Raw genomic sequence first — 225,523 nt, 5'->3', positions numbered from 1 at the left:
TAATAAATATGAGCGTTTAAATTGTTTTTAAATTGCTATTTAATAAGAACTTTTAAATCTTCGGAAAATTTAAATCAGATATCATAAATTCATGTAAGCCAGAACAATGAGAAATTAAAGGTGTGCAAATTCTCGTAAATTTCAAACCCGAACTCCTGAAATATTTATTCAATTCGAAGTGTCTGTTGTTTCTATTATTTTAAAGCTCGCCGCAAATTCCACTATAAAAAGAACTGATGAATAAAGCAGGCACTATAAACCGGAGAACTTCAGTTATTGCATATATGCTGTAAAGTGTCTTTTAAGTGGAAACAACTGGTACTTTGATTTTTTACCGCGCTCTTCAATAGAGGTAAATTTCTCGTAGGCAATGCCAATCGCTTCAAGCGTGCATGTGAGAAAAACAATCTAGAACTCCATTGAGAGGACACATTAAGAACGTTCGAAAGTAAAAAAGAGCTGATCATAATTTCTGCAATGTCTATCTGTAAATTTTAATAAAATTTTCCAATTTTTTAGACACAAAATAATAATGTAATATGATTATTATAAATGATTATAAATAATAGATATTATAAAATACATAATAATAAATAATTACTGACAATAAATATCAATTATAATTGTTTTTGATTAATTTAAACTAACTTTAAACTAGTCATTAGTTTAAAATAACTGTTATCAATTAATTCAAGAAATAAATTAATAACATTTTGTATTTTAGAATATGTTTTAATTAAATAATTATGCACTTAATTAAACTTTAATAGTATGGTAAAATGAGCCTGAAAATATACCTCTACCTATTGTGGCTGAATAAATAAATAGTCATAAATTATGTATATTTTATTTTTTATGATATCGATTTCATGTAAAAGTTAAAAAAATTGATAAGCATAGAAAATTACACAATCCTGCAAATTTCTCCAGAAATAACTACGTTTCTAAATTATTAAGAGAATTTTTTTAGATTTTTTATTTAATTTATATTTTTTGTTGAATTAATGTTGTTTGATTAAATTACTATTATAATTTAATTCTATGAATTACTGCCAATACTAAAATGATGTAAGCATAGTGAATAATTACGTAATTAAGTAAATTTTTAATAATGGGGTAAATGAGCTTATAAATAAACCTTAACTTGAGGAAGAATTAAAATTAATCAAAAATTATGATTATTTTATTTTTTTTTTTCAAAATTTCATTCAGAAGTTCAAAAATTGTAAATAATTACACATTCCTAAAAATTTTACAAGAAATGACCACACTGGTTAAATTATTAAGAGATTTTTTCGCGTTTTATTTATTCTATAAATATATTTTTTTGTTGAACCAATTTTATTATTAAACGTTTTGTTCCTAAAAAGAAAATGATATAACAATTTTTCCAACACTGGCGTTAAAAAAGTGACGCAAACTTTAAACACACTTAAATTACTTCAAGGTCCATAGATTGTAAATGAAGTTTATTTATGTAGAAAATTAATGTTTCAAAATAGTTATTTCTTAAATGTAACTTATTTTACACCCTCAGAAAATTCACTCTGAATTAATAAATATAAAAAGAAATATATTTAATTAAATTATATATTGTTAAAAATGTGAGGATTTTTTTAAGTAATATAAAAAAAATGATAACTAAATAAACATTATAGATTTTTTTAATCTTTTGTTTTTATTCGAAAAAATTTCTGTTGATAGTAATAACTATTATTCAGTAGCCAATAACTCTTGTGTTGATCAACAAAATAATGCTTTCTATTTTTATTAATGTGGAGTTTACAGTTGTCTAAAATACGATATTGTGAAACTTTCACCAATAAACAAGAGAATCGGTAAAAATATGTAACTCTGTTCGAATCAATTATTTGCGGAGCCATTTTCATTAAGACTTCTTCATATTTTAGGCCACACTATATTCATTTAAACGTTGTAACCTGTATACATGAAATAATACATTTTCCTTTGATAACAATCAAACGTTTTTCGCAATAATACAACACAATTAAAACTGATTTAATTTCAAATTTAACACGGATGTGTCGTGCTTATCTCATGGGATCACTCGGCCATCGCCGCAGCATTAAAAGGACACAGGGTCCCGTTCTGCCGCCACACACTCCAGCCGACCACGTTGCGGTTAACGCAAACCATGTCCCGCATTATTTTCGAAATCGCATTTTCCGCATCTTTGGAAATCGGCACCGTACATCGGGCCCGGCCCTCTGCATTCCCACGATGCATCTTTTCGGTCCGGCCCCCGCGATCCTCCCAGCATCCGAGCAGACAGGTGCGCTGAGGGGGCCATCAGAACTGGGGCAATTCACGCTCCGTGTCGTTCACAGGTGCACGTGATGGGGGGACGAGGGGGACGCGGGGGGCGCCCGGTCGGCATCGCTTTGATGTCCGCGCTGCGCCTGCCTCGTATTGTTTCCGGCTGCCGAGGACCTCTATTATGTAAACAACGCGAGCGTTTGAAGTCGCCGATACACCGAACCGGTCATAAAGTCTCCCGCAAATGAGAGATGCGGCGCACGATGCGTTGGCACATCACTTGCCCGGATGGCGGTTGATGCCGCAGTCTGTGGGGTGAAAATCTCTACTCTTACTTACTCCTGTACCAAGTGTGGTATTAAAAAATTTATAATTGGCATATTTTCAAAAGTAGTAATTTTTTAATTTATATAATTTGTTTACTCATAAATCAATTTCCCGTGAGAAAATGGAGCTTTCCAAAAATATACAATTTTTGATGTATTAAATTATATTCAGTTTTTTATTAATTTTATTTGTATTTTTAAAAACCAATTAAAGAATTTCATATATTATTCAGCAGCTTTAACATAATTATTCCATAAGAAATATTATTTTCGAAAAGTTTTATACTCGGCAATTTTAAATCAAATTTTTTTTATTTAAAGTTTTCCAGAAATATATAATATTTTATATATTAAATTATAGTGGAGCTTTCTAAAAATTTATAAATAATGTTTGATCTTTTATATATATTTGGCTAATAATAAGGAAATTTTTGAGATATTTTTTTATTTTGTTTTTCACTATTTGGAGTCAAAATACTTGAAAGGACAAGTAATTTAATAATAATTAATATTTTTTTATCAAACTATAATTTACTATAATTTAGCCATTATATATCTATATTATATTCCGAATATAATTATTTACACTAATTTTGTCCATTATCAATATTCATCCAATTTCCAAACAACTTTTTGCAATTATACTATATAATTATATGTGATTGCAATTATTTATAACGAACCTATTTATTAAATGTATTAAAATTATGAGATCATACTCATGAGGATTACAATGAATTTATTTAATAATCAATATCACCAGGTGATTGTTAAACAAATTCATTATCATATTACGCATTAATTTACGCCACCGGTAATTTGATTGAAATAATTAATTAATTAATGCATTCATACATCGTTAATAAATTTTAAACGGTGGTAAACAATTCAAGGTGGTTTAGTCATAAAAATTTCACTTTGACACCACGGTGCGTCAATATTAAAAGTACTCTCGGTATCGGTACTCGAGAGACTATTCTTCCTACGAGAGACGAAAGTTCTTGGTCCTATTTGTACCATATAATAATTGCGCTACCATTACACACCAAGGAACAAAACCGCGTGGGTTGAGCGCCGTTCGTATTTTACTTTGGTACTTCCAACGGAAAACCAATTTCGCTTATATGTAATTGGCAAAATTGCACAACATATTCTATTAGATAATGATATATAATTGACTTAACGGGACTGTGAGACAGGTGAGCAGTTAACCCAGACTCAACAAAATTAGTTTCAAATTGGAAGAATGTAATTGTAATGTTTAGCAAGTTTGTCAGGATTAATTAATAAACGGTGCAAGCAGAAAACTGAAAATAATATTTATTATTATTATAAAACACACATATTCAGTTCAATGGTTAATTTAATACAATTTATTAATTATAAATAAACATGTAAACTTAATTGGAATTTTATATTCATAAAGGCTTAAAAGGCGCTTTTTGATTCTGATTTTTACATTTAATATATGTCAGTGATTAATAATGCATTTACGAATCAGTGAACACTGTTATAATTTATAAATTTAAATCGATATGAAAAATAATTTAGTATGAGAGAGCTGAACGTAAATTATTCCTTGATTAAAATTAATAGAAGGCTTAAAAATGTTTGTTAGTAATATCACAATAATGTTTATTGTTATTTCTTGTTATTCAAATATGTATAATATGTTAATAGAAATTTGATGATAATTTTGAAAAAATAATCTTAATTATAAATCGGGTGCTACGTTTATTATATTTCAGAGAGAATTGGCGGTACACTGTAACTCATAATTAAATATGGCACACACCAAAAAGGGTGCTATTAACACCGTTCATCCTATTTGCTTTGTTGGTGTACGAAAGTTAAATATTTCTTTATCCCTAGTACCTGTCGGTGAAAACAGTCAGGAGAAGCACGTTTCACTCGTGGCGGACCAGTTCTTAAAAGTGTTAGCCGTTAAAATATTTATTTAAATGTCCAAATAATGAAACAACTCAAATATACCAACAAACTACGCTCTAATACTGAAACGGAATGTGAGCCGAAGATTTAATAGGATTTAGTATTTAATATGTTTAATGACTACCATTTTAATTGCTTGTTTGTCTCCGGCTACTTATCTATGGAAGTTCGTTCGGTAGCCAAGTAACGACACTGTTAAAATGGACCACTTAAATTTAAATTAATGACATAAGAATAAAAAGCGAGCTGGTGTCAAATTCCTACCTGGATAAGGAAACCGATAATCATTTGGACAAACCACGTATTTTAACAATACTTGGAATTATTTTTTCTTGAAAGTTGATAATTACGAAAATATGTAAAATATTGATCTTTCAGACTCGAACATTTTTTGTCGGTTGAAATTATCTGCTAATGAAATATTTATTGTGTTCCATCTATTTTTAAATTTAGTTTAAAACAAATCAAGTTCTAACAGAAATAAATAAAAATAGCGTACGTTAAAAATTGATCAATAATTAAAAGCACCCCATAATATTGAAAAATTCCTAAACAAACTGAGATAGGAGTTGTTTGTACATAAAATTTTAAAGTGATTTAATTATCTCTGAACCAAATCAAATTATTTCATTAATATGATTGCGGCTTCGTCTAATACCAAAGGCTCGTTAAATATTCATTGAATAATAAAACGATGATGTGACGCCGTAATAAAAAAGAAATAAAATATTTTAAAGATATTTAAAATTCATTAATCCAAAATATGCACACTGGAAAAAATAATAAATTCAGCTGCACATAACCGCCACGTATCATTTTTACAGCTTGTTCCACTGTTTATATACTTAAAATGCATTAAATCAGTTCGCCTGTAAATAAATCAACCGGTGTAGATCAAAAGGCACCGCAAAAATAATATACATTGGTTAGATTCCTTTCAAATATTTTAATGGATTGTTAAATATTTTAAATTAGACTTTTTGATAAGGCTCTCAGGCCGTAAAGGTTATTGATTAATCAATTTTGTGTGTAAATGTAGGTAGCTTGTCTACCCTTGTCATCGCAATTCCGAAATTACATGCCTATATCGGAGCGACTTTGAAGTGTCCTCAAGACCTTGTTAAGCCATGAAATGGAAAAATTATTGTCAAAGAAATTGACCTTTCTAAGATTACCCGAAATTAGTTTGTTAAAGTGTCCGGCATTTTTTACATTTCTCAAATAATTCGGTACCAACTGCTAAAGAGGATTCCGCCGACAGTCGTTGATAGTATTTGGTTAAATCGTAATAAATCTTATTGGTAACCAATGAGTTCTTAAAAGCTACAGATTTTATCTTTTTAATTCTTATTTATTGAAATTATTGGAATTAAGTAATCCGCTTTATTTATTTATGCGACTTAACCGCTAATGATGTTCCTGTTAAAAACATGTTTATTAATAAACGCACGTCAATGAAATATTAACTTAATTGCAAACTACTGTTAGCAATCAATACGAAGTTGCAAATGTGCTGACCTATAATGTATAATTGATTTGTAAATAGAAAAGCTCTCTGTTGATGGATAAATCCCACGTGTATATTTAAATATTTAATAGACATTTATATTGTGGAAATTATAGTATTAATTATTCCTGCAGAAACTCTACAGCGCGTTATTATTTTATTATTTATTGGCAATTATTATTATTGTCATACCATAATACCAAAATTGCCAGAATTTTACCTCATTTTAATCATTAACTTTAATTTTGATATTTTTATTAAATTTGGAAAGAATCTATTAATAATTAAAATTGTATGTATGTCTATATTGTTTTATGTTTCATAGTGTTTTCTGTTTAAATTTTGTTTGTAAACGAAAATTGATTAATTGGGGATTCAATCAAATTAATAACCAAATTATTCCAACTTAAAAAATTAATTGTTGCCTTCTAAAATTTTTAAGAATATAAATATAACTTACCTTCAACTTAAATATTCAATAATTATAATTACATAAAATATATAAATAAGCTCAGCAAAAAAGAATAATAAATAAAATATAAAACCAAAACAATAAGATTTTAAGTTAATGTAAATACTTACATTTCATCTCAGTCAAACATTTGTTATTTATTAATTAAAATTAAAATGACACTACAGCTGAAACTACTTATTTAATCTATGTATTTGTATTATACATACATACTGTCGTAGGATGATAAAAACATCTAAAATATAGTATTAATATTACAATTAAAATAATAAATGTAAATTTATATTGATTAATAAAATCTTTTAATACATGTTATTGTAATTATGATTATTATTTACAAAAAACTTTCTAATCTTGTTCAAAACATGAAAACCCTCTTACCTAACTCTTAAAAAATATGCTTAAATAAAACATGTATCTTACCCAACAACAAAGTTTTTTTAGACTTGAAAAATAAATTCAAAGTGGCTCAACCTCGATGCAGATTGAAGTAACAAAGTTTCGCCCTTACATATTATCCGATAATACTTCAAAAAGATCGACAGTCGGTGCTTACCGGCTCATTGTAAATTCTGGTGTCGACCGCATGAAAATCATTTGAAAATTGCGAATAATTTCAGACCAGTTTTATATGAGCCTGGATGTTGTTTCAGTCGTTCAGGAAAAACGTGATTATAAAGTCAAACGGACTAGGTATGAAACGAATGTTTAATAAAAGACGAATTTGTCGAATTGATGTGAATTTCATAAATTATTGGTGACGTTAAGTCGATTTAGTACTTATGAATTTGTAAATCGTCCCGGCGCATTCGCCAACTTTCCGAATGCAATTAGTTTTTATTATTTGACACAATACTTTAAGTATCTACAATACATAAATAATAATAATAATTAATAAGTATAATATTAACTACTTTGTTCATTAATTTTAATAGTTAATGTTGTACAACTAACCTTTCAATTTTGCAATAAAATATTAATAATGTTGTTATTGTATATTTATTAAATGTTCTATTGGTACTTCTTATTCTAGAGTTAAGATTAAATAAAAATAAATATATGTGTAAGTGTTGAATTATGAAAGCAGGTGTAAAAATATATGAGATATTGATATTGCGAACCAAAAAAAGTAGAATTAGAGAAAATCGCCGATGAAAGCCCTTCCAATATAACTGTTAGAAACATGCCGCCAAACGATTTCCTCGATTCCATACTTCTTTCAAAGCGTTCAATTAGCCACATTAAACGAAGCAGTACTTAAACAGCTATTTCGGCGAACATGAAACTTTGTAACCCTATAAATTTAAATAATTGCAGTGTTTAGATTTTACGAGCTCTGAGAACAACGTACCGCTGTTATGGTCGCATCATCGCAAACGATCCGGAGATTCACCGTAGGAGGAATTGGTCAACAATAATTACCTGCAAGAAATGACTTATTATAGAGTATATCAACCCAAACTTTCGAGTATTATCGTAAATTTTTACGTCATAATAATTTACAAATAACCGTTAATTAAAATCAAAAATTTGATGTAATTTTATTTGGTTTAATCAAATACACATTTATTCAATAAATTGTGTTAAATATTTATTTTGAATAATTTTCTGTTGAAATATTTATTATTTAATTCATTTATCTGATTCAATTAATTTTGTCATTAAGGGGGAAATATGGGAGTTCACTTTTGAATACTATTGAATTTACTAATAAAAAACGTTTTTACATTAAGTTTAAGAACAAATATCACTAAATTTTAGGCCATAAATTTGTCTGTTAACCTTAAGTTACGCTTCTAATTTAATTGACGTTTGTCAAAACGTCTTATTTTCACGGTAAAATGTAAAAAGTACTTTCCAATAAAAGGTATAAATCAAAATTACCCTTTCACAAAAAAAATACTCGTCGTAAACTATACGTTTCACAATTGCGGAACAATACAAAATCGCGGTGATTTCAATGCCTTTGTGCCTGTGACATTTAAAAAGGACTGAAAGCGTAGGAATCCATCTCGGATCACCGCAAAGAGATTGCGATCAACCCCGGTGATAATGAGAGGTGCGCACCCCCTGGCCCAAAGGGTGGTGGGGTCCTTATATACTGTTTGGTCCATGGAACTACTTCAGTTGTAAGAACAGTGTTAGTGAGTGAAGTTAGTTACTGGGTATAAGCAGGTGGTCAACGGAGGCGTGCAGACATGCGCGCGTTGGCACAGGTATGAGACGTAAAAGATTTGAATTCTTATTTCGGGATACACGCACGTGTTTTAGTCGGCGGAAAAAAATCGGTGTGCTCTGTGGCGAAAAGTGAAAGGATGTATGCTATTTCGTCGAGATGCAACTGTTTTTTCCGTAACGTACGGGGTGAGTCAAATTAAAAGTTCTTCTTCGTATTAAGTGGTGCCCAATGTTTGTGACTTGATGAAAATAAATTCTTGGCCAATTTTTGCATCTAACATTTAACCAATAATTTTAATTAATCCAGGGTAACCTAAAGTAATATATCTCGTGGTGATAAAGTAGTTAGTACCACTTGATATAAGAAGAATTGATTTGACTCCGTACAATAAAAATATTCGAATAATTTAAACATCATTGAAAATAAATAACACGTGCATGTATTATCTATCTAAAAATATTTTTAAAATTATTTAATATTTAGTACAAACAACAATAACATGACAAACATAGTGTATGCATTGGTAATTCGTTTAACAACACAATTAAAAAACTTAGTCATCATCGGATTGCATTTGCCCATTTTAGAAATATTAATTTCAAAACAATTAAGTATGAAGTTATAGTAAAATGATAAATAAACTTGCCGACAAAGAATAACATAAAGGTACAGTTATCCTGACTTTAAAAGGAACCGGGTTTTATGTAATATAATAGGTACGCTATAAAATTGCATGACCTTTGGGCAGTAAATATGCCATTTACAATAATTTATTACGGTAATTAACTCCTTTTCACCAACTTCTAATGTACGAAAGTCAAGTACCTATCTTACGTCTTATAAAATTTAGAGTACTTAGTAATCAGACATTTAGTTCAGTTTTAATAAACAAATTATAAAGATATGATGTAATATTACCTACATAATATATGCGCGTATATCAACTATTTTTCACAAAAAAGATATTTATGGTAACTTTGTTGTTCCGAGATGGTTACAGTAATAGTCTCGAATGGCAAATTGATCTCATTAATTACGATCTCCGAACACATTCTTTGCCGTGTGCCGTGGTCGGCATCTCTCTGAGATAAAACGAGACGCGGCATATATCTGGATGTTGACGACGGCCAAGATAACACATACACAGAGATCAGGCCTGTAACCATAATTTTTTAAGCATGTTCCCATTTTTTGGCTTCTTTCGAACCGAGTACATTTAAATACTTAATTAAGTAATATAAAGAGTATGTCAAATATATTTTTTATCTATTTAAAATTTGTTTCCTGAAGTTTTCATTAATGAAGTGACTTGGAACACAATTTCATAAATCGCCAAATTAATGTCAGAAACAAACCAAACAAATAGTGGTAATTGGAATTAGGAACTACTTTAATTTCCCCTTGACATCAAAGGCATTGCCTACTGTAGTCAAATAGCGTTGCTGATTGCGAAATGTGTGCGACCACGTAGGTGTTATAATCTCGCATTTTAACGGGGTAAAATCCGAAAATCAGCTAAGACCAGAATGAAAGCGGCAAATCGGCACCGGTGGGAGGATTATCCCGCATTTGCTCGGTCCGTGTCATCGTGCGACGTGAGAGCGAGAAGAGAGTCCGGGCTCAGGCCCGAGCAGGAGGAGCGGAAGTACCGGCTCAAGTCGAACCGGTAGAGAGTGGCGGCATTACTTTGTATCGGTAATGAGGGACCGCGGCGAGACTTGTCGCACTAATTGCGAGATCAAAAGGCGCGCCACAATGGCAAGCGCACGGCCACGGGTAACAAGGTGCTCCACTGCGAACTCTCAATTACAGATTAACAAATGCGGTGCTCTCCGCTCCGGTCCGCTCGCCTTGCTTGGTCGCCGCTGCCGCCGTGCCGTGACCAACTTTGGTCGGGACGAGTGGATCCCTCCTGGCCTCCTTTGAATTCGACCGGTGTGCCTTAGGTTTAACGTATTGTTTGTCTTCGGAAACCGTTTTATGGAGAATGATGACGACGATGATGTGCTCCGGTACGGAACCCCGATTGAAATGGCAAAAAAGCATTCAAATCAATACGTCCACATTTGTATCTAAATAATATCTCATATAAATTCACACTGTTAAATGTTGTTAATATATAAGATATAAAATTTTAAATGAACTCATAATACGAAACGTTTGTATATTTGACAAATGTGGGAAACATCGTTTATTCATTATAAATATATTATATCGTTTTCTAAGTACTAAATAAGTACATTGATTTAATATTTTATTCTCATTCTACACATTATTTAATTGTTTAAGATTAATGAATTAATTGGTGTCAATTCCAGTAAAATATATTTCTATTACAAGTGTTAAAACAAAGATATAAATGTTATAAAATCATGACAAATAATCCAGAGGTTTTTCACCAATATGTAAAATATACATTTTTTAATGACAGATAAAGATTATTTTCCATTTTTTAATTGTTTAAGATTAATGATTTAATTACTCTCAACTTGAGTAAAATATTTCTATTAAATCCTAAACAAGTGCATAAATAAAATATGGGAAAAATACGAAACTTACATAAGTAATTCTTCTAAAACATGTGTAATAGACATACTTTTCACTCAGCCCAACGATTTCATATTTTTATATCAAATAAAGATTATTCTCTACTTTTTGAATCGTTTGAGTTTAATAAGTTAATTAGTATCAATTTGAGTAAAATATATCTATTAAAAGCTTTCTAAAGAAAAACAAATGAAAAAACTTATGAGAAGAATACAAAACTTCTATAAGTAGTCCTTTTAAAACAAGTTAATATATGTACTTCAACCCAACGACTTAATATTTAAATGACAAATGAAGATTATTCTCCACTTTTGAATTGTTTGAGATTAATGAATTAATTACTACCTATTTGAGTTAAATATTTCTATTAGTCTATAGTCCTTTGTAAACAAGTTAATGTATATAGTTTTCATTCAGCCTAACAACTTAATATTTTAATGACAAATGAAGATTATTCTTCACTTTTTGAATTGTTTGAGATTAATGAATTAATTAGTATCTATTTGAGTTAAATAATTCTATTAGAAGTATTCCAAATAAAGGCAAATGGAAAAAAACTATGAGAAGGATACGAAACTTTTATAAGTAATTATTCTAAAACCGTTAATTACATACTTTTTAATCAACCTAATGATTTAATATTTTAATAACAAATGAAGATTATTTTCCACTTTTTGAATTGTTTTGAGTTTAATAAATTAATTAGTAGACATTTGAGTAAAATATTTCTATTAAAAATTTTCTAAATAAAGGCAAATGAAAAAATTATGAGAAGAATACGAAATTTCTATAAGTAGTTCCTTTAAAACAATTTAATATACATATTTTTTGTTCAACTCAACGATTTAATTTTTAATGACAAATGAAGATTATTCTCCACATTTTGAATTGTTTGAGATTAATTAATTAATTAGTCTTTATTGAGTTAAATATTTGTATTAGAAGTATCCCAAAGAAAGGATGGAAATGGAAAAAACTATGAGAAGAATACGAAACTTCCATAAGTAGTTCTTCTAAAACACTTATAATATACATATTTTTTATTTTAAGGGTTCACAAATATATAATTACCGAATTGATAGTGCATTGATTTAATAATAAATGAAGAGTATTTCCACTTTTTTTAATTATTTGAAATTAATAAATTAATTGTTTCCATTTGAGTAAAATATTTCAATCAAAATTATTAAAATCAAAGACAAATATAATTCAGAGGCTTTGGATTAATTTAAATGTTTAAAATTTAATAATGATTCGAAAACCTATTGATTTATTAAATATTTATATGGAAAAATGAAGATTATTATCTATTTGTGAAAATTAATGAATTAATTAGTATTCATTTGAATAAAATATTTCTTTTCAAGGTATCAAAAACAAAGATATAAATGTAAAAAAATGTTGAAGAATCTGGAGTCTTCTGTATGTGGGTACTTTGGTATATTTGATATAATCAAAGTGATAAGTAGAAAATTATGTAAGTAGATAAACTGAGAAAATTTAGCGGAATCATTTTGCATCTCTTTGCATAAATACCTATTACGTATTAATAATGAAGACAGTTAATTAAATGGGAATTATAATTTCGCCATATTTATTGCTGAGCAAAGCACTTCTTGGTTTTCTCACACCTCGTCTACTTAGCGTAGCCCAGGTATTTTATAAAGCAAAAGTAGCGGCCATAAATGCATAAGAAATTTCCAGTTTTTTGTTTGTCGTAGTACAACCGAGGATGTAATTATTAACCTTCTTTAAAACTGTAATGTACGCAGTCAACAAACTTGGGATCGGCGCGGTAGATATGTAAATGGTACTAATAAAATATTTCGAAAAACGTTAATTGTCACCGAGGTTGGTTGTTTACTATAATGCAGGCATAAACATTATACAAACCGCTTTATGTCTGTTGTATATGGGATGTCTCATTTAAATTGTAAGCGCTTGCCGCGATCTACTGATTAAAATGGAAAGAGACAGTTTTTTTGTAATTAATTATATTTACGTAAACTTGCGACAAAGAGAGAAATGCGGAGTTGTAATATATGTGCAATGCAATTATCTTGAAAAAATGAAGAAAATACGTAGAAACGTAGCCGCGCTTGATAATCGGATGTTTTCTTCAAGCACGGCAGGTTTAAATTGGTAATGCTCGAGCTTTTAGAATACATTTGTGATTGGATAAAAAACTTTCAGATGAACCGATCTGAAATGTGTGTGTGTGTGTCTTTTTTTTACGGGACGAATTTAAAAACAAATTAATCCAAAACAGCGATTAAACTTGTTTTTTCTGAAATTTCACTTCTCGAACTGCTGAACAAAAACGACGAAACGAAACTTCAGCGTTACCCATTTCAGCGACGATCACCTTATGTGCCTGTTGCGTTCTTTTTGCACAGGTTGTACAATGGTGCCGTAGTAAAACGTAAACGTAGTAACGTAGTAGAGATGGGCGCGCGATCGCCATCAGCTGTCCCCGGCTACCGGCGAAACGTCGGCGAGATCAAAGCAGTCGGCGAACTTCCCACACGCTCCCGTCTCACCATAAATCGGCGACCCAAATCTACAGTGACGAAAGGGAACACAACAGACCATTTCGGTGCGCTGCACAGGGCGAATTGGAATTTTGGGGATTCGTGAACAAGCTTTTTCGATTATTTTGTAATCTAGATATGAACCGAATGCAGCCAATTAATACACGAAAAGCCAATTGTGCTTCCTCATTTTAAATTTACTAAATTTCGCAGATTTTCGAAATAAAACTAAAAATAAAAACTTCTCAACTGTCATATTTTTCACAGTATTGATCACTAATAAATATTTACAAAATATATTATCAAATGAAACCAGAGAATTGTGCCTTTATAATTTAAAATTAATATGAGAAAGATTTTATCTCATTAAATATATAACATATGTATATTTATTTATTATTATTTATCAGCAGAAAAACCTCTCGACAAACCCTGTATACGAAGACCGGTGTTTAGAAAGGACTAACGCAACTCGGCGTAAAGAAAATTTCAATAGAAACACATCTGATGCGTGACTTTCCAACATAATTCCTCAAAGGATGCCGCCAACAACAAAACTGGATATTGCAAATGTTTTATTTTTTTGAATCAACTTATTCGATTGATCAATTTATGATTAAAGGACGTCAATTGCTTTGTGGTGGTATGTTTAAGGTCCTTTAAGCTACCTCTTATAGGTGAACCGCACAATCGGGCATAAATCTTTCGATAATAACGAGCCCGGCCATTATTTTTTATACATCTACCGAACCACATGGAAAAATCTTCAAAATCATATAAAGGCTCATTGTTCGTGATTCGTTTTATTATGCCGTAATCTGATAAACTTAACGAGTATTTATTTGTAATTATAACGCAATATATGTCTAATTAACTGAAACGCATATGATCGCAGATACCCAAATACAATTACGCAAACAATTATCAAATAGATATCATAATCGTTCCGGTTCATAACATCCCTAGACAGTCTGTCAATACGCATTGATTAATTGGTACAATTAATCCCCATACGGATTAGGATGTCAAGCAAACCAGACATATGTTGAAACTTGTAACTGGATAGAATTTATATGGTCATGCAATTTGTATGCAACGGTAAACTCATAAAGTAATAAATATTTGATCCTTAGTTCCGTCGATTTCCGTCCACACTTAATTTATTTCCAAAATCGCTTCGACACAAACCATTTTCAGTCAGGAAGAAACTGCAGCGGATAAATTAATCGACGCCACATTTTAAATTTACATCGCAAATTATTTAAAACTCCTTTTTAAAATGTTATAAATTTTAATATGCATTTAATACATGTAAATTGTTTTCAAATTGTACGGAAGCAAGTAAAATTTAATGACCGAGGGTAATTGCTATAAGCAGTGGAACTGCATACATACGCAAGTTGCTGGGTTTAAAATTGTTTTGGAATTAGTATGCAAATATAATAGTTTGTGTAACCAATATTGAATATTTTACACAATAACCCATAAACTGCGATTATTAATCCATTATAAAATCTAATAGTAACGTTTACAAGCTATAATTAACAATTTTTTGAAGCTTCGTGATCGGATCCTCTTGTTTATAAATAATAAAATCTCGGGTGCCTGGTAAGTTTCACGGGCGTTTAAATTTTCAGTAGAACAAAATTGCCACTTAATTACAATCCATAGCTTCACAACGCAAAACTGAATTTTCGTTTTTGAATAATTAAAGCAACTCATCTCGAAGGATTATCGTTACGCTATAATGAGATTAAACCGAATGCAAATTTCAATTTCCGGGGAACACTACAGGACGGACACTAGGTTTATTGGTTCCCGTCAACAGGTTGTGTTACAAGGCTTGAGAATAAAATTCCGCAATTAAGCGCGTTATGAAATGCGGCATTAATACGAGAATTAATCCCCCAAAGGCTAGGGATAGTTATACATAACCCAATTAGGTTTTTTCGAATTTTTAAATTGAATCGCGATTAAACAGTTAACCACCCTTAAAGACGTCTTGTTAAATGGAATAAGAAGTACTTAAAAGGAATTTTTTAATTTCCATAAATAAATTTGTACAAGGATATTTCGTTTGGCGCAATTGTTGGTAATTAATTTCACTAATTATACTTTGTTCAAGTCTTTTAAATACTGAAACGATTTCTTTTAGAACTGTTTTTTCAGCGGATTTTAAACTTAATTATTCTTTGTTCATAAACTTTTTCGTAGCTAAAACGAAATGAATCCAGTGTAAAACTCCAATTTAACCGCTGAAACTTAAAAGAAAAGAACTAAGATGTTTCTCATTAAAAATTCATTATACTTTATGTTAATTTTTAAAAGAATAAAACAGCTGCTCTTCAGAGATTTAAGATCATTAGTTTCATTATTTTCTTTTTATTGCTATACTGCACGGGTAACTCGCATCTTTGGTTACGTATTTAAAATAATAATTTTGGGGATTATTAATAAAATTTATTGTTTTGCTAATAAATATTAATTGATGATAAATCACAAGTGGTACATTAAGGGACGACAAGTATGTTCAAGATTGCCGCCAAATAAAGATATGATTATAAATCTTCGCTTTTATGTTCAACGGACCTCTTAAATTTCGCCAAATGCTTCATCAATTTTCACAAAGTAAATTACATTTTTATTATTAACGACATTGTTATTTACTAATTAAAATACACATACACCGCTTCCCATTTATCCATCCCAATCATTCACCGTGTCAGGTTTTATTTTTATATTTTATTTCTCCAGTAAATTGTTCCAATCCATTAAAAATGTCAAGGATTGAGGAAAAAGATGCGAGGGTTGGAAATAATTAACGGCAGATCATTTTGAAAGAAACACTCGTAGGCACTGCAATTTATCCATGTCGCCTTTGAGGCAAATTGTTAAATGATCGCCGATTTACAAGTCCACGACCTGCCCTAATGTTGACAGTTGTCCGGTTCGTCGAGGACTGTTGATTGATCGCACCTCACAAAGTGACAAGTTCCGATCATCACATCATGTGGATTCACATCGGTTCTGAAACATTGTCCTTTCAGTTCGAGATCTGCGACCATAACTTGCGAATGACAGGAAATGGGCTTCATTTCTGAAGTTTTTTCAATAATAATTTAGTTTCTCACTCGTTAGTGAAAATGGAAAAAGTTTACTGTTATTTAAACGGTAGATAGAAATCCTGCGTCCGCAGCATTCTGACAAATGAACGAAAACACGAGAATAAAATAATATGTATTCCATTCCCCCGTTCCATCGCATACACATTATAGTCGGCCGATCGGTTGGCAAATCGCACGAAATCAAATCCATTTACCGGAAAACCAATTGGACTTAGAACGAGAGCGTATAAACTCTGTGGTTTCGAGAGCCTATAGACTATCGAATAACCCGAGGTAACATGAAATGAGTAATTTAATTTAAAAACAGTGTAGGTGCTCGGGCGGCATCTTCAAAGCATCGGTAAGCCTCTTATTATCTGCTACTGTCGGCAGAAGGGATCGCATCGTCCCGCACACCCCCTGACACTGCACCGCTGCTTTACCGCAACGTTGTCGATTTTACGGGCTTGATGCAACGAACGCCAAAAATACATTATCAAGGCTGTTTTCCAATTTAAAATAAATATTGAAATCGGCAGTACGCAGGGAAGATATTTCTAGATAAATACCCCCAACTGGGAGCTTCTTCAGAAGGTCTTGTTAAATCTATGAAAATTAAAACCAAATATTGACTAGAAAATGTTTGGTTTTAAAAAGTACTGAAACTAAATGAAACGTTAACCAATTTTAAGTTTTTGAAAAAAATGTAACAATAATAGTTTTAATTAAACATTATTTGGGCAGTGTGAAAAAAAAAACAATTATCTTTAATTGCTCAGATACCCTATAAGAGTAATTTAAGATTTTCTAAGTACACTGTGAGTGAAAAACATCTCTTTAGGGGTTTTTGAGACACGGTAAATAACATCTTCTTACACCATTCTAAATTTTCTAAATATTACTAAAAAAATTCTGAAAAACCCTGAACAATTTTCCAATAAACCCACTGCTTATATATGAGCTTATTTGTTAGAGTTTCAAGAAGTTTGGAAAAGAAAACTTCAGTTTAACACGTGAATTTCGTAATATGTAATAATTTAATTTGAAGTATATACCAATTTTTGAGTGATACAACAAGAACATCGGCAACATGGACCTGAGTTGCTGTAAGTACGCGAGACTAAATATCAACTACGTATTACGGTTAAAGCCTGGCATTTTTTTACTTTTACTTCTTTTTGACCCTTCAACGTTTGACCAGCGTTCTGCCGTTCAAGGTGTAAACAACCATTTACATCTGAAAAATTATATCTATTACAACGCCTTTGAACCACGGCCGGTAATACTAATAATTTTCGTTAATAGGATGTATTACTTTGTGTTTGGAGCCAATAAAAGGTCCATGTAATTATTTGGGAACCATTAAAATTAAATATGAATTTAGACGGGACAGCGGCATGCTTCACTGGAAATTTTATAAATGATGCTGTTTTGGTCTTGAGCACATTAACTAAAGAATTATCTCCTGAAATTAATGCTTGTACGTGGAACTATGGAGTGAACGTATCAAAACAAAGTTTCTTTTAATTGGTCTGTGTAAAATGGTTGTACTTAATTAAAGCTTTATGGTGAAATGAGGAGATTAGTGAAAATCTTACCTGGATCATCAAAATAGACCGAAACATTTTTATTTGTAATTTCGATTCGTAAAGGCCGAATATTAATAACACCATAAAATGGTAATGGTTTTGTACTTACTGAGTGAAACAGCAATATCCCAGAAAACGTCGTAAACCAGGAAGAGCATAAACCGCTTTGATTTGAAAGTACTTGACTTCACTATACCTGGTAATAATAAAGCGAATGCAGCAAAAAGTAAAAAAGAACACCTGCATTTAGAAGGTGTAAAATGAACGAAATGTTAGGATTTTAGGTGACCGTGCTGAGTTTATTTACAACCAATATATCTCCGGGAGCGGCTCCTTTCATGTCGCCTGATAATGGCCAGACATTTTAATAGTTTATTAAGAATTAATATACTTATTACGCAATGAAAGGCGATTTCGGAATAATTTCGATTAACATTTGATTTGTACAAACCTGAACCACAAAAGTATTAGCTAAATTATTTAATGGATTATTCAACGCATATTTGGAATTGTTTTACTCTAATTTTGTTGCGAATGTTCAAACATTCCCGAATGAATATGAATTTACCTGCTACATTTTAAAATATCACAAACGTGGAAAATATTTTTGACTTGATTTTTTAATCAATAAACAGATAGAAACTGTAACATCTAAGAAATTCACTAATTGTGAACGAATATCTTAAAAAACAGTAATTAGTAACACACATGTTATTGTGTAAATTTTGAGAATTATTAAAGTGCAAAATTTTTAACGCCCAGTATTTAGCCGAAGATAAAAGAGAACTCGCGGCGTAAGCATATAATTGTTGCTGTGAGATTTAATGATTCACCGTTGAACCATTCTAAACAATATACACAACAGGCTTCTTATAAAACGAAACGCCGAACATTGTTAAACTTGAGCCGCCTTTGAAGTGAACCAGTTTGATCTCAAATCTTTCATTTATAAGGAGATATTTCAAATATTTAAAACCGCTGCATGTGATATTATGATAATCTTAATACGATATTTAATAGACGGACAAAACGGTCTATTATTTGTTAGTAGTAAAATTTTGGAAATTAATGAGCGCAGGCTTATAAAGTAGGTTGCTGGATATTCTTGGAATCAGGGGAATTTAATTAGGTTCCAAAAAATTAATTTACTTTAAACACAGTTTTATTAGTGGTTAGCCGGCACTGCATCTTTTATTTTTGCTTTAAAGTGGAGCAAGCGAAATTGAGGAACATTTAATTAATCAACGTTCAATAAATCTAAATGCGAGCAAAAAATTGTGAAATTCAGAGATTTTACGAGCTATATAAATTATAGTAATCAGTATAATTATCCTGATGACAAGTAATGCTAAATAAAATCCGTAATCCAAGTTGGAAAAAAATCTGTGCCTGTTGTTAATAGCTTTTGCAAGACGTAACAACAAATCACGTAACGATTCGTAATAATTGTAAACGTTAACTATTGGCGGCAAAAGTAAAAGAGCCTTATAGTTCAGTGTCCGACAATCGACTGGGCATCTTACAGTTATTATATCCATTCTTTTATATCCAGATGATTCTTTTTATAAAGCCGCGTGTATCATTCTTTTGTTTTCTAATGAGGTTTCTATACATCTACCCGTACAATTTCTATTTACTTCATAGCTACCGTATTGAGCCTTTTCATACCCACCCAATGGTGCTAGTTGAAATGATTTTACACAAACTATACACAGGTGTTCCCATCAAACCGACTATATATTCTTTACATAGTTTTTATTATGTGGTATTTTACTTTACGCTGTGTTTATTATTTATTTATCTTTTATTTCATTTTATTTCAGATTTTTTCACTTTGTATAGGAGTATGTGCGGCTTTTCCCAACACCATAAACGATGATTCCTACGAACAGCCGATTTATTCCAACACAATACAACGATTCAGTCAGACTACAGAAACAAGACCGGAACAGGATGTCAGAGCTTTGAAGAAAGTTTTTCTATCAAACCGATCGATTACTTGCAACGATGGATCTCAATCGGGGTAATTACGTTAATTAAAATTGTTGAATTCTATAGGCTCATGAAGAATGCATCAAATGAAAATTAATTTTGCAATACAGTTAATTTTCAAATTTATTGTGTGATTAATTATATTTACAAAAAGTTAATTAAAGCTTATTTAATTAAACAGCGTCATTGCATAAATTTTAATTACCAATTGGTAAGTGAAACCGAGTTAATTTAACTTGAATGTACGATGTTTACCCTTAATGTATTTGGTTGTGCTTTTTTAAAACATATTGGAAACATTTATGTCAATATATATGGTTAAATAAAAGAAATATAATTTTTTTATTTATAATAATAATGATTATTATTGTATAATTAATTAAACCTCTTATTTTCAGATTTTATTTAAGAAAATCCCATACTAGTAAGAAATGGATAATTTTCCTGGAGGGTGGTTGGTATTGTTATGACCATCATAGCTGCAGAACTAGATGGTTACATCAAAGACATTATATGACCTCTTCTCAGTGGCCTGACACCAGAGACAGTAAGTTAAACAAACCATTAAGTTAATGATTACAGGAACTAACAGTAATTTTCCTTCTAGTAGGTGGAATTTTATCCAATAATATGGAAGAAAATCCATTTTGGTGGAACACAAATCACGTCTTCATTCCATATTGCACAAGTGATATTTGGAGTGGCACCAAACAAGCGTCACCTCAAGATATGTTCAGTTTTATGGGCTCCCTAGTTATCCAGCAAGTTATCAAAGACCTCATTCCTCTCGGACTAGAGAATAGTACTGACCTGTTACTCACAGGAAGCAGCGCTGGAGGAACTGGTGTTATGCTAAATCTTGACTTCGTCAAGGAACTCCTCCATGAAGAATTAAACTTGAAACAAATAAATATAAGAGGAGTGACTGATTCCGGATGGTTCTTGGATAGATCTCCCTATGCTCTTGGAAGTACCCTGAAACCTACAGTTGAAGCAAGTCGAAAGGGAATGGAGTATTGGAAAGGAAAAATTCCCAGTAGATGCAAACAAGAATACCCGTATGACGCGTGGAAATGTTATTTCGGATACCGCCTCTACCCATTTTTAAAATGTAAGTAAAACAATCACTAGTAGTACTTTAGAATTATTACTCAAATTACATTGTTTGTGTCAAATTTTTTATACGCATAAAAAGATATAAGCTCATCAAACAAACCAGTATTTCCACGTTCCAATTGTCCATCACATAATATATTTTACGAGCCCATATCGTGGCTAATCTAAATCAACTGAAGGGAAATAATTTTTATTATTAGTTTGACCGCATAAAACGCGGCAATAAAAACCTCATATGACCCCATTGAACTTTTTGTTTAAAAATAAAACAAATTTTATCAAAACCGGTACAAAAGGCAGGGTACGTTAATGGCCTCCGTTATGATTTCAAATAAATTATTTGAATATTAGTTGACGTTTGATGGGGTCCATATGAATGAAATCAAACGCGCACTTATTTTTTTATGGAGCACTATAAGACTCTTTCTCGTTTATTTATTACCTCTACGTTCTAAATTGTGTTTGCGCTGTCTCAACCATTGATCTGAGAGCTTTTATTTGAAGTGAACTCCCTGCTTTTATCCGGCCCTATACTAACATGATCTATTATTTTCAGCTGAATTATTTGTTTTTCAATGGCTTTTTGATGAGGCTCAAATGAACGCCGATAACGTCGGTACACCCGTGACCAAGCAACAATGGGACTACATACATAAGATGGGGGACGCGTTGCGACACAGCTTTGAGAACGTTTCCGCCGTCTTTGCGCCGTCCTGCGTCGCTCATTCTATACTTACGAAAAGAGACTGGCAAAACGTAAAAATCGACGACATTTCTATCGCCGAGGCGTTGCATTGTTGGGAACAAAAAACCAGTAAAAGGAGGTCGAGGAGGTTGAAGAACAATAAAATGTTCGGAGACCAACCACCTAGGCTAGCCAATAGACAGATGAAACTAAAGCACGCGGAGAAAATTGAAAACAATTTAAACAATTCGACTATTGACAACGCGCTAGAAAGTAATAAGAAGAAAAGAAGGAAGAAGCATAAGAAGAACAGAAAGGTCAAGAGAAGGAAAGGTACATAATTATTATTTACATTTAATTGATTATTTCGTCACGATAATATAGTGAAGAAAATTAAAATGTCATTTTTAATTTTCAGATCGTTTAAACCAAAACGCTCACGCAAATTCCACTAATCAAACATCCATGCCAATCACGTCAAATACATTGAGCGCTTTAGACAAACGCGCACAACGTTCAGTTCTCCACTCCCAAAGACGTGCTAATGGGCGTCATTGCGCTCATAGGAGGATGGAGCGATGTTCCTGGCCTCAGTGTAATCACTCTTGTCCTCGACTACAAAATCCGTATACCGGCGAAGAAATGGGCTTCATAGATTTGCTGAAATCGTTCGGTTTAGACATGGAGAGTGTTGCCAATGCCCTCGGCATTGATATGCAGACTTTGAATAACATGGATCAAGCGGAACTTCTTAATTTATTGACACAACAGAATAGTTAAAGTTTACTGTAAATTATAATAACTCGAATTAACCCACTATTGATAAGAAATACAATAATTATTTATAAACAATTGTTCTGTCAACCATTAGTGGCGTTAATTTAAAATTTCATATATGAAATATGTAAAATTATAATAGTATGTCTATATGAATTTCTTTGCTTTAAAACTATCCGAGTTCTATAAACTTGTTTGTAAATAACTAAATGTAATCATTCTTGTACTAAATGTAAATAGATAATTGTGTATGAATTAATGTTTTAGTGTTCAGTGCGACTTGATTAGTGGTCAGTAGTGTATATAATCTAGTTAATGCTACAGTTATATGTAAAAAGTATTTTTATGTAACTTTCAACTACCATATCTGTAGAATTTTATAAATTATTGTACATAGGAATATTTATTGTAGAGATATTTTATTTTTATATTTAAGTATTACACATTGACAAAATTACGGGCAAAATCTGTTTGTTCTTTTTCTTATTTATTTTAACATTTTGCATTTAAAACTTTCTTATCCAAAGATTGTTTGCCCCATTACAACAATAGGACTGATTTTTGTTCTACCTCAGTTTGTACAGTCTATTAGTCAGTAGGTTACCTTATTTGTAAATTATTTAAAGTTTGCATTAAACATATACCTCCTATAATGAAGTTTTTTAAATACCAGAATCAAATTAATATCCCAATAATAAATCAATTAGATGACATATTTTTTAGTAAATTAGATTCCCAGTCGTCACTTTGATTAATATAAGAATATGTAGTTGTAGATGTCATGGGTAGGCAACCATGATTTCTTTAATACAATTGAATTTTCATCGACTCACAGAATCGGAAATACAATAACCTAGATAAAGATGCATAATAGCGATCTCATTGAAAAGTGTGGATTATTGATATATTTCAAATTATTTGGATTTGTCCCACTCTATATTTCTTTTGCATGTTGTGAGTATAAAGAAAGAACATTTAAAGAGATTCATAGATTATGATGAAACTCATTTTTCGAAAGGGTAAAACTGCAGGTTATTTAATTAATATACTAACGCAGATATTAAAAACTTGATTATGATGATATATATTTCAAGCTGTTTAATTCGTTCCAAAATGTGTAGGAGGAGTACAATGCCTGCGGAACTTCCTGGAAGTTGGAACTTTACCAGCATTCATATATGAAATATAAATTTTGAAGCGTTTACTTATGAAATATTATTTAGAAGAAACAGATAAACTTCTTTTCATTTTGTCGTTTACAAACAGGAATATACTACACAAATTGTGGAAAATATTGTAAATTGTATTTATTTCCTTACTTATTTACAGGAAACAATATCCTTTTTAATTTTTATTTCAATTTTTTGATTTTTTGATATTTATATTGTTTAAATAGTTATAAATATATCTAAAATATGTCTTAAATATTTGTATTTTAAATATCGATGTTAAAATTGCGTTATATCGTATTAATGAAATTAATTTTGTGATTTTAAACAAATATCCATTTATTTTTGATAATTGTGCAAAACTTATATTGAAAAAAAATATTCACAGTAATTTTAATTTAAAGAGGTTAAAAAAATCGAAATATTGATTACGTGCCACCTTGTAAATGTTTTGATCGTTTATAATCCCTCAATACAGGTTTAAATTATTTATATTTTTTTAAAAAATATATTAATTAAAATGTTTAAAAGCGTTTAACGCATGCAAAATAAATGTAAAATCACGAATGACTTATTTAATTTATCTTATGTTAATTTTAATAATACTGGGCAAATTAATAGAAACTTATTTGTATCTTTTTTGGTAGAATTATTATTCTATAAAATTAGTTTTTAATTTCAGGAAGTTTGTTTCAATTTATAAAAACCTAGTTCAATTGTTCAAAGTCACTTTGTTACTGATTATTCAGGTGTTCTTAAAATCACCATAATATACATATGAATGGGTAAACGATAACAAATTAACAAATGTTTGTGTCATATAATTCGTGTTATAATGAGATGCATCTAATGTAATGTTACTCACTATAGTTCTGTAGATCCCATGAACCGGTACAGTGAGAATATGTTTCGGTTTTCTCTTACGTTTATACTTTTTTTAGTGATTGTTAGTACCAGTTTTACTTCTGTTATGTGTAGGTACTTTTTAAATTAATTTTTTATTTTTATATAAGTAGAATTAGTGACAGTTTTGTGTGCACGGATACGCTTGCTTTGTTTTCACTTTTTCTAAGTGTTGACGAAAATCCTTGAACAGTTACGGTTCAGTTAAGAAAGAATAATTAACCGTGACTAACTTACTTTGAAAATAGTGAGTATTTATATATTTAAAGGTTTCAAAAATATTTAATTATTTGTTGTATATTTCCATTAATTAGTAATTAATTATATTATTTTTGCTTCCAGGTTATAACAGCGGTAACATTTATTTAACTATCTCAGCTTACAAAAAAAATCTTGTACTTAATTGGGACTTCACAAACGACTTAATTCCAGATACATTACTTTTAATTAATACTGTAAGAAATTTTTTTATTTTTTTATTTTTTTTATCAAATATCTTTAATTATATTACAATGTTATTTATAATCGTTTTAGGCAGCCCAAGTAACCCTACAACAAGTTTTAGTGGACAGACCACGAGGACATTTAGAAACCAATCATGGCTTTGAAATTAGTACGTATTTCCCTGGAAACTGGGACAGACTAAACGATTATCCAGAATCAGGTGCCCACTGTTTTCACTATTCTATTCAGGCTCTCAAAAATAATGCAACTGTCGATGCCCAGTGTCTTAAAATTGAACCAACTCGGATGGAAAAGTAAGTTGACTCTTTGTTAATAAATTATTCACTAGTGTCATAAATTTTGTTCATATTTTTACTCGAAAGTTTTGTTTAGGTTTGGAGATTTACAATTGGCAAATATGATGCTTCCCGGAACTCATGATTCTGGAGCTTTTATCACAAAATCAATAACTAGGTTCTTTAAGAGATTCGTTTTAACTCAAAACACTGATATTTGGACGCAACTGGTTTTTGGTATAAGATATTTAGATTTGCGAGTAGGCATCTATAACGACGAGTAAGATATGTTGTCAATATGTTATTATTAAATTCATTTATAAAATATTTCAGATTTTATCTCTACCATGGAATTGCGAGGTGCGCAAAACTGGAACCAGAATTGAGAAGTGTTTTAAGTTTTTTAGAAAAAGCTAAGCAAGAAGTTGTAATATTGGATTTTCACGAATTTTCAGAACCTTTCTCCCATCAGCTACACAAAAGGTTACAGAGCCAGTTACAAAGTATATTAGGACATTACATATTATCTAATCCTTTATCGATTTATGCAAATAAATTGACTTTAAAGCAAATATGGAACATGAATAAAAGGGTAATTGTCAACTATAACGATAGAACGCAGGTATCAGGTATAGATATTTAATATTTAATAGGAATTTATATATTTTATTTCATTTTTCTTTTTATAGAAACTCCTTGGTTGATGGCAGGTCTCAGACGTGATTGGGGAAACTTACAAAAACCTGACCAACTAATAGACTATATTAAATATTTGACCAGTAGGCCAAGAGATGGTCTAATACATATTCTTTGTGCAGAATTAACATTAACAACAAATGATATTTTAAAAGACTTCACAGCTTCATTGAAGAAATTGGCAGATGAAGTAAATCCTGAACTTTCTCCATTATTAAGAGAATCTAATCGATCGCATCGTTTTGGCATCGTGGCAACTGATTTTCATTTGGGAAATGATATAGTAAATGTCGCTATTGAAACAAATATTAGAAAGGTTAATGCACATAGTTATTACTAATTTAACTTACTTCAAATTCAGTATGATTTTAATTTATTTATTTGTAATTGATTTGGATATTTGTGTATTTTAATAAATTAATATATTTTAAGTATTGCATGAGAACTGTTTTAAAGCGGTTTCCATTAAATGAATTATATAAAATTGGAGATAACCTTTTGCATACATCTATATTTAGCACTACTACATTAGTAGTTACTTTTAATATTCAAATATTTATAATCCTTATATGTATTTATGCCTGAGATAAAATGAACTTGTATATGTTTGTCATTTTACATTTTATATATTTATTAACAAGTGTGGAAAGTATAAGATCATGTGAGTAAATATGTTCAATGTCTTTAGTTTAGATATACAAATATAATTAAATGACACCAAAAAATTTCGTAGAAATAAGATCTCACAATACTAATAATACCATCACAACATATTGTAGCTGATAAAAACATTAAACAAGTGACTTGTTAATACATACATACTTTTTGGTGAAGTTTAATATTTATTGAATAAATAAATGTAAGGATATCCTTTACAATATATAATCTCCATTCAAAGCCATATTCAATCATCTGTACGTATCTGCTTCAAAACGTTTCATGTTTGCCTTATTATTAAATTACTCACACATCCTCTTCCGTTTTAAACAATAAAATTTTGTCGACCAATTATGCTTAATTATGTTTTCATCTTGAACCCAGTCGAAAATTCAACCACCTCAATATATGCAAACGGTCACCGTACAATAAAATCCATCATCTGAAAGTAGACCATAATTTTGTTTACGTGGTGACGAGAAGTGAACAATAAATAAAACAGTGATTACTAAAGCGCTTGCCTAGCGTATTGTCGCTCCAATGTATGGTACAGTCAGTGTTGAAGACCTAATATTAATAACATCATACAAGATTTTTTTAATGTTTGGAGTTAAGCTAATGCCATAGATAACATGATAACTTTTCGAGTGACTAGTGCAAAAATAAATTGAATCTGTTCAAAGGTGTGACCGCAGGAAGTGGCACAAAATGTGCGGAACATTTAGTTGTTTGTTTTTGTTCTGCTTGTTAAATGTGGCACAAAGTGTCATTGGTTATAGAGGTAAATGTACACAAATAAATTATCTTTAGTAATAATTCGCATCGTTTCGTTTGTACAAATTAATTGTCTATTAGATTTGTTTTATCACAATAAAATTAAACAGTCTTTCCTGTTTTGCATTTATAATTATGAGAATACTAATTATTTATATTTTTTTCAGCATACCGAAGATGTGGTAATGTCCATCTTACAGTTTCATCAGATCCACAATCCTACATAGAGATAAACTGGATTACGAATTGTGAAGAGGGTGAAGTTCGACCTGAATACATTGCTTTATATCCAAAAAATATAGTGGATAGAGATGTAAATTAATTTTTTAGTTTCATTATTATTCTGATCTAATTTAATTTCTAGGAAGGTGTGCAGCCATTATTGAGGCTGAATGCGTCAATGATTCCCGGTGGCTACTTCAAAACTAGAATAAAGTTCAATATACCCTGGCTGCCAGGAAACTGGAATTACAATGTGCCGTTCTCAAGACCAGAATCGGGCCCTCACTGCTACCCATTTTGGGTTGTTTCTTGGAGGGGTGATCAAATAATTGATTTCCGATGTCTAGGCATTCAACCTACATGGATGAACGATAATAGGTACAGATTAAAGGTATTTAATTTAAATTATAAATTAAAACTGTTGTATCACTTTAGAGATGAACCATTTTAGTCATATGATATATTTAACGGTTGAATTAATTAATAGTTATTCACATAATATTACTATTAAATTATAATTTGTTGCTCTGATTATTTTATTATAAACTAGTAAAAATAACGTCTAATATCTCTTTAAGACAAACCAAAATAGTTCTATGAATAATATATCAAGCTAGAAGAGTAATTTTTTGGCGGTTTTAATCAATCTATTTAATACTACAAAGAATATGCCGCTTCTAAATTGAATCATTTATTCCATTGTAGAATCATGACGTTTGCTGATATGACCCACAAATATATGTTGCGTAGTTTTAAAGGTGAATATTTTAATTGATTAAGTATGTATTTAATGACGTAAAAGGCAAACTATGATTATTTAAATTCCTTCAATAGTACATACCAATGCTAAAATGATTAATTCGACAGTGTACAACTTATAGCAACTTATATCTTAAATCAAATTGAAAGTGAATGTAAATCATACAATAAACTAGAAAATATGTGTATTATTATCTTGCATTCGGATAAATGACCAATCGATTTATCTATTATTACTTTCAGGATGATACTTGGCAAGAAAAAAATAGGAAGTCTTATAATTCCCGGAACGCATAATTCGGGATCGTTTAGTGGGATTCCTCCATTTTTAGAAAATTACATTTTAAATCAAGATAGACCAATTTGGAATCAATTAGTCCATGGAATTCGTTATCTAGATTTCAGAATAGGATATTATGAGAATGAAGGGTAAACACAGATTCCTAATATGTGTATTTAATTTTCACTTATCAAACAAATAATTAATTTTAGATATTTTATAAACCATGATCTGGTTCGAGTCACCAAAGTGTTACCACTATTTAGGGAAATCAGAAAGTTTCTTGAATTCGCTCCCAAGGAAGTTATTATATTGGACTTCCACAGATTTCCGTATCCGTCAAAGTTTAACTACACGTTACATAAAAACTTTGCTAATTTATTATATCAAGAACTTGGAGATCTTGCTCTGGCACCGGAAAGTTTGCAAGAAGGAAAAGGACCGTCTATGAATGAAATATGGGCTAGAAATAAGAATCTAATTATATGCTACTCAGACAGAACAACAGTCAGCGGTAACTATCGTATCTTTTCTTCCAAATAGACTTTAGACAATTTTATTATTTTTGCAGAAAATAATTGGTTATGGGACCCACTTATTCAATACTGGGGCAATACAAAGAAAATTGTGGAACTGAAAAACTTCTTACTGAAATCAATAAGAGAGCGGAAAGCCACATTAAATCCACTCTGGGCTTTGATGGCTGAATTAACACCGCAGCCTTTGGATTTAGTGTTCCGTACAAATAATTTGCGACAACTTGCTGATGAAGTAAATAAGTATGTGACAAAGTGGATCAGAGATGAATGGGAAGATGACGTAAACATAGTAGCGACAGATTATTTCTTAGGAAATGATCTTGTAAACGTCGCTATAGATATAAACACAAAATAGTAATAATATGTGATTTTAAGTTACATGTGAAAAGTATTTATTTACTACATATGTTCCAGCACATTAAGGCCAACATATTACAGTGTGATTTTGTTAGATAATATGTTATCATTTTGCTTTAAAACATTTACTTGTATACATAACAATATTTGATTCTTATTTGTAGATAGACAATAGTAAATTTTTTATAAACTTTAAATATATAATGATAAAATAATTACAGTAAACAATTTTATAGTAAAAAAATACATAATTCATAAATAATATACTAAAGGCTTTTATTTTTTATGAATTTAATATTTTATCCTCTTTTAATCTTTATTAGGGACAGCTTTGAAATATATATTTTCTTGTAAAATCAAAAAAAAAAAAATAGAAAGGATGATTAATTGAAACAATATTTAAAATTTTATTTTAATTTAAATATGTTATTGCTTCAAGCTCACAATATTATTTTTTTTTAATTTTCAAGCGAAAATTGTATTTTTGGAAGTTAACCATAATTGCTCTCGAAATTAATGACAAAAATATAAATAAAATTAAATTTAATTATTTTAGTTTTTATTTATACAGTTACGTATTAATCTATCAGTTCTTTATACATTATACAGTAATGAACATAGATGGATACAAAGCTTAGGTATAATAAAAAATAAATAAATACAAAAGAAATTACAATTAATATATTTTTGGTCTTTTCGTATTTTGTCCTAATTAATATTTATTAGACAACGTATGTATTTTAAACGAGTAGTGATTGACTATTTAATTACACGACAAGCATAAAACATCTTTACATAGTAAAGAAAACAGTTAAAATTTTAAAATACATAAATTGGCTACATTACGCACTTCTAAATTATATCACAGATGAGAGATTATCGTTATGAGATTTATTTTCGTTCTCAACTGGCAAGGTACTGACAACCAGAGAGGTTTCGCCAATTGGAGCAGCTGAATCCACTAAATTTTCAGCACTTATTGACCCGTTAGTTTCGTTAAAGTTTCCTGCTTCATTAAAATTCGTATTCCTAATGTGGTTTGTTGGTCTCACGGTGCTTCTCCTGAAACTACTTCTTAATATCGATGCAACTTCAGCAGCGGTTAAAGCTGAGGACGATGTGCCCAAATTTCTTAATCGTTCTAATGTTGACAGTCTTGCATTTGGTGCCGAATCCGTCATATCAATCGATACATCAGTCGTTGTTGTGTTGTTCATCTCCACCAACACGGCGTTATAATCAGGAGGAGGTGGTTGCGCTGTAGCATTAGCTATAGCCGCTCTTTGTCTGGTATTACTATTCTCTCCTAAAACGTTGGCCAATCTTCTTACACTTCTTCTAATGCTCTGTCTCAAAAATTTTGCTAATCTTGCACCAGTAGCTGTTGTGTAAGATGGCGGTGGTGTGTATTTTGGTGGTGGATCTTCTGATTGTACGTTTGCCGTTGAGTTTGTGTTATTGTTGTTAAGTGAAGCGGCAGCTGCTTCTTGTATAGCTAAATCATCCATGTGTTCTCCAATCGGAGGCCGATACAGCATTTGTATTCTCTAGAAATGAACATTATTAAAATGACGATTTAAGAAACTTAATAGCATTACTAACGTAATTGGAGGGCTCTTCATATTCCTTAGAATGCACAGAATAATAGAAAAGGATCAGAATAAATTATTGTTGATACAGACAATATAAATGTTAAGTAGGTATGCAACGTGAAGTTGTGATGATAAAAAATATTCAAAAGAGATTCACGGAAAGTGAAACGTGTAATAATTTAATTATTTACAGGAAGTTATCAAATATTTACAAATATATCTTTTTTGTGTGTTTGTACTTACCTCTAAAATGTCATTTGGGCCATTATTTAGATATCTATAGCTTTGAATAACCGCGACGAGTGGAACACATAAAACAGGCAACAACTGTATCATTGATCCAATTTGTCTAGCCCATAAAGGCCAATATTCGGCAACAGGTGCGTGATGCCAAACAAAAATTTCTCTGAAGCCACCATTTTTAAATGTTGAAATGCACAACACCTGAAATAAAATAAACAAAATGTTATAATGTAATACAGAATTGTTATGAAGATTACTTACCATTAAAGCAACAGGCAAGATGACGTTCCATGTGAATGATAATAATGGAGGTGCCCAACTCAACAAGCATGGATGGGTGGTTGGGTTAAATAAAGCGGCGACAACGGTGTCTCCACTATAGGGTCTACCTCTGACCATGAAAACAGCAATAATTTGCAGTAAGATGATCAGAATTAACCACCATATTCCACCAACCGTGTAGTCCAAGAAATATACCACATATATACCAAACTGTAACAAACAAATTATAACTTAACCTTGCATAATTCCAATAAGTATAGTGACAAGATTACCTCAGTTGCCATTGGTAATCCCAAAACAAAACCACAAGCACAACTAAAGAAAGTAATTGTAGTTTCCCAGGACTTTAAAACTTTTGCTTTTATTGCCATAATACCCGTTATAACACTATGCCAAATGGCTAACTGTTGTGCAATTCCAAACATTATAAAAATGAAGTAAAACAGGACAGCCCAAAATGGAGAGACCTGATCGGGCCCCAACACGGCGAAAGTAGCTGGGATCAATTCAGTGGCAAAACGTAACACCTGCAAAAAAAAAAATACAAAAAAATGAATACGAACTTTAATGTTGCATAAGTTGATGATTACCTGATATCCACTCTCTAAGGTATGGTCAACTCCAGGGCGAATAATGCGTTCTCCAACAATGAAGGAATTGTGAGTCATATATCTTATTGGAGTGTTTGATAAATTCGGTGGTAAAGGTTCCTTAAATGGTCTTAAGAATGTGTATGAAGACATACTCTCTGAAAGATATAATGAATATTAATTGAATACGTAGGTCCTCCAGGAAGGAAAACTTACCAAATGAGTCAGGTTGATAACTATAGCCGTATGATTTAAGTATTTGAACACATGTATTCGCCAAAAATGCAACTAATAATAAAATTGAAAATGTTATAACAGTAATTAGACTAGAATCTCTTTGAAGCAAGTGCTTATGCTTATTATGTGATGCTATTTGCATTATTGCAGCGCCCAGCAGTCCCCAGGTGAGAAATGTTTCTTGTGCAGCTGCCAGCCAACACTGTAATAACATAAAATAATGTGAGTGATAATAGGTTTCATAAATTTAAAGTTACTAAATTAAAATGACAACATATAGTAATATAATTGAACCTACCCTGGAATTGAGAAAAAATTCTCCCCATGAAGTTTCGGGAAAAATTATATTTACAAATTCTGGAGGCATCAAGCCAAGTATTTTTGCACATAATACAAAAGTGCCAAAAACTGGAAGCAATATGAAGCCATATATAACTTTGCCGTAAGAACGCAGTCCTTTGCTCAAGGAAACGAACACGATCATCCACACAACTGCCAGATTGAAGGCCAGTTGAAACTTTATGGTTCCGTATGCAGTTCCTGTTGGTAAATGGAGCCTTTGAAGGACGATGCCGTTAAAATAATCAGGAATTGTTTCTGTAAGTTTGTATGTTCCATTTGCTGATGGAATCACTCCTGTAATGAGTTCATTTATTTTATTTGTTAGTTTTTATTGTAATATTAAATGCTATAATATTGTCAAATTGGAACTAAGCTACAATAAAGTACGATACACCATAAAATATTTGATATTATTATGGGTCATAATATTTTATTGACTTGTAATTAAAACAATCCAATATCAACTTACTTCTTGAAACTGCCATTCATATAAGCATGAAAAAAGAGATATTATTATTTTTTTTTTTTTTAAATCAGAAAATAAATTTTCATAAGTTGTCGTTTATAAAACAAGTTTAAATAAGATGAATTAAAAAAAAATAATATAATAACATTTAATTAATTTATATTATATACATATAAAATATTACTATTTTGTGACAACTTACCATTTCTGTATGAAATGAAGGGTTCCGCCCAGCGATATTTATCCACTTTAGTAATGAACGAATCCCGAAAATAAACGAACATCCACGACACCCCAATAATACTATACAATCCCATTAGCGCCTGCGCAATCAACAGTGACACTCCTACGCCCTGAAACAGGGGCGATATCCGCCACATGTCCACAACACCAGCGCCCAACTGCTGTCCCAGACAGAGCTGCAGGGTGAAGAGTGGCAAACCGAATATCAGTGATAGGAACACAAACTGGAATATGAAGTTTGCTCCGAAGTGTACGGTCAGGATGGCGAAACGGGAAATATTGAATAGTCCCAGGGTGCACCCCAGGCACGCCATCATGGAACTCAAACTGTTTGGCCATTGTCCCAGCGGACTGTCGGCTTCTGGCATGTCGGTTTGTCTTGCTCTGTCACATGATCTGGAACAAAAATGTGCTTTAAATAAAAGTTTCAAATTTCCAATTTTGTTATTAGAGTCCTTTCATTTTGTACGGCTTCTAATAAAGTGGATGTGATCATATAAATAACCGTTATGTACAAGGTCTCTAAAAATTTTTAGGTTTTTTTCTTAATTAATCGTGGTACTATATAACTATAGCCCACATTGAACAGATGTGTTTAATTAAAAGATTCTTATATAAATCACGAGGAATAAAAATAATAATCTACGTTCTGTATAACGTACATATGTCTATATTCAAAGATCAGTTGTTACGGTATCACAGCTTCAAATTGCTTTAAAAATTACGCAACACATAATTCTATCCACTGTGATTGACACTGCGAGTAACATCTGAAGTATTTAATCATAACATCCGAGTAACAGTCATTTGTGTTTCGTGCCTAGAAGTAAGTGCCGTTATAACATTGTTCATGCATTCAGCAGCAAACAACAATGCAACATTTTTATCTTATTTTATTTTTCATTAATGTGTATATTTTTAATGTGTAGTTGACTGGACTATTTCGTATTGTATTCAGTTAAATTTTAATGTTCTTTCGTATCCATTGTCTAATGCACGCTTCATGGTGGCCTTTGGGTATAGTTAATAAATATTACAACGTTCATTATGCTTGGGCTATTCCTGTTTCTAAAAATATCTTTGAAAGTTTTCGAGACTATTATAAGCGATTTGATTAAATACCTCACTTTTTAAATACCACACTTTAACAAAAAAAGTTGATGTGACCTCCATAGTTATGTTCAAAATATTTAATTCAAGGCAAGAAATAATGAGAAACTGCATAAATTCCAACTTGCGTTTGACAAATTATTAATTTGCGTTACATTAATTGGAAGTATTAGCACGTGCATAAATTTATTAAAATATCTACTTAATTAAACCGAGATCTCACTTTTAATTAAGTACATATTTAAAAAGTTAGTTAAATGATATTGGTCTAAGTAATTTCGCTTTCTTTAGCGAACTAAACATAAATGAAAATTTATATTAATGTAACACAGATATAGGTAAATAACCTTTCCATAATTATATCCCAATTCGTAATTTACTTAAGTAAAATACTCCTAAAAGCAATTGCATTTTGTTTTATATTGCTACAAATATAGGTTGACCACTATCCAGTCACGCAACCAGAATCGATTTCACCCCTCTAGAGTTTCAGTAAAAAATCATTATACTTACAATTGCTATAATGCAACAAAAACTACAACATATCTAATCTTTAGTTAAAAATTATTTAAACGAAAAATATTGATAATACTTTTAATATATACACTAAATTCAAGACACGTCTATTTATTAATATATCTGAAATTAATATATTAAATAAATTATGAAAAAATATTTTAAACAAAATTAATTGATTCATTGAAACTAATCGATATTATTATCATTATATACACATAATAAATAAATTAAATTATAACAACAGAACAGTTCATTAAATACATAAGTTTAAAAAATTCTATAGAATGTGACTTTATTGATTTTGAGTGAGAATATGCTTAAACCTGATAATTAAATATACTTTTTATTTTTTCATTATATTGATGTTACATTATTAAATTAGATATATTTAATATTCTTTAAACTTGTTGTTTGTTACTCCACACTCACTAATTATAAAATAACATAAAAAATTCCAACATTGAATTTAATAATTTAAAAACATTATATGGTCAAACATTAAAAACAATGAACAAAAATTTTCCAACTAAATATAAATTTAAAGGTTTCTTTTTACCTTCAGATGTGTATTATATTTCTTTAATCCTTGTAAAGATAATCTAAATACAATTTAAACTTCCATGTAACTAATAATTTATGTGGTTTTGTATGTGTTTTATAAATCATTTTTTGGATAATCGTACTGGATAATCAAGGTTGGACGTTTTTAACCTTAATCAAATTTCTAGGTGTGGATTTATATGCACGTTGTTCAGTAGTTTAACGCAGCTGCAGATGCAAAATTTATTTAACTAATTGCAGGATATGATTTTGTAGTTACTGTATATTACATGTTTCTAATAAAATTACGGGTTGTCTAGCCAATTGAACAATAAAATGATTAGTGAGAAGTAGTACGTTCTGTTATAGTAAATAATAAAACAAAACAATATTGATTTACTGCAATCAAATATTCCGATTCAATAAGTTGTTAACATAACGGACATTACGACAATATTAATGATATAATCCAGACAAAATAAACAAATATTAATAGATTTACAGTTTAATATCAGAATCCGTATATAAAATAATATGCCAAGTGCACTGGATTGGAAAACCGTTTTATCATCTAATTTCCATGTGAAAGTGTTACGTATAACAGTAATGATTAATTTTGCCATGATAAGAATGGCTTGAACTCACACAGGTCATATAATTAATAAGTTATTTTTCAAACCATGTGAAAATCGTTTTTTCTCATTTTATACGTAACATTGCAAAAATTTAATTAAATAAATATTTGCCGTACCATTGGTGCCGTATGAAGGAATATAAACAGGTATCTAATTGTGTTTTCTTTATGGATTAACACATATCAATGCGACTGTGACACAAAATATATTAATATTTTATAATTTAACACAAACAATACCTTGATGAAATGTGTGAATGTCTGAAAATATAAAAATTATTTCTAAATATGTGATTTGTATATTGACCAAATTTTGTAGGAATTAATACTTAATTTAACAACATAAAAATTAATGTCAATGTATTCCATTATATTTTTTCATATAAAAATGATGTTAAATGTGTACTCACAAATTGTTTTTCTAAAGTTTTCCCCAACACAACTAAAATCGCACCGTACCAAACTACAATTGCACTGGTGTCAACATAATAGTTACACAAGAGCACCACAATCTGTTCTGAACACCGTTAAAGCCGGAGCGCTGACCCGCCTCTTCGTCGTAGATGTTCCCAGTTCGCCGGTTACGCTAACAATTCAACTGGCTAATAAAAAAAGCAGTACAGCTGCACATAAAAATGGTAGGAAAGTGACAAACTGGGCCTATGCCTTTTGTTATGAATGGCAAGTCATGTAGAAATTTAAACAGTTTCACCGCAGGCTACACGCAAGAAAAATCTGACCACCTTTGTCTAGTTCAATGCTACTGTGGCGAGTAAAGTGGAAAGAGATTTGTGAAGATTGTTTGGAGTCAAAGAGTGAAAAATATTATCTTAAAGAGTACAAACGGGGTCACGAAGAAAAAATGATGGCATATCTACGTAAATCCAGCCAGACCTGACGAGTGCCTAACGATTGTGATCAGAAGAATTAAAAGGAAATAAAGATTATCTATTTGAAATTGTATTTAATTATATGTTAGTATTATGTTGTATAAGGTTGTATCAATTATTATAAGTATGTAAGTAATGTGAGCCCAACAGTTGAACTGGAGTTACTAGAACTTTTCTACGTATCATATTTATTAAATTAAATTTTTAGTTACCATAAAGAATATAATAAAATAAATAAAGAATATAATAAAATTCAATAAAAAAATTAGGTTACCTAAACTAAACATTGTATTGTAATTATATAGTATATTATATTTTTCATAAACTTGTTCAAATTATTTTAAAAAATTATTTTAATATTATGAATACATTACCGGCGGTAATAATATATTCGTCTTAAATATACATATCTCGTCAACATGATATGACTTATTGTGCATACAAACACTACTGTCATAAATTGTAAAACAAAGGTTGTCTCAACAGGATATGATCTGTATACCCAATTAATAACTAATATTTTGTTTTAATTATTTGACATTTGTCAGCGAATATAACCAAATATTTGATCACTAATCATATTGTTAATCAAATACATATACAAGAAAATTAGATACACAATTATTAATTACAAATAATTTATGCAGTATATAAACATACCTTTGTCTAGTGTCAGTTTCCCTGTTGTCATTAAAAATTTGAGGGGTACGATATGCAAAAGGGGCGGCGTAATCAAATGCCCAAATAAAATCCATTTTGCTTAAGTCTCATATAAAATAAAATCACACAAACACCATGCATTACTGCATACAAAAACTGAAGAAAACAAAATCGACTTGACATGCACTAGACGTTATAAAAAGTGAGATTTAATCGTTCAGTTTTATATGGACACTCATGTAGATAACGTACTATGCAAATGTTTAACTTGGCACTGTGCAAAATCTTGTTGTTTTAAGTTTTGTGTTACATTTGTATTAATTAGATTATGAACGACACGTTAATTGAACAACATTTATTGAAAATGATTATATTAATAAATATAAAGAAATTATTCCTTGTAGATATCCTTGTTTAAGGGGATGAAGTACTCTTCAGAATAACTAACGTCTTCATTGTAGCTATCAACGTTATCGTTATCTAACGATTTTACATACTTCTTGGTGCGACTGCCACTTCCATTGTCTTCAACAATTATATACTCAATTCCCTTGTCTGATGTTATATTTTTTTTATAATCTTCACTATTGGGTATGCCTTCATCGTTATCACGTAAAGTTTTATACGGTTTTGTGCAATAATAATATTTGTAATCGTTATTTTCATACGACTCTTTTTGACGTAATTCAATAACAAATGGGGGCTCACTCAATTGCGTTGTGCGGGATACTTCGCATTCAGGAAGAACTTCAACAACCTTACATTCTTTCTTTTGAGCCCCGCCAGATCCTCCAAACATTTTACCTAATTCTTCCATCTCCCGCCTGTTGCTTTCTTCTTTCTCCTTTGCGATCTGAGCGTCTCGAAGTTCTTTCTTTTTCAAACGTTCCTCTTTACGACCTGCTTCCATTTCCTGGTACACTTTGTACTTGGAGGCTCCATAAAATATTCCCGCAATCAGGAAACCATATCGAGCAATCTAATCATCAAATGTATGTAGAAATGCTGTGTTACCTTTGTAATACTTTACCTTAATAAACGGGGATATTCTCTGTGGTTCCGGCCAGTCAGACATTTTCAAGTATTCAATTTTACGATTCAGTTTTTTGATGCTCTGACGTATTTGTGTTGAACTTGACAGATTGATGTACGTCAAATGTCAATGTACACTTGATAATAATTCAATAATATATAGAGGTGTTCTACGCTCATGATGTAGAACTCATAAACCATTGACCGAGCCTCGTAATTCAAGCTGTTGTGCAAAAAGACGACAAAGTGGAACGGAAACAAGGAAGACTGCGTATGTAAAATCTGCTTTACGGAACTTAAATAAGACAGCAGATATGAATCAAAACTTGGTCCTCTTTAGTAAGGTTACTCGACCATTCCTCAATAATTCGTCATTTTTAAATTGAAACTCTTACTATTGCTTAATTTATTCAAGAACATTTCGCAATTTTAATGCTGTTGAGATAGTTTCACATTTTTACACGGTTGCTGATTTATTTGTATTATGTTGAATGACAAATAATTATTTACAAATTTTAATTTGTCAAACAATGGTGATACAATTTTTACTTTATAAAAAATTACGTGTATTAAAAAGATTACTTTCGAATAATATGATCGATTTTGCATTGATTTTAAGTATAATAGAGTCTAGTTATCAATATTTCTTATTTTCCTTAATAGTAGTTAAAATAAGAAACCATTGCCAACATCTTCAACAAGTCTGTGGAAATACTCATTTTAAAAAATATTCTCTTTGTGTAACTTTATTTCGCAACGAAATAAAGGTTAAGGATTTAACAATTATAGTTTGAATAATTAAAATAGAATCTGTGGTCATGGATTCTCAGATTTCTTAAAATATTTTGTGTCGTAGAAAACTTCAGAAGCATATTCTGGACAATAATAAAAAGATTTAAAATTTAGTTGATTTAATGAACACTCAGAAACCTTATAAAAGTTCAGTTATATTATTTAATATAAAACCACGAAAATAAGATTTTACAATCTAATTATTAAAATACAAATTTAAATTGTATTAAACAGTTATATAGTTTTAATAATTTATAAAGCTTGCCAAGTGTAACTAATTGTAGTGTTAATGAAGTAAATAGGAATATATAATTGATATTTTGATTGTATAACTTTTTTAATCACTACCATATGGTTTATACAATTTCAGGTTAAACCCAACTCGATAACATTAGCAAATTTCAAATAAATAGTGTGGTGCATCTTGTTTTATTTTGCTTTTACTCTTTTATAAATAATTTATTTCTTTGATATAAATGCGTCATCATTATTTTATGTATGTACACAATTACAATTGTAATAGGAATGCATCTAATTATATATCCAAAAATATCATAACCATAAAGTTTTATACTCTGTTTTTAGACAAATTGACTCAGACTCTTACCTTCTAGGAGTTGTTGTCCCCGTGTTGTCCTGTACGTTGTGTGTGGGACTCGCTGTTGGAGTACAACTCGGCGTACTATCCACACTCGACGCCAAACTCGATTCACTCGATGACGTACTCCTCGGTCTTCGGGACCTCGACGAGGCAGAACTACTACGGGCTCTTCCACTAGGCTCATGCGAGACCACACTCTGCCGCGACCGAGATCGCGATCTTTGAGTCGAAGTTCGAGACACCGGTACTGTTGGTGGCAGTCGAGAAGGAGCGCTCACGGGCCTCGCAGCCACCGGTGTCGAGGACACGACGGGAGCTGTAAACGGTTCCACTCTCGGTACTTCCAGCGCGGATGGTTCCTGTTCAGCATCGCTGGGAAGTCTGAAGTGGCGCAGCCTCCTCATGGAGTTGCGCAACCACGTGTTCGAACCTCTGTGACGTTCTTCCTCTTTGGGTTCGTCTTCTGGAGGCATTGCGGGCTCCGCCGACGTACTGGGTGCGGTGAACGTTCTGCACGGAGGTTCGACCAGTACCGTTCCGGTGCAACAGTCGCCAGAGGCGTGTGCGCGTCTCTCGTCCGGCACGTCACGTGCCACGTCCTGCACCCAGCTCCAGTCAATGTTCTCGTCCGACGAGCCACCTGGACCGGACATCCTGTTCAAAAGAGCAAACGTTAGGGGGTGGGTTTATGGGAACATTACCGGAATAAAAGTGGTGGGGCAAATTTGCATATCCAAATATAATCAATATAATTAACCATAAAATATTGCTAAATGCATTATTTATTTATATCTAAACATATTTTCAACGGATTATTAAAACATGAGAAGATGTATATTGTAGGAGAGATAAAAATTAAAAATGAGCTGAGAAGCGATGAGCTTGTTAATTAATTAATATAAAGACATATAAGTAAAACAATAATGTCACAGTCAGCTGGTAAAACATCTAAAGGAAACTAAACAATAAGAATAGTGCCAATTATTTTTGAAATGTTTAAACGTGTGACGAACCAATTTCAATTCAATTTTACGCAATTATGCTCTTATTTCCGCTTACACTTAGTAAATTATCCTAACAGTATCATAACGCACCTGGAACTACTGCTATTATCTATCGACTTCCGGAACGGTGTCCTAGTAAGTGTCGGCCTCTCCCTCCTTACAACAGCCACGGTCGCCCTGTGCGGGTGGTTCCTGTTCAACGCTCCACTAGGTACACCACACGCCGACAATGGTCTACGTTCCATTCCATTGTTACCTTCTTCAATACCTTCAGTGTCGACGTATCCCCTATTTACACACCCAGAAGCCGCGGCCACAAATCTCGTGTAGTTCTCCTCCATTTGGCGCAATTTGTTCCTTAAACTTTCTTCGTCGATGGTGTCTTCTGAGGTGGTGTCGAAACTTTCGCCGGACTCCGTGAATGAGCTGGTCGTACTCGTGCTAGGTTGGTCGTCGATGTTATTTTCTGAAAATTCATCACACCCGCTTGAGTCCAGTGCTTTTAGATAGTTGTCCAGATCTTTGAGACAGTCTTCTATGGTTTCTTGGGTACTATCATCTAAATTATTTGTTATATCATCGACGTCAGTTTCATTTTCATTGCAATCTGACAGACAGGCGTTCAAAATGTCGTCAAGATTCTGCAAGATGATAAGAGCTTCCAAATTGTCACATCTTTCGCCTTCGTTCGCGTTACTTTCTCCATCCACGACGTCACCGTTGGTGCTTTGTACCTCATCGTCGATTGTTATTAATATATCTTCTATATCGACACTAGTACGCCTGGAGTCGCTGATGGGTATATTCTGGGCAGTTTTCAATGTTTTTTCTAAGACCGGAAGTTCTGAATCTATTAAATTTCCAGTATCTTCATTTTCTAAGTGTGTTTCTAAAGGCAATGATCTGGCAGTTAGAATGGGGGAACCGTCATGTAAATTTATCAAGTCATTATCAGCTACTTCCAGAGACATTTTGAAGTTTCTGATTAGCCAGCATTACCTGAAAATTAAAAATCTAGTTGTAGTTTCGAAACTGACAGGACAAATAATATAAATATATAAAATGTAAATGTAAAATACAATAGGTGCATTCAGAATATTAATTATTTATTTTCATTATTAAAACATTAACTTAGATTATCGTAAACATAAGAACAATGTACAATGCAATTTAATTTCTTGAATAATTTTTAATAAATTTTACATAAAATTAAGAAAAATGTTTAAAAATAATAATCGGTTGTCATATTTTATTTATTAAATTTTCAAATTTCGTAGCTAATTTGGAATACAAAAAAGAAATAATATATAAAAAACATTTTCTAACTAGTAACTACAGGAGTTTCATTCCAATACAGATCAAGGAGCTTGGAATGAGTTTAGTTGAAAGCACACTTAAATGCAGATTGTACGTTACAAGTTGGCTAGAAATAAATTACGTTTTCTCGTGATGCCTCTCGCTTGTTGTATAAAGGTCAATAAGTTAAACGCAAAATATCGTTCTAGTTTCTGAAGTAAATAACATAAAACATGCCTTTTGCGAGACCGTATCTTGTTTAGTGAGTCAAAGTCGCGACCTTAAATAAGGGGCATTATGTGTCACTCATTATTTTTAACAATATACTATTGTTAAGACAATTAACTTAATCTTAGGAATAATTAGTCTCAATAACCATACAATTAGGTAGATGCTACTTTAGTTACTGGAGTATTCACATGAACCACATGAGTATCTAGTGCTAAACTTCATAGAATTTTTTAGTACTGTGAATTTTGCAATACAATAATATTAAGTTTACTTAAGATGTTGATCATTTGGATTAGATGGATCAATGGATCTGGTGGTTACCAGTAACGCACCAATAATATTTGAAATGGAAATATTTTGTAATTAATGATGATGGTATCATTGTACACTGCAATACCATAGTTAAATACCAAATTATATATTTCTAGTTAATTTGCCATATATTTATCCAATATCCTGCACTTTCATTGATTGCCATTTTAATTTCACTTTTAGAATCCTCGGCATGAAAATAAGCTATGTAATATTACAATTATTGAATGCCTAATTAAAATAATCATACTGTTGGACTTTCTAAAAGTAAATACTTTCTGGTGTAATTCAAGTAGCGATTTATTACGCGATTAATTTGCAATTAAGAAAACTTACCGATGAAGGCCACAATATAATAGTGTTCGCATAATATCTATCATATTTATCTTAATAACAATTTCTTGATGTGTATTGTGTGGATGTTGTCATTATTTTAATGTTTATAACGTAAATTTAAGGAACATGACCAAATTAAATTGATTAGTGAAGCAGGAAAACCTGTATTTTACACAAACAAATTGCAGAGGCTTTCTTTGTCAATAAAAATTGTTAATCAACGTGTTTACCTTGAAAAGTCTGTTGGTGTTATTGGGAATAATGAATTATTTTGTCTTTATATATTGTAGTCTTGATATTTGTATTAATATCATTAACCACACTAACAAATCTATTCAAATTCAATGGAATCAGGCAATAGTTATGATAAGATATGTTGATAAAATCAAATAAGTCTGTAGTAAAAATGCAGCTTTCTTCGTAACCAACTGGTACTAACTAAAAGGCAATAAACATTTATTTTTCCATTAAAGTGTGAACTTTCAGAACTTGTTACATGGTAGTCTTACGATTAGTTTACTATTAACTTACAATTAGATTTCAAAATGTTATGAGATGAAAAATCTTTTTTTTTTTGCAGTTTTATTTTAAGATATGTACTGAAAAAATGAAACTGTGGTTAAAGATTTTAATAAACTAAGAAGAATTAATTTAATGAATTTTTTCAATAATAATCGACAATATTTTTTCATATGAATATACTTCTTGGTATAAATGATCAAGCCACAAACGTTGATCCCGTTAAGCAGATCTTATGGCAATTTTACGATCGCTGACCTCAATAGTAACAGAACAAAGATTCTAATCGATAAATCGAATTCGTTTCTGTATCGACATTATATAATTATTTGTTGCTGGCTCCAATCAATCCTGACTAGCTAGACGTACCATAAGGTCAGCTTATGTAATAATTGGTATTGTAGACCACTATCGAATTAAGTCACATTAAACATCATAATTAGGTGATTTACTTCCTGGGAGTTTAAAAGGATTTATTTGATTAGTGATGTTAGATAAGTTGTGAAGACATGTAATTTTCTAGATGTGGGAAAAAAATTAAACGAGAATTTGAATTTTAATAGACAGCTTAATACCTGTGGTGATGGAAGATGATTTATATTTTAATGAAGTGTTTACCACAGAGTGATAATGAAAGACATGTTGTGACTGTAATAAAAGACATATTTTTATTGTGCTATGAAAATTTAATCAAAATTTGTATTCAAAGAATTGATCATTATATTTTTATAGTATAATTGGTCGTTGAACTGATTTAATCCGTGTGTAAAAATTGATTGAATTTAATCAATAAAAATGAATGTTAAAACTATTAAGTACCTCAATATTGTTTTATTATTAAAAATACATAATGTGATAAAAATTGATTAAAAATGAGCTGGAGAACCAATGCCCTTAAAAAATGTATTGTCATTCAGATAAAACAATCAAGATATATAATATATTACAGGTTAAAATGTATATATATTAAATAGGTAATAACGGAAGTGTATTGTTATTATAACATCGATATTTATAAAGTAATGAACTCGTGACCCACTTTTGACAATGGTTCCTGGTTAAGCTGACTAAGGTGGTGTGTAGACTGCTCTCATTGTTTGTGTTCACCGGGAAATACGATAAATTTCTCATTTAGTTTCTTATGTATATCCGGAATGATATGCAAAATACTGAACTATCAGTATATTACAAGGAATTTTAATTAAAAAAATCCATAAGTAGGTAACGTATTATACCTGTTAAAGATATTCATAAATGTAAAAATAACATTTAAAATTGCCTCCTCCTTTTCTCCCACACACAAGTATATGGTAAAGCATGTAAACAAAGAAACCATATTTTTTGAAGTTAGTGTTGCGGCAATTCGTAAATAGCATTTCAGTCATTTACTAAGTAAATAATCCACGTGAACGTTATTTCGACATAAACAATACCGTTGTGCTAATGTAGCAATTTTGAAATGGTTTCACGTATATTGCAAAACTTTTCAATCTCTATATGTGTTACTAGGTCTAGCCTATTTTTAGCTATAAGTCTAGTGTTTGCTGCATAAGTGATTTATTTAAATAAATGCAGGTAAAATAAGCGCAAATAAGGAGATAAAGAACACGAAGCAGTTTGGTTTTCATGAGTTTTTTAAAATATTAGTTGTTAAAAGTTAATAACTTACCATAAATTTCGTATTAATGATTATCTGATATTTGACATAGACCTGGAAGATAAAGATGGTTAAATTATTTTATTTTATAGTGTTATTTTGGAATTATTTAAATTAAATATTATAATAAACGAAAACAAACTGGATAATCCTAATATTGTAAATAATTATGCACAATATGGTTAAAAGAAATAAAAAATTGAGTATAATAATAATTATTATGCATCAATTAATTCAACATTTTGCCAATATTATTTGCGTGCAAAGTTTACATTGTAAGGCATTTAGAAATTTGGTTGCATCCACTTTGGACTCAATTGATATGTGCAACAAATTGTCCCTGATTATTTTCTATAACATACGGGTACGGTCAAGGTTTTGGGGTACACGCATATTAACATTAACTTATAAAGTAGTTCACCTGAGATAAGTGCCCCACGGAAATCGCATAAACCGTATAATATAATTCCTAACAATTAATCTCGATTAATTTACAAATATCTGAAGGCTACGAACAAAAACTAAAATCATACTGGCCTGAAACGATTATTTCAGGATTGTAATTTTATAATAACTGTATTCATTAAATTATTGCGGTAATTGCCATTTCGGTGATAATTATATTCGCATTATAAATCAGAAGATCGGTAACATGTTATTATGTAGTTAATGCAACTAATTAAACTGTCTCTATTTTTCTTCAAGAGTATTTTATTTGTAAATTTTCTATCATTCTTATTTTTAAATTAGAAATGAAAACAAAAAAATTGAGTTAAATATATGTTACATACCCATGCAACTTTTCTTTTGCGAATACTGATTTTTTAAAATTAATTTGAATATACGTAATATAATAAAAAATAATCTAAATTGACAATTAAAATATTTAAATATGGATAAAACTTCTATATAAATATTTAATTAATTAATATTAGTATATTAAACGTGTTACTTACTGTAGATTAAGTTAATTCAATAGTATAGAATACTTAAAATAAGACCGGCAATCAACATAAATTGATTGAAAAAGCCGAGATAAAGATAATTAAGTTGACTTAATATTGTGTTAAATAAGAACGGGTTCTTATATGCGTTAATGTAAACAGTAATAATTTAAAAATTTATAATGTATGCATACCTTTCAAATTCCCTTAAAAATATTAGTATTTTGTATCACGGTCGATAACACTGGTTTTATTAATTAAATACATATTTTTGAGATTAAAAATTACAAATTCTGTCTAGACGTTGAGAAAGTGAACTTTATGATAGACGCACATGTCACAACACCACACGTTTCAAAACACTACAACACTCATAGACTATCTACTAAACACTAACAGAGTTAAGTACTTTAAAACATGACCTTAACTAAATGTTACCATACAATCCATGGATTATGGGGAAGATGGATGCTAATAATGGTACTAGAACTGGCAGATGGCTTGAAAAAATATTTTATGATGGGAATTTCTTATGATTTTATGATGAAGAGGGTTTTTATTGATGTATTGATGACTTCTATTTATCCCACCACATTTATTGGTTTCAATTTCAATTAGTAAAATTCCATATTAGTCAGCTTGTAGCCTTGTTTCAAAGAAGTAATAATATTATTTATTTATGTTATAGGTGTTTATAGAGATTTAATACTTTTCCCAGAAAAATGCATTTACCTTTAGATTTTATGAAGGAGAATTTTGTAATTCAAGTAAATATTTACTGTTTTATTAAGGTGACGTTGAAGAATTCTAAATGAACCCATCAAAGTACATAATAAACTTGACATATATGAAAACCTTACTATATAAAATATAATAACTATTTAAATAGAAAACAAGAAATAGATAATTGCTGATTCATGTTTTATATTAAAAAACTACAATTTAAACACTATAAGAAGACATTAACAAGGTAACAATATTCAATAATATAAATTAAATATTAGGTTTGGTAAAAACGACATAAATTAAGAACACCCATGACAAGATAAGGTAATCAGCTTGCAAATAATAAACCAATGTTTATTTTCTTATTGCATTGCATTTAGTATTTCCAATTTTTTTTTAATTTAAAAAACGTGCGTAAACAATAACAATTTTCTCGTAAAATTTATATATTAAAAGTGACCGTGATTTTGCCTATAAGCAATAATCCGGTATAAGATATAAGAACATAACTAATAAAATAACATTGATAGTAGTTTCAATTGTTTATGGACAGTGACATTGTACATTTTTTTATAAAGTTAGTATTGGACACCGTCGAATTTGGTGTGAATTCAATCTCAACAACTTTTATTAATTTAAAGGTGTAGCGACCAAAAAGTCCTTGAAAGTTTAAGATGAATCATAATTTCTAATTAAAATTGTGTGGCCTTTTAGCAATAAGGAAACAACGTCAACTATATTTCTTTGTTATATGTACAGATAAGGCGAATTTTAGACCATTTCAGATATAATAAAAATACGAGTAAATGTAACATTATAATTGATCTTTATTTACTTTACCCTTGATACTAGGAAAATTGAATTAAAACAGTATTCAAACCAAAATTATTACTTACTGAATATACGTTGCGAAAACAAAAAAACTATTCATCAGTAATATTCTATGTAGAATTGCGTTATCTTACTTTGAAACAAAATTACTAATAAAAGTTGTAATTATTTTTAACTATCGATAAACATATTTTAATAGTTCTGATAAAATTAATTGTTTTCCTTAAATTACGATCGTTTACATTGCAATTAATTATTTTAATGTTACCGTAAAGTAACTAGATATTTTTTAATAACTGCAAAATTATTGGCGGCTGTTATTTTTCTTCTAACATTAAAAGGTTTTACGTAAAAATTTATTTTTTATATTTTAATTAAATAAAAATTTAATTAAACAAAAAAATCATTAAATTTTTATAAAACTTTTATATCCAGGCCTTTAATGACAGGAATTTCTAGTTTTACGACGTGCTATAAAATTAATACAACACTTACGTTTTATTTTAATACAACATAAAAAGGGAAATTAATGTTTATAAAGTACCTACACGTACGAGGATTGGAAATTTGATATAAATATGATCATGGGACTGTAAAATATGAGGTACCAATAGTTCTTTGACCGTGTATTAATTTCCGGTGACCTTAAAAAGGTGGCTGTCTTAAGAGAACTAGTCTTGCCCTGACGATGTATTGTTGTGGAAAGATGAATCTAAATATAGAGAATAGTCCTCCTTAAAATATAACGAAGCTGGCAACAGAAGAAGAAAAAATGTGCTGATAATATTTCATTAACAGTTAACATTATTAATTTAAACTTGAATGAATATTTGAATGTTATACAGAATAATGTTGCCTTTATGTTTATTTATAGGCATAGTTAATTGATACAATTGCATAATTAATAGAAAATACATTCTCTGAAATTTTCTGATCGATACGATTTCCTAGCATGGTATTTCAATTCTCATGTATAAATTATCTCATAATTATAAAATGTATTTACCTATATAAATGCAAAAAATCCATCACAACAAAAATGCCTTGAAAAACTGAACTAGGAGCACGTACCACATAAAAAGAATTTTCCTGGTAAAACATAAATCATATTAGTTTTTGTTCTAAATCGTTGCAACAATCATATTTATGGCATTTATAATTGGATAATTCACCTTGATACCAATTAATATTATTTTAAATTACGTGAAGCAATGCATTTTCGCAGTCAAAGCACTTTCTCTAGCCTCTAAACAGTTTGCATCACGTCACAAAATCTAAATTGATTATACTATGTTCCGAAATTAATCTTGTAATTTAACTGAATGTAAGTAGTAATTACTGCAAATCGCCATGAAGGGTACATTGGGTAATTTACTTTTAAAACATAAACGGCAAATTTCATATTTGGGAAAACCATTGGACAATACCTGACAATAAAATGAAACCGTAACGTGATATCATTGTTTATATGATCTTTATAAACAATATGTTCAAATTTACACATGAAAACCAGTTTACACTCATTGATTCAAATGTGAGTACGTGTAATTTACAGTGTTCTCAAGGATATCATGATGCATTCGTTGGATGTGTTGCTTTCCAATAGATTTGTGAAAAAAGAAACTTACACACATTTATCGGCTTTTGAATGAACTGTATTTGACATCTGGTTCACTTGTTTTATGGACAAATCCAGAGGCAAACCTGTTAGTAGGCGGTTATTTATGAGCTGAATGTCTGCCTTTTGGATCCTGATGCAATTCTATCGCAAGATCGTTCCACGAGAGAACAAAGTCAGGTCAAACTCTCCTTTCAGATTATCACAAACGGTTTAACGTAGAACGGCACATCTTAAATGTCATACGACATGAATGTATCAAATGGCACAAAAACGACCGCCCACTCATAACCATAATAAATTGTTGTAAGTAATTGAAAACATTGGTGTATCTAATCATGAGTGAAAGATTCATGTAATATAAGGCGAAAGTGAAACGATCCGAACTCTATTCCACTTGATTATAAATCACATTTTAAATCGATTAAATTTGAAATGGAATGTCCCCTGAAGGTATGGCGAACCATGGGGCACTATCAAGAATAAACATTTTTATGTGTACATGTTGTTTATGTTGTGTCGATGAACCCCATTCAATCTATTTTTAAGTAAACCATCTGAAATTCGAAGTGGCCGCTTATGCATCTGGTGAATTATTGACAGAATGATTTCATAATAGAATGTCGAGATATAAATACTTCGTTGCTTCTAATTCGTTACCAACTGGAAGTTAACTGTAATTTAATTCAGATTAAATTCTTAATGAATGCTTTTTTTGCAAACGGAAACAGTTACCTTTATTCATTCAAATCAAGCACTAAAAAATGTATAATTTTATCTGTATAGTATCCAGTAAATAAGATTTTTTATGCATTTTTAATAAATAAAAATTTTGTCCATTGTGAATCATAAATATTTTTACCGTAAAAGGACGACGAACTTTTACATGAGTGTTTAAATCAAGTCACATAGAAAGTGACGTAATTGAAATATTTATGAGTGATATGTAAATAAAAAGTGATAAACTTAAAAGAAACTGTATAAAGTTAAATGCTTTTAACAAAATTCACACACTCTGTATGTCTATATTTATAAATACGATTTTATATCTTACAATTATTATTAGCAAAGTCAACAAAATTTGCGGATGTCGTTGTGGCTGTCTCTTTTTGATAAAACCATTAAGTGGAAATCAATATTAAGAATTTAATTTTAATAAACTTTAGACTAAAAATTTACCAATAAATGAATTGGACAAAAATTCTTTTATTAAAGGTAACAAATATATGGATATCGTTATTGATGTATCTTTTCTATAAAACTTTATTAACTAAAAGCTAATACTTTTTTTAGTAAGCTTCCACTGCAAATTATTTTTTGTCCTTTGGAAACCGCAAAGCTTTCACGAGAACTTGCTTATTAATTAATTCGGATCATGCATTTTTTGAGGTGTTTACACGCTATGTGGTGAGGGAACTATTCGTGAAACATGCCATGACTGAAACATGTATATCACCACAAGGACAAACTTTATCTGATAATTGTTTAGTTAAATAGGTAAGAAAAACTTTATACTGAAAATTATAAGTATTTTTGTCATGCATGCATTTTTGTTTTTCCGTTTCCAGTTGTGAATTTTTTATGATGTTTTTTTATTAAAACAAACTAATTCGACTACAACGAATCATGGTTTATGATAGAATTTAAATTATTTTTAAAAAATTAATCGAAGCAGAATCATTTATAATGTTATAAAACACAAAGTCATAAGCAGAATGTAAAATGTTCAGTACGTAGTAATTTTCAGGAATATTATTAGTCCTAATGTAATAATCTAATTACTATCAATCTTTTATGGTGCATTTAATTAACATTAGTGTTTACACCAATTTCAGGTCAATCCATAGGACAGTTTCTACTCAGAAAATGTCCAACCAGTATTGATTAATTTAACACACCTGGGGAATATTCGCCTCTATTTTTAACCTATTGTTTAACCCTTTCAATTAATATTTACATAAAAGGATTTTATATTGCTATCATCTAATTAGAAATTTTATTTTAATAAACTTAATTTATAGGAAGTGATTAGAATATAAATTGATAAGAAAAATCTTATTAATAGTAAGCAAAGAAATCGAAAACCTGATATGTGAATACAGTATAAATGTCAGTAAAAATGTGAATATAAAATTAACATGTGGGTCCTTCAAAAAAATTACATAGGTATTACAATTTTATTATTATAATAAATAATATGCATAAATGTAATAATTAATGAAGCCAGGAAATTTTAAATTGCAATTATATTTAATGATTGACAAAGTCCTTGACACAATTATAAAACACGGCAATATTAAAAATTAAATTAAAATTATTCTCAAATATAATATAATAATTAAAAAATAAAACCGTTGATTTTAATAATATTATTTCTTTTTAATATATGGAAAATGATTTATATATCATGAATTAATTAAACCTGAAACGCTAATTAGACGAAAATGTTCCCTCAAGTGTCAAGTGGCTCGTGCTTTTTTATTTATTTTTTATTTATATTTTAAATTAGTGCCTGCAATTAGCTTAACCACTAACCTTGAAGAGAACACTTCCAGTTTAAAATTACATTATTTGCTAAACCATAGACTATTAGTCTACAGCTAAACTAAGGTAAGGCAATGGAAAACTAAGAAAGCATGACAATGCCTGAATTTTTTGCACCACTCTTCGATACACTAACCGGGATATTATAGTTCTAAATGGACACATATAATAAAATTTTCAGCTGGTGGTAAAGTAATTAACCAATTTGACTTTATAAAAACTACGTTTTAAAGAATATATAAAAAATTTTAATGTATGTAAAATGATGTACATAAGAATAAGATAGACCCGGACGCGGAAACACAATGACAATATCTTAATTTGCAAATCCCGTACGAAAATAAATTATCAAGGATGTTTATTTTATGGTCACAAGAACAGACAAGATTCAATCGAATGACATGACTAAGAAGTTGCATGTACTAAATTCCACCGAGTTGATTCAATCATTTGCAGGAGGAAGGGTTAAAGATGTCAGGTTGGTTCTTTCTGAACCATGTGAGTCACTGTCTAATTGTTTATGATTCACAAAGACGGTCGATGGCATTTAGCTTAACCTGAAGTCGAAAGTGTAATATTAAACTAAAAATACCTTGTTCATAATTATATTCAAATTAGCCAAAATTAAGTTTCTGTTTCGGTGCAAGGTTGTGAAATATCCGCCTCAAGATCCAGGATTAATGTATCTGAGTGATCGTGTAACAGGATGTAAATGTTTAGCCCAAATAATTTATTTCCTAGTAAAAGTTATTTCGTTTCTGAAACAATGGTATTGCACTTCCTTACAGTCTGACCGACAAGAACAGTGTACATAATTAATTGTTCGTAAAGGAGCATTAGACCATTACTCTATAAAAAATTACCGTATTAGTATTCTGCAAAGAAATTATTGTGCAGTATGTCAGTTCTTTTTATAGACATTGTGTCCCTGAAAATCAGTATTAATATTTTTGTTGTAATAGCTTTTCAATCGGTATGGTTAACATTCTAATGTTGTATTAGATAAAACAATGTAGAATGTTGGGTATTTAAAAAAAAACGTAGTAACATGTATTCGATAATAAAATACTTAGTATCTATGTTTCTTTATTCGTGGCTCTCATAGGTTTATTAATTATAATAATTATTTTTAAATAATAATATTTTGTTTATTATTATTATTATTATTTATTACAAATTTAGCATCTTCTTATGGCTATGTATACGTTGATGTCGCATTCATTTTTTATTTATTATTATTAAATATCTAAATAATAGATTGCCGAGATTAATTAGTTATTTAGACACAATTGATTCTTTAATGGAATGTTGGTTTAATCAATTTAAAATAAGTTACATTACATTACTAGTGTAATGAGTAATTGTTTTTAAGACAAATAAGTTTTAATATATAGTTTCTTATTAGATTAAATGATAATTTAATTATTCTTAAAATAATGTTGTAAATCCTTCCATTAAATCAAAATATCAGACCTATAGAAGAGACTGTGGTAAATATCTTCTTAATTCTTCTTATTTAAACACAATGTATATTAATCTCATCATTCTCTGCATCATTATCAGATGACTATAAAACTTTACCTGGCAATGCAAGATGTCTATTATGAAGAAGTATATTTAATAATATAAGTTATTAAGAATAACAACTAATAACTCAACATTAAATTGCTTGAAAATTCATAAACATCCTTAAACAATAAATTTATTATATTTACAAAATATTTATTGATTAAAATCAATATATTTTTTAATATTATCTTTAAAAACATGTGTTGCAGTTTTTTATAACAGTAAATAAATAAATAAACAAATCGCAGTGTGCTTCTAGACACAATCGATGTGTACAAATTTACGATAAATTCGCATACTTACATATTCATAAAATATCCATCCAACGCGATACGATCCCCCACTGATAGAGTAACTAGGCAACAAGTAGTTTCACACTTACAACAAATCGCACAAAAATTGCAAATACAACGCACAATCAAAACTAGCGAAGATTAAAAAAATAATAACAATAAATGAACACACTCAAAACTGCACATAAGAATTTCGAATGGTGCGGCAACCGTTTTCTTTAGCAACCACAATTGTTACACAGCATTACGACCGTGGGTCTGTCCGCAGTGTCCAGCCGTGGACGGACTGAAAGTATATGGCCGGTATGGACGTAGAACACATATAGCAGCCCAGGAAATTGACTCTTATCGGCCCGTACCTGAACGTATACGCGAGAAGGCAGACTTTTGCTTCGGTGTCCATGAACCTCTACGGTGTTTGTTTCTTGCCTGGGGGCTGTTTACGCCTCGAATTCGGTCTTAGGAAGTCTGCCTTGCCACGAACGGGATGCTGTATGCAACGCGTCGCGCCACAACATTTAAATACCTGCTCTTTCATGCTGGGGCTTTTGTTCGGTGGTTTTAGATAGAATTCTGACCCTTAATCGAGTGAAATTCTATTTTAAAACTTAGTAAATAGACTAGAAGCTGTTTGGGATTTGGATTACGTTTTATAAGCCAAAAAGGGAAAGTGTAAATTAAGATATAAAATTATATTAATGTTTAATCATATTTACTATAATTTTAATAATATACTAAATTTCTCGATAGAGAATAAATAGATAAATAACAAATAAATAAATAAAATAACATTTACTTCTTTATTATTCTGTGATTCATCAAAACTTAAACAATAGAATTAAATATTTCTTCTAAAAACCGACGCAACATACATACAAATATTTTTATTTTAGTTATCAAATTTTAGTCATAGTCAGGATAACAACTAATAACTCAGAAATAAATTGTTTGAAAATTTATAAATATCCCTGACCAATATATTTAATATTTAAAATCAATTAATATTTATTAATATTATCTTAAAAACATGTGGTTCAGTTTTTTTTATAATAGTAAATAAACAAAAAATAAATAAAATCCTATTCCTTAAAATGAAAATATATGCATATAAAAATTAATGTTTAATCATATTTTAATTTAATAATTAAAACTGTTTTAAAGCAAAGATGTTAGATATATTTTTTGAAATACTATTTGCTGTAGATTATTCATATATTGTAACCAAATCCCACGATAGAAGAAAATAGTTAAGTAGCAAATAAATAAAATAACGTTTGTTTATTGTAACATGATTCATCAAAACTATAATCAATACAATTAAATATTTCTTCTGAAAATCGATGCAATATATATAAAAATACTTTTATTTTAATTATCACATTTTAGTCATATAAGGATAACAACTAATTACTCAGCAATAAATTGTTTGAAAATTTATAAATATCTCTGAACAATATACTCATTATATTTACAAAATATTTAATAATTAAAATCAATTAATAGTTATTAACACACTATAAGCGGGTCGGGTAAAAATACCCGTCTCGAGAACTGTTGATTATTAGCTGGCCGGGTAATTTTTACCTTTTTGAATGTACTTACTTTAAAAGCGGGGTGAGATAATTTTACTCTATTGGTTTACATACGGAACTGAAAGAATTATCTCTTAATTTTTGTTATAATTCAACAACTTAGTTTGGACTATTTTGCTGCCCGCCTATAGTGTGTTAACATTATCTTAAAAACATGTAGTGCAGTTTTTTTTTATAATAGTAAATAAATAAACAAAAAAAAATAAAATCCTATTCTAAAAAATAAAAATATATTCATACAAAAATTAACGTCTTATCATATTTACTATAATTTTAACAATGTTTCCAAAATGAGTGGTTAAATGTTTTTTTTAATTAATTTTTTAAAGCAAATATTTTAATAACATATATTTTTTGAAATTCTATTTGTTGTAGATTATTCATATAATGTAACCAAATCTCACGATAGAAGACAATAGTTAAATAGCAAATATATAAATACAATATTGTAATGTGATTTATCAAAACTAAAATCAATAGAATTAAATATTTCTTCTGAAAATCGTTGTAATATACTTAAATATATACTTATATTTTAATTATCACATTTTAGTCACATGAGAATTGAGGTAGACAGTGAGAAACAATTTTAATACTGTTTAACATTTTCTTTATATAGAGAATACTAATGAATTCTATTTATTACATGTGCAGATTTACGTCTGTGGCGTAATGGAAAATGTATGCAATAGAAATGATATTATTAATAAACAATAACTCAATACTCACAGGTACTTGAGTTTTATTAACAATGACTTATTGTCTACTAAATTGGATATCTCATTTCATTAACCAATTTTAAAACATAAAGTAACAGTTTTTATCCAATACAATTTTTTACAAGCCCAATTGTCTATATAGGTACCATTTTTAACGAAAGAAACACAATTAATCACTAGATTAAAATAATGTAAGATAAATGTTCCGTTAAAATCGCCAGCATGCGCCTAGCCGGATATCTTGTATTGTTTAAAGTACCACGTTGCCGTAAGTACATGTTAGATTATCCATGTTTATTCAATGGAAAGAAAACTCAAGACGTATATTTGATAGTCATGCTAATTATATTATAATATAGTTGAAAAAGGAATACGTAAATTTGTAGTGGTAAAAATATATTTCTTAAAATACATTTTGTATAATTAATGAAAATGATCAAATCATATGTAGTTTATTATTAAATAAATAATATGCCTTCAAACAAACAAAAATTCACAAAGCTTAGCTTTTCCGTATTATCATGTTCGTATACCACATCTTGGTTTTCTGAAAATGATTATTGTTAAAAAAAGAAAATTTGTAAACTAATTCACTTACAGTTCTAAAAGGTATGTCAGCTCGAGAAATGAACCTCTCCACAATAGTCTTTGAGGGTAAATGAAATAAATGCATTTCTGAACTGTCATATATAATTTGCAAATAATTGAGAAGAACTTTATTAAATGGGCCACATCTATATTGTGATGAACAAATGAATTCCACAAAATAGGTGATGGTTGGTAATCTGCATACTTTGATATGCTTTTTCAGAATCTTTAAAATTAGTTTTGAAGCTTTATTAGATTGTGCTGGATTAAGATAAATCTTAACGATCCTTTGGATAATTCCCACCATACCACCAGTCGTCTCATGTAGTTTTAATATAAGGTCTCCTTCCAATAATATTGTAAGGAAAGTTATAGACAAACTAATGTTGTCGTCGGGAATATCATCAATTAAACTATTAATTTCCAAGTAAATTGAATGTTCAAATTTCATTTTATGTTGGCGCTGAAATTAATTCATGCTAAAACAGAATTTGATATATTAAATTACTCACCTGTAAACATACAAGTAACTTCAAAAATAGAATAACCTCTAATTTGGTTTCAAGATCTATAGATACTAATGAATGAGACAAATATTGTAAAGTTTTGGTATTAGTAAAAAATGGTCTTATTACTGAGACACATTTTGCACATTTTCCTAAAAGAGTACGAGAATACTTTATGGCGAGTCGCAAAACATTTTCATTTGTAATATTTGCAATATTTAAGGAAAAATATGTACAAAGGGCACTCCGAATTTTTTCATTTTTAGTAATTGTTGGTTCACAAAGTAATATGCGGTGAAGTTCATCTTCATCTGCCATCAACATGGCTGCATTTAAGATTAACGTCATTTCCTCGTTTTTAATTTCGTTTACAATGTCGATACATCTAAAAAATGTAAGTTACAATAATAACTAATTAGTTCGCATGATGTTACCTCTTCGTAATTGTTTTATCATCGGATGTCATCAAAATGTATACAAGTGTTGATTGTGTTTTGGTACCAACGATTGCTTTACTAATTAAATTTACTTGATCTCCAACTTTCATTATACAAAATTTAACGTATATTTTTCGCAATTGATGACTCCCATAATGTGATATCCATGTCATTTGATCAAAGTTGTAACTGAGGGCCGTTGTAAGCAAATTATGTTCACATAACGACATCTTATTCAAAATTGAAAGGCCGATAGATACATTTTCATTTGTTAAATTTGTTTTTAGTAAAATGGGATATATGTAAATGATGGATTTGAATAATTCCACATCAAACTCAGTGTTAGAAAATATTACTTTTCCTATAGCTTCCAAAATAATGCGGGGGTCCCAAAGTATCCTAAAAAATATTGATGTTCATCATTATTAACTACTCTAAAACATGGTACTAACCTATTAGCATGACAAAGAACATGAAATATTTGAAAAAATATTTTGTTTCCAAAATTTGGCCACTCTTCTATGAGTCTTCCCAATGATAATATCTCATCCAATACATTTCTATTATGTTGCAATATAAGGTTACCAAGAGTAGCAAATTGTTCTATAATTATTTGTAAAATTTTTGCAAATTCTTCAGTGTTGTTGTTTTTGCAGTGCCATAAACAAATCTGATGTGAATGTTTGGTCATAGTCCATATAAATTTAAAAAATTGTTCTTTGAGTTCAACTTGTAATATATTATTTAAATGATTTGATTTATATGAAATATTTATGCAAGCGAATATTTTTTGTGCCACATTTTCATCATTTATCTAAAAATAAATTTAAAATAAGGATTGTTTGATTTTGTATGGTTTTGTTGGCAGGAAAGAACAATCAAAATAAAAAATAGTTAAAATAAATACTATTAATAAATTAAATTTGAGATACTTACTGATTTGTATATTAAACAGCCAATATATAAAATAAAATTAATAATAACGGTACATAGAGATGGCGATATTTTCTTGCTATAAAATAATAAATAATTATCATATAAAGATGAACTGAAAATTAAATTAACATACCTACTCTGTAATAGATTTTGTGATATCAAAAATCAGCTCATATTTCTTAAACCGTACTACTTGTTTAAGAATCTCTTTTAAAATTGGAATACATTCTTCTTGGGTATCTTCAGAGATTAAAAAATAGTCTAGCATAAATATTTTAACAGTGTCTTCATACTCACTGACGAATTTCATGTTATCAATTATATATTTGAATGTTTTCATAAATTCTACTTTATTTATTCCATTTTCTCTAATTAATTCATTATTGCGACAGCTGTAAAATAAAATTACAAATATGTTAAAACACTTCTTTATACATATATACAGAACACGTACAGGTCAATATTATAGTACTTTAGCCACAAACATTTTATTTAATGTGAACTGTTGAAATAACATTAATTTACTATTGTTTTATGTTGTATTGCTTTATATAGAATTACTATATTCTTATTTTATAAAATATAATATATATTTTTCTAAATTGAGCTGAACATAAATACTTTAATTTTGAAAGGGATTTTTATTATTAAATTTGTTTTATTTAATTTGAAATTAATACATTGTATAATATCCTGTTTGTTTTATAATTTCATCAAGTCTCATTTCCTCCAGGTTGGCTTTACTTTTAGTTGACGAGATGACTGCATTGTTTTTGGGCATTCGAGTTATTTAGGTATCGATTTTCTTTTCGAACTTTTCGTAGCTACCTCTCGGCTAGTTTCTCTTTTTTTAATAATAATACGAGAAAAGATTTATTTATACAGCAATCATTTTTTTTATTACTTTCGGTCTAAATAACGTTGAATTATATTTCATAACCAGTTGCATAGCAAACACAACAATAAAAGAATAAACTTTGTGGATACCGGCATCCAATTCAAGTAGTACAGCATGAAAAAATATATTTTAAGAAGTTGTTATGGAATATAAATTATAATTAAATATTTTTATTCCAGGTGATTCCTTTAAATTGAGTATTTGTTATTCTTTAATATTCAAAACTTTAAAATTAAAATTTAAATCTTTCGTCTAGCTTAAAGTACGGATCTATTTAAAATTAAAAGTATTTAATAAGAATTCCGCTAGATGGAGCTTGTTTCATATCATAATAGTGCATTGGTAGCATTTTATTTTCGAAATACAAAAACTTACCTTATTAATATTATCTGTATATATTTTAATATGTCCTGGAATGATTTATCAGAACCATTTACCATCTTTAAATATTTCAAAAGAAAATTGAAAATATACTTGAAACTTGTCAAATTAGAACTTAAATACATTGTTGATTCTCTAATTAAGTAACTAACCACTTCCAAAAAATATCTAAAATGATTAATAATTAATGAAACAAGGTTTCCAAAAAGTTATTTCTACATACCTTACAAGTTCTGAGTTATGCACAAAGTTATTATCTTCAGTTGCAGCAAATGAGCAATGATTAAAGATTTGATTACAAATATGGTCATGTTTTGCAGGATATTCTTTAAATAAGTTCAATAACATCAATAGTACGTCCTTTGAAATTTCTTTTTGTGATACAAAACTCATCATATTAAACAAAATACTTTCATGGTAATGTATATTATAAATTGTCTATTGCCGAAACACAAATCAAATGCGGTAATACTGTTCATGTAGAAACGTCAAAGTCAAAGCAAACTTGGATCAGTTGGTTAATATTAGGTAAAAATAAAAAAAACAATAATAGTGTTTATTATACAATTTGTATTAAAAAATACAATACAGTTGTTTAAAAATATTGACAAACAATATTTTGTACTTGCGAATTACAAAGATTAATACAATATTTATATTCTTGATATTTATAGTGTTACATCTTAAACTTATAATTCTTGATACATATATTTTTGAATTTTTTAATACAGGGACTAATGAGTCATAGTTAAATATTATACTTATGACCCCAAAATATTGCAGTTTAACCAAACTTCTGTTAATTAAAAGTTAAGTTATTTTAAGATTTTATTAATAGGTCAATTGGCATAAGTCCTTCAAAAAAATTGTTGAGAATTTAAATTGTTTATCATTAATTTGTTGCAGATAATAGTAGTAGTTTATTAAAATTAACGTTAGAAAGCCGAAAGATTTAAATATTGCAACAATGTACCATTTTAATTTCTTAAATCGAATATTTTAAACCCAAAAATCTTAATAATCACTTTAATATAAAGATATAAGATGTTTTGTTCTACTAACAATATTGGATAAACAATTTTTATGAATATTAAGGTATTTTAAGGAATAAAAGAGTTACAAAGGTTGTAAAGTCTCATAAGAGGTACCCATTTCAGTAAACAACAAATAAATTTAACTTTGTAAGTTAAGAAAACTATTTCCAACAAATTTTACACAAAATATTTGATTGAAACTAAAATAAAATCTCAAATTTGACCATTCATATTTTGGTTATTAACTTTTTATTAATTTAATTAAATCGTAATATTTTTGTCATAAATATAGTTTTTAACTGTGACTCCTTAGTTAAGATGCTGTAGAACAATTATTGACAATTTGTCACTGCTTCAAAATATAAAATGTTACTTTCCATTTTTACACCATTTGAGCTCAGTATATAGTTCAAAATATTTCCCTACAGAACTTAAGTTTAAGTAGGATTTATTCATCTATGAATCTTTCCTGGAGAAAATACCCTAACTGTTATTCCTAAGGCCCCATATATTTTATTTTCTTGCTTCTATTTCTTTCAATTTCATTCTTAGCAAACCTTCATTTAGCATATGTTTACATAAATATTCTCCATTTAAAAAGAGCACAGGTATTTCATATCTGTATAGTCTAAGCCACCTAACGTTCTCCTTCTTAGATATGTCAACAGTTTCAAATTCGAATCTGTGTTTGTATGGTTCTAATTCTTGTTTCAAATCATCACATAGTGGGCATGGGTCTCTGGTGTACAAGGTCAACTTGGGCAATTGATTCTTAGGTAATGGGTCATATCTAAAGAAAAACATTGTAAATTCGCTTTATTCATATCAATAAGATACAATATAAAAATATATTTTTAAAAACATTTCATAATAAATGTAAATTTAAGCAGTGATTAACACATGTTTGATAGTATATAAAAAGACTATTGTGTAATAATGTTTAAAGCTTACTTAATCACTTACAGCTTTTCAATCATAATAGATGAAGCACCACCACCTCCATTACAAATGGATGCTACCCCTTTTTCACCTGCTTTCAATGCATGTACTAAATGCACAATTATTCTAGCTCCTGACATACCAATTGGATGTCCCAGACTTACAGCCCCACCATGTACATTGATTTTGCTTGGATCCAAATCTAATAATTGCTGATTGGCGACAACAACCACACTAAAAGCTTCATTGATTTCCCACAGTGCCACATCATCCTTTTTCACACCTGTGTTTTCCAATAGTTTAGGGATAGCAGTGGCTGGAGCAATTGGAAAATCAATTGGATCACAAGCACCATCTTGGAATCCAACAATTCTGGCCAAAGGTTTAGCATTCAATCTTTTAGCAGCATCTGCGGTGGCCAAAACCAAAGCGGCAGCTCCGTCATTCAAGGTAGACGCATTTCCCGCTGTCACTGTGCCATTATCGCGTTGAAAAACTGTCGCCAACTTGCCAAACTTCTCAAAGTTTACCCTTTTGTATTCCTCATCCTCTGCAAATATTAAATCTGGTTGACCCCGTTTCTGTGGAACATTAACTGGAACTAACTCGGCGGCAAAAGCATTATTTTTATATGCCTCAGCACTTCGTTTGTAACTGTTAATAGCAAAGTCGTCCTGTTGTTGCCTACTGATTCCTAATTTTTTAGCTGTGTTTTCTGCACAGTTGCCCATGTGAAACTTGTTATAGACATCAGTTAAACCATCAGCTACAACACCATCTTGCAAAGACACTCCACCATATGGTGTTTGGCCCCTTTTCATATAATATGGCACATTTGACATGGATTCCATACCACCAGCAAGGACAACATCATGCTGGCCTGCCTGCAATGCTTGGGCCCCAAACATTACTGACTTCATGCCAGAAGCACAAACCTACAAATACATTATAGTATATTTCTTAAAGCAGAATTAACATTTATTTACAAAATAAATAAAATATAAAAGCAATATACCTTATTAATTGTTGTGCAAATAGTTGATTTTGGTAAACCAGCAAAGAGTGTAGCTTGTCGTGCTGGTGCTTGACCAGCACCTCCTTGACAAACATGGCCCATGTACACTTCTTTGACTTCTTCTTTCGGGACTCCAGCCCGTTCAATGGCAGCTTCTACAGCAATGGCTCCTAATTTAGTTGCAGACAATGGAGCAAGTGATCCAAGAAATGAGCCCATGGGAGTGCGGGCTGCGGAAATTATTACTACATCGTTCAAGTTCGGTTTTACACTGTACTTTCTGGAACTGTATGTTAAAACCTAAAAAGTGGATCAGTTGAATAGTTAAATATTTACTTAATTCACTTACTTTTGGTAGTTTTGAGAACGACATTTTAAAACAAAACTGCAAACAATAATTATTTTAAAAATTTCCAGGCAACTAATGTCTGCGAGTTAATCTTTGAAAATGATTAAAATATAAGGACTTTGACCGAGCCGGTCAAAGGCAAACAGCTGAGTTCCATTTATGTAAACTCAGTTGCCGAAAGTTTAGGGGCTTTATTTTCATGGAATATTCAAATGTTTTTATTATTGAGAGTATTTAAACAATTAATTTTTACAAATATGTAAAATATATATGTAATATAAATTTATTAAACGGGAATTAACAAAGTTTATACATATCCGTTTAAGTTTACTATTGTTTCTGCGTTTAGTAAACGTATATTTAATTTTTGATATAAAATAGGCTTTGATTACTTCAATTTCATTTGTTTTTAATATTTATTATCATTATATTTTGTTGAATATAGTTCGCATTTGAGGTAAAAGGTTATGGTTTTCTGTCCTTTTTTTTCTTATAGTTAATTTAAATTACAGGACTTACAGAAAGAGTAATTAAATTTGTAAAAAAATATGAATATGAATGAGTTGTTGAAAAATATCGAGGACATACAGACTTCGATTACGGGAATACTTGATCATGTTTGATAATATATATTGGGATAAGTGTAAGGAGATGCCGTCTTGTATACATAAATTATACAGTGGTATATTTAAGTCAAACACATTGTTGGATCATTAAATAAAATAATGGAAGAATGCAAAAAGAAAAATCAGGAAATGTTTGTTTGAAGATAGAAATGATTTTTATTAATTTATATGTTTCCAGGGTTGACGAGATATTCACAAATGAATGTTTAATTATATTGCAAAAATTACGTACGTAATTATGACGAATTTGGATATTGAAGATAACCAATAAGAATTTGTTTATTATACAAACGGGACTTTGCAAGGACCATACATTTCATAATATGTGGTAATTTAAATTTGTTTAATAAAGTTCAAACAATTCAAAACTTGTTCGATATGTTGACGTTAGTGGTGGTGGCGTTGTGATTTATGCAAGTAACTAAATTTAAAAATAACTAACAAAATTTTTATGTGTACTATAATGTAAATCAGTATGTAATATTCCGCTTGCTTGACTAATCCATTGAAGTCAAATTAGATTTTTAATTGAAATATGACATAACCTCTAAAATGAACAGAGAAGAGAACCGACTACAAACTTTTAGTGAATGGCCAAGTGATTCAGTTGTGGACCCCCAAAGAATAGCTAAGGCAGGTTTTTTTTACACTCGAAATAATCAAACTGTGGAATGTTTCTCCTGCCAAACTCAAATATCTGAATGGAATTATGGGGACCAAGTTATGGCTCGACATAGAGCCCAAAGTCCCCAGTGTGCTTTTGTACAGGATCCTCTGTCAACTGATAATGTGCCTCTAATATCTGGAACATCTTCAAATTCAAGTGATCTTACTGATGTTGATGGCCGTTTGTCAACATTTGAAAATTGGCCATCATCAGATATTGTGACACCAGAAACATTAGCGAGATCCGGCTTCTATTACTTACAAGAAGCGGACAGAACGCAGTGTGCATACTGTCATGGGATTATTATGTCTTGGGAAGCTGGTGATGTGCCAGACCTTGAACACCAAAGGCATTTTCCCCGATGTTCCTTTGTAAACTCTGTCATTAAACCACGATTGGCGGCAGGTAATACAGAGAACACCATAATTCCAGGAATAAATGACAATGGAGACTCACTTAACTTGTTGGGGGTCTACATGCATCAAGGGCCAAAGCATGCTAGATATTCAACAGTTAATTCTAGATTGCGTACTTTTGCCACTTGGCCAGCAGATCTAATTCAAACTCCAGATACATTGGCTGAAGCTGGATTTTTCTATGAAGGTATCAGTGATCAGGTACGATGTTTTCATTGTGATGGAGGCCTGAGGAATTGGGACCCTGTTGATGATCCATGGACTGAACATGCCAGATGGTTTCCTTCTTGTTCTTTTGTGAAATTAATTAAGGGACAGGAGTTTGTGGAAGCATGTGCAGTAGAAGTTCCTTCAGTAAGTACTTTTTGTTTTTCTTATTTTCAACATAATTTAATAAATTTGTATATGCATATTAGTATATTAGAATATGACTAACATGATATGTTATATTATTATATTTTTTCTTTTATTTATATTTGATATAACTTGTGTTCATTTAAAATTTTTCGAAATTGTTGATGAGATATATATTATTTTAAATATCTGTAAAATTTTAAATTATTTACTAAAGCTCTGGGTAGATGTCGCCGCTGCCGCAGCGATATAAAATTGCTGTTTCTTAACTGTTGAAATTCTCTATTCTGTTACTCGATGGCGCTGCAATCTATAATTTTATTTTAAAAGTGATACAAGGGTATTATTGATGAGCAAGATTACGTTCCAGAATTGAATCATCACTTAAAATGAAAAAAGTAGTATATATACTTATATTAATTTTTTATTTTATAATATAAATAAAAAATATTTAGTTTGTAGTTAATAATATAATTATTAATCTTGTTAGATTTTTTACTTATTGGAAAAAATAAAAACATTTCTACAAGAATAATAAAATAACTTTTCATTCGTCTTTCAATATTAGTTAAAATATATTCACTTAACCATTTCCATAACTTTTATATGATAAAATATATTTCATAATTGTTCATTCAACATTCATTTTAATTTTTCTCTTTCAGTTACATTTCTAGGAAAGTAAATAATAAATAATTTAATTAAAATTTTATGTTTCTAAGAATTATTATTTTGGTTATTAAGGCATTATTAATTACATCTAATTATATATGTAACTATTGTTAGAATTCTTAGAATTTGTTAATATTATTGTAGTTAGTAATTAAGGAATTAACTAACTGTTTTAGTAGTGATTTTTGTAACTCACATTCTTCTGAAGTTTTTTATAAAAAGTAATGAATTTGTTTAATTTGTGTGGTGGGTATTTTATTTATATTTTAAATGTAAGTTTGAATGGAAACCTAGTGCAGGCACACAGCGTACACCTCTTTGCACGTCATCAATTTATTTAATTTTATTTATTAAATTAAATTGCCATATTTTCATGTTACCAGAAAGAAAAATTTAAACCTAAAGTAGATAGGTGGTCAAAATTTAAGAGAAGGTAGAACACGTCAAGTACTAAAGTAAATCTAAATAAAATAAAATTTGTCCCTCAAATTTAAATTTCAAAAATTATTTTCCTCGTATTTCTGTGATATTGTATGTTTAAATTTCATATACGTTCTAAAATATGTATAAACCTAAAATGAAGTATAAAAAACTTTTTAAACCATAATGGTAGAGTAAAGTAAATTCTGGGAATTCTTTTTTTTGTCCTATTTCCACGCCCTATTTTTAAAATTATTAAGCTTTTCATATGATGAAAAAAGGTATTGTTGAATAATTTTGTATGCCACAGTCGTTTTTGGTATAATTCGATTTTAATATTTGAAGAAAGTTAGTGATACTCGTGCAATACGAAATGAAGTAGGTGATAAGGCTCGTTTGATTTTTATTGGTAATTTGGGACTGAAAATGAAAAAAAACTATGTATTATTTAGAAACATTCAAATGTTTACATTATTTAGTGGTATTTATTTGATTCAAATACAAATAAAAACATAAATACGTAAGTAAGTCTTATATTAAATTGTTCACTATTTCTTTTGTGCATCTACCTGGTCCGTCGTGTGAGTGCTTTAAAAAATCGCTTGTACAATCGATCAAAGGCAAGCAGGCGGCTCTTTAATTTCATCTTGTATGCCTCCCGGGGTATTGACTTAGACGGCACACATTACACTCCTCGGGATGACCCCATGCGTAAAAAGATAATGGTTTCTGACTAACCAAGTGGCCTTCCATACATGACCAGGACCCTTCGCCGCCGTGACGTGATAACTGACTTTGACTGTTTTATTGGCCGGTTCACTTTTCCTGCGTCCCGTAACGACACATTCGCGTTTATCTTTTTTTGTTTGCGGTGTTTTCCCTTCCTGACCAATGGTAGGGTGTAACTTGAGACACGTAGCGGATGCACGAGTGAGGGCTTTTTCATGCTCTTCCTAAGGGTATATCTGGGACATTTGGTTAAACTATATTAGTCGTCTATACTTTGTTCTAAGAAGATCATTGAGAAAAGGTATTTGAAAATTCATAATAAGATGTATTGAATTTAAGCTGTTATTTGCTAATAATATCAACATATTGGTATTGCTAAAATAATCCAACTTTTGTATTTTCTTTCTTTCAATTAGACTCAAATGTATAAGTAAATATAATATTAACTTGGGTCGACGTTTAATCAATAGAGTAGAGAAGCTTTTTAGATGGTGTGATCCAAGTACGGGGTCCTTGTGGGATGAACTTTCCCATGGGAAATTACCAACTAAAAATCCCAAATAAAGACATAAAAATAATCGCACTCGCAATATAGGGGAGTTGGCCTTAATCATACTTATGGAAAGGAAAGTTATGTTAAAAATTAATTCTTAAATATATATCAATTTGATATTTGATAATCTTTGTTCATATTATTTCAAAAATCTAACTAAAATTGTTCGTTTTGCTTTAACAACATTAATGTTTTACATAGAATCAACTCAATTTTAATGTGAACTTAGGGCAAAATTCTCTTTAGTGTTGAAGTAATAATATATCTGTCGTTTTATATCAACATTACACGTATGAATACTGATAATTGCATAGTAATAAAATGTTTGGCTAGCTTTTACATTATAAATATCTGTATATTAAGTACATAAAACTTTTAATTTATTATTATGATTGCTAGGTAAACTGAATCGGCATACATCATTGCTGTCCATTTAACAAAACTATAAAATGTAATTATGTGTACGGTTTAAATTAATGCCGAATATAAACTAGCCATAAAATCTTTGATTCTATGTTGTAATTACGTGCCATCATCAGTTCACATTTTCCCTTTCTATGCAGTGGAAGGGTGCAACACTGGACTGTACGGCAGCAACTGAAGGCCAGCAGTGATTTTTTCTCGTTTCAAGGTTGTTCCCGAAGACATTCCACAGACGACTGAAGACTTACACTTTTAATGGGCCTAAGGTCGTCTGAATACCGGTTCTTCTTTGGTCTGCCCTGCAGTTTGGTACATTGGAATTTACATCGTGAACGCGAGCTTTGTACAAGCGATTCTACACTACTCGAGATACATAATATTAAGTTATTTAACCATTTTGATAATTCTGCGTTTCCTCTCTAATTAAAACTCTATTAAATCGTGATAAAAAATACGTCGTTATCGAGATGCTATTTTCTAATGTCCTATTAACAGTTTTTTTGCTCAGAACCTAATGGTATGTTTTTGTTTGAGGTCTGAGTTTAATAATAAAAACATCAGAATAGGAACCAATTAATTATTTTGCATTACCAGCATGTTTGAGTTGATCATCTAAAAGGAAAAGTGGAGTCGGTATGAACATTGCTCGCAAATTACGTTCTTGTTACAATTGAAAACAGCCAATTACATGATTAGCTATTTGAAATTGAATGCCGTACATGCAATGCGAGCCACCGACTACGTACAGTTGGATATTATCATGCAAAACGACACAGAAAAACTCTCAATGAAAATCAATTTAGGTATCAGTGGCGGGTGCAATATCAATACACGCTGAATATTTCTCCTAAATACCCGTTTTGCAATGAAATATTTTATTTTCTTAGATGAATGAATAACGTTGTTTTTGCTACCCACAGTTAATTATCGGATACAGCTTTGAACATTCGAGAGCCATTGGACAACAATAACGTGGATAACTGATACAAAGGAATTTTTACACCACCTACCACAGCTTACCGAGAAACACAATTAATTTTGTATGCATGTATTCCATTATTTCAGCGCCTTTAGTCGTTCTCTATTAAAAGAGTCCTTTAGTCTATGGTCCAACGTGAAAATTAAGATTAACAATGCATCTACGAAACAATTCTTAGAATAACTTCCTTTTAGAGGCACTAAAAACTCCATTTCAGCCGCCGTTGTTTAGGACACAGACATACGTTCAGACGAATGGTGAAATAACTAAACACCAATAAATCACTTGACGCATGCTGAAAGGTAATAGCAGAAAAGCTGTGAAAGACTTTAATTCCGTACAAATATTTGTTCGAGTTTACTGTCGACATCTGAGCGAATGAAAATAATCGCATTCCTGAGCCTGATAAACGAGAATAAGAAATCGACATTAAGGCCGACAATAAGTAAATAATTTTCATCGGTGCTTATGTCTGTAGGTTATAGATCCATGAAAAAATTCCAATAAATTATCTAATATGGAGACCAGAAAAAATGGACACTGTCTACTGATCTGGCGGCGTATTTCTTGTATGCACAGTCGTTAACTGCGTGTTATGGCGGCGCCTTAATGGAAACAAAACGTCGGTGTGCCGTTGCAGAGAGTGCCCTGGATGCAAATGGATCATCGTCGTGTCTCGCCTATCTGAGAATAATAATTAATTCAACTAGGTCCAATAACTCCCAAGGCTACTTATCAATTAACCGGATGGCACGTTATGGAGATTTATGGCCTGGGTCCGAAACGCTGGATATTTTCCGGGACGCGCGTCCAATTCGCAATACCAAAACATGCATATTAATATTTTGTACCGGTGAATGCGTTTTATGGCCTAGGGGGCTCGAGATTGTGACATTCTTTTGAATGGTATATAGTAGTAGATTTATTTATCTACGTATACATTTAGAGCTTTTTAAAATTAAAACAAATATAAGCATATATACATAGCATATATATATTACAAAAGCTGCAACATATCTTTCAATATTATACTAAATGACCATCGCCCTTTGAAACATCTAAAATGCTATAAATCAGCTGCTGTCAGGCACAAAAAATTCCTCCCCTTCAATTAGAGTGACAGTGCTGGATTAAAAATCATTTAAAGTGTAGTATTTTCCGAACTTCATTTGATTTTTATCCTAAATCCAACGATTTTGTTAATTAATCAAAGGCATTTTATAAAATCTCAAAATCTTACATATTTTCCTATCTGACAGTTATGTGTGATTACAAAATAATTTGTTTAAGAATTTTATTTCTGAGATATATATTATGAATATAGTTTCATTTTACCATCGTTTAAAAGCTTTGTACAGTTTTGTTGTGACGGATTAATTGTGTCATGTTAATTGTGATACGATATATAATATTTAAAACGTTATTTATGCAGATTATTAAATATAATAATATATCATTCGATTGACTTATTTATCCGGAAATTTTTAGCCATCTGTTTTTCTTTTTCTGTCTTGGTAACGCTGAATTATATCTTTTTTAAAGTTTCACTCCGATCAATGAGTAAATAATTATTATAAGTAAGAGATTGCTGGTAAATAATCGATATAAAAACAAAGAGAGAAAAAGATCATAAAGTAAAAATTGCAATAATTTTGTGAAGTGGAATGTTTTCTAATGAAAAATATTCTTGTACAATCATCGCTATATCAAATTGTAGTAAACCGCTCCTGTGTGTAAAACGTAGGAGGAAGTTGATTAGAGGCCTTCCTGCAAAATGTGACTAACCCGTAATTCGTCAATTACTAACTCACCCTATGCCCATTTGATCGTAATGACTGAAGGTGAAATAATGATAAACTAAAAAGCTTTCCATGTCGATTTAATATACCACGCAACAGCGATAGCGAACTGGGACCTGTCCAAGACTGACTGAATCACGATCCAAGAGACTAACCGTGGTCCCAAAGGCGCACACCTCTCACATAACGAACCCAAATTAGAGAAGGGTGAACCGTGCATTACTTAGTTCCAGGGTGGGTCTCCTTCGATCCACTCAGAAAGGGCTCGGTCCGCTATCGATTGACCGTACGCACTTACCACTTCGATTTCGGCCCCGTTACGTAATTCTAATGGATTTTTCGTAAAGCCGCTCCGTGGAAATGAAGGCGGTCCAGTCGAGCGGGGAAAAACGCAGATGGAAACCTTCACTTGGAACGAACGGGGTAATCAACTTTGCGAGAAAGATTTCTAACCTGTGACCTCTAGATTATGCGATAAACGGAGAACAAGCAACAAAAGAACGTAATGCTTACAAAACGTTTGTGTGAACGTATAGAACGACTCTGAATTACCTTATCTCAAGACAAATGATAAATACTTTCATCTTATTAGATAGTTTCCTTATTACTTTTTAATTAATAATAATGTGTTGATCAAAACTTGTAACTGCCTTGCTACATAAAACTGTTTATGGCACATGCCTGTAAAATTATGATTTATTTTTATTATACATTTATTTTTGGACTTTAAAGTTTAAAGTAATGTTCGCCATTACGAGTTTCGACCCTAAAATCTATAACAATAAAAATAAATGTGACTTAAACCGAATTAGGTGTAAAATTACTTCGGCGGCCGAAACCTTTGAAATAGTAATTTATGTTTACATATTTATTATTTACCACAAACACGAAAGATATACGACGCTTTGAACTGCTTTAGGATTGTTGTGTTTAAAATATTTACGAGGCATGAATTTATTTTCCAGTGCCGTGACTGCGGACTGTAAAGTGGAAAATATGAAAAATGCAACGGCGATTGTTTTGATGTGACAGTAAAATAAAGCAAGTTAAAATTTTTTATTGTACACTGATTTGATTTCTGCACTGCCAAAGGTATATAGGCTGCACTGTGGCGTGACTCGACAGATATTATCCTTAATATTTTAAATTTATTCATGCGCGGTGCCTTATCATTAGAAAAGGAAGAAATTATAGCATTCGGGTTGAGAACAGGATGCGTTTTAATAAAACGAGGGAAAATATAACGGAAAATTTATTATTTATGAGGTCGGCACAGTCGGATTATTACTAAGAAGGTTGTGAGAAACCGGTGAGGCTCTCCTTTGCAATAAACTTTTGTAATATTAATATCTAGTACGTATGTATCTTATCAATCCCATCTCTGTCTTCTTTTATATTTTTTTATAGAATTCTTCAGATGGTGGTATGATAATTGATGTAGGAATGACATGTATATGGTGTTCCAAAATTCGTAAAGTATTTTTAGAATTGTTAAAAAAATGAGTTAAATATTCAAGCTCAATTTCGTATATTATATTTATATTATACTGTGGGAGCTAGATAAATAGCATACATTATTATTTAATCAGGAAATCAGGCAATCAAAATATTTATATTTTATTTAAAATAAATACTATATTTTGTCTAATTAATCATTTTGTACCTAAATCGAAATGTTTACTTAAACTAAATCTTAAACAAAACAAACGTTCAATATGGCTGGTCACAGAACATTATACACATTATATTTATTCAAAACTTTATATATACTTTAAAAAGTAATATAATATTTTATTGTGCACCTTTTATTAGTTATAACCGCCTGTTTTTAACTGGATTTAGACACAGATTTTACCCTGGCCAGCTGAGAACATGATTATTTTCTAACCAATTTGGTATAACATTGGACACATGCTTTGGATCATTATTATGCTTTGGATCATTATTTACTAGTTATTTCTCTCATTTTTATGAAACGGTTTATGTTATCAATAATTTTCTGTAAATGGTACTTACTATACCATGCTAAGAAAAGGAATTTCAAATCATAAATTTTCCAAATTGTTATCATCAGTTCAATCCAAAGTATTCTTCTCCAAATGTCTAGAAGATAATTAATATATTTTTACAAACAATTAATTTTGTTCGAATACTCACTTCTGATACAAATGGGTTTTTTACTGAAATACATCCTTGTAAATTCTGTCGAAATCTGTTTTCTCTACTAGACACACTGATATTATATTACTCAATTAATTTTTTATTTGTTCAGTGGTCAAATTCGTTCACTTACTCTTATTTTATTTTTTAGTATTTGTCTTGTTTTATATATGTTAATAAAATTGTAGACCATTTTTCGGGTGCATATTAAACTTTTAGCGACGTCAGTTATATTTAGATATCCGTCATTTTAAAGATGTATGAACAAAATGCAAAAAAGCCGTATAAACTATTGAAATATGTTTTATATACTTATTAGACAAATTTTATGGAGCTGTAAGATTATATATTTTTGGAGAACTTGTTTTTTTCCAATACTACAAACATTCAATTTTGGTTTTCATGTGAAATAAAAAAATTGCTGAGTTATTTTGCCTTCAATGTTTTTATCGTTTGTCAAAATAATAATGTAAATACATAAATAAATAAAATAAAATAATAATATGATAAAAAACCTATTACATTTTTTCGAAATTTGCCAGAGATTGCTATAAAATTGAGCGTTGTCTGGAACTCAATTTAGGACATAAATAATAATTTGGTAAAATCAGACGGTCTTCATTTTGTTTCGTATAAATTTCAATTTCGAAAGTTGTGTTTGTCGACGAAAGATCAATATTAATTAATTGGTCGCTAGAATTTTCCAGACTGACGAACGGTGCTGATCAATAAGTAGTCTGCATAAAACAAACTGTAAAATCCTGATGAATATCATAAGATCGAACCGGAGCGTCGTGTCTCCTTTAAAAGTCGGCCACGTGACCGCGTATCGACGCCCGTGTACGTCATCGGGCGTCGCGTGACATCCCCTTTAAGCTGGCCGGGCTTATAAATTTCGTTGCACTCGTGCGACGACGTCGCTTTCTTGCCCGTCCGTCATTAGGCGACCATCGAAGGGATTTTTAATCAGATTACGACCAAATTTCCTGTGTGGAACGAAAACACCGTGATTTTCCTCCTTTTAACTCGTATTCGTATCAATAAGACGTTCGGTGGACTGCTATTGATTTGAATGTTGTCTACGCTGGAAACCAATAAGATATCTCGTAACGAGTATTCTTTTTTACGTCGGAAATTACCACAACATTTATTTTAATATTAATAATCTATTTGCTGTTTAATATTTTTTAATATTTTTATTGGTAATTCCACTTTCAAAAAAGCAGATTTTAAAATAATTTATTTTTTAGATTGAACCTTTCAGTATTTTTTTAATTGATATCTTTTTAGAAGCTCTAAATATAAATATTTAACATACTTTTTTACATTCGAATCTTCAAAAATGCCAAGAATTTTATTCAAAAACTTCAGAGATAGAGGAATTTTTGGAGCTTTTGAAAATACAATGTTGTATGTAGTACTCAAAGTTATAATATGCATTTGGTCAAGTAATTATGAAAAATACATAAAAATATGCAGATTATTCCTAAATGATCTGCTTATTTTTAGATGAAATCATTAAGGAGAAATTATTTATTTTTGTTTTTTCTCTTAATATCATAGAAATAGATACATAAAATCACTGCTCCTTTCTATTCTTCCAAAGAAGGAAACTTAATTATTTTAAAGAATTTTCCTTAATGTTGTTCACAGCTTTAGTGGTCTAAAAAAAATACAAATTGGTAAATTTTTAAATGGGAATAGAAAAAGTTTGGTAATATATAATGTAAATATGAATTCAATTTATAACCTATTCTATGAGTAGATAATTTGCCGTTGTGATTTTTATGTCGGGCATAACGTAGCATCAAAAACTTCATTATGTTTTACACTTGTATGAATGAATATTTGACGGACAGCAGAAAATTTCAACGTAATCGGCCTAATGGATCTCCAGTTATTACGTGGGAAATGAGCTTTAAAGATAAAAGTCCCCGTCATTTAAATCGCGGCGTTACTCGTTTGATTCCATTCATTTTTACTTGCGGATCATTTTTGTCGGTTTGTGTCCTTTTTATCGGGTGCCTCGTTAGCGTTAACTTTTCGCTTTTTGTCGCCGACACCGGTTCCTGCTGGGACGGAATTGCACGGCGATAGCATCGAATCCTGCAGGCCCCGACCGTTCAATACGCCGTTTTTCAAATGCTGGGAAGGGTAGAATTTTGATAACGGTCCTAACTTCAATGCACAGTCTGCAGGATATTGTGAACCGAACGCATGCATGTGTGAAAAGAGATAAAGAGGTGGTTTATTTAACCTTTCGCTGTGCGCCGCTCCAAGATAACGTACACGATTAGTTTTGCACGAGATGAGAATTTTTTGTGTAGGTGTGTGTTATCTAATATGTACAAAATATTATCGACTTTTATTTATTTATTACAATATTTTTATATTGTTTCTATGTTTCTATTTTTGTTGGTTTATTTCAAATAAAACCACATAGGAAAAAAGTCATTAAGTACGAATTCTTTAATACGACAGTGCAGGTTGGCGTATAATTTTCTACAAATGGTGTGGCGAATAACTGCAATTTTCTCTTGTGATCAAATGGAATTCCTGACAGACTTCAATGTCACGAACATGTAATGACCCTGCTTGTTATATTTTAATGAACTGAGCAGATAATCAATATTTTTTTTATTTAAAATTAGAATTTTAAAATATTACATTGTGGCATAAAACTATAGACTAAAATTTGGAAGGTTTTCCCTAAGGGTAGAAATTTCTATCATAGGGCTTTAAAATGCAAATATCTATTTAATGTGCCCTTCCCATAAGTCCTGTTTATAGTTCATATGCATAATAAGCTGTTTTGTTAGATTTTATTGTGAATAAAACTTCTTACACTTTCTCGTTATTAAACCTAATATAATTTACTGCTGCCATTAAACAGATAGTGAATGTGTTTATTAAAGGAGATTTTACTGTCAGGCAGATTATATAGTCTGGCCTTAATATGGTTTTCTAGTTTAAGAGCTGTGGTTTTGTAATGATAATTGTGACCATCATCTTTTTTCAATAATTTCTAACCTGAGCTATTACATGGCCGTGAGTCTTTAAATTCTATTTTTTGAAAAGATTAAAAATTCATATAATTAGTAGCTTTGGCTAAAATTTAATTTTTGCATTTAAACCCTGGGAACCATTCATTACTACGTCAGAAAAGACCCGCCCAAACCTTGTAGGGTGTTACATATTGCCAGACCTGCGTGATCATTAAGCAAACAGTAAATATGTAAAAATAGAAAAACCATTACATGTTCTGTGAAATAATGAAATTGAACCCTAGTCTCTATTTCAAAAAAAAGAAGATAATGCGAATGCTCTGTTGTTTTAAAGTTGTATAAATCACAAAAATTTATTTCGATTTGGTGGTTGTGCGTCATTTCTGTCGGCCTCCGTTCGATGGGAAGTTTGTTAAAAAATTACACATGATATATGTACCAAGGGGTGGCTTGCCCTTCCTTTTAAGTAATGAATTGTAATAAAATACGTCACTTTATTGAACTACTGCGTGTTGTCCTTGACCATTAGTTCCCAGAACAAAAACAATTTAATATTTCGTTGTAAACAACGAAAACTTGAGAATATTGTAATTAGTATATAATCAGTTGTAATTAATTAAAAAAAAATCAATGCAAATATGTAATATAATATCATGAATATTTTTCATTTTGCATTTCATTAAATCCCTCGCAGATATTTCTTTCGCAAACAACGAGCCGTCATTAATTCATCATGGAACCTTGAAATAACAAAACCGAAAACTCTAATTTATCCACCTTTGTTCCGCTGTTTACCAGCCGGGGAAAAATTCCCATTAATCAGCGTGCATTTCATAAGCAAACATTTTTTTCCGATTTCGGCGCAATCGGAACCCTGCAGATGTACATAATTAAAATACGTCGATCAATCAGGACCGGGCCTGTCCGTCCCAGGGCTTCCCCACGCGTCACAAGACTCCCCCTTCTGCAGCACGCGCGGCTCAAAGAAACGCCACATAAATTTCGGGCCTAATAAAGTTGTCTCAAGTAACGGGAAAAAACGGCGCAATTTATTGGGCTGAGTTGCATTTTTAAACTTCTGTGGATTTAAGGGATTAGGAGACGGCTGCGAAACTTTTCCGGGTCGTTTGATTAGCATTTTTTCACAATTAATGACCGATTAGGGGTTCAAGGTGAATTGTGTGGTTTTCGTGGGTCTAAGCCCCTTAAATATATCGCCGAAGCTACAAAATAAACTTAATGTTTATAAATCTTACATTTTTAAACCCGTTCTTGCAAGTCATTTACAATAAATCAGGTTTCACTGTTCTGATTTTCTGAGACACTGCTATATAGGGTGAACCACCTAACTTCATTAGGTTCATTTGGTCAATTTCGTTATAATTAATATTATCACTTACTAAGTTTTTTATAAGCAGTATAATAAAGGTTGTTTACTATGATATGATATTTGCCACGAGTATAATTTAATTTGCTACTACACTCCATTTATATGACTTGATGCTTGTGTAAATGGACTATAGTTTCAGTTTTTGAAATCTGCTAAATGTCAATTTTAATAGATATTTCAGTTACAGTTAGTTATATTTACTTATTTTATTTGAAACACAGAAATTTAGTAACTTATGCTTGAAGTTAACCTGAAGAAATACTTAAACTTTGCAGAAACGTTTCTCTCAGCATCATGATATTGGACGTAATCGAAGTGAATGTAGCTGTATGTATCGATAATAAAAATAATTAATAATAGTCGTTATTCTTTTTTATGCTTTATTATTAAAGAAAAACACAATTCTTTCTTAAAATTATAATAATTTTATAAAAGAAACATATATATGTTAGTCTTTCAAAAAAACATTCCAAAAATCAATAATTTCCATATAGAGCCACTCTGATGTTATGTTGACATTTTAAGAATTGCCAAGATGTTTCCTCTGGTGAACTCTTCTCCACTAAACATTGCTGTAGTTTATTCAAATGTTCCCCATTAGCGTGTTTGGCCCACTTTCCTTTGATTACATCCACATTCAATTTTCCATCAGGAGTCATCATTTTTAAACCTTTGTGCATGCATACCAAGTGTACTTTCACTTGATAGTCTTCAGGAAAAACTCCTTCAAATAAATTATCAATGAAACTTTCATCCGCAAATGTGACCGGGTTCCCTTGACAATTTTTGTGTACAACTCTGAATTCAGCTCTCTCCTCCTCCGTTGTGCGTTGTATAATCTGAAATAACAAATTAATTATTCGTAATTATTTTTATTATGAAAAATCTGTTATTATAAATACATCCCACACAATAAAATACCTACACGAGCGATTGAACCGGATAATACGGCAGCGAAAATAAATATTTCGTACTTGATCATATTGAGCTATACTTGTTGTTTTAGTAATAAACGATCTGATACTCTGCGAACTGCGAGAACGTGTATATGTTTATATATTGATGGTCTTGAAGTCTGTTATAATTTTATTGCATCTGCACACTGCGAGGAGAGAATTTCCAGTACAAACGGGAATTCCATCTTCGCTTGGTATTTAGCGACAGGTTTTTAATTATTTAAATCAGTAGTTTTGTATATATACTAGATAATATTATTTTTCGGTGTAGCGGGTTGGAAATTCTGTTTATAGAATTAAGGGAGCACATAACATATATGGAAATATAATTTTAAAATAAAATGTATGACACTAATACATTGTGTTTTGACGAAAAGAACGTTATTATTTAAATTTAAATATGATTTTAGAAAAATTATATTTATATTTTTAAGTAAAATTGTTCATTGTTTAAATTGAGAAAATCATACGACACGGTTTCCTTGAAAACCGATTAATCGTTCGAGTTTTTAAATAAAACTTGTTTATATACACATACTATTTTTCTGCTCCTTTTCGAAGTGTTTCATTCATTCTTTGAATATAATTAGACATCTTGTATTATATTGGTTGCCACTTTAAAATTTAAAATAAAAGTTTACTTATTTAAAAAAGCATTATTTTTTTATTTCTAAAGCATTTGCATCTAATCCATTTTATCTTTCGCTTGGGATTTTGTTATTCTTTTTAAATATTAAATCATTATTTTGCCATAAAAATAATACAAATGGGTATATAAAAATATCTATATTTCAGTCTTTTAAAACATTAATAATTTATCTTCCATAAAGGGAAACACCAATACGGTGTTGACATTTCATAAATTCCCAAGAAGTTTCTTCAGGTGAACTCTTTTCAACAAGGCATTGATTAAGTTTTTGCAAAAGTCCTCCTGTGACGTGTTCAGCCCATTTCTTTTTAATTACGTCCTTGTTTAACTCTCCATCGTGGTTCATGAGGTTGAAGCCTTGGTACATGCATACCATATGCACTTTCAGTTGATCATCTTCAGGGAAAATCCCATCGAATAGTTTCTGAATCAAAACTTCGTCGGCAAATGTCTCTGGATCATCTTGACATCCCCTGTGCACAACTCGAAATTCTGCCCTTTCTTCGTCGGTCGTACCTTTGATAACCTGAAATTAAAAATTATTTATATTACATGTTTTACATTTTAAAGATTAATATTTACTTACCCCAGCCATTGAAACGGCTATGACGGTTGCAAAAACAAATATTCCGTATTTGTTCATGTTTGGCAGTGTATCAATGTATTGATGTATTGTCGAAATGTTGGTACTGTATGATCTTCAAGAACTCAAATGGGTTTATATATTATAGCAGTTGGTCTTGAAAACTGTTCTAATTTCAAAGAACTTGAGGACGAAAAGAGAATTTCCAGCGTAATCGGGAATCCCGTTGTCGTTTCTTGTTTATAAACAACTATTTTATCAGGCCATTGGTTTTTAACGATCAATCAGTGAACTTGAGTATCCACTCGAATAAGGAAACGCAATGCTATTATTGTTTATTTAGAATCACTATAATTATTATTAAACAGTTCTTTGAACCTTTAATTTTTGTTTAAGTTATACTAAATTCTACTAAAAAATTACAGTTTTCTTGATTGATCTAATTTCAATTTTACCTATTTTAGGGACTTAAAAACATCATATAGGGAAAGAACCAGTCAATTTTCACTTCCTGTTTGAAAGAAAACCTATAAGGGCGCATGTGTGTATACTATTTCTTTAATTCTTTAATTAACTTTTATATTCAAGATATTATTAATGTTTATAGAAGCCAAGAAATATTATAATATTAATATGTTACGATATAAATATTTTTGAGTTGCTATCAATCTGTTTCTCAATTATTTTTATTAATCTGGGTGTTTATTATAATAATACAATAATAGTATTATCAAAATTTTTGTTGTAAAATAACTTGAACTTGACCTGGGAAAAACTAATATATTTTGCAATGTAGTTTTTTATCTGTAAAAATTATCTTGAGGATAACCGACAATTTAAATAGTAGTAAATAATAAATTTAAATAATCTCATGTCACGTCTAAATAAATAAAAATATATATGTAAATAATATATTAGTGACTATTAATCTGCCCTTTTTAGTTTGATTAAAACACTAAATTCACAAAAATACGCTTTATTACAATAAACGTACATTAATCCTTGACATGTAAAACTTAACTAATTTGGTCTTTTTTAAAAACTGCCCCGTTTATACATTTCTACATTAGGTGCAATCAACTAAATTTTGAATGGAAAGTAGGGACTTTTTTTTAAGATTTAAAGAATTTTTTATATTTTATTTATTATAATTTTTTAATATAACTATTGTCTAATAATAGAAACCTAAAATACTCATTATTCGGACAAATTGTATTTGGAAGTATCCAAAACTTTGAATTTGTCTTCTAATTGCTTTTGACCAATGGAATAATATTTTTAAGACGATTTGGTCAAAGGTTTAATGTTCTTTAAAGTTTTTTACCTTACAAATTTAAAGATATTAATAAATAAAATAATACAAATAAGTTATTGAAGCAAGTGTATATTTCAGACTTTAAAAACATAACCAATAAATTATCTTCCATAAAGAGAAACTCCAATGTTATGTTGGCATTTCATTAGTTCCCAAGAAGTTTCCTCGGGTGTACTCTTTTCTACCAGACAATGATCAAGTTTATGCAAAAGAGGTCCACTTGCATGTTCTGCCCACTTTCTCTTCAGAACATCTCTGTTCAGTTTTCCGTTATGCTTCATAAGATGGAAACCTTTGTACATACAAACCATATGTACTTTCAGCTGTTGATCTTCGGTGAAAATGCCTTCGAACAGTTTCTGAACAAGACCTTCATCAGCAAATGTCTTTGGATCATCTTGACAAGCTTTATGCACGACATTATACTCCGCCCTTTCTTCGTCGGTAGTACCTTTAATAGCCTGAAATTTACAATGTATGGGTATTAATATATTACTAAGGGAAACAATAAAATAATTTTACTTACGCCAGCATATACTGTGGCCAAAACGGCAGCAAGAACTAACATTCCGTATTTGTTCATTTTTATATCTTCTTATGTGTATTGGCAGTTATGGATGTATTGAACAGAGTGACTTTTTCAAACATGAGGTCACCTTTATATAGTTATTGTTGTTTTTAAAATACAGTTCGCTGAAGACTTTGTTGTCAAGGCGAAATAACATTAGGAAATTCCATAATTTTCTGTTTACTGTCAATAATATGATTGTCTTATCAGTCCTTAATTATTTTTATTAATACTATATGTAAACTCGTAAATATAATATCGATAATATTTATTTATCACAAGAATTATATTAATAATTAGTTGATTCCTTCTCGTCAAAACAGTGTTTGTAACGTCCAATTTTAATCATTTATTTATTTATACTTTTAAATTAAAGAGGAACAGAATAATAGATTTTTCATGTTATGGATAATGAATAATTAAAATAATACCTTACTAATAATATGTTTATTCAATTAATTTTGTCCCATAAATAATGAAAATCCGTGTTTGTTCTGGCATTTTAGCCATGACCAAATAGTTTCAGTTTGGATAGAGGTGTCAACAAGACAAGTGTATAATTTTTCCAATTGTTCACCGAATACACGTTCTTCCCATTTCGTTATGATAAATTTTTTGTTAAGTCTACCATCAACATCCAATACATTAAACTTTTTGTAAATGCACACCATATGAGTTTTTAATTTCTCATCATCTGAAAACATTCCATGAAGCATTCTTTGATAGACGTGTTCATCTATTTGAGTCTTAGGATCTTCTTGGCACATACGGTGAAAAACTATATAAGCCACTCTTTCATCGTCTAATGTATCTTTTATTATCTAGAAAAAAAGCATTTAAGCAAGAGCACGGTTACTAACTATTGTTTAATTCTTACTAGGGCTGAAGACATCGTGGCAAAGAGTATTATCAAAGGTGAACACATTTCAACTATTTGTGTATACTAAATATGAATTTAGGTACCATTTACCTTTTATATATAGGTTATATTTTTGTTTTATTTTTTAATTTATAGGCGTATATCTACTTTCAATTTCTGAGGAACATTTCTAGCCATATAAGCTTGTATTACTAATAAGTTGTTAAATTGTTCTTAGGACAAGACAATAAAAATAAGATACGTGATTAAAAGTTTATTACATATATTTTAGTACTTTCCGTATAAAGAAAAACCAACTTTATGTTGACATTTCAAAAATTCCCAGGCCGTGGTAGGTGCGTCCTCCTTGTCGTCAAGGCATGTGTTTTTCAATTTGTTTAGGAGTTCTCCTTTAACGTGTTTTGACCATTTGCTAATGATAGCGTCCTTCTTGAGTTTTCCGTCAACGGACATAAGATTAAAACCTTGGTACATGCAGAGCATGTGTACTGGCAGTTTTTCATTCTCTGGAATTATACCTTCGAATAACTTTAAAACGTCCTCATTATTTACGTTTGTGGACGGATCGTCCTGACACTTTTTGTGAACTACATGGAACTCAGCCCATTCATCATCTGTTCTTCCTTCGAAGATCTAAAACATTTTACATAAAGCGAATAATTTTTTTTATTTGTGTTAATGCTAATGGAGTATTCACATATATTGTAAACAAAATAAGTGACGCTAAAATTATAAATAAACTCAGCAAATTTTTATTATGAATTATTAACTTACGTCGGAAGATGAACCGTACACAGTTGCTGCAGCAAACACCAAAAGAAAGTATTTCTCCATTTTATGTTTCTGTTTTCAATATGCGTTATTGTGCCGAACTGACCATTTATGATCAGCTCACCTTTATATATATTCGATCGTTCAAAATCTGGTTTTTAGTTATCGTCTCCGTCAATATGTTGCAATTATTCTGCATGTTTTGTTGTATTTACCAACCATTTGCAAGTTCTTTTTGCAGAACAGCTTTATTCTTATTTATGTTTAATACTGAATGTGTCACTTCCAATTTAATTATTAAGATTGGAGCATGTGGTTCTCAGTTGATATTTGCAGAAAGGTTTCAATTTCAGTTCAATTTGAAATTTTTAACTTTAAACAACTATAAATTAATAAGCATTACTAAAACAACTATGGCTAATTTATTTTACTTTTTTATCTTATTCAGTTTATATAGAACATTAATGTTTGAACTTTAAGATACACATTTGATTTAATTCGTGGTTTCCTGATTTTTAGAGGACCCAAACAACAAGTAAATCTATATATTTATATTTATAAGTTTATTTCTTAAAAATAGATACTTTCAAATATAGAAATATAATTACATAATTAGAAGCAATTTTTCCAAGTTTCTCGAGATTCTAGTTTGATCGTAGTCGACTCAGCATTCTCTCCCTCCTTATTAATTTTATCATCGTACCACAATGTCTCTATTTCAATAATAGAATTAACTGCTTTTTGTTTACATTTTCTCAACTCCCAGACGGTGTCAATTAGTGTGTCGTATGCGATGAGACAATCGAGCAATTTGTTGTAGTCTTCTTTTGAATACTGCTCGGCCCATTGTTTCCTCAAAATGTCGCCGTCTATGATATCGTCATCATCAATGACGCCCAATCCCTTATACATACAAACAATGTGCAATTTTAATTTCTCGTTTTCGATCCATTCACCTCGGAACAGTCTCATGATCTGTTCTTCTGGCACCGAGGTTTTGGGATCCTCTTGGCATGCTCTATGGACTGCTCTGAATTTGGCTTTGCCGTCTATCACGACCTTAAACAACCATAAACAAATAAATCTTACATTTTTAATGTTTTTGTATTTAAAAATAACATGTATATAATTTATATAATACATATTGTATTGTGTGCCTACTTTTTCTGTTAAAATGAAGATGATAAATAAAGAAAAAATGTTGTTCTTAATAATGTTGATTAAAGACTCTATTTATGCGTTTTATGGTTGTATAAATGAATAAAATTACACTTACATTTGCGGAGATGTAGGAAATTGTAACTGCTAAAATTAAAAACCTGTTCATCTTCGTAGTTGCTCACTGTCTCTCACTGTTCCCTTCAATGTCTCTGACTAAATATATAATAAAGATTCAAGTAATTTATTTATTGCCTTGTAAACTCACGTTTTTCATAAAATGATTGTTTAAACAGAGCTCATGTAATGTGCACCTTCGCTGTGTATTGTTTTCGTGTATTTAAGATGTTGGCTAGGTTGGGGATATATAAAAATGCAAATCGGTTTCCGTTTTGCGGTGAACTGCACGCAAGGAATCACATATTAACGTAGGTGCAGATGTGGATTTACAAAGTAAACAACGTCATTCGACCGGCGAGATGTTGGGAATTGTCATTTCTGTGCATTTACATTTACACACCTACTTTTTCCGATGACGTTAAGGGGAAGTACATGACTGGGTAGAGATCATTGTCTTACCTATATACATGGGAAATCGCGAAGCAGAAGTGAGGTGATTAGCATGCAGAAGAAAATTTCCCCGTGCGTCAGCTTTTAATTGCTACTAAATTTTGTCTAATAGCTCTGGAAAACAAAGCATTGCAAACTTAACTGTGCGATGTAAGTGTATAAAGGAAAATTTTTATTTATTTTGTAAGTATAAATAAACATAGTATCATATAATATTTCTAAAGTAAAAAACTTAAATTTATTTCTAGAAATCTGATAAACAAAATTTTATAATTGTTATTAAAATTTAATATTATTTTTTAATGAAATATTTAAAATATATAATTCAATATAATATATAAATATATAATCAAAAAAATTATTATTATTATACATTAATAACTATATTATGCGTCCAAAAATACTTGAAAATTCATAATGGTAAAAAAATCCCCACTCCACTTATTTAAGAAGTCTTAAATTTGCGTTGTGATGTTTATCTTCTTTTTAAATACATTTTTGAATTTGATTAAATTAATTTTAAATTGACCGCGTTTTGAATAGAAAAAAGAAGACCTAAACAAATTGAAGTTCTATCCAAGAAAATTTGAAAAGTCATATTATAAATAATTAGATGAAATATTTATAAATTTTACATTTGTCATTCAACATTGTAAAAACTCAATCATTTTTTATAAAACTATATTCCTAAAAGGTTTGCTAAATCAATAAAAGTATATGTTTTTATCACCATTTAATTTGTTCATATTTATAATATTGCAAAAATAAATAAAAAAATTATATAGGTTAAATCTATATTTAAATAATAGAGGGTAAATAAATAATAATTCATTGTAAAACGAATTTAATACAAAAAGTAAAAGTAATAATAAATAAATCAGTTGTTGTCTCCCTTATCATACCACAATGTTTCTAATTCGACAACTGTTCCAACAGTGTCACTTTTACATTTTGCCAAAGCCCATACAGTGTCAATTGTGTTACATTTTTGTACCATACATTTAAGAAGTTTTTTAAAATCTTCTTTGTTGTACAAGCTTGACCACTGTGCTTTTAAGAGGTCTTTATTTATAATCCCATATTGATCGATATAATTGAATCCACGGTACATGCACACCATGTGTAATTTTAATTTGGGGTCATTCTCCCAGTTACCCTGGAACATTCTTTTGACTTGCTCTTCTGGAACTCCCGTCTTCGGATCCTCTTGACATCTTCGGTGCACTCCCCTAAAGAATTCTTTGCCGTCCGTTTCAAGCTGAAAGTGATATATTTAAATTTATTTATGCAGTCCAGTTAATTAAATATTCACGATAACAAACTTACATCGGCCGCTACATAGGCAACAAATGCCGCTAGGAAAAGGAGTAACTTGTTCATTCCGCTGTTTATTCACTCTTCGATATGAATTTGTTCACTGGTTCCCGTCAAACCAGTATACGTTTATTTATGTATAAAATTAAACATATTCGTTATTGTTTTTTAAAACCCGGGTTCTTGTCTTTCTTGTTCGACACTACAAATCTGTGTTGTGGTCGTGAGGCGAAGACGCGCGTAAACAATTTAAAAGCATGAACATTTCCTGAGAGTAGTCGTGCTTTTGGTGGGGGATTATGATGTGACACGTTCGATTTGCGAATGCTGATAACTAATTTCCCAGTAATTGAAATAGAATTATGATAATTTTACAATGGTTTCGGTAATTTTTGCGACAGTAGACTTCACCGGGAAATATTATATATACTTAACTGTTGTTGAAGAATATTAATTATAACAATTAAATCATTTTAGACATTTTATAGTGAAAAATACCAAAATTATGAAATTTTTAATTATTTAATGTATTTTTGCTTGAAAATATGGATAATCTTATATATTTTTAATTATTATTTCTAGGTCAACTAAAGTAACATTTTAACTTTTCGGTCTAATTCCTGATATTTTCTTTATTACCACTAATGCTCAATTAATTTAATGAATACTTATATAACTTTTCAACTTGTATTTATAAGAATAATTATATAATGATCTTATATTATTTTACATATATTTTTGTGAATGTTTTCATCTTAGATATTTATACTCTTTGAAACTGCTATAATAGTTCAAAAGTTCAAATTTTTAGTAGTATTTTACAAGTTTCAAATTTTTAGTACTATTGTACTTAATTGTACTTTTAATTAATTTTTTCTTGCACACGTCATTGTGTTCAATTTGAGTATGAAAATTTTAAATATGTAAATATGAACACTTAATTGGAAATAGTTCTTCGACACACAATTTAGACCATACTTGTCTTATCATCTCTCTTCCTTATTATCAAATCACGGTGTTTCTATTTTAGTAATCGTATTAATTGTTGTTTGTATTTTCTCCACTCCCAAACGGTGTCAATTAGTGTGTCATATAGGAAGAGGCAGTCCAACAATTTGTAGTATTCTTTTAAATATTGCTCGGCCTTCTGTTTCCACAAAATGTCACCAAAAAAGACGTAAAATCCCTTACACATTAAACAATGTGAAATTTTAGTTTCTCGTTCTCGATCTGTTGATGATCTTCAGGCACCAACGTTTGCGGATCCTTCTGGTATGCTCTAAGAACTATTCCGAATTTATCACAACCTTAAACAACTAAAATATTTGATCTTACAATTTTAATACTACTATATTTAAAAACATATGAATATTTTTATTTTTAAATATATGTACCCATATGAATGAAAATAAAGGTGATAAACAAAGAGAAAATGTTGGTTTTAATAAATATTAAAGACTATTTAATTTATTATAGTGTAGGACAAGTGAATAAAATTACACTTACATTTGGGAAGACATAGGAAATTGTATCTGCTAAAATTAGAAGTCATCTTTTTAATTACCCACACTTTCTCACAGTTCCCTTCAATGTCTCTGACTAAATATATAATAAAGATTCCGGTAATTTATTTATTGCATTTTATTTCACGATTTTTATTGACTAATTGTTTTAAACGGAGCTCAAGTAATGTGCACCTTTAGCGTGTATCGTTTAAGATGTTGGGTAGGTTGGGAATATACAAAAATGCAAATTGAGGTTTTGCGGTGAATTGTACGCAAGAAAACATATTAACGTACCGGCGAGATATTGGAAATTGTCATTTCTATTCATTTACACACCTACTTTTTCTCATGACGTTAAAGGGAAGTACATAGTGTTGACTAGAGATTATTGTCTTATATATTTACAATGGAAACTGCGAAGTAAAAGTGAGAAGATTAGAATGCAGAAGAACATTTCCTCAAACGTCAGCTTTTAATTGTTATTAAATTTCGTCTAATAGAGGTGGAACACTAAAACAAAACTTAACGTGCAATCCGAAGGTATGAAAAGTTTTTTTATAAAATATAGATAAACCGGATGTGATTTAATTTTTCTGAAATAAAATTCTTAGAAATTGTACATACCGTTATTAACTCATATTTTTATGTTATTTTATTACTCTGATTATTGATTATCTATTTAAAAAAGCAATATATTTTTAAAATTTATTAAATGGAAATACTAATAAATAATGTTTTATCATTTTTACTGTAATAGTTCTCTGATAAAAAAATATATAATATATAATCCAGAATAATATGTAAATATGTAATCTAAAAAAATATTTTTTTACATTGAATTAATGGAATTTAAAAGAATACATTATTATGCGTTCAAAACTGTTTGATAGTATTATTAAAAAAGTAATTTAAGAATATTCGGGACAATTTTTTTGATTTAAGATATCGAGTTTTGAACAGGAAACAGGAGACCTAACCAATCAATAATTGAATCCACAACATTTAAAAATGTTACAGATCATTAAGAGAATAAAGAAAATAGAGTATGATTTTGGTTACACCTACATTAGAAAGTAAATAGTAAATAAGTTTACTACTGTAAATTTTTGATAAAATTACATATTTCTTTATAAATTTAGGAAGTTTGTTAAAATTGATAAAAAGATTTTATCACAAATTAATTTGTTCAAGTTACTGTAAAAATAAATAATGAAATCTATATAATGTTTTTTTTTTTAACTGTTCTGACATTATGTTTCAAATAATGACCTGAGTAGATAATGATAAATTAATAAACATCACTTATTTGTTGACTACATTCATTCATGTTGTTTGTTTCATTTACTAGAATATTTTAAACGCATAATATAAATAAAACAACTCTATATTTAAGTATCAGAGGGCAAATAAATAATAAATAATCATTGCAAAAAGGATATAATATAAAAATTATAATAAATAAATTGAGAAGATATTTCTGTTAATTACATGTTACAATTCTTCCAGTGTCATTTCCTCCCTTATCATACCACAATGTTTCTAGTTCAACAAGGCTTCCAACAGTGTCATGTTTACATTTTGCCAAATCCCATACGGTGTCAATTGTATTACATTTTTGAACCAAACATTTAAGAAGTTTTTGAACATCTTCTTTGTTGTATAAGGTTGACCATTGTGATTTCAGAAGATCTTTGTTTATAATTCCATATTGGTCGATATAATTAAATCCTCGGTACATGCACACCATATGTAGTTTTAATTTGGGGCAAGCCTCCCAGTGGCCCTGATACATTTGTTTGATTTGTTCTTCTGGAACTCCCGTCTTCGGATCTTCTTGGCATCTTCGATGCACCCCCCTAAAGAATTCTGTACCGTCCTTTTCAATCTGAAAATGGTGTATTTAAATTTATTTATGCAATCCAGTCAAGGATAACAAACTTACATCGGCTGCGACAAAGGCAACAAATGCCGATAGGAAAAGGAGTAACTTGTTCATTCCGCTGATTATTCACTCTTCGATATGAAGTTTATAACTGATTCCCGTCAGACCACTATACGTTTATATATGTATAAAATTAAATATATTCGTTATTGTTTTTTAAAACCCGGGTTTTTGTCTTTCTTGTTCGGCACTACAAATCTGTATTGTGGTCTTGAGGCTAAGACGCGCGTAAACAATTTAAAAGCATCATATACAGAGAGTCGTGCTTCTGGAGGGGGAATATAATGTGATATGTTCGATTAACGAATGCTAATAACTAATTTCCCAGTAATTGAAATAGAATCGATATAAATTTGAAAATGGTTTCCGTTATTTTTGCAACGTCAAGAAATTTAACGGTTGGAGAATATTAATTATAATAATTAAATCAATCAACAGATTTTATCGTGACAAATACCAGATTTATGAATTTTTTAATTACTTATTGTATTTTTGCTAGAAAATATGGATATAGATAATATTATATATTTATTATTTCTAGGCCAACAAGATCATTTTACTTTTCGGTCTAGCTTCTGATTTATTAATTAATTTAATAATAAATATAATGAATACAATTAATATAATGAATTAATATTTAATTTAATGAATAATACAATAAAACTTTTCAAGTTATGTATTTACAAGTATAATTATATATTGTTCTATTTTACATATATTTTTGAGAATTTTTTCAACATAGACATTTGTACTCTTTCAAACTGCTATAATAATATGATTTACAATGATTTTAATCAATTTAAAGTTCAAAAGCCCTCAAGTTTTTAATAATATTGTGCATTTTAATGAATTTTTTTCTAGCACACGTCATTATGTTCAATTTGAGAACGAAAATTTTGTAGTAGGTTTATCAAGTTTTTCGAGACAAAAGTTTGACCAAACTTGTCTTATCATCTTTCTTCCTTCTTATTTATTTCATCATCCTTGTAGAATGTTTTTAATTTTAATAATCGAATTAACTGCTTGCTTTATACTATATTGCTCGACCCTCTGTTTCCACAAAATGTCACATCAAACAATGTGAAATTTATATATATTATTCCTTTTATACTGTAGTATAAACAAAATTAGACTCATATTTGGGAAAACAAAGGAATATCTGCTTAAATTATATATATATATATATATATATATATATATATATATATATATATATATATATATATATAATTCACGATTTTCATTAACTGATTGTTTTACTTGGAGTTCAAATTGGGAATATACAAATGCAAATTGAGGTTTTGTTGTGAATTGTACGCGGGAAAACATATTAACGTACTGGCGAGATGTTGAAAATTGTCATTTCTATTTATTTACATTTACACATTTACTTTTTCCCAAGACGTTAAAGGGAAGTACGTAATGGTGACTAGAGATCATAATCTTATGTATTTACATCGGAAACTGTGAAGTAGAAGTGAGATGATTCGAATGCAGAAGAAAACTTCTCCATACGTCAGCTTTTAATTGCCGTTAATTTTCGTCTAATAGAGATAGAACACTAAAACAAAACTTAACGTGCAATCTAAAGGTATGAAACAAATTTTTATAAAATATAGACAAATCAGATGTGATTTAATCTTTCTGAAATAAAATTCTTAGAATTTTTTTTAGAAATTGTACATACCTTTATTAACTCATATTTTTTTGTTATTTTATAATTTTGGATATTCATTACCTATCATTGTACCCATTTAAAAAATTAAATGTTTTATAATTTTTACTGTAATAGTTCTGAAATATAAAAAATATATATAATCCAAAATAATATGTAAATATATATACTATTTCTTTACATTGAATTAATGAAATTCAATGAAAAGAATACATACTATACAGTGCGATTAAAACTGTTTGATAGTGTTGCTTACTTGAAAATTGAGAATAGCAAAGATATTCCACCTATTTCACATATTGAAGAAAAATATTTAAATTTGCAATTATTTCTGATGCTGGCTTCCTTTGTGAATACATTTTAAAAAAATTTATTAAGGAAGTAATTTATTGAGGATACTCAATTTTTTTAATGGGATTTTGAACTGAAAATTGGAGTCCTAACCAAACAATAGTTGAGTTCACAACATTTAACAACAATGTTACAGATCATTAAGAGAATAAAGAAAATGGATTATGATTTTGGATACACTATATTAGAAAGTAAATAGTTAAGTTAATTATTTTTGATAAAATTACATATTTCTTTATAAATTTAGGAAATTTGTTAAAATCGATAAAATGATTTTACCACAAATTAATTTGTTCAAGTTGTTTAGTAAAAATAAACAATGAAATATGTGTAATGTTTACACTTTTTTAACTGTCCCGTCATAATTAATATTTCAAATAATGACCTGAGTAGATAATGATAAATTAATAAACATTACTTATTTGTTGATTACATTCATTTATGTTGTTTGTTTCATTTACTAGAGTATTTTAAAGGCATAATATAAATAAAATAAGTCTATATTTAAATATTGGAAGGCAAATAAATAATAAATAATCATTGCAAAAAGGATATAATATAAAAATTATCATAAATAAATTGAGAAGTTATTTCTGTTAGTTACAAGTTACAACTCTTCCAGTGTCATTTCCTCCTTTATCATACCACAATGTTTCCAATTCGATGACACTTCCAACAGTATCATGTTTACATCTTGCCAAATCCCATACGGTGTCAGTTGTGTTACATTTTTGTACCAAACATTTAAGAAGTTTTTGAAAATCTTCTTTGTTGTATAGGGTTGACCATTGTGATTTTAAAAGGTCTTTATTAATAATTCCATGTTGGTCTATATAATTAAATCCTCTGTACATGCACACCATGTGTATTTTTAATTTGGGGCAATCCTTCCAGAAGCCCTGGTACAGTCTTTTGACTTGTTCTTCTGGAACTCCCGTCTTCGGATCTTCTTGGCATCTTCGATGTACCCCCCTAAAGAATTCTTTACCGTCCTTTTCAATCTGAAAATGGTATATTTAAATTTTATTTGTGCAATTCAGTCAAGGATAACAAACTTACATCGGCTGCGACAAATGCAACAAATGCCGCTAGGAAAAGAAGTAACTTTTTCATTCCGCTGATTATTCACTCTTCGAAATGAATTTGTTCACTGGTTTTCTTCAAACCAGTGTACGCTTATATATGTATTAAATTGAACAGGTTCGTTATTGTTTTTTAAAACCCGGATTCTTGTCTTTCTCTCTGCACCACAGATCTATATTGTGGTCTTGAGGCTTAGGCACGGGTAGACATCTTAAATGAATGGGCATTCCCAGAGAATCGTGTTTGTGGAGGGGGAAAATATGTTATTGTGATGCGTTCGATTAATGTGTGCTGATAATTTATTTCTCAGTAATTGTAAACTTGAGATAAATTTGGATTCGGTAATTTTGCATCATCGGAAAACCCTAGATGTATGGCAAAGGAATTTTATCTTAAACTGTTACTGAAGAATATTATAATAATTATATTAATCTGGTCATTTTATCATGATGGATACCAGAATTATGAAATTAATAATTACTTTATATATTTTTATTTGAAAATATTATATAATTTTTTCAAATTTTTTTTCCAAACTTGACTATTTTGCTGAAATATTTTTCTACTAAAAAAAAACAACAAATCAAGTATAAATAAAAATATTTTTTATTGTTTTTAAGGGAGTGAAAACTGCATGTGCAAGTTTTTAACATTTAGAGTAAACCATTTAAGAAAAATTGGACTTATTTTCAGTTTTTCCATTGTAACGAACTATCTATCATTTGATTAATAAGTATATACTGATTGAAAAGCTTTAGTCAGTCCGAATCTTGAGAGAGACATCATGCACGACAGAGACAGTAGAAGTCTCCCATTACGGAGCAAAGTGGGGACTTTTGTTCCGTTATTAACATAACATATTGACTGACTGTCATTTCTTTATCTTTTAATATACGCTGTATATAATATATTGTTATATCATAATAATTATTATAGTAATAATATATGAGTCTCATGTTACGAAAATCAAGTAATTAATGCTAAAATTATTTTTATGATTTATAAAAAGCATATATAGGTATTTACCTATTTTCCCCATTATTTCAAACGAAATTAATGTGGAATGAATTTCCTCACATCTATTTGGGAAATCGCCGATATTTACCGCACAAAGGCGGCCGTCATTAAAAGAAATTGATGCAACCGCAGCCTCCTTCCGATTTCAATAATTCACGGCGGGTTGCAGAATTGATGGCCAGCTATGGATGTAGATTATCTATCAAAACGGTTTAATATAATTCACTCGGGCTTGTCGGATCTAACAAGACAGATGCATCCTCTAATATTTAATACAACAATGGTCGGATTTTCCTTAGAGGATATATCACCGTAGAATTGGATCAGATGCGAGGTTCCACTGCATCTGGATGATTGATGCATGCTGAGAATATGTATGAGATAAAAGTGTAAATCACTTAGATATTTGGAATTAAGAAGAAAATATTATAGGTTTATAAATATTTGTTAAACCTTTAATATCCTAATAACAAAAATATTTACTATATTTTTAGAACAAATCTTTATTCTTAAAACTTCTAACATTAAGTTTATAGAATAAGACATCTCAAATGTTTTATATACTGGTTTCTGATACTAAAGAATTTGATTCCTATTAATAAAAAAATAGTGTGTGCTATCTCAAATATTTAATGTATTAAATTAATTTATTAGTATGAAATTAATATAATATTGCAATATAAACCATTTTTTTCATTCTAATTGAACGAGTAATTCTTCAGGTATTAAATTAGTTTGAAGTATTCATAATAATTCGTAGATAATTGTTTTGAATAACCAGAGAAGTTCACAATGTCTGAACTCCCGAAAATTATCAGCAAACATTTGTGAATTTGCCCAATTACCAGAGCAAACTTGTGCTATGTATCTAATAAAACATTCAGTAGCATGCAGGTAATTGGTAGCGTATGGAGCTATATTGGTCGACTGTATGTGTTTATCACATAAAGAATACTTTATACGATATAATTTATAACGACCCAACTATTTTTTGTCGTTCAAACGGCAATTCCGTGCTTTTGCGTGACATATTTAACCGATTATAGATAGGCAAACATGAATTTTTACTGAAGATTAACCGATCCCATTAAACTGAAGGAAATAAAAACGTATCATTTTAAAACCGCATGCTCAGTGGCGCATGCAACTGAAAAAACTGCGTAATTGTATAAGCGAAGCTTGCGATTAATGGGAGATATATTGTTTTAATAAGGAACCGGCTGTGGTTGATAATCCTGCGTCTATTTGGGAAATGGCCGATATTTAGCTACACAAAGCCAGCCTGCATTAAAAGAAATTGATGCGGACTCGCTCTTCTTCCGTTATCAATAAGTCACCGGGTTGAAACAGATGCCCCTACGAACGATGAATATTCAGTAGGGGACAATGCGTTTCTTTTACCTTCAAAACTTTTATGCTCAAACTAACATTTAACATTCTTTGTTCACCTTCAAGTGGTCTCACTGTTGGTACTTTGATGTGGTCTGAGAATTATCCCACTAAAGAAATACATTAATTATCAAATTTCGTTCTTTTTGGACCCTCCTCTAGTTTATTTTCAGTAATTGGATGTGTTAATCATTTTTTATTATCCATAGGCAACAATGGATTTATTTATCCATTTCACAATTTCCTCTCTTCCCTTCATTACGGGAAACCTACATGGAATCAAGCACTTAAAATTTTTAACGAGGTCCACTTGGGAACGGGGCAAATGCGCAGTTTTCGATTCCGGAGCTTATATCATACATCGAGCGGATTATTTGGGAAAACAAAGCCATCGCTAAAGCTTAATTTATAGTCCATTACCAAGGAGAGCTCGGCATGTTCGTTGTTTTGAACTTTCGACGTTTGGGGTGTGCCTAATACGCTTAAATTTTCACCCAACCACTTTTCAACTCACCGGAAACCCAATGCGCAATCGCACACAAGTTTACAATCATATATGTGATGTCATTTACAGAGATATACCTTAAAAATTATCATTTCCAATTCTTTTAATTCCTATTCTCAGTGAAAACAACTTACTTAGTGTTGTTAGTGCACTGATAAATTAAAAATGTTATTGACAGTTATTTATTAAAATTTATTTATACAAAATCATAAATTATAGTTTTATGCAAATCTATCTCATGTTTAAGAAATATTTTAATTATCTTACATAAACCTGAGTTGAAATCAATCATTGTACTATCAGTAAATTCATGTTGCTATGAGTTATATAAATTTATCAGCAAAAATCTGAGTGTAATTTCCGAAACACGATTAAAGGGCCCTCTTCGTTCACAACGTGATTAGTTAGTCTTAAAAGATTTCAATTACTGCAGGTAATTAAAAAATCTGCGATGAAAGAAGATTCCATTGTGCCTTCTACATAAACGGGAGATTAACGTGAATTACTTTTCGGGATAAGGACAAAAGCACACAAGGGGCTGCTTTCTATAAAGTGAAGTCGCTTGTTCGGGATAAACATTTTCTTTGGACGGGCAGAAATTCCCAAAAAGAAAACCGAGGCTCAAATGAATGGAACACAGAATCAACGTATTTATATAAAAAAACTTCTTTAAAAAGTACAATAAGGAATATTTCCTGACAGTTTACATATTTTATTTATTTGTTTTTGTACTGCTTAATTTCAAAAATAAATGTGAATGGTTTTTGTTCCAATTGTGTTTTTACATTGTTTAGTCATTTGGCAACAATCGGCCGGCGGATATATTGTGCATTTCTATTGTTGGATGGTTATTTAGAAAAGCCCCCGGCAGTTACATTTAGACAAAATTGCAGGCCGCAAAATTAAACAGGAATAGCAGGAAAATTGTATCCAATATCAATTGTTACAGCAATAGCACCACATTTGCGTTTAAATTTCGTTATAATGGTCGGCTATCCGATATATTTGATTGTAATTTCGGCCGTATTCAATACATCAATGTATTTATTTTTTTGTTTATTATTATGGTCCATGTTTGGAATTAACAGGGGCGATTTTAATTCGATATTGTTGTGTAAATAGGTAACGTTGGATTTTATTCGTTCGCGTATTTATATATGAAGGGTTTAAATTAAATGCAAATATTTAATAGGAATAATTATTATTTTGCATTTATTTGTAATTAAAAATATATTTGATTTTAAATTATATCGATTTTTGTAGTCAGTACATTACATTACATTATTGTAAATATTAAATCAAAATAACTGTTAACGTATGATAAATATTTCATAGAAATAAGAACTGTACAAAAATATGTACAGTAGCGGTCATAATTAAAACAACTTATTAAATTGAATTTTGTTTGGCTTAGGATCATATTCACTGGATCACAAAACAGTGGGGATAAGTAGTTTTTGGTGACGTGTCAAAATTTAATTTTTAAAGCATTGATGGTTCTGTTTAAGTTATACGTCCTACATGTATAAAACTACATAGAAAGTTTGTTATACCCACAGTTCAATTATGCTAAGAGGATCCTTTAATTTTTCTAGCAAAGGCTGATGTACAAGGATATATTAAACAACAATTTTCCGTCATATATTGAAGAAAAGCTCTTAGTAAATGTGTCAAACCAAAGCATCGATGTTTTGTCTTGCCCGTCCCAATCTTTATAACCAAATTTGAAATAAACATTTTACAAATTTAAATGAACTCATCAATGTCTCAAAAACTTGTTAACAACTCCCTGAAATACTCCTGAGTGAACTACATTGGAACATTTATTAAATATTCTCGTTATATAGTGGAATAATTTTGAAATATCAACTTTAAATGAATGAATGTATCAGATTTTTGATTTTCTATCGGATTTTAATCTTTTAATAAATAATAAACCAATAAATTTCAATGTGTTATTATTTATTTAATAAGTATTTCTAATACTGTTGTTATGACTCTTTCTCAAAGGACAATTAATTAACAGATCTGGACAAGATTAATTTTCGAGGTACACGCCTCCTATATCCTTAATACAAATACATACTTTGTGTGACCCCTTAAACAAACATAACGCATGTGTCTACCATACGAAATTGGTTCCGATCTAATTAATTATGTCACCAAATTTGAATACTCCAATAGGATATTTGATCACTGCCTTTTTTAACGTGCGTAAAATAATAGCCAGTATTTTGTACACTTTTATAATCCCGCCAAACATGCAACATTTTCTGCATCCGTGAAGCATCAGTCGTTGCAAGCCCACTGTTTAGATCGATGTCGTTCACCTCGTATTTTTTTCATTGTGTTTGCGCATATAAAATTACAACGTCAAAAAGGTTCATGCATGCCATATGCCCGTAAACAATTCAGGAAAAGTAACGGGATTTGATCTGGCCGACCAGGTAAATCAGATCTGTTCGTTGTGGCGTTGCATCCACTAAAATTATGTCACAAATTCAATTGGCATGCAATATCAATGCAATAACCTTTAAATTAAGATCGAAACAATATGTCCCCGGGGGATTATTGCAAACTGCATCTGCCCTTGCCCTCCTTGCGAACTGACGAACCCCCACACGGTTTAATTCGATTTCGATTCAACGTTAAGGTTTTTATAGCTGTGTCTTTAAAAATACATTTGCAATTAAACAAAGCAATTTGGTGTTTCGTTCAACACAGTTTTACCAATATTGTCGATAATTTTAGGTAAAACTGCGCCTCTCCTCCGGTGTTTACTTGGCTACGATATTGCAACACAAGGGTTGGGCCGGGTTTATTTAAATAACTCAGTCACGATCATGATTAAATTCAAGAAGTGCAAATACTTGGGACTTGTCGGTATAGTTATTGCTCCCACTAGAGATTCTGTTTAAATAAGGGTTGCTTGTTCGTTATAACGTAGTCTTTCATCAACCGGCGCTTGATTAAAATATTTTAAATTAGAGTTGGCTGGCGCTGCAGAAATTTCGTTATGTTGATTTAAAATTTAAATTCCCTCTTGTTTTAATCTTAATTGCACCCAAAAATAATGAAGTTTTCTATACAATACATATATTATCTTGGGTGTTACCTTTGGATGTTGTGTTGTTAGGGTGGTATCACATTACGTTAAATCGTTTGTTTTCTCTTTTTAAGTAACCCTATAAATTCCCCTGGATGTATGGCGTTTCGGTCAATCCCTATAATCCTCAACAAATGGGGATTTCTGTATGTTGTTTGTCTTTTTAAAGGTACGTGAATAATGCCTATAAATAAAAATCGTTAAATCGATTTTATTAGTGAGGGATGTATCAAATAACTGTTTTATATTTATTGCAAATGGATTTCACAATTTTTCCTGTGTATAAATATTTATAGTGTTGTGGTTTTATGTATCTTTTATTTAGTGATATTAAATTTTTTTGTGCATTTAAATATGTTTATCTCGATTTTAAATTTTCAAAGCTAATGTGCTGAACAGATATTATTGGGGACTGCGCATAATTATTTCTCACATTTTGTTTTTAATTTTGGAATTGTTTTTATATTTTTCTAATAAAATAATAAAATATGTACAAAAATTCAATATTTGTAAAATAATATAATCTGCATTCAAGTTGATGGTGTTACCTTGAAATGAATATGTAATATATTTCTTTATTTTATACATAAAATTTTTTGTCTTATTAATATGAAACACACATGTCCTATAACAATAAAACCTCCAACACCGGTATAACAATAACCTGAGTAAATATTGATAAAATAAATATGTATTTTTTCTAGAAAATAATGAAATGTAAACATTGAGGCCTACGGTCCCCCTTTTTACCGAATACCCTACCGTCATATTTCATTCTCTAGTTCTTTTCCCACTGACGTGGCCTGTATCTTGGCCTAGACGAAACCACCATAACTAATAGACATAAATTAAATATTACAAAAAGCGACCTTAATAAAAAAATAAACACTTAATGATCCTAGACGCAAGGGATCAATTGTGAAGGCGTTGGGCAAGGGTTGAATTAAAAACGGAGTTCTGGCAATTCAAGTAATTTATTTAAGTGGCACTCAAAACAAGAAACATAATGAATCCTTTATTGGTTTTGTCGATGAGGATAAAACAAAGTGCCCTCACCATTAACAAAATTATAAGCATTTATTTCCGACTATCAACTAAGAGCGCAATATTACTTGTTAGCTATTTTAATTTGCAAGTAATTATTAATTAAATTTTCCAAAGTCAGACAACAACAAATTAAATCATTTGTACTTGTACAATTATTTACAGAGTCCTCTAAACGTTCGAAATTTGTGCGGGTAAGTAACACCGTTTTACCGATAACGGGGAAAGCAAATCCGCATAATCATTGTACTGATGGACAGCCCCTCCTCTAATTTCCCTATAAAACAATTAAATATTTAAAGTAGCCAATTTAGCTGACTTGGGGCTTATTGAATGGCGAACGATTCAGCGGAGATCAGGCTAGTTAAAGAGCCGCAGCCACCCGCCAATATGTCGGTGTGGCGGACAAACGACAGAAGGGTAATTTACATGCTTGACAGCTTTGCAGATATCCCCGTTAAATAGACTCGGTAGCTATCATTGTAGTCCAATGTCAGAGAGGACTTGTATAATGGACAAGAATTTAAGGTGGCTTAACCGCAATTTGCCCGAATAAACGCAGTAATATATATTGTTAGAGAACTTTACAATTAATTATGGCATATTTTATAAATTTCGTTGCATGTTTATAAATAAATGTTGTACATTTGTTCTTGACTTTGATGTATATAGTTAAAAAAATTAATAAGCTGAAAATTCTTCTGAGAAACACGCTTGGGGGGCACTCACACACCCTTCCAAAGGACACACATCAATGGAATAATTGAATGCAAGCGCACGCCGTCAAATAACAAACCTAGAAGAGTTTGAAATATCTATACGGCATTGTCCTCAGACAATAACCTTTTCATTAGGCGAGACCGTGCCTTAACCCACATCCATCCTCAATCAATTACAGTTATTACTGAAACTACCATTGCCACAAATGTAACTATATTTATTGTCAATAATGGCCCACATGTTGACACTCGAAATGTATTATGCAGGCGTCGGCCCAAAAACGGATCCTCTACGTGGCGGGACCGCTGACTTGGCCACCGACTCATTGTTATTATTGCTTAAAAATAAAACACCACTTATTGGCCGTTCTTTAAATGGAATCGCCAAAAATGTAAACACACTCTTTTGTTAGACTTTGCAGAATTAATGTGGGTGGATTGTTTGGGGTGCTGGACAAAACACTATCAGGAACGATCTCCAAGAAGATGACGCATACCTTGTTTAAAATCATTTAAATATGTGAATAATTAACAATATTATATTACGTCCATAAAAACATCTAATAATAAAAAGTAATTGTCTGAGAAAATATTCTATATTTAATTAAACAAAACTGACGTATTTTCTAGAAATGCGTAGGCAGTTTATTGTTTTTCTAGTTTTGTTACTTGTAGTTTAAATTGTTGTTCCTATAAATTATCCATTATACTGTAATTAAAAATAATTCTATCCAATTTCATGTTAGTTTAATGTACAGCTTCAGGCAAATAAATATAAGTTATTCCAATTAATCGCCTTGAAATATTTTGTAGGGATAACAAACAATGGAATGCCGAATAGTAATTAAAGAGTAAAATATATATACCATATATAACAATAATATGCATGGTGACATTGAAAAAAATATGATTTTATGGCATCATCTGATATTCAAGAATTATATATTTGTTTTCTAATAATTTATCATTTATGTTTTTACAATAATAATAAGTTACTAACTCCAGATCCTAGAAAGAAAGAAGTGTGTAGAAATTAAGTTAAATCAAATCAATCAAGACTCATAGTGTCGAAATAATTTAAGTAAAGGAAAGTAAAATTTAGGACTCAGCTAAAAAATAAAAAAAAATAAACTTTTATGAAGTGTGACTACTTTAGAAAGCAATTTCTATAAAAGTTATCAAGCAACTAAAAATTCTCATTACTTATTAATTTCCTATTATTTTGTACTAAATGTTCACATTGGCAACGTCGAATATGCGTAAACAAATTCCTTTCAAATTCTTCGCCTTGAACCTTCGATACAAAAAAAAAGTATACAAATTGTAGTGTAGGCAAAATAAATGCAGAATGGCGTCGTTTTGTTTTAAATTTCACGTCATGTAGGGGAGATTTACATTAATAATCATACGTGGAAATGCACTGCCGACGTCGCATTATCCAAACAAACATTCTATTTTTGTATTAATGTTGTTTTTGTTCGATAATTCGGATGAATATTTCCCATATAACAATTTAAATAAATATTTATGAAAAAATTAACTTTGAATCGACCAATTGTGGAATTCCCGTTTAGTTCAGTAGTTTCCAATAGTAATCAATATCAGTTTTATATTTCCAGGTAAATCTTGCTCATAAAACTGTAGTAATAGTTCGAAGAATTAATTGTAATTTAAAGGATGTGCTCAAAAACTTAATGGAGTCTAACTAAGAACAATTTAAGCTCGTTTAACTTTTGAGTTTTTAGCTTTCACATCATTACACGACTCGTTCTAAATAATAAATGTTTTAATTAAGCACGTGTCAACCATATTCATAATAGAGCACCGTTCTATACTACGCCCATACAATGCATTCTTAATGATAATTTCAACGGTTCGTAGAAAAATAATTTGCAATAAAAAAGATCTCAATGTAACTTTTCACACCCCAGCCGTTCCATTTTATTGTAGAATAAATGAATGGATAATGAAGTATATACACGTCACGGTAGTCTATCACATCAGGTTTTATTGATCATATACATCGTCAGACTTCCCCATCGTCATTTTATTTATCCCTAAAAATCGGAGACGTCTAATGATGTTTGTCACATTCTCACACTTTCTTATTGGGTAGAAACCATTGGGGAAACGTGTATAAAGAAGAGAAAACACACGCTTTTATTGTTTGGTCATGCTAATTAAATTGAATGGAGCCTTTTCCCATGTAATGAGAGGGAAAATAATATTGGGATGTTCCTCCACGTTAAGGAAACGATGTTTTATGGAACAAATTTTCTATATTTTCTTATTATTAAGTCACTGGTTTGTGACATTAAGTTTTTTCAATAACACACATTTATATATGATAGATTAGCGACTGTTAATCTGGCTTTTTAGTTTGATTAAAACACTAAATTCACAATAATACGCTTTATTACAACAAACGTAGTTTAACCCTCGACATCTAAAGCTTGACTGCTCGGTTCTTTCTTAAGAACTGCCCCGATTATTAAATGTAAACAAATACTTCAGATTTGCTTATGAAACAAAACTAGTCTAAATAGATGTGAGCACGTCGCATCGGTCCATCGGTGAAGGTGATGACGTAAGCTAACACGGCCTTCCTGACATGTGGGGCGTCCTCGCACCTTCCGCAGTTTTGCAAAGATTCACCTGACACCGGTAATCTGTAAACATTATAACAGCAGTACAAGCTCAAAATATATTCGAAGAACTAAGTCTAAACCTTATTTCATTTAACAAAATAGACTGTTATGTGGCACAGTTAACAACCACTAGAAGCTCAGAGGCGACTCAACCATCAACAGGTCTGTTACACCCATGACTCTCAAGTGCTATCAAAAGATACCATATTCTAGCCAGGAGCTCAGAGGCGGTTCAACCACTACCAGGTCTATTACCCGCTTGTCTCACAGACCCAGAACACAACAATCTAAGCCTGCAGAGCAGGGACCTTAAAAATAGCCTGCCAAGCAGGGACCTTTAAACATAGCCTGCAAAGTAGGGACCTTAAACATAGCCTGCAAAGTAGGGACCTCAAACATAGCCTGCGACGCAGGGACCTTAAAAATAGCCTGCCGAGCAGGGACCTTAATCATAGCCTACTAAGCAGGGACCTTTACACATAGCCTGATACACAGGGACCTTAAACAGCCTACTAAGCAGGGACCTTTACACACATTCACACATCAATCTTATTAAATAAATCTATATCCATCATACCTTATAGAATTTCTGTATCTGGCCAGGTTCGTAACTGTTCATGTGCCGCTATTGTAGTTCTACCTCGGCTGCCAATCCTTCGGAGAGCATACCTCTCATTAGGTAAACAATGCGTTACCTCAAAGGGTCCGTGATACTTTGGTTTCAATTTTCCTCCATTCGACAGCTGACTATTTTCAACAACAACTTTATCACCAACAGCGTATGGTATTGCCGGCACTCTTTTCTTATTAAAGTTTGTAATTGTTCTACTGGTTACTTCGCACACGCGACTGTGAGCTTGTTGTCTAAGTATTTCAGCGTCCACATCACTTGTCTGTATTGGCACACCATTTAACAGTTCGTTAGTTGCTCTCAGACGTCGATTTTCACCAAACATTAATATCCACGGCGCGAATCCTGTCGATTTGTTCACAGTTACATTAAAATCGTCCTCAATATGAGGTAGCACTTTTGTCCATTTATTTTCGTCTTTTTCATTCAACACAGCACGCATCGCATTAAACAAACTTCTCATAACGCGTTCCACTTGTCCATTACCTCTAGGAACTCCTGTTGCAATTAGGTGTAGCTCAACAGAGTTATCATTGAGAAATTCTCGAAATTTACTCGCTACAAATGCTGTTCCCCGATCAGCTATTATTCGTTTTGGTCGACCCAATTCCATAAATAATGCATCTAATGCCTTTATAGTACATTCGGCATTTTTTTGTCTAATAGGACAAAATCGCACAAATTTAGTAAAAGCGTCTATAACCACTAAAATTTGAGTGCATTTATTAGATTTGACCAAAGGTCCGGCATGGTCAATATGCCACGTATCCATTTTACTTCGTTTTCTGTTGACACAATCCACTCCGTTTTCCAGTAAAAGATTTACCCAACACACACGATCTACAATTTGCAACATATTTGCGTACTGTTTTACCCATGCGTGGCCATATTAAGTCCTCACGTAATTTCATTAACATTTTATCAGCACCAATATGAGACGAGTTATCATGATACAGTTTCATTATCTCTAGTCGAGCTGCTACAGGTACAAAACAACGTTCGCGACCATCATTTGAACATTGTAAAAACACTAAATTGTCTTTCACTATATATCCCGTCTCATGATGCGTTTTGTTTATTATTGTCTGACAAAACACATCCTCTGATTGATATTCACAAATTGTCTTTGGTTTGTTAGCAATAATTCGTGCTGCTAAAATTCGTTTTGTCGGAGATGCTGTATTTCGACTTAAATAGTCGACATGTGCCATTTTATGTCCTGGTCTATATTCTATATCAAAATTAAAGTCCTGCAATTTTATCCACCATCTTGCAACGCGGGGGTGTAGTTCCTTTTTGAGTGCTGTAGCCCTTACTGAATTACAGTCTGTATAGATTGTAAACTTTATACCATACAGATATGTGCGAAAATACTGAGTGGCTATGGCCACTATCGCTAGAGTTTCCAAATCATAAGAATGATATCGCGATTCACAATCAGTTGTACGCCTAGAATAATACGCCACTGGATGAAGCACATTATTTAAGTCTTTTTGCATAAGTATGGCACCCAATCCAAGCGAACTCGCGTCTGTATGTAGTTCGGTAGTCAGTTCCGGATCAAAAATGTTCAAAATCGGATAAGAAGTCAATCGTTTCACTAAATCCAATCGCACATTTTCACATTCACTTGTCCACTCAAAAGTTTTTCCCTTACGTAACAGTGCAGATATCGGTGCTGTCAAAGTTGCAAAGTTTTTCACGAAACGTCTAAAGTATCCAGCCAGTCCTAATAATTGACGAACACCTTTTACATCTTTAGGAGCTGATGTTTGAGCGAGCGCGTCAACTTTTCGCGAACTAGGTTTTACCGTACCGTTTTCGATCACAACACCCAAATATTCCACAGATGTTTGGAAAAAGTTACATTTTTTTATGTTTAAAACAAATCCGGCCTTCGAAAGGGCGTCAATGACCTTTCTTAAGTTCTTAAGACCTTCTTGAATGGTTCGAGAGGGGCACAACACATCATCAACGTAAACAAACGCAATATCGTCTTTAAGTGGTCCAAGGGCTTTATCGATGGCACTTTGATAACACGATGGGGAGTTTATAAAACCAAACGGCATTCGATTGTACTCGTAAAGTCCATCTGGTGTCACAAAAGCAGTTATATGTTTTGAATTCTCTTCTATTTCAACTTGGTGAAATCCCGATTTCATATCAAGAGTACAAAAATATACAGCTTTGGCAAGGGCGTCAATCTGATCTTGTATCCGTGGTAGAGGATAATTATTACGTAATACTTTTTTATTTACGTCTCGATAATCTACACATAATCTTGTGTCTCCGTTTTTCTTTTTGACAAGGACTATTGGGCTTGCATAAGGAGATTCACTTTGTCGTATTATTCCACTCTCAATTTGTTCTTTTATTATTTGTTTCACTTGTAATCTTTCGCCATATGACAAATGACGGGGTTTATAGGCCACTGGCTGTAGATCACGTAATGTTATTCTTAACTTGTTTGTTGTTACTGCGGCCGGTGTTTGACTTATTCCATTTTGGATTATTGTTTTTATTTCCTTAATAACCCACTCGTCCAGTCCTGACAAATTTAAGTCATTTTCTTCAAACGCGTATATAGCACAAATTCGTTGCCTATCACTATGATCATATACAATGTCTACACTGTTTGCATTAAATTCAATTTTAATACCTGGTCGTTTTAAAACATCAAGTCCAATTAAAGCGTCAACATCACATCCAGGAATTGATCCATCTGGCACAATTAGAAAATCAATTTCTAATGTCATGGTTGGTGTACACATCACAACACTACTGCGACCCAGAGGCTTCATAACACAATTTCCTACACCAGACAGTATTTGGCAATCCGGTTGAATTTGCAAGTCTAAGGCTTTCGCTATTTTTTCGTGAAGTATTGAGACATCTGCACCTGTGTCTACTAAGTATGCTATTGAACTGATCATGGAATTGTTAGTAACCGTAGCTGATGGAAATGAACGGATAAAACGAGTGTTTTTTGCCAGGAGCACTCGTTTTGATGCCTCATGTCATTGTTTTTTACTATAGCATGTATCTTCTGAATGTCCATTCACTCCACAGATGTTACAAAACTTCTTATTTGCTGAGGTGTTGTTGCCAGACGAAAAATTTCTTTGATGTACTCCAGAAGGACCCGGCTGTACCTTTTCCGACATATTCTGTATTTTTTCCGCATTTTTGCAATCCACTGCTTTATGTCCATAGCGTTGACATCTTCTGCAGTTTCCTTGAAACGAACGCTGATCACGAAAGCTATACGGTCGTTTTCGTGACAATTCACGCTCTCGCACACCAGCGTTCAATTTATTCGCATCACAGGTAGCCAACAGTTTTAATAGTTCAGAATCACATGTAGGAGCTAGCAAGGAGATTCGATTTTTCACTTCTGTGTTTTGAATATCGTATTCAACAAGACTTAACACAACATTCCATGGAAAGTCTGAATAAAATCTTCTAATTGCTGTTAATTTGGCGTTACCGTATTCTACTAGTGAATCAAAACTTGAACTCTTAATTGCTAAACAATTTCTGATACGAGTAGCAGGAGTACCTAACTCAGGAAACGCAATTTCAAAATCTCGTCGAAAAGAAGCCCAATCTCTAATAATAGGTTTCCAATGTTGATAAAAGCGTGCTGCACGTCCTCGTAAAGCATGACCAGCTTTTAAAACAATAAGAGTATCGGATATTTCCAGCTCCTGTTGGATCCTAGTAACATCATCCATCCACTCAACCATAGTAAACGGTGTATCATCTGGGTCAAAACTGGGAAGTCGAAACTGCGCCGCCGCGGCACTTACACCTTCTGATACTGAAGCGGAAACAGGTTGCGTCTGCGCAGTCACCCTCAATGTTGCTTGAGTAGTTTGGGCGTTGGCCATTGTCGACAAAATTTCCATGATTTGTTTTTGGAAACTGTTGTTATTTTCTTGCTGCATTTTAAATAACAACGCCATATTATTGTCTGTCTCCGATACACTTTCGGTAATGTTCACAACGTTCGGACTCACTGCGCGGTCGCGTTTTTCACTATTGTCTGCCATTGTTCGTTCACAAAGAAACACAAAAAAAAAATTTATTTTTTTAGGTCCTTTCTTCCGGAAATAATTCACGAGAAGATATCCCACTTCTGATGATAGATTAGCGACTGTTAATCTGGCTTTTTAGTTTGATTAAAACACTAAATTCACAATAATACGCTTTATTACAACAAACGTAGTTTAACCCTCGACATCTAAAGCTTGACTGCTCGGTTCTTTCTTAAGAACTGCCCCGATTATTAAATGTAAACAAATACTTCAGATTTGCTTATGAAACAAAACTAGTCTAAATAGATGTGAGCACGTCGCATCGGTCCATCGGTGAAGGTGATGACGTAAGCTAACATATATATAGTAGAAATATTAAAATTTGCTAAAATGTGTATATTGTAAATTTATTCTTAAAAGAAGTGAGAGACGTTCAAATAAATAAATTCGCATTTGAATAGGAATATATTACTTTTGGCGCAGGATCAAATGATGGCAATTTGGATCCCTTCTGGTACCATGTTTATGTAAATGTCTATAAAATGAGTTTCAAGTTTTTTAATGTCCGAAACATTGGAATGACCCTATAGAGAGCTCCGGAACATAAGATCCATATGGCACTTTCATAAATTTCATCCAGATCCCAAACTGTATCCCCAGTATTGGAACAGCTGAATCGTTAATTATTAAAAGGGACAAAGTTTCATTTTAGGCAATTTGTGATGAAGTAGCGTTCCCCTAAAATGTATCAAGCCCCAACGTTTGGCTTTGCTAAAAGTTAAGTGTTTTTATTACTTATAGTTTTAATTTGCTTGGTCTATAGAAATTACGCAGCAACCGTGGATTTCTTTCGTATTTCCCTCTAGAGAGTCCTAACATTTTACCAAAATAATATTTCACCGTCTACTCATCTTAGTCATTAATATTTCCGAGTCCCATTATTTATTTAGTTGCTCAACGAGGAATTAATGTAGATTTATTTATTTAAGAGCTCTATCCAATTGTTTGTAATCGGATCTAGTATTTAGGAGAATATATATTTCATCATGAATTTATTGTATCAATTGTGTACTGTAATTTCTACAGAATAATAATTTTCAGTAATTCAGATAAAAACTCCTTTAACTTAGTTTTTAAATAGCTGATTTATGAAATTTAGAATTCAAAAATTTATGTTACGGAGTGAAAAGAATAATTTTAAAATTCGGTAGTTCAATAATAAAATAATATTAATAAATCATAATACTTGGGGATATTATACTGTATCATTTCTCTTAGATAACATTATTGCAAATTCGGCGCGATTCTCGCAACATCCAATAAACAAAATCCCATTTGGAAGTGTCCGATAAATTCTGCAATAAAGCCATTTTTCTCCCATACCATTTGTATTTGTCCACCGTCCAATATATTATGGGACGGAAAGGCACTTAAAGAGCCTCCCCAGGCGGAAGTACATTGTCTTACCATGTATTTAGTTTATCAGATTAACCAGAAACTAACTCTATCATTATCATTCGGTGTCCAGTTTCTAATGTTCCCCTAAGTATAATGGTGCCGTTTGCCGATAGCTGGCAACTTCCCTCTCAAGCGTTAAGCGTTTGTCGTAGGGTCGGTTTCTTGCCGGTCTCCGGGGAGTCTTCTGCTCTAGGATATCTAGGAGCTTACAATGGCGGTATCTCGAATATTCCATCAGAGTTGAAGAACTTTCTTTAAAGAAATTTTTTGTAACAAAATTTCCCTCTTCGATTATACGATTTGAGAAACTATTCACAGTAAGTCTCTTAAAACGGTCCTGGATGTAACAATTCTAAGAAAGCTACAACGAAATATCGATCTCAACGTTTATTTACGTTTCACTTTGTGTTAACCCGATTTCCTTGCTCAAAGCAGATAACCCCATTTATCTATTGTATGGAAATATTGATTTTATTTTATTGTATAAATAAACCTAAATGTTTTGTAGTTGGTATATTGAAAAAATCTATTATATTTATTATTTTGTTACAGGAGGAACCAAGTGGTCCAACGACACATACTCAGGTAAAAATATAAATAATAATAATAACAAATATTTTTTATTACTTTCCAACTTGGCATATAATCATCGGTCTCACTAACCAATAAATCTATTTCGTCCACAATAAAGATGCAACAATATCGCCTTCTATTGTTGGTACCAATAAATATAACTTATAGAACATAAGAAAGCCATAAAAAGCGAATTCCAAAGTTCGAGGCATTGTGTTTGTTCTATTGTTCACTAGTTTTTGATTGCTGTGCGTATCTGCCTCCTTCGATCAATCGAAATAATATATATAACAAAGACGCCGATCTCAGAATAAAATCTCCGATAAGATGTCGTCCGTCCGTCTGATACAGTTTCTTTGGCCGTGGGTCATGTCCGTTGGTGTCTGGACTGCCAAAACAAATACAAACTTTTCCCACGACGAATTAATGGTTTGTTTTTATTTGTTTGTGACGCAGCTCCAGTTGGACAAGTCAGTTTGTTCAGTCAAGCATCCAGATATTCGGTTTTTAACTTGTAATTTTTAAAATAAAATTCTGGAAAACATGAGTGTTTTCTTTAAAATAGACGATTGCAAAGACATAATTGAAACACAGTTGAGCTTCATTTCGTTGATGGGTTTTCAAACAAAACCAGGCGTTGAGTGATAATGAAATCGGCATTGAATTAAATTTGCAACGAACAACGGAAAGTGACGCTAAAGATCCTTCAACCGAAAAGAGCGTCCATCCGAATTGTAAGCACCGGTCGCCAACGGCAACAATGACGCGTCGTTGCAATTAAAAGCGGATATTAAACTTCAAATTAACAGAATAAGCGCTGAATCCAGCCCGAAAGGTACATTGTCGGACAAGTGCATCGAAACGTGCCGTCGCGGTCATTATTTTGATAATATCCGCATTGGACGTCGAAAGTCACAAAAGCAGGAAATGCGACCGATGACAGGTCCATATTCCATAATTTCCGGAGACCAGATACGGACACGCCGTTTGTGCGTTGCAGATATTTTAGGTTAAATGCCCTGGCATAATCACGAAGCCAGAATTGCGACCAAAAAACCTATGAATGCGCATCTAATTTTTTTATAGAGATATGTGTTTATAATTCAATCATCGTGTATTTATGATATCCATGACTCTTTGATTTTCCATCGGTTAGTAGCATTAGAACGAACACTTCTTCATCACCAGAATACAGGGTGCTTCATCTAACTCATTAAATGCTTACGGAGGACAGAAAAAGATATTGATTTGAGATTCTTGTAACAATTATAACTTGTATAATCATGTCTATTTTTCTAATTTATTTTCGGTTCTTCGGACGTAACATTGTTAATTTAAAAGGACACCTGGTATTTTTTTGGATTTTTAATTCTACATGTAATTAATTGCAAATAAAGTGGTTATACCATATCTTGTACCTAAACTCAATAGTTATACAGGAAAATTTTTACATTTTTGGTGTAACATACAGGTTGTACTGAACAAATTTTTGTTCAAAATAAATTGGAAAAATAGTTTGAGTCAAGTTCTCCCTGTCCAATCAATATTGGACTAATACAAATTATAACAAATAACATCTTCATATCATTTTTACTACGATTATATACAGGATGGCTCAGATTGGTTGATTTGACAGTAATTTTTATGTTATATTTTCTAAAAGCATATTTTCCGTAGTTTTTTCCGACATTAAAACTAAATTTAATTATAGTTTCATTTGAATAGTATCCCAAATTTTATATATTTGGTGTGAATGTCCTTGTAGAGAGGTTTTATCGTTTGACAAAATCGAAATACTAAAAAAAATTGTACACATTTTCGAATTTTGCCAAAGGTCAAATTCTGTAGATATTTCGAAATTGGGAGATATTAAAATGTGATTTAGGACAAACAACCTTTTAAAAAGTCTTCAGGCAGTTTTTCTCTATCTGGTCTCGTATTAGTCAAAATCAATTAGTTTGGGACATCCTGTATTTTTAAATCAATACATTAGATTTGTCCTCTTATGTTTTAAGAAATTAATCACTTGTCTATTTTGTTATTTCAATTCAATTATATTGAAAATTTCAATTTTAAAAAAAGGTAAAATTTTGTATCGTAGCCACAATTTTTTTATTTGTTTATTATCTAAAGTAAAAGATTATTATGGTGAAATTATATTAAATTAATATATCTTGGCTAAGTAATAATAAATACACAAACAAGACAACACTTCCGAGTTTTGTTAGTGTTTTTTCAAAAACTGAACTAATAATTGTTACTATACCATTATCTAATTTACGTAATACAACAATAGCTAGCATAAATCCGTTCTCTGATCCTCATTTTGTATTCGTTATCGACGACGAACAGATCAAAGCATGGTTGACCGGTTCTCGCAACCGAGCTTATATCTTTAGTGCCAATTTTGAGTTTATTTCGATAATTTTAAGCCCAACATCCGGCTTTAATTGTGTGCCAGTCTCATTAATGTCGATTCCTCTCCCGGCTCTATGTATATCTTCCAGTTAATGAACACCCTACCTATACCCATCATTGGTCAGATTTGCGTTACTAATACAATAAAATATTGTTGCAAATGTGCACTTGGACGAGTTGTGGGCAATATTGACAGGGAACCTATTTAGCTGTGAGGTAAACATTGAAAGAGGACGTGAGATGATTTATTTGTTATTTAAATTTACTTTAAAATTGTTTTTAATTTTCTTTCTAAATCACGTATCAAATACTGTTATTAAGTGGAATTTAATTAAAGTAATGTCAGTTATTTAGCTTTAATTTTACCTTTTGCCTGAGACATCTATAAAATAATTCCTACTGGTTTTGATGCACAGTATATTTAATTTTTGTTGCTACTCCACACATAGTCAGCGAACTCACTCATTCGATTAGCTGTTTTAAACGCATTTGCTCATTTGGTTAACACTCGTTAGCAACGTGTAAAGCCAGTGTAATTTGGTTACAATTTTGCATTTGCAAACAAGATTTAAATAAAATATAATTAAACTGGCTTTTGCAGCTAAGGTTAATTAGATTATTTGACGTCGCCACATCTCTTTTATATCGAATGTTCAGTTTGTAGGACCAATTAAAATGAGCGTTTGGCTGTTTTAAATTGCACCGTATCTCATTTACAAATAATATAAAATAATACATTTCATAAATACGTTCAATTAGTACTACACGAATGCTACTGTAGTTAAATTCGTGTAGACATTAATCTTTGTAACCTACTTGTAAACTGCACTTTTATTACACGCGTTGACCAGTTCTTAACCTTCACACCTATTCAGAAGTCGCACTTTTCACAACACGAGTTCATTAAATAAAAACATACCGCAACCATTTTTAACCGACTACGTTTTATTTTTTACGTCTTATTATATGAAGTGCATGGAATGTTCGACACATAGGTATGACAAACATGTATGGCTGGTTCGAGTAAAATAATATAGGAGGATCTTTTCCCAGACTCTAAGTTATGTAAATTGAGCAATTCTCGATATCGATTCTAGATGGAAAATATCCCGCACGCATACTCGACCAATACATCAAATACTTGCCCTTAGATGTGAACCGTTTCCCCGGCGCTAACCGGCCTTTTATTTGAATTTTGTGGCCGCCAGTAAAATTTAACACTCGTCCAAATTACAGGGAAACGTTTGAGTTTAACATTCTTTTAAATTTAACTGCGACCTAAAGGGTTACAAAATTGCCTCGTACAGTGTTTTTAATTTTATTTCACTGCCATTGTCGCGATTTTTGTGGAAAACAATTACCTTCAATTGTTGCTTAATAAGACTGATTATTCGACGTATTTTATTGAGTTTCTTGCTAAATTGAAAAAGAATAACAACATACTATTGTAGTATAAAATATCACCCCTAATACTCTTTATATCGCTCGAGGCAAAATCACAGCTTAAAAGCTACGTAAGCACTTTTATCTTCTTCCCTTTTTCTTATCGACACTTGCGGTTAAAAAGAATTATAGCGGCTGTGGTGGAGAGTAGTGGAGCAAGATAATTAGTGTAATAATTGATCGTGCAGAAGAATCGCCTAAACAGGCGTTATTTATTTCAAAGGAACTAGTAAAATAATAATTTTGGGAATTTCAGCAATCAATTATAATGGAATAAATTATTTTTTTGTTTGTGGTTATGCTTATATGCAAATGAAGCTTTTACAAAATACTGCCCGCACATACATATATTAATATTGTTCTATTTAGTATTATCAAACCAATTTGAATGGATTATAATAACAAAAACGCACGTAGGATACAGCATTTTGCGAGTGCACGTATCCATTGCATATAAATCAGCTTCTGATACTTTTGGATGAATATTCAAATTGAATTTCATGGTCCTTCGCGCCGGATATCCTGACAAACAGTAATGTAATTAAATTGCAAAATCAGAGTCCCAGAGAAACACAACAGGAGACCATCCAATTAATTCAATGCAATTTGCCTTCACTTTGTAAGTTTTTCAATTCTTTTTTTTTAGTTGTTGTGTTCAACTTGTACTATCCGAGAGATTTTCTCCCTGTACTCTTGAATAGCAGTTTTTAGAACCTTAGTACCACAGTACATTGTACATTGTTTTTTTGATAAACAATCCTTGGTCGATGTAAAACATATAAAATACTGTTTTAAACGCCAGAGAGATAAATAGGATGCAGTGGAATCAGTGTCATGTGTCGCAGTCATGGCCGTTTAAAATGCGAGTACGTCTAATGAATGAATCATTGTGCATTCTTGCAATTGCAGGTGACCTTATTCGCGATTTCAGTTGCTTGCACCTATTGAAAATTTATCTGTAATTATCGCAGTACGCATATTTACGTGCGCATCGGTGACTTCATGTCGACCCGACAATTTTATGCGAGGGCATTGGCTGCTGCTTTATAGATTTTAAAGTGTTGCTTGAAAGTAGGTTAACGGGCAAAAATCTAGGACTTCAATTAAAATGAAAAGACAACATTTCTATTTATAGACAAAGCGATGACATACATTGCACATGCAGTTATTACCTTTAAGGTATTATTATTATATTTAACATGCCAGGTTTCTACTCCACTTGTTAGGTAAATTAATGTTAAGTAAATATACGTATGTCTTATGTGCAATTGGTTACGCCTTATGCTAAGTCAACTTATGACCTAATATGTACTTTAAAATAAATTTGTCCTCTACAATTTTAATATTCTAATTTATTTAGTTTAATTAACAATTGCAAATGTAAAAAATATTAAACTATATTATACAATAGTATGTTCACAAGGAAATCAAGGTTTAATTAGGTATATGAATTGATTTTATATAAGCTTGTTGAGTATGAGTATATAATGTTGTTCAATAGTCATGTTCGATTCGACCTACAATATTGTCATACAATCTGGTGACCAGCACACAATATTCATATTAATTGACTGGAATATGGACTTTGTAGACGTTAATTAACTATGAATATAATTTTAAGGGTATTCAAGCAATGTATATAAATGATTGGAGATATTTAGTATTCCTTTGAGTATGTCTTTTCATGCCAGATACACTTGATAATAATTATTCAATCCGGCAATTAATGCGGTATTAAAATTTAATATAAATTCATAAAAATTCTCTATAAATTTTCTTAATACACCGTGGTTTATTTTAACCCTCTTATTGATCGTGTGGGAAAGTATGCTGAGCGTATTTTAATCCTTGCCATTTTTGAAGTATTAGAAAATAAAGGACACGTGTCGCCAATTATCTGCCTTCACCACAATGGAAGTTTAACATTTGTCCCCGCTGCACTGTTGTGACAGAGTTTTTAATGAATTCAAGTCCCTTATTGAAACGCAATTTGCTAGCTCGTCAATTTATAATGGCTTTCTTACTGCCAAAAGACGTGCAAGTTCTAAGGGTGTAGGATGCTCACTTGATATTTTTGTTGTCGTTATTTTGAACGCCTGAAAGGGTTATTAACTTTACTTTTTTAAATGACACCATTCATTGCCGCAATTGAATTCATGGAAAATAATTTAATGCACAAATATTTATATTTAGTTAGTTGAAGGAATGCCATTTCCACCCACTTTGCCTCCGATTGATCTCGACGGTACCAGACTGGATGCTGTCCTTCAGTTTTGCACATATGACTCACATATTGTTTACCACATTCGGATCGTTTTACACTTAAACTTGTTTTTTATGCACTAAATCGGTTCTGCTTTCCTAAGTGATTAGTAAAACATAATTGGTAAACAAATCTTATTACTGTAACTAACACGTCGATAAAAATTGACATTGATGAACTTGAACAATAAATATTCCATTTTTATTTTTAATGCTATGTGACTTTGCAGTGGCAAAAGTTACGTTCACAGAGTTATTATTAAAGTAAAAATAATCATGCAAGAATTCCATTGTGATCGGAAAGAGAAATATCAGGAATTTATCCTTTGTGTCCAGCAGTGACCGCAGGGGAAACTATTATAAAGAAATATTGTGTGAATGTAACGGTACGGTTGAAAGGAATTCGTATTATATAATTATGTAGTTGGGCGCCTTACAATTAAGACGGCCGCATTTCTAAAGCATCCAGACTCGCCAAGGACCAATATAGGCTGGACTAATATTGCTTCAAGCAGTGCCTCTCAACCTCAAGACGTCAAGATATACTTTCAAAGCTATACCGAGAAAAAAATGAATTGAAAGCGGATTGAACAGTGTGCATTTTGAGTGAAGTGATGCTGATCTAATTAACGTCATATCACATCCTAACTTATTAAGAAAATTGCATGCGAATGATGATTATCCTAATTTAGCAGAAAATTGCTGACAACTTTATATTTTTATTTGATATTTACGTGTTACAAATAAACACCAATGGCGTTTATACATTGAACATTTTTACTGAAAGTTTTGATGGCCACTGGTATATTCCGATCTAATATTACGCTACTTTAAAGTGATAATGATGGGCACATGTGTCGGCACACACACGTCTCAAACGGCACCTAACGAGCCTAATCTCGGAAGGATAATTGATTTCTTGCACCGCCTGATCTTTCAGATTACTTGAAAAGCAAATACCACTTGTGTTATGGAATATAAATGAAAATTAGAATTGAGGTCTTATTAATTTGAAATATGATTATAAAAATAATAATTAGTTAGAGAAACTTTAAATTCATTTTTCTCTTGGTAGTCAAAGCTTATCATCGTATCATCTGACTAATACCCATATAATAAATGCGTTTAATGGTAGCAATAATATTTCTAAATTTGCCAATAAAAAGAAACAAGCCAATAATTTGCAGATAAAATAAATGTGTTAAGCTTGATGTTATCTTTGCCAATGGGACAAGAAATATAAAAATTAATGGTAGTAAAATAAAGAATAACTTTTTTTATTGTGCCGAAGAAGCAGTTTTTTAGATATCTTGTTGCTTGTAAAATATTTTTATTAGGTACAGATTTATATTAAAAGCATATATGTTTTATATTCTCTATGATCCCATAATTTACCTTAACGACATGATCATCGAAAATATATGAAAATATTGTTGAAAGTTATTACATATTAATTTAAAGACGGCAACTGTAATTTTCATTGTGACTGTAAAAATTAAAAATGTACGAGTTGTTAACAGAAAGAAAGCGTAAATTACATAGTCTTACTACAGACTAAATGGTACCTGTTACATGTTCTGCCTTTATACTTGTTCCATGTGAATTTTTTATATTATGTAAGAAAAAATGTGTTTACAAAAAACAAAATTATTACCTTTAAAATTCTCACGCATTATATCTTTTACCAACCTACTATTCCTGCATTTCCACTTTTTTGTCTACTGTGTGAAAAAAAAATCGCTGCACTAGTGAAACCTATCCGACCTGTTTTTAAGTATGTCATCGGCGTCGCAAGCAACTGAATACAATAAAACTTCGTGGTACCCCTCTTTTATTCCCAGTTTAATTGTTGCCCTCGACCAAGGTACGTGTGGACGTTTTTTTTTTGAAGAGTGGGCAGTAATGAAGAATTGTAAAGATCTCTTCATCGGTGTGTTGCTTTGTGCTCCCACCGAAGAGTGGGCGTGGGAAGAATAACTGAACGAACCTGCGATGTTGCCCGTACCACCATTTTATTGCCAATCAAGTGTATTTTGTTTAATTAGGAATCTCCGTTATGTAAATGATACAGTTATCACCAAAAAAATAGTAAAGAGGATAAATTGTACCTTAATTTTTATGACATTTATGTAGCCTTTCATTTTTCGGAACGATTTTAAATAAATTCAACCAGTTTCATTTATTTTTATAAATTGCACCTCATGTATTTATTTACCATTACCTTGTTACGGTTTTATGTTTTTTGGTTTTTAATAACTGACATCAATCCTCGCTTCTAGTTGTTGGAATTACTTGAACTGTTATACTAAGGAATGCGTAACATTTCGAAATTCTTGCATTTATCGGTACACGGTTAGAGCTAACAGTGGTTTATTAATCAAGATTCCTGCGGTATAGAGTTTCAGGGGATATTATTGATCATTATCGAATATTAAATGCCGACATTTATGATTTACGCGAATTGATAATAATGGAAACTGTACAGTTATTTGCATTTCATTACACTCAATTGAGATATAGATCAAATTGCGACAATTAATAACTTCCTTATAAGTAAAACGTAATGAATCAAATATTGAAATTCAATTAAAAATCAACGGTGACCAATTAAAATCCATTCATTTTTATTTTAAATCAATTATTTCTTGTTGATGTTAATTACTGTATAATTTTCTTTAGAAATACTTTATTGATGCCGACTTTTTGATGTTTTTTTTGTATTAAATACTGAAGATATCAACACAAGCATCATGCTAACATAAGAGTGCATTGAACATAGCATGAATACATATAAAAACGTTAAGTAATTGTAGATAACCAGATACAAGCTAATATTTTAAAGCCCAATGACTGACACATTCTTATGCCTCACCATATATTATCACGTTCATTAATACTAAGAAAACCCTTTTTAGCCAACCAGTTTCGATCTTTTCTCCTTTGTAATATTGTATACGATGAAATAATGGAATTAATTTTAATTATTAATTATTCTTTTGATAAAGTTACATTTGTTGTATTTAATTGAAAAGTCGGAGCATAAACAAATTGTAAATAAGTCTTGTCAATTAATTTTATGATTGATGTCAAGTTATTTAGTTGATATCTTAAACTAGGAACCTCAAACATATGCCGATAGAAAAACAGCTCTACAAGCTGAGCGACCGATTATTTTTCTGATTAACTCCTTTCATTACGTTATTAGTTAAACGAATGTTTCATAAATCCATTAAAGCGAAGGTGTGGAACTCTCGCTTCTAATGGCAAGCTCTTCCATAATACGTTACCAATTGCTTCACCAATAATAGCTCAATTAATAGATGAAACACTTTCAACCCAAGCAGCTAATTTAAAAGATACAAACATGCAATAATTGCCTCTTATTTATACAATGCATGTTATGCAAATTGCACACTTATCGAGATTCATACTGTGTATGTCGTTGAAATGCCAGAGCAGTTGCAAATCACAGGCGCAACAAACATTTCCTATGATTCATAGTCATCTGCATTGTCACATGGAGTAGACAGTTTTCATTATCTTTTTTATTGTTAATAAATAATACAAAGGTCATCTGCAGAATGTTTTATTAACGTTATTTACAGTTAATGTCCTGCGGATCTGACTGTGCTCTTGCGATCTCGCTTGTGGTTTTATTTTATCCTGTGCATCAATTGTGGTAACGTTTTTTCATTATCTGAAACGGAAATTTTGTATGTTTTCTCAATAATAATAGAATTGTAGGCTTTCAGGTATCGACAGTTACCAGAATTATTTATAGGAATATTTTTTTAAGGCACGTGTGGGTAATTTTATTACGTGGATGGGTAAATGTAAATGTTCCAATAAAACTAAAAAGTGGTGCCATTTTCTACACATTCCACCTCATTTTTCTACACCTTCCAGAACACATTTCGCCAAATAACTGTCCACAGCTAAAGAATTAATGGCGCGCCGTTTGTTGGCGCAGTTGGCGGTGAGCCCATTTAAAAAAGTGCCCGCGTATACAAATCTTCGGGACCGCATTGCGTCACGTTGGTTTTAATCTGATTCTACACAAGTCGTTCCCAGAAGTCGTACATTTTAAAAAGGACTTTAAAATAGACGTATTCCGAGAAATTCCTTTGATGTCGTACCAGAACTCGGCCGTATATGGAGCAGCGATATTTCTACGCATAAAATTCCACTTAGACCTGCCCCGCACCGTACATCATCGGCAATAAATACAAGGAATGAAAAATGTAGTTTGCTCTAATTATTTATTATCATTGACTTTGTATTGAAACGTGTTTAATGAAAAAGTACCATTAATCAAGAGGTCTTCCAAGGAATATTAATGTGGATTATCAGATCAAATGGTTTATTTGGTTTTACGAGACAAACTCATATAAATTTGGCACGTTTTTATTTACACTTTTTGAGCTACTTCAAAGTAAAACATTTACGAATTTTGGTTAACCTGTTTGTTTTATCTTTATGTTTGCTTATTTATTATGCAGGAGCTTTAATGGACGAAGTCAAATAGCAATAGTAATGAAACCACTTCAATAGTGACCAACCCCTTGTCGAATTCCAATATTTGTTTTATATCCACAAAGTGCATTACCCAGTTTATACCTACATCAACTTACTATGAGGAAATCTCTATACTGTTAATATAGTGCAACATGCAAGGGAATATAGTTACTAAATTGAAATGGAGCATCAGTTCTTAGACATTAAAATAATGTTGTTTACTAACAGCGGAGCCAAAATGGACATCGTTCATTACCTATTTGCGTGATGACTATCGATTTATCACCGCAACATTAGCTATTTTCATCGCAGGTCATTGAAAGGAGTCCAACAATGCGGCTTTCAAGTGTGTTTGTACTTTACTTAATACATAAATAATGACTATTTTATTTTCTTTCCATTTGGTGAACGTAGTTTGACTTGCAGGATTCTCATTATTCAGTGTGTTTTGTTGCTGACGTAAACAACCACATAAAATGTATTCAGTTGAGGAAAATCGATATACATTACCTAAAAAAGTAAACAAGTTCACCGCATGTTTCACATTAATACCATCAAAGGCCGACTTTAGAAGTAGCCAATACATATTTATAACATTTCCAAACTAGGTTTTATATAAAATAATGTGTAAGTGTTGGGAAAATTGCCTTCGTTTCTTTTGATCCAGCTTCTTTTATTACATTGTTAGGATATTGAAATAATATTTTTTGTATGAATCAGTTTTAATTTTTTAATTTAATATATCAGTAACAATCCTGAAATGAAATTTACCGGAAATGTTCGCAATAAACAGAAAACGTGAGCTGTTTATAGTGCATGTGAACGCAGGGAACGGTTATCAAGATCGACAAATTGACTACAATTAAGAGGTTAATGACTGGCCTCATCCCGAAATTCGGGCGTTTAATTGAATCTAACGTTTGCTAATTGGATTCAACGGAAACTTCTGTATGTTATAGCCTCTTCGCAACGTTAAATTTATTTTATATTATTTACATTGTGAAATATCAACCGAAAATCCATTTTATGTTGCACAATTGAATCGTATTGCCAGTATTTAATCTTATTTTCTTTAAACTCGTTCTACTTGGCAACGAACTGTGCAGCTCCCAAATGGTAAATATATGGCTTTGCCAAAAGCACGAGTTCGCAAGATAAATCGTCCAAATCAACATACATAAACAATAACTTCCGCACTGATATTGTCGCGAATTTTTTTGGATGCGCTGTTTAAGTTCCGGTTCTACGCCCCAATTTTCATTCTATATGAAGTTACATTTTTGTTCTACTCTTTCTCTAGCTCCCCCCAAGATTTATTGCCACGTTTGTTCCATTTTGTATTTGTATAACTTACAGAAAGAAAATTGTGTTTACCATTTTTGCCAGATGTTTCAAATATTTGCTCTACGCATTTTTAAAATTGCTACGTTATTTGTTACTGTCTTTACAAATGATTAACACTTCAATAGTACAACTGATAGGTATCAAAACGACCTTCCCATTTATTAACTCTTCATGTGACCTTCAGGCATGATATACCACTCGATGGAATATGTGATGTTAAGAATGAACAGAATAATCTGTCTGGGAGAAATGAGAAACTCGTTTTGTTGTTATTAATTATTTACATCAGGGATTAAGGAATGACTCAGACATAATTTGGTTCCCATGATGGTCCGTCAAATTTTACAGTCTACTTAGGCGCTATCAAACGGACATAAATTAAGATAAAAAACTGAGAAGCATTGAGTTTTTTTTATTGTTTTTCATTCAAGATGTAATTTGCTTCAAACATTGTTGCCAAGTTGGTCAAACCCTCCAACCATTTATCGAACTTAATGTACCAATATATTATAATATATTTTCTTTTTGTTTTAGAAGGGGAGATCAACCGGAAGTAATGTGGTTCCCAGAAGAGAAATAACTGAACAAGAGCTTCAGGAGCATATGACTAACCCAGTTGTTCTTGCGGCCTTAGAAATCGGCCTAAATGTGGAAAGAGTTAAACGTGCAATCAAGGAAAAATTAGAACAAACTGGTCGATCATTTTCTCAGGCTGACGCTCTGGTAGAAGCTGCCTTAAGCTTACAACATGATGAAGACGATACTGTAACTGAAACTGACGACTCTTCCATAGTAACAAGACACATCAGGCCTCATGTTCCTCGAGTAAGACATAATACAAGTCCATCCACTGATAAAACCCCATCCAAATCCATCTCTGTCGATACAAGTGGCAGCTCCGGCGAAAGAAGTTCAACTAAGCCTGTTTCACTAGAAGAAGAAAATCGAATTTTAAAAGAGGCCAGACTGTGTAAAATTTGTATGGATATTGAAGTAGGAATTGTATTTTTACCTTGTGGTCACTTGGCCACTTGCGTAAACTGCGCTACTAATTTAGAACTGTGTCCAGTTTGTAGGTCGGCCATAAAAGCAACTGTGAGAACCTTTTTAGCTTAAATTCTGATTGATTTGTGTTATTTATTTTTAAATGTCTTTTAATTTAATTTAATTTTCAACCAAATCTCTCTCACAAATGTTTATTTAGTATAACGATATACTCAATAACCAAGTGTAAAGCCTAAGAATATGTAAATGATATATTTTAATACTTGACAAATAAACGTTTTTGATTAAAAGAAATTGAAATTATTGTTTGTAATTAATTGAATTGAGAGTTAAATCTTGAAGTAATAGTAAGTATGTTTTAAATTTAATTTAACCAATTAAAAAATTAATAAAATAGTAGTTACAATAGTAATAGTAAATTCCTCATTGAAAAATATATAATAAGCTTATACGATTGGGACATTTAAGATAACTTGATGTTTAATCTTAGAGGAAGTGAATTACCGACCATAAATAGCTTATACTGATGATGCTTTTCGTGTTCACTCCCATCCTATATAATTACAAGTTAATTTAAACTTCTAATGACGAATTTTCGCCTGGGATGTTTACGTGAACGTTACAATTTACTAAATGAACGGTTTTTCGTGATGAATAGGTTGCTTACGGTAACTGAGTGTTCTCACGAACAGCTCCAGTTGCGGGGAACGGGCATTCATTTGCTGTAAGTGAAAACTGCCAAATGGACGGAGTAACTACTCAAAGAAATACCTTCCGTGCCCGTTATTGATCGTGGACCTTGCCGCCCTCCTGTAAATTGTAAGGGACATTGTATAGCAGGAACTAAAAGTAGATTGTTGTGTTATCCCCTGATTTTCTATCCTGTGGCGTGACTAAAACTCACGAAAGAAGTACGTAGTGAGAGCCTGCTGTTGGAAGTGAAATTGTGTTATCTCTCGTGGTCTGGGTTGTGGGACATGAGAGATAGTATTGCCTAGGAATATCTACGGACGTCATTATTTAACATTGAAATGACTGATGGATAAATGTGGTGAAATACATATATTTATATCTCGAGAAAATCCCGCAACCAAAATTAATCATTCTCTTTTAGAATACATAAAAGCCGCCGAGCCATAATATGCGTCACCAGCCCATTCTATACAAGGCCGGGACTGTTAATTGACCATATACAGAAAATTGGGCCTAATCTCTGAATAATAATTCTAATCTAAGCTTGTGCAAGTTTCGTTGTGTTTGCGGCGGGGATTTTGGGTTTATCTTAGTCGTGGGACATCACCGTGGTCAGTAATTGCGATTGCTATCTGATTGGCCCGCTGGACCCATGATTAACAAATGGTAATGGGCTGTAGAAGGCAAAGCAAGGGCCGGACGACGTCCATTTTAGTTCGTCGACTTGAAACGTTGCAATGCCCCTTTTGAACTTGTCGGCAAGAAGTAATGTAGGCGATCAATAGTGCGGGTTCTAGGCGCGTGCTTTGCTTGTAGAAATCAAGACGACATTAATCCTTAGGAAGATTGACACAATATAGTAATACTTGGTTTATTTTGATATTTAGCTTTAACCCATTTAAAATCAATATTTATTTGAATACATATCGGTGGTGCATTCGTAAACTGTGAGTTTTATCAAATCCAACTGATCAAGTTTATACTGTAATTATATAATATATAGGTATCATCCATTTTTTATTACTACTATTCCTTGTAAGTTAATGTTTATACGTAATAAAAAGTAAATTTAATGTGACCAAACAGTATTGAGTTAATTAATTTATAGACCTCGGTTAAAGCGATGGTCTTGTATGCATTTTAAGAGCCGGACATAAAACCTAATATATTGCTTGGTGACGTTTATTGGCGCACTTGCCAATTTATTAGTTCACACAAACATCTATTTGTATACATGAGGCGAAGCTAAATGGATAAACAGCGTAAACTGTCTATTATTTTTAATGTAACGTGGCTTTACCGGATAAAGTCTCGCCATGCGGTTCGTATCTATTTATTGTGAATGGCGCATAAAATTACGAATCTGATTAAAGTTACGCCTGGCAGACTTCAATATTTGACTATAAATTTATTATTGCATGTAGCCAGATTTCCTAAACAGCAAAATTAATATTCCTAAAGACATTCAATTAACTTTTAACTATAATTTTTCTTTCTGTTATATTTTGCTTTGAGTTTCACCCATCTAAAATCTTAACTAACCCAACTGTCATTTTCATATTTCCTCAGATAACGCAATATCTGTAATTGCGGAAGGGTTTCCGTATCATCCTAACTACAAATTATTTGCGTTTCCCCCACTCAAGTTTGTGGTTACAGTTTCGGACAGAGTTAAACAAGATCTTAATGAAGTAAAAGCAATTCCAAGGAGACTAACGACCACCTGAGGCTTAAAGGCTCTTAGGCAAACAGAAGCCATTGCGAAATTTCCACTACCCCATGTTGAGGTTCATGTTTCTCTCATTGTGTAGAAACAATACGTTTTTCGATAACATCTATATTAGGAATCAACCCCATGAATTTTCTAATATACAATACACGATAGCCAAGTCCCCTCCTTCTAATGAAACCCATTCTTCTTAGGCAGTAAATTCAACTCTGGAGTAACCCTTTTCCATTTAGCTGCTTGTGCAATGTAAGTATTTTGCCTTATATATTATTTGCACATTTTAAAATAAATTAAGGTGGATATTGCGATCACACGGTCAACTTGTGTCCCTCTGACAAAACCCTCCCACCTTACGTAATAAATCCTTTTATTATGTGCACCCCTTTCTAGAGTGGTTGCGTTACACAGGGAAAAGTAAATAGTGACATAGAAGATCGATAATTTCGTGCGAATGTACTTGTTTGTACGAACGTTCCCTCTGGAAATGAAGCTTAAGGTGAACGCTTATTGCAAATCCTTGGATTATATGCATGATTCATCAGAAAAGCTAAATCTCATGAGAAATGGCAAGTGTTTAAATCCCTCCCTTTACAATAGAAATAATTTTTCAAATTTTGAGCAACCTCAAATCAAGAAATGAGAGTAAAATGTTTTCTAAATATCAATTTTTCGTATCTTTATACATCTGACGTTTGTAAACACCCCTCTGAACAAATCTGCGATCGCTAGAAATAAATTCAGCCGCTATCGAAACTGTCATCTTTATTGCTTGAATAAAAGGAGAAAGAGTGCATCATTTAAGGTGATTTTATGAAAAATAATGTTCAAATATTTTGACATAAATTATTTTATAATATGTGGGCAGTACCAAATACAAAATACCTAATGTGGCCATATGTAAATGCAGTAAATACTTCATTTCTTAGTAACATGTTTCATTTACGGTAGTTGCTATTTTTTATGTCCGTCTTTAACCCTCCCTTTTACTATTTGCACTCACTTTTATTGGACACAAACATACCAAACGCTGTCGAGTTTTATTGACAGTGGCTGGAAATGTTTTTATTGAGTTTGGGTTTAAGCCCGACAATTTAGAAAATTTGTTGGAAAGGAGGAAATACTGTCCGTTTCAATTTAAATGAATCGATCTCCTACGTCGGATATACGTTTGATTTCCACCTATTTTTTGAACAACAAGGAATAAATTTAGTAAACCACGTAATTTAAAAATATACAGGACTTTTCTAATATTGAAAAATATTGTATTTGTTATAAGTAATTAATGGTTTATGTAGATATATTATAACATAAAAGGTTTAGATCCTTTTAATGCAGCATCATATTTAGTCCTATACAATATATCAGCTATAATGTAACACCATGTGCCTCTCAAAATTTTATTCGCTGCTATTAAAGCATCTTTCGAAAACACATCCATTAGGAAAATCCAACTTTTTACGAGCTATGAAACCACTGCAGTTCATCAGTTCAATTTGAGAGCTATTTGGGTTAGACGTATAGTGGTAATTAAGAACGTTATTGCCCGGTTCAGCGTTTATAACATCCTTTAATACCACGTGTCGCCTGCACTGGACATATGCTACCCCTGGTTATTAAATATTAGCAAAAATAGATACTTTGTAATGCAACTTTATATCATTTATAGCTGTTGCATAAATGGTGGATGCGCTGGTATAATATAATGTATTTTTTGTATTTCTAGTTTTACGGTATTTATTTGATCCCACGGATTCTGTTCATGTTTTAATGAGCTCCTGTTATTATGTTCGTTAGGTGAACATAATATATATTAGTCTTGTCCTTTATACACATTTGCATATATGTATGCTTTGGTGACGTCTAAGAATCTACTTTCTAATGATGTCTCTTTGAGAGGCCACCCTCTTATTAAATCCATATATCGCTCAAGTGGGTGAGGTTCAAGCACTCTCTCAATATAAAGTTATGGCTTTTCAACTATGGCTCTCTGAATACTAGGATGTTGGCATTAAAATAACTCGAAGGTATTATTGAGTTTTCGACTTTCTTCAAAGTATGATAAAAGCTTTAGGTAATAAGTATAAAATAATTGATCGACTTAATAAATTCTTGAGAAGTTTCTCTTGTGATATAAAAACGAAATACTTTTTTTATTGCGGAAGTAAATAAAATGCTCATATTAGTACTAAAATAAATATTTCCGTTGCACCCACAAAAGTCTTTATTGACATTAATATTATGGACCCTATATTATTGATTCGAATTGCCTTTCTGATTTATGCGCTCCTATATATTATCGAATTTTTAACAACGTTATTTATGGCGTACATCCGATTTACTTTAAACCTTGGCGGTCCGCAGTTAAAAAGTTATTGAAATCGACCACCAATCAAATGAAACTGCCAGGCCTCATCGATGTGTGTACATGCACAAAACTAACATATTGGTTCATGTTAGATTTACGTACATGATTGGTCAAATATTTGGTGATTGTAGTTAGCAAGGATTAAATCCGTTTCGCAAACATAGTAATAACATTGAGCTTGTTTGGGCGATATTGAATATTTTCGAAAATTTAAATAATACCACACACAGATTAGTTTACAGTGCACAAGAAATTTAATAATATATATTAATAATTTATAATTAAATAATTAATAAAAAGTATGTCAAATTAAAGTTAAAAGGTTCAAGTTTTACTTTAGAAAGAGTAATATATTAATTTACAATAATTAAATAAATAGGAATGTACAATTATCATAGTTATTGATAAATTAAAATTTCTATGATAACATTAAGCTTTTAGTTTACTATGGTAATATTACTTATGCAGTAATCCTTTTAATTGCTTATTCGTAACATAACTTAATTAAATTCATTCATTAGCATGCAGACTGTAATTATGATCGAACATGTGTATGGCAAATTCCGAATAATAATTATAATCAACAACGTCCGTACGTATTTATTTGAAGTGGTACAAACGCAGCTTCAGGGATGTTTCACAAAGTTCAAAATTGAAATTAATTACAAAGTCAACATCAGTATTAATTCATTGATCTGTTAACGTTACAGCGCAGGATATCAAAATTGTATTTTAAATGTAAATTACAATGTTAAATGAAATATGAAAAGTTATCAAGATTATTTATTTTAACAAAAAATGAATCAAATTGTCTACTTACGACTTGAATTTCATCGAGTTTTCTGAGAATGCCCGTGACCGATCAATAGCACTTTCAAACTTTGATGTTTGATGAAATATCGAGAGGCTCGCAGGAAATCAACCTTCGGACCCTCACGAAACAATTCAGCGGCATAAAACAATGGCCCCCGTACACTTGTCACAAAAGCCAAATTGGGCAAATCGATATTACGTTGGCCACATCAAAAGGCCAACTAGAACTAAAAATTTCCCAGGATATTTACTTAATTTCTTAGAAAATTTCGATTAAACTCACTCGAACATGTTGTTTTTGTAATAGTGGCAGTAGTATACAATCAGGAATTAAATATCTAGAGATAAAATAGCGTACGCCCGTTATGAAAAGTGAAATTGTCGGATGGTATTGCGAATTTCAGAATTGGTATTTAACGCAGTGTCCGAAACGGGCAGCGAATTGTCGGGATGTGATGCTATTCTATAACTAATCCACTCATTAGTGTTTAATGCACAGTTAGCATATTGGCCAGATTTTGATCCACCGCAACCGAAACATTATTTTATGGTGGCATAAACGCATGATGGTGTAATTAGAAACTCATCGATATATTGTCTTTAGCCATTAATTGAGGTAATCTGCATTTTGAGTATCTAATTTAATATGGATAGTAAGTGGATTAGGATACGTGACGCTCTTAAACGTTCAATGTGTACTTTTGGAACTCATGTTAAACACGTTATTTTATTACTCTTTGCATAATGGCTCGTTCCTAATAGATGTATTTTAGTGCCTCAGGTGTTTAGAAAAGCCATTAATCGATATAGAAAAAATATGAATGTACTTAAATTATTACGGGCTCTGTTTTAGCAGTTTCTTTAAGAAAAATGTGACCTGAAATAGCATATGTTTGAGGCATTATCTTCTAGGATCTTTTATAAGAGTCTAGTTATTATCTCATTCCCAACTATGTTTTAAATTAAAATTTTGTTATCCTGTAGCTCAGGCTATACAGCATACTTTTTACATTTAAGACATACATATCCCACACAGCAGATGACATACAAGAAATAGAAAGGACTGAACATAAAAATATTAGAATATGGTAATATAATAATAAGCATTCAATGGATATTTATGGTACATCCATTAGATCACCATGAATGTTCACAAATAACTATAAAATATAATAAATATATATAAAATGTATACATATATTGAAACAAGAATTCTTAGACTCTTTTTTCCATTTTTATCATTAGTTTTATTTCACAGACCAGTATAGACAAAGATTTTCTTTGTTTATGCAGATCGCTGTTGAATTTTTCGCATGCCGACCTTAGTTAATAACCCTATGATTCTGCTAGAACTGTTTTATCTTTTTTTACATTGCCTTAAACTGTTTTTATGTATTAAGGTAAGAAATTTTTATTTTAATTTTATAATCAGCAATTCATATTTAACATTAATTACTAATACGAAGACTAAATTATCAAAAGATAAGTAAAATGAATCTATTATCATCTACAATACATTATTTTAATTTTATTGAATTTTACAATTTTATATTATATACAGGGTTATTTACCTGATTTATTGATTTGTTAATGAAGAATCAAAAAAAAAAAACATTTCAATAATAATAGATTTTTAAATTCCTTATGTAATTGTAAATAAAAAAATATTAATTATTTGAATTATTAATTTTTTTCCAAAAATCTTGTCCGAATGATGGTCTAACTAAAATGCCTGTAAACCCAACAAATTTGATGCAAGAAAGTCCAGTTTTGGCATATATATTAACCAAAGCCCTTATTAGAACTGAGAAAATTTATATAGGTTGCTTGTTATTTACATTTAATATAATACATCACAAAACGTTAATAACTTTATTTTCAATGGAACTCCGTGTATCGTAGTAAGACAGAATATTAAAAAAACTTTCTATTGTATAAACTTACCTATTCACATTAACAGAGGTTTATCAAAAATGTAATGTAATGTTGTCAGATACATAATAAATCATCAAAAATTTTAAGAAATATTTTTACATTTATTTGAGAGTACCAATAATGACTCCTTATAGAATGGTCTTTGGTTAAAGTGTATGCTGTCAAAATTTTAAAAAGAAAAATTAATAGAAGAAAATTATTGGATTTATGCCTAGGATACGATATACTATATAATTTCATTTGTATGTAATTACAGAATTTATATATCTAAAAATATACAAGGTGTTCCATTGACAATAAAAGTGTTGGTGTCACTTCCTGTGAAAGCGAAAATGACTTTTTATTCAAAATAAATTAGAAAATTAGTTATAATAATCAAGATCTAATTGCTATAACAATTTCCAATTAATACCTAATCTTCTAATGTATAATTTAAGTACATCACCCTGTATATTTCTTTAATTTGTGATTTGGGAGTGACTGTTCCTTGTTATTCTAAGGAAGAATTTTGCCTTAATTTTTGTTTTAATTAATATGTATCTGAGATGTATCTAAAATGTAAAATTGTGATGTTTTTGAATCGTCGAAATGGGATAAATATGAGACTATCCTTTGTACATGATTTGTATTATTGTATCGGAGAAATATCTCTGAGTTTTACGTGATGTGTATTATTAAATGTGATTTATAACTAATATACTTGTGTATTTAATAATAATATAGATATACTTTTATAATTAATTTCAAAAAATAGAAAGAAAAAAATCATAATCAATAATTGGCTATTTTTTATATATGATGCATTAAATATGCATTTTATTAGATACCATAAAATTGAATAATAAAACTGTTGTTTTGAAATGCACTGATGTACATTTAATAAGGATTAGTATTTGACAAACGACACGTTCACACATTTTCCCCGAACATATGTAGATTTCCCAAACTAGTTATCGCCCTCTAATGTACAAATAATTTTTCTAATTTATCACAAAAATACTCATTTCATGACACATTATATGTACAGTATATTCAGCCAGTGAAAATCTTTAATTTTGAACGCCTTCTTTAATCTTTCTCCATTACTCGGGTTAATTCAGGTAATTTTCTTAAAATTCCACCGCCTTCCAACTAATGAATAAAACCAGCGAAAAGAATATTCTGAGTTAATTTCAAAGATTACTTCACGCAATTTCGTAGGCGTTGACTCATTCGAAAAAGGAGGAAGGAACGCCGCCAGTCCTTTCATTATACAAACCATTGGAGCAGTTCCAGTCACAAAAGACGTTCCACGCTTCCAAGCACTTTGTTCGTTAAATTATATTCGGTACACCACGCAAAATACGTTGTAGCAGAGGTAATGTGATCAACACCTCGGAACTTTGATGTTTAACGAAATATGCTCCCCCGAGCTAATCAGGCATAAGATAATGGCATCGACCTGCCCGATATGGATGCGTCGCAATATCCTGTCACGTGCAAACTTATGATGAGCATTAAATATGAAGGTGGATCGATAACGGGTTTTATACGAAGATTCCGTAAGTCATGGGATTGGAACAAATTTTATATAAGGACGTTTTCAATACACATCGTCGGTGTCTTCTCTGAACTGAATAAACAAACAAACTTAGCTGTATAAAAATATAAAAGTGCATTTTTAAATGTATAATTAGCTGGATGGCCCTTTTTATAATTAGGTAGCTACGTAATACGCTTCTGGGCACTTGTACTCGAATCTTGATCCAGCCAATTCAAACATCAGAGTGTAATTTGGTTGTTTGTATCGGGTACATAACATTTCATGTCTAATGTTTCTGTGAGGGTGGCGACGGCCTACCGTGTAATGCGGAGCCCAAATCCAGTTCTCGACGTTGTAACGGCTCCTGTTCATTACAGAGTTGAATGTAAACGGCGACCGTGGGGACGAAGCCGGCAAACTAATATTTTCTTTTGCACGACTGATATCGGTCACGCAGTCGCTGGTTTAATTAACTTCCTACGTTGGAAGACTAAATAATCGTTTTCCGCAATAAAGCGACGCCAACGACTCTTGCTTTACGGTGCACTCGTTGTTTGGCTAATAAACTCAAACATCCTGGCGACGAACCATATCAAAATGGAACATCTAGAGATCATTACCAAGGCGGTTATTCAAACTTGGAACAAAACTCATCGATCGCTGGCACGAAACACGTTACAGATCAAACTCAAATTCTTTCGCCTATATTAAAAGCAAAGTCACTCGACCGTTGGTATCCTTCGGGGTGGATATTTCATTAAATCCATGTAACATTGTATCGCCGGCAATAAAGTCTGTCTTCTACATACGGCGTACCCCATTCGAAATCCTTGACGAGTGAAATGGATTTCTTTTATGATATTTATATAGGATGTCGTCAGCCGTAAATCCTTGATGAAATTTCTAAATTAAAATTTTGTTATCTCTCATAAACTTTAATCAAATGTAGCGAGTATATGTACAAAACATAAATGTACGTTAATCTGAAAATCATGTTTGTTGTATGCCTTCTTGTTTTCTGTACAAAATAAATGTATACAAAAATAAAAGAACGTGAAGATAAAGTTTTTAAGAATGTATTTATTTAATTAATAAATGCTATATCTTCCTCAATTTGTACTTTCTAGATACATCTACAGACATTTTTATATTTTTGGTCAAAAGTACAGTAGTGGCCATAATTATAGTAATTTACTAAAATATAAGTTGTGAAATTTGATTTAGATGTCAGTTACCTACATTGTTTATATTTTTTCGATTAGTATTGTACCTACTGTGCAATTTGTCAATTCAATTTTATTCTTTAAACAATTGTGTAGTATTTTATTTTTCACTGGACAAAATTTTAACTTTTTACTCATTGTCTTTTACTGCTCTTTATAAATTTAAATTGACTATTTATTTTTAGTTGATTATTATAATTATTTTATCATTGATCGAAGTAAAACTATGACATTTAATTCTATGTTGTCAAGATCGAGAAAAACAAGGAGTGATGGCAATGAATTTACGGTTAAATAAGTCAATCATCTTCCGTATTATTAAAAAGTTTAGAGAAACTGCCTAAATGCTATGAAAAAATTGGTGTAACTATGAAGAATGAATATCAAAAAACAGTCCAAACTTCGTCAAAATTAAATTAAAGCCAACCAGGAAGAAATGAACTGAGAAAATGGTAATGGATACAAGAAAAATCCAAGTTTATATCTAAAAATGTGAAAGTCCAATTTTGATTTGTTTAAGATGTCATTTACTGGACCACAGACCAGTGTTGATATCTATATTCATTAATTTGATTTAAGGACACTCCCAATTTTTTTCTTTAAAATTTTGTTGGTGTTTTAAGGTATTAATGTTGTTCAGCTGCTAAACGTATTTTGCGTTACAATATATAAATTATTAATTCTTATTAAAATCCTTTTATGCAATCGTAAAAGAGTATACAGTTATAGCTTTTGCGAATGTCGTTAAACATATATTAAAGCCAATAAGTGCTAGGCGTTTCCATTAGCTGTGTGAACGTCACCGTTTTTCCCTTATTCTTCGTCTTCGCCATAACCCGTGTGACAAATCGTTAATGTTATTACACGTCATTTACATTGCCTGATCTCATTGTAACTAAATGCAAAAATTGTCCTTCGTCCCACCCACCTCCATTATCCCAACATTGATAAATATCCTGGTTCCTCTAAGATCGCACGGGACATTATAGCCTACAATGCCATTGCCAAGTAACGGTCCCATGTACGGAGGGTGTGCTGATATTCCATCAATCATCGAAGCTGGCATAGTATCCTAATTCGCACTGTTCTGTCAACAATGTGTTTAGACGTGTGGAAAACATCCTTCATAAAAGCGAAAGTGACGTTATAGAATTAGGGTAGGGACCACGGATCTGCTAAAAGCTCTAAAATGCCCCAAAAATGCATATGTGCAACACTGGACCATTGTTTTTGTCCCCGATATTAAGTAAATGGAGGGTGATGGCCATCGCCGTTCGGACGCTTATAAATTCACGCTTTATAAACTCGGCTTCCTAAAATGGCCCAATCGTTTATCTAGGTTTTATACAAAGTGGCTATATTTATGTATTCTAGGCACTCTTAGAACAGGACATATAAGTTTTATTACGAGGTCCATACTTTTTATGTCCGAATGTATTTTTGTCACCCCTTACGTGTGAAAGCGAATTTTGAGAGGAACATTTGTATAAATTAATTTGTTATTTTTCTTCCTTTAATTCTAAATCATTTGATCTTACATTGTAAAAGATTGTAAAAGAATTTTTAACCTTTCATCAACTTGGTATAAAAGTCTTACTTAAATTACTTTCACTCTTATTCGTCAACATTTTTGTGAGAAACTTAAATTTGCAGGAGTTTCTTTAACAGAACTACATCTTATACATTTTTGATGTTTTCTTTACGATTTTACGGAATCGGGATAAGATCTTATGTTTTATTCATCGGAGTTGGAATATAAAAGAAGTACTCGAAGAGTTTCTTTTCTTGTATTCGTGACGTGCCAAATATCTATCTACTCAGCAGCTACTTGAATGAAAAATCGTTAATTTTTGGTAATTTATTATGAATTAATAGACGTGTTGGATAAATTGTTGTTTCCTCGAAGAAGATGAAAAATTGTGATGTGCAGAATTGTAAGAAACTAAATTATAAAGCTGTGTAGATATGTAAATATTCGTTAAGAAAGGACTTAGATTATTGTGACTATGGATGTTCTGCAGTTGGACACAAATTTAAGTTATTTACTACACCAGTCAAGGCAGAGTATTAAGAAATAAATTTTATTATATTTCCGACTCAATGTGCCATAACCAAGTGATGTTGACGACACGTTTAAAGACCAATTTATTTAAATGACTTTAAAGTGTCCTGTTTATTTTGACGACGTTTTCACCATTAAATGGGAAAGCCACATGTACGATCACAACAACTGACGTTGGTGCCTGCCATTTTCGTTTCCTTTCCACATCCCACTCATTCACTGGTTGATTTTATTGCGCTACGCCGGGCCCTGCGTGCACCATGCGTAACACTTAATGGGATTTTGAATTAATCCTAAAGTTCTACACCTCCTGGGCATGCGACAGCGCAGCGACCCCCATCCAACCCTTCCGCAGTATTCGTGCATTCCTGCGGTTTTGTCTTTCTCCAAACACATTCCGAACTATTGAAGGAGCTTTAATCAGACGGTAGGCGACTTTGGCAAGGATCGGCTTTCTCGTGTCGTAAGTGGCGATTTCCCTAAATCATAAATCTCCCTCGCGGTGCACAATAGTGAGACCACTTCAGATTCTGCTTATAATTGGCACGTCTGACTATGGGGAGCTTTTTAATGACGATTTTACGGCGTGCAATTATGGAATACACATCAGGCGACATGTGGATTAAAATGGTCGTGTGAGGATTCATAGAATTCAACATGGCATTTAATTTTTTTACGTGTCATGTACATGAAGGTCAATAGTTGTATTCATATGCACATGGAATGTGCTATTAATTACAGACTTGTTTAGAGATCATAAATAATATCTGTGATGGTCATTAATTTTTTTTTCTTTCTTACAACTTGGTCCTTTTATGAGCACAAAGTTGTAAAGATTTTCTATTTATTCCCATAATATCAAATTGTATTTCTGGGCGCATCAACCTGATGTTATGTTATGATTCGATTCCCCCGTGTTTCCATATGGAAAAGGGCGTATCTCATTCAGGAGTATTTTTCCAGACAGCCGTGAATTTCGCTACACACAGCATCACCTGTCATGCACTTCACAAGTCGCGTCACATAAGGGAGTAGACATTTATGCAGGGGACGTTTTTCATAGAAGCACTGCCAGTCGTGTTCGTGAAACCTGAAAAGGTGCATTGACCTTACTTTATTTAACGCCCTCTTTTCAGACTCATGTTGTTAATTAGCATATATTTAGGTCTAGAGCCTGAAAATTTTATCAAACATACATTGTACAAATTGTATGCAACTTTGATGTAAGTTTTCCTTGGAAAATAAAATTGTAACAATTTATTTATTACACATCCAATCATAAAATGGTATTGTAAATCCTATAATCGCTTAAAGCGATCACATTTGTTTGCTGCATAAAATAGACCTATAAAATTCACACTGATCTCAAGGATTTAACAACGTAACATAGTATCTCATTATTATTGCTATTTCGCTACAAATTAGAAATATAAATAGCAAAATATCACAAAATCATAAGATCGATTAAACTTGTAATGTAATGGGCCAATATTGTCATGGTTATGGGTATTAATGGAGGACGCTGATATACTTCTATGAAGAGGAGTAATGTTCTAGAAATTATAGTTTGATTTATATCAAAGTGCCAGGAGCTATTAGCTTATATGCAATATTCTAAATTAATTGCAATGCCGTAAGTTACTAAGTATGTCTAAATATACCTACTTGTTGTGACATTTTAATTTATATACAATTATACATACCTATTTAGAGCAATATGCTGTTAAATAACTAAAAATATAATTATGATTTATAAACGGATACTGTAATTAAATATTAAAAGATATATTAATAAATACAATGTTAATATGTATTAACATATAATTTTTATATTATATAATAATTTGATAATATTATTATTGTTATCAGAAATTAGGTGGCCAAAATACTAAAATGACCAAAAAGTTTTATATTATTTATATATTATAATTATTTTACTTATTTGATTTCTTAGATCTAACAGTAACACGTCCATGGTTATGCACTTTTCATTTATCCACTTCCGCCTTGGTTACCTTTCACGATTTCAATCCATTTTTAACAATACTTAAAGGCATATTGAACTACGTTCGTGACTACTTGTAAAATAATAATATAATCCTTGAAATTTCATTGCATATTCTATTAGAATGTAATAATGCATTTTGATTAGTTAAATTCCAAAATACTTCGAAATATTGAAACAAAACCACAGTATATTTAAAGGTGGTTTTACATCTTATTAGCATAACATACCATTTATTTTATTAAAAAAAAACGCATTTTATGGATTTGATCACATTTTTTTTCATTTAACATTGTAAAGTCTTCAAACACGATTTATGTTATAGTGTCTCACAAAGTGTCAATACTAAGAATAGTCAATAAACTAAGAAATATGAATCTTCAACGACATCATGAACCAATTATTATTCATCTGCATACAAATTTTGATCAAATTTTATTTTTGTAGACGACAATATCCGTCCTCATCGGGCAGGATAAGCGTTACAAAATCATGACATTACTCGTAAGCAGTGGTCCGCATGTTCACCAGACTACAATTCAATTGAACTTTTATGGGACCGTCCTCAAAACAAATTTAAACTCGAAGCCTACAGTCTTAAAATTTGAGGGAACTTATTAATGCTCTTAGAGAAAAATGGTAAATTTTGAGTATGCCAAGGTGGATGGAAACTATTCGTACATAAAGGGAGAGAACGACTAAATACTGGTTAAAAAATTAGGTGCTTATAACATTACAAGGAATTTGGTGATATTGGTTTTACAATTGGTTTAAAGGTTCTGTTATAATTTTCCTTAATTTTTATAAAACATTATAATTAATAAAACTGATTTTGATAATATTTTATATTTGTTGCAATATAATGTTATTAGTATTTTGATTCGTGAAATAATACAAATTATCTACTTTGAAAAACTAATAAGAATAATAAATAAAATAATAATTTAATAAAATTAAATAGATATAAAAATTTGTTTAAATAATGAATATAAAATAAAAATATGTAAATAATTTATAATCATTATTAGAAAGATTAATTTATTACTCAAATTATATTTATAACGTTCGTGTTGGATAAAATTGTACGCAATTTGGGGGAACATCCGAAAAGATCGCCCTGTACATTTCACAATACTCAATAAAATTTCGCAACAGAACGTAACCACTATTCTGGACAGCATCGACCCGTCTCAAAGCACGGACGTGGCAAACTTACCACTGCTGATGTCAGGGACAGGACGAGGGTTGGTTTAGACACTTTCCTGACCGCAAAAATCAGGAGAACAGTAATTTAATCTTAAAATACGTCAGGTTTCTAGATACAGATTAAAGTTCAGCGCATTACTTAAATTTTAAATTAAGCAATTATATTCATTTTTGGCATAATAGTAAAATTCCTTATTTGGAACGCAAATACTTTTTCTTGGTTACCTACATTTAACAGCTCAAAGACTCCCTTCGCAGGGTAAAATATCAAACGGAGCATGGAAATGAAACCTTAATAACGTTTACGCAGCACGTTTTGCACCTTCGTAACGCGAATTTGAAAGTGTCTACCTGGCGTGCTGGGGAAGGCATTATTGATCCGCCGAATTTAGTGCTGACGGTAAGTTTGCACGGGATATTATTTCGTGCCAGGTTCGTGTTTTCCAATGGGTCGATGATGCCTGCTGTTTCATGAGCTACTTCGGTCCAAACCATTATCTGCATTGGAACGTGTCATATTTTGAATGGATTTAATCAGCTACCATATTTATAACCCAATATACTATGTAAATGTAAATTCTAATTTATTTTTTAAATAAGATCAACTAAGTAAACAACATAATTAGTTGATATTCACAACGGAATGAAAAAAAGTTTCTTGCGTGTGGACAGGTTCAATATGGAGATTGGACCCTCGTTCGGCCCTTAAAACACCGGAGTCCATATTTCATCTGGAATCAAAGTATGAGAGTGGCCGTTCCAAAGCTTGAAGCGTAGGCGTACGCTGGGGACCCCGGAAAGGTTGAAGTCTGGTGATTTCGAAAAGAATTCCTTCCGGAGAGCGGTCAGCGCCGACCGACCGTGGAAAACAATACGCCATGGGCAATAAAGTTTAACGAAATATTTTATTTTATTTTATGTGGGATTGTGCACGGAATAAATAACTGTCGGAGAGCTGTTGCCTGGCCGAAAAAACCCACTGAAGTGTTTCGAAGAATAAAAAAAATCACCAAAATTAATATATTTATTAATGACCTAATGACAACCCACAAATTTGGTCAACGCATTAAGTAAATCAGTGGAATGAATAATATAAAAATTTAATTGAATAATATACAACTTGTTATTTATTATTATTACTGTTATTTTTACTAATAAATGTGCTTTGAAAAATGAAGCTATCCGCTAAATTAAAAGACAATGACTGGGATTGACAGTTAAGACACATGTAACAACGATGTTAACGTCTTTGCACTAATCGAGCCGATTTAATTTCATTAGTCGTTTCGGACAGTTATTCGAGACGGCGTTAAAAAGGATGGTAGGAACGCTGGACATCCTGATCTAGACCGCAGAATGTGATAATTGACAATCCTCTAAACAATTTCGACCTTCGTAATCGACGAAGCATTTCCTTGATAGGGTGTCCGGACATATTAACGGTCGAAAGGAATTCTTGAGTTAGGAGTTCATTATCGCCTAAATTCATTAATACCAAGACATGGTTTTAAAATGTTGCCAAGTTAATTAATATTAATATTTATATTATGATAAGATTATTGTAACACTAATTTAAATTTTTAACTTTTCAAATATAATAATTTGGATGAACTAAAATCTTATATTATTCATCTATATATTGGTGAATTTGATTTCTTTTTTAGTACATTTTACTCAAGGTGGGCTTCAGAAATAACAGAAAATTCTGTTGACATTAATAATATTTCATTAGAAATGTTCATAATTTCTTCTAACAGAAAGAAAATAGAGGAGTTATATACGGCTAATGAAATGATTGAATATTGTGAAAAATTTCACACAATTTTTCATAATATTCAATAAACTTCGCCAAGTGAATACATTAATTTACCAATATTTTAAGAACATAGAATAAAAAAGTGTTATGTTATGTTAAGATTGAAAGGGGAAAAACCTATGTATGTAATTAAAAATTCCTCATATATTCTGAAGGAATCAAATTATGTTGACATCAACAAGTTATTGGGATACTGCAAATGTTCCAAATATATTAAAAAGATGAACGCATTATAAAACTTCACCGATTTGTTTTTATCCTTAGAAAATATAGGTGTTTAAAATGATTCACACACTTTTTCATGTTTCATATACGAAAAGATCCAACCTTTAAGAAAGTTTTAGTCAGTGAAAAATATATAAGTATAAATTAAATTATTTATTTATTCTTCTTCCTATCATAACATATCAAGTATATTTTGGTCGATTTACATTATAAAAAACTGAGAATCGTTAAAAACTGCACGAAACTTGAGTTATAGATATAATTTGGCTATTTCTTTTAAATATCTTCATGATTTGGGAAAAAAATATGGTTTCGTGTTCCATGCAGCGGAATTTCTCTAAAATGAATGAAATACAATTTAAATGTTTGCTATAGAAGAACTAGTAAATTAATACACAAAAAAGAATTGTTGCCAAAATCTATGTTAATCATGGTTCGTTTGCATGTTTTCTGTTTAATCAGGGTATTAGTTCAATCAGAAAGGATGACACGTAAGCCTGAGTTATATTCATCGAATTATAATATAATCCTGCAGGCGTACGGATAGTCGGGACGAAACCTTGAAGTTAAACTAATAAATCATCTTCGGGAACATATGGCATTTCCCATAGTGCAAACATTTGATAATCAATTTATAAAACAAACTGTCGCTCCCAGGGTGCAAAGTGAACACATTAATAAGAACCTAAACGGGGGTTGTCATCCAAAAAAACTCTAACAAATCGATAAGCAGATTGGTTTTGAAAAGTATTATGTCGCAACGATAAACATTTTTATTGTGTCCATTTGTTTTTTGGGTTGGAAATGAATAATTAATTTGCTTTATTTGTGTTTAGTGTGACAATAATTTTCACTCTTGCTTAATATGAAAAAGTGTTGTGCAAAGATATTATGTGAGGTAAAATTTAGAAAAATGTTTAATTTAAATTATTCTCTCTAATTATATACACTTTGTATATAAATATGTATAATTGTAATTTAATAAATATAGAACAATATAATAAATAGTATATTGTAATTGAATTGTTTAATAATAAAAGACTATACATAATCTAACAAGCATTATCTTTAAATTGAAGGTGAATATAGTGTAAACATTTTAATTAATGTAAACAGCAGTAATAATTACAGCCCCCAGTGGTTTGTTAATTACTGTGAGTTCGTTAGTTCTACATATGACAATTTACCATACACAGTATTTAGTTTCCATGGTGATATTGATAAATTTTCCCATGCCTTTATAAAACAATTAAAATTAATATGTTTAAGTAAAGAATATGTTTTGTGTTACTAAGAAAGAATTTTAACTGAGTAATGTTTGCATAAATCACATTCTGAGTGTGCATAAATTAGTTAAGACTTATACTCAGTCAATAATTTATTCCGAGATAAAACGACCTCAAATTCGTGCTTGGGACAAATTTAATGCAAGTAGAAATTCCCTATTCTTCGTTAAAATAAATAATTAACGGAGGGGAGTTTGTTTTGAAATAAGTATTCATTAGTCGAACGAACAAAAGCTGTATTCGGCAGGTATAGAATTACGAAACGTTATCCTCTTTGACTAAACTTTTGTGCGTATTGGCTCCTGAATTGTCACAACCCCATTTGCTTACAAAGTAAGCGCATTGTTAGTACATGAATGCATATCTATAGGTTGCTTAATCGACAAAATTTCGCGTAATTGTATAGTACTTGGTGAAATCTTATAAATCGTCCAGGATTAAACGAGCCCTTTGTATAAAAAAATATTCCTTAACAAATAAAAAAATAGTCGATTTAATGGTATAAACGGTATTACCAACAGAACCAGACATTTTATCTTATGAAGGTAACTTCAAGACAAAGTCGTTAGCAATGTTATGGGCATTTGATAGCTACTTGGGAGCGTTTAAATTAATTAATTGTAATAAATATGGTGTTTCCGTTTATTTCCACATTATCTGATTTATTCTAGCTCGTAACTCGTCTGAAATGTAAATTTTGTGCATTAATAGTATGGTGGCCCTTTAATTATTTTAAATGCTGTCCTAATTTATGCTTCGGTATCTCTAATTAAGATCTACTTTACGTTTCCATTAACTACGTAGTTCTGATATATGCTATTTGATTTCATCTTTGAATCTCCGTTGATTTTTTTGTATGTATGTTTTATAGATTATTATAAATCACTAATGAAATGGCTTTTGCATTTTATAGTGAAGAAGACATGGGTGTTGTATGTGACCGAATAAAACCTCAATTTCTTTAGTTACTATGCATATTAATTGATTTTTTAATTAAAATAACACGAGTCTAGAATAACGATGATTATGTCGTTGTTGACATTCAAATACACTTCAAAACATCGATTCGATTACGACTTAACTTTATTCGTTCATAACAACTAATGTAAATCCCCATGTAATTCCAGCACTTTCAGTCCATAACACCGAGTGACCACTCATAATAATATAATATCGTTGTGTCATTTCGCCATCCATTCATAATTAAAAGTTATTTTGATTACATTAAACCCATCAAAACTATAGTAATGACGTGCTCATATTGTGTTTATGCGTAATAAGAGGGTTGAGTTAATGGATATATCCAAATGTCCTTTAGTATAACGATTATGACATTATTTTCTAACGGATGATCGCCAACTGTTGAAATTTGATAACTTTATATAAAAAGAAAATGCAAACAAAGAAACTAAAAATATGTTGTACTGAATATTTTTAAATTCGTTTCATGTCTTGATCTGAAAGCAAACAAAATTCGACAGCTTTAAATGAAAATTAAACTAACTAAAAATATATTTCAGTTTATTAATAAATGTTGCCCACATTTTTATTTGTTTAGGTAGATCTAGACTAATAATTTTCTTTAGTTGTTAAAACTAATACGTTTTAATTTACGTTCAAATCATTTGAAAAGAACCATTTCAAAAGTATTACTTCGTAGATCCTGTTACTGTATACAATTTTTAACAAAGGACTGTTTTCTCGTTCCATTATTGCGCGAAATAAAGAGAAACAGAGTATATCTAGACATGTGAATGACATTTTTCCACGGGAACAACAAAGGATACGTTAAACGAAACTACCTTGAAAGGATTAGCACATGGCTCTTCTCAAAACTTATTCTGTAAGTGTTACTGAACTTGTGTGAAACTTTGCAGAGATAATGAACCGGCGGAGATATTCATTTCAGTTGGAAAACAAAATTTGTCTTTGTAAATAACTTTATTCCAAATTGAATGAACGGTGAACGTATATAAGTACAAAAACTATCGATAAAGTCAATCTTCGAAATGACTAAACAATGTTTGGGTTAAGTTCAACGTCTTTTCCTGATTCATTAAGCCATAAATTATACACTTCTTCAAAGCATGTTGCATAGTAGGTATATTGTTAAAATTAATATTGTTCAATGTGAAGTGGTTGTATGTACAAGGTAAATTTATGCTGCCGTGCATGAATGGGAGGAATGGAACAAGGATGCATCCCAACTAGCCGACAATACCATTGGAATTTCGTTGAATACAGTGTAACCACAATGCTGCCACATCAACTATTATACACAAAACAATTTTCATTATTTGTCGCTGTTGTAATGATTCATAAACATTTTATAAAAAAGGTCATAAAAGTTTTATGTAATTCACTTACATAATCCTCGGTTTTGGTGGCGGAATCTCATTGTGTGGCAATTTTAAAAAGATGTAGTTTGTTCGCCAATAAATTTTACGACTTCACAATGTCGAAGGGGACACATGAAGCTTGCTACTAAATTTAGCTGAAAACGCATAAAAATTTGGGGATATTTCAACAGGTAATAATGCTAAGATTTATCGGCTATTAAAATGGCATTTATTAGTATCTTCATTGAAATATAAATCCGGATAGCTCATATTCTTTTAATTGTCCTATTGAGAGTTTCTATTCAAGATGTCTCATACTTTAGTTCAAGGAATGTTATGTCGGGCTGAAAGTCCAGATGGTTGGTAGCACTGCTGACAAAAGATAAAATATTAATTTGTGGCTTGGAATTTTATTACCTACTTCCCCTAATGCACAACTGGTAAAAGAAATAAAATAAAAATTTCAGTATTTTTAACCCTTTGTGAAAATTAGTCAGAGGTTTCTTTAACTATAAAATTTTGGCACTCAAATGAAGTAGTCACATGTCACATGTTTCATTATGGCTTGAACACTTTAAAAAACCGACCCTTTATGTTGAACGATCCTTTAAAAATCTACTTGGGCAGCTGTCACCATTTCGTTTGAAGTGACAAGTTATGGATATGTCTATTTGGGAGTCTGTATGTTTGGGGCTTAAATTTAAATAGTGGTTATTAACACCCTACTCTTCTCCTGTTCCCATAAAAAGATAAATTTAGCAGGAACTTAAAATTTCGGTTTCACAGTAACAGTATTTAAAATACTTAATCAAGAACCATCAGAATTTAATTGTTTGTTTAAGAAATAATTTCTATAAAAGTCTTTGCTAAAGAGATACAAACTTTTTGAATATTTCTTCATTTTCAAATAATTCATCCATTTTTAAAAATTATTCATAATTTTTATTTATATTCAATCCAGTTTTTTATTAATTTTAAAAATTCTGAAATTTTTTAGTTTTGTACAGAATTTTTTCAAATTTTCCACATTCTAAAGATATTAAAATAATCTGTATATTTTTTTAAATCTGTTATGAATTCATGAAAATAAAAGTGTGGTTGCCTAAATTCAATGCAATCTAAATATTGAACAACCTAAATTTATACAATTTAAATTCGCACATAATACAAACATTTTCGACTTGCTTTTTTATCTTGTTCTTATTCATTTGCGCACCCCATTCGAAAAGAAATACAAACTGATAACGATCGATTCAGTGATGTAAGATTCTATGAATGTTAATGAAATTCAAAGGAACCAGGAACAGGTTTTAAAGGACCCTCAATGTAATTTCACATTAAAAATTCTATTTCGCATTCGCAATGCAATTAGCATAAACCTTAGTGTCCCTGTGGGAGTTCATTATCTTTTTTTGAATATATTTGTTATCGTTCTTCGATAATTACGTTCAGTCGAAGGGAAAGCAAGATGGTGGGATCGTATCTTTAAATATTCGGCGCGTCCGTTTAACTCCATATCAACATTTCAATCAAACTTATTGTAATTGGGTAAATTTATACCGAAGGAAATAAATAAAATCCGATTAGGTCTGGCTAATAAGTTATGGTCTGCACGGACCGATAAATTTATTGCAAATCTGCGCCCCCTTACACTGTGTAATAGTTTTCCCGATTAGACGAAAATATTTCCCGTGGCTTGCTGAACTTTATGGGCAATATCGGCGGCAATATATCAATACCTTCCACTTTTGGGATGAGCTACTGCGCGTACTGCAATTACACTGGGCAAGTGTGCAAGTAATTTGCGCTAATGTTCTTACTATCGATTCGTCTGGTCTTGTCTCGGGCCTTGCGGAGGGTTCCTCCGTACATTGTACGGGCCCCTCGTTCTCCAAACACCGAACATTGATTTTTATGGGGTCTGCGTTTCGGCCGACGGCGGACTTCGCCGAAATTTATTTATTATACGCCAAATAGAATGTTTAATTTAACTTTACGCAAAGTTTCGTCGGAGTTTGTTCATAAACAAAAAACTTGTTCAGTTTGTTCTTTACTTTCAAGGAGTAATTGGAAGTGAATACTTATAATGGTTTTATGTTTTTATGTTTATTTTCAATTGAGGTTTTACTTTTTAGCTTTACATAACAAAATTTAATTTTATTAGTCTATTCACTATATTACGGAGATGAACAATGTTCTTCTTCTGTAATTGGTCCGTCTTCGTTCATTATAGGAATGCATTCATTTTCATATTGTTATATTTATATTTTTGTAGAATACATATATTCGACTATCTCATGAAATGTATTGCATGAATGTTGTTTGTAATGGTTGATTCATCGCTGATCCCAAACATATTGCGCGATGATTTTGCACAGGATATTGTTCAATTACTTTAATAATTGATTCTAAGTAATTGTGAAAATGTCACTTCCGTTTCATTAAGGAGATTTTTGAATTCAAGGAAGTTTGCATGAATTATAGTAATTGAATACATAAACAATATAAAACATTATTCAAATAAATCATGTACAAGAAAACGTAAATGACATGTTATTAACGTACAGATACGTAGTTTATATTATTTTATAGAAAAAACTATATATAAAAAAAGATTTATAAAGCATTTTTTCTAAGCAAACATTTTAGATTGAATTTTAATAAACCTAAATTCACCGGGATAACATTTAAAGTGGAATTGACGTCGATGGTCTCCTCTGGGAGTTTCGGTTGCGCTGCTCTATTAGTCATAGGCGGAAGTTTGCAATACGATAAGCGGAAAATTGCGGAATTACAAGACGTATTCAAGACGGTATATATAGCCTATATATTTCGTGACACGTAAAATAAATGAACAGGGGTCCGTTCGCCATCGAAGCGTTACCAAATACACATTTAGGAAGAGCGGGCCTTAAAAAAAAGTATCATCTGGTTTCCTTGCGTTTTATAAAGTAACTAATTTAAAATCATCTATTTCGGGTTTGCTCTAAACGAGTGTTAATTTTACGGCAGTCATTACCGAACCACTCCGGGACATTTTACGGAAACCTTATGAAAATTTATTGCTAATGGGTTTTTCCTTTTGTACCCTGTAGTGTTTAATACTGTGATACCAGTTATTTTTTCATTATGTACATGCATACAAGTAATGTAATAATAAAATATGCAAACTTCACTATCATATTAAAGATAGTTTTAAAATATGGTTTTTCGAATAAGATCGGAGTGACGAGCTTGAGATTTTCCGATATCGAAATAAGATTGACTCGATGACATGACAAGATGCATGTACAAGAGGTGAAAGGGCAAATCTTGTTGTCATATTTAGTCTATCAATTCTCCATACACAGTTTATCCCCTTAATTGTCCAGATATGACTATGCAATATTTCGTATTTAACAGCAAAACGAATTGGAAGGGTGGAACTTCGTAGGCAATTTAAAACTATTTTCCGGTCTATCAGAAACGATTTAGTTTAGCGGTATGACCTGTTCAGTCTGGAATTAATGATCGGCGAATATTAAAAATTGTAACAAATGTAACAATTTTTTGTTTTTTTCATGAATTAACTAATCGTCCACCATTTTATATCCATATATGGTATAAAATAATAAATATCTAATAATAAATCTTATTAGTTATAAATTTATATTATAAAAAAAAATTTCAAATTGAGTAATTTTGTCTTAAGTGTACAGAGAACAAAATTCTATAAAAGTTAATTGAATTTGTGATATTTGTGACCGTTTAAAAAATATCAGTGGAAAATGATATTTGTTAGATTTCGTTAAATAAATTTGTTCATTTATTTACAAATAGCAAAAAAATGTAATCTGTTAATTTTGGAATATGAGTAACTTTATTATTTCAAATGAAAAATTGAGTTTGAATTCAAAATTTTGTAAAAAAATCTAGATATTGAAAAATATATAATTTGTTATATATTAAATTAGCTTTAAATAAGATACAATAATAAATAAGAGTACATTTTGAGATATTTATATTATTATTTTATTATAGTGTTTTTAATTCATTAAATCTATCAAATATGTAATTTGGTATCAAATCAAGTTATCAATTATATTCTTATGTCTGAATACCTCTGTTCCAACAACAGTTTCTGAGATCTCTTTTATACACATTGAAATGTATCTTCATTTATATTCTCTTCCTTTCCCTGAAAGCTCAAGTTGCGCAGAATGTAAAAATTGAATAAACGTAGTACCTGTCTTACACATAGTGTAGTATGTGAGACTGTGGTACGACAAAATCAAAATGTCCTAAAGATTATAAAATATTTAACAAATCAATTAATTGTCTTTAAATGTTGGTGATCAGTTATTAAAAATTGGTTTATTTAAATGTTGGTGATCAGTTATTAAAAATAATTTAGTTAGAATTCACTGCGAAACTGTAGAAATGGAACTACAAAAACTGCTCCTAACTTATTTCATACAATTATATGTCGAGATCTATATTAAATATCTCTCCATAACAAACAATCCTAAATTTTAATTAATAACTATAAAATAAAAATTACATGTATTTTAAATTCCTAACAAATAAATTGAAAATCAAATATATTTTAAAATATGTCGCATGCGCTGGGATTAAAACGTTTAGTGCAAAGTACTAAACTACCCATTAGTTCTTTTTCTTTACCGTTTAAACTTTTTTCAAAATTATCGCATGTAATATTATAAAGAAACTAGATATTATACACCATCATGTAGTATATGCGGTAAACGAAACATGTTCTTAGAATGTTGTAGCAATTTATTTAATGTATAAAACATATGCTGCTTACATCGGAACAGTATGATTCCGTAAAACATCTTTCCTACACCAAACTGCATATAAAAACGAGCTTGTACTTACATTGCGGCTATATGATTTAGTTTATGGCGTCTCAGCTCGACGAATGTGTAAAAATGGCGTTAAAGTTTCATATAATGTGCTTGTGTAATGCACATTTTAGTGGCAGGTGCTTTTGCGGTTTATTTTTAAAAGGACTCCGTTCTTATGTCACCCCGCAGTTTACGATATACATAGACTTTTATTTCAAAACAACGTTTTCCATCATGGAACTTCGATTGTAGCAGTTTGAGAAACAAATTGTGTTTTCAAAATTATATTTCTATTATTAAATTTCGTCATGCTTTGCGCTTTTCCATTAGGCGCAAAAACACGGTATTCAACTGTGCATTACATGTAATGAACATTTTTGGAGCGAAGCAATGACGTGGTGCAAGGGGAAATAATGTCCATTATCATAATTTCGTAAATCTCTAAAAATTACTTTTGGCGTGAATGAAGGGGTAAGTGTTTTGATGATACCTTTTAAGTTAATTAAGGGGGCTTATATTAGGGAAACAGCACAAAACATTGGTTAATTATATTACTATTCTCTGTCTTTGTTAACTCTAAAGTGCATGAAGCCTTATTATGAGTCGTCTTGGGTTGTTAATTCTTGAAATAATGAAACGGGACGAATGTTGAAATTAAAATGAATCTTACGCAAAGGAAAAACACAAATTTAGGCGTCTCATTATTTTCAAAATTTAAATTAAACTTATTATTATAATATTACTTAAAGTGAAACCATAGAAGTGTTTTAATTGTTTGTTTTAATTAGAGTAGTCCCCATAATTATAACAATTTATTAAAACTTATTCTTTAGAAACTTGAGTACTTTTTTAATTTTTATTGGACAAAATTATTAATTAATTTTTTCATTGCTCCCTGTTAATATAAATCGATTATTTACTAGAGGTCTTTTAGTTATTATAATTATTTTATCACCAGCAGAAGTGAAACTGTAAGAATGTGGTAATTTATGTAATAAAACTACAATAGTAAATTAACATTATTTTAATAGATCAAATTAAATAAAAGAATTGTGGAATCTTAAAAAGTTGTATTAATAATGGCCACTCTATGTAATGTAGGAACAAGTAACTATGGTAAAAGAAAATATATTGTATATACTATTTAAATATAATACTATTTAAATATAATAATATTGTAAATACTATTTAAATATAACCGTTGCTCATTGTTTTTCTTTTAAATCTTTGTTATAGTTGTATGTAGTTATTGCCCATTTACCATTATTTTTCTCAAATAAAACCATTTAATTTTATTCATATCACCCAGTGCTAATGCTCAATCATAAAATTACTTATTGTAACACGTTTGACGTATAGTAATTTATTTAACTGCATATTGACAATTCCTAAGTAAATATGGGAATAATTATACTAATGAATAAACGTTAATGCAAGAAGCATTTAAACTGTAAAATTAGCGTCGTTTTTTTCCATGCAATTATGTAATTGTCTAAACACATTAAGTAAAACTACCACTTAAACAAATATAAACAAATAATTATGACCACTCCATAACGACAGTCATATTTTTTATTTGCATAGGTATCCTAATTAATTAAAAAGAAACGAGTGGTCATTGTTTTATGGTCACGTGAGGTATGAATAAAATATCAGATCATTTTGAATTTGCTCAGCACGCGGTTGATTAATGTCGCCTTTTCATGCAACTTATCTACCATCATCAGATGGATACTGAATTATTTAAAATTAATCGTGGTGTTTTCCGTAAATACGTGTTAATCGCTTTTAGAGCAGATTAAATGGTTATTGTGATAGGAAACTTGGCGTTTTCATTTTCATTTCGATAAAAAATTGATGTTATTATACTAAAGGAACAGGGACATTTATTAGCAAGATTGTATCTACCAGGCATTACTTGTACGTTCAAAAGTTATCTTCAGCACTTCAACGATTGGCATGTCATCTTGCCTTTTTTTGCAGTATCTTAAATATATCAAAACGTAACAAAATAACCTCGATGCAACTTTGATGAGATGCGGTCTTGTAGATCGTGCACGCTTGCATAAAATATGATATATTTATTAACGTGCCATGTTGTAATGGTTACCTAGTATATAATTTAATGGTATCAAATACTCATAACAATTCCATGAAGTACCGAAGAACAAAGGGACCAGTTACATTTGCCCGTAGGGACAATGGAGAGCAATGCTTCGTAACTAATAACGCTTCCTGAAACTGTCAAAACATTACGGAACATTTGATAATTCCACAAAACGTGGGTCCTCGAAAACGGTCGAAATAGTCAGGAGCGAGAATGAACAAGGGAAAAACAACTTGACCACCTGACGTAGAGGGGCAGCTGCCGGCATCTCCGGCCGACTAGTGGAGGGCCCGACCACTATTTGTGCGGTCGACTCCAAAAGTGTTCGAGTATCATTTGACATTCTCACAAGGGCTGTTCATTTCGACGATTTTAATATTCTGTAGTTCTACTTCAGAACAAGTGGACAATTTCTTGCCATTATCCTTTTTTTCCGGGGTTCAAGGAAAAGTGCAAGGTAACGCCAAACAATTACAGCATTTTACGGCATAACTGACCCCGATATTCAGTGCATAATAGGTGTTTTAACCAGGTTAAGAAATCTCATGATGTTTTATTCGTAATTCGAAGTCAAGGCATGACTTTAATTCCGAATGTTTAAAAAACTTAATTCTAAGAAAATATTATTATGAAAATACCAACATTAATACTTGTTAAAATTAATATTGAACTTTTATTGATCATAATATTTTGGGACGTTCGTCACAAATACAGTATATTAATTCTGGTTAAAGTGCAGAGAAAGAGCAATTTTATTGACGTACACATCGTAAAAGAAACGTTTATTGGACTGGCAGCACCTTGAAATTTTATTTATGCAACCAGAGAAATAAAAATGTTCCACTTTTCATTGTGTGCCCATTATGAGCAACATTTTATGGGAGCTTAGCAAATACACGGGCGTACTGGCACAGTGATTTTCGAGACATAAAACTGCAGTTAATTATTTTGCTTTAGTAAATAAAACAACATAAAACTGTAAATCAATGTTCAGCCAAATAAATTTACGAGGTCGATTTTAGTATTTACATTTTGGGACTGTTTTATTGCTACTTAAGTCTTATGTATAATTGATTCACGGAATAAAATATAGTTAAATATTTAAAAAAAAAAAACAAGAAACTATTTATGTGGTTTTTGAATGACTCCTTGAAAAGGTGCACGTCTGAGAGATTTCAATACTAAAGGGGACGATATTACAACTGTGGAGGCTTCATTAGAAGAGTCGTTACAGTAGTTCCCATCTGAAAAGAATTTAACGTCGGTAAGTGTCAATTTAGAAGAAAAAACAGTAAGGAGCACTAACGATCAGTCCCGTCTGCGCCATTCAGCCATTGTCTGTTACGATAAATGCTTGGGTAACAGCGGGTTGAGCAATACAGCAGGGAAAGTAATGAGTATTTCGAGACAAAATCTATGCCGAAACCTTCATAATAACGTGAATTGTACTACATTGTTGGTTTTGTTGTTTTGATGTGCCGTCGTGATATTCGTTTTGCATGAAAACGTGATGATTATTTAAATTTATATGTGCAAATAAGAATCAGAACGACGAAACACGTTTTCCTAAAAATTTCATTAAAAATTTGTATCTACCCTTAGAATAGATATATAAAAATATTATTAATTAAAGTAAAAGAAAGGAAAAGAGGCTTGTAGGAATTATTTTTAAGTTTCTGAGATAGCGGCTAGAGGGCTAATATAATTGATTTATTAGAAAAATCAAATTTTCTTCCCAATTTATGAATTAAATGTGCCTTTTAGATAGTTTATTAAAATAATTTTATTTTTCTCTTTAAAATAACGTGTCTACTATATATATTTTTTAAATTTTTATACTTCTGTAAAGTTTTTTAGCTTTTAATTTTAAGTAACAAAGTTTTATCTTTCTTAAAGTTTAATACATTTTCAGAGAGACATATAATAAATAGAATATAATATGAAATATGGCGGATGTTCTCAAAATAAACAATAAAATATCTTAAATTCTTAATTGATAAATTATAAACAAATATTGATTTTCTAGTAAGATAAGAATATTTAGGTTATTTTTGAATTTAAAAATATTTTTCATATTCTTTCGGTTTGTAGCTTTAGAGATATGATAGACAATTTATAACAAATACGAAATTTGAAAGATAGTCCAAAAACAATTCTTTCTTTTGATATGAAGTTTATTTATTTTGGTTTAGCCAAACTGAAGTTATAAAGTTCTATCTTTCCCAAAGTTTCAATTTTATTTCGAAATATATAGTAAATAATAAGTAGATAATAATAAAATATGAAAAATGTTCTCAAGATAAAGAATCAAATATTTCGGTTTAACCAACGTGAAGTTGGTTCCATATTTATTCGATTAGCAGTTTAGCCAAGGTGAAATTAAGTTTTATCTATCTCACTTATTAAATGTTTATATAACCAGCTTTCTAATTCTATAATTAATATCTAAATTTGATTGAATAAATTTGTAGTCTAGGAATTTTAAAACAATGTAATCTCACTTCCTGTTTTTTTTATTTTACCACTAATTAAACAGTTGCAGTATCTGTAAAAAACTACAATACTGGAAAAACACATCCATATCTAAGTATGTCAAAACACGATTGTTTTTATATTTATTTCGATAGACTGTCTAGTTTATAAATAGAAAAACCACGATTTTAAACTGGAACTAACAACCTTTACTAAATTGTTTTATTATCAAAATAATAAAAGTATATTTCACTGTACGAACTAGATATCCCATAACGGTAATGTTCAAAAGTTTCCCCAAAATAACACCGGCAGCGCGTTATAACGTCGAACAAAGTTCTGATCTTTGTTTATAATGTCTTTATTACCAGTAAGATTTGAATCAAGTTTATTTTTACAGCTCCCAGTGTATTATTGCGAATGGAAGTATAATGCAATTGTACTATAAACTTTAAGCTTTCAGCGAAATCCCGCATGCAATATCCGAAATGCCCCCATCAAATGTAGTATACGTAATGTTGCGAGTGAGGTAAATTTTAAATTCCTTTTATTGGTATATATTTTAGACGCAGACGCACGGGGTTAAACATTAAAAGAGAAATTTATTCCTGCGTCTGAAAAAGAACCCACAACGGCTTCAGAGTTTCTAAAAATATGAAATATTGTGCAACGATTTTCAAATATTAATGTTTTTAAAATTGATAGTAAAAGTGCATTTTTAATCCACAATGTCCATATTTAAGTTATAGCTACTATGGCTTCGGTTACAATCCGTGCGTAGGTTGAAAGTTGGAGTGCCATTCATGTGTTTCAAAATGTTTATTGCCGTTTGTGCAAATCTATTCTTAGTCATTCAGTTTGTTTCATTCGTAAATGCAGAATGGGCTTTCCGAGAACATATGCCAATCAGCGTTGTTTATAGTTAAGCATATTCTGAGTCACCCATAATCTGCTGCCTGATATCCGATACTCACGTTTGTCCAAGAATTCGTAGTTTTTCTAAAAATATCAGTTTTATGAGGAAATGTAGGAAGGCATTAGACATGTACGTGATAATATGCGATAGTTCAAAAGTTGATATGCGAGTTAAATAAGTATATCTAACAGTTTAGATAAAACTTTATTTTCTACAATTTACACTGTTCAATATAGATGCTTTATGTACAATAATTTCTGCTAGACTGCGATCCATCCCCTTGGATGGGCCTATTTAAAATAGGGAATGTTTACGTTAACCCCATTAAGGGATACTCTTAATAAGTGGGCGAAAACATTCCCATGCCTAAACCACGAAGAGATAAGATAACTAACTATATACAAAACTATATCTAACATAAACACTAATATAAACACTAATACATTTAACTCCTCCCTTCTTAGAGAGGGCCTTAGAAGGAAAGAAAAAAAAATATTATTATTATCTTATTTAAACATATATACATACATACATATATATATAAATATATATATATATATTTTTTTTTTTTTTTTTTTAAGGGCCGTACATAATAATATTTACAACAATACATACATAATAATACCTATACAATAATATACTAATAATACATAATACATTACAATTATACTGTTATGCGCTGCCTAGAACTCATGTATTGGTCGAAGGAACAGGGAATACAATTCTTGAATTAGAGTAGTATAAATCTACTAGGAATATAATAAATACTGTATTATACTGTAATATTTATGTGTTTGTTTTTTTTTATATATATATATTTTAACTGTTCGATTAACATGAATTTTAGGTAGTCTGGGAAGAGTATTTTTAAATTATTCGGTATATTTGAGATTTGCATTAGAATGGTATCGGTTAGACAGTGGTCTTCTTAGGTTGTTTTTGTTATAATTTGTATTGACTGTTTGTATTTTTTGTGTTAAATTTTTATTTACTACATAGGGTTTGAACTTGTTGGCAAGCTTGTTCCTGTGGTCAGTTTTGTGATAGACTATTGTACCAGGTGTATACTCCAGTGGTTCGTGTCTATTTTTATTAATATTGGTAATGTTCTTTGTTTTATCGGTAATTAATTTTTCTTTGATGTTTTTATATATTTCTTGAGTTAATTCTTTATGTTTGAGAATATAATTATTCATCATTTTTTTGTTAATGTCAATGTCGAAAGGTGAGTTCGTTTTAAGGTGGCCGTTAATTAGATCGCTCGGTTTGTGTTTTGTTGCTGAATGGATGCTGTTATTATAACCTAGTATGGCTAATGGCATTAGGTCTATGATGCTTTGGTCTTTTTCTTTTGTTTTTAATATTCGTAGGTGTTCAATTAGACTAGAGTGTAATCGTTCGATAGGACCATTTGAGGTGTGTGTGTGTGGGGTTGTGAAATGTATTTTAATTTGATGAAGATCCGTAAATTCTTTGAAAACTGTATTTTTAAATTCTGTGCCATTATCGCAGATAATAATTGATGGTGAATTATGATGGCTCATGAAAATAATAAGGGCTTTAATTATATTTATTCCGTTTGGGGAAGTTACCGGGTATGCTTGAGCATATTTTGAAAATGAGTCTACTATCGTCAAAAATTTTTGTGTGTTTGCTGAAAATATATCGATATGTACAATTTCGAATGGGTGAGACGGCGTAGGTGAAACATTGAGGATTTGTTTAGGGGGGTTTCGGTCGTATTTTAATGTTTGACAAATTTGACAGTTGTTTATGTACATTGAAATTGTATTAGTCATATTAGGCCAATAATACCGGTTTCGCAGTTGCATTGTTGTTTCATTGATACCCCGATGGTTTGTTTTACCTTCGTGGTATTTTTGAATAATGTGTGTTTGTTCATGATCATCTTCGACGTCTTGTAAGATTTCGTTACAAATGACTAACTTAAGAGCAGAATTTCTGAAGTTAGATTGTAGTGTACAATTTAATAGATTGAAGTACTCTTTTTGATTTATTAAAATTGCAAAGGTTTTGTTACTGGTCGTAAATTCTTTAAATATTTTTATTATATCTTGCTCAAAATTTATTTTTGTAACTTCGATGGTTGTTCGATTTTTGTTGTCAAATAGTTTTTTCAAGACAGGTTTCTTTGGGTTTTGTAACACTACGTTGATAATAATTTGATCTTTGAACATATTTAAGGGCTTTTCTGAAATTGGGATATTTAAAATAGGATTCTCTAAGCTCGTGTGGACGGTTGCATTATCGTTAATTTCTAAATTGTCTTTTGGTTGAGCATTTTCTAGTGTTTCTAGGATTTCGTCTAGGTCTTCGACATCTGACATTTCGGGGGCATTTGCCAGAATAGATTCTAGTTCTGCCATTGGATCAAGTTCGTTATTGTGCATATTACATTCGGTTATTTTTATTCTGGAGAGTGCATCAGCATTAGTGTTCGATGAACCTTTTTTGTATATAATTTCGTAATTATATTCATCCAATTTAAGACGCCAACGGGTGAGTCGTGAATTAGGATCTTTGACTGAAAATAACCAATGTAATGGTTTATGATCCGAAAAAATTTTAAATTTTTGACCATACAGGTAAGGGCGGAAGTACTTTGTTGCCCAAACTATTGCCAACAATTCGCGCTCAATGGAGCTATAATTACATTCAGCTTCGTTAAGGGCTCTGGACGCATATGCAATGGGTTTATCTTTGCCAGGCTCTCCTTGTGACAGAACGGCGCCTATTGCGAAATTGCTCGCGTCTGTTGTCAAATTGAAGGTTTTTGTGAAATCTGGATATTGAAGGATTGGGTCGTTCATTAACAGTTCTTTACAATTATTAAAACAATTTATGTATTCCGGTGTTAAAGTGATTTTTGCATTTTTCTTTAATAGTTTGGTCATTGGTTTGGTCAAATGTGCGAAGTTGGGAATGAAGCGCCTGTAGTAACCTAAAAGTCCAAGGAAGCTTTTTATTTCTTTACTAGTTTTGGGAATTGGAAATTTTTTTATTGCGATTATTTTGTCTGGATTTGGTTTAATACCTTCTTTTGTAATTATATGCCCTAAGAATGATGTTTCTTTTTTTAAGAATTCGCATTTGTCTAGTTGAATTTGAAAGTGTGCCTTGCGTAGCTTACCGAACACGAGTTCAAGATTGTTAATGTGTTCTTGAAGGGAGTTTGAGAAAACGATAATATCGTCTAGGTACACAAGACAGATTTTTCCAATCAATTCTCTCAGGATATTGTCCATAACTCGTTGGAAAGTCGCCGGGGCGTTCTTTAGACCGAAAGGCATGCGGACGTATTCGTAATGGCCGTTTTCGGCATTAAAAGCCGTTTTTTGTACATCGTCAGGGTGCATTTCGATTTGATGGAAACCGCTGGCTAAATCTAGAGTGGAGAAATAATTACAACGTCCTAGTTTGTCCAGGACATCAGTTATGTTTGGTATTGGATATTTATCGTCTATTGTTTTTTCATTTAATTTGCGATAATCCACAACTATTCGCCATTTTTTCTTTCCGGAAGCGTCTGATTTTTTAGGTACTACCCAAATAGGGGCGGACCAAGGAGAGTGGCTAGGACGGATTATGCCCTGTTCTAACATATTGTTAATTTGATTCTTTACCTCCTCGCGATGTACGAAGGGATATCTGTATGTTTTAGTAAAAACAGGTATTTCGTCTGTAGTACGAATCCTATGTGTAATTTGATTGCTGAAGGTTAGACTATCATCTGGTTTAAAGAAGACGTCTTTATATTTTCTGCATAGTTTGATAATTTCTTTTTTTTCTTCTGAATTTAGATGATCAGTCCTAATAACTTCGGAAATATTTCTTAATTTAGTTTCTTTTGCTGTTATATGAAAATTATACAGCTCGGAATTATTGTCTGCTTTGTAGGCTTTTAGCGGGTAAAGTAAGGAAAAATTAATTTCGTCATCTGATACATTTGAAATTTCTATAAGTGCTTTACCATTTTTAGCTGTCGTTAATATTTCAGGAATTTTGCAATTTTGAATTGTTTGTTTTGGAATTAATATATTACCTTCGGAGATTGTTGTAGGCACTTGTAATGTTATTGTGGTGTTACCGGGAATAAGTTTTTGAATTAATATGTTATTACTAGTCTGTAGATAGAGAATTTTATTATTTGAATTTGGGGTGCTTAGAATGTTATTAGGAATATCTAGTTTTATTTGTAGGATATGCATATTATCTACTCCTATTAGACCGTCAAAAATTTCGTGAAATTTAAATAAATGAAATGTTATCACCTCATTACTATTAAATTCTGGAAATGCCTTTATTTGCATGACCTCGTCGTGTTTGGATGATGCAAATGCTGTTGTAACAATAAATGGTTCTTTGATTATTTTGTGAGGGTAATGTTTATGAGCGATTAAAGGATTAAGAAAAGATTTTGTAGAGCCTGTGTCGATAAGTAATTTTAATTGAGGGTTTTTTATTTGGATGTAAGGAAGTTTTTTTCCGTTGGGATTTGTGTGGAATTCAATTACTTTGTCGGTTTTGAATATTGGTCGTCCCGAAAATTTTCATAATAAGGACTCTCTTCGTTAAATTCGTAAGTAGTCTCGTTTTGATTGGTTTTAGTGTCGACTGGATTATTGTTTTCTAAGTTATAGAGCTCTTCAAACTGAAATTTAGGTGACTGATTTTGACGAGAATTGATTGTTTTGGCTCTAACGTGGGATACACCACTCATTGGTGTAGGGTGTTGGGTTCTGTTTTGTTTAGTTCGAAAATTTACAGGGTTACGGGGAAAGTTTTGTTGTCTGTTGGGGACGCCTTGACCATGCTGGCGATTTTGGGAACCTTGGGAAAATTTTTGATTGAGTGGTCTATTATAATTTCTTTGGTTTTGGGAACCTTGGGAAAAATTTTGATTGGGTGATCTATTATAATTTGTTTGAACTTGAGAAGCATAGTAATTGAATTTTTCTTCGCTTTTTACGAATTCAAGAGCTTCTAACATATTTCTTGGACTTTTTACCCTTAACATTGAGGCTAATATAGTTGGTTTTACATTTGCTTGGAATACCGTTAGGGCGCTTTGGTTAAAATGTTCTAATTTCATGTGTCGCATTTCTGGATTCGGTTCATTTAGGGTTACATAATTATTAAAAATATTGCATAATTCGTAAATTTTATTGTAATAATCCGAAGCGGTTTCGCTGCGGCTTTGCCGTAACTGGTGAAGATCGTACAACAAACTATGCTCATTTCTAATATCACCAAAGTGTCTAATCAATTCCGTTCTAATTTGTGTAATCGAAGTTGCGTTTGAGTTTTCAATAACTGCGAGGGCTGGGCCTCGTAGTTTATTAGTAATAGAAGCGGTGATGTAGTCGTTTATTAAACTTTCGGGGTCCTTAATATCATAAAATTTGTTAACTACTTTTTCCAGTCTCCCAATAAAAAATCGAAGTTTGGACGAATCACCATCAAAGGTAGGAATGGTATCCATCATGTCTTTAATTGTAATTTGAGCCATTTTGATTTACTTGTTTGTTTTTACTAGTTAATAAATTTAATTTTGAAATTAATATCGAGTTCTAGCAGTTTTTAGTACTCTAATTCTGAATTGCTTCAATTTCAATTCTTTAAAATGTTAATGGGAAAACATGAGTTACTTACATAAAATTTATAATTTTATCCCCGTTGCGTGGACTTCTCCTCGATGGACGTAGTTCAGCGTGTGGGATGGTTTAATTTGTGGTTTCCTTCTGGTTTCTCCGCGATGGACGTAACTAGTTGGGAGTTCCACTTGTTTGATTTCCTGAATCTCTTCTTACTGGTTTCTCCACGATGGACTTAACTCAGTTGGATTCTCGTAGATTCTTCTTGTTGTGTTGCATCTATGTGTTGCTCTGGATTTCCTCGATGGATGGTCCTCGGCTGATTGTGTTTAATTGTAGTATTTGTTCCTTAGATTTTCCTTAATGGATGCTTCTTCGGAATGTGGTTCTTTCACTTCCAAACGATTGAAATCGACGTGATAGTTTCACTGAAGTGAACCGTACGACTGCGCCAGTTAAATAAGTATATCTAACAGTTTAGATAAAACTTTATTTTCTACAATTTACACTGTTCAATATAGATGCTTTATGTACAATAATTTCTGCTAGACTGCGATCCATCCCCTTGGATGGGCCTATTTAAAATAGGGAATGTTTACGTTAACCCCATTAAGGGATACTCTTAATAAGTGGGCGAAAACATTCCCATGCCTAAACCACGAAGAGATAAGATAACTAACTATATACAAAACTATATCTAACATAAACACTAATATAAACACTAATACATTTAACTTGCGGTAACTTGCTACAGGCGGTTATTAACACGTTCAGTGGGTTACATAAAAGTTTACTGCTACTTTTAGTACCGTATTGATTTTGATTTACATATTATTAAAATATTATGTGTAAACGTGAAATATTTAAATTTACTACAAATATTGTCGTTTATTTTACAAACCTCATAAACATGCACATACAATTACTTATTAAATATATTAAAATATTTTGAATATTTATAATTAATAATAATAAATATCAATATATTTTCTTATCATTTCGTGAGGAAACGAACAGTGTTGTGACTAATTACGTACGTGGTGGTGTAGGAGTAAATGCGGATATATTTTAATCTGAAACTGTTTTTGAAATGTGATTAAAATAATCACAATAAAGGAAATAAACATACACATTATAATTTGATAATATTACCTATATAAATTCAATAATAAAATACACTATATTTTAGGAAATGGCAGGTACCACTTTTATGAATATAGTGATTTTAACAGGAAAGAAGTTGGATGCAGTTCTTTCTCTATTCCCGTTTAATATTTACACCCCTGATGTACCTATTTCAAGGAAAGTCAAGTTGGTGCAATATGCTGATGATACTGGCGTGATCACGAGATCCGTGTGTCATTCAGGGACGATTGGAATACTCTTTAGATGAAATTTATGATTGGGAATCAAAGATAAAGATCAATTCCGAGAAATGCAAGGCTATGCTTTTTCAAAAAAGTTTATTACACTTCCTATATAGTCATCGATTACTTTTAGGTTGTATGGTTAAAAGTTGCCAAATATTTGAGAATTTGTCTTATCTTAAATTTCACGATGATTATGTCAAAAACAAATCATGTGCAGGGATGAATAAATTTTACCCACTACTTTCAATAAAGCTAGTGCTGAATTTTACATCTAAGAGTCACATCTTGAGACCATATAACTATACTGTTATATATACTCTTTACAATGGCTATAAATGCGTCCTAGATTGTATGAAATACAGGGATCTCAAATGGATAACGTTTGAGATTTCATTAAGAAAAATGTTAGCTTAAACCCGCTGTAGGGTGCGAGAAACTTCGCTCTAAATATATTTCACTTTACTAATTTACACATTATACTATTATTTTTTTATTTCAAAATGTAATTCTCTAAGACAATTTCCTTAATGTACGCAAAGATCAGGAGTAGTGTGAAGTACTACATCCAGTGCAGGTGCACAACTTGTATAAGTAATTTTCATTAAGGTAACTATTAATTTTAGAAGTTGTAAATTGTAGTACTTTTTGGTGTTGTGAAGTTAGTTTTAATGGGTTGGTATTGTGTACCTTAAAATTTACATATTATTAGAATTTAATGACAAATTATAAAATAGACTGTAAATGAATTATTTATTATTGATGACAAAATCCACTTTACCATTGCCTACAGAATATTCTTCAAACATTTTCTATGGATCAGTTTTAAACGCCATGTCTTTTCAAGTGAAAATATTTAATCCTTTCATATTATTATATTGAGTACTGATAATACAATTTTCGATCCTTGACGTGGTTACATTTTATGACTGACGACATTGCGGTGACCGTATCTTCCTTATTTTATGATGATATTGATTGACAGCAGAGTAATTTTGGGACACCCTGTATAGTAAATAAACAATATTATGATCACAATTATTTTAAATTTATAATATTGAGACTAAATATTGGACAATTGGTCAGTAGTAAATTAAAAATTAAAAACTAATTACCTTTATAGTATTTTTGTTAATAGACACAAAAGCATATATTTATTTGTGGCAGGATAATATAGGGTTACGTGTTTACTTAGCGATTACGTATGCTATACTACCATACCTACCCTTGATTTATCACGTTGACAGTAAATTTGATTAATTGATTTTTAACGAACTTTTGAAATTAATCCCTTTTACTAGTGTCATATGTTGCACTATGAAAAAGTTGTTCAAACAATTTTTATAATGAATGGGTTGCAATGCGGAAAACTGACAGGAAAGTTCTTGTTATCCAATTTCCTGTTCCTTTTCCTATTCAAACCGATGCACGTGAGGTTTTCCAATAAATATAAAAATCTCATTTCCAATAGACCAACCTGATTTACTGTACTATTTTGTTACTGTAGACAAACATATCAGGGAATGGTAAAAATAACATTTTGTAATTCGATAATTTTCTTGTTGCCTGTCTAAAGTTATTTAAGAACCATTTAAATTTACATTCCTTGTACATTTTTATTTTGTTTTAAAACCAGTTGTATTTAAAAGCAACATATTTTAGTTTATTTGGGTTCCCCTAAAAAGTTGAAGTTCCCAACATATAATTAACTATTTAACATATGCATCCACCATTTAAATAAAATTTTTAAATGTTAATAAAGATAAAATTAGTTGTAAGCAGCCATTCGTGAAAACCTTATATTTCTAGTTGTGCCTGGTATATTTATATTGAATAATTTGTTGCACATTGCAAGGTATATTTGTATTCCAACTTAATATTATATTGTCGTTTAGAATCAAGCATGAAATATTATTATTGTATTTGTTTCTTATTTAATTAAAAAATGTTCTATGAAAGCTGAACTATAAATGTTTCTTTAATACAACATTAGAGTCGGTTAAGATCATTTTACAGTCAATTTTAATAATTATTTTGTTGCTTTGTCTCATGCATTACAAATTTTCTAATTTAAAGAGTTATAAAACAGAACAAGCATAACATTACCAATCATCAACAATCACAAAATCATTCATTCAATGATATTGAAACATTTAACTGGAAAATTCCTTCATTGACAAAATGGTCCTGTAATATCCATGACGAATTTGAAGTAATTGCTCAAATTTTATTCTTCTTTTAGTATACTACAAAAAGATTATTTGTCAAATGAAATTGTTATTTTCTGCGCTTTTGTATAGCCAGAACACTGCTAAAATGCTGAAAACTGAAAACGTCTTCGTGAATGACGCAGCAGCCATACACCAAACAATTAATCAAGAGGGTGCTTTCGGAAGGAGTGCTGAAAGATGTCAAATAGCTTGGCAGAACGTTTATCCTGTATTAATGCCACATTCAGTGGTTTTCTTTAAACCATTATGACAAAAAAAAAACAATGAAAAATGATCAAATAAAATAATAATAATAAAAGTAAAATCTTATTTATATTATTGTTGATCAAAACTTTCGATGTTATTTGACGAAATAATTATAATCCACCGCCGAATCTATTGCGACGAAAGCTATACAATAAAATTTTAAACGCTAATAAACAGATTAAGTCCTTCACGGCGTAATTATTTTAATAAATCCTTAATATTTTTGATGTGCCATTAAAACGATGATGCGCCATAAAGAGAGCATAAATTACAAAATTAAGTTTTATGTAAATTCGCTAGTTGTTAAAAAAAGCAATTCGGAACTTTATAAAGTTCCTTTAATCCGGGCATAAAATACGACTTAATTAAAATTGAATTCGTTAAGTAAAGGATTGCTAAATTTACGTTGTTGTTATTAATTGAAAATAATAAACGTATCCTAGAAGCCGTAAATTTTATTAGATCTCAAATGGCATGCTCTCATGGAATAAGAGCAATGGATTTCTGCTAACACTTTCACTTAGGTTTAATGCCATGGCGTGAGATAATAAACGCGGTCAAGTGGAAATATATTATTTTACAAAAGTTTGTCTTTTTGTGGTTACGTGCTTTAAGCACCGGTAAATTAATTCATGGTTTAACATGCGATTGCACTTTTAATATATAAATATATAGAGTATGAATTTTCGTGTTTAATCTATTTCATAATGTTTTATGGGAAGATTTATTTTGTTGACTACTGAAAACTGCACAGGCTCGTGTACGTTCACCATGAATAAAACAGATATTTGATGAGGTCGTTTCTATTAGCTAAACGCTTTGAAAATTAATTAATGCAGTTATAAATTTATCTGATTTAGTATGCTGCTTTGATAGCATTCACCAATCATATTTAATTGGAACAAAATCAATAACCATTGCCATATGTCGAAACTAATGGACACGCATCCCCCATGATTTGTATCGCGGGCGGAAGCATAGATTTTTACGTAAGTGATAACATGATTTAATTTGTACCTAACCGATAACAGAATCGAATATTCTAATCGCCACAGGTCGGGCAAATGTTATTGCGGCTTATTGATCGATTGAATATTTTATTGCTGTCGCATGGGGCGTTATTGCATCAGTTCGTTACGACAACTTATGTGAATTTCGCACGGAAGTTTCATAAGTGCAAAAAAACACGATAGTATGTCAAAAGACTGAAATAAAACTTTTTTCGTAGATACGTGACAACAATCTCATACTTTTTCTTTATCGATTAAAATTTTAATAAATCTTACACATCTCTATCAAATGATTATATAAATATATAATTTATTAGAATAGATGTGTATAATATGTCTTTAACGCATAGTAATATTGTGTTAGTATTTAAACAAAGCCATTACGATGGAAACTGTTATATTACTTCTTCCAATACCTTTACTTTTTTATGTAAAGATGTGTTTGGATATAATATTTTATTAGTCAAGATATAATCTATTGTTTCTAAAATAATTTTATATTAATTAAAGTTTAGTCTATTTTTTTATTATAAAATGTTAAAGTGATTGAATACTTTTTAATAAATGAATTAGTTATTAAAAAGTAAGTTTATAGAAGAAAAGTAAGATCTAAAAACTAAGAAAAATGAATTTTATGGGAAATATATTTTTAAAAATTTTTTAACTCATATTTTAGTTAGTTAGTCCTTAGTTTAGTTATATAGAAAATATATACAACAGACAAATAATCAGATAGCTTCAAATATTTTTTATATTAATTAATATTTAGTCTAATTTTATTCAGGATGTCTTTTGTATTATTATTATGATTTTTAATAAACGAGTTAATTAGTTGGAAAAAGTAAGTTATTAAAAAAAAATCAATGAACTGGAAAAAATTAAATTTTATGAAAAATAGATTTTTACTAACTTTTTATACTCCTTATTTTTATAGTTATCAGGTATATAAATTGATGTTTTTCGAATATTTTTATATTAAATAATAGTCTAATATTATTCAGAATATTTTTTTGTAATATAAAATATATAAGTCATTGAAAATGTCTAAAAAATTAAATAAATGAAGGCATTAAAGAGTCATTAAACAGTAGAAAAGTAAAAAAATATGAAAATTGTAAAAAATAATAGTTTTATAAGAAATATATTTTTAAAATTTTTGTATAATCCTTATTTCTTTAGTTAGTTACACATAAAATCATAAATTTTATCAATATCCAATAAATTAATGAAACTAGTTCACACGAAATAATCTTTTCCAGAGTAAAATTTTACGTAGAATTCTAAAGAGTTCTTTTTTAATTACTCTCCGTTTTTGAAATATTAACAAAGAATCATAATTTTAAAATGTTTGAAAATTTTAGTCACAGATAGAGAAACTTTATAAACCACTTTTTAGATATGGTGGTTCTGTCTCTAATTATGAAAAATTGAATACGAAAAAAACATATATATTATTTTTCCTTTCCATATTTCCCAAATTTCAAGCATTGAGAATCAGAGACAACAAATGATTTCTTAACTTAAATGTATAGAGAACACGGATGAATATTTTATTAATACAAACAAGGGCATGATCCTAGGTAAGTGTTTAAAGGATGTTATTATTAAAAACAATTATTTGTTATAAAATTCAATTCAATTCAAATACATTTTTCTAATTCAAGAATAAGTAAATAAATTATTATGCAGTTCATTTTTACAAAAACGATATATGTAGTAAGTAATTTGAATACTTATGCTAACTACTGTATTTTAAGAGATGACTTTTTATCTCGAACCTTACGTGTTTGCTAAAAACATTGCACGGGTATACTAAACGTTTTCCACATAAAAGCGACATGTTAATTTCATTTAACTTCACGTCTGGTGTATATGTTTATCACCTTTAGCCGGTATCCGTTCGCATTATGCTTGCACACCTTGTATGTAAACCGTGGAAAACATTTCTGCGATAAATATTAATGAAAGCTCTTATCGCCGCTATGAATGAGGACGTTGTGGATTTTTATCGTCTATCTGCGCCGGAAGTGGGCTCGGAAACTGATATCTAAAACGAATAAATACTGGTATTTTTGTTACTTGGCAAACCGATTTAATCGTGAAACTAAATGCAAATGTCTGCAAAGCTGATTCTACTTACTGGCTGTTAGCATCTTAAATTTGACAAAAATTGTTGGTACTATAACGTAATTATCCCATTTTAGTTGTTTACAACAAAAACAAACAACAAAAGCATTATGTGCTTGACGTTTCCATGAAATATTTAACACCAATTCTTGCGCAAACTGTGCCATTAATTACACTAATTAAATAATACTTCAGAAATAAATTACCTTTTATGTTAACTTGACATGTATGAGCATCAACTATAATTATATGTCTTTATGAACAATTTAGGTCTGACTACTTTCTAAAATGATGTATGTGCCTTTAAAGGAAATTAATTTCTTGGAACGTTTATCTTGTAATTAAATTTTATAATCGTCGAACTGTATTGGTAATACAATTATCAGTCAATAAATAGGTCCACCACATATCAGATCAGCTATTTGGATTGGTATGTCTGCTATTCGCCACTCAATTTCCAATACTACACTGCCATTGACATTCTAATTGAGGGACATTATTTTTATATTAGTATTTAGATAAACTTGTAATGAGATTCAGTTAAAATTTATGTCAACTCCAGAATGAAATAAATCTAAATAAATGTGAGTTTAATAATAATAATATTGTATAATTTATTTATGTAAATCAAATACATCAAAGTTGTTCCCCTCGGTATCAAAGATATAACAATTCTCAGTTATTTATTCGATTGTATCTTGGTGCACATTTGCATGTATATAAGAATATCTGGGGTGAGACGCACTTGAGAAATTAAATTGCCAATTGAATTAGACAAATATTATAGTAAAATAGCTGTTACTCAGATAAAAATGCTGATAAGAAAACAAATTCTGAACAAATGACCGTTAAGTGCTCAGATACATTTGCGACCCCAAGATATTACTTGAAGGTTTAAAAAATTGTATGAAGTTAATCAGTTACTTTATATTATTAAATATGTGGTAATAAAAAATATAATACAAATGCTAATAATACATAGAGATATTAATTTTGTTCTTCTCTTGTTTAAAACAAATTAATATATATGGAAAAATCAGCTTTGAATGAGTCAAAAGGGACGAAAAGAAAATTTCGTTGTATTTTTAAAAAGTAAATTATATGAGATTTTTTTTTTATTAAATAGGACGTCGTCGACACGGGTATTTCTGAGGACCGTTATGTTCTCCCATGTCAAAGACTTCCATGCATGTGATGTGAAATACGATAAGTTTATTTAAGTTATTTCTCCGCGAGGCACATACTTTAAGTGTGTAATTTCAGAAATCGTATCATATGTGCATAACATAACTGCCTTTGACTCCCAACCAAAAGAAAAATAGACATGTCTCCCACGTTTTCTCTGACACTTAAACGATAACTAGGAAAATGCTGAAAATATTTTTTGTAACTGTTATACTACTGTTCTGTGCATTGTATGACTAAAATAAGCCATACAATAAACCATAGAGGAACGAAATGCTCTTTGACACGACTGTAGTAAAAATTCTGCTGTCAATGTAATGATAAAAATCAAAGCAGAACATCCTTTGAGGGTGCATTTTAACGAGACCAGCGTTACAAATACACGTTTCGAAAATATGCAGTTAAGTAATCGCTAATTTCCTCGTGCTTGATGTTTGGCTGTGTATTGTATACAGATCGATTTGCATTTAATCTTCTTAATTAGAAGCACAATAGCACAATAAATGAGTGTGGTCTGAGAGAATTTAGAGCTTTGCTGGTATTATATTGATTTTGTCTACAAACTCCAGTTTGTTATTTAAATGAACAATGCAGTACAATTATAAAATGAATTTAACAGACATTATTTTGTTATCAATAAAATTAAACCTCAAAACCAAGATACAAGCCACAGATAAAATATAAAATAAAAAAATTACATTTAAATACATTTACTAGTACTTTACAACAACTGAAATATTAGTACATCGTTCAACATGATGCCTTTTATGTCAAATTCCCACGTTCAAAAGTCACCCTGTTAGGAATTTACTCAATTACTAACTTTATATGAGCGGTTGGGTTCGCATTGAACTAATGCGGTTTACGGTGATTTGATCTATTAACATTTGCCAATGTAATGTAATTTCAATTACCAATTACCGAGAAATTCGAATTTTCGTTAATATTACATACCAATTTATGCAATCCAAGTAATTTTTATTACTTCTTTACTTCTATGCAATACTCTCCTATAAAAACACATACGTGATGTAACATTAAAGTGATCCGGCGGCGGAGCTTTTGATATGTAAAAAGCCTGAAATCATTTTACAGTAACGCATTTAAAAATAAAAGCACTCCATTTGAAAATAAAAGCTTCTCATATGCAAAAAGATTGGAAACGTTTTACGCCCTACAGTGTAGTCTGCATTTGCCATGTTCCGCAGTCGAAAAAAGATGAAATTTTAAATTACGAATTCTCCCTACTTCATATAATGTGGGCCCCATGAATGCCCGGGGCCTTACTAGGGTAGACGCGTTGAGATGTGTTAAAGTTTTACCATATTTATAAACATACTATGTTTTTTTGGAAATTTACATAAGGCAAGGAAAAGACAGTTGATTTTTAGAAAAAAAATATATTATATTGAATGATTTATCTCAATATATAATAAAACATTAATTAGTTACATATAATTAGGACAAATAATTAAATTAAAAGTTTTAGAAATATTTTATAATATGCAAATTTACAATTAACATAATTTACAAAAATTATATATATATATATATATATATATATATATATATATATATATATATATATATATATATATATATATATATATTATATTTAAGGGATAAAAATTTAAAAAAAATTAATTAAATACATTTGTATGACTGTAGTGTATATTAATAATTAAATTTTTTATTTGAAAATCTGTTATAAAGATAATAAAATATACTGACGACATAAATTTTAGAGTATTAAATCATTCCTCTACATAAATTCGTCCTAGTTGCTGTCCTAAAGGAATAAATTCACAATTATTTTTATATATCTCAGGTAAAATAAGAAAAAAGATGTTTTTTGTCACTTTTCTGCAGAATATTATTTAAAACTAAGCTGGCGTTTTAAATAAACCCATTTATATGAGTTGCATCATTTTACTTTATATTTAATAGTTAATTTTATTTTTTGAAAAACTGTTAAAAAGGTAATATAACACACTGAGGACTAAATTTTATCATGTTGAATCATTCCTCTACTTAAATTCCTTCTAGTTGCCGTTCCAAAGGAATTATTATTAAAAGAGCTCGTGTGCAGTTTTGCATGCCGAAAAATCCAAATGAAAAACTCCCCTCATTTCATTAAATATGAGCTCCCTCTTCAGCCTCCAGGCCACACTAGGGAAGGTGCGTTTAGCTGCGTTAAACTTTTATGTTATTTAAAACCGTATACCGCAGTGTTTCTTTAAATCCGCCGAAGACATATTGTATATAATCCGCATTATATATTGGGGCGCAATATGGCTTAACCTAAATTTTGTTGCTTCTTGTTTGTTTGTTCACGGACTCGGCAAAATCAATAGTCTGAATTATAAATAGGATTACAACAACATTGTCTGCTCATCTGCATCCAAAGGTAAATATTTGGACAGATTCCGACAACTTTCATAAATATAATATTGTGTTTGGATTGGATGCTGTACGTGAATAAATGCAACGATGCGTCCGTCACAAAAACATGTACACACTTGTAAGCAGAAAAACAAAAATTATTATAATTAATTATTATAAAGAGGTAATTCCTGATTTTCTTTTTTTCCATTTTGATAAAGCTTGATTAAAAATGTATGATTCAGCTTATACTTTTTAATTCTTATTAAATTGATGCAAAACACAATTATTTAGACGGTAAATCTTGTCGAATTCAAGCTAAAATTACATTTTGTGTATTAAAACGGGCATTAAATGAACCCACAATCAAAATCCGTCTACCCTGCGCAAAAGAATCGCATCCTTAATTGTCCATGCTTGCGTCTTAGATGGATTCCCATTTAAGGGGGACGGAGACCACCACCAAGTTTGCCGACCCTTCCCTTTGAGCTACGTCCGCAGTTTACGAAATTTTAATTTTTGCTTACACACCAGAATCGTGCTGATTGTGGCTAAATTAAAGACCATTTATCAGGAGGAAGCGAATATAACTGCGTTGTTGGCATTAGCTTTAACGCATATTTTTAATTTATTGTACGTTGGTAATCTTCAATATTAACGTATTATGTCAATATCAAACACTGGAACTCCATATTATTTTATCGATTTGATGTAATATTTAAAACAATTGTAGATTCAACTACACCACCTTCGTGATTATTTACCAAAGTCATACATTATATACCGTTAAAAGAAAATTACTAAAATACGTTATTCTAGAAAGGGGTATTTTGCATAAGTTCTCTAAATAAAAATGGGGTAGGAGTAGACACGCGTGGAATATAACACGCAATATTTCCTTCATGGACTATTGGTTATATAGTCATATACAAGGGCTATCCTACAAATGACGGCCAATAACGGCCTCATAAATTTGAAGATCAAGCTGCTATTTGTTTTAGATTGTAGTCATTTATCACCCAAAAAAGAAACCAACTGAGTCAAAATCAAATAGACGTATTACATTGGCTAAACTCATGAAGCACTGATTCGTAAACAGTTTACTTTTGTGATTTAATTGAGCCGCATGTGTAATTTTTGTATTACTTTTTCTAGCATTATTTTACAACACTCTTAATAATTGTTATATTATTTTATTGAATAACTCAGTGAGATGAACAAAACATTACACTTCAGAATAGAAAGAAATAATAATTAACATGAAACATCAAGGTCTAAATATTGCTGAAATGAATATGCACCCAAAAATGGTTTACAATGTTATAAACAAATATGGAACATCAATTGAAAATACAGTAAAGAATTTCTAATAAAAACATAATAAATAAAGAATCTTTAAACAAAATCCTTCGTCCTTGCCTTCCAAGTATAAAAATGAATTAATTCATACAATAGCAGTCTAAGTATTAAGGAAGCCATTGGTATCAAAGATTAAAAAATATATAATCGAACAAGATTGATCAAAAATATATTAATTATCCTCCAGAATTTTGGTAAATAGTTCTATGTGTTAAATCCAATAAACTGTACTCCCATCGACATTTTAGTACATTGTGGAGGAAACGTTATTAGTTATATTATTAGAAAAAATTATTAGTAAAATGGACCATTTTATTATAATTATTTATCAAGGTATCATGAGAGATGTAATGAAAGGATTTGCCAACGAAAATTTATCAGTTACATAGATGTTTATGCATGATAATGTTCCGAAGTATGCGTCCAAAGTTGTTCAAAATTATTTAAAAGATAATTGAAGTTCTCGATTGGCTAGCGTTGAGTCCGGATCTAAATCTAATTGAAAACTTATGGAACGTCATGAAATGTAGATTGAAATATCCAAAACCATCAAATTTAGATGAAATGTGATTATTAATTGAAGAGTTGTCTCATCATTTACAGGAGGTTATAACTAACAAAGAGCACTTGACAAAATTTTAACAATATGTTCAACAGAATTTAAGTAGAAATTATTTTGATTTAGGTGCAAAATGAATAATTGTGAAAGAATATAGTGTAATTATTTATAAGAATATATTAAATCTTTTCATTTTATTTTAATTTAATTATTTTCTAATCAACAATAAGAAATAAATTGATGTTTTACCGGCTACCACTAATGTTATGTAATATTAAATTACTTTGAATGTTGGTAATTAGAAAGAAATCACACGAAATTAAGGTTTATTTTAACTTAATAAAAGCTAGACTATCTTAAGAACATAAAATCTAGCCAAGAGCAATTTCTCAATTAATAGTATATGGATGTTTGGCACAAGTCCAAACATATTACTATCGTGTCTGTTTGTACCTAAACAAATACATGTCATGTTATCCACACCAAAACCATATAAATAATTGCATCCCAAGACAAACGACTGGAACGTCTCCGGCATTGCGATATTAAATCGGAAACAGTATAACATATTCAGTTTTTACGATCCCTCTAAAGTTCCTTCACGTTTGTATCTTCTGCATTTAATCCGGCCAATGAAGTCGAGTTAAAGACTTTTTGTGTTTATGATCTAGATGTCTGTGCAATTCGGTCCGCTTTCTCCCGAAACTTTCCATTTCGTTCGTATCGATTTTACTCCCGTTCGCCATTTTGTAAAACAAAAGTTCCTGAAAGTTTGAGACGGCCACGGTGCTCTCGTACATATCTGATTTGTTACACGAAATCAAAACATTAAACCGCTTCCTTTCTTCTAGTAAACATGTTATTTTATAATGCTAATAATATACGTTTATCGCCGGTACTTAATCTATACGTTTAAGGTGACCGTAATTCATTTTAATTTATTTCATTAAATTTTATTATCGGTCATTTTAATTTAATGAAAGAAGAGCAGAAAATTACCGCAACATCTTCATTTTATCTTAAAAATTGTTTATGAATTATGATGGGCAATAATTATGCGCTAACATTTACACTGTTCAGATTTATAAATTACCTATTGTGGCATCAAAGTTTCATTAAGAAGTAGTCAGAATTCGTTATTGAATTAAATCGGCCTGAATGAGTCACAAATTTGCCTTGGAGGAAGTTTTAGTTGGACGTAAACCTTTGCGAAATTATTATCTCTCTAGTACAATCGTCATAATTAGATTAATATTCCACCCTTATGTCGACTGCTGGCTATAACTAGTTGTGCGTTTCTGTGGCTACCGCCTATCTTACACTCGGTAAATTACGAAATTCCCCAGATGGGGCGTGTGTTTTGAACGACTTTAATTTTGATGCTTACAGAAGTCTCTTCAGTGTAAATAATTTGAACAAAGTTCCAATTTAATCATTTAGTTATTACAATTTTTTTAACTGGAATTTATTTAAAATAATGCACAATGCATATGTCAGAGCAACTAGTACGTTTTTTTGGCTGAAGGCATACTTCAGTTCTTCAATGAAAGATTTCAAACGGGAAAGTAATTGAATTGTTGAAGTTAATAAACATATCTCATCTTGTTATAATTTATTTAAAGACGCTGTAGTTAAATATTATAACCATCGTCATTAAGCTAAACTCAAAGATCCTGTAACTTGAAACATTCACGACAACCATTAGCATTGTCGGAGATATGGGAACGGATCAATATATCATTACTTGCAGTCGTATGCAGGAAGAAGACCATTACGGCATCTCAACAATGTTTCAGGTTCTGCGGATACTCATATGAGCGTATCTGCTGTGTATCGAAGTCGACACGAGAGCCCGAGAAGAGGGCTTAGGTGTTGGCCTATGACTGCAAGCAATGGTCCTTGGCGTACAAATCGACCGTGAAACGAATTCTACAAATTTGACTAGAAACATAAAATAAAAATTATTTATGGGGTTTTTGACAGCATGAAATATGTCGATGTGTTGAGGGCTTGAGTTATGTAATACAATAGTGTTATATGTTTTCCTGGTATAATTATAAATAGATGTTAGACTGGACTGTTGGTTGTTATGATTATGCACGCTAATTATTAAATATTACAAGTAAAAAAGATGACTAGTAATGATTTAAATAATGCTAAATTAGTGTCAAACAATGCAATTTAAGCTTTTTCATTCCGTAACGTTTGAAAAGTTTCCCTTTTGATGCGTTCATACCCCTAAAAGGGACACTAACAGTATAATATTCAATTTTATCTGGGGGAAAACAGGTAAATGCGGCGCTGTCGGAATTTTCGTACTGATAAAATGACATGACGGCATTCTAAATAAATCATAAAGATTCGCCGCTCGAACACAAAACTGGATTATTTCCCGTTTGACGGAAAAATTGCAGCCCGATGCAAAATAGAAAAGCAAAAAAAAAAACGTGGATTCTGATGAATTGCCTCGGCCAGAAACGAGAGAGAATTTCAGTTCCTTTTAATGGCGCAGCTTTAAATACAAAATCAGTCGAGACTTCTCATTTATTGCGCTTTTACAATTTATTACGGTAGACTCGGGGTGAGAATTTCAAGTTGTAATTTGTTGCCTCTCAAGGGTGCGACTGATTAATTATCGTTGGTTTAATTAAAATAGAGCAATTTTTTACCGGGTCCAAAGAACTCATGATAATTGAATGTTTTGAGAAGGAATTCCAAACTAAACTTATATTTAAAATTTATTATTTTTAACTATGTAACATGCTTATAACTTTAGGATTCCTAAAATATCGAATGAGATTTTAATTTGTGTGTTATTTTGATGAAATCGAAACTTTCCTAAGTACAAAATACAATTAGTTCCTTCCTCCCTGTTTGCTTACAATTTACGGCAGCAACTTCGATAATGAAATGGGCGAAAGTGTCTCTTTTTACTACTTTTCCTACAAATAATTATGTAACCCGGAGCTTAAGTGGATCTTTCTGTAATGTTCTTTTCGGTCCAAGTTTAATAATAAAACAGCTCCTCAATTTACTGGAGTGTCTAGGAGACACGTTTTACATTAGGTTAATGTAATGTTAAATTGAATTTTGAACAGAAATGCTAGAAGCTCCGAAATAAATTATGATACATCATAAAGTTCACTATTCTCTTTAACTTCCACATATAATTTATTATATTTATCTGAATTAATTAAATGGTGAAGTAATACCACAAATGCATTTCTGATTTGATGCATGTTTCCTCCTTATGAACATTTATCAAAGAATCATCAAAAATGTATAACCACGGGGTAACCAGTAAATCTGATTAAATTCATGTTACTCCCGATATTCATTAATTTCCTCATGACAATTAATGATAATAAATGCCCGTTGATCTAACAGAAACGCTTGTTTCAGAAAAACCTTCTTGTTCATTATGGTTTTGCCGCTGCTTTTTCTATTCTGTTCGCTGAATCATTAATCACACGAATACCTACACACATACAGAATGGATACTTGCTTGTATATTGTGTTGTCAAAGTTAATTACGTGATAACTTTATATTAAATAAGTTATTGTTTTATATTAACCGTAACAGTTAACATAAAGTCATTGCTTGTGACATTAAAATATAAAATACGGCTACTATATCACAATTTTATTCCTGCTGAACTTTTTCCATTATAAGTTAAATCAACATTTAGGTAGCTCAATTCAAACTGCCTTACACTCGCATGTTGATCAACTTTCAACTTTACGAACTTAGTTTAATTTAGTTTTATGCATTTCATCTTCATTATTCCGCATTTTCCAACTTTCCAGACAAAATCTAGCCGGCAGCTTCAACTAAATAATAAAAGCGTAATGCATGTCTCCGTGCACCTTTAGGCCACATTATATGACATTGTAAAATGTGGGATATAAAATTTAAATGAAACCGTGTTCGGCTTGGAGCACTGGAAAGTCCGTGATTTAAGACAGTCTAAAATTTTCATTCGAAATAAAGTCCCCGAAATTCGTCGTAAAACCGGTGGGGAGATTTCTCCTGGGGTAGCATACCCTTCGGGGGCAGATATAATATGTGCTGCGGTAAAACTGTTCTCACGCCAAATGTTTTTCTAGAGTGCTCGAGCTTGTAATTGCAACACGAAGGGTTGGTAGCATGAATTTCTCATTAGCTAATTTACGCCTAGAATTGAATAAAATTGTTAACGTGACTGTTGGTCTTCTACATAGTGCCCAATATGTAGAAGTCCGAATTCGTTCTCACTTTGTTACGTCTACAGCCGTACTGATCTTATATTGATGATATATTTAAAGTGTGGATCTCAATCAAGAACAAAGCATCCAGGCATTGTACCGTGACTTGGCGGTATGCACGAAAGGTGTGGACCCAGGATCCGCTTTCGTTCCGAGGACAGCAAATGGCCAGGAATGCCATTACATGTGTGTTACAGTCTCAACAGCCTCATCTCGTCTCGCATCCGTCGGCGTTGAACATAAATTTCTTAGCCGAGTGTCCTCGGGCGGAGTGTGGAGACCATTAGACGCAGGACTGGAGTGGCTGGAAAGTGGAGATATGTGGTAAATAGGCGACGTTCTATTGTAGCGAGGGCGAACGTGAAAAATGATGGAGATTTTTCAGTTTCAGATGCACGCGCACGGCTCTAATACTAATATATTCGATAAATCAGTGTTTATCAAGGTAAAAAAATTTGTTTTTCTAACAACGAAGTTAAGATATACAGTAGTGGCCATAATTATAGCAACTTATTAAAATTAGCTGTACTACCTAAATTTGATACTAGTTTCTATAATATTATTGTTCTTACTGTTATTTTTATATCTTTAAAGTGTTTCAAACAAGCGTGTACTTAGTTCTTACCACAGTTTATCTTATTTAGTAATGTATACTAAATGTTTAACATGCGTACAGTACTAAGAAGAAATTTCGTTTTGACAAACCTAACCGTCGTCTTAGATTATTGGCCCTAAGAAACAGGATGTGTTCTACGTGGATGATAACTTATGAATTTTTTGCCGATGAAGGTAGACCAATTGTTTTCCTCCGTATAAGGTCTTTTGGTCTACGGATTTATCGCCCTTTTGTTGACTTACTTCTACCAGCAAACCATAGGCGCCAACGTAGTGACTGGTGTATGGAACGTCAACACTATGGGTTTAATGGTATAGGATGCTATTTCTTATGATAGCAAGTCACCTTCAGTTTTCATTAGAAGCAATATGACGTCCTAGCGACATGTGGATGACGTTTTGGAGCCTTATTTTCATCCCAACATAAAAAGAGATTTTGGACAAAGCATGATAATGCCCGTCCACATATTGCCAGGAATACATTAAACTTCCTGGAAACCTCCAACGTGAATTTACTGCCTTGCCCACCCAGCTCCTCAAACCTCTCCCCAATTGAAAATATGTGGGATATGATGACACCCACGAGCTAAGACATCAGATTTAGTTCGTGTGGGATGAGATGACACAAGAAAATGTGGATATTTTCATTACGACGCGACAATAAGTGTCTTAATCAAAGGGGAGGACTGATCCATTATCGACTTCTGACAATTTATGCTTTAAAATTTTTGTTTAATTTTTTAATTATTATTCTGCAATAGGTTAATATTTTTCTTTAAAAAAAAATGGAATAATTCAATTATATCTAGGTATACACAGTATAAGTCAATCGTTTAATATTAAGCAATTTAGTGAAACTAAATACGAAAAATTTTGTTACAAAAAAAAAAATCTATAACTGGATGATTCGAATATCACGAAACAATTCAATCTTATCATCAACTAAAATTAAAGTTAACCTGGAGAATGTGGGACTGCTGAAATTATTTCTATTAAATATGTCAACGTCCAATCTTGACTTCCGTAGGATCATATTCATTGATCCACAAAGCAGTGGGAACGAGTAGTGTTTAGTGACGAATTTAAATTTAATCTGTAAAAAATGTTTTTTTTTTTTTGAAATTTGAATATGACGGGATGATAAACTATAAGATCGTCGTACCCAAATAAAAGTTTCGACTCTGTGAAGGAAACGTTGTAGTTTGGTGTCTCTTTTCTTGGCATGGTTAGTACCATTACAGAAAATTATTGATAAGATGGACCGTTTTATGTACAAAGATATTATGAGAAATGTAATAGAACCATTTTCTAACTATAATTAACGAATTAAAAGGATTTATATGCATGATGCGTCCACAGTTGTTCAAAGTTAGTTAAATAATAATCATGTTGAAGTTCTCGATTGGCTAACGTAAAGTCCGGATCTAAATCCATTTGATAACTTATGGAGCGACATGAAGTCTCGATTAAAATACTAAAAACCAACAAATTTTGGTGAATTGTTGTTATTAATTAAAGAGTCGTTGTTATTAATTAAAGAGCCGTTGTTATTAATTAAAGAGTCGTTGTAATTAATTTTAAACGATTTTTTTTACGTTAAGTATAAATTATTTATTAAATATTTATTTTTTTCTCCACAAAACCAACTATATTCTGACTAGTATCCATTATTATTGTATCTAATTTTCAATAATGTGCCATGATAAATGTGCAGAATGTGGAGGTATTCGTAGGAGAGGGAAAGCGAAATTGATTTTGCAATTTTGAGGCGCCGTTATATTATGTTGCGAGCGCATATATTTTTTCAATTGTTTTCTGGTAGATAAATTATGAGATGGGGGTTCGTTCCTTATCAAGTGCGCGCATAACTCAAAATTATTATTTTATACCACAGCATATAAACATATTTGATTTATTAAAATGACTTTACAAGAGGTTTTCTGGTTAGTTCGAACACATAAAAATACATAACTGGTAGCAGTTTCCAATACGTTTGACAGTTGGTTAAAATATTTGAAAGGGACTTTAAAATCAATTCTTTAAACTTTGTTTATGTTTGAGTTAAATACTTAAATGTATATCGTGTCCCTTTCTATCCACTTCATAATTCACTACGACTTCCAATATTCGTAGGCAGTTGTATCGTTCCTACCCACATTTGAAATTAAAAAAGCATTTAGTTATTTAAACGTCTGAAACTACACCCACATAATGCATTATGTTGCACTATTAGATAATGCTTTCGTATTTTAATTCATTATACAATTTACACCCATAAACTGTTAGGGGTGATTAGATGAATTAATTGAAATGACGATTCAATTATTCCTACCTATATTCAAGCTTAACAACGGATTTAACATGAAACGTCAACATTGATTTTGCATTTTTAAAAGCCATTGCATGAGTTATTTGCCTTGCAAAAATTAAACATTCGATTAATGTCCATTTTAAAATGCAATAAATGCATCCATGCATGCGTTTTTTGTTCCCGTGTTATAGCAGCTATAAATTGTCTGGTAGTTTCAGTAATCGAGTTTTTCGATTAAAATTCAAAATACGAAAAGTGATTTTGTTGTATACGAATTGATTTAAATTGTGATTATCTGATCCTCACTGAAAAGACAGTTCTGTTTGTGAAATAAAGAAAAAACATTTATAATTTGCTTATTAAATAAGAAAACCGTACTGCTTTGAATTGAACCCAATTTGTGGCATTAACGAAAAACGATTTCGGTACGCTTTGTAGTAACAGATGGTACTCTTTGAAGAAATTGACGAGCCGGTTGGTTAAAAGACCTTTAACGAGAAGGAATTAAGAAGCGATGGGTAATTGGAAAATTATAAGTGGGAACTATTGAAATAACAATTTCACCTTTGTAAAGTAGTGAATCGTTTTTGTATCTTTTACAATTCTTTGCTGATTACTTTGAGTATCCAATGTAATAAGCTATTTTGCCTCTTGCTAATTAGAAGTTTCAAAAATTATGTTTTTTATCAATTAATTTCTTGAAAGAAGCAGCTTAGTAGAGAGACGTTTTAAAGACTAGTACCCATAAAATAGTTACATATGAGCTAGTAATGAAGTGTATAAAATTAAAGTGTTGCTTATAGATAATTTAGGCTTTGTTCGTAGGAATATATTAAATTATTATTGAAATATTCGAATCAATAATCAACTAATCCCAAAAGTACTAGTTGAGTGATAAATCCTGACATAATTTGCCAAATTCATCGTTCATTTGGCATCTGCTATTTGCATTAGTTTGAAATTTCTAGTTTAAATTTATCGGCATATATACAACAGTTGTACATGCTATTGATTTTCGATCAGACTGTGAAAGATAATTCTAATAAAAGAAACTATTGTCATCTGAACCGCAATAAAAAGTTATGCTTAATTTCCTGACTGTAAAAAGATTCTAACCAGTTTAATAAGTCGTCATAAATAGGCATTTTTAATAAAATCTTCCTGCATCTTTCGTATTCTCTACTCGTAAAACCTGGCATTATTAAATTTAATAAAATGAGATAAACTTTAAGGAATTTTTCATTCTTTATGTTTTATTACAAGCGAAGGAGATTCCAAATAAAATTTGTTACATATAAAATACGTAAAGTTGTGTAATTTAATAAGACCCTTTAAATTTGAAGTGATTAAATAAATTTAATGGCATAACAACGTAATTATTTTTGAAACGTTTACTGTTTTTCTTCATTTCCGATAATATTGAATAAAGTGTGCAACTTCATGTGTGGCTCAGATATATTAAAACCATTGTTAATGGAAACATTTTAGTTAATTGTTGTGGTACAATATGTTTTAGAGCAATTTACAAGTTGTCGCAATTATTCGTTTCATTGTGAATGGCGCTTCGGCCATTGGGTTGAGAACTCCTTCGAGCAAATTGTCCGTAATGAAGATTAAATTATGTCTTGTCCGCAATGCGCTTTGCTCTGCATGCAACACACAATTAATTTAATAAATATCGAACTGAAAAAAGTTAATCGTACCGCCGCTGCGTGATAAATTTAAATTCATGTGGCGAGCAGTCAATTTGAGCGGACATTACACCACGTTCCAGACAATGAGGCATTTGTCATCAGTTAATTTAATTATTGTTTTCATACTGGAATTAGTTTCCCTGGCTCTCCGCTGTTCTTAAATTCAATTTGTTCGGCGCTGCGAACAGACCAATGAGAACAATCGCTGGCACAACATTCGACACTGGGGAATCCGACGAAGAAAATAATTTAATAACTGGGACATCGCAAGATGAAATTTAATTAGCTGCTGTTTGATACGGAATAGTGAGATGTGTGCCAAGATCGGGGCAATCCCCCTTACGATATGTTGTAAGAGATGAAAAGCTGGAATTAGTTTTGCAATGAGAACGTATTTTACTTCCAGTTAGGCAAATAAAAATATATTTTCAAATTACCCTCATTGCATTTTATGTCTGCAATGAGTTTTTTCCAGTTCGAAATTGATGCCAACTGTCTGCATGTGACCTAGCCATGCTAGAAATGGCCTAGTAACTAAAGAAATTATTAAATTCCTTTCTTTTTTCTTATAATTAGTTGATTTTAAAAATTAAATGGAGTCGCTCTGGCTTTGTTGCTAAAAATTGGCAGTTCAAGTGAGTGACAATGCAATTGCAATCTAGAAGAAAGGAATTTCTATATATAAAAATCATTTTTACTATTTTTGTTAAACAATTGACAAATCCATTCAGGGCGTTAATCACTAATTTTATCTCATAACAAAAAAAAAAATGAAATATATTTAAAATTTAGAATGTCCGGAAAAAATTTTTAGAATACTTAAATTAAAATGAATTATTAAATTTCTTTCTTACTTCTTACAAATATTTGTTTTAAAAAAATAAATGGGGTCACTGAGTCGGTTGGTTAAAAGACCTTTAACGAGAAGGAATTAAGAAGCAATGGGTAATTGGAAAATTATAAGTGGGAACTATTGAAATAACAATTTCACCTTTGTAAAGTAGTGAATCGTTTTTGTATCTTTTACAATTCTTTGCTGATTACTTTCAGTGTCCAATGTAATAAGCTATTTTGCCTCTTGCTAATTAGAAGTTTCAAAAATTATGTTTTTTATCAATTACTTTCATGAAAGAAGCAGCTTAGTAGAGAAACGTTTTAAAAACTAGTGCCCATAAAATAGTTACATATGAGCGAGTAATGAAGTGTATAAAATTAAAGTGTTGCTTTCAGTTAATTTAGGCTTTCTTCATAGGAATATATTAAATTATTATTGTTAATTTTCGAATCAATAATCAACTAATCCCAAAAGTAGTAGTTGAGTGATAAATCCTGATATAATTTGCCAAATCCATTCAGGGTGTTAATCACTAATTTTATTTTTTTAAAATTTAGAATGTCCGGAAAAAAATTTTAGAATACTTAAATTAAAATGAATTATTAAATTTCTTTCTTACTTCTTACAAATATTTGTTTTAAAAAAATAAATGGGGTCACTGAGGGCGTGGTACAAAAAATAGGAGGTTTAGCTGAGTGGTAATGCCATTCTCCAAAATGTGGCAGTCTTAATCTTTATATAATAATCATTTTTATTACATTTACTGTCAAACGAGTTCCCTTAAATTATATTATCTTTCAGAGATATTCAGAAGATTCAGAAAATTTGGTAATTAAAATGAATTATTTAATTTCTTCATATAATTACTTAATTTAAAAAAGTGGAGTCACTTTGTGGATAATCTGATGATATCGATACACTTACAGATTCTACTGTGTGGCTCATTTTGCACCAGTTTATACATAAGAAAACTTTGATCCTACCTCACTGTATACCAGTATGTTGTTTATATCTCATCATATTAGCGACTTCGGAACACTGAAAATCTATCTTTGAAAATATCTAAAGACTGTGTCATGTTATCACTGGCAGAATTGTGAAAATATACATTATATTTTGCATATTTTGCAATTCTATTTATTGTAATAATTGTTACGGTTTGCTTCTGGAATGGAAAAATATTATTATTAAATACATTTGTGCTGAGGTGTGTCAAAGTCCTGGTGGTACGAAGCCCGACCGCAGGTGAGGTATTCAATTGAGATCACACCCATCAGTTCTTTGATTGCGCGGTACGACCACGTTGACATATATGGTACCTCTTCTACTTCCGCCGCATAAACTGTCTACCAAGTAACCATGAACTTAGCTCGTTATGCACTTAGGTTGTCTTCGCATCACAACGGATATCCATCCATCCATTCATACATTCAAATACGATAATGGCTCGCGCGCTATTAGACATTATTATATTAACCGGCCTTCCGGCATACCTTTGGCTCGGCATCGAGATAATTTTGTAATTAGTCGTATATTATATGGATGGCAATTTGTAAAATTATTACGGGGAATTTGCTTAAGTTTATGGGTTAATAAATTGTGTCACATTGTAATCACTAACAACATGGACGGCTAAATTGATTTTATGGTTGTTTTCTTAAAATAAACAACCGCTTGTTACATGTAATTACGACATCTACAAAAAGATGCAGTGAATATATAATAAATAAATTAGTGTTTTATTAGGTACGCTTTGTTTGTAATAATGTAATATTTTTCAAATAAGTATTTGAAATGTACTTTGACATATGAATGATTTGTTGTGCACAACTAAGATAGGAAATATTAATGATCCTAAAGGACCCGTATCGTGTAGTTGTATGCAACAACAATGTCGCTTGTCTAAAAACCTTCTTTCTCCGTGGGTGTTTTCTTATTGTACGTGTTCATTTGCTGTGAGCAAATATCTATTGACTGATGATTTTTGCATGAACAGATCAGTTACTCTATTCATAGAAGAGTACACCTGGTCGGGGTACATGGCTTTTAATGTACCTATTGTGTAATTCTAATATTAACCCTATTCTGATATAATATTTTAATTAAAATTTGATTTGCAGCTTCTGTAACATGCAGAAGTGTACAACCCCTAAAAGGGAAAGCCACACATGTGATAAGAGCATGTATAATTTGTTTCAGGAATTTATGTCCCGTTTTTCTGTCTAAATAGATACATAAACCATTTAAATGGCCTACACAAGAAGATACAATAGGCATAAATTGTGCTTTTGTGGGAGACCTACCCCTATGAAAAGTTTAATTACATCGTTTAGCTTTATCTTGGCTAATACATATTCCAGACATGTGAATATCCATTTAGATAAACGTGTCGTCTGAATAGGTAAAGCCACTAATTAATTAAACAAACAGAAATAAACTATGTTTCTTAAATATAAATATTTACTCTAGTTTTTAGCGCAACTTTGTTAACACATAACAAGGTTATAAATAAGGTCGTATATTGTATCTTTATGAGAACTACCCTCATAAAGAAGTAAATTGGAACATTTAATTCCAACATTGCCAAGAGGCATAATAAATGTTTCATAAAATTAATTAATTCCATGTATAAAATTCCCCTGTTTACCTAATCTCCACCATGTAGTAAAATGGTAAGGTAAACAATCTACGAATCCTTTCTTGGGACTTACGAAATATTTTTATTAAAAGTTAAACAAGAAATGTTGCTACGCACTTGTTCATATTTATTCTACCTGGTGATTATTAATATTTGATATTTGTATTGTATAAGTATCTCCAGGTGTTACAAAATGTGGACATAGATAATAAGTGTGAACATTGAAAATTATTGAATTTCTATAAAATTAAACAAATAAACAGATGTCCAACAAAATGTATAATACATGTATTTTTTAAACGAAAAACATTGAGATCAATAGGACTTATAAAGTCAAGTTCGGAGTTAATTAACTCGTGTTGATCTTGTCAACTGAATATTTCAAGCCCCCGCGAAATTTCACTGGAGCAAGACCAGGAGGAGTGGCTCATCCTGGATTCAACCAGTCGACATGACACAACCATAAGGAAACGATCAGCAATTATATTTAGGGGTGGAAATGCGCTTCAGTGTCGAATGGATGGAAATTACCAGTCATGGTCACACGTTCTTTTGTGAAGTTTTTGGATGAGTGATTTGAATGGCTTTATAAGTCCCCAATCAATAAATATGAAAAATCGGTGACATACTTAAGATTCTAAAACATTGAGTAGAAATATATTTTTATTAAACACGTAAAACAGTCAATGACAAAAAGCGGGGTTACCTCGCAGTGATAAAATTAATATTCACAATTCGGGTGGCGGATTTTAATCCCAAAACACTCCACAAACGATGAAAACTAAGTCTGGGAACGGTTGCAGCCAGTCCGTTTAATTACATGTTCCGAAGGTAATTTCTTGCTATAATCCCACTAAGGGTCGTGATTCGCCCTACGCGTATGTCGCATAATCCCAACTAAAAAAAGATTTAACTTAATCTTGCAAATTACTGTTATGATTGCTGTTGAAATCCTTTCTATGGGGAGATTAAAACTGACTGAAATGGGGCGACACTGTATAAAACAACAATTGTAAAAAATTATTGGTGTTGCTGTTTGACTCGTGGGATCGTTTGTTCAAGTGGGTGGGAATTTTCTGCTCACTACCTTTTGGATGAATGTTCTTTATTACTTTCCCAGCAGTTTTCCCCGTTTTTCACGCTATTTATTATTTTATTTTATTTTATTAAGTTTTTGTAAGACAAAGAGGATACATTGGTCTAATTCCAGACACAAATTTTCCCAATTTGCTCATATAGGTTTATTAAACTACGTCTAGTCAAAATGGAGTTTTGGTTAAACGGCGAAAACGCCTAAGACCAGCACAAAATAAGAAGTGCCTGAAGTCTGTATCGATTCGGGAAGGGAAACTTCCTGCTTAAAAACATCCTGCAGTGGGCAGGAGGGAGCTTCCAGATTGATTAAGCATGTGACGGGAGAGTGGCGCGAAGTGCTGTGCACACAAGGTGTCTCGATTGACGTTTACCCTCAAGCTTTGACTAGACAACATAAAATTTTCATTAAAATTTCTTAACTAAAAATTATTGGAAAGTTGTTAAAAATGGTTTTCATGTAGCGATATATTTTAAAGTGTTTGAAACAACTTAGTCGAGGTGATAATTTAGTTCCGTTATTGCAAACCATTTATGTTTTCGTTATTACATCACAGATGTGTTTTATTTATTAGCACAATTAGACCTAGACAAACGTAATGAATTATGTACAGGTTTTACGAGGGAAGCGGATGCTGTTTAATACTGCTGGGATAATCTTAGAATTTACGCTAGACTCTAAGCACTGCAGGAAGCTAATAATCTTATTAATAATTAGCCCTGTTTTGCTACAAGGGTTATATTAACATCTTACCTTAATCAAGTTTCCATTTAAGTTCTCAAATCAATTAACGTTATTGGATAATGAACTAACTAAATTCACAAATTTAGGGAATACAAATTTTCGTATTAGCATATTTTTATAAAATTAAATAAACTTAATACTTTTACAAAATATGTTACTGGCCACATTTGCCGTCGTAATATTATGTCGTACTTTGTTTTTCCTCCTTCGTTAAAGATCGCTGAGGTCAAAGGAAACATGATATTACGAACGCAGAAGAATAAACTGCTTTTAATTAAAACTTTTTTAATATAGTTTTTATATTTTACCTGACTCCATAACTTCCGGGATGAGTCTGCGGTGACGAGATAAATTTCTCATTACTTTTAACTGCCAGGCAGGCACCTTCAAAGGAACCAACCCTGATTTTAATAATATACCGTCATAACCGCCTACGTGTACCGAAGTCACGATCTTGGTGACTTCCGCCTTTAAGATTCACTATCGCTCCTAGAAGAATATACGCTACAAAATTTATTTTTTATTAAACCTTTTTAATTGGTTTAGAATACTTTTTGTAATACGTATAAATCGTCTGCTGTCAAATAAAACAAGTTCCCCCAATGCCAAATAAAAGGCGGAAAATACAAAACATACTAATATCCAATTTATAATAAATCATTTAAGATTTTCTATACGCAGAGCATGGAAAAATGTCTTTGGTTCAGTCATACCCTCGTGGAAGGAGTGACGCGGAATAATTCGAAGGGGCTACGTAGATCCGTGATAGGTGATTTATGCCTTTTCGAATATTGATTCTGCCGCCGTCAAACGATTCGAATGGAGGAACAAGATGATGAGGAATTCCCCTTGTATTCAGGATGTTTCGTTAACGACAGGTTCTCCGCATTCCGCCGATTGCCGAACCGTCGTCGAGTATATTAAAATTAAATTTTCAAATGCATTCCTTTTGAAGCGGAGTTCACAGTTTAAGGGCGACGAAATTAATCATTTATCGATTTGTTGGAAGGGAGTTCAAAGGAAGCGAGCCTTTGTCATGTTTTTCTTATAATAATTTTTGTTTTGAAAGGGATGGTTGGCGAAACAATGGGAAGCCGCTTTCTGTACACAATCTGGTATTTAACTTTGATATCTCTTTCTATAAATGAAAGAATGGACTAATAATAATTTTCGTTTGAAATCAAAGGCACTAAATTATTAATAAAGTGATTTCAAGTTCTTGCTCGAGGTTGTCGAATGATTATTGAATGTTTTTGGTGGTTTTCATCACTTACCAAAACAAATTAGTGCACGAAAACAATTTAAACTAAGTCATGCATAGAACACAAAAAAAGTTTTTGACTAAATTGTGTAAAAAGCGGGCAACCACAGGGCAGCTGCCTTATTGTATCAGTAATTTTTTATCAAATAATTACGCGTTTGCGTGATCACGTGTTACTCTTTGACTAGAAAATAGTCACCCTCTTGAATAATCCAGTTAATTGGTTTAAAATTGCGGTTTTAGCTTCATTCATCTGGTTTTAATGCAATGGGCAGCTGATTTGAAATGTCAAAAGTAATTAAGTCCCAATGCGGTTGGCCTCATACATAGTAGTATTTTTGAAAATGTCCGCCGGGCTGAAGGGTGCCACAAGTTAGTTATTGCAAACAATGTTTGATGTACGGCGGAAAATATGATATTAAACGTCCAGTTTATATCTGAAATTTGATGGAGATGATAATTAATGTTGGGGCTTTATGCGGGACTGGTGTTTTAAATTAGCTGGTACATATATGAAAACTGTATTATATTAAAATATTTTAAAAACTTCGAATTGTTCAAAGCAATAATGATCATAACAATAATAAAATTTTAAGCATTTTGGATCTGTAAATTTAAACATTCAATGGGATAATTATTATTTTCAATGTATTAAAAGTAGAAGCTTTTCAGGAAATAATATATTTTTTTATTTTTTTTATATTGTATAAATACAACTGAATTGTTCCCTTTGTCTCATCCTGTCTCTAAAAACTGTGGCGTTATACAAATGAATACTAACTAGATAACCCTTTCCTCTTCATCTTCCTGATTGATTACTATGTGACTGAAACACTAATTCTCGGGTTTTGAATTGATAAGAAGTCTATTATTAGGTTTTAGTTAATTTATTTCAGGAACGTATTGGAATTGCTAATGAAAGAGTCGCTGTCAGAAGAGATACGCCCTAGATTGAGAACACTCAAAGGGTTGCACTCTAAATTACTACTCGTGTTCCATTCGATGCGTACATGTAACATATGAATTTCGGTGCAATTATTTTCCATTATGCTGTTTCATTTTGCTGCACACACTCTTTTTGTAACATAAAACACCAAACATCGATTTTTTTTGGGTGTATATAAATGGAAAGCACGAATTGTTTAGTGAAAAATTGTCGGCAAATTTACGGACACGGTTAATTGAAATATCCGAATATGCTAGACATTCACTGTCAATCCGAATATTTCAGATTTTTGTTAAAATGGACTGTGACTGGCGTTAATCGATTGAATCGGTGTACTTCATCTGCGCCCCTATGACAGGGAATTAGGCTTATTTAGAGCGACTGCGAATTTAAGCTTTATCGATGTAAAATATTTACATTACTTTACTGCAGCCAATTCAGGAAAAAATCACGTTTTACACGGTAAATATAATTAGGCTTTTTGTAGGGAAATGTATTCCGAATATCCGTCGAATGTTTGCTAAATATTCATGTGTGCGTTTTAATTTTTTCATGGAAAAAGGTCATCAGTATGTGTAAAGTATTTTAGGTACAAATATTTTTGATAAATTAACATTCAGATTTGTAGGTGAATCTCTAATTAAAAATCAATACATCCGGCGCATTCACCAAAATTTCATACCTTGATAAAATTTGTTGAATATAAAAAAATACTATTGACTTCTACCAAGTGTTTGCACTGAGAAGTTCAAAAATTACACAGTAAAGAGAATTTTTCAAATTGTTTTCGATTCTAACATATTTTAATACTCCGTAATTTTTTAGAATTTTTAAAGGACATCTAAATGTCCCAAAATTTTTTTTATGAACATAGGCTAAATAAGATTTCATACCGAATAAATACGTTTAGAATAAAAATATATAAATTTGCTATTTAATAATTGTTTATGAAGGTTTATATAATAATTTGTTGCCACATGGTTAAAAACAGTAGTTTCAATTTATATATCGATATATTGGTAATTAAATTGCTACAAGATTTCACGTAAGATTAAATATTAGTTTTAAAAATATCTAATGTAATTATAAGCCCTACAGTAATAGAAAATTAATTATCCAAAACATTCTAATGTGTATCATTATTGGACTTAATGTCTGAAACAACACAATCCATGAATTAATTTACTCAAGTCGAAATCTCGTAAAAACAAATGAAACATGAGTAATACAAATTAAATTGTAATTGGAACATAAGCGGGAGGATTATCTTGTCGCATTCTCTTCGCTTCGAAATTGAAATTTTAGAGGATCTGCATTTAAAGATCCATACAAATAGAAAATTCTTCGTCGAATTAATTTTTGTAATATAATTTATACTTACGTCTTATATAAATGTTTCAGTTATTTTAATCACCCCTTGGAATTAATGTTTGATGTCACCTAGTCATTTTGGGTATTATTAAAATTGATTTATTTCGAGTCAATTTATGTCGACGAATAATTTAAAGGGTGTAAATTAGCTTGTTGCTGGGCGGCTCGGTTTTAGGCTTCGAAGAATATTGATTCAGCTTGATAAATAATTCAAATGATGAAAGATAAATGAACTTAGGGATTCCCCGTCTTAATCCGTCGCTCAAAATGTTGTGTCATGATATATCACCGGTGGTCTACAAGGCGTAAATATTTTAGCATACAAACAACATTCGTCTTGAGACGACGTGGCTGCACCTGTTGACAAAAGTCTACATTAGTTCGCCGTTACACTAATATGCGCAATTGATTTATTATATTAAAATAAGTTATTGCCCTTTATAACACATATTCTCTTTGTAGAGTTATTCCACTTTCGTGTTCTACTTAACCAATAGTGAAAGACACACTGTAATACAGTTGTTTGTGAATGTAATGTGTATTGTTCACGACAAATTGATTGATTATACAATTTTCTCTCAAGATCAGATCAAATGATGGCTGAACTAATCATCTGGATAGCCTTCCCTGAAGCTGTACCAATATGTCTTATCGTCGTATTAAAATCTATTTCGTTGCACGTTTTTGTCAAGTTTTGCAGAAAATTGGATCATGTGAGTGAAATCAGTTCAAAACGAAGACCCATAGGGCTCATACGTGACTAGAGAGTGGATGGACAGTTCTTAATGAAATTGTTTTGGGTCATGTCTTGAATTCTTATGAAATAGCCCCCAGTCGAACTATAAAATAAGCTTATCCAATTTCTTCTATCATTAATGTCAAAAACTTAAGAGAAATAATTCGAATTGTTTAATATTAAATAAATTAGAATAAGTTTTGTCCGCACGAAATAGAATGGATATTAAAGTAAATGCATTTACTTAACTCATGGCAGCAAATATTTTTCTATTCCATTAACTTGATTCGCTTAACTAGGACAATGTACCCTACAATGGCAATGGAAACCACTTATTAGATTGGCTGAAATTTAAAAAAAAAAACAAAAATGTTTTTAGTTAGACAAAAACTTTCAGACTAAGAGGAAATTTAAATGTAAAGAAAAGAATGGTGCAATTCCCCCATCCTTAATGGCTTAGGGGAGGATGGCCAGAATGAAAGCAAAATGTAGTAGACTTCAATTTTGCATAATACGATTCTAGTCAGTTTCCGTCTATAGAGACGAGACACGCTGAATAATGCAATTTTCCTTCGCTTTATTAAAAACTATTCTTCTTATATCTGAATGGACCATTTCAGGCCTGCATATTGTCTGAGAATTCCGCACGATATTACGTTTTCATATTTATGAAATTAATAAGGACCTTTAGAAAAGCACAGCCCAAACTAAATGAGAAAATTGAATGCACTAAATATCTCCAGTTAATGGAATTTATATTAAAGAACATTCTGTCCGAGCTTTCGCTCTAATTGTACCATGCGTAAACACAGACGTTAATAAATTGTAACGTTTTATTAAATTCCTTGTCTTAATCGTAACTTATTTTAAAACTTGTTAAAAATAATTAAAATCCACAGCGGCCAAGTGCTTTTTCCGACATAGAAAATAAGCCACAATAACGGAATACAATAATCCCTTTTGAACGTGGGCTCTCAGTCAATCGTCATGGAACACTTGAAGTTATGATGAACACTTAAATTAAATGTCGCCTCGAATGACCGGACGGGATGTCTGAAGTGTTTTAGTTTGCGTGCTTCCAAGTCAAAAGAGTTACTTAACACAATGATGCATTGTCGGCCACTAATATGTTAAATTCACACTTAGAGAACACTATGTCCTTTCAGTTCTTAGTCAGTAATTCATGAAGTCAGTTAAATAGGATTTACTAAAGAAAATTTTTTTGAAACAAAATTTTACAAATATATATATATATATATATATATATATATATATATATATATATAATGTTTTATAGTAATAAAATGAGATTCTGAACTGATCCTTAAATTACGTTTTAACGAGGAATAATCATCAAAATATTTATTATATATAAAAATAAACATGCGTCTTTGTCTAACCAATAATCTTTCACTTATAACTATTTATTTAATATTATAAATAAATGCCCCAGTTATTATCTATACGAAAAACAATACACTATTATTTAATTTTCATGAACAAAGCTATTATTTTTAATTAATATGTTTAATATTTGATGATTTGACTTAAAACATTTCTATAAATAACTGTCTTAAATAAAATGTTCCCGGAACGAAATGTTTAATTTACATTTAAAATTGTTATGAAGTATACCAAGAATAATCTTGTTATAACAGTCCCACTGACTCACTGTTTATTAAATATTCTTGGTAAAATTACCCATGTGGTTTGTTTACATAAATAGTTTTAAAATATTCGTAATCATTTATCTACATTTTAAACAATGTGGTTTAACTAAATTAATATTAATATTGATATTTAAATAATTTAAACCTATTGACCAGAATAATTCATTAATAAAAGAGTTTCACTTGTGATGTTACTAATTAATAATAAATAAATGATATATATGCATATTGTAATGCAACGAAATATTATGTCTGTGTAAGAAAAATAAATATAATATGAATTTGGGCTGTATTTATTTTATGTTGTGTTTCGGTAGTTATTGTTAGAGTAATTTTTTACGTGAAACATATTTCGCCACCCCAATTATTACCAAATTAACAGTTGAATGAATATTCAACACCAGCTGTATGGTTACAATTGCACAGGACAGCTGAAGAAGCAATTAATATCGCACTGCGGAGACCGAAGCTGCTCACCATTGGTCGGCTGCTTCCGTCCCACGCTAAATTATTTGTACACAATCAATTCGTCATTAAATTAAATTTGTGCTAAATTGTTTACGTTAAACGATTTTTAAATTAAATTACTTAATTTGTTTGTATAAATATTTCTTAATGAGTTTCAGATGTTAGTTATCGTATTTTTCCAGTAACTGAAAGGAATATTTTGTTTTCATCTGCTACATTAACTCTGTGGAACTCTCAAACTTGGCCAAAATTGAGAGTAATAATAAAATAATTTTGTATATTCTGAATTTTTAAATCGTTTTACAATATGTTATACACTAATATAGTATAATACATCTATGTCAAAATATCAGAAAGATAAAATTATATGCCCAATAATTATTAGTTTATTAATAACCTTATTAATTTATAATAATTTTAGTGGTGAAGAGCCATTTAATTTCACGTGACATTATAGTTTTAAATAATTTTTAACACTAAAATTTGTCGTAATTAAAGTAAAATAATTATAAACCCTATTCTATAACAATGAAATATTTAGTATCCTCTGTCACATTACCACATGAATGTTTCGTAATATTTGTGAAACAATTCATAAACACATGTTACCAAAAAGCAAATGCACATGCTAATGACAATTAATAATTTTTATATGTATATTACACATTTTACATATGGTTATAATTGTTTTAGGGCAGTTTTATGTCCGATGTATTGACCCTGTGGCTACTTGTTGAATAACGACGTTAGTTAGTTAGAAAATCAATGTGATTAACGTCAAAATCCAATTTAATTGAAATAAACCTGTAGTCTATGCGTGCCGCCTGCAAAGGTAAAATTATGATGAGGCGGTTCATGTAGCTGATTAAATTATTGAAATACTGTCAAATATCCATCCGTCCGCCACTATGATATGGCTGAATTATTAATTAATTTGAGAGTGGAATTACATCAAAAGTCAGATAAAATCGATAATCGGGTTTACTTCATGTGCTTTCATGTCAGACAGTAATTTGAGATAGATGTATCAATTACCATAGTCCTTGACGTACTGTAACTATTAAAAGTCATTTTTACTTGAATTTATTTAGAATGTGATTCCGTCACTTAGGTAATTATTCACGAACAATTAGTTGTGTGAAAGACAAGACATAACGGGGGAAGTTTGAGTCTCCAAGGAGCTACTACTAAATTATGAGACATAATTGAGATTTACTACATAAAATTAATCGATATTGTATCATTACTAAAAATGTTAATGACGTAAATATGTTATTAATGTTAATAATTTGGTTTTAAACAGAAACATATCGGTTAAAATTTTTCGCAACGGTTGCATTCCCTGCTACTTAAACAGTATTTTCTACCGGAACTCGTAAGGTTACAGCTATTGTTTCTACTGTGGAAACTAATATTTAGCAACTCTCCCACAGTTGTTTTTTGAGGAACTGGAAATTACACCGTGTTGTAATTGAACAATTATAATTTAACTTTAGTTAGCTGAACACTGCGTAAACTGGTCAGCCGATAAACTCGTATTGTATTAGGTTTACACTAGACTAAACAAAATGCATTTCGACCACAAATTATCACTGCATAGTACGTCACAGATGAGACACATAAATTAGTATTCGAACTAATTTATTTGCAAAAGCTATTTGCGTTTTGGTTAGGGCTAACTAAATATTTATGTATGGGTTTGTCCATTCCACGGTTACGTCAGAATAAAACAATTTCGTGTATAAAAGCAACATTGTAAAAAATTAAGTTTTTTAATTTTTATAAACATTTTTAAAATTATTTATAAATTAGTTTTAATAATGGCTTTAGTGAATAACCCTTGAATAAAAATTAAAATAAAATTACAAAATTACCCAAATTACAAAAAAATGTTCTTTTTACATTATTTAGGTTGGAAACCTCTTAAAAATTTAAAAATAGAACTTTTTTAACAAACAAGTACATAAAAAACAAATATTAGTAATAAAAATTAATTTGGGAGTAGAAAATGGAAGACATAGTTAACAACTAGAAATGACTACCTTTTTAAGGTTTGTTTGTCGAGGAAGGTCGTGAACGACCTGTGGGCAGTTCAGGAAAATTTTGGGTGACAGATAAACGTCGGGACTCTGTCATGGAACTTCAGTTTTACTCACATTCGAAACAAACAAATTACTCATAACGTCAATATAATTTAATTTATTTTAATATCTTCGAAAATGTTATTAAAATCACATTAAAGAAATACAGCATTGATAGTTGTTTAACTTGAGTTTATCAGAGACTTATTTTAAACCCTTGTTTTGTTGGCGTAAAAGCTTTTATTATCTTTATATATTCTTGAAATCTTATTTTTAATTACCTCCATACTTAATTTTTTGTAACGTTATATCCATAATGTTGTATGTATAATATCATCTCACTTAATGAATAGCCCGAGTAGTCCATCTTGCAAGATTGACTTGGTGATTGTTCTAATTGGCAGTCCCATATTAATTATGCGGTGGTTGTAGATGAAGCGATCGAATTAACGTTATAATAGAACAATGTTTACGAGTAATTCAATCGTCTATTGCTACAGCTCCGGTAAACTCGTCGATAGTGGTTACCGATCCCCATCAAGGCTGGGCTAAATTTTAACAGCATTGTACCGAATATGAAAACAATACAGTTAGATGATGATGTTACGTGTAAATTGATGTTTGTATGCGCTGACGCACTAAAATATGCGTGTTTATTTAAATTACCCTAATTGGGTTTATAATAAATTGAATTTAATATCCTGGGAAACCAATTACACGTACTGTTAATGAATATCTTCTCATAGTCGTTTTTAAATCATATTATTAATAAACTTTGTCACGAGTTCCATACATTTTTGTTTTGTTTAAATATTTAACAATAGATGTAAATTTTATTTGATACTTATCAACAAGATTTTAAAAAATTATCGCGCTCCAATAAATACTGAATCATTTATAAAATATAATTTCTATGTTTCCGCTTACATAAGAATTTTAATAGGCAATATCCTTTCATTATTGCTATATTAATTATTATTTTCACATTTCTGTGGTTAATTGGAAGATTATCAGAACTTCGTCAATAATTATTGCGATATTATAATTACCATTTATGATCTGATTTACACAATGCATCATGTTTAGATATCACCCAAAATCAATTACCTGTTTCCTGTAACATCACATGGATTTTAAAATTAATTAATGTTGCGAGCAAATAATTTTTAGTTTTAATCCCTATTAACATTGATTACAAAACATATTAATTTATTGTGAAAGTAAACACTATTATCAATATGTATTTAACATAGATAATGTGTGTATTTTCTAGTTTACGTGAGCTTAATGGAGATTAATGATTAATTTATAACCGTTAGATACGATAACAATTAATATTTGCCGCTAATTGACAAATTACTAGGCACTACTGATTCAAATATATTACAATATATATTAGGCTGTAGGTGCAAGTGTAAAAATATATATATAAAAAACTGAAAATAGATATTTTAATTTTAAAGGGATTTGAGATGTTTGACTCTTAAGCTATTAACAAAAGTATCAATAAGGAAGACTGCAAAGGTCATAAACAACAATCAGAAATTTGATTAGTTTGCAATCGCTATAGATAAGCATATATAGATATAGCAAATAAGATTTGAATAGAAATTTTCTTTAATAATCTACTTACTTAAGAGAATAACATTCTATTATTATTATTATTATTTTATTAAACAGTGGTTTATGTATCCCTATTGAATTGTTTATTTTACTGGCCAAGAAAACATAGAAATCAGTTAATATTGATAATGTTTGGTCGTTTTTATTTCTACCCTACCAACAAATATTTTCTCAGTTGGAACTCCAGTTTTAAACTATGGTACGTCCAGTGTATTCCTTCTGTTAAAATTGGAAATCGTCTTCAAAATGATCGATTTGTTTAAATTTAAATCTTGCAATTTTACTATGCTTTTCACCATTCCTGAACTTTTCTACAATTTGTTGTTTAATTTGTATTGATAAATGGTCACTTTAAGGAATGATGTCGGACACAGAAATAAATTATAAAATCAATTGTATTGAATACAAGATGATTAATTTGTTCATCTATATATGAACGATAATGTATAAAGTACTTATAAGGTCTAAAAAATCACAAAATTAGCAAAAACACTTGTCTTGTGAATATGCACGACTTACGCGAAGATCTCATGCTGAAACGGTGTAGTAATTAGTGGAAATACCTATAATCGATTAGAAAGGACAGCTCTGGGAAAACTATTGTTTCAAAACCATCCAACTGTAAGCACAGTTATAATTTAATCTTTTCTAACTGTCTTTGTAAAGAATTTTTATTGGTTAATTAATGCTTGTGCAGAATTATTAAGATAACGGTCACAGATAGACACAACACAGATGCAAGCTATAAATGTATCTATACTTGGTTTTATATTGACACAATTTCCTATAAAATTATCTCGCAATTGTTTATTGTCCAGTTAACGACTATTTCCAGTATTCCTAATCACTTTGACTTCCTTTAAATTAATTGATTTACGAACCGGTAACCGAAAGATCAAATATAATTGGATACGCGTTTTTATGTGGTACCATAAATATTACGATTAATTTAAATTCAAAGGGTTACTTGAAGGACGTCATTCAGATACTCTCTAAATAATCAATCTTAAACCAGTCTCTATAGAAAACTTCAAATTGATTTCTAAGGATTTTTACAAGACTCCGTTGAAAACCGCCGTTTAAATTTCCATTTCGTTGCGGTCCCCTTTACGTTTAAAAATGGTATTGGCAATTAATGTAATGAATCGCTGTCGCTCTCTTTAAATGATTGCTACAACATGATGCAAATTGTGGACCACGGAAAATCATCAATCTTCTCTAAACGGCTGACATTTGCACCCTGCGTCTTATTGCACGTACCCCTTGATCTGGCTCTCCATCATAGCCAAAGTTGATGGGTGGGGTTTTATTAATTTTTCAATAATGGCTAGTTGTCACTAACGAATCAAGTTTTATTTGCAATATCCACTAAAAATATTCGCTATCTAATTCCAGGTCAATTAGAATCTACATAGAACTAAAAAATTGACAATGAAACTTCTTAAATGGTTATTTCAAAGAAAAAATAATTGCTTATCTATTCCGAACGTTATTACTCTTATCATTATTGAAGACTAATGCGCCTCATTGTTCCTTTACTTCACCGACAAGAAATCCTACCGCACATATCTTAGACAGTGTTCATACCATACGGAGCTGGATTCTTAATTGAGTTTATTAGTTTTTATTGTTTTATGTTCCTTGTTTCACGGTTAACCAGATGATGCAGACAGTACCCGCATCGGTATGTTCAATGCATTTGAATTCAATGGCTGGGTCTGAGCATTTTCATTTTACTGTTCGTTGGCGGCTTCTACTTATAGTTTTATGTTACTCCAGACGATGCCTATTTTATTGACATTCGTTTATTGTCTCGAATTCTTGCATATTAAAATATACGAAGGGTTTCTGGGAACTAAGACACCAACCAATTTGAAATATTTTATTGAAATTTTATTTTACAGCATCTAAATGCGGAGAGAACTCGTCTATGTCCAAGTGTCTGGAGAATTGAGATATCACACAATAAAATAACAAGTATTAGTTTGAATTAATGTGAGCCTAACAAAATAATGGTCACGTTCTATTTGTCTTACGTTGTGTAAATTATCATTTCTCTGAATAAAATCGGGTAAAAATTAATTTAACAGTAAATTTCAACATTGCATGTTACTAACTTTACTTACAATATTTAATATTATACAAATTAAACAGTATTATTTGCGACTTCCGCGATTTGTAAATTAATTAACCTCGTTTTGTATGCAAGTAATTGTCTAAAACCGAATAAGTCAACTGCGTATGCTGATAATCGTTGATAATGCTTGACTGGATTTCACTGATCACCGATTTTCCAATAACGCTGGACCAGAGGGGAACAAAGAGCCTTTATTAAACTTATCGAATCCTCTTAAATTTGATTTCATGATAGACCATTTCGGGCCTTTTGTCCGTTTCTTAAATTACATTCGATTTGCAAACCCTCCATAAAAAATATTAGGTTTAAGTTCAATGATGAAATTCCTGAAAAACGCACATGAAATTATTATATCTAATATAAAACTTACCTAAATTTATCTAACAATTATTTTTATGTATTAAAATGGATTAGTTAAATTATGAATAACGTTTGTTCCATGCAGCTTCGCTCTGAAATGAACCAAAGTATAATTGCGGATAACTACGTTGGGTGTAACTTTTACCTTACACTCTCGTTTATTTCTCCAGAGACTGGAATAAGTGATATTAATAATGGATATACACCGGCGCTTTTGCCTTATAAAACGTTATTCTTTATACATGAGAAAAATTATTCGTGTTGATAAAAATTTTCACGTCTTATAAAGAAACACCATAGACTGCCGGATATGAACATGTTTTAAATAGAAAATATGCTGCTCAATTTAGGAAATCCGGTTGTTAAGCAGTACATTAAAATAATTTTCCAATTAAGTATTCCATTACTGCTAAGAAGAATAACGATTACATGTGGAGTTATTGTTTGTAAGCATCATTATAAGTCCATAAAACAATGGAGAGTAAATACTTACATTAATATGTCATCATTAGGAATTCCACAGATATCTCCCCAAACAATACCCAGCACGTGGGGTTTCCCTATAAAAAAAATGTCTTTGAAAAAGTTCAAAACCTATTGGTATCCTAAAAATTAGAAATACAATTTTTTAAGCTCCAAAACAAATATTAGACATAAATTCAACTAATTCGTATTGTGGTCACAAAGTTTAAAGTAATCAGCTTTACCCGCACCCGTGGAATTATTGACCCCAAACTTATCCAAGCTAATGTATGTTTTATGATAATAGGTGACAATGCACCTGAGTCGTTTTTGTTGTCTACATTTCGTGTAGCTCTTATGAAGTCTTTATCGTTGTCGAAATTCATTTTTAATAATAATTAAAACGGTTTTATGCGAATGCGATAAGCTAATGATATTTATTATAGAATAAAATTTACAGAAACAATTAGATAATGATACGTTTAAATAATTGCATAACAAAACAGATTTCAAAACTCGTTAATTGATTTATGTACTAAATGAAAGTTGTTATTTATTTAAAAAGCTTTTAACATGCACATGCTGTAACATGAATTTTTTTCCTCTTTATTTATAATGTGCTTTTGTAAGTCACTTGAATGTAAAGTGGCAAAGCAAAAACTAGAAAATTATGATACATTATAAATTTCATACGGATATCATCCTAGTACCAAGACTTAGAGGATAATAGATGTTTTTAATTTATTTTTTTGGTTATACGCACGAACAAGGTATACATCACTGTTAATGCATAACAACAAAACCTTTAGAATCCACACTTACATAATATCCATTATGCATACTTGTCTGTGCTTTTTGCATAAGTTTGTTGTGTTATTTTTGCTGTAAATGAGTTTATAATTAATCTGCCATTCGTAACTTGTAATACCACAAGTTATTTTTCCGTTAAATCGATTGTTTTTATTAATAAAAACCGTTTGTAGTGACTAAAATCGAATAATCGAATACAAATAAAAAGACCATTACGCCGTATCAAGATCGAAATCTCGGTGCTTACGATCTGAAATGGATCGCCGGGTTTTTTAATTTATTTTTTCCATCTAATTGATGTAAGGAGATTATTTTCACAGACACTGACACAGAATCATTATATAAATACGATGCAATCAATCTTAGTAACACGTCAATAGCTGAGTTTCCCGGACTCTCCTGCAAGTCGATTCCTTGGAGAGACGGCTAGATTTATTACATCTGGGGAAACCACGAATGGTAAATCTGATGAAAAGGATTTGAAGAAGAAAATATATCATTATTGATGTAATCTGCCCGTTGTACAGAGGGGTATATTTTAGGCACATACACCACATGTCTACAGGAAAATCACTTTTCATACAACAAGTATCAATTGATATTTAGAAAGTTGATTAAAAATTTACCACGAGTCTCGGACTAGTTAATATTTGTTTGCCGAAAGTTTCTTTACAGAAAATGTGTGTATATATGTATAAATATATAATAAATGTATGTACATATATAAACTTTTAATGTGTTTTATTAAAGAAGAAGAAACATTTCACAAATCATCTAAACATTAAGGATGTCATGATATACAAAGTGCCCATTTTCTTAACTTACATAATAAGTTTCATAAGTTCGAAAGAATTTCCACTCAAATAAATTCCTTCCTGAATTACTTTCATAACGTCGTAACGAACTCTTGTAGTGTATTCACAGTACGTATTAAAATATCAGTTTGCTATTAAGAGCTTGTTTATGCACTCATATGAAGTAGTTTGCTGGAAGTAATTGAACAAGTAAGGGTTATTCTCCCTTGCATATCCTCAACGGTATCCAGTTACCTCACCGGTGGCGGAAAACGCATCACCACGATCGATACCGATGTTTCCAGCGTATTTGTATAGAGAATTTAACTGATTTTTCTGAATTACTTTGATACCATACATTCTTATGGGTGTTTAAGAAATTAAAAAAAAATCGTTGGTTTTATTTTATATTATAGTAGAAAGTTAAAGAAAATAAATATTGCCTAGGAAATATTTCTTAATTGTAACATATACTTAAGTTTTGTTTGAAATTGATTATCTTATAAAAACAATGAAGAGAAACAACATACGTCAACATCCCTGTACATTTTAAAATAAACTTGTGTAAGGTATTTGATGTAAGAGCAATTTGATTCTTTCTAGAAGTTTATGATTCTTAATTAAATGCTATTTAATTTCTCTTTAATAGCCAATTAATTGCAAATAAATTGCAAATTAATAAGTACAATCTGACCATTTCCTAATGCAACTGAAAATAACATGAAATAATAACTCCTAATAATATATCAGACTAATTAAATGGGGATACAATTTTTTAAAATTATGTCTAATGTTATATACAGGGCGTTTCATAACAATGGCTGCCTATAATCTGCGTCTACGGGAACACCAACAAGAAGGAACGTTGGAACTAGTGCGACGAAATTGGATAATACGGGTCCAGGTTTGCTTGCAGGTCGATGAAGAAAATTTGAACTGAGTAAGGTTTCCATATCTATAGTTGTTCAGGTTTGTTGGTCGACGTTTGTTGGAATTATTTCCTCATGTTTCTCTAGAACGAGTGACTAGCATCTTCAAAGTTTGAATTGATTCGTGTCTCTTTGACATCTGATGACCTTTACATGAGTAAGGTTTGTTTTATTTTTTATCTCGTTTTCTATTGTACTTTTATTAGAATTTTTTATGAAACAGCTTTGCATTATTTTGTTTATTTATTTATTTTCAAAAATTGACAAAAAAAGGATTTTTTTCAGTTCACAATGGTTGAAAGTTGTGCTGTTCCAATGCAGTCTAAATATTTTAGATTTTTAATGTATTATGAATCAAAAAGAACTTCTAATTATTTTAGTTAGTAATCGTTTGAAACGAAAAATTGAACTGAAAAGCATGACCGTAAGAGACAAAAGATTAATTTTTGTAATATCTGTTTCAAATACCAAAGTGGATTATTAATATTTTTCTAATGAAAATAAATAAATTGCTCTATAAATTTTACTGGCATAAATTTAAACCTAAAATAGCTAAACAAAATAATAATAACAGAGGGAAAGGAAAAAATCGTGTAGAATATTTTGGGAGAAAAAGTATTATAATTATTAATTCTTATTAGGATGAGAATATGTTACAAGAAAAAGTGAAAATCTAATTCAATAAAGGAATATTTTTTCCTAAGAAACAGAACCATACATGTCTATTCAAATGATAAAAAATCATTATTTCAGTTTATTTCGTTACCAAAACTCTCAAGTTTTTGTTTTCCATAAATATTGTTTACATTAAACACACCCTTAAGATAAATTTAAAAATATTTTTGTGATTATTAGATAATAGCATATTACAGATTAATTTAACGATATGATCTACACATTTATGACAAGAACATGTTTTTGGTACTCTATTTTAGTTATAAACAATTACTGATTTTTGCAAATGATTATAAACATCTCACGTAGGTAGACACGTCCAATATATCAAACCTTCTATATATACTATTCAATTTAAATAGAATATTTTGGAATTATATTATAACATCTATGTTGTATAGTATATCCGTGATACCGGATATTTTAACCTGGCATCAGAGAACACATTTATTAATTATTCGCTGACAATATTTCATTCTCATTACTGAGGTATCAGCTTCGCACGTTGATAAATGATGAATTATGGTGTTCGGGGACCGGGCGAGAGGAGGTCTTTACCGTGAAAAAAGTATAAATCATTCATTAAAAATAATCCGAAAAACACCAGGGACCCTCGTGCCCCCCTCATGATAATGATGGACCGCATGCGACACATATCGCAGGCGGAATCTGAATGGAAAGCCGGGTACGAAGGGTTACCACATCTGTTGTACTCGACAGACTGGCGAAAAACAAATTGCCATTCTTCAAAAAATATTTGCAAGAAACATCGCGCACAACACATGTGTTATGGAAGTCATTGATTAATAATGTCGGCATTAACAAACAGCATTGTTCGTGGAGGTAGTTTCCATTCTGTGGCTGGGGTACGAATCAATCAGGGGGTGATGTTTAGAAAAATAGATGATTTAATTGCAATATGTTTGATGAATTTAATTCGATATATATTATTTGGTTGTATTATAATTATTAATTTATATTTATATATTTTAATATATGTGGAGCAAACAAAATATTTTTTAATATAAAATATAAATTAATAAGATGACCATTTAAAAATGAAAACTAACTAGACTATTAATCTTGAATGCCAGAAAACAAACGCTAGAAAAATACATCACAAACTTTCTGAGTCGTTACGAGAAAAACACGACGGTAGCAAATAAATTATATGGCGTTAAGTGGAAGTCGTAGTTTCATTTTCCACAAATTTATTAGGAGAGGAAATTACCTAATATTTTCGGTGGAGACAATCTAAAAACAAGCATACAAGACACATATATTATTATTTATCTGACATATTGTTTTTGCTAGACATTAAAGTCTGAACCAAATTTATTATAGTGAAGATACACATACGTTTTTACCGTTTACAAAAATCTGTATATTGCAAATTAAAAATTTATATTTCATAAATCATAAAATCTAAGCTATAATTTCTGATTAAAATCATTTTCATTTTATTGTCACCATTGTTATTGAATACAATAAAATAATTTATTGTTTAAAGTACAGTTCGTTTTCTCTAAGCTATTAAAGATTAAAATTCGTTACCGTGCCTGCCCCACTTAGTGACCAAAAGGTCAATGAGTCCTCTAATGCGAGCTCCAGCTTTTTCGCATACAACTGACGTAATGGCGTATTTTAAATTCAATTCTGCCACCCATTATGTATCTAACAAAGAACCACAAACTGGTTTATTAATAGAAAAAAAAAAACGTGATCCGGCGAATTCGGATGACCTTTAAAGGTTCAATTACACACCACAGATATTCAAACGGAACATTGGTTTTTTGTTAATCTTGTCCAAGGATGCTGAGGCCATTTTTCTTAGTCCAACTAAAATTATCATGTTTTACGTCCACTAATTTGTCTAATGTTTTTAATAGTTAATAGATAATCATCTGAAAAATATAGAAGTGTATATTTTATTTGAAAAAGAATTACCCAAACCATCAGCAAAGGTTCATTAAAATTTAAAAGCAGGTACATTGAAGCTGGAAATGTGTTTTTTGTACTCATTTCTTTCACTTCTAAATTAAATTCATATCAGCAGTATCTAAATAACCTTAAAATTGTTTAGAGTCGTAAAATGTCAGCCCAGTACGGAATCATACAGCCGATCTCCCAGCCTAATGTTCCATTATTCCCGGGTTTGTTTGGAGAACATCTTATGAGATTATATTTTGGGGCTGTTCACCCTTGAGCGAAAGACTTTTTGTCTACAAAAGAGCATTACGGACAATATACGTTGTCTGAACATTTAATATTGGACGGAAAACCTACAAAAGCGAAGAAGTCCATGTGTACTTAATATGGTGAATTTAATAAAACGTTACTATTCTACATAGTAAACGTTGGTAGAATCTGATGAGTTTTAAAGAAGTTGTTTAGTATTATTATTACTTAGTTCAGCTGCGAGACTTCTGTATTATTTGATTTGCTACTTTGTTTGAAACAATTATTAAAATTTCATAAAAATGATTTATTAAACTTGTACATCTCAATCGTTAATTCTATCTTGCTTTGATGTAAATTAACTTTTTCTTTATACTGGAAAAGATCCCCAGTAGGAATATTAATACTTCATCATTCGCCAGAATGCTGAAATGTAGCATCTCTATCTATTTGACAGCAACCCACGTCACGAGACCTATTTCCGTCAAAACATATGTAGAAAACACTTGAGGAAAATGTGAACCATTTATCATATTCAAGGGGATATTTTGCATTGACAATTTTCTCTTGGTATGAAAATACAAGAGCATGTTATCACAATATTATATATATATACTATTTATCCCAGTCCTTTGAAATATGTTTTTGAATTTGATTTTAGATACCTACGCGAATAGCAGTAGAGATAAGCTACGTCAACCAGGCAGTGTTTGCAGTTTACCTAATCCATTTCCTGCATTCATTCAACCTTAATTACTTCGATGCATCTGCGGCTCGCGTGTTTTATGCACTGAGTAATAAGAGCAAAGGCTGCGATTTGAAGTGTTTTATAACGCCAAAACGAGAAAATCGAATTGCGATCATGAATGAATTATTCACGGTAAAAGAAGTGGACTTTCTCACTCATTAATGCCAATCATTACTGTATTTACTGAACACAATCTATTATTAAAGTCAAGCGACATTCCGCTAGATGAATAGAGAGCATTTAAGGAATTAACTTGTTTTTGTCCCAGGTTGGAATAACAAATTAGAGGTAAGTATTAAAAGTACATTGGAAAGCAATTTTCTATAGTTGACAGTTCTCACGTATTTAAAAAGCAGATGCAGTCTATAATGTACTTAATGAAAATAATTATAAATAATATATATATTAAAAATAAAATGAAGCCTATGAAATTCATGAACATCATGAATTTCATAGGCTGTCTTTGTAGCTAGTACTTACAAACATTTTAATTGTCTAAATCAAATTTATAATCTCAATATTAAACCTTTTGAAAGATGAATGTAAAGTAACAGCGTTCTATTATGGAAATGATTAAAGGTTGTTTTTGAAACAGTACCGACTGATTCAAGATAACTTCAATACCATGCTGTTTGATTAACTATAAATAAACAACCGTTGTAATCTTTGGTAAACCAAAATGGTAAAGTACAATGAATAATTAGTAAACGATATAATCAAACATGAAAAAATAACCGACGGAAATTACATAATGAAATCTTTCGTAATAATTTATAATATTCCTTGTATGGTATTTTACAAGTGTCTATAAAATAAACGTATGTAAGAAAATACTCACTGACATACAAAATAATTCAAAGATCAAATTGTTAGACTTAACTGATTTTCGGTGTTCAGAGAATAGAAATTCAGACAAAAATTTTTAATATAGTGGTCACCTAAAATAATAATGAATTGGACCTCCCCTATGATTCAGCCATTGATCGAATCACCTTGGCATTGAATTTCGCTCTGAGGTATCTCATTCCATGTCACTTTTACTTGACGCTGAAGGTTCGTCAAAGTTTATAGAAGTCTGTGAATTTGGATGTCACCAATCTCTTCTGTCCCAGTTCAATATGTGGAAAGGCAAAATTTTCTTGGCTATGGTAACAAATTTATGTTGCAGTATTGGAAACACACTAAAGTAACCGTAACAATATTGAAAACTGGGTTTTGAAGGGTCGTAAGATAAGCTAAAAAAGGAGATTTTGGGAAATTAAAGGTGACTACCATGTGAAATGGCATCCATACCTCTAGCTGTTTGACGTAAAGACTTCTCCACCTCCTTTCTTTCCACATCTCAAAGCTGTTGTTTTCTATACCATTCCTATTTTAATAACGTAGTAACGTGAGAAGCACAAACTGGGTACAGCAAGAAAGTTCAATTGATGACAATTGAACACCACAAATTTGACTCTATTAAGTGTTTATAATATTTATCAAATTAAAATAACATCCCTGTTGCATTAATCCATTTTTTTTTGTATTCTGTTTTCTATTGCAGTTTAGGAAGATCGTGCATAAAGTAGAAGTTACACAATATCGTTAGTGAACAAAACCATGGATCAAAGCACACTTATATGTGATTACTACTAAAGAAAGGAGAGAACGAACAGTCATCTTTACTTACTTATGACGCTGCTAACTTAAAAGCAGACCGCACAACTTTTCAAATTAATTTAAAAATACGTCTTACGCGATAAAGCCGCTAACTGTAAAAAATATAATTTACCATAAATCCGTCATAAAAGCAATAAAACCAACCCCCTTATTTTAATGGTGGCATGGTCTGTTAGCGAGGCCCAACTTCGGATGTTAATATTTTTTGCGCGACTACTGCAGACAATATAAAAAGGGTAATTAGAAAGCGCACCACATACGGCTGAAGGAAAATTACCAAGAGATAATTAAAGGGCCCACCACGTGCTGACTATTGATTTTTGTTCCAGCCGCCGCGAAATGGACCCGACCCGGCGAATTTTAAGCTAACTGTTAATAATATAACGATACAAATCCACTTTGTACGCGGCACTTTCTCCCCAAATTTACAATATTTTAAAACGCTTTTGTGTTCAGACGGTTATTCTTTTTAGCCATCAAAACAGCGCTGATTTATACGTCCACATTTGGGGACAATACAAAAACGCGAATCTCCTTTTCTCACATATAAGAATCGAACTATTTCACGGAACATTAAAACAACAATTATAGTACGTACTGTTTATACAGTAATGCCCACTTATTCACTTCAATAGTGGTGGACGATCTATTCAATGCAACTTTACCCACCCATTTTTATGTCACCTTGTATAAAATGAATTGCGTGTATTCAAGTTCAATGTCTATTGTTTGAAAACTTATTGTTATTTTAATCTCCACTTTCAGCCTCTACTTTAATCTTAAATATTTTATTATGCTCCCTTACTCGTTGTGAAGGGAATAAAATGAGTTGGATAATGAGATGCAGCTTTTAAAAATGCTGAACTAGATTTTGCAACATCTGTGAATTAGTAAAATCTAATTATTCTCTGTGTTAGGTTAGGTTTGGGTAGTCATAAATAACATATAAAAATGGCAGTCATAATCGGATTTAACACTGTAAATATTTATGTATCACATTGTAAAAAATTACTTTGCTAAGATTTTAAAACCAGATTTGTTTTGCTGAATTAACTAAGGTCCAGACATTTAGTCATCCTACTTGAAGGTGAAAGTGTCCTATCAAGGTGAACTCTGTTTCTTTTGTGTCATTTTTCGTGAATATCTTGACGACCGCTTGTTTATATCCACACTTTTTGTTTTATAACCGGGGGTCACTGTGAAATTGAATAATTATTATCCCATTTCGAATGGACGTAATTTAAGCAGCGCGTATATGATATTAATGAAAGCTATGCGACATATCGGGGAAGTTTACAACATCAATAAAAAATGATATATTCGAGTTATTGAGTTAATATCCTGCATTATGGACTAATAAAACTACGTTATATCTAAATGAAAGACATAAAACTTTGTTTTGATAATATTATTCAATTATAGACCGTGTAATTGTATATTGACTGAAATTAAAGTTATCTATGTGACAAATTTTTATTACACACATCCTGGGATTAGTAAAAAAGAATTAATGAAGGAACTTTATAGTCGATTTATTATAGACATTAGCTACATTGTACGTTCAATAACATTTTAAAATATCATTTTTAATAAATATTAAGTAGGGAAAAAAGAAATTTATTATTTTTACGTGAACTTTAAGACCTTATTATACGATTTTAGCCAAATATGCATAGTTTTGCTCTATAATGTTTCGCCATTTTAAAGGTATCTTTCCAAATCTTGGTCCCTATTGCCAAAAAACTCCAATAATTGAAAGATGATTTTTCTTATTACTAAGAAAGTTTTGCAATGCGAGAAAAAGATGATAATCGCTTGGTGCCAGGTCCAGTCTATATAATGGATGCATCAAAATTTCCCAGTCAAGCTCCCGGAGTTTTTGGCGAGTCTTGTCTGGCCTAACATTGTCCCACAACACGTCTTCTGTTAGCTAGGCAATCGCTAGCTTCAAATGGTCCAGATGCTGACAGTAAAGATCTGAATTTAGTATTTTTGCCATATGGAAGCAACTCATAATAAACTATTCCTTTCCACTTTACCAGATATCAATCACTACAGTCATCTACAGAAAATATATCTGATCTGATATCAGTCTGATATCCAAAATTTGATTTTACTTTTAAAAAGGATAAAAAAATACAGCTGTTTCAATTCGGAATTAATATTTGTATCTTCCTTATCGTTTTCGATTCACTATTGTACTTTCTGATGCTAATCTACTATGTGTACTATGTACTCTACTTCTGTCTCCATTAAAGAATTGTCACTAGTTCATTTAATTTCGTGAGTGGTTCCCGTATTTTATTCTCACCCTTAGTATTATCGCACTCACACAAAGTATATTATTGTTATTTTAATCTCAACGCTCATTCCACGCTTTAATCTTTGTACGTTTTATTCAACGCCCCTTAGAGGGAAATAAAATGCTCTTGTTAAACAAGTTAAAACGGTTCAAATAATTCAAATTTACATTTTATTGTGTCATTCGAAATTCTCTATTAGGTCCGGTTCTTATTGCGGTTTGCATTTTGCAGTTGGTACTTCACAATTGATAAGGCTTTTTAATGATCACCTTGAGGGGATAAAAATAATTATTTTGTAAGGTGATTAAAATGTGTTTTAATGCTCTGTTTAAGCTCACATAGGGTGATATAATCACAACCCGGAGACATTTGCCTAAAGTAGGTACTTCAATTGATTAAAATGTTGAATACAACAGTATTAATTAATTCATAAAATTGAATGCATTGAAAAGTCCTATTTTTAAATTTCTTTGATCGAAGCTTCCCAAGTCTTTCATGGTGAAAACTATTTAGAAAATTGGATTTGTTTGTGGGAAGCCTAGTTAATTTAGTTAATAACAACTAATTGGATTAACTCTACTGATCATACATAAATCACAATAAACTTTTGAGATCGTGTTCCGCCTACGAAAACAAGTAAAGTTACAATCTGTCATATGTAGAACATAAAGGGTAAGCAGGCTAGTTATTAAAATTATAATCTCAAATAAACGGCCGAATAATGCGAAGTTGGGGGGCAAGACAATGCATAAAGTTCAATTAGAAGAAACCCTCACCCTTTTCCCTTAATATTAAATTTGATATGTCAAAATTTGACTGGACTTCTGCAATAATATTGTACAAAATATATGTAAAAATTAATTAATTGGGTTAAAATAATAAACGACGTTTAATTAGTCGATAAACTTTTAATTAAGAATCTACAATTGTTCGGTTCAGAGTACATTAAAATCTTTGTTTAGGATATTACTTCCATTGTTCGCTAAATGATGCTGAATTTATAACAAAGCCGCAGTCTGGTCTTTTGAAACATAAAATGCGAACGGTTTTAATAAAGAATGGAAAAATTGTCGATGCGTAAACTAAAATGAAAACCTTTAATTAACGACATAATGTCTACAAAGAGAATTTATTAAGGTTTCATAGCCAGGATTCAATTATCATTTACATAGGACTTACTCATTTAGGGGTTTATTAAGTTTGCAAATGTTTTTGAATTATTTTTACCTTTGAAAGAAAGAACTATAGATCTCTAGTATTCTATATTATGGTATTTTGTAGATCCGGTAACGGTAGTAAAAACAATTCATGGAAGACATATTTGAACAAAAAATATTCTCAATTCCTACGATTTTTGAATACAAATATGAAGCGTCTTTTTTGGAATTGTCGCTGGAACAATACACCTGGAAAATGCGTATTTACTCATCACATTTTTATATGTATGTACGGTAAGTACAAATACAGGTAAGTACCAAGAACGGTTGTCTTTTTTTGTGTGACGACCTCCATCGGAATGTACTTATTCATAATTGCTATTTATTTTACAAATCACGTAACTAGCAAGTGCATATATGAATTGTTAAAACACTTTCGAAGCATATGGAGAAATTATAATTCTAAGATAAAAAAATGTATGTTACTTTTTTATCTTGGAGATTCAGATAAGATAACTACACATATTTACATAATTAGATTTTATAAAGCAATTATTAAGTGTATTTAATATTTAGACATGTATGAGTAAGTAAATGTAAACGAATGGTTCAAAAGTTCCTTTGTTTCATCATTACCGATTATCTACGACTTCGAAAAGAAATAAAAATGTTTCCTTAATGTAAAAAATAAAATTTATTTCCAATTATAAAAACTTTTATGGCTGTGGAAGAGCAGAAAATGCAATTAAATATAAATTAGTCGAATATCGATTGCGAGGGGATTACCGACGAGCACGTCCGGTAAAAGAAGTAAAACGGCGCAGTTTAGGGCAATTTGCAAATATTTAGACCCCTGGACAAAAGCCAGGGTGAATTTAATATAGCAATTAAGCAATTTTAAAATTAAAATATTATTTATACGCAAGGAATGCCTAATAAATCTTTTAGTTTGGACAGCCGAAATCGTTGATGCTATGGGTCATGATTGTTTTGCATTTTTCGGTTTAATTAATCAACCCTCCATCATATTATTGTTTTACTTTGCGTACTTCATGCAATTTTATTCCAAATTTTCCTAAACAATTATTAATTCAAAATTAAATTTTATTCCAAATTTTCCTAAACAATTATTAATTAAAAATTAAATATTATTTTAGTCCTTAAAATAAATTATTCTTTTTAAGATGTAAATAAAGAAATTAATTAAAAATGTAAACAGGTAGAGAAAAGTGTAAAGTATTTAAACAATTCTACGAGAGACAATAACTTCTTCACCTAAGCCTTTGTTGTCATACAGACCATAAATGTAAAGTCAGTAATATCGTTCGTTAAATAATATTTCAGTTATACTGCAATTTACATTAATACAAAGCCAAACTTACTACTGCGAATAAAGCACAACGTATTACTACACATGTGCCCCACATTAGACGACTCATAATGTTCCCATAACAAGAGACCACATACACAGCAAAAATAATTTAAAATACATAAAAGACTGGTTTGGCATGATCTTAGTGGATTTTATACGAGGGCAAGTAACCAAAGAAAGATGAAATAAATTTACATTGAATTTAGGGTCTGCTACAAAAGAGGGGTCCTAAATATTAAAACTGGACTTTTGGCGAGCAAGTTTCAGCATGAAAAATAAAATATTTATAATACTGAACAACAATAAAAGAATACATTAAGCCTCCTAAATGGATCTGACTAATACTTGAACTTTTGGTTAACAAACAATATGTTTGGCCGGTTATATTTCAACTTTTTATTGCTGTTATTGTGCAGTTTATTATAGATTATGGTAATCAACTATTACATCTACATACTCATCTCTTAGAATTATAAAAATAAATATAATTTTTAATTTACCCCTTGGCAACATTAAAATAAAAATTAAAAAAGCTATGATCCTTAACCCCCCTTTAAGCTAATACCGTTTATTTAAACAATGCTCCAGAATTGTTATTACAATTGAAAATGATTACTAGTAATTACCAGGGAAGCTTCTTAAGCCTTCCAGAAGAGACTATTGCTCCGCTCCCTGACACTCCAAGGATTAAACTTAATGGTATCATGTTAATTGGATTTAAAAGTAAAACACCCAGTCTACGAACTTCCCCCTTATCGCGTTCTACCTAATACGTCGCTTAAACGCCATAAGGTAGCTACTTATCGGCTGAAATACGAGGTATTAGTCCTAGTCAATTAAAATCACTCTGTATATTCGTGTTATGTTGCGAATGTCATTATGGAAAATGTCGCTTAGTTGATAAACCTTATCAGCAATTGCACTGTACTTCCAGCGTCTTCTAATGAAACTAAGACGTTTAGTTGGATTATAAATGTCAATAAAGATTAGTGCCAATGTGGGGCATTTTTAAAGAAGTTAATGTATGTGTATATATGGAGAGCTATATTAAACTGGACACTTATTTATTATTGAATCTTAGTCGTTTAATTGATACCATAGCCTCGATTATTCAAATATAGTAGCAAATTTTAAAGACCTAGTTGCTTGTAACTTCTACTGATGTAGAATTTTATGATCAGTCATCAATTCACGAAGACGACGAGGTTTTAAAAGAGTACGTTTCTACTTTCAAAGCTTGAATGTTATCGTGATTTACGTAGTTTTGATGCTAATTAGCCTTCAGCAATTTAAATATATAACAAGGCTAATCGAAAGACAATACTGGGAAATCTCCAAGACCCATGAAGTGCGCGTTTTGTTTCTTAGGCTTATTAATATCCCCCGATGTAACTGTATCCAAATGTCGTGTTTTATGTCAGATATCAAGCTATAAAATTTTATTGAAGTTTTTTTATTGTCACGAATAGATTTGCATGATGATTGCGATATAAAATGAAATTTATGTTCCACTTAGACTGGTAACGCAAGTGCCATTTTTTTGGTGTTGTAAACGATGGGGGTTAATTGTCACTAATTTGAGAGTACATATGATCACCGTTTTTATAGCTTAATAATACACTGCTTCACTAAGGGTGTTTGTTTATGGAATAATTGGAAAGATAAACATTCATTAAAGTTGGCTTGTATTATGGTTGTTTGATAATTGTGTTTAATGACCATTTTCTATTATACATTTTTGTTGTTCGATAAGATGGATTCCAGTGAACGCGTTCCTTTGTTCTTTTATTATTATTTCTTAATCATAATTGGATAAATTTTTATATGTGATATTTGTCTATTAATGTATGAATAATGTTTTTGATAACATTCTTGGACGACTAGTAATGAGTCAAAAACTCATGGCTCTATGATTTATGTGCACGCCTTTCCTTCTTATTACTTATCTTATTAAATTAATTCTCCCAGCAAATCCTTTCAAGATTTCGTTTGTTGAACTTTATTATTTCGTTCCATTACGCCCCGTCCCAAATTTAAATAAAAAACATATTCAGCACCTTAAGCACGATACAATGTTTTTCTTGGACGGTTAATGTGAACCTTGTTGATGAGAATCCGCCCCTTCCAGTAAGATTAGGGCACTGGCCATTACGTCCCCTTATTTTTTCGTATCGGTGCCCCAGGAATGCATTTGCAAGACGCACTGTAACGTGAAATATTTGCATTAAGCGACTCTCTCAGCTGAAAATCTATTCCGTCTGAGACCGCTGGACATGGGGGTCAGACTGGACGCAATATCCTCGGGGTAAGGTTCGAATATTTGACAATATTACACGGTACTTAGCATATCTTCCGGTTAAGTTGCTTTGCATAATGTTTTCTGGACAAGCTGCATGTTGGTTTAATGAACCTCCGACAATGAATTATTTAGTTAATTTACAAGAAATTAAGTATTTGAATAAATAATAACAGTAAATGTGTTATCATAATTTTAACTCAATTATGTGATTATAATTAAGAAAATATAAAATTAAAATTTACTTCTGTGCTCTCATAACCAAAATGAAGGTGAAGTTTTTACTTTCTTATTTAATTCTTATGATAAATGGAAAACCAAGATATTCATAACCGAGATTCCGGAAATCTTAACTGGCCATTGAAAGTGAATATTGGTGCCTACATAACACTACAGGATGGCAATGCAACTTGATTATATAACTTATTTATAGGATTACAGAAACAGTTTATGTTATATAATTAAAGTAATACCTTATAAGATAGTTCGTATCCTGTCATAACTAAGGAAGTTAAAATTCTCATAGAAGTAATTAATATCACTGACGCTCTTGATTAAAGTCTAGATCTCATAAATCGTACCTGCAAAACTGAAACATTTAAGCATTTGCAATTTATATTAATACGTTTTGTGCTTCAAATGCAGATAAGGCATATCCAGAGCTCTCTAAAGTGCTGGTAATAATTAGTTTGGTAGTTAGTACACTACAGGATGGCGATTGTGATAAATATTTTATATTAATTAGAAAGATGAATGAAGAACATTACATGTAACTGCTGCTCGCTCTCGAGTACGTTAATCAGAAATTACGTGCAATATTTTTCATATTTCATGACATTAATTCAATTCTTTCTTGAAAAGACTTTTTTTAAACTTCCGCTTTTGTTGTATGTTTTAGAATTTCAATAATTACATACTTGACTACTGGTTCATTTTGCTAATATGTGTCTGCCCGTCAATTAAAAATTATCTGATCCTTTTAATGAGGACACATAACACCCCCATCTGAAATATATTCGTGATAGTCATCTGAATTAATTTAGAAACATTTTTATGTCTGATCATAGAAGATATTCTGAAATTTTTGGGGTCAGTGTTGTGGCTTTTAATAAAATGTCTTCGTGTCGGAGCCACAAAACTTTGTGGACTCCCGCTCATTTCCATGGAGACTGTTTGATATGCGTCCCGTTTGTGTTTTGAGTGTTCCAGACCTTAATCCAACTTTCCATATAATAAGCCGAAATAATTTGAATCACGTCCACCACCTTGTAGTGGCACGTGGCCCGACAATACAAATTTACGTGGTGGTTCTTTAATCATTACGTCGGATCTGTCATACGCAAAATAGGAGGGGTTGAAATCCCTTTCATTAATTCTCTTGAATAAAAAAAAATTCAAATACTATATGAACACATTCTTTGTTATTTGCCCAGTGGCTGGGCAGCCCTGTTTTGTATCAAATTTGGTTGGTTTAATTATACAGGAGATATAAATTAGTTGATTGTGACAGTCTTATTAGTGTCATGTTCGAGAACAATTTAGTTTTAAAATTTGAATTTATAGGGGTAGCATAACGGGACCATAGATGTTTGTGACCTAAATCAATTAAAGTCATTTAGTTTGTCATTTACTGTTTTTGGTCAATATGAAGTAAAATCAATCAATCGTTCAAATTTCATGGCAAAATCTTTTTAACCTATATGTGAAATATATCACAAGAACAATTTCAACAACATCTAACAAACCACAATCTTTCACTTTCTCTTTTTAGCTACTATTGTACAACTTTTTACGATGAGCCATTTACGTAATGTGGTTGTGCCACATTCGGGTCTTTGTTCAATTCGAACAGCTCGTAAATTGGTAATGCAATGAAATTGTACTAAACCCACTCTGTTGAAATATTGTTGTCCATTGTATGTATTATTTTTATTTCCAGTAATATTTTTTTTGCAATGTTTGTTAATTATGTTGATCTATTGTTGTTAAATGGTGTCTTAAATCTAGCTTAGCAAAAATTTTCGCACATTTATATATTATTCAAATGGAAACACACTACCAACTTTTTAAAAATGAGTATTGAGATTCTTTTCGTTGGTTTAGAAGAACAAATTTCTGAAGCCTGCAGGAATTTGATCAAAAATGCTATTTATATTAAAAGTTGCAGTTAAAATATTGCACCATACTATTTAATAATAATATATTCAAGTACATAAACAACGTAAAAACGAAGTCACCTATCGCATTTTCTTACTAAGGAATAAGCAACCTTAGTGACCTTGCATTACTTAGGGTTAATGACAGAAAAATGATTACAAGCTTGTAATCTAAGTAGTTAAACCCACATTATCATAGAAATTTTAGTTTCCATTAATTTTCAAGTAATCTTATGAAAGTAATTAAAGCCGTGTCGAACTTGTAACACCAATACCATATGCTCGTGCTTGAATAATTCATTTCTATAAATCACACACCATCGGATGTTCGATGACAATAACAACAGGATAAATCATGTACCATACATAGGGATATTTCACACATCACTTTCATCAAAATACCGGGTGATTTAAAACAATGAACTAATAATTAATGGCGAAGAAATCCTTTTTCTATTCTACTTTTATCTTCTTTAGAATATTGTTCAAGCGTACATTTCAATAATTAAAAACCGACATGTAAAATATATATTTTTATTACCGTATTGTTCCCTTAAGAAGAGTTATAAAATCAATTAAACAAATAGGTACTAAAAGACAGGAAATGACATATTCACACCATCTGTATTGAGGTATTAAATTTGTTTATTTTTGTTGTTTGTTCCCACATGAGTTTATAGCCAGTAAAATCTATGATTTTTTACTTTTATTTGTGCAAATTCACAGAGCATTAGGTTTATTTGCACTACTTTCACTCGCAACTTCTCTATTTGTGTAACGTCTTCCAACTATTTGCTCTTGCTTCTTTAACCAAATAATATCCTTGTGTCTGGCATCAGCCGTTCCAGACATTTAATTTTCTGCATTAAACTTGAGTGTTTTATGTTCCTTAATCTTGTTTATGAGGAGTTTTACTTTCGTTTATATGGATTTATACTCATCAATGTAATGTAATCAAATGCATAATCTTGTACAATGTTGCTACAGTAAGAAATATTAAATAATAACAATATTTTGATAAAAGTGTTCAGCAGTTTTGACCGTTTCATTAAATTTTAAACGGTCTTTTCATACTGTCAGAATGAATCATTTACATCCGAACATGGCCATTATATAGGAATATGTTGACGTGATGATGAGAAGCTGCAGTAAGACATCAATCAAATCACAAAATTCGCTGTTTTGATTTCAGGGTGTCACGGACGCCACGTTCCCCTTATTACGACGTTTTAAACTGTGATCCGTTTTACGGCACAATAGAAAACGGTGTTTGATTTATGAATTGTCCGGAATGGATTTATATTTTAATCTGGTTTAAAAGGAAAGTACGTTGAAACTATTGAAATACTCTTAGTAGTATTCTATTCTTCTAGAACTAGTTAATAGTTAATCATTTTCTTTTATCAAGATAATCTTTATTTTAGTACGTTTGTTGCTTTTTAAAGGTTAGAAAGCAACGAATCCTAGGAATAAAAACTTTTTGAACATTTTGTATTGTTTTATAAACAAACAATATATAATATAATGGACATAGGGGATAAAAATCTATAAAATAAAAGCTTTACATAGTCGTCAAAGGTAAGTGTGCATAACATAATAAAACGTACAGATGTGCTAACAAAAACTCTCCCCATAACTTCATAAATAACAGCCAAAAACCCCTTCGAAAGTAGCAATATTTTTTATTTTCGACAAAAAAATCCACATTTTATTCACGCTTGATATAAAAAAACAAGCTGCAGAGAACGTGCAACGTTCCTGTGCGAGACAAAGTCAATATAAGGGAATACGGTTTCACCCCTATTTTTGTGTAACTGATTTAACGTGATGATTAACGAATATCGCAGTGGCACATCGTGTTGGGCGGTAAAGGCACGCGCCAACATAACGTGTCTGAAAATCTATAGATATAATTAGAAATGTGCTGGTTTGTACAGGGCGACTAGCGAATAAATCCCTTTAAGTTATATTCATTCAACAATTTATAATCAGATATGTAGATTCTGGCTGTGTTAATACTACATGATCTTCTCCTTACAATCTCTCTGAGAAGTTTCTATAAATAAAAAAATATTTTAAACTGCTAATGTTCTAAAACATTTTTCCACATTTACAGGGTACTGAGTTTTAAATGCATTGGTAGCATTGTAATTACAATTTTTAAGATTCCAACATGATATTATCTGTATTTTTATTACTAAGTCTAATGAATTATTTTATCATTTATAGGAATCTTAATATATAGTGTTCGCCAGAAAAATAACACATAATTTAAAATTTTTGTAAGATGCTTTATAAAAAATATTTAATTCAAAATTTGTCCAGTACTTATAAAACACATTTCAATATTATATTTATATTATGATTGGGTTGACCAAAGAAAACACTTAAATGTATTTGTTTCGAGACAATATTTGATAGTACTCTTAATACTAAGAATTCATTCTGAATGGGATTTATATTATTTTATTCAATAATCCATTTTCAGGAGGTAGATTGAAACGTGGCATTCTAAATTAGTCGCTAAAAGCTTAATATGACCCTAAAAAATGATTTACAATATTATTTGCAAGTATGAAACAATACACTTATTTGAAAATGTAATAAGAAAATGTCCTAAGAAAAAGTCAACTCCTTTTGTAGATAAATAAAATAGTAACCAAATCATTTTCAGTCTACTAAACAACTAATGTAAGGATACCTAACCAAATATTAAAAATTATTATGTGTAAATTATTTAATAATATTATATTTTTTAAATGTGACTAGTCACATTGTGAATTTATAAGATATAATTTAAATAAAAATCAAAATAAAGAATTGTTGAAAGAAATTGCATTTAAATGGATGAGTGCATTTTCTAATTAACTTTATAATAGCAATGTGTCTGCCCATCAGTTTATATATAAAATAAAAAAATTTTTAATTTTTAATTTTAAAAATATTATTTACTTGCTATTCAGGTTACAACAATAGTTGTTATAAACAGTAAGTTATTTATTTACAAAATAATATTAAATTATTAACATAATGGTAATAAATAATTTAAAATAATTATGTGTGTGTAGTAGAAACATTTAAGAATTCTTATAAAATTTTTGTATTTTACAAATTGTAACAGTTAAAATACAGTTTAATTGTAAACGATATCATGTGTCAGGATGGCCGAGTGGTCTAAGGCGCTGCGTTCAGGTCGCAGTCTACTCTGTAGGCGTGGGTTCGAATCCCACTTCTGACAATTTAACTTTTTATTTTAATTTCTTAAATTATTAAAGTTTTACCTTTTTAATTATTGATTTCTATTCAATTCAATTGTTATGTTGGAGAAAGGCAATATTCTGTTTCACCCTTTTGAGCGTCCCTGAAGCTTGGATATCCTCTTCCAATTTTAGTTATATATTATGACACCTTTATCGCTTTTACCACCTAAATTTTCTAGAAAGAAAACGAAGATAAAATGAATCGTATTTATTACTATTTAAATATATTACAGAGAACTACATCCAATCATTTTTATTGTTTTAAACAGTTTATGTGGATAAAATATATCATATTTTTTGTGTAAAATATTAATATTAATATAACTCTTTAAATATAATAAAAAGAAAAACATATCAAAATATGAAAATATATTATACTGTTGCAGAAAACATTCTTTAATAAAAATATCTATAAAAAATATTAGTTGAGACTTTTTAATTTATATCTGTAGTTGTAGTACAAATGCATACTCATTCTTTAACCACATGATCACCGCTTTCAAGGATGTACTTTATTTTTTTACACTGACTCGTTTCACCCGATTCCTTTATCCGAGTTTACTGACTTATCTAAATTTAACATGGATTTGGCATAAAGAGATCTGTTAAAAAAGAAAATTCCGCAAATAACATTTTCCCATGTTTATAAATAAAGGCTTTATTTGTGCTGGTATTTCCTTTAGGCTACATGTAGGATACGCGTCACAAAGAAACTTGTTTCTTAGCAGAAGAGAGAATTATTTTGTTTCAGGCACAAGCCATAATTAGTTGTTTAAATAGAAAATGTCTTGTTCTACATGTGTGTGAATATGAAAATGTCAAGATTGCTTACTATGAATGTCTCTTGAAACGTGTATGTTTAAAAGTTTTTCTATTTTTGAACAAATATTAAATTTTCTATTAGCTAGTGTATTTGCTAATGATATTATATTAAATGTTAAAATTTGATTTACTTTTAATCCAAAACAGAAAATGTTTCAAATACAAGATAATGTTACAATATGCCGCTCTAATTCTTACTTAGAATAAAATGGGGTGCGAGAAATGGCTTTATTTATTACTCACTACGTTTTTTGGCCTATTGTTTTCAATGAATCGCTATTATCTGTGTGTTACCATTAAAAACAGGCCGAAAGCCATAAAGGAAGTTCTTTGTTTTCTTTCCTTAGACATCTTACAACAAACAATGTGACTGGAGTTGTGGGTTAGACATCACTTCATTTAGATTTTACGCGTTTCTAATGGAATGGTGTTGAACTATAAAATTTCTGACCCTTTAAAATTAAAAACAATTAGGGAATTATATTACAATATTATAAAAAATTACCCACTCATAGCTGATCAAATGTTGAATATGTCAAAATTTGACAGAATAGTTTTTATATTTTTTTACTTGTATTTTTGTATTTTGTGTTGTGTTTTTTATGGCCGTAATAGTAGGCCCGAAACCAATGTGGAGATTCCCTGATCGATTTGATGAGACTCGTATTTCAATTCCAAATTATCCAGGAGAAGAAAGATATATATGTGAAGATTTAAGTATTTATAAACCTTTATGTTTTGGCACACTGAGAGAAAGAAGCACTGATCCAATTGGTCCCAAATTATCTCCCTTTCAGAAAAAAATTACTATCGAATATCGACCCAATATTGGACCAGCTACCTATTACAATCCTAAAAATGATTTTGTTGGAATTATGTCAAGGAAAACATGCAGCCAACTTGGAACCGGATTTTTTGCAAGTAAAACGGTAGAACGGAAAGAATCTTTTTTAAGTCCACCTTCAACGAAGTATCAAAAGGTGTATTACCATCGAAAACGAAAATCAAAGTCTTTTCCTTTCACTTCAAAATTAGATAGATTTATGGTAAAAATTAATTGTGTACCAACACCTGGCACATACAATATAGATAAACAATTTTTACATAAATATACTGAAATGAGAAAAGGAAAAGTTGTATCTCTAGCTTGTGTTGAGACATTTTGCAGCATATTTACTAATCATGTGTGTCTCAAATGTAAAGCTGCTTGCGAGAACGATTATTGGCACGAAAATTTTAAAATTTTTCTCTGCCACTTATGCTGGCTTGAAGAAAAGCATCGGAGTGATTCGTTTACAATGGATGAGTTAAAGAAATTTAAAAAAATTCGAACTTGTCAAGATATACATGTTCATGAAGGAACAACGATCACCAAAACTTTATGTACGAAGGGGCGCATAATTAAATTACGTAATCTAGAAAATTATTTATGTACGTATATTCCTGATTAATATTGTAAATGTACTAAAAACTTAATAATAAATTCTTAGGAATCCCTTATTAATACAAGTGCCTTTTATCTATCAGTAGTCTGTCGGTAGTTTGTCGCTTGAGCATCTGGACAACCTTGTGAGTCATCGAACAACCTTGTCTGTGCTGTATTTTTATCAAATATTTTTTTTTAATCAATGCATTGCAATGTTTGAACGGTCACTAGAAGATACCAAGACAATTTTAAACTGAAAATTCCTTGGTTTATGCATGGTACCAGTTTGTGATAACCACATTAATACCTTCTTTCTGAAATACAATTTTATTTATATTTTACGATTTTCTTTTCAATGCATTAAACTAATGATGCATTAAGGCGATTTACTAATTATTAACAATTTCAAGTACAAGATTTTATTGGTGTTTATACCTTGACACACATTGAACTTTATTTGCAACTACGTGATCAATGAGTACACAATGGGGTATGTATATGGCTGATGATGTTCTACGTGTACAGTATTTTATATTTTTGCCGAATAAACTTTTAGTAAAAAAGTAAACAACTTAAAAACTGCCATATTGAAATAGTAAATGAAGGATAACAGAAAACTTTATTTCTTATTTTTACTATTTACATTTATGGTAATGAAGCATAACAACAAATCAATTAAAATAATAAAGTTGTGTATACTTTTATTATTAATTTATAGATAAATAAACCTATATAACCCTGACACTCATTATAGCTACATATGTAACTGTCATGTAACCGAAATCACGCGTTGCAAGATTCCTCCATGCCCATGTTGTGGAATCGTGCTCACTGATGCTCTTTTTGATTGGCAGGGGATATGGAGAATGGAGTAGACAGTCGGTGATTATGGGGACAACGCTGTGTAATCTCAATTATCACAGTCAAATGCACTGACACAGTAAAGGGTGGAGATCGCGGGTCCAAACGAGTTTAAAATTTACTAATTGTTTACGGATTTAAACCGCAACGGAAATTCAATTTTATGGATCTTTTTTGCTCATTGTGATGCCTTATTGAGTCTGTTCGATATAACGGTTAAAAATCACTATTTTAGTGTTCGGAGATAAAAAATAATTTCTTTTGGACTCATTAAATATTATAGATACATAGTTGGCATTTATTTTAATTATTTTTACAACTATTAAAAAAAAGTTGGCATTGTAAATTTAAAAATCAATTTGTAGTTGGAAAAGATAAATTAAAAATAAATTCATAGTAAATGAGAAGAGACCCCCAATTTCTTAAGTGACATGTCAAATTATCTGTTTGATATACTGCGTGGCATTTAAATGTGAAACTTTATGACTAACCAATCACTTGAAGGGACTATCAAATATTTTATATATGATATTATTGTTAGATTGGGGAACAGAAGAGGCATTGCCTAAAATCCGCGTATTTACTCATTGTTTACAAATACACGTGTATATCAGAGACGTTTATTTAAGGAAAAAAGAAACTTTTTTTCTGGAAATGTCACTGGATGGTTACAAATCATAAAATCACAATTCGTGAAATCAAAGAAAATATACATGTTGTACTTCAAATATATCATGTACAACTATTTACTTTTGATATTCTTCTTCCTCCCCTATTTTATTTTTCTCTCAGTGATAATACTCCGTACTGTAATCAAAAACTTTACCCAACTTGACTCCTTAAAAAGTTGAGTTTCATGTTCGACAACCATCAATAATGAACGTTCTCGGTGAATATTGTGTTAGTATAATATTGATCTACAGTCAGCGTCAGATCTGCAGTTACACTTCAAATCGGAATCGCTTGCGGTGCATTGTTGGCCCCCCCACCACATACTCTCCGCTCACTCCGCATGTTTATGATAACTGATTGCACTGTCGAAAAGTAAAGATGCCTCGAAACATTTTTGATGAAACGCGAAAGCGAATTATATTTTTACACGAACAAGGGAACAATAATACAGAGATATGTCTAAATTTAAAACTGTTATTAAATTTAAAATAAAAATCACTAATAACTATTAATTTGTTTTTCATTTTTTGAGAATCTTATATATAAGAAACTGCTCATAATTATTTGATCGAATTCAATTTTAGTTTTAATATGGATCATAATATTTATAACATGAATTTTTGGATGGTATTTAAACTTTTAAACAAT

General features: G+C 30.8%; 15 protein-coding genes, 3 long non-coding RNA genes and 1 other non-coding gene across 27 annotated transcripts; 6 read left to right on the top strand and 13 right to left on the bottom strand.

The window, feature by feature from the left end:
* The first annotated feature begins 8,356 nt into the window (after window positions 1-8,356).
* Window positions 8,357-23,684, top strand: LOC109596685 (palmitoleoyl-protein carboxylesterase NOTUM). Its single transcript, XM_020012256.2, has 6 exons — window positions 8,357-8,748; window positions 20,306-20,505; window positions 20,873-21,021; window positions 21,082-21,585; window positions 22,147-22,608; window positions 22,694-23,684. The coding sequence occupies exons 1-6, from the start codon at window positions 8,731-8,733 to the stop codon at window positions 23,053-23,055; spliced, it is 1,695 nt and encodes a 564-aa protein (XP_019867815.1). The 5' UTR covers window positions 8,357-8,730; the 3' UTR covers window positions 23,056-23,684.
* A 1,440-nt stretch (window positions 23,685-25,124) lies between these two features.
* Window positions 25,125-27,569, top strand: LOC109596688 (PI-PLC X domain-containing protein 1-like). The gene is made up of 6 exons (XM_049965036.1): window positions 25,125-25,195; window positions 25,467-25,579; window positions 25,659-25,882; window positions 25,962-26,144; window positions 26,198-26,493; window positions 26,554-27,569. The coding sequence occupies exons 1-6, from the start codon at window positions 25,126-25,128 to the stop codon at window positions 26,898-26,900; spliced, it is 1,233 nt and encodes a 410-aa protein (XP_049820993.1). The 5' UTR covers window position 25,125; the 3' UTR covers window positions 26,901-27,569.
* On the top strand, window positions 27,148-30,441 carry LOC109596686 (PI-PLC X domain-containing protein 1). Of its 2 annotated transcripts, none has more exons than XM_049965035.1 (6): window positions 27,148-27,221; window positions 28,159-28,304; window positions 28,356-28,591; window positions 29,216-29,401; window positions 29,465-29,766; window positions 29,824-30,441. In XM_049965035.1, the coding sequence occupies exons 1-6, from the start codon at window positions 27,152-27,154 to the stop codon at window positions 30,144-30,146; spliced, it is 1,263 nt and encodes a 420-aa protein (XP_049820992.1). In that variant the 5' UTR covers window positions 27,148-27,151; the 3' UTR covers window positions 30,147-30,441. The 2 variants fall into 2 exon arrangements, with proteins under 2 accessions (XP_049820992.1, XP_019867816.2); XM_020012257.2 differs by lacking the exon at window positions 27,148-27,221 and adding an exon at window positions 27,699-27,998.
* A 239-nt stretch (window positions 30,442-30,680) lies between these two features.
* Window positions 30,681-55,046, bottom strand: LOC109596683 (sodium-dependent transporter bedraggled). Of its 3 annotated transcripts, XM_049964564.1 has the most exons (12): window positions 54,812-55,046; window positions 46,289-46,330; window positions 42,016-42,924; window positions 40,928-41,575; window positions 34,103-34,539; window positions 33,391-33,728; window positions 33,072-33,294; window positions 32,856-33,013; window positions 32,538-32,792; window positions 32,245-32,475; window positions 31,984-32,184; window positions 30,681-31,695 (listed from the first exon to the last, which is right to left on the bottom strand). In XM_049964564.1, exons 3-12 carry the CDS (start codon window positions 42,894-42,896, stop codon window positions 31,006-31,008), a joined length of 4,062 nt encoding a protein of 1,353 aa, XP_049820521.1. In that variant the 5' UTR covers window positions 42,897-42,924; window positions 46,289-46,330; window positions 54,812-55,046; the 3' UTR covers window positions 30,681-31,005. The 3 variants fall into 3 exon arrangements, with proteins under 3 accessions (XP_049820521.1, XP_049820523.1, XP_049820522.1); XM_049964566.1 differs by lacking the exon at window positions 46,289-46,330; XM_049964565.1 differs by lacking the exons at window positions 46,289-46,330; window positions 54,812-55,046 and adding an exon at window positions 44,101-44,179.
* On the bottom strand, window positions 38,847-39,644 carry LOC126264890 (uncharacterized). Its single transcript, XM_049964567.1, has 2 exons — window positions 39,527-39,644; window positions 38,847-39,475 (listed from the first exon to the last, which is right to left on the bottom strand). Exons 1-2 carry the CDS (start codon window positions 39,569-39,571, stop codon window positions 38,888-38,890), a joined length of 633 nt encoding a protein of 210 aa, XP_049820524.1. The 5' UTR covers window positions 39,572-39,644; the 3' UTR covers window positions 38,847-38,887.
* Window positions 55,047-57,551: 2,505 nt separating the features above from the next.
* LOC126264956 (uncharacterized) lies at window positions 57,552-58,579 on the bottom strand. The gene is made up of 4 exons (XM_049964803.1): window positions 58,336-58,579; window positions 58,213-58,277; window positions 57,711-58,163; window positions 57,552-57,659 (listed from the first exon to the last, which is right to left on the bottom strand). The coding sequence occupies exons 1-4, from the start codon at window positions 58,352-58,354 to the stop codon at window positions 57,615-57,617; spliced, it is 582 nt and encodes a 193-aa protein (XP_049820760.1). The 5' UTR covers window positions 58,355-58,579; the 3' UTR covers window positions 57,552-57,614.
* Window positions 58,580-61,408: 2,829 nt separating this feature from the next.
* On the bottom strand, window positions 61,409-64,333 carry LOC109596666 (acetyl-CoA acetyltransferase, mitochondrial). Of its 3 annotated transcripts, XM_049964910.1 has the most exons (5): window positions 64,196-64,333; window positions 63,847-64,146; window positions 62,856-63,766; window positions 62,375-62,682; window positions 61,409-62,322 (listed from the first exon to the last, which is right to left on the bottom strand). In XM_049964910.1, the coding sequence occupies exons 1-4, from the start codon at window positions 64,217-64,219 to the stop codon at window positions 62,406-62,408; spliced, it is 1,512 nt and encodes a 503-aa protein (XP_049820867.1). In that variant the 5' UTR covers window positions 64,220-64,333; the 3' UTR covers window positions 61,409-62,322; window positions 62,375-62,405. The 3 variants fall into 3 exon arrangements, with proteins under 3 accessions (XP_049820867.1, XP_049820866.1, XP_019867798.1); XM_049964909.1 differs by having other exon boundaries at window positions 61,409-62,682; XM_020012239.2 differs by lacking the exons at window positions 61,409-62,322; window positions 62,375-62,682 and having other exon boundaries at window positions 62,692-63,766.
* Window positions 64,334-65,011: 678 nt separating this feature from the next.
* LOC109596674 (baculoviral IAP repeat-containing protein 7-B) lies at window positions 65,012-124,116 on the top strand. Its single transcript, XM_020012247.2, has 3 exons — window positions 65,012-66,258; window positions 110,815-110,847; window positions 123,352-124,116. Exons 1-3 carry the CDS (start codon window positions 65,374-65,376, stop codon window positions 123,931-123,933), a joined length of 1,500 nt encoding a protein of 499 aa, XP_019867806.2. The 5' UTR covers window positions 65,012-65,373; the 3' UTR covers window positions 123,934-124,116.
* On the bottom strand, window positions 78,752-79,450 carry LOC109596670 (uncharacterized). The gene is made up of 2 exons (XM_020012243.2): window positions 79,314-79,450; window positions 78,752-79,227 (listed from the first exon to the last, which is right to left on the bottom strand). The coding sequence occupies exons 1-2, from the start codon at window positions 79,368-79,370 to the stop codon at window positions 78,865-78,867; spliced, it is 420 nt and encodes a 139-aa protein (XP_019867802.1). The 5' UTR covers window positions 79,371-79,450; the 3' UTR covers window positions 78,752-78,864.
* On the bottom strand, window positions 80,116-80,858 carry LOC109596671 (uncharacterized). The gene is made up of 2 exons (XM_020012244.2): window positions 80,580-80,858; window positions 80,116-80,519 (listed from the first exon to the last, which is right to left on the bottom strand). Exons 1-2 carry the CDS (start codon window positions 80,634-80,636, stop codon window positions 80,160-80,162), a joined length of 417 nt encoding a protein of 138 aa, XP_019867803.2. The 5' UTR covers window positions 80,637-80,858; the 3' UTR covers window positions 80,116-80,159.
* LOC109596675 (uncharacterized) lies at window positions 81,945-82,576 on the bottom strand. Its single transcript, XM_020012248.2, has 2 exons — window positions 82,418-82,576; window positions 81,945-82,352 (listed from the first exon to the last, which is right to left on the bottom strand). The coding sequence occupies exons 1-2, from the start codon at window positions 82,472-82,474 to the stop codon at window positions 81,993-81,995; spliced, it is 417 nt and encodes a 138-aa protein (XP_019867807.2). The 5' UTR covers window positions 82,475-82,576; the 3' UTR covers window positions 81,945-81,992.
* On the bottom strand, window positions 83,580-85,742 carry LOC109596673 (uncharacterized). Of its 3 annotated transcripts, none has more exons than XR_007547613.1 (4): window positions 85,537-85,685; window positions 85,387-85,484; window positions 84,114-85,169; window positions 83,580-83,972 (listed from the first exon to the last, which is right to left on the bottom strand). XR_007547613.1 is itself a non-coding variant. In XM_049965454.1 (3 exons), the coding sequence occupies exons 1-2, from the start codon at window positions 85,435-85,437 to the stop codon at window positions 84,723-84,725; spliced, it is 498 nt and encodes a 165-aa protein (XP_049821411.1). In that variant the 5' UTR covers window positions 85,438-85,742; the 3' UTR covers window positions 83,580-83,972; window positions 84,114-84,722. The 3 variants fall into 3 exon arrangements, 1 of the variants encoding a protein (XP_049821411.1); XR_007547614.1 differs by having other exon boundaries at window positions 85,387-85,462; window positions 85,537-85,548; XM_049965454.1 differs by having other exon boundaries at window positions 85,387-85,742.
* LOC109596668 (B1 protein) lies at window positions 86,654-87,405 on the bottom strand. The gene is made up of 2 exons (XM_020012241.2): window positions 87,165-87,405; window positions 86,654-87,096 (listed from the first exon to the last, which is right to left on the bottom strand). Exons 1-2 carry the CDS (start codon window positions 87,216-87,218, stop codon window positions 86,716-86,718), a joined length of 435 nt encoding a protein of 144 aa, XP_019867800.1. The 5' UTR covers window positions 87,219-87,405; the 3' UTR covers window positions 86,654-86,715.
* On the bottom strand, window positions 90,081-90,952 carry LOC126265059 (uncharacterized). The gene is made up of 2 exons (XR_007547615.1): window positions 90,600-90,952; window positions 90,081-90,542 (listed from the first exon to the last, which is right to left on the bottom strand). It is a non-coding gene; the product is annotated as an uncharacterized LOC126265059 (long non-coding RNA).
* Window positions 93,162-93,896, bottom strand: LOC109596667 (B1 protein-like). The gene is made up of 2 exons (XM_020012240.2): window positions 93,685-93,896; window positions 93,162-93,626 (listed from the first exon to the last, which is right to left on the bottom strand). Exons 1-2 carry the CDS (start codon window positions 93,736-93,738, stop codon window positions 93,222-93,224), a joined length of 459 nt encoding a protein of 152 aa, XP_019867799.1. The 5' UTR covers window positions 93,739-93,896; the 3' UTR covers window positions 93,162-93,221.
* Window positions 103,910-105,709, bottom strand: LOC126265058 (uncharacterized). Its single transcript, XM_049965453.1, has 2 exons — window positions 104,714-105,709; window positions 103,910-104,157 (listed from the first exon to the last, which is right to left on the bottom strand). The coding sequence occupies exon 1, from the start codon at window positions 105,621-105,623 to the stop codon at window positions 104,715-104,717; it is 909 nt and encodes a 302-aa protein (XP_049821410.1). The 5' UTR covers window positions 105,624-105,709; the 3' UTR covers window positions 103,910-104,157; window position 104,714.
* Window positions 124,117-199,973: 75,857 nt separating the features above from the next.
* On the bottom strand, window positions 199,974-222,461 carry LOC126264872 (uncharacterized). 2 transcript variants are annotated; one of them, XR_007547472.1, is made up of 5 exons: window positions 222,422-222,461; window positions 222,160-222,368; window positions 221,116-221,269; window positions 200,786-200,852; window positions 199,974-200,258 (listed from the first exon to the last, which is right to left on the bottom strand). It is a non-coding gene; the product is annotated as an uncharacterized LOC126264872 (long non-coding RNA). The 2 variants fall into 2 exon arrangements; XR_007547471.1 differs by lacking the exons at window positions 199,974-200,258; window positions 200,786-200,852; window positions 221,116-221,269 and having other exon boundaries at window positions 221,983-222,368.
* Window positions 220,990-221,072, top strand: Trnal-cag (transfer RNA leucine (anticodon CAG)). The gene has a single exon. It is a non-coding gene; the product is annotated as a tRNA-Leu (tRNA).
* LOC126264873 (uncharacterized) lies at window positions 222,459-223,678 on the top strand. Its single transcript, XR_007547473.1, has 2 exons — window positions 222,459-223,347; window positions 223,407-223,678. It is a non-coding gene; the product is annotated as an uncharacterized LOC126264873 (long non-coding RNA).
* The last annotated feature ends 1,845 nt before the right edge of the window (window positions 223,679-225,523 follow it).

This window comes from Aethina tumida, chromosome 3 (genome assembly GCF_024364675.1).
Source record: "Aethina tumida isolate Nest 87 chromosome 3, icAetTumi1.1, whole genome shotgun sequence".
Lineage (NCBI taxonomy): Eukaryota > Metazoa > Arthropoda > Insecta > Coleoptera > Nitidulidae > Aethina > Aethina tumida.
Note: the sequence above shows the minus strand (reverse complement) of the source record. Positions and strands in the feature narration are given on the sequence as shown.

Excerpts from the sequence above, each read along its gene's own strand:
- LOC109596685 (XM_020012256.2), top strand. Across the intron at positions 21,022-21,081 it reads GTGGCCTGACACCAGAGACA|TAGGTGGAATTTTATCCAAT; the intron begins GTAAGTTAAACA and ends TTTTCCTTCTAG. Across the intron at positions 21,586-22,146 it reads CCTCTACCCATTTTTAAAAT|CTGAATTATTTGTTTTTCAA; the intron begins GTAAGTAAAACA and ends TATTATTTTCAG.
- LOC109596688 (XM_049965036.1), top strand. The coding sequence starts at position 25,126 with ATGTTTCGGTTTTCTCTTACGTTTATACTTTTTTTAGTGATTGTTAGT. Across the intron at positions 25,196-25,466 it reads CAGTTTTACTTCTGTTATGT|GTTATAACAGCGGTAACATT; the intron begins GTAGGTACTTTT and ends TTTTGCTTCCAG. Across the intron at positions 26,145-26,197 it reads GTAGGCATCTATAACGACGA|ATTTTATCTCTACCATGGAA; the intron begins GTAAGATATGTT and ends AAAATATTTCAG.
- LOC109596686 (XM_020012257.2), top strand. The coding sequence starts at position 27,926 with ATGTGCGGAACATTTAGTTGTTTGTTTTTGTTCTGCTTGTTAAATGTG. Across the intron at positions 27,999-28,158 it reads AAGTGTCATTGGTTATAGAG|CATACCGAAGATGTGGTAAT; the intron begins GTAAATGTACAC and ends TATTTTTTTCAG. Across the intron at positions 28,592-29,215 it reads ACATGGATGAACGATAATAG|GATGATACTTGGCAAGAAAA; the intron begins GTACAGATTAAA and ends TATTACTTTCAG.
- LOC126264890 (XM_049964567.1), bottom strand. The coding sequence starts at position 39,571 with ATGTCTGACTGGCCGGAACCACAGAGAATATCCCCGTTTATTAAG. Across the intron at positions 39,476-39,526 it reads GAATATCCCCGTTTATTAAG|ATTGCTCGATATGGTTTCCT; the intron begins GTAAAGTATTAC and ends TTTGATGATTAG.
- LOC109596683 (XM_049964564.1), bottom strand. The coding sequence starts at position 42,896 with ATGTCTCTGGAAGTAGCTGATAATGACTTGATAAATTTACATGACGGT. Across the intron at positions 33,729-34,102 it reads CTTCATTTCATACAGAAATG|GAGTGATTCCATCAGCAAAT; the intron begins GTAAGTTGTCAC and ends AACTCATTACAG. Across the intron at positions 32,476-32,537 it reads GATTACCAATGGCAACTGAG|TTTGGTATATATGTGGTATA; the intron begins GTAATCTTGTCA and ends TGTTTGTTACAG.
- LOC126264956 (XM_049964803.1), bottom strand. Across the intron at positions 58,164-58,212 it reads AGTTACTTGTATGTTTACAG|CGCCAACATAAAATGAAATT; the intron begins GTGAGTAATTTA and ends AATTAATTTCAG. Across the intron at positions 57,660-57,710 it reads CTGACATACCTTTTAGAACT|AAAACCAAGATGTGGTATAC; the intron begins GTAAGTGAATTA and ends AATCATTTTCAG.
- LOC109596666 (XM_049964909.1), bottom strand. The coding sequence starts at position 64,219 with ATGTCGTTCTCAAAACTACCAAAA. Across the intron at positions 64,147-64,195 it reads CGTTCTCAAAACTACCAAAA|GTTTTAACATACAGTTCCAG; the intron begins GTAAGTGAATTA and ends TCCACTTTTTAG. Across the intron at positions 62,683-62,855 it reads TCTATTATGATTGAAAAGCT|ATATGACCCATTACCTAAGA; the intron begins GTAAGTGATTAA and ends GTTTTTCTTTAG.
- LOC109596674 (XM_020012247.2), top strand. The coding sequence starts at position 65,374 with ATGAACAGAGAAGAGAACCGACTACAAACTTTTAGTGAATGGCCAAGT. Across the intron at positions 66,259-110,814 it reads GTGCAGTAGAAGTTCCTTCA|GAGGAACCAAGTGGTCCAAC; the intron begins GTAAGTACTTTT and ends ATTTTGTTACAG. Across the intron at positions 110,848-123,351 it reads GTCCAACGACACATACTCAG|AAGGGGAGATCAACCGGAAG; the intron begins GTAAAAATATAA and ends TTTTTGTTTTAG.
- LOC109596670 (XM_020012243.2), bottom strand. The coding sequence starts at position 79,370 with ATGATCAAGTACGAAATATTTATTTTCGCTGCCGTATTATCCGGTTCA. Across the intron at positions 79,228-79,313 it reads TATCCGGTTCAATCGCTCGT|ATTATACAACGCACAACGGA; the intron begins GTAGGTATTTTA and ends TTGTTATTTCAG.
- LOC109596671 (XM_020012244.2), bottom strand. The coding sequence starts at position 80,636 with ATGAACAAATACGGAATATTTGTTTTTGCAACCGTCATAGCCGTTTCA. Across the intron at positions 80,520-80,579 it reads TAGCCGTTTCAATGGCTGGG|GTTATCAAAGGTACGACCGA; the intron begins GTAAGTAAATAT and ends TTTTAATTTCAG.
- LOC109596675 (XM_020012248.2), bottom strand. The coding sequence starts at position 82,474 with ATGAACAAATACGGAATGTTAGTTCTTGCTGCCGTTTTGGCCACAGTA. Across the intron at positions 82,353-82,417 it reads TGGCCACAGTATATGCTGGC|GCTATTAAAGGTACTACCGA; the intron begins GTAAGTAAAATT and ends TGTAAATTTCAG.
- LOC109596673 (XM_049965454.1), bottom strand. The coding sequence starts at position 85,437 with ATGAACAGGTTTTTAATTTTAGCAGTTACAATTTCCTACATCTCCGCA. Across the intron at positions 85,170-85,386 it reads TTTCCTACATCTCCGCAAAT|GTCGTGATAGACGGCAAAGC; the intron begins GTAAGTGTAATT and ends TGGTTGTTTAAG.
- LOC109596668 (XM_020012241.2), bottom strand. The coding sequence starts at position 87,218 with ATGAACAAGTTACTCCTTTTCCTAGCGGCATTTGTTGCCTATGTAGCG. Across the intron at positions 87,097-87,164 it reads TTGCCTATGTAGCGGCCGAT|CTTGAAACGGACGGCAAAGA; the intron begins GTAAGTTTGTTA and ends TATCACTTTCAG.
- LOC109596667 (XM_020012240.2), bottom strand. The coding sequence starts at position 93,738 with ATGAAAAAGTTACTTCTTTTCCTAGCGGCATTTGTTGCATTTGTCGCA. Across the intron at positions 93,627-93,684 it reads TTGCATTTGTCGCAGCCGAT|ATTGAAAAGGACGGTAAAGA; the intron begins GTAAGTTTGTTA and ends TACCATTTTCAG.
- LOC126265058 (XM_049965453.1), bottom strand. The coding sequence starts at position 105,623 with ATGTTGCAAATTGTAGATCGTGTGTGTTGGGTAAATCTTTTACTGGAA.